The sequence below is a fragment of the Pseudophryne corroboree genome, chromosome 4 (genome assembly GCF_028390025.1).
Source record: "Pseudophryne corroboree isolate aPseCor3 chromosome 4, aPseCor3.hap2, whole genome shotgun sequence".
Lineage (NCBI taxonomy): Eukaryota > Metazoa > Chordata > Amphibia > Anura > Myobatrachidae > Pseudophryne > Pseudophryne corroboree.
In genome coordinates, this window is record NC_086447.1 from 677,313,301 (window position 1) to 677,601,658 (window position 288,358).

The window sequence follows — 288,358 nt, forward strand, 5'->3', positions numbered from 1 at the left end:
GAAGTACCGTAAGGGTACGCAAGTTGCGTATCGATCGCTTAGCCGTGATCGAGACGCTCAGGCGTCACGTTCACTCACGGCCAAGTGATCGCAGGCAGGCAGACTATTGGCTGTTGACTTATCGTAATGATTCGCTATAGCGTAGCAGCGCTCGGGACCACGAGGAGATCACCAGCGATGCAGACGCTCACAACGTTAAACCTTTATATCTATACCTTTAGCAATGAAATACACAGCAAACCTTAATGTAGAGACAAAGTGTAAGTGTAACCTTGTGTAACCTGATTAACTACAAAGCTGCTTGAGTGTCACCGATGCTCAGGGAGTACTTAACACTATAAAGAATACGCAGATACCTGGGCTTAGGGTCCGAAACCTATTATGTGTATTATGACTATTATACTTGCAAAAGGAATCACAGTACAAATGATACACTACAATATAACATAAACCAACTAACCAGATAACTACACGGGAAATACAATACAATACAATTCAAGTCTAATCAAGGAAAAATACGAGAGAAAGAGAAGAGAGGGAGAGAGAGAAATGGCTCACAGTAAGACAATATGATTACGGAGAGAACTTACGCACAAGGGGAACGATCGCATGCGCCTCGATATCCAGCTCCCGATTATCAGCAATGAGAACCGTTGAAGAGAGTGCAGTTGGATATGGTCGGCCCGCTATTTATGCCCCACACACAATACAATTCAATGGTCCCTACAATCTCATTGTTCATTGGACACAGGAATTCGGCTTCGCATTATAACAAAAGGTCATAGGTTGATTCATACAGGTGGGCTGTGACTATTTCCAACTGCTCAGGTGGGAGGGAAACTGGGTTTCCCGCCGCATGGGTAATAAAGTGCAAATAAAGTAAATGTTCATAAACTTCTTATGTCCATAACTATTCGCACGAGCGATTGATCTGCTTCAAACCAACACCGGAATATTTCTAATTAAATATTCTTCCGATGGATACTAAACACCACTGTATTACTCCTATCTGACCCTTCGTATCAAACAAAGAGGGATTCCTCTGTTCATAAACATTCTATATTAACCAAACTTTCAGAATCTATCAAAGGGACCATGATCTACAAAATACATTATTAGTGAAAATATGTAATGATTGAGTCGCACGCTATGATCGCATAAACTCTACCGTAAATACGCATACCATGCGCCTGCGGGTGCACGCGACTGTGAGTATGCGCACGTACGGGAGAGCGTACGCATGCGCAGCACGGACCTGTGTGAGGTGCAAATATGGTAGTGTGCATAGAGATATTTTTCTGACTTTGACAGTCCACCCTTTGGCAGTCAATAATAACTGCCACTTCCTGAAAACATTTCAAAAGGAGAAAAATATATGTCAGGGGTTAATTCATTTCCATGGTTGGGTAAGGGAGGAGAGAGGAGTAGGTGGGAAGAGGGTATGACCTAGTGAGATAGCAGAAGCATGTGTGTATGAGTCCATGTTTGGGGGGTCATGTATCTCGTGCCGTACGTGTTGTAAATCAAGCTTCGAGGTATTGCGAAGTATACATTTGAATTCCTTCTTATCCCGTGGTACAGGTCTGTGGATGGGCTGTCAAACTTTACCGAGCTCTTTTCGGATTTTGAACAAAATGGGGAGCACATTTTAGTTGATGATACATGAATGGGGGAATATGTGATTGCTGATATCTGTGCCTGTATTCCCTATACTATGTGTGTCATTACCTGAGGGTTGTAGAAATGAAGAAAAGACATAATTACGGTAAATGCGGTGGTATTCTATGTCAGGTTAATGTACATCTGTCGGTTGAAGTTTTGTTCGGTATCAGTTGAAAGTCGTCTTCTTTGCGCTGTTTTGCTCATTAAGCGTGAGCAATAAGCTTTGTCAATGCCATTAGATTTACAAAAAATGTTGGGCTAGCGTAATTTTAAGAATTCTAGGGAAACTGGGGATCCATGGCAAAGTTCATCAAGTGTCCATATCTCAAGTGGTCAAAACTTCTTCTTTGGTCTATCCGTTGTCTGTATAGCGTCTCATCAACTTCCTCGTCCAAGGGGGTCTTGTTATCTTGGAGAAAAACCAGAAAAACAGGTGAAAGAAACGGACCGTAGAAATCGCATTTTCATCACATCATTGTTTCTATCGTTGGGTCGTAAATCAAATCCAGGTTAATTACAGTTTCCTCACTCCTCAAACTCATCACTCTGGTACTTTGTTTGCACCTCATTAAAGCCTGCCCGCATCTAAATATCAATCCAATCGATATAACGACACCTAAGATACATAGTAGAAACTTCCCAACATCCATTATGACTCCTTGAGCCCAGTCTCCTAAACCAGAGAACCAATTTCGCGGGTTCAACCATGACACCCATCCAGTCAGCTCATTACCTACAGCAGCAAGAGTGAGATTGTGTTTTCGGCGAAATTCCCACTTTAATTGGAGAATATCGTCCATCTTTTGGTCTATGACCTCTACCGGATCCTCGGTGCTATTTGTGATATACGTGCAACACTTCACGCCGTACTGTGTTGCCAATGTAACACAATATCCGCCTGTCACTGCTGTGAGGTAATTAAGAACCATTCTATGCTGTACCAGTTCTGTTTTATAAGCTTGAAGTTCTCTTCCAGTATATCTAAACGTGTCATCATACATTTCAGTGATATTATCTAACAAATTGGCGAGTGCGGAAATGTATCTATAATTCATCACTCCTCGAGCGGTGCGAGTGAAATCTAACGCCACCAGAACCTGAATCCCGGTGGATTCATGGATCAGATCAGAGGCCGGATGCTCTAACCTTTCTGACAGTTGTCTTTTAACGAGGTGCTCGTAATGAGTGTGAGTATAAGGAGCTTGGGCACCACGGTGTATGTCTTTCATTTTATCATGTGTTACAGTCATTACTTCAGGCAATACTCTTCCAATATAACACAATCCTTCAGAGTTTGGGGCAAGCCACTTGTACGCCTTTCTCCCGCATATGAAATATGCATCATCGGGGAGAACATATGGGACGGAGAAAGACATTACCATATTACACACCTTCCAGGTGAAATCTCCTAGCCCTAATTCTTCCATCTGCTTAATGCACGTATCAGGTTGTACGATATGTGCACAGTATCCTGGTGATACTTCTCCAACTCTAGTAATCCTATTTCCTAGGGTGTATCTATACCGGAAAGTTTTTCCTCTACTGGCTATGTGGTGTACAAGCTCTGTATCTGTAGGCATTATATCTGCTCTATGTGAAAAGGTCATGGTGTGGTTACTCCATGATACTTCCCAATTTCCCGGCTTTCTGGGATTGGAGATGTTAAAACATAATAGGGACCTATCCACGTGGTATTGGTGGAGCTTCAAACTAGGAGGGCTGGAGATATTAAACCTCCGGTCCACCGGTCTCCCACCATTTAACTCAAGTACCTCCCCTATCGTTAAAGGAAATGGTACTAGCCCTGATTTGCTATGACCCTGAGGTACTTGAGAGCATACCCAACAATCTGTTTTGTTTAATACATTACCCACTAAGGAGTGATAATCACTCAATGGATGTCGGTCCATATGGATATTAAAACTGGATTGGCATTTCTTAATGCACCCATCTTCAATGACATTGTTACAGAGCCTACAGATACAGTTTTCTTCAGCTAACAATCCGTCACAATTTCTTCTGTGGTCAATGCTATCGGATCGTTTTCTGATACTCGCCTTTGCTTGTTGGTTAGGTTGATCTTGGAAAACTACGCCTCCATCTTTATCATCAGAACCCATTCCAGAACCTCTATCGACCTCCATGGTACTCTCGCCGGAACAGACTGCTCTGGTCAACATCATGGTCAACAGGAAAATCCGGATCACAGTTTCTTGGGGCAAGTCCATCTTTGAGGAGGAGACGAAGAAGAATGAGAAGGAGGAAAAATACATTTGAGGGAGAGGGGATGGGAAGTGGAAAAAAAACAATAAAAGGGAGTGGGGAGTCGACAACAGCTCTCGGTCTTCAAGGCTCAGGTGCCGCCTCAGTCCTCCTGGAACAGACACTCCAGTGATACAACCTCTACCGTCTGTTCCTTATCACGGGACTTCTCTGGATCAGCAACCTTCTTGCAGTGGGATGAATGGACCCAAGTCTCTCTCTCAGCAACCTTCAATGCTGTCGTGCTAGTCAATAAGACCTGGTATGGTCCTTCCCATCTGTCAATAAGGCAACCTGAGCGTAGAAAATTTCGTACCATTACATAATCCCCAGGTTCAATGTCATGACAACTACTATCAGGTAGATCAGGAATCACCAACTTTAGATTATCATTTTGATTCCTTAACTGTTTACTCATGTTAATCAAGTACTTTACAGTTACTTCATTGTTACATTTCAAATCATCCTGAGGGTTAATCATGACATGCGGTTGTCGACCAAATAAGATTTCAAAGGGGGACAGATTAAGAGGGGACCTGGGAGTGGTTCTGATACTGTACAATACAATGGGTAAAGCTTCTGGCCATGTCAATCCTGTCTCTGCCATCACTTTACTCAATTTATTTTTAATAGTGCTGTTCACTCTTTCGACCTTCGCACTCGCCTGTGGACGGTACGGAGTGTGCAGCTTGCTATCAATTCCCATCAACTTACACATTCCTTGAAAGACATCACCTGTAAAATGGGTACCCCTATCACTTTCGATTATTCTAGGGATACCATATCTACATACAAATTCCTGCACAATTTTCTTAGCTGTAAACATAGCGGTATTTGTAGCTGCAGGAAATGCTTCGACCCAATTCGAGAAAACATCTATACAAACAAGTACATATTTCAAATTCCGACAAGGGGGTAATTGAATGAAGTCAATTTGTATTACCTGGAAAGGGCCGCCGGCAGGTGGGATATGGGATGGTTCTGTAGGTATTGCCTTTCCAATATTCTTTCTCAGACAGGTAAGGCATGACATTGCTCTTTTACTCGCATGAGAGGAGAATCCTGGGGCGCACCAATAGGCTCTTACCAATTTGCACATTCCCTCCTTGCCTAGATGAGTCAGCCCGTGAGCTGCTTCAGCCAGACATGGAAGATATGCTCTGGGGGCCACTGGTTTACCATGTCCATCCGTCCAGAGTCCTGAGGACTCTTGGCCACATCCCTTTGCCTTCCAGACTGCCTTTTCCTGTGTGGAACACAAATTTTGCATTTTACACAACTTCTGTGTGTTGATGGTATTGAATACCATCAGTTGTGTGGTGTCTGTCTGTATGGGGGTAGCAGCTGCTAACTTAGCAGCATCGTCTGCTCGGCTGTTACCAAGTGATACCGGGTCTTGGCTATATGTGTGTGCTTTACATTTGATAACAGCCACTCTGTCGGGTTCCTGTATCGCTGTTAGAAGCCTTTTTATGTGAGCTGCATGCGCTACCGGTGTACCAGCTGCCGTCATGAAATTTCTGAGGTGCCATAGGGCTCCGAAATCATGGACTACCCCGAATGCGTATCTAGAATCGGTGTAGATATTGGCTGACTTACCCTTAGCCAATTCACATGCTCTGGTTAGGGCGACCAGTTCAGCAACCTGGGCTGAGTGAGGTGGGCCTAGCGGTTCCGCTTCTATGGTGTCTTGGTCATCTACGACTGCGTATCCAGTACACAAGTCTCCCGAGTCTGACTGTCTGTGACAACTACCGTCCGTGTAGAACGTGAGTTCTGCATCTTCCAGTGGGTTGTCACTGATGTCAGGCCTTGCGGTAAAATTTTGGGTCAAATATTCCATACAATCATGTGTATCTTCCTTTGTATTAAATCCTCCTTCCCCAGCACTCTCACCTTCCACCCTTTGTGCCTGACCAGGCACACCTGGGAGATATGTTGCAGGATTTAATGCACTGCATCTCCTTATGGTGATGTTTACGGGGGCCATTAGTGCTAATTCCCATCTTGTAAACCTCGCTGATGAGACGTGTCTGGTTTGGGCAGAATTCAATAAGGCTGATACCGCATGTGGCGTATGGATTGTGAGGTTGTGGCCTAGCACGACATCTTCGCTTTTTGTCACTAGCAATGCTATCGCAGCAACGCTTCGCAAGCATGTGGGGAGGGATCGCGCTACCGTATCTAGCTGAGCGCTGTAGTATGCAACTGGCCTGCTGGCATCACCGTGTTTTTGGGTTAGTACGCCTGCCGCGCAACCAGCACTTTCTGTTCCGTATAGTTCAAAGGGTTTCCCATAGTCTGGCATACCTAGTGCTGGTGCCTGCGTTAGGCACTGTTTGAGTCTCTCAAATGCTGTTTCGGACTCGTCTGTATGCGAAATCCTATCAGGTTTGTTCGAGGAGACCATTTCCTGCAAAGGTAACGCTAAAATGGAAAACCCTGGGATCCAATTACGGCAATACCCACACATTCCTAAAAACGTTCTGATCTGTTGCTGGGTTTGTGGCAGGGTCATGTCTCTAATTGCTTGGATTCTATCAGCGGTCAGGTGTCTCAGTCCTTGTGTTAGACAGTGTCCCAAATATTTTACCTTAGTTTGGCATAATTGCAACTTGTCTTTGGACACCTTGTGTCCGGTGTCTGAAAGATGAAACAGGAGCTGTTTCGTATCCTTCAGAGATGCTTCCAGTGAATCTGAACACAGTAATAAATCGTCCACATACTGTATCAATACTGATCCACTGTCTGGTTGGAAAGACTGTAAACAATCATGCAAAGCCTGAGAAAATATACTTGGACTATCTATGAAACCTTGGGGCAATCGAGTCCACGTGTATTGGACTCCTCTGTATGTGAATGCAAACAAATATTGGCTGTCAGGGTGCAGAGGTACCGAAAAGAAAGCGGAGCAGAGGTCAATAACAGTGAAAAATTTGGCAGTGGGAGGGATTTGCATTAGGATGACAGCTGGATTTGGCACTACGGGGAACTGACTCTCAACTATTTTGTTAATCCCCCTTAGATCCTGCACTAGCCTGTAACCCCTCCCCCCACTCTTCTTAACAGGGAAGATGGGACTATTGGCAGTGCTGGACGTTCTTACCAGAATGCCCTGTTGTAGCAAGCGCTCTATTACTGGGTAAACTCCTAACTCCACCTCTGGCTTCAGAGGATACTGTGGGATTTTTGGAGCTATCCTACCATCTTTTACTTGTACAACTACTGGAGCTACGTTTGCCATTAATCCAGTGTCCTGTCCGTCTTTTGTCCAAAGTGACTCTGGTATCTGAGATGTCATCTCTTCTACTTGGGATGGATTCCTATTTGTCATAATGGTATGTGACATTAATTTTGATGGGGAGTCTAACATGTCTCGCACTTCCTGAGCGTGTTTCTCAGGTATGTCCAAGAATACACCTTCAGGAGTACAATAAATGACGCACCCCATTTTACACAGTAAGTCTCTTCCCAGGAGATTGGTTGGTGCCGATGCAGCCAGCAAAAAGGAATGCTTGGTATGCAAAGGCCCTATTGTAATCTCGGCTGGTTTGCTAACAGGGTAGTGCTGGACTACTCCTGTTACTCCCATGGCTGGAATTGTCCTACCAGTGGTCCTCATGCCCACTGTCGAATTTATCACTGACTTGGCCGCCCCTGTGTCTACAAGAAAGTTTAAAGTTTTACCAGCTACATTGATTGCGACCTCGGGTTCACTTTCAAGGTTGGCAATCAATTTCACTTGCTGCAGATTACAGGTATGGCCACACCCCTATTGGGTATGGTGACCTCCCTGAATCCTGCTGGCAGCAACTATTTGTGAGGGAGATAGTTGGGAACTACCAGAGGCATGCCAGTCTCTGTTTGGGGGATATCTTTTTGTTTCCCCTGTATGTGGCTCATAACTCCGTTTCTGCGGACCTTGCTCCCAATGTCGTGTGTCGTGTCGTTGTCTAGGGGGTTGGTATGATCTTTGCGAATTTTTCGCTCTACAGTCTCGTGCATAGTGTCCCTGTCTTTGACAAGAATAACATGTTATCATAGTTGACTTACCCACAGGGTTGGATGGTACATACGCAGGCTGCTTTGTGGTCAGAGCCTGTATACTTACTGACATTAGCTTATCACTCTGCGACTCCCTGTGTCTGGTGATGTTTCGGTCGTGATCAATAGCAGCCTCTCTCAAAGTGGACACTGACAGACCTCGCCAACATGGTTGCGTGGTCTGTACCCTTGCCTTTAATGTTTCCTTCAAACCATCCATTAGTACAGATACTGCTACTTCTCGATGGTTTGGATTTGTCCTAATGTCCTCTATACCAGTGTACTTTGCCATTTCTAATAGTGCCCGGTGAAAATATTCTGCAGCTGTTTCTGACTCTTTTTGTTTAATGGAAAATATTTTGTTCCATTTAACAACTGCTGGGAAATGCTCCTTTAACTGTAAGTTTATCCTTCTTACGTTATCTTTGTTGTACACATCTGTAAGAGGTACATCCAGATCTAGTCCACAATCAGCTAAAAATTGAGCTGAGTCGACATTGGAGGGTAAACAAGCTTTTAGCAATATCTGCCAATCTTTATTATTGGGCTCTAAAGTGTTTCCTAAGTCTGTGATGTATTTTTGGCTGGCAACTAAATCTTTTCTAGGGTCAGGGAATTCAGACACTATGGTCCTTAATTCCATTCGGGAAAATGGGCTGTACATGGCAATGTTCCTTATGGGAGTGGCTCCTGATACATCTGTTTTCCCATTGGGAACTGCTATTACCCTAACAGGAGTAATTCTAACAACCTCATTCTGTGTAGACTCTACAGCTTGTGGTGAAATAGTCTCAGCATAATGCATGGTGCCGTACTTACCAGTTGATACGACCTCACCTATCCCTCCGCTAGGGGCCTTTACTAATCTCGTGGGTGTTGCTGTGCCTACTGTGGTCTCTGCTATGGTGGCTGCTAGAGAGTGCTGAAATCGTTGTCGCTTCGTCCTCTTGATCACACTCCTGAGGAAAGTTCAAAACAGGGTACAACTTGTACGGGTTAATACTTGCATGGGTTAATGGGTTAACATTATCATTAACATTTACACAGTTACTAAGTGATTTTGTGTTACACTTTAGTGCGTCTTTCTCCGTAATCAACTTCTCTCCTGATATATATGGTGGCGGCGGGGCCGTGGCAATCAGTTTTCTGTTAGAGCCAGATCCCGCCGCCTGAGCCAAACCTCTCTGTATCTCACCTTCCTGTTGCCACAACTGTAAATAATCATAATGCTGAACTCGTCTCTTTGTTGATTTTATGAGACATATCCTCCTCCTTAAATTTTGTAACACCTCTGGGCTGAAGCTACCTATTCTTGGGAATTTCTCCCGGTCTTGTACCGTCATTCTCTCCCATTCATCACATAAAACCTCTGTGTGACTTCCTTATTTCTCACACATGATATACCTGGCCGACCCAATTGGTCGGACCACTGAATCAACCCGAACCGAGGTTGATCGCCCCCTACCTGAACAACTGGCCCCCATAACTCTGCAGGCGTTGCTTGCTCTACCTCTGATCTCTATATCAAGGTCTTCAGCGAACCCTTACAGAAAACCAGATTGTTCACAATAGGCTGACGGTGGCGGTTTACCGAGTACCCCACTCACTCGCCCACGCCGACCAATGCGACCTGATCACACCGATATGGTGCTGGCGCACTCGACCCAGGGCACCTATAAAAACCGTTGTTTACTGGAACATGCGAGGGTTATCCGCAGAACACTTACTCTTTCCAGTAAAGGTGAGGTTTGTCAGATAGTTCCTGAGTGACCAGCGAACTTCCCTTCTTGAAAAATAAAAAATTACACAAATCACGTCAGAATGTACAAATAGCGTTTGTGACCCCTTTACTCTAATGGTACTAGGTCAGATTACTAACTACTGTACACAATTACGTGCGGTCCAGTCGTTCAGTACACAAACAACTAAGCTTGTATACGGAAAGACCAATGGAATCGAAACTTACGACTGCGAATTCCTTCAGCCAGAGCTTGTACGGCCTATATGGGTCTTGCACCAACCCTTCTCTTGGTGTTGTGCCTCTGAACTGTATAGCGGACTTCCCTGTTTACTGTACCTGGACCTGCTGGTCTACTATGACCTCCTGGTCTTGTTCTGTACGACCTCCTGGTCTGACCTCCTGGTCTTGTTCTATACTGGTCCGCTATACTCTAATGCTCAAATATTATGTTTAACCAAGGATGCCTCCCTAGCCACCGTGCACGTCACTTACACGCGTGTACCTCACGAGTACTCAACTTTTCTTGTGGTTCAACCTTTAAGTTATATAAACTTATGTAATACAAAAACACTCACTCATCACATGTACACTTTTGCTTCTATTTCTATTTCTGCGCAGAAATTTTTCTTTAGCCCAGCTGTGTTACCAATTAGGAGCAGGATCTGTTAATTTAAATTTTGGATTTCCAAAAATAGACTTGCGTTATTTATCGCCTGTGGCGCTATTTACCGCTTTGCGTTACTTACCGCGTTGCGTTAAAAATCAACTTATCGTGACTTGAGCTACGTGGGCGTAACCGGACGCTCCGTTGCGTAATGTACGCTGCGTGCGTCCGCCTTTGGATTGCGTACACAAGTCTTTTGGTAGGGACACGTGTACGCAAAGCAAAGATCCACCGTAACACAATTTATATTTTTATCAATGTAGATGATCCCTGGTCATCTACCACACAACACACTGACTTCGCCTTATCTCCCAGGCAAAAACTGTGTGTTTGTCTATCTTTTAACTATATTACCTTTACTCTTAAACTATGAAATAACGGCAAATCTTTTTTTAGCACTTCTATCGACTATAAAACTGGCAGACAGGAGAGTGATATACGAAAATGAAAAAGAAAAAGAAATGCAGATATATATGTGTGCGTGCGTGTGTACGCAAGACAAAAAAATACAGTTTTAAAAGACACTAGCGTTTTGTTCTTACCTCCGGTTCCCGGATTCCTTCAGCACTCTTTTATCTAAGCGAAGCAGACGCTTATCCCGTCAGCACTACGAGACAACCTCCCGCCCTTTGCTGATAATGTCTGCTGATCTACCTAGTGCAGATATGTGAAGGACAGGACGAGCCGCCAATTGATAAAACTAAATATTTATCGTGTATATAACCCTTTATGAGGTCTAAGAACAACGTACGCTATCTACGTAAGAAGTACCGTAAGGGTACGCAAGTTGCATATCGATCGCTTAGCCGTGATCGAGACGCTCAGGCGTCACGTTCACTCACGGCCAAGTGATCGCAGGCAGGCAGACTATTGGCTGTTGACTTATCGTAATGATTCGCTATAGCATAGCAGCGCTCGGGACCACGAGGAGATCACCAGCGATGCAGACGCTCACAACGTTAAACCTTTATATCTATACCTTTAGCAATGAAATACACAGCAAACCTTAATGTAGAGACAAAGTGTAAGTGTAACCTTGTGTAACCTGATTAACTACAAAGCTGCTTGAGTGTCACCGATGCTCAGGGAGTACTTAACACTATAAAGAATACGCAGATACCTGGGCTTAGGGTCCGAAACCTATTATGTGTATTATGACTATTATACTTGCAAAAGGAATCACAGTACAAATGATACACTACAATATAACATAAACCAACTAACCAGATAACTACACGGGAAATACAATACAATACAATTCAAGTCTAATCAAGGAAAAATACGAGAGAAAGAGAAGAGAGGGAGAGAGAGAAATGGCTCACAGTAAGACAATATGATTACGGAGAGAACTTACGCACAAGGGGAACGATCGCATGCGCCTCGATATCCAGCTCCCGATTATCAGCAATGAGAACCGTTGAAGAGAGTGCAGTTGGATATGGTCGGCCCGCTATTTATGCCCCACACACAATACAATTCAATGGTCCCTACAATCTCATTGTTCATTGGACACAGGAATTCGGCTTCGCATTATAACAAAAGGTCATAGGTTGATTCATACAGGTGGGCTGTGACTATTTCCAACTGCTCAGGTGGGAGGGAAACTGGGTTTCCCGCCGCATGGGTAATAAAGTGCAAATAAAGTAAATGTTCATAAACTTCTTATGTCCATAACTATTCGCACGAGCGATTGATCTGCTTCAAACCAACACCGGAATATTTCTAATTAAATATTCTTCCGATGGATACTAAACACCACTGTATTACTCCTATCTGACCCTTCGTATCAAACAAAGAGGGATTCCTCTGTTCATAAACATTCTATATTAACCAAACTTTCAGAATCTATCAAAGGGACCATGATCTACAAAATACATTATTAGTGAAAATATGTAATGATTGAGTCGCACGCTATGATCGCATAAACTCTACCGTAAATACGCATACCATGCGCCTGCGGGTGCCCGCGACTGTGAGTATGCGCACGTACGGGAGAGCGTACGCATGCGCAGCACGGACCTGTGTGAGGTGCAAATATGGTAGTGTGCATAGAGATATTTTTCTGACTTTGACAGTCGGCACTCGGCAGCCCGTCCATAATTGTATATACCACCTAACCGTGGTTTTTTTTTCTTTCTTTATACATACATACTAGTTACGAGTATACTACCTCTTTATCAACCAGTCTATATATTAGCAGCAGACACAGTACAGTGCGGTAGTTCACGGCTGTGGCTACCTCTGTGTCGGCACTCGGCAGCCCGTCCATAATTGTATATACCACCTAACCGTGGTTTTTTTTTCTTTCTTTATACATACATACTAGTTACGAGTATACTATCTCTTTATCAACCAGTCTATATATTAGCAGCAGACACAGTACAGTGCGGTAGTTCACGGCTGTGGCTACCTCTGTGTCGGCACTCGGCAGCCCGTCCATAATTGTATATACCACCTAACCGTGGTTTTTTTTTCTTCTTTATACATACATACTACTACGACATCTCTTTATCAACCAGTCTATATTAGCAGCAGACACAGTACAGTACGGTAGTTCACGGCTGTGGCTACCTCTGTGTCTGCACTCGGCAGGCAGTCCGTCCATAATTGTATACCACCTAACCGTGGTTTTTTTTTCTTTCTTCTTTATACATACATAGTTACATAGACATCTCTTTATCAACCAGTCTATATTAGCAGCAGACACAGTACAGTACGGTAGTTCACGGCTGTGGCTACCTCTGTGTCTGCACTCGGCAGGCAGTCCGTCCATAATTGTATACCACCTAACCGTGGTTTTTTTTTCTTTCTTCTTTATACATACATAGTTACATAGACATCTCTTTATCAACCAGTCTATATTAGCAGCAGACACAGTACAGTACGGTAGTTCACGGCTGTGGCTACCTCTGTGTCTGCACTCGGCAGGCAGTCCGTCCATAATTGTATACCACCTAACCGTGGTTTTTTTTTCTTTCTTCTTTATACATACATAGTTACATAGACATCTCTTTATCAACCAGTCTATATTAGCAGCAGACACAGTACAGTACGGTAGTTCACGGCTGTGGCTACCTCTGTGTCTGCACTCGGCAGGCAGTCCATAATTGTATACTAGTATCCATCTCCATTGTTTACCTGAGGTGCCTTTTAGTTGTGCCTATTAAAATATGGAGAACAAAAATGTTGAGGTTCCAAAATTAGGGAAAGATCAAGATCCACTTCCACCTCGTGCTGAAGCTGCTGCCACTAGTCATGGCCGAGACGATGAAATGCCAGCAACGTCGTCTGCCAAGGCCGATGCCCAATGTCATAGTACAGAGCATGTCAAATCCAAAACACCAAATATCAGAAAAAAAAGGACTCCAAAACCTAAAATAAAATTGTCGGAGGAGAAGCGTAAACTTGCCAATATGCCATTTACGACACGGAGTGGCAAGGAACGGCTAAGGCCCTGGCCTATGTTCATGGCTAGTGGTTCAGCTTCACATGAGGATGGAAGCACTCAGCCTCTCGCTAGAAAAATGAAAAGACTCAAGCTGGCAAAAGCAGCACAGCACAGAACTGTGCATTCTTCGAAATCCCAAATCCACAAGGAGAGTCCAATTGTGTCGGTTGCGATGCCTGACCTTCCCAACACTGGACGTGAAGAGCATGCGCCTTCCACCATTTGCACGCCCCCTGCAAGTGCTGGAAGGAGCACCCGCAGTCCAGTTCCTGATAGTCAGATTGAAGATGTCAGTGTTGAAGTACACCAGGATGAGGAGGATATGGGTGTTGCTGGCGCTGGGGAGGAAATTGACCAGGAGGATTCTGATGGTGAGGTGGTTTGTTTAAGTCAGGCACCCGGGGAGACACCTGTTGTCCGTGGGAGGAATATGGCCGTTGACATGCCAGGTGAAAATACCAAAAAAATCAGCTCTTCGGTGTGGAGGTATTTCACCAGAAATGCGGACAACAGGTGTCAAGCCGTGTGTTCCCTTTGTCAAGCTGTAATAAGTAGGGGTAAGGACGTTAACCACCTCGGAACATCCTCCCTTATACGTCACCTGCAGCGCATTCATAATAAGTCAGTGACAAGTTCAAAAACTTTGGGTGACAGCGGAAGCAGTCCACTGACCAGTAAATCCCTTCCTCTTGTAACCAAGCTCACGCAAACCACCCCACCAACTCCCTCAGTGTCAATTTCCTCCTTCCCCAGGAATGCCAATAGTCCTGCAGGCCATGTCACTGGCAATTCTGACGAGTCCTCTCCTGCCTGGGATTCCTCCGATGCATCCTTGCGTGTAACGCCTACTGCTGCTGGCGCTGCTGTTGTTGCCGCTGGGAGTCGATGGTCATCCCAGAGGGGAAGTCGTAAGCCCACTTGTACTACTTCCAGTAAGCAATTGACTGTTCAACAGTCCTTTGCGAGGAAGATGAAATATCACAGCAGTCATCCTACTGCAAAGCGGATAACTGAGGCCTTGGCATCCTGGGTGGTGAGAAACGTGGTTCCGGTATCCATCATTACTGCAGAGCCAACTAGAGACTTGTTGGAGGTACTGTGTCCCCGGTACCAAATACCATCTAGGTTCCATTTCTCTAGGCAGGCGATACCGAAAATGTACACAGACCTCAGAAAAAGAGCCACCAGTGTCCTAAAAAATGCAGCTGTACCCAATGTCCACTTAACCACGGACATGTGGACAAGTGGAGCAGGGCAGGGTCAGGACTATATGACTGTGACAGCCCACTGGGTAGATGTATGGACTCCCGCCGCAAGAACAGCAGCGGCGGCACCAGTAGCAGCATCTCGCAAACGCCAACTCTTTCCTAGGCAGGCTACGCTTTGTATCACCGGTTTCCAGAATACGCACACAGCTGAAAACCTCTTACGGCAACTGAGGAAGATCATCGCGGAATGGCTTACCCCAATTGGACTCTCCTGTGGATTTGTGGCATCGGACAACGCCAGCAATATTGTGTGTGCATTAAATATGGGCAAATTCCAGCACGTCCCATGTTTTGCACATACCTTGAATTTGGTGGTGCAGAATTTTTTAAAAAACGACAGGGGCGTGCAAGAGATGCTGTCGGTGGCCAGAAGAATTGCGGGACACTTTCGGCGTACAGGCACCACGTACAGAAGACTGGAGCACCACCAAAAACTACTGAACCTGCCCTGCCATCATCTGAAGCAAGAAGTGGTAACGAGGTGGAATTCAACCCTCTATATGCTTCAGAGGTTGGAGGAGCAGCAAAAGGCCATTCAAGCCTATACAATTGAGCACGATATAGTAGGTGGAATGCACCTGTCTCAAGCGCAGTGGAGAATGATTTCAACGTTGTGCAAGGTTCTGATGCCCTTTGAACTTGCCACACGTGAAGTCAGTTCAGACACTGCCAGCCTGAGTCAGGTCATTCCCCTCATCAGGCTTTTGCAGAAGAAGCTGGAGACATTGAAGGAGGAGCTAACACGGAGCGATTCCGCTAGGCATGTGGGACTTGTGGATGGAGCCCTTAATTCGCTTAACAAGGATTCACGGGTGGTCAATCTGTTGAAATCAGAGCACTACATTTTGGCCACCGTGCTCGATCCAAGATTTAAAGCCTTCCTTGGATCTCTCTTTCCGGCAGACACAAGTCTGCTGGGGTTGAAAGACCTGCTGGTGACAAAATTGTCAAGTCAAGCGGAACGCGACCTGTCAACATCTCCTCCTTCACATTCTCCCGCAATTGGGGGTGCGAGGAAAAGGCTCAGAATTCCGAGCCCACCCGCTGGCGGTGATGCAGGGCAGTCTGGAGCGACTGCTGATGCTGACATCTGGTCCGGACTGAAGGACCTGACAACGATTACGGACATGTCGTCTACTGTCACTGCATATGATTCTCTCAACATTGATAGAATGGTGGAGGATTATATGAGTGACCGCATCCAAGTAGGCACGTCACACAGTCCGTACTTATACTGGCAGGAAAAAGAGGCAATTTGGAGGCCCTTGCACAAACTGGCTTTATTCTACCTAAGTTGCCCTCCCACAAGTGTGTACTCCGAAAGAGTGTTTAGTGCCGCCGCTCACCTTGTCAGCAATCGGCGTACGAGGTTACATCCAGAAAATGTGGAGAAGATGATGTTCATTAAAATGAATTATAATCAATTCCTCCGCGGAGACATTGACCAGCAGCAATTGCCTCCACAAAGTACACAGGGAGCTGAGATGGTGGATTCCAGTGGGGACGAATTGATAATCTGTGAGGAGGGGGATGTACACGGTGATATATCGGAGGGTGAAGATGAGGTGGACATCTTGCCTCTGTAGAGCCAGTTTGTGCAAGGAGAGATTAATTGCTTCTTTTTTGGGGGGGGTCCAAACCAACCCGTCATATCAGTCACAGTCGTGTGGCAGACCCTGTCACTGAAATGATGGGTTGGTTAAAGTGTGCATGTCCTGTTTATACAACATAAGGGTGGGTGGGAGGGCCCAAGGACAATTCCATCTTGCACCTCTTTTTTCTTTTCTTTTTCTTTGCATCATGTGCTGATTGGGGAGGGTTTTTTGGAAGGGACATCCTGCGTGACACTGCAGTGCCACTCCTAAATGGGCCCGGTGTTTGTGTCGGCCACTAGGGTCGCTAATCTTACTCACACAGTCAGCTACCTCATTGCGCCTCTTTTTTTCTTTGCGTCATGTGCTGTTTGGGGAGGGTTTTTTGGAAGGGACATCCTGCGTGACACTGCAGTGCCACTCCTAGATGGGCCCGGTGTTTGTGTCGGCCACTAGGGTCGCTAATCTTACTCACACAGCTACCTCATTGCGCCTCTTTTTTTCTTTGCGTCATGTGCTGTTTGGGGAGGGTTTTTTGGAAGGGCCATCCTGCGTGACACTGCAGTGCCACTCCTAGATGGGCCCGGTGTTTGTGTCGGCCACTAGGGTCGCTTATCTTACTCACACAGCGACCTCGGTGCAAATTTTAGGACTAAAAATAATATTGTGAGGTGTGAGGTATTCAGAATAGACTGAAAATGAGTGTAAATTATGGTTTTTGAGGTTAATAATACTTTGGGATCAAAATGACCCCCAAATTCTATGATTTAAGCTGTTTTTTAGTGTTTTTTGAAAAAAACACCCGAATCCAAAACACACCCGAATCCGACAAAAAAAATTCGGTGAGGTTTTGCCAAAACGCGTTCGAACCCAAAACACGGCCGCGGAACCGAACCCAAAACCAAAACACAAAACCCGAAAAATTTCAGGCGCTCATCTCTACATCAGCAGGAATATCTACCAGTCATGTAGCAGGTAAAAAAGATACTTCTCCTAACAGGTATTAATGCTTGTTTCTGCAGGTCTACATGAGCCGCCTTTACTATACTATCTCTTCCTTCCCTCCCCATTACGCCTATCTGGTCATTGTCTAGTGTCAGATGTGTGCAGGTCTGCAATCGTGCATATACTGTACATAAGGATAATTTCCGAGCATGTGAAGAGTAAAATAACACATGGCACAGTTTTCACTCTGCATCAACCTCAGTGCTTTTACAACTATTATATATTGGAGAAAATAATGTTAATTTCTATATACACTGCTGAAACATAAAACAACATGTACACTGGGTGATGGCCTAATAATATGAATTACAGACAGTAGTCTTCATTGGAATTGTAATCCAGGAAAGCCAGGAAATTTTAACCATCCCACATGAAAATGAAATAACCTTAGTTTCAGATATGAATGTGCCCTTGTTATATATCCAGCATGTCTCTCTTTAAGTAATGACCACACGCTATCAATTTACACTATAGCATATTACATACAGCATAAAATACTATTATAAATTATATAACAGGAACATTTTAAAAACACAATTACAATAAACAACTGTTCATTTTTTTTTATTAACACAGCACTTACAAGATCATTATTCTTTACAGAAAACAACACAGTATCTTATTTAAATAATATGATACATTTACACGGAACTAAACGGGATTGATTCGTTTCTCTGTTGCTTCATCACAAAAACTAGGGATAAGGCAAACAACAAGTAATACAGAATTTGAAGTGAATGATGGAGGATGATTAGACTATAGCGAGGAAGCCTTGGCACATTTGGTTCCCTAACTCCAGGGGGCCTAGGAATAGACCTGCAGCAGCATTGCAGAAGGGCTTTGAATGGGAGAGGATGTGGGGAAATGGTTGTAACCTTCTAGCAAAGGATGTTCTGCTGCTCCCCTGCTGCTGGGCTGCACATGCGCAGAACATCCTCAGTGCTCCGTCCCCCCCTCCCTTGGTTTCTCTCTCACACTATCACTCCCTCTATCATCTATGCTTCTCTCCTTCCCTCTCTCCCTCTGTTCCTGCCGGCTGGGTGCTGAAGTTGGGCGGATGGCAAAAATGCATCTCGGCTAGTGCGCAGAAGAGCATCTCCCGGACAGCTCCTTACCAGGCAGCAGCTGCAGCAGCCCCCCTACAAAGCCAGTGGGTAAGAGCAGAGCTGACCCCCCTTCCCTCCTCCTCCTTAATAATTCTCTTCCACCTTTACGAGCACTTCTTCAAAAAGAAAAATATCCTCTATGCACCAAAAAGGCGTGAATGAAGGCCAGATGACCAAGTGTATAAGTAATGGAAAGGTCAAGGATACAGAAATGATTAAAAGGCAGTCAATGGCAGGATCTAATTCTTATGTGAGGCATCACTGCAGTGCTAACATAGTAACGATGTTATAGTAACGCTTTATTTCCTTTTAGCGATGCCTGCGTATTGCTCTGTAATTCTGTCAGGTCTGTTACTGTATGTATGGTAACTGTGGCACTTACATTTTTATGCATTGCTCTGTGTTATGTATTTGTGTTCCCTCTGACATCAGGATTGTGCATTTGTCTGGTAGAGCAGTAGCTGAATTTGCTTCCCCAGCATCACACTGACTAGCGGTAGTAGCAGCAGCAGCAGCAGCTACGGACGGATGGAGAGTACACACTAGCAGCAGTTGCAACAGATAGGGGAGGGAGGTAAGAGGGAGAAGGGGTTAAGAATCCCCATCATCAGGAAACATTATCAAAACGTGAGAACTGGAGGCGGTGGAGGTGGATGAAGAGGAGGAGGAGAGGGGAAGACAAGCATAGAAGGGAGGTGGGGTACTCGGAAGAAATGTCTGGGAAAAAAGCATAAGTTATGCATTCTATCTATCTATCTATCTATCTATCTATCTATCTATCTATCTAGCTATCTATCTATCTCTATCTTTCTATCTATCTATCTATCTATCTATCTATCTATATATATATATATATATACACACACAGCTATATGTAGCTGTAAATATCTAAATATTTGTAGAAATGCTACGATTGATAGATGTGAATCTGCAAATATTCTCTGTAAAGCGCTGCAGAATATGTGTGCGCTATATAAATAACTGATAATAAATAATAATAAATAGATAGATCAATAGATAGATAGATAGATAGATAGATAGATAAATAGATAGATAGATAGATAGATAGATAGATAGATAGATAGATAGATAGATAGATGGCACTGTATGTTAGTGTAGTTCTTATTTCCATCACCTTCCTGTGACAACCTAATATTTTATTGTGAGTTAATCAATAATCTGTATATGCACCACACCGGTGAATTAAGGTCATTGTCGGTTTCCTAGTGTATTACGGGGAGCTGGGGGAGGGAGATGCATAGTATTTATGTCTTCAGTAATGCATTGCTTTAAAGCCAGCAATTAAAGTAAAAGAACACCCACTGGAATTACTCGCCTGTGTTGGCAAATCCTTGTATGATCGTTGCACATTGTGCATACATTGTGTAAATATTGATAGATGTTTACTAATTACACTGTATTATGCAGCATTCTCACTTATGGAATGAGCTGAAGATCTACAGTATGGTTTACATCGCATGTATTTGATACATTGAATTAACTGTTGGGTTGTTGGTGAGGTGTCGTTGCAGATGAAAGACAGTGGACAAATACGATTCAATTTAGATGTATTTCTATTAGTGCTGATTATTGCCCAAATACCTAATTTCTATTTTAATGTACAAGAGCCATGTGAAACAAAATTCAAATTATACATTAAGTATTGTATTTTGTGTGTTTTGTGTGGGTTTTTGTTTTGCTATTTTGTACATATAATTAATCCATATTAGTATACCAAATAAATATTGTACAGTGAGTACTGTATGTGGAAGTCACTTATGTTTCCAGTACCTCAGGTGTAAATAACTAAATGGGAGATCTGTGGGTTACAATTTTACATATACTGTTGTGTTCTTGAGCAATAATGGAGACAGCAGTAAACTGTCAGATTTATGCTCTTCTAACACTCACAAATAATCTTTCCAGAAATATGTCCCCTTCAATTTAACTTGGTTTTGCCAAGGTGCAAAATGACACGTTCTAAATTGATTTATTCCTACTTCTAAACGAGGCCCTGTATAACAACGCTGAGGCCAAATGTGTTATTTGGGTAGAACAAATATTTAATACTGAAGCTTTTCGTGTTAATATTGCTATTAAACATATTCTGTTATTGTCAGTGAACATATTATCATATTAACATATGCCAATTTAACTCATAATAAAACATACAGATATAAATATTATAACAATTTCTGAAAAATATGCATTCCTTAATTTAAAGGAGGGGGTATAATACTACAGATATCACTCCTTTATGTATAAGATGTTTGTACCAGCGCAAAACTTGCCAGCATTGATAAAAAGGTGTAATAGCCCCAGAATAAATCATATCAATTTACTATCTTTCAACATTTCATAGCCACAAAACAAACTTTGGCTGTCAAAAGTGAAAAACACTGGGGCAGATGTACTAAGCTCTGTAGTATGAGAAAGTGAAGAGTGATAAAGTACCAACCAATCAGCTCCTAACTGTCATTTTTCAAACACAGCCTGTAAGATGACATTTAGGAGATGATTGGAAGGTTATTTATCTCCCTTCACTTTATCACTCTTCAGGACTTAGTACATGTCTCCCAAAAATCATGTCTCTGCTTTTCCAATGATCAAAATAGATGACCTAAAAAACACCAAAATTTATATTTCATCATCAGACTTTTAATTTCAAGCATAACTAATTGAATTTCTAAGTGCTAAATCCCATTCCTGTAGTTCTTTTGATATTGGTTAAAAAATCTATATATGGTAGAGAGATGCAGAAAAATAATATTTATAGAGTGTGTACATGCTATGGAATAAAAAAAAAAAGATTTACCATTTCTGTTCGTTTTTTGCAACAGGTCCTGGTTCAGGCAACTCTGGGAAGAGTTCATGTAGCCTGTTGTTCTATGCTTAGAGCAGTGGCTCTTAAACTGTGTGCCTGGGCACACTGGGGTGCTGCAAGGCTCTTACCTTGGGTTAGTAGACCAGGACCAGATCAAATCATTTATGGTTAAAGTGATAGACAAAACCAGTGCTACTGGCTGGCAATCACAAAACATGTGGACACTCAGAAGCATTACTGTACATAACCACCTAACTGACCCTAAGGATGACAGGTAGTCACAATTTACTGCATTTGAAAAAAAACAAAGAATTTATTAATAAAAAACTGTTATACTAGAGGTGCTGTGAAAAAAAATGCTGATACTCTAGGGTGCTGTGATTCAAGAAAGTCTGATAGCTACTGGCTTAGAGTAATCTAAAGTAAAACATCAAAAATCTAAGTAAACAGTAAAATCTAAGTAAAACATCAAAAACATTAGAGTAGAGACACAAATCACATGTTCAGGAAGCACTGCTGCTTTGAGGAATATCCCCATAAGATAAAAGGAGCCTGAGATTGAGTTTGAGTACAATGTCTCAGTGCACTACTGTTAAACTGGGGTTTATTATGTCAGGATAACTGTATATTTATTTAGCAGTTATTTATATGGGTTGGTATAGCGTGACCGGTGGTCTCACCATACCGACGCCAGGATCCCGGCATTGAGATGCCCGGCAGGCCTTGCAGGTTCGCTGCACTCACTGTGCGTGGCCACCGGTTCTATTCTCACTCTATGGGTGTCGTGAACACCCACGAGTGGGAATTGTCCCTGCTAGTTGGCATGCCGACCATCGGGATTGTGAGGGGCTGGATGTAGGTGGCGGTATTGTGATCGGCGGTCTCCTGACTGCTGGTCACATAACTACAGTACATCCCATTTATACAGGGCATACATATTCCACAGCTCTTTACAGTACTTTACAGAGAATATTTGACCAGTCACATCAGACCCTGCACCAGTGGAGCTTAATATTGACAAGCTGAATGTTTCCACATTCTTCACATCTTGGTCTCCAAGCATATTTTTTCATACGTCCTAGAGGATGATGGGGTCACCATTAGAACCATGGGGTATAGACGGGATCCGCAGGAGACATGGGCACTTTAAGACTTTCAAAGGGTGTGAACTGGCTCCTCCATCTATGCCCCTCCTCCAGACTCCAGTTTTAGAATTGTGCCCAGTGAGACTGGACGCACTACAGGGGAGCTCTACTGAGTTTCTCTGAAAGACTTATGTTAGGTTTTTTATTTTCAGGGAGGCTGCTGGCAACAGTCTCCCTGCTTTGTGGGACTTAGGGGAGAGAAGTATGACCAACTTCTAGTGAGTTCAATGGCTCTGCTTCTGGCTGACAGGACACCATAAGCTCCCGAGGGTGCTGATCGCTGGGTACGCCTAGATGCTCACTCCCGCAGCCTGCCGTCACCCCCTTACAGAGCCAGAAGTCAGAAGACAGGTGAGTAGCAGAAGAAAAGAAGACTTCTTCAGTGATGGCATTCTGAGGTACCGCACACCGAACGGAACGCTGCGCGCCATGCTCCACACACATAGCACTGCAGGGTGCAGGGCGCCGGGGGGGGCGCCCTGGGCAGCAAAAATCCTCAATTTTCACTGGCAAGAGGGGACATTAGTACCAAGGCACTGTCCTAACCCCCGCCAGTATAATTATTTATTAAAATAAGTGGGACTGAAGCGCGCCATTAAGGGGGTGGAGCTTCTTCCTCACAGCTCACTCTCAGCTCGGCGCCATTTCCTCTCCACTGGGCTGCAGAGACGCTGGTCCTTCCTCACACTGCTGACAAGTATCAGGGTGCAAATTGGGGGGTGGAGGTGGGGGGGAACAGTATAATTTGGTGCAATATATTTGATATTTAAAGCGCTACAGGTCTGGGGCATTTTTTAGTGTTTTCAGACCCGTTAATTTGGCACTGGGTTGTGAGCTGGCAAATCCCCTCTGTGTCTCTCTGACAGACTTTACTATGGGTCTGTCCCCTATATGCCCGGTGTGTCTGTGGGTGTTTGGTACACGTGTGTCGACATGTCTGAGGCTGAGTGCTCTTCCCAGGAGGAAGCTGTATTAGGGACACAAACGGCTGTGGGAGTGACCCTGTCGGCACCACCGACTCCTGATTGGTTAAATGTTTTGAATGCTTTGAATGTTAATGTGGCTCTTATTAGTAAGAGATTAGATAAGTCTGAGTCTCAGACCCAGGCATGGAAGAAATCTGTGGAGGATGTGTTATTACAAGTCCAGGACCCCTCGGGGTCACAAAAACGTACTTTTACCCAGTTTGCAGACACTGGTACCGACACGGACACTGATTCCAGTGTCGACTATAGTGATTCCAGATTAGATCCAAAATTGGCAAAGAGCATTCAGTACATGATTGTGGTGGTTAAAGATGTATTACATATCACTGAGGACCCTGCTGTTCCTGATAAAAGGGTCTGTATGTATAAGGAAAAGAAACCTGAGATAACGTTTCCTCCCTCTCATGAACTGAACACTGGGGGGTTTTCCTCTCATTAAAACTCCAATTTTACATAGCCCGCAGCACCCGGTGGGGAAGCCAGCAAGGGGATAAGGCCTAACCTGTAGCCCCTCCCCCAGCCCCGGGGCACCATTTCAGTGAATGTTCCCGCCCTGGAGCTGCATATCTTTCCCTCACTCCCTGTCAGCCGCCATCATAACGGAGCTGAGCTGTTCCTGGGACTTCTGGGGCAAATCCTCCTCTGTAAAGCCACCTGATCTCCAGCGCTGTGCATTTTACAGGACACTTAAGTATTCTACCTGTCACTGGGACAGTGTTAGTTAAGAAAGAGTGTATACATTCAGGGCTGTGTGGTACAAACACCCTGTGATATACATTCAGCATCTACTGTGCTTTGTTATATCTATTATTAACATTTATAGCTTAACTGAGTATTACTTTGTATTGCTAGTCCAGTGCTGTTTTATGGTGTATAATTTCTGCATGGCACGTTTGTGACTATATATGTGTATGTGCATGTAGCTGCTGCGTGGCTGCCATATCGGGTATTTCACTCAGCGTGCTACTCCTATATTCCATAACCTGAGGGGGCTAAGTGTTTTCTATATAATATAGGTTTTTCACAAGATATACTTGCTGTGTATTTTTCTTTGTGATTTATAGTCACCATATATCTCTTGGATCCCCGGTTTGTGCTGACAGAAAAGTCACACTTCACTGGGAGTACTTGCTAGGTATATCGCTGCTAAGAATTGTACCAGGTTGCCCAATATTGTGCTTCTTGCTATGTTAGCTACACGAGGCAACGAAGCTGGGGCTTCTCCCACATTACGTGGTGGTGATGCCGCATACATTTTGGAGGAAAATTTGGCAGCAGAGAGTTCAGGTTCAGGGGGTTCCTTACCCCCCAGTGGGTCCGTAGCACCAGGGGCAACAAATTACCCACCTTGGGCTACCTTTTCCACGCTTTTAAACACGCTTGTAACTAAATTGGCGCCCCCTGTGGGACCACCTGTGCCAATGCAGCAGTTTATGGTCCCTGCAATTAATCCGCCATGGGCAGATCAAATCTCCACTCAGTTACAGCAATCGAACCGGTCACTGACTAAATTTAAATCTCACTCTCGCCCATTTAAGACTAAAACGTCTTCTAAATGGGCCATTACCTCCTCACAATCCACTGCTATCCCGGATACATCCTCTGAGGAGGATGGTGCATATACTGATCCCACAGACACTGACTCAGATGCTTCTGATGGGGAAGGGAAGTCAGTGGTGGATGTCCCTGATTTGATTGAGGCTATCAGGCTCATTCTTCAGGTCTCTGAGCCTGAGGTTGTCTCTATAAAGCTGGACAGATTTAAAAGCAAGAAGGTGGTTAAACAAGTTTTACCTCATTCTGAAAACCTGGCTGACATACGTCAGGAGTCCTGGGAAAATCTGAGGATGAAATTCACACCGAATAAGAGACTGTTGGCTCGCTATCCTCTCTCCGCGGAGCTATGTAAAATTGGGAAACTCCTTCGCCCGTAGATTCCCATGTGGTGCGCATGGTAGTTTCCTCTGCTCTGCCAGTAACTATTGTCACCTCTCTGAAGGAACCGATGGATAGACGTGTGGAGGGTTGTTTGAAAGTGATTTACACCCTAACGGGGGCTGTGCATAGGCCAACCATTGCAGCAACTTGGGCTGCTGAAGCTGTTGAGGCGTGGGCTCAGGAGCTAGAGGCGGAGTTACCTTCTAATGCATCTGAGCATGCTCGACAATGTCTCTCGTATATTACCACGGCTTCTCTACACCTTAAGGAGGCGGCATCCGATGCCGGGGTGCTGGCGGCCAAGGCTGCTACTACGTACGTCTTGGCCAGACGTATCCTTTGGTTGAGATCCTGGTCGGTGGATATGGATTCCAAGAAAACCCTGGGGGTGCTTCTTTCAAGGGAGACATTCTCTTTGGAGAAGACCTCAATAAGATTGTGGCTGATCTGGCTACTGCCAAAACAGCTTGCCTACCTAGTACGGCTCCTTCCACTCAGAAGGCTAAAAGTACTTTCCCTCGGCCCTTTCGTCCTCCAGGTAAAGCAAAAGTTCAGGCGTACCCAAAGCAAGCTCGTGCTTCCAGACCTGCCAAGCCCAGACCGAAACAAGCCTTGGCTACCCGTCAGCCTGCTTTCAAAACTGACAAGCCTGCCGCATGACGGGGTGGGCCTCCCTCTGGGGGATCCCAGGGTGGGGGGCCGACTTCTAGGTTTTGCCCAGGAGTGGTTGAAGACCACTTCCGATACCTGGGTAAGGGAAGTCGTCACTCGAGGTTACACCGTATCCTTCAAGAATCGTCCCCCTCATCGATTTTGCCTGACAGATGTTCCTCTGGACCCGACAAAGGCAAACACTCTGCATTCGGTGATACATTCCCTCCTGTCCACGGGAGCGGTAGTACAGGTGCCTCTGGCTCAGAGGGGCAAGGGGTTCTATTCACCGCTGTTTCTAGTCCCGAAAACCGAACAAGTCCTCACGGCCCATTCTCAATCTGAAGTCCTTGAACAAGTATGTGCGCGTCTCCAAGTTTCGTATGGAAACTCTGCGCTCTATTGTTCTGGCCTTGGAGCCTGGGGACTATATGGTCTCCCTGGACATACAGGAAGCATACCTGCATATTCCTATTGCAGTGTCTCATCAGCAGTACCTCAGGTTTGTGGTGGGCAATCTTCATTACCAATTTCGGACATTACCCTTTGGTTTGACAATGGCTCCCCGAGTTTCCACCAAAGTAATGGCGGTCATGACGGCTACACTCCGCCGTCAAGGGGTCAGGATACTACCGTACTTGAACGATTTGTTGATCCTGGCAAATTCCCCAGAACTTCTCCTGTGTCATTTTGATCTGACGGTCCAGTGCATGAAAGCTCACGGGTGGCTGATCAACTGGAAGAAATCCTCCCTGGTTCCTGCTCGGAGCATGATACACCTGGGAGCGTTATTGGACACTCACAACCAATGGTTGTTCTTGTCTCAGGAGAAAGTCCTGAAGCTACAGGACAGGATTCAATGCTTCCTATCTCGTCCACAAGTGTCGATACATTCGGCAATGCAAGTGCTTGGTCTCATGGTGTCGGCTTTCGACATGGTGGAGTATGCTCAATTCCATTCTCGCCCTCTGCAGAAGTTAATTCTGACCAAGGGGGACGGCCTGCCTCACCGGATCAGATCTCACATGATCTCCTTGTCTCCGGAGGTCTGCCTGTCACTGAGCTGGTGGCTTCAGGACTAACGATTGAGCAGGGGCCGTCCCTTCTGGATACCCAACCGGGTCCTGCTGACAACGGATGCCAGTCTGAGAGGTTGGGGCGCGGTGTTGGAACAACACTCTCTTCAGGGTCGGTGGACCAAGGAGGAGTCTCTACTCCTGATAAATATTCTGGAACTGAGGGCAGTGTTCAATGCGTTGACAATGGCCCAGCATCTAATACAGAACAGACCTGTTCAAGTACAATCAGACAACGCCACCACGGTGGTGTACATCAATCATCAAGGCGGCACTCGAGCCGCATGGCAATGAGGGAAGTATCTCGGATTCTTCAGTGGGCAGAATGCCATCTGCCAGCCATATCCGCAGTGTTCATTCCGGGGGTCCTAAACTGGGAAGTGGGCTTTCTCAGTCGTCAGGACGTACACGCCGGAGAATGGAGCCTCCATCCAGAGGTGTTTCAATTTCTCGTAGACAAGTGGGGCCTTCCAGATGTGGACCTGATGGCATCTCGACACAATCACAAGGTTCCGGTCTTTGGAGCAAGGACAAGGGATCCTCAAGCAGCGTTTGTGGATGCTCTGTCAATCCCATGGAACTTTTCGGCTGCCATATGTGTTTCCCTCGGTGTCACTCCTGCCCAGAGTAATACGGAAGTTCAAACAAGAAGGAGGAAACCTACTTCTGATCGCTCCAGCATGGCCCAGACAGCACTGGTGCTCCGATCTACAGGGCCTCTCGCTAGATCGTCCCCTTCTACTTCCACAACGACCAGACCTCCTCATTCAGGGCCTTTGTGTTTACCAGGACTTGGCCTGTCTGGCTTTGACGGCATGGCTCTTGAAGCTTCCGTCCTAAGGGCCAAGGGTTTTTCTGAGGCAGTCGTTCAAACTATGTTGAAGGCCCATAAACCGGCTTCTGCTCAGATTTATCATAGGGTCTGGAATGCTTACTTTACTTGGTGTGCGTCTCACAATCATGACGTTTTCAAGTTTAGCATGGCCAAACTGTTGGCCTTCCTGCAACAGGGCCTGGACTTTGGCCTTTGTCTGGCCTCCCTCAAGGTTCATATTTCTGCCTTGTCGGATTGGTTTCAGAGAAAGATTGCTACCATACCTGATGTTCATACATTAACTCAGGGCGTGTTGCGGATTCAGCCTCCTTATGTGCCACCTGTTGCCCCTTGGGATCTGTCGGTGGTTTTGGAGGCCTTGCAAGAGTCTTCATTTGAGCCTCTTATCTCTGCTGACCTTAAGTGGCTTTCCCTTAAGGTGCTATTTTTGCTGGCTATTGCTTCAGCTAGAAGGGTCTCGGACTTGGGTGCTGTAAATGCTGATTTACTTACAGGACTAAAAGCAATGCTTTAAAACACTGTTAATACACTTTAAAATCGAGCCACTGCGGCCACTGTATTTAATCCTTACCCTACGTACTTTTTACACAGCGTACAAAGGCTCGTACCCCATACACACTTTGCGTACTCACACCGAGATGGACGTATAAAGTACACGCAGTGCATACACACACACAGACACACGCTGAGACCACAATGCAGTTACACGTGTGATAGAAATATACCTTAAACCTTTAGCAGGAAATGGGACACGACACCAATTGTATTTCAAACCTATGTTGGGGTCCAACCCACCAACGGTTATCTTTACTAGCAGGGGGTTACAAGCATAATACAATACAATTAGAGAAAAAGGTTACAGTCAATGGTACATACGTTTGTTCGCCTGAGCTTCCCGGTTCGGTCCTCAATCATCAAGGTAGATGATCTTCAGAGATTGTGTGTGTGACCTGGCCTGCAGCTGGCTTTTTATACATTTGTCCACGACCTAACACAATGGAAACTGTAATCTCGTCCATTGGACACTGGGATGGTCGTTTACAGTACAGGAGAGGTCATAGGTCAGTTTGAATAGGTGGGTGATGTCTGGTCCAGGTGCACTTGCAGATGTTCTCCTCTGGGTTCCCGCCGCATATCAAGAGAACAGTAAATACAGTTAATATTTATATTCTGCTCCTTCGTATAACTATTCGCAGGAGCGTGCGATCTTCTGCAAACCAACACCGGAATATTGCTCTTAAAATACCCTACAGCTGGATACCAAACACCACCTCTTAACCTAATTCTGTCCCCTCCTATCCTGTAAAGGTGAATCCCTTTGTTCTTATACCCTTTAAGCAAGTGTAACTCGCTGGTGTGGTGCAGGTAGACTATGTGTACATTGTGCACTATATGGATTAAATATGTAATGTGTTTTTATGGCTTTTCCATGCGATTACAGACACTACCGTAATTACCCATACCACTCGCTAATACGCAGGACCATCCACCTTAACCAGGAGATTGTGGTTCCGGCCTTTAATTCTCCTGAAATGTCTTCCAAAGAGCGGTCTTTGGATGTGGTACGGGCTCTCCATATCTATGTGAAGAGTACCTCCTCCATTAGGAAATCTGATTTTTTTTTTTGCACTGTTTGGGTTTCACAAACGTGGCTGGCCTGCTTCCAAGCAGACCCTGGACAGATGGATTAGAATGCTGATTGCACATGCTTATGTACAGGCTGGTCGTCCAGCTCCTGCTACCATTAAAGCCCATTCTACTCGGTCGGTTGGGTCTTCTTGGGTGGCCCACCGTGGTGCGACCCTTGAACAATTGTGCAAGGCGGCTACGTGGTCCTCGGGGAACACGTTTATTAGGTTCTATGCCTTCTATACTTCCGCCATTGCAGGATGCTTCCTTTGGACGCCGGGTTCTTGTGCCCACTACAGTGCGTCCCCTCCCATAAGAAACTGCTTTAGGACATCCCCAATGTTAATCCTTGTGGAGCCCAGTGTACCCCGCTGCAGAAGACGAGATTTATGGTAAGAATTTACCGTTGTTAAATCTCTTTCTGCGAGGTACACTGGGCTCCACAAGGCGCCCACCCTGACACACTTAGCTTCTTTGGGTTGGTGTGGCATAGCCGCTGACACCCTCTCCTGTGGTGAGTGTGTGGTGTAATTGGCTACGAGCGATTGTCATCTCTAGTACCTGCTACTGCATTGGGCTGGTTAACGAAACTGAGCTCCTGTGCACGGAGGCGGGGTTATAGAGGAAGCGGCACTGTGCATCTTGGGAACAGTCAAAGCTTTTAGCCTGTTGGTGCCTCGGATCAAGATCCTACTCTACACCCCGATGTTAATCCTTGTGGAGCCCAGTGTACCTCGCAGAAAGAGATTTAACAACGGTAAGTTCTTACCATAAATCTCGTTTTCCTTTTCAATTGCAAGCTCTTGTGTACGGGATCTGGTCAGGACCCCGGTTGTTGGGATCCCAGCAGTCAGGATACTAATGCCGGAATCCCAAAACTACTCGGAATGCCAGCGTCCTGAATAGGGTCACCAACCCGGCGCTGGAGTCCCGGCCACCAGGATCACGAATGAGCATCCGCATGATCGTCTGACAGGTAAGCCATGGGGGGGGGAGTTTAGGTTTAGGCTGCGGGGGGAGGGTTAGGCTGTGGGCCCGAAGGGGTTAGGTTTAGGCTGCAGGGAGTGCGGGGTTAGGTTTATTCATTGCCGGGGAGGGTTAGGGTGAGACTGCAGGGAAGGAGGGTTAGGTTTCGACTGTGGGGAGGGGAGGGTTAGTTTAGGCACCACCAGGGAGGGTTAGGTTTAGGCTGCTAGAAGGGAGGGTTAGGAGTAGGGGGGGCATTGGAGGAAGGTAAGTATACTTACCTTCCCTGTCGGGATTCTGATCATCGGGATGCCGCAGTCGGTATTCTGACCGTTGGCATCCCAGCCGCCAGAATTTCAATCGCAACCCCTTCTGTTCATTGATCTTATTTGTACTATATTTCTGTTTTATAATAGATACACTGGGGTAAATTTACTAAGATGGGAGTTCTATTTAAGATGGGATGTTGCCCCTAGCAACCAATCAGATTCTACTTCTCATTTATCTAGCACCTTCTAGAAGATAATACCTGGAATCTGATTGGTTGCTATGGGCAACATCCCATCTTAAATAGAACTCCCATCTTAGTAAATTTACCCCATTGTCTCATTTAGATCACCCATCTAGTAAATAATAATATTAATAATAATAATAATAATAATAATAATTATCATCATCATTATATCAAGTAACATAAATGTGCTGTAACTGACATCAGCTAGTCACACAATTCCAGATCAGCCCAGTGCAATCAAGATAAATTAAAGCTTGCAGTCTGATTGGTTATTAATATTTAAGTCCTTTTTGTCACCCTTTCATTAGATACATTCATGTACATGCACTGATAAGCGTTATTACTACACTGTAACCTTTTTTTTTTTTTTTGCTAAAACCTAAAATCTTATATAGAGCAGCTGGAAGTGTCTCCTGGCCACAAAAATAACACATTCAATCAATTTGTCAGTCTTTCCCTTGTAGTATTAAGGACCATAGTAGCAAATGTGTTTCTCTAGAGCTGTGCGTGGATATGTCAGATACTGTAGTGGCAAAAATGTGCACTAAGTAATTTAATGGGAAACGTGCTAAATGTTTTATTTAAGTGAGGTCAAGAAGTGGGAGAGCGCTTTTAGAGGTGCCTACCCTTCTTCATAGAACATCACTAACCTTTTGTTCCCCTGGAATACTTATGTTCTCCACCACTTCGAAGATCCTAGAGATCAGGTCTTTAACAGTCTTGAATTTCAATGAGAAACTGTTTGTGAAGCTAGGTGTTGACATGTAAATATAAGATTAAAATTGTATATTAGCTGGTAAGTAGCCACATTTTGGACCTCAGTCAGAGTTAAACATAATGTAAACTCAAGTTGCGTCTTTCTTTAATGCTCTTTTTTTGTGCTTATTCTTAAGTTTTTGAAAGATATGTCTTTTATACAGACAAATTGCACAAACAACTCCCCATAGCAAGGGAGCAAGACAGGGGTTGAAGGGGGCACATAGCAAAAGTTCAGTAAAGGCATGTCAATGCAAAATGCACCTGTGAAAGTCAACAAGAAAAAACACCTGTTTGGAGGGACATGCCTTGCAGTTAGTGAAACCATGGTGCAAGTTGACAACTGATGATGATGTTGATGGCCCCAAGCCTCATCTGTTTAGCTGAATGCATCTAAAACACATCCAATTATGCAAATGTAGTAAAACTGCTGTGTCTTTGATCTAATAGCAGGATTACAGTGTACTGAATGCTCATTTGAAAAAGATAAAGCATGTTTCCTACAGTGGGAAGGGGAAGGCTGCTGATTTATTTATTATATGTACTGTGATTTTGAGCATCTTTCGTGCTCAAAGTGAAGGCACATTTAACGGTATTCCTGGTGCCTATGCTACTATTACTTTATAGTTCAACTAGGGCACACCCCTCCCAACTCTAAATCTCTCCGCATAATTCAGAAATGTATCCAAGAGCATCTGCTATCCAGTCTCAGAAATAAATCCAACTATTTCCCTGTATTCAGAGCCTGCTACATCCATGCAACAGCAATGCCTACATCCATCTACTTGTGAATGTAGCCTTCATCACTGTCAGCACACATTTGCATCAGTCTATCATTGGTTCAAGAGATCTGTCTGAAATCAGTTTCTGCCCAATTGCCGCCCACTTACACCCAGTCAGCCACAAATGGAGACATGAGTAAGATTTGCACAACTCAAAATCGCACATAGAGTAACTGCTGTTGCACTGTTTCTAAGAGTCGTGAGATCCAAGCACAGATTGAATTAAGTGCAGCTGTGAATCAGGTCCTTTAAATCTGTCCCACCTGCAGTGCCAAGGTAGAAATGTGCTTCTTCTTTTTTCTTTTTCTTTTTTGCTTGGAAACAACCCCTAAGTGTACGTTATTTTTGCAGCTTCTCTGCAGTAGTAATGGTAACTGTTATGCTGATAATATGAAACATTGCTGCAAGAAAAGAAATAAAATAAAAAAACACTAGTTCTATTATAATAAATCTAACGGGACAGTAGTCTGAGAGCTGAGTCTATTATCTTTTCAACAGAAACTTCAGAGGTATATCAAACCTTTACAAAGAGCACATTAAAGAAATTATTACACAAATGAAAATAGTGTAAAAAGTATATATTTTTAAACAGTCATTCAAAATAAACATAAAATATAAAAGAAACTCAAAACATAATATACTTATAACTCTGTAGCAATTAGTATCTATTTAAGCCCATAGAAATTGATGTTTCATAGATAGTTCCATAGATAATTTGTTGAATAATATGTGCTGCATTAGCCAGTTGGACTAATGCAGCAAAGCGATTCACCCAAAATTATATAGGTTCAAATCCCACCAAAGAAAATGTGAGTAGGGTTTCAGTTCAACAGGTAAGGATAATTAGGTTGTACAGAAACAGTACTGCATGTGTATTTCCAATAATATTATCAATTTAGTATAAATGAAATATCAGATATAGAAAATCTTCCAAAGGATCAGTGGTGAATTTCCCATTAGGCACGTGAGGCAAGTGCCTAGGGCAGCACTTGTTTGGGGGAGGCACTTGGATGCTTGTGTTGGTACTGTCAGCTCAAAAAGTATGGTCATTTTACTGAATGTTAAACTGCATGCCATGATCACCCCACTTAGTAACACTTGATAGCACTGTTCAGATAAATGGCGTTCCATTTGGTTGGGGGTTTTTTTTTCATGAAATTAAATTAGGAAATGTCTCACTGCAAGTAAAAGAAGTTTTTACCTTGAAGAGTTGAAAGAAATTGAAGAGAACAGTTTATTGGGGGAATTATGTAAATATTTCATTTAATAAAGGAGACAGCTACATATAAATTATGGCATGCTTACTGGCAGACCTCCCAACCATCCTGAGTCTGTGGGACAGTCCCATGTTTCAGGCACTGCACTGCCATCCCACACATGGGCCACCATCAGACATGCATGTGGGACACACAGACTTACCTCCAGAATAAGGCCACACTCCTGGACCACAAAGCCATACTACATTTCTGTGTGTGCACTTTTGTCACATGCAGAATGTCCCTCTCCTAACCTCTCCAATGTTGTTTCCAAAATGCGCATTCACTATCAAGCGCTAATAAGTACACCTCTAATTTATCAGAAACAGCTTCAGGAGCATGCATCGTTAACGATATTGAGTGTACACAATAGACAAGATAGTAAAAGATATTGCTCAGAGTCAGGGTTGGACTGGCCCACAGGGGTACCAGGGAAACCACCGGTAGGCCCCACTGCCTGAGGGCCCACTCCTTCCTCTAGAGATCAGGTTCCAGACTGTGCACTTGTATTATACATGGTAGATATGTTGCATTACACTGCACTAAACTATTGTGTATTTCAAGCCTCTGTGGAGGCTGGCCACACCCCATTTTAGGCTGGCCACACCCCTAAGTATGAGCCCCTATCACTGCATCCCCCCGATGGGCCCTTCATACCCCAGTCCGATACTGCTCAGAGTGACCCTTCTGAGCAATATCTTTTACTTTCTCGTCTAGTGTGTATGGGGCATTAGAGTGCCCCTTTCCCTGCCCTGGCCCGTCTCTACAAGCACATGCTGGAATGAGGGCCAGAATCACACAAATCTGCATCTAGGCAAGCATACAGTGATTTCATGCAAAACATGCTAAATTATCGGGTATACTAATCTTCAACAGGCCCAGTAAAAACTGAATACTGTACCGGCATCATATGTAATTGCATCATTTAACTGCAACAGTACAGAGTTCTTTGCACAAATGTATTTTTCTGTCTTAATTTTCAACACAGTGTAATATTGTATTCTATATAAATGTTATGTCATAACTCTTACATTTAAGGTTGGCAATCCTTTTGAAAGAGCCCTCAAATAAAGAGTGTGCCGCCCAAATTGGGACACTTGTATGTATCATGTGTGTGATTTTAAAAATAAACTGCATAGAAGACTATAAAGAACAAATTATTCTTTGTTGTGTTTTATATAATAGACTTTGCTTGTTGTTTGTATTATAAAGTGGTAATCCTTAACTTTTAATATACTGGGGTTTATTATATATTTACATAATTTTCAGGACGAGTAGTCCCTTGTTTTATACTGGTCCATGAAGGTTTTCTCTTATGACATTGTCTTTATATTATAGCATCAGTTTAATTTTGTTCTATGTGCTGAATGTTGTTTTTAATATGTACTATTTGTCTGCGCCAATGGACAGATGCACAGTGCCATATTTCTTATTCTTGTAACTTTACTGAATGCTTTCATATTCTCTTTAAATTCAGCAAGTTCTCCTAGGCTCCCAGGATAGTAGATCAATGAAGCGTGTGGTCTGGGGTTTTGATGGTGTGATTTGCAATGCACCAAATGATTAAAGCCTACTACTGCTATGTTAGGCCATGACATACTGAACAGCAGGAGCCAGGGCTGCAGTCAGGGAAATTGCATTCCACTTAAATCTCCCCTACAGGGATCTACCAGAGGGGAGGCATACCGTGTCAGAAAGTGTGCTGTATTGTATGTGGTATCAATATGATTTGCTGATGTACAGGATGCCGATGGTCAGTATACCAACAGCGGCATCCCATCCATCAGAATCCCAACAGCACCCCATTGAGGCCCCTAACCCTCACCTTTTCCCTACCCAAACCCTAACCCTCCCTTGGGGGTGCCTAACCCTAACCCTCGCAGGAGGTGCTTAACCCTAACCCTCACCGCTAGGTGTGTAACTCTAACCCTCCGTTCCCCGCTGCCTAAACTGAACCCTCCCTGCTTGATGCCTAATCCTAACCTCCCTCTCTCAGTGCCTAAGCCTACCCCTCCCTCCCCGGTCCCCAACCTTCCCGTCCCTGATCCCTAACACTAACCTCCCTTATCCTGCCTAAACCTAAGCATGGCAGGACGGGTTCCAATCTATAGATAGATAGTTAAAAGATAGACAGTCATTAGGTAGACACCATATGGTTGACAGCCAAAAGATAGACAGGGTCAAAAGTCAGACAGGGTCTAAAGTCAGACAGTCAAAAATGCGACAGGGTCAAAAGTCAGACATAAGTTAGACACAAAAACATTTTTTTTTTCTGTGTTTTTTACAACTTTTGCCTCATTTACTATCCATGTCACAAACTATTACCTTTTAGTAAAGTTGTGGCGAGCGAAGCGAGACACCGAGCCCGAAACGGGGCGAGTGCAATGAACCCACGAGGGGCCGAATTTCACCAAAATTAGGTAAAAAATGTTTAAAAATACACAAATTTTTGTGTGTGTGTCTGACTTAAGAACCTGTCTGACTTTTGACCCTGTTACACTTTTGACCCTGTCTATCTTTTGATTGTCGACCATATGGTGTCTACCTAATGACGGTCTATCTTTTAACTGTCTATGTGCTATACCACACCCGGCAGAACACCATCGCGTCCTGCTGTGAGGATATTCGGATTGCCGGCTATCGGTAATGTGATGCTGGCATCGCATCCTCCCTTGGAACACCGGCGTCGGTATATTGACTGCCGGTATCCCATCCATCGGGAAGCCAGCTGCTTCCCTTGTGTGTAAATCTCTCTAAGTGTTAGGACCTTTTCTACTCTACTGTTGGAGATGTCTGTCACATGCTAATTTTTATATTGGGCATGCTTCATACCATGGAGCTTTGTTTTATGGAACTGGTCTCTGTTCAGTGCAATGTAGTTCCACTAAATGCATCAGTGCACCAATGCACATCAAAAGTACATACAGTACATGCATGTCACAAGCTTCTCAAGCACTGTTGATGCTTTGAGCGGAATTGAATGGTCCTACAAGCGATGGCCTCCACTCTGGTTCTTAGGCCTTATTCAGGTTTGTTTCAAAAAATGTTAGCAATTGGGCAAAACCGCTTTGCACTGCAGGTGGGCCAGATGTAACATGTGCAGAGAGATTAGGTTTGGGAGGGGTGTGTTCAAACTGAAATCTAAATTGCAGTGTAAAAATTAAGCAGACAGTATTTAGCATGCACATAAACAATATAACCCACCCAAATCTTAATCTCTCTGCACATGTTACATCTGCCCCACCTGCAGTGCAGCATGGTTTTGCCCAATTGCAAACATTTTTGGTTTGCTAACAAACCTGAATAACCACCTTAATCCATTGCATATATGTAGGTGCACCCTTTATATTAAACAAAGTTTATAAATGCAGCTTTCTATATTTTAAATTAAAATAATTCCACAGTATCTCACCTTCTCTTCTATATTGTGCATACAGATGTAAAAAATGTCACATTTTATTTTAATGCTGAGTTATTCTACTGCCAATTTGTAGTCCTAACTCATGATTAACCACTTGAGTGCTAAAAGATGATGTTAAAAAAATACTGCCCCACTCATCCTAAACTGTATAGCTGTCAGAAACTAGTAAACTGGTAATTACCATCAGAGAGTGGGGAAATTACCGTATATACTCGAGTATAAGTCGACCCGAATATAAGCCGAGGCACCTAATTTTACCACAAAAACCTGGGAAAACTTATTGACTCGAGTATAAGCCTAGGGTGGGAAATGCAGCTCTACCCGTACACAGAACTCATAGTGCCAGATATGCCCCACAGTGCCAGATATGCCAGATATGCCCCACAGTGCCAGATGTGCCAGATATGCCACACAGTGCCAGATATGCCACACAGTGCCAGATATGCCACACAGTGCCCCACAGTGCCAGATATGCCCCACAGTGCCAGATATGCCACACAGTGCCAGATATGCCAGATATGCCCCACAGTGCCAGATATGCCCCACAGTGCCAGATATGCCCCACAGTGCCAGATATGCCAGATATGCCCCACAGTGCCAGATGTGCCAGATATGCCACACAGTGCCAGATATGCCACACAGTGCCAGATATGCCACACAGTGCCCCACAGTGCCAGATATGCCCCACAGTGCCAGATATGCCACACAGTGCCAGATATGCCAGATATGCCCCACAGTGCCAGATATGCCCCACAGTGCCAGATGTGCCCCACAGTGCCAGGTGTGCCCCACAGTGCCAGGTGTGCCAGATATGCCCCACAGTGCCAGGTGTGCCAGATATGCCCCACAGTGCTAGATACTTACCCTCTGTCGCTCCCGCGCTGTCTTCTGAAGGAGGGACACGGAGAGCGCAGCGCGCGGCTCTTCTGTGTCCGTCCTGCGTCTCCGGCGGCAGCGGCGTGTGTTAAAGGAAGTGCCGGTTCGTGCACTTCCTTTACCACACAGACGCCGCTGCCGCCGGAGATGTAGGAGGGACACAGGAGAGCCACGCGCTGTGCTCTCCGTGTCCCTCTTAAAGCTGACTTGAGTATAAGCCGAGGTGGCTTTTTCAGCACAAAAAAAGTGCTGAAAAAGTCGGCTTATACTCGAGTATATACGGTATGTCAATTTACAGATGTTATTGCCCCAATACATAATGATATCATAGAGGGGGAGGGGCCTCCATTACACTACAGAACAAAAAAAAATCTGCAGTTCAGGTAAGGTGAGTGAAATGATTTACTGACAGTTCAGAGTATCCTCCATGTTGTCACCTATAGGCTTCCAGGCAGCCTCAATTCCCCTGTTTCATGTGCCCCTTTAGTATTTATTCTCTGGTGAACAACAGAAATCATACATTAACATACAGAAAATATTTATTTTTGTAGAGGTGGCGTTAGGGTACTGTGATGCCCAGAAGGCTGAACTCAAATCAAAGTCAAATAAAAACAGAGGTTCCCTCATTTAATATGTTTTCTACTTTTCAAAATGGTTTTCCTGATTAGTCTAACATATTATTTTGACACCTGGGCCTGATTCAGAAGCATATGAACGTCTCTGTATTCAGCCACAACTATTAGCAGTCGCCTGTCTGTGACTTTATGCAAATAGTGTCACAAACTTCTTCCCCAAACTCCTTCCCCATTTGGCCAAATGTGCATGGATTGAGACGACAACTTTTAGCATCCGTGCACACTGCAGTATAAATTTCTGTGTCCATAGATGCAACCATGGGTTGCACCATCAAAACTTGTATCAGCCCGATGACAGGTGCAGTTACTCCATCTGACTATGACCTCCTATGCCTATGACTGTGCATCTGGGAATACAGCCGCTTGCAGTGAGATGCCCACGAACACTCCCATAATAATCCTATTAAATGGTCCAATTTTGTGTGCACTACTAGCAGGGACGTGTGGTGAGGTAAATGTCTGAGGAGGCACTGGCTAGTACCAGAGCTAGGTTTACACACAATATATTAGCCTAAGGGTTCATGTGGGCATTATACACAGGTGCAGCAGTTTATACTGCTGGAGATTTGGTGAGTTTTGATAAGAGATGTGAGGAAATGATAGGCAGGGGAGGTACTACCTCTCCTGCCATAGACTTTTTACTCAAGAGTTTTGACTATAAAAGTGACTGGAAGATATTCTAATACAATCTTTGTATTTTTCATATATTTTATATAGTCAAAACACTGACATATACTGGAGTATGACAGGAATTGCTCTCCCTCACCTGTCTCACCTCACCACGTTAGTGACTACTAGCCATCTCCCAGTCACCAACCAGTAATGCCCATCACTTTTCAGCCACCTTTCTGATATTGACTGAATCAATTGCAACAGCACTTTTGTGATATACTTAGTGTAATGCCTGAGCTGCAGTAGTTTTCAAAAAAGGTTGCACATGCACAGTTGTATTACGTGTGAATTGTGGTGGTCATTCTGACTGGATTGCTGCAGCAGCAGCGATCGCAGTCTGAAGCCCTGAAGCATCTCAGGGCTGCGATCGCCTCTGCCTGATTGATTGCGGGGCAGGAGGGGGTGTGTAAACTGCATTAGAACGCCGTAGGTGGGGCGTGGACCAGACAACGCAGGCGTGTCCAGACTGTTGCAGGGCTGGGCCCCAGCGGCGGGACGCGGCGGCGCTGTGACATCACATGCAGCTACTGTGACCTTGGATGTGGCAGGTAGCCATCTGCCAGTGCAGCTAGGCTGCGCTGGCAGGGAGCTACATAGCGGGTGCGCGGGGTGGGTGGGGGAGTAGGGACAGACATGCGGGGCAGGCTAGCCCTGTGCTGGGCGTCCCCCACATGTCTGAGTAACTGATCGTAGATGTGCTAAATTTAGCACATCTACGATCAGATCTGAATGACCCCTGTGTGTGACTCAGAATCAGGCCTGTTATATGCAATTTATTTAAAATGGCAAAAACTAGCAAGAAATAATCTTATTTCATTTTCGAGTTCAGAAATTATTATAAAAAAACATGAAAAACATAATTTTGCTACTTTAGAAAGATGGATTAATAAAGAGGCAAGATGCACAATGTATTTCTTTGTGATGATTAGTAAAAAAAAAAGTTTACTTTTAATTTTCTTTCTTACAATTTCAAAAAGACATAAAATACATTTTATTTTGATCATTTTGGCTAATTATTTTTGCTGTATCAGCTTTAGTGCTTTAGTATGAAGCACATGCCTAAAGGCACTTCCTGGGGGTCAGCACTGGGATACTTGTTTTATTACTTTAAGCCCAAATAAAAAAGAACGACAAAATAATTCTACTGTACCGTACCATGTCCCATCTAGAGTGGAGTGTGGACACTACTAAGTAGTAACTATGCATATATGATAAAATATAAAACAAAAGGTTACAGCTTATTGCTTGTTTTATTATTGATGATATTAAAATAATGGGGGGGCAGCCATTACTGCTGTGCCTAGGACAGGAGCGGTTCCTGGTGCGGGCAAGCAGTGCCTGCGCCCGGGGCGCTGCGGCCTGGGGGCGCGGCCGCAGTCACCGCGCAAGCACCGCCGCCTGCCCGCACCCCGCTCCCTGCTCCCCAGCTGCAGCAAACGCGTGGGCTGTGTGGGCGTCCGCTGCAGCCGGTGCACCTGTCAGACGCTAGAGGTTATTATTGACCTCTAGTGTCTGTGCGGCGCTGCTATGGGAGAGATGTCATGATGTCTCTCCCATAGAGAGGAGCCGCGGGCGGCCAGACAGAGCAGCAGCAGCGGTCGGGAAGCAGGAGCGGGGCAGTGGTAAGTATTGTTTTTTTTTGTGTGTGTTTGTATAGGCTACTAAGGGGCACAACTACTGGGGGCACAGCGACAGGGGGCACAACTACTGGGAGCACAGCAACAGGGGGCACAACTACTGGGGGCACAGCAATAGGGGGCACAACTACTGGGGCAAATCTACTGGGGGCATAGCTATAGGGGGCACAACTACTGGGGCAAATCTACTGAGGGCATAGCTACAGGGGGCAAATCTACTGGGAGCACAACTACTGGTTCATAACTGTGGCCATGCCCCTCCCCTATGAAGCCACGCCCTTATTTTTTGCCGCGCACCTTCTCCACGCACTAACTGCTTTGCCACAGGGGAGGGGGGGGCGCCATTGTAAACTTTCGCACTGGGCGCCACAAGGTGTAGAACCGACCCTGGCCTAGGAGCAGCCTGACCGCTAAATTCACCCCTGTGTGTACTGCAGAAAATAGTGACTGATGTTGTTAGATGCCAAAAGTGCTGTACTGTACACCCAGGATAGGCATGAGAAGTCTCATAGTATATAGGTTCTGCTATGTTATGGGCTGCCTTTAGCAATGAGACTAATTCTCAGCAGAATATTTAGTCTACATCCTTCAGTTATACTCATAGCTGCAAGTATGGCGGTACGGGGTGGTACGGCATACCGGTAATAAATTCCGTACCGCCGGGCCGTCCACCATACTGCATCCCGCTGGCTTCGTTCTGTGTGAGGGGAGGAGAGCACAGGGCAGCGCCTCTCCTGCCCATCAATTCTCTTTGATGCCCGGTCTCTCTCGCCATCGGTGGTGGGGTCAATCTGAATAAGGCACTGGGCATCAAAGAGAATTGAGGGGCAGGAGAGGCGCTGTGCTGCACTCTCCTCCCCTCACATAGAAGAAACAGAGCCAGCGGTAAGGGAGGGGGGGGGCAGTGAGTGCACAGTGGGGCAATGTATATCTGGCACAGTGGGGCATTGTACATCTGGCACAGTGGGGCATTGTATATCTGGCACAGTGGGGGCATTGTATATCTGGCACTGTGGGGCAATGTATATCTGGCACAGGGGGGCATTGTATATCTGGCACTGTGGGGGCATTGTATATCTGGCACAGGGGGGCATTGTATATCTGGCACTGTGGGGTCATTGTATATTTGGCACAGGGGGGCATTGTATATTTGGCACAGGGGGGCAATGTATATCTGGCACTGTGGGGTCATTGTATATTTGGCACAGGGGGGCATTGTATATCTGGCACAGGGGGGGCATTGTGTATCTGGCACAGGGGGGCATTGTTTATCTGGCACTTTGGGGCATTGTATATCTGGCACTGTGGGGCATTGTATATCTGGCATGGGGAGGGCATTTTATATCTGGCACAGTGGGGGCATTTGTGTATCTGGCACAGTGGGGGCATTTGTGTACCTGGCACAGTGGGGCAATGTATATCTGGCATTGTGGGGCAACGTGTATCTGGCACTATTGGGGTCATATGTGTATCTGGCCCCCCCCATATGTGTATCACGCCCCCATTTGCATTGGCCACACCCCATGTGGCATTTGACCACGCCCATTTTTTTATACTTGCACCACTGGTTATACTAATAGGTTGGGTTTGTGTCATGCTGACACCAGGATCCCGACTGTTAGGAGGCTGGCGGGGGTGACGAGTGCAACGAAGCCCCTCACTGTGTTCGCCGCACAGCGGGCTCGGTGGATCGCTGCGCTCGCCACAGTTCCTATTCTCACTCTATGGGTGGGAATGGTCCCTGTTGGTTGGCATGCCGACCGGCGGGATATGCAGGGTTCGGGATCCCGTCATTGACATTGTGACCAGCGGTCTCCCGACAGCCGGTCACATAACCGCATCCCATACTAATATGCAGCCAGTATTTAACATGAATTTACTTTCCAGTGATATACAGCACTGTGTGTTCCTCCACTGCATCCTGTGTTGTATTGCTGGCAGCCTAACGCTGTTGGTGACGGGTTACTGACTAATGCACACACGCGATTGGCATACACATAGTGCTTCAACCTGGAAGGGACTCTAAGCCTGGAAGGATTGAACGTGATTGACAGTTACTTCTGACTGCACTATGTAATAAAAATAGTCTTTTATACCCACTCGGAGCCAAACATTGAGAATCAATAAATCCAGCCGAACCTCACTCATGCACAACATGGATTATTTATTTTTGTCCCTGACCCTGACTAGGGCTGACAGGCATACTGCTTATTTACTTATTTTATTGTAATTATACAGTGCGGCATCTGTGGTCTGAGTGGAGATAAATGTTACTCTTGTAACAGGGATTGTGGTTGCTGTTTAGGAAATAAAGTATAGAGGTAGTGGTTCACATATGCATGTTGACCTTGAAAATTATATGCCTAATGTGTATATATGTATATATAAGTATGCTTTATATTGGTGTTCGAGAGATGTGTATATATACATGTATTCACTTCTGTGTATGTAAATGTGTACATGAATAGATTTAGACGGGACAAATGAATAAATAAATATAATCAATTTATTAAATAATATAATAAAAATAGTATACGTTTAATATTACAGCTAGTATTATAGTGGCATAGGACAAATAGAAGCCAGCCATTATGATTGTATTGACTTAGCAGCTGTGGTGTGTCATGATAGATAAGAGAGACGTAGTGAGCTGGTAATAGCCTGCAGGGAAGTGATAGTGGCAGAGGGGTCCCTAATCATTGTCCGCGCTCCGTGGGAGTAACAACCTGCAGGGCGGGAAGAATACGTTCGCGAGGAAGGTGCAAGGCTGACCGCGAGCCTGGGGAAGAGATATGCACTGATTGGCGGTGGCAGGGCATAGCGCGTGGCTCTGGCGGCAAACGGGCGGCACGAGCTGAATGTCTGGAGAGAATAAATAGGGCTCTCCGCCGGGGGGTAGTCAGACTGCTGTTCCCCTGGTCCGTGTGTGCACTTGGTCATTCAGAGCGCTGCCAAGAGCTGTATGATGTAAACATACGGCGGCGTTACTGGATGCCAGGTAGCTACATCAGCACCAGGCTTACCTGTTCCCGAAGGGGGGCGGTGGAGGAGTAGGCAAAATCGCCGCTAGCAGATAACGGGAGGCGATAAGGAAGGCGACGGGCGTCTGTATTTACGGCACCACAGAGAGGGCAGCGGAGAAGTGACAGCTGAGTCACTGTAAGCGGGGAGCTGAAGCAGTGACAGGAGAAGACGCGGCTCCATAGTAACCGAAGGGAGCCAGTCAGACGCCTAGGGAGGATCTCTGTCTTAGAAGCAAGAGTGGCATCAGGCAGATGCCCCGCCTACTCCAGATACAGAGAGGTCCAGATGCCTATCAGAAAGCATCGGGGAAGAGTCGGGGGAGTACTCATCTACAGCAGCCGCTATGAGGAGGTGTAAGTGACATAATTTATTTACTGCACCTTGCACCATAGGCAGAAAGGACACTGGGCTATAGTATATAGCAGAGAGCCATTAGAGAGGGAGAAAATAATTAATCTGCCTCCCTGCTTTAAGACTACTCAATAGTCTAGGGTAACTTTATATGCAGATACCGGGACAGACCACACCGTGTGTTATAATAGCTGCAGAAAATTATTATTAAGATAACATGGAGTATATGTACTGTGAATTGCTTCCACTGTATTTAAATAAGCAGAAGCTCAAGAGATAACAAAAACAAGGACAGACTGTTGCTCCAATCTATTAGTTATCATTACAGTAATGGAGATCCTAGTGGTATATGTTTATATACACACTGGAGAGGAAAAGTCCTATACAGTCGAGTAAGTCTGAATATATTAAAAGTACGGAATAAAAAAGAACATTGACAGCCTAGATCTATTGAAGGATATTTCAGATATATTTTAATTCTGAACTAATTAATCTGGAGACAACGAACTCAATGCTATTTATTTCTAAAGCCCACACAGTGATTCATAGGACACCGAGGAGATACATTGTTACCTCTATTTGTACACTCTGCTATGTTGGCCATCTGCAGTGAATTAGCAACTAAGTAAGGAAGGTTAACTTTAATGTGGTCAACTATAAAGACTTTGTTACTATCCATGGTCAGGAGCTAGTAGAGAGCAGCATCAAAAGACTGACATTATTTTTAGAAGTCTAGTATTGCTAGTATGAAAAATGTATTTATGGGCCCCAACTTGCGCATGTCTAACTATTTTATAAGAGTACCCGGGTCACTCTAACACCTAATGGTGTTGTTTAAATAGGTCATTTTTTTGTGTTGCATGCAAATAAATTGTATAGGTTCTAAAGAAGGAAATAGGGGGACAGGATTATAAATGTGATTGTTTTCCTATTTTAGAAAATTGTTTGCTTTAACTTTCAAATACTACTTTGATGAATAAAAATACTTACCATATGTAATGTGAGTTAAAAAAAAATTCCATCCGGAGGTCCTGGAAGAGTAAACCGAAGAATAGGTATCAAATGGTAAAGAATTACATACATATATATAGTTATGAGACAAGTGGTTTTGCAATTATTATTTTTACTAAGATAGAGGGGCTTACCCAGGCAAGCCCACATAAATAGCTTGGGTGGAGGCACATACACTGGGTAACCATCCCTTAATAAAATACTGCATAGTAGTTTATAATATTAGTAATAGGGAAGGAGGGTTACACTCTTATTATTATTATTATTATTATTATTATTATTATTTATATGGAACCAAGAGGGGTGTGCAGTACCTTAAAAAGTACATAAACAGAATGAACAAAACAAGTGACTTACAGTACAAAGCATTGCAGAACATAGACAAGGACAAGGTGGATAAACATTGCAGCATCAGCATTCATAATACTCAAATAAGAAGCAGGGTGGCAGAACCCAGGAGTTAGATGCCATTGTAGGTGGTGCGGAGGAGAGGATAGTATACTATAAGCAAGGGAAGAGGAGAGTGCTCTACTCATGAGAGTGTACAATCACATGCAAGTGACTAAAGCTTACTTTTGGTCAGATCAGAAATGCTGTCATTGATTTAAGTAGAATGCAAACATAGGGGGTAATTCTGAGTTGATCGCAGCAGCAAGTTTGTTAGCAATTGGGCAAAACCATGTGCACTGCAGGGGGGGGGGGCAGATATAACATTTGCAGAGAAAGTTAGATTTGGGTGGGTTATTTTGTTTCTGTGCAGGGTAAATACTGGCTGCTTTATTTTTACACTGCAATTTAGATTTCAGTTTGAATAGACCCCACCCAAATCCTGCTCTCTCTGCACATGTTATATCTGCCCCTCCTGCAGTGCACATGGTTTTGGCCAACTGCTAACAAATTTGCTGCTGCGATCAACTCAGAATTAGGCCCTTAGTCAGAAACATATGGGCTAAATATAAAAAAGTCCAAATTTAGTGTGAAAGCTTTTTAGTGTTTAAACTTCCACCTTGTGATGTGCGTTTCCTTACAAGCTGTACAGATATTCAGATAAGTGAGACCCGTGCATGCTTCTCTGTTTAAATGTTTAGAAATAGTAAAAAAAAAAAAAAAAAGTGGACGGTCCTCCGCAAAGTATATCCAGCCCCGGGCACTTTGAGCCGATCCTGGTTCAAAAATTACAAAGAAAAAAATGTATGAGGTCCGCCTGTATTTTAAGAACCAGCTCCAAGCTCCGGGATGGGTCCTGGTTCTAAACATGGGGAAATAAAGACATAGGTGTCCCCAGTATTTTTAGAACCAGCACCGGGCTTCATTAGCAGGGAGGTAGTTCCAAAGCCAGGGGACATACTTGACGGGGTCCCGTGACCAAATTATTACCCCACCTAGTCAGCCTAGGCCAGGGTTTCCAGGGAAAGTGGGGACCCCCCAATAAAGGGGTCCCCCCTCCAGGCACCCAAGGCTACAGGTCCCAGCAAGCTTTTCCCTCATGCCGGTGCTTGGAAAACCACAAGTGCCAGTATGTGGGACATTGAAGGCCTTCCTTGCTGGTTCCTATAGTCCCCTGTAAAAAATTTTTAAAAAAAGACAGGCCACATACACCATGAAAGTACTATAACTTTATTTCACTCACACACCCACGCATACTTAACTACTACACTCCTTGTAGCCATTCATGTTCTCCTTGTAGGCATCTCCAATAGCTATATAAAAACTTCCATACTCACCTACCCTTGGTGTAGATTAATTTCACTTCAGTCCACATAGGCATTCAAGGGGTTAAAAAACAAAACACAATACCCGAACTAAGACATACTGAGGAAGTGTATGTGTTAACACATATACTTTCTCTGACGTCCTAGTGGATGCTGGGAACTCCGTAAGGACCATGGGGAATAGCGGCTCCGCAGGAGACTGGGCACAAAAGTAAAGCTTTAGGACTACCTGGTGTGCACTGGCTCCTCCCCCTATGACCCTCCTCCAAGCCTCAGTTAGATTTTTGTGCCCGGCCGAGAAGGGTGCATTCTAGGAGGCTCTCCTGAGTTTCTTAGTAAAAGTTTAGTTTTAGGTTTTTTATTTTCAGTGAGACCTGCTGGCAACAGGCTCACTGCATCGAGGGACTAAGGGGAGAAGAAGCGAACCTGCCTGCTTGCAGCCAGCTTGGGCTTCTTGGCTACTGGACACCATTAGCTCCAGAGGGACCGAACACAGGCCCAGCCTCGGAGTCCGGTCCCAGAGCCGCGCCGCCGGCCCCCTTACAGAGCCAGAAGCAAGAAGAGGTCCGGAAAATCGGCGGCAGAAGACATCAGTCTTCACCAAGGTAGCGCACAGCACTGCAGCTGTGCGCCATTGCTCCTCAGGCACACTTCACACTCCGGTCACTGAGGGTGCAGGGCGCTGGGGGGGGGGGGCGCCCTGAGCAGCAATAGAAACACCTTGGCTGGCGAAAATACATCACATATAACCCCCAGGGCTATATGGATGTATTTTAACCCCTGCCAGAATACAGCAAAAAGCGGGAGAGAAGTCCGCCGAGAAGGGGGCGGAGCCTATCTCCTCAGCACACGGGCGCCATTTTCCCTCACAGCTTCGCTGGAAGGACGTCTCCCTGACTCTCCGCTGCAGTCCTGCACTACAGAAAAGGGTAAAACAAGAGAGGGGGGCACTAATTAGGCGCAGTATAAATAAAACAGCAGCTATAAGGGGAAAAACACTTCTATAAGGTTATCCCTGTATATATATAGCGCTCTGGTGTGTGCTGGCATACTCTCCCTCTGTCTCCCCAAAGGGCTAGTGAGGTCCTGTCCTCTATCAGAGCATTCCCTGTGTGTATGCTGTGTGTCGGTACGATTGTGTCGACATGTATGAGGAGGAAAATGGTGTGGAGGCGGAGCAATTGCCTGTAATGGAGATGTCACCCCCTAGGGAGTCGACACCTGAGTGGCTGAGCTTATGGAAGGAATTACGTGACAGTGTCAGCTCTTAACAAAAGACGGTTGATGACATGAGACAGCCGGCTACTCAGCTCGTGCCTGTCTAGGCGTCTCAAAAGCCATCAGGGGCTCTAAAACGCCCGTTACCTCAGATGGCAGATACAGACGCCGACACGGATACTGACTCCAGTGTCGACGATGAAGAGACGAATGTGACTTCCAGTAGGGCCACACGTTACATGATTGATGCTATGAAAAAAGTTTTACATATTTCTGATAATACAAGTACCACTAAAAAGGGTATTATGTTTGGTGAGAAAAAACTGCCTGTAGTTTTTCCTGCATCTGAGGAATTAAATGAAGTGTGTGATGAAGCGTGGGTTTCCCCCGATAAAAAACTGATAATTCCTAAAAGGTTATTAGCATCATACCCCTTCCCGCCAGAGGATAGGGCACGTTGGGAAACACCCCCTAAGATGGATAAAGCGCTCACACGTTTGTCAAAACAGGTGGCACTACCGTCTCCTGATAGGGCCGCCCTTAAGGAACCTGCTGACAGAAAGCAGGAGAATATCCTAAAATGTATATACACTCACACGGGTGTTATACTGCGACCAGCAATCGCCTCAGCCTGGATGTGCAGTGCTGGGGTGGCTTGGTCGGATTCCCTGACTGACAATATTGATACCCTGGATAGGGACAGTATATTACTGACTATAGAGCATTTGAAAGATGCATTTCTATATATGCGGGATGCACAGAGGGATATTTGCCGACTGGCATCAAGAGTAAGTGCGCTGTCCATTTCTGCCAGAAGAGGGTTATGGACGAGGCAGTGGTCAGGTGATGCTGATTCCAAAAGGCATATGGAAGTATTGCCTTACAAAGGGGAGGCGTTATTTGGGGTAGGTCTATCGGACCTGGTGGCCACAGCAACTGCTGGGAAATCCACATTTTTACCCCAGGTAGCCTCTCAACATAAGAAGACGCCGTATTATCAGGCGCAGTCCTTTCGGCCCCATAAGGGCAAGCGGGCAAAAGGCTCCTCATTTCTGCCCCGTGGCAGAGGGAGAGGAAAAAGGCTGCAGCAAACAGCCAGTTCCCAGGAACAGAAGCCCTCTCCCGTTTCTGCCAAGTCCTCAGCATGACGCTGGGGCTTTACAAGCGGACTCAGGCACTCCCCTAAAGTCTGCTTTACCGACGTCTCCCTCCGACAGGGAGGCGGTATTGGAAGCCATTCACAAGCTGTATTCCCAGCAGGTGATAATCAAGATACCCCTCCTGCAACAGGGACAGGGGTATTATTCCACGCTGTTTGTGGTACCGAAGCCGGACGGCTCGGTAAGACCTATTTTAAATCTGAAATCCTTGAACACTTACATACACAGGTTCAAATTCAAGATGGAGTCACTCAGAGCGGTGATTGCGAACTTGGAAGAAGGGGATTATATGGTGTCTTTGGACATCAAGGAGGCTTACCTCCATGTCCCAATTTACCCTTCTCACCAAGGATACCTCAGGTTTGTGGTACAGAACTGTCATTATCAGTTTCAGACGCTGCCGTTTGGTTTGTCCACGGCACCCCGGGTCTTTACCAAGGTAATGGCCGAAATGATGATACTCCTTCGAAGGAAGGGAGTTTTAGTTATCCCGTACTTGGACGATCTCCTGATAAGGGCAAGATCCAGGGAACAATTGGTAGTCGGGGTAGCACTATCTCAAGTAGTGTTGCGGCAGCACGGTTGGATTCTCAATATTCCAAAATCGCAGCTGATCCCGACGACACGTCTTCTATTCCTAGGGATGATCCTGGACACAGTCCAGAAAAAGGTGTTTCTCCTGGAGGAGAAAGCCAGGGAGTTATCTGAACTAGTCAGAAACCTCCTAAAACCAGGCCAAGTGTCAGTGCATCAATGCACAAGGGTCCTGGGAAAAATGGTGGCTTCCTACGAAGCAATCCCTTTCGGCAGATTCCACGCAAGAACTTTCCAGTGGGACCTGCTGGACAAATGGTCCGGATCGCATCTTCAGATGCATCAGCGGATAACCCTGTCACCAAAGACAAGGGTGTCTCTCCTGTGGTGGTTGCAGAGTGCTCATCTTCTAGAGGGCCGCAGATTCGGCATTCAGGACTGGGTCCTGGTGACCACGGATGCCAGCCTGCGAGGCTGGGGAGCAGTCACACAGGGAAGAAATTTCCAGGGCTTGTGGTCAAGCCTGGAGACATCACTTCACATAAATATCCTGGAGCTGAGGGCCATTTACAATGCCCTAAGCCAAGCAAGACCTCTGCTTCAAGGTCAGCCGGTGCTGATCCAGTCGGACAACATCACGGCAGTCGCCCACGTGAACAGACAGGGCGGCACAAGAAGCAGGAGGGCAATGGCAGAAGCTGCAAGGATTCTTCGCTGGGCGGAAAATCATGTGATAGCACTGTCAGCAGTGTTCATTCCGGGAGTGGACAACTGGGAAGCAGACTTCCTCAGCAGGCACGACCTCCACCCGGGAGAGTGGGGACTTCACCCAGAAGTCTTCCACATGATTGTAAACCGTTGGAAAAAACCAAAGGTGGACATGATGGCGTCCCGCCTCAACAAAAAATTGGACAGGTATTGCGCCAGGTCAAGGGACCCTCAGGCAATAGCTGTGGACGCTCTGGTAACACCATGGGTGTACCAGTCAGTGTATGTGTTTCCCTCCTCTGCCTCTCATACCCAAGGTACTGAGAATTATAAGACGGAGAGGAGTAAGAACTATACTCGTGGCTCCGGATTGGCCAAGAAGGACTTGGTACCCGGAACTTCAAGAGATGCTCACAGAGGACCCGTGGCCTCTACCTCTAAGAAGGGACCTGCTCCAGCAAGGACCCTGTCTGTTCCAAGACTTACCGCGGCTGCGTTTGACGGCATGGCGGTTGAACGCCGGATCCTGAAGGAAAAAGGCATTCCGGAAGAAGTCATTCCTACCCTGATCAAAGCCAGGAAGGATGTGACCGCAAAGCATTATCACTGCATTTAGCGGAAATATGTTGCGTGGTGTGAGGCCAGGAAGGCCCCAACGGAGGAATTTCAACTGGGTCGATTCCTGCATTTCCTGCAAACAGGAGTGTCTATGGGCCTAAAATTAGGATCCATTAAGGTTCAGATTTCGGTCCTGTCGATTTTCTTCCAGAAAGAACTGGCTTCAGTTCCTGAAGTTCAGACGTTGTCAAGGGGGTGCTGCATATACAGCCTCCTTTTGTGCCTCCAGTGGCACCTTGGGATCTCAATGTAGTTTTGGGGTTCCTAAAATCACATTGGTTTGAACCGCTTAAATCTGTGGATTTGAAATATCTCACATGGAAAGTGGTCATGCTGTTGGCCCTGGCTTCGGCCAGGCGCGTGTCAGAATTGGCGGCTTTATCTTATAAAAGCCCTTACCTGATTTTTCATACGGACAGGGCAGAATTGAGGACTCGTCCACAATTTCTCCCTAAGGTGGTTTCAGCGTTTCACCTGAACCAGCCTATTGTGGTACCTGCGGCTACGTGGGACTTGGAGGACTCCAAGTTGCTGGACGTTGTCAGGGCCCTGAAAATATATGTTTCCAGGACGGCTGGAGTCAGAAAATCTGACTCCCTGTTTATCCTGTATGCACCCAACAAGCTGGGTGCTCCTGCTTCTAAGCAGACTATTGCTCGTTGGATTTGTAGTACAATTCAGCTTGCACATTCTGTGGCAGGCCTGCCACAGCCAAAATCTGTAAAAGCCCATTCCACAAGGAAGGGGGCTCATCTTGGGCGGCTGCCCGAGGGGTCTCGGCTTTACAACTTTGCCGAGCAGCTACTTGGTCAGGGGCAAACACGTTTGCTAAATTCTACAAATTTGATACTCTGGCTGAGGAGGACCTGGAGTTCTCTCATTCGGTGCTGCAGAGTCATCCGCACTCTCCCGCCCGTTTGGGAGCTTTGGTATAATCCCCATGGTCCTTACGGAGTTCCCAGCATCCACTAGGACGTCAGAGAAAATAAGAATTTACTTACCGATAATTCTATTTCTCGTAGTCCGCAGTGGATGCTGGGCGCCCATCCCAAGTGCGGATTGTCTGCAATACTTGTACATAGTTATTGTTAACTAAATCGGGTTATTGTTGTTGTGAGCCATCTTTCCAGAGGCTCCTCTGTTATCATGCTGTTAACTGGGTTCAGATCACAAGTTGTACGGTGTGATTGGTGTGGCTGGTATGAGTCTTACCCGGGATTCAAAATCCTTCCTTATTGTGTACGCTCGTCCGGGCACAGTATCCTAACTGAGGCTTGGAGGAGGGTCATAGGGGGAGGAGCCAGTGCACACCAGGTAGTCCTAAAGCTTTACTTTTGTGCCCAGTCTCCTGCGGAGCCGCTATTCCCCATGGTCCTTACGGAGTTCCCAGCATCCACTACGGACTACGAGAAATAGAATTATCGGTAAGTAAATTCTTATTTTCTCTACGCAAATGCCAGCATTCACGTGGCTGTTCTCATTCTAAGAGCCTCCAGCCAGTAGGTAGGCACCTCCGTAGGAGCACCTACTGATTAGCTGTGTATGGCCAGACAGTCAAACAAAGGTTCCCCATTGACTTAAGTAATGGGAACCGCTACACTAAAGTCAATTGTGGGAACCAATACATTGTGGTCAATGATGGGAACTGCAAGGATCCTCTAGTAACTTTGTGGTTCCCATCATTGACTACAATGTATCGGTCTATTTATAGGCATGTTTTTGGTAAGCTTTTGGGTGCAAGTTTAAAATTTGCACCCTCTTACATTGGCTGATTTGTATGTTTTCCATAGGAAAACATCTGGATGCATTTGGCCATTGTGAGTTGTAGGGTTGCGGGAAACTTGAGTTACATTGTTCTAAAAATGTGCGAGTTTAGCGGTAAACACGCACATTTCCCAAACTCAGACTTGACTTGATTTTTATTATATTTTATTGTAACTGACATGTATAGTACAATTCTCTCAAAGTGCCATCTGGTGGCAGAAAATTGTATTCCAGAGAATTTAAAAATCATTCTTTACATTTGACAGCATGCAATGTGTTTCTTTACATTTTTGCTTACTGCATGCTACATTTGTAAATTGATATAACTAGGGATGGGAGATATTGACAAAAAAAATCAGTTTAGCGTAGCAAATATAATAAATTCACCCCTAAGTACATATTTACATACATCATAAACATAGCACCTATCAGCATTTCCATCTTTAATATAACAAATCTGTTAATCATTAATTGTGATGATTGGTGTTCAGCAATGACAAATAATAACTCTGTACTATGTATCAGTCTCATAATGAATATGAAATAATTGTAAACAGGTAGTCATTGTACTGACGGTGAAAGTTTTTGCAAAAGCTACTTTTTGAGTGACTCATTTATACTGAACACAAGGTCCTACACAAACAAGTGACTACTTGACCATGATTTGAACTATGTAGAGTATTTCCAGTATAATGTATATAACACTGCAAGATACAGAAAATGCTACTCAGTACTGGTTTATTATATTAACTCCTTATTATATTAACTCCTTCCTGGTATACATCCTTTGTTATATATCCCTAAATTATATGTATGTCTGATGGGTATGTGTCCAGTTCCTTTAAACATTTATTATAGCCTATTGAGAAAATTGCTGTGCTTCCACAAGAACATGTTTTCATATAATGTATATGCTGATATATAGTATTAACCAAGTACTGTTACAAAAGAGTTAGAAAGTTGCCTCCTCTTGATTAATCATACATTCTATTGCTATATTATATAATACTTATGCTGGCAGTAGACTGCACAATCTAATGTAAGAGACGAGCGGTGGAATGATGGTTTAATAATCACGGTGCCTCCATACACTGCACAATGTATGGGCATGAAAACACTTCACATAATGAATGACAGTTGGGTTATTTTGACATGTTTGATAATCATATAATACGATCCCAGACTGTTTTTCAGACATTTCCAGCTATTTTTTATGCTGTGAGCGATTATTGTTTATGTTAAAACACAATAATCGTTCCGATTGGTCTTTTCATTGGCTGATATGTAGGTTTATCATTCAATGTATAGCCAGCTTTACACTGCACTGTATTACTCTGTTACACTTATACTTTTTTTCCACTGTTCTTGTTTGTACCACATATTGTGATTTTTTATTGTTTACTCATCTGAGAAACCACAAATTAGCATACTGTATTGTATATACAGTGGGAAGAAACTGGTTTAGTTATTTCATAAGAGAAAAAGAGGACTATGATGCAAAGTGCCAAAACTGCTGCATTGCAACCACTGAACTAGAAGGAAGTAGCTTTAGTATTTAGAAGGTGGTACTACCTGTGACAATACAGCACAGTACTACATACTTAGCTACTTTTGAAAAGTAGTTTCAGGGAGATTAGAGCTGGTAGTATAATGTACCATGCATAGCATGGTGCACCATTGAAGGGGATGTCATGCTCTGCCCAAAGGGTGTGCATAAATCCACTTATGGGTGTATCTATTATTGCCTGGCGGCCGGGGGATAGTACATTAGGAAAATGCTGCAAACAGGGGGTTTGCTGCATTTCCCGTTTAGTATATCCCGCCTTAAGGGCCTAATTCAGACCTGATCGCAGCAGCAAATTTGTTAGCTAATGGGCAAAACCAGTACACTGCAGGAGGGGCAGATATAACACTTGCAGAGAGAGTTAGATTTGGGTGGGTTATATTGTTTCTGTGCAGGGTAAATACTGGCTGCTTTATTTTTACACTGCAATTCAGATTTCAGTTTGAACACAGCACACCCAAATCTAACTCTCTCTGCACATGTTATATCTGCCTCCCCTGCAGTGCACATGGTTTTGCCCATTAGCTAACAAATTTGCTGCTGTGATCAGGACTGAATTAGACCCTAAACCCGGAAATGAAAGTGTCCTGCGGGATGCAGGAGGGTAGGCAAGTATTCAGTACTAATGGGGACATCGGTTATAGTATTATATGATGATTGATAGATAGATCGGAAGGATTAGAGGCATTGTGGGAGCTACATTTAGTGGCATGTTATGTAGTTTATGCTAATTTCTAAAGGTAAAACCTAGAGGAATGTCATTTGTTCTTTAGGAGATTACCACCGACTGTAGAAACAGCTAGTGGTATTGGGCAGCAAGCATCCTGTTTCTCTGCTGAAAGGCAGGGGAGTGAGATTTTTCTGTCACGAACAGTGAAACTGCACCTTCATTTAGTAAGTCAGAGCTGTTGCATAAAAATTATCTGCCCTGTGCCAAACCCAGCCCAAGAACATGTGATGCTTTGTGTCACTGTGCAGCTGCAACCACCCTGCAAGGCAAATGCAGGTGGTATCCGTTTGGATGGTCGACCATGTCAAGGTTGACAGTCATTAGGTCAACCACTATTGGTCGACATTGACATGTTCGACATGGACATATGGTCGACATGTGAAAATGGTCGACATAGGACAGGACATGGGTGGTGGCACCACTCACATACCACTAGTTGTGGCTCTGGATAAAGTTCGCTTTACCTGACTTATTTTATCCCACAGTCTAAAAATATAACTAGACACATACTAATGTATGATTTTTTTCTGTGGGACAAATTTGCTAAAACTAGTGTTTGTGTGTGAATTAAATGATAAGTAGTACTTCAATCCTGCTTTCTTGAATTTATTTTGGCCATGCAAATTATATTGCAAATGTTGTTTCAAAAAGCAAGTTTATCCATTTTAGAATATTTGTAATCCCCTACATGATCTCAGGGCTTTCAGGCTTAATCTAATGTCTTTGGAGATAGAATCCCTACTGTTTCAACAATAAAACAATAAAACAATACCAACATAACAGTCAAGTACAAATGATGCCTCAGAAACATTCTTTTTCATTCCTCTTAATCTGTAGCATTACTAATGAAATTTTAAAATAGTTGATTCACTCACATGAAGAAAAACAATATTTAGTATAAGTTATGTATGATAAAAAAAAGACCTCCATTGCAGTGGGCATGGGTCGTTGGGTCGACCCAACTTAGGTCGACAGTTATTAAGTCGACCACTGAAGGTTGACATGAGCATTAGGTCGACATGTACTAGGTTGACATGGGCATTAGGGCGACATGTACTAGGTTGACAGGTGAAAAGGTCGACATGAGTTTTTTTTTTACTTTTGTAGTGTCATTTGTTACGTAAAGTGTCGGAGACCCCCAATTAGTGCACCGTGTCCCCTCGCATGGCGAGCTTCGGGCAAGTTACCATTCCCAATTGTAGTCCACGTGGATCGCAAAGTATGAAAAAGTCCAAAAAGTGAGAAAAAAAATGAAAAATTCATGTCGACATTTTGACATGTCGACCTAGTACATGTCGACCTAATACACATGTCGACCAAATACACATGCTGACCTAGTACATGTCGACATAATGTCCATGTCGACCTTCAGTGGTCGACCTAATGACTGTCGACCTAAATTGTGTTGACCTAACAGCCGTATTCCATTATAGTATATGTTAATAAAAATCACTTTACATATTAAAATCTTGGCAAAAGACATCCATTATCCAAAATTCACTTCTGTTATATTTGTTGTTTAGGGGCCTATTCATTATGCAGACTTAATGATAATGAAGTTTTCAGTTTGCCGCCGGGTGCTGGAAAAAAATCATTATTTTTCGGGTGCGGAGACAGTTGATCCGAAAATCAGCTGTTCCCACAACTGTATTCACTGCTACTGTACTTTAGTCTGTGCATGTTTAACTGTAGGATCATGCATATGCGACCTCCTGTGGAAGGAGCTGGTCAGTGGCGGAGGGATCCGATTGGATCCTTCTTTGCAACTGGGTCTGCTTCCCAGAGGGAAAGAGCGGGGTCCAGGAACAAATGCCATGTGGAGATGGCGAATGTAACTTCCCGCATTCAAACTCCGAAAATATTGTACTGTATATTCGGAGCTTAATGAATTTAAGTACCCTTACTAGTGTATGGGGACAGCGGGCCAGATTGTCAGTGAAAGGTAAGCAAGAGATATCCAAGATATATTATTATTATTATCCTTTATTTATATGGCGCCACAACGGTTCTGCAGCGCCCAATTACACACTAGTGTTACCTTCTCTATGAGTGCCAGAGATACTTAATTTAAACAAAGTAGGTGAAAATGCTTTTGTATAAATGGAGACACTTAAATAACAGAGAAAAATGGTCTGGTTAATTTGGCTCTTTAGGTAAGTTTTCCAAAGCTATGTTGGTTATTTACAGTATGGAAAGATACAGAGGCATATTTCTGATGTAAAAATTGTGCACTGCGATAATTATGTGTTGAACTCTCTGCGAGTTAATGGGTTTCTTGTTAGACAGTCAATAGATAGACACAATGGGGGAGATTCAATTGTTTGAAAAGTCAGTTGGGAGTCTGTTTTTTCCTATCTAATAGACAGGAAAAAACAGACACCCAACCAACTTTTCAAACATTTGAATTCCACCCCATATGTTAGACAGATATTAGGTCGACAGGGTCAAAGTGTGAGTGTGGTGGCTTCGGGAAGGAGGGTTAGGGTTAGGCCGTGGGTGGGGATGGTTAGGGTAAGGCACTAGGGTGTAGGTTAGGCTGCCAGAAGGGGAGGTTAGGGTTAGGCTGCAGAAGGGAAGGTTAGGGTTAGACTGTAGGAAGGGAAGGTTAGGGTTAGGCTGTGGGGAGGGAGGGTAAGGGTTAGGCTGTCGGAGGAGAGGGTTAGGCTGCAGGAAGGGGAGGTTAGGGTAAGGCATTAGAGGGAGGGTTACTGTTAGGCTGTGGAAAGGAGGGTTAGGGAAAGGCTGTGGGCGGGGATGGTTAGGGTAAGGTACTAGGGCAGTGGTTCCCAAACTTTTTGAAATCATGGCACCCTAGAGTATCAGAATTTTATTCACAGCACCCCCAGGCCAAAAATTTCTTAGAGAGAAATTTTTGAAATAAATGTTAAATCAAAAATTGTGTTTATATGTCATCTTTAGGTTCCATTATGTGGTGAGGAACAAGATTTGCTTCTGTTTGTCCACATATTTTATGATTGGCAGCCACCAGCACTGGTTTTGCCTATTACATTGACCAGAAATAATTTTGATTGATCCTGGACAACCAATCCAAGGCACCCCTGCAAGTGTTCTGAGGCACCCTAGGGTGCCTAGGCACACAGTTTGGGAACCACTGCACTAGGGTGTAGGTTAGGCTGCCGGAAGGGGAGGTTAGGATTAGGCTGTGGGAGGGAAGGTTCGGGTTAGGCTGTAGGAAGGGGAGGTTAGGGTTAGGCTGCAGGGAGGGAGGGTTAGGCTGCGGGAGGGGAGGGTTAGGGTAAGGCACTGGGTGAGGCTTAGGATGCGGGAATGAGGGTTAGGGTTAGGCTGCGGGAGGGGGGTTACAGTTAGGCTGCGGGAAGAAGGGTTAGGGTTAGGCTGCGGGAGGCGGAGGTTAGGGTTAGGCTGCGGTAAGGAGGGATAGGGTTAGGCTGTGGGTAGGATGGTTAGGGTAAGGGACTAGACTAAATTGCAGACAAAGTAGTAATAATGCCTCTCATATATATTGATATATTGCCCCCATGCACATTAAGCAGCACTGCCACTGTGCCACACAATAGTGCCCTGTCACTGCCTCCCCTTCCCTCCCTAATGACCTATCAACCCATATGCTACAGCAGCACTCACCTGGTGTGTCTGCTGCCACAGCTTTTTGCTCCGCAGTGTTGTGGAGTGTGGAAATGACAGGAGCGGAGGGAGGCTGCCTGCAGCAGAGGTCAGTGCAGGGAAGGAGCTGGGACTGACTCGAGAGCAGGCGCACGGCATTGTTTTCCTGCACCACATTTTACGGGCGGCCCTGCTCCCCAGAGTGAATACTAGGGCTGCAAGATGATTAGAGCCGCAACAGTCCTACCGGCCGCTGGCTCCTATGAAACTGATGTGCAGTGCTGGTCTCAGTGTTGCAGGCGGCACTGTACACCTTCTTTGCACTCCAGTACAGTGAGGCAAGGATTGTTCATAAAACAGCCATGGCCAGCAGGCTCTGTCAGCTAGCGCGATCGGCACGCTGGCCTAATATTAGGGGGACGCGTGTCTACTGATGGGACTGTGGCCAGCCAACCAGGAACTGTCATGGTGTCCCGGCGTCCCAATCCGCCCCTGCCAGAGGTACTGGCGGGTGCAACAACCGGAGAGAGGAGAGACACTTCTCACACTTTGGTGTGTAAATGGCAGCTTGTGAAGAGATTTGGGTGCTGTAGGCCATCTCGGGATGGGAAACAGTATGATCACCAAGTTCGGAAAAAAATGATCTTTCGGAACTTGAGGAATTACATAATTTCCATGTCTCCATACTAAAGTATTGGGAGTGTGGAAATTATCAGGGGAAATTGTAACTAGATGTTATCTGTGATATCTCCTGCGTTACGGGTATGATGGATGGCCCTGACACTCAATTTATACAAAATGTGATAGCGCTGGGCAAGCAATACTGATCGTAGTGGGGAAGTCCCTAGCTACGAGGGCCTCCGTCAGTAAGGCGGAACCCGAACACCATTGGCCGCCGGCCCGCCCATATGAATAGAATAACCCGATTTGATAATAGAGGAGGAGTCGGGGGAGTGCAAGGAAAAACTGAGCTGGGAGGCACTGGTGGCGTACTTGTGTAGAAGCCTTGCCCACACCTAACCCTAAGTGACGCACTTGGCTAAGAGAATAACCTAATGTGGTATGTACCTGAAACTGTATACACCATAGCAGCACAGAGCCTTACATATATATTAGTGCTTGCACTTGTGAACAACTGCCATTAGGAGGAATGGTATACAAGAGAATACAACACCAAGCTACGTATTAGTTACGTTGGTACTCTTACATATATTCTATAGACTGAGAGGGTTAATCTGATGTCATTCCCTAATTAACATCAGGACAGAGATGTATATAATAGTGATATGTCCAGAGACTCCCCTTAAGAGCCTTTATGCATAAGATTACTAGCACAATGGCAGACCAGTGCTGGTTACTCAGAAGAGGATTAGGTCCCAGATACTGGAGGCTGAGCATTGTAGCGTAAAAAGGAGTGTACCCAACTTAACTCCAGTGACTTTTGTGTAATAGACGGTGAAGGTGGTGAGACAGGAGAGACCTCGAGTAGAGTCGACACCATAGTGAAGTGGAAAGTGTAATATCAACCTTCAGATGAGCTCATATTCCTAATGGCAAAGTAAATACATGGTCTGATCAGACGCTAGCAGGTCAGAACTACCGGGAGAGTCCGGACCCTTTCTCCATTCACCCATTAGTTCCTCAGGAATGCACCTCTAGGTTGCGGTGGATAGGATAGCCGAAGATCTGCCCTGATTGGGATCAGGGATCTTTTAACTGAGATAGGTCTTCCTCGTCGCCGCAGGAACCCTCACTCTGTGGAGTTACGATGGTCGAGGGCCATTATCGACAACCATACAGGGAATTATAAAGCAGAGAGGGAAGAAGATTGCACATTGTCCATCCCCTCTGTAACTGGAGTTAAGCTGCATTACGGGAGAGTAAGTGACACTAAGGAACACACACTGGTGGCCACTCAGATACTGATGGACACTAGAGTGATCATTCGTAGTCACTCAGTATAGTACCTAGGTGTAAACTGTGCAGAGAGTAAGAGGTAAATTATTAAAACCCGGGTCCACAGACTTACATGCTGTGGGTTATATTTTTTTGTGTTGCATGCATTAATGGTGTGAAATAGGTTTAATTAAGTGTATTACTTGTGAATATATATATATATATATATATATATATATATATAGCATATACTACTAAACTTCTAACAGAGACTGTTTGATCATTTTAGTACCAATAAAATTACTTACCTGTTATAGCTGGTTGGGTGTATCTGGGAACACTGTAAAAGAAAAGAAGAGGACAGTAAGTCAACCAGGCTGCGGGAGTAATAAGGTGAGGAATTTAAAGAACCTATCTAGTACTGCATTCAATAGTGTTATCGTGACACGAGTGATTATAACCATCAACCCCATTGCCCGACAACGGGACGGCTTTCCCAAGCAAGCCAGGGTATATCTGCTTGGGTGGAGGCACGCCAACAGTGAAGTAGGGTTACATTTTGGAGGCACTGCTGAGATCCCAAGTCTCAGGAATCAGGTATAGAACAATGGAGATTATGACAGGGGATGGACGATGCAGGTGTGTTCGAGTGGAACCCATCCTAGATAATGACCCTGTGGGAACGATAAGTGAATACTCCTCTTCCATTCTTAACCTGGAGTCTTGTTTCAAAGACAGTGATGTCCCAATGGAGATAAATAACTTGTTATTAGCACAATTATACAGTAGAGCTGAGGCCTTTTCCTGTGGAGATTGGGATTTGGGAACAGCGTCAGGAGTGGAGCACCATATTAGATTGACCGATGACACCCTGTTTAGGGAAAGATCACGAAGGCCCGCACCCGCTGACTTTGAGGACGTACGGCAACATCTGCATTTATTGGAAAACAAAGTGATCGCTGACTCAGAGAGCCTGTATGCTTCCCCAATAGTAGTAGCCTGAAAGAAAAATGGAGAATTGCGTTTGTGTATCGACTATAGGACGCTGAATAGTCACACAATTCCCGACCAATATACAGTTCCTAGGGTCGATGAAGCCCTTGATTGTCTTCAAGGCAGTCAATGGTTCTCTGTGTTAGATCTAAGATGTGGCTACTATCAGATCCCCATGAGTGCCCAAGACCAACAAAAGACTGCCTTCATTTGCCCTATCGGATTCTACGAGTTCCTTAAAATGCCCCAAGGGGTTAAAGGGGCACCAGCTACTTTCCAGAGGACCATGGAGAAGACGGTGGGTGACATGTGTTACCGAGAGGTGCTCGTCTATCTGGATGACATCATTGTATTTGGAAAGAACATCGAGGAGAATAAAGAAAGGCTACTTAAGGTGTTGGACCGACTGAGAAACAGAGGATTAAAATTGTCAGTTGATAAGTGTAAATTTTGTCAACAGACTGTGAAATATCTCGGTCATATTGTCAGTCGGAGGGGTATCGCCACCGACCCGGACAAGCTAGAGGCTGTACAGAAATGGCCACGGCCTACTAACCTAAAGGATCTCCGTTCTTTCTTAGGATTTTGCAGTTATTATAGGAAGTTTGTGAAGCACTATTCCAGGATTGCTCGACCATTAACGGAGCTTACCAAGGGATGGCCCCTTACTTATAGTAGTAAGGGGCACCCCCGCGCAAATAGTAAAGTACAATATCACCGGATTCAAGACCCATTTGGGGAAAGATGGGACAGCCAGTGTGAAGATGCGTTCCTACAATTAAAACATTGCTTAACCCATGCACCAGTATTGGCCTATGCGAACCCCGAACTTCCATACGAAGTCCATGTTGATGCGTCTCTGGATGCAATTGGGGGAGTTCTATACCAATTACAGGATCACCAGTTACGGCCCGTTGCGTACATAAGTTGTGGGTTATCCTCTAGTGAAAGAAAATACCCAGTGCATAAGCTGGAGTTCTTGCTGCTGAAATGGGCCATCATGGAGAAATTCCACGACTATTTATATGGAGTACATTTTACGGTGCTAACCGATAATAACCCTCTGATCTATGTTCAAACAACAGCTAGGTTGGATGCTACGGGACATCGATGGTTGGCTGCCTTGTCTAATTATGACTTTACCATCAAATACCGACGTGGGCTTGTGCATCAGGATGCTGATGCCCTGTCACAATTGCCTCAAACCACCGAGACCGAGTCAATTGACGAATGGATAGAAGTTCCAGCAGCGGATGTGCGAGGATTATGCCATCAGGTATATGTAGGACAACGCTCGGAGCATGCCCTTGTTACTTCCTTAGGAGGGACAGAACAAGCCATACCACCACTTTACTGTTGGCTAAACCAGGTAGATTTGGAAGGCCTGAACAGAGTGGGATATCCGCAGATGGCATCCGATCAAAGAGAGGACAGAGTCATATCACCCGTAATACAGATTATGACTGATTCAGATGGAAGTAAGAGGAGAATGACCCTTCCAAACGCATCTAAGATGTTATTGAGACAATGCCCCAAATTGATCCTACAACAAGGAGTTCTATACCGACGAACCTGGATGTCGGATGGGAGATACAAATTACAACTGGTATTACCGGATAAATATAACCTGTTAGTGATGGAAGCTTTGCATAACAATCACGGACATCTAGGTTATGAAAAGATGCATGGGTTAATTGTGGACCGGTTTTATTGCCCATTTATGAACAGGGAGATTGATCAGTTCTGCCAGACCTGTGGTAATTGTATAATGAGGAAGACCCTGCCAAACCCTGCGGTGGCACCGTTAACCAATCTAAGTAGCTCGGGTCCCATGGATTTGGTGTGTATAGATTTCTTGTCATTCGAGGGACCAAAAGGAAAAGATAGTAACATCTTGATTGTCACTGATCATTTCACCAGGTACGCCCGAGCCTATGTAACCCGCAATCAGCGATCTGCTACAGTGGCGAATACCTTATGGGAAAAATTCTTTACCCATTATGGACTTCCAGCAAGAATACACTCTGACCAGGGTAGGTATTTTGAAAGCCGACTGATTAAGCAATTGTGTGATTGCTGCGGCATAAAGAAATCTCGAACTACTCCATATCATTCGCAAGGAGATCCCCAGCTAGAGCGATTTAATCGCACGTTGTTGAATATGTTAGGAACATTGAATAGTAAGAGTAAGCCTTGGTGGAATCAATATGTGGCTCATCTTGTGCATGCTTATAACTGTACCCAAAATGAGGCTACGGGATACTCCCCATACTTTCTGATGTTCGGTCGAGAGGCTCGATTGCCCATTGATATCTGTTTAGGAACCAGACCGGCTGATTATTCGACATCCTCGCATACTCAGTATGTCAGCAGACTTCGTCAGCAATTAAATGATGCATATGCATTAGCTCAGTTAGAATCCCAGAAGATGGGGGATAAAAATAAAGCAAGATATGACCGACAAGTAAGACAACACACGTTAATGCCAGGAGATCGGGTACTGATTAGGAATTTGGGACTTCCCAGACAACAAAAACTGGCGAACAGATAGATGACTGAGACCTACCTTGTCCTGAGACAGCTGCCTAATATTCCGATAGTAACGTATCATCGACAACATCTTTTACCCGTAGCCCAAGATGTCAGATGGGAGAAAGAAAAGGAAGAGGGCGTTGACTCCAGTCATCGGGAACAGGAAGAGCTGTCTCAGTGTGGAGAAATGGAGAAGACTAATGACAGGGATGGAACAGGGACAGTTGAGTATGGATCTGGAAACTATTACTGTGACGAAGGGTCGGAGGTCCTAAACAGAAGAGAAAGAAATTTAATGGCCATCTCGGGTTCAGAAAGTCAGAGTACAACAATACCAAATGGGAGACAACGATCGTCTTTGGAAGAGGGATATGACTGGTGGGAAAGGGGAACAGATTCAGAAACTCCCATTATTGAAGAATTGGATGGAGAACTATCTTCAAAGGAAGGGGAAGGAGTAGCAGTTCCTAGACCACAGAGAGAACGGAGACCACAGAGGATACTCACTTATGAACAATTGGGTACACCAACAGAGGTCCCATTGGTGGTACATCCGGCTATATATGGACTTGGCCGTACTTTGGAGGTGTCATGTAAAACCCTTTATAGAAGTATGGGTCAAATGTATGGTAGTGCATGAGTGGAGGTGGGGAGTTCCATTCTAGTTAATATCAGAGCATGGACTCCCCAGGGGGAGAATGTAACCCCCTTCAAAAGGTTACCCCTGTTAATATTATTTGGAAAAATAAATGTGGTAGGTGTAATCATACCGCACACCCCTCTACACTATAATTATTATGGATAAGGTAGAGTTATAGAATATGTATGGTGGAAGAAGCTGGATGCTTCCAGAGTCTCTCGCGCTGTGAGGCAGGGGACCCCACGAGGAGGCTGCAACGGCCGGGGGGAAGCCAGTACGTGTGAGGGACGGGAGAGTGAGCGGTGCACAGCAGAAGGTGAAGGACGGGGATGGTGTGCGTCTAAGAGGCGGTGATGGAAACGAGTGTGAACGGAGAGCTGGGGGAGCGGTAGTCACCGGAGCAAGTACCCACCTGCAGTTTGTTAACTTAAAGGAGCAGGGGTGGACCAAGCGATGATGCACAGACCCTCATCCCGGAGAGACCATCCCTGGTGATGGTGAGATAGCGCTGGGCAAGCAATACTGATCATAGTGGGGAAGTCCCTAGCTACGAGGGCCTCCCTCAGTAAGGCGGAACCCGAACACCATTGGCCACCGGCCAGCCCATCAGAATAGACTAACCCGATTTGATATTAGAGGAGGAGTCGGGGAGGTGCAAGAAAAAACTGAGCTGGGAGGCACTAGTGGCGTACTTGTGTAGAAGCCTTGCCCACACCTAACCCTAAGTGACGCACTTGGCTAAGAGAATAACCTAATGTGGTATGTACCTGAAACTGTATACACCATAGCAGCACAGAGCCTTACATATATATTAGTGCTTGCACTTGTGAACAACTGCCATTAGGAGGAATAGTATACAAGAGAATACAACACCAAGCTACGTATTAGTTACGTTGGTACTCTTACATATATTCTATAGACTGAGAGGGTTAATCTGATGTCATTCCCTAATTAACATCAGGACAGAGATGTATATAATAGTGATATGTCCAGAGACTCCCCTTAAGAGCCTTTATGCATAAGATTACTAGCACAATGGCAGACCAGTGCTGGTTACTCAGAAGAGGATTAGGTCCCAGATACTGGAGGCTGAGCATTGTAGCGTAAAAAGGAGTGTACCCAACTTAACTCCAGTGACTTTTGTGTAATAGACGGTGAAGGTGGTGAGACAGGAGAGACCTCGAGTAGAGTCGACACCATAGTGAAGTGGAAAGTGTAATATCAACCTTCAGATGAGCTCATAGTCCTAATGGCAAAGTAAATACATGGTCTGATCAGACGCTAGCAGGTCAGGACTACCGGGAGAGTCCAGACCCTTTCTCCATTCACCCATTAGTTCCTCAGGAATACACCTCTAGGTTGCGGTGGATAGGATAGCCGAAGATCTACCCTGATTGGGATCAGGGATCTTGTAACTGAGATAGGTATTCCTCGTCGCTGCAGGAACCCTCACTCTGTGGAGTTACGATGGTCGAGGGCCATTATCGACAACCATACAGGCAATTATAAAGCAGAGAGGGAAGAAGATTGCACATCGACCATCCCCTCTGTAACTGGAGTTAAGCTACATTACGGGAGAGTAAGTGACACTAAGGAACACACACTGGTGGCCACTCAGATACTGATGGACACTAGAGTGATCATTCATAGTCACTCAGTATAGTACAGATGTAGCCACCTTTATCTTGACCGATTCTCCACCTAGATCGACGTTTAGTCACGCTAAGGCGATAGCTTAGCTTGCTGAGTTTAATCAGAGGCAGGCGTGTTGAGGCGATTCTAGATACTCAGCATGCATTACACATCTCCACCACTGGGTGGCTAATGCTCCACTAATCTAGTACTTTCGATCGTATAGCGGCGGATTGATCTACAGCTCTGGCAAATGGTCAGTGACGACTGTAATGTTAATAGATGGTGACCAATGGTCAAACGGTGAGAGTTCTCAATATAAATAGTTTATACAGACACAAACGAACATGTTAAAACACTTGTGTATGCAGACGCAAGATTGTGTATGGAGACGCAACTAATTGTGTAAAACGAAGTATGTACAATGCATAAACACCGTGCTTGTGAAATACATGTACAGTATGAGCGTCCGAGTTCCCGTGACATTCACTTTATAATAATTTTTTTTCTTTGTTATACATTCAATGGAAGGGTGCACACAGGTTTCACATAAATCTTGTTTTGTAACCTGATCGGAACTACCTACCTGTCTACTGCATGAACTGTGCAGGCTCCCAAGGGGGAAGGGGAAAGTGGGATGGGGGTAGGGCGAGGCAGTGGAAAATACAGTGTTCAAAGAACGGGCCAATGCTGAAGGAGCATCAGAATCCCCTAGCTAAAATACACAGGGTCAATAGGGATAAGCAAGGTCTATGCACATAACGATACACCAGACCCCATTGCATCACAAAGTGACAAAATGTCCGAGGCACATGAACCCCCGCCTTGTAGAATTATGTGCATAGACCTCGCTTAACCCTATCTACTTAACCCATGTGTATTTTAGCTAGGGTATTCCGACGCTCCTTCAGCACTGCCCCGAAGCCTGCAAAACCTATGCCATCACTCGCTCCATAGCAGAGTGCTGACACAAGGTGGATGTTCATGTGCCTTGGACATTTTGTCACTTTGTGATGCGATGGGGTCTGGGGTATCGTTAAGTGCATAGACCTCGCTTATCCCTATCGACCCTGTGTATTTTAGCTAGGGGATTGTGACGCTCCTTCAGCATTGCCTCGTGACCTACAAAATCTGTGCTGTTACTTGCTCCATAGCCGAGGGCCTCCATGGGGCAAGGAGTCACAGGCGGTAGCCATTTCAATTGAGTCTGCCCTGCTACAGAATTGTATGTGTACCGTATGGTGCATAGAACCTTAACAGTAAAACCGCTCCTGCAGCTTTGCCCTGGTTTATGTGAATAACTCCCTCCCTGTCTACTGCATGACCTGTGCAGGCTCCCAGGGGGAAGGGCGATGGGTTAGCGGGAGGCAGTAGAAAATACCGTGCTTTTGAAATGCAAGTACTGTATGAGTCCGAGTCCCCAGTATCTTCTTCTAGTGTACTAATTAGCACGAAGAGCTTGTAATGTACAGTGGCAAGTTTAATCTTTCTATGTATAATGGAGAGATAAAAGCTCCTCCCTAAGTTCCTAGATGACAAATCACAGTCCTTAGTATCTCTGTACAGTATGTTCTACTAGTGTACTAATTAGCACGAACAGCTTTTAACTGGATGCCAAATCACCGTACTTAGTATCTCTGTACAGTATGTTCTATTAGGGTAATTGTAACAGCTTGTAACGTACAGCGGCAATTTTAATCTTTCTGTGTATAATGGGGAAAGATAAAAGCTCCTCAGTAAGTTCCTGGATGCCAAATCACCGTACTTAGTATCTCTGTACAGTATGTTCTATTAGGGTACTAATTAGCTGTTTGTGCTAATTAGTACCCTAATAGAAAATACTATACAGAGATAATAAGGACGGTGATTTGGCAACCAGGAACTTAGGGAGGAGCTCTTATCTCTCTATATAATACATAAAAAAATTAAACTTGCCACTGTACGATACAAGCTGTTCGTGCTAATTAGTACACTAGTAGAAAATACTGTACAGAGATACTAAGTACCGTGATTTGGCATCCAGGAACTTAGGGAGGAGCTTTTATCTCTCTCCATTGTAATCTTTATAAGTATAATGGAGAGAGATAAAAGCTCCTCCCTAAGTTCCTGGATGCCAAATAACTGTCCGTAGTATCTCTGTACAGTATGTTCTACTAGTGTACTAATTAGCACGAGCAGCTTGTAACGTACAGTGGCAGGTTTGATCTTTCTATGTATAATGTAGAGAGATAATAGCTCCTCCCTAAGTTCCTGGTTGCCAAATCACCGTCCTTATTATCTCTGTCCTTATTATCTTGCGGCCCCGGTTTTCACTCTGGGGAGCAGGGCCGCCCGTAAAACGTGATGCAGGAAAACAATGCCGGGCGCCTGCTCACGAGTCAGTCCCAGCTCCTTCCCTGCACTGACCTCTGCTGTAGGCAGCCTCACCCCCGCTGCCATAATTTCCACACTCCACAAGACTGCGGAGCAAAAAGCTGTGGCAGCAGACACACAAGGTGAGTGCTGCTGCTGCTGTAGCATATGGTTTGATAGGTAGATAGGCAGGTAGGTAGGTAGGGAAGGGAGGCAGTGACAGGGCACTACTGTATGGCACAGTGGCAGTGCTGCTTAATGTACATGGGATGTTACTACTGTGTGGGCAATATATCTAAGAGGCATTATTACTACTACTGTGTGTACAATTTAGTCTAGTCCCTTACCCTAACCATCCCCACCCACAGCCTAACCCTACTTCCCGCAGCCTAATCCTCTCCCAGTGCCTTACCCTAATCCTCTCCTCCCGCAGTCTAACCCTCCTTCCCGCAGCCTAACCCTCTCTCAGTGCCCTTACCTAATCCTCTCTTCCTGCAGCCTAACCCTCCCTCCCCGTAGCTGAACCCTAACCTCCCCTTCCTACAGCCTAACCCTAATCTTCCCTCCCGCAGCCTAACCCTAACCTCCCATTCCAGCAGCATAACCTACACCCTAGTGCCTTACCCTAACCATCCCCACCCACAGCCTAACCCTCCTTCCCGCAGCCTAACAGTAACCCTCCACCTAATGCCTTACCCTAACCTCCCCTACCTGCAGCCTAACCCTCCCTCTGCCTAACCTCCCCCCCACAGCCTAACCCTTACCTCCCCCCCCACCGCAGCCTAACCCTGACCCTTCCCAGAGCCTAACCCTAACCCCCACCCTGCAATGTCAGATAAAATGCCATCAGTCTGATAGGCATTTTATCTGTCTGTGTATGCCCAGCATAAGTTATATACACCATCATGTTTAGATTACTTATTACCACCTTGACTACATCGTTATTTCTGTACTTAGAATGTACACTAACTAGTCAGCCTAGCCAGCTGCCGTACTTCCAGGATTTACTGTCCACTCCGTGAAACACAAACCAGAAGTTGTCATGGCTCCGGCTACCAGGTCCTGTCGAGTGACGTTAGCTGAGAGCAGGGTCAGACTGTGTAGAGGAGGCTGGGGGCTGTCCCAGAGCACAAGGGCTGCACTGGTATGTGTAATAATGTTATGGTGAATAGGTTGCTGCAATAGTGTGCTGAGAGGCATGCCTAGTATAACTAGTAGGGATAGAGGCATTGGTATGTGTGATAATGTGCTGGAGCAATGTTTTTATTTTATCCCCTGTGGTGGCCAACGTGCTTTATTTTTTGTCTGTGCATGTCTCTGAGTTTCACTGTGCATGCATCCCGCTGGAGTTTGTGCAGAGTTGTAGTACGGATTCAGACGCAAGCAGTAGTGTATTAGAAATGTGTGGGAATTCCTAGGTGGTTACAGGGGGTTGGCTAATAGCACGCATATGTATTGTTGTACAGGTGTGTTGCTGAACATGGTTGCGTACAGAGACACTGAATTGATGACATTGGAGGCCATACTCAGATGGATGATCTGCACCTAGCATAGGGCTGGTGAAAGTTTCAATAGTGTGACTGATGGTGGCGTCAAAAGATGCAAAAAGCATGATTGTAGCATCTGTACACACTGACAGTGGGTGTCTCACTCCTTGCACATTTGGTGCATGAATGTACACAAGGGAAGTGTATTATAGCGGCATTAGCATGCTGCAGCAAAACATGCAAGCAAGGCTGCAACTGCGTCCAACTTAGAATCAAGGTCTATGAGGAGGGATCTCGCCCCCCTTGGCAGGCCACACTCCCTCATCACACCCCGCCCTCATTAGGGCTGCTTCCATAAACTTCCCGGGCTGGTTTTCCTTCCCAGTCCGCCCCTGCAAGAAGCTCTAATTCTGGTTTGATTATATCTTCGGTGGTGGGATGTCTGTGCTGGTTTGTGTAGATCTCCAATTGTGGGGCACCTGCATATGTACAGGGCCTGTACTGTGTATGTGCAGAATGGGTTCTGCATAGTCGCACTCAGTGCCCCCTAAGCCTCAGCCTGTCACCAAAACTGCAGACGTGGCATAGCGCTATTGCTGCTAGTGCTGTGTCCAGTCTGCATAGCCATAGAGCAACCCTTAGCTCTGATGTTCCTCGTGTTTGCATGTGAACATCGAATGTGTGTGCAGCTGAGTTTGAGATAGCTCTGGTGGGTATCTCTTTTTAGTCCTGTTTCACTTGCTAACATGAGCAGTTCTGTAGCCAATCTGATGCGACCATGCCAGGCAAATTGTTAAAGACAGCAATCATGTATTTGAATTGCTCCTTCCTGAAATATGTGTTATGCTGTGTACACACGGTGAGATATTATCTTACGATTTTGACTATATAGTCATAGTAACATAGTATCTGAGGTTGAAAAAAGACAATTGTCCATCGAGTTCAACCTATTTGTGGTGTCCTATGCATGATGATTTGACTAAAATTTCTGACTGATGCTGCTGTCAGCCATTGCATTTTATCCCTATTTACAGTAACTATAATGCATGACTATGCACCATACCCCTGGATATCCTTATCCAATAGGAATTTATCTAACCCATTCTTAAAGGTGTTGACAGATTCCGCCATTACAACTCCCTCGGGCAGGGAATTCCAAACACGTATTGTCCTTACCGTGAAAAAGCCTTTACGCCGTATTATGCGGAATCTCCTCTCCTCTAACCTGAGCGAGTGTCCACGAGTCCTCTGTGTTGATCTAACCAAAAACAGGTCCCGCGCAAGCTCTGTGTATTGTCCCCTTATATATTTGTAGATGTTGATCATATCCCCTCTTAGTCTCCGCTTTTCCAATGTAAACATGCCTAGTCTTTCAAGCCTTTCCTTGTATTCCATCGTCTCCATGCCCTTAATTAGTTTGGTCGCCCTCCTCTGTACCTTTTCAAGCTCCAGGATAACCTTTTTGTAGTACGGTGCCCAGAATTGTACACAGTATTCAAGGTGTGGCCTCACTAGTGATTTATATAACGGGAGTATAATACTCTCGTCCCTAGCATCAATACCCCGTTTTATGCATGCTAATATCTTATTAGCCTTCTTTGCTGCAGTCCTACTTTGGGTACTACTGCTTAGCTTGCTATCTATAAGGACACCTAAGTCCATTTCCAGTACAGAATCCCCTAATTTTACCCCATTTAGTAGGTAGGTGTAATTTTTGTTCTTGTTACCACAGTGCATTACCTTACACTTGTCTGTGTTGAAGCGCATTCTCCATTTGGCTGCCCATGCTTCTAATTTAACTAAGACGTTCTGAAGAGACTCGGCATCCTCCTCTGTATTTATAGCCTTACACAATTTGGTATCATCTGCAAAAATTGACACCATGCTCTCTAGACCTTCTGTTAGGTCGTTAATGAAAATATTGAACAATAGCGGTCCTAATACTGAGCCTTGCGGCACACCACTTAGCACTTCAGTCCAAGTTGAAAAAGATCCATTAACCACAACGCGCTGCTTCCTATTATCTAACCAGTTTTTGACCCAAGTGCATATTGTGCTTCCTAGCCCTGATTCTTGTAGCTTGTAGATAAGTCTCATGTGTGGTACAGTATCGAACGCTTTGGCAAAGTCTAAAAAGATTACATCCACGTCTTTACCCTGATCTAGGTTTGCGCTTACTGTTTCATAAAAGCCAAGTAAGTTGGTTTGACAGGATCTGTCCTTCATAAACCCATGTTGATTCCTTTTAATGACCTTATTGGTTTCAAGGAACTTCTGAATACTATCTCTTAGAATACCTTCCAATACTTTCCCCACTATAGATGTAAGACTAACTGGTCTATAATTACCTGGTTCAGCTTTACTTCCCTTTTTGAATATAGGCACTACTTCCGCTATACGCCAGTCTTTGGGAACCATACCTGATATAACTGAATCCTCAAAGATCAAAGATAGCGGTTTTGCCAGTTCAGAGTGAAGCTCCATTAGAACCCTTGGATGAATACCATCGGGCCCTGGTGATTTATTAATCTTTAAATGTTTTAATCGGTCACAGACTACTTCCTCGCTTAAATAAGTACCTATCAGTGTGATATTCTCATTATTGAGATTGTGTGTCAGTCCCTGAATTGGGTCCTCTCTAGTGAATACTGTTGAAAAAAACTCATTTAGTGTGTCCGCTATGTCATTATCATTTTTGCTTAAGACTCCCAACTTGTCTTTTAAAGGGCCTATACTCTCCTTCTTTAATCTCTTGCTATTAATGTATTTAAAGAATTTTTTGGGATTCGCTTTGCTTTCCTTTGCTACTAGTTTTTCAGTTTCTACTTTAGCCGCTCTTATTTCCTTTTTGCAAATTTTGTTACATTCCTTATAGTGCTGAGATGACTCTGCTTCCCCGTCAGATTTGTATTTTTTAAATGCTCGCCTTTTCTTGCCCATAAGTTCCTTAATCTTTTTGTTGAGCCACATCGGTTTATGATTTTTATTCCCTTTTTTGCTACTCATAGGAATATATTTGAGTGTATTTTTAGCTAGCAGGAATTTTAGTACCTCCCATTTCTCCGTAGTATTTTTTCCTAAAAACAAACCTTCCCATTCAATATCCCTGAAAAATACCCTCATCTTTTCAAAATTTGCTTTGCTAAAGTTTAAAGTCCTAGTTGAGCCAGTATAGGGCTGTTTGTAGAAACTGATATTGAATGTGACCATATTGTGGTCGCTGTTTCCTATGGGTTCCCCTACTATAATACCTGATACCAAATCCCCATTGTTTGTTAATACCAGGTCTAAGATTGCATTGTACCTAGTTGGTTCCTCAATTAGTTGGACTAAGTAGTTATCATTTAGTGTGTTTAAAAACATATTGCCCCTAGCAGTATCACATGAATCGTTTTTCCAGTTTATCTCTGGATAGTTAAAATCTCCCATCACTACTAAGTCTCCTACTCCTGCTGCTCTTTCAATTTGCTTTAGTAACAATTCATCATCAGATGCGTTGATACCAGGCGGCCTATAGCATACACCCAATACTAACTTTTTTATTCCTTTTTCCCCGCATGCAATTTCTACCCATAATGTCTCAACAGTGTCTACAGTCCCCTCCTGAATATCTTCCCATATATTAGGTTTTAAAAATGGCTTTACGTACAGACACACCTCTCCACCCTTTTTATTTAGTCTGTCTCTCCTAAACAGTATATAGCCCTCTAGATTGACTGTCCAATCATGAGATTCATCCCACCAAGTTTCAGTAATGCCTATAATATCATACTGTTTGCTTGCTGCAAGTATTTCTAGTTCACCCTTTTTACCAGTAATGCTTCTGGCGTTTACATACATACAACTAAGATAAGTATTTTCCCTTGCGTTAGGGACATCTTTCACCTTATGTGGCAAGGATGACCTGTAATCGTCATTGGTTAGTGCTTTGGTAAAATCCCTTTTAGTACCCATGTTAGTAACCTTACCGCCATCGTTTACTACCGCCATCCCCACTATTCTCACTGCATGACCCGTAGTTTCTAGCTAAACCCTCCCCCAGGCTCCTAGTTTAAAATCTCCTCCAACCTTCTAACCATCCTTCCCCCCAGCACCGCTGCCCCCTCCTCAGTCAGGTGCAATCCGTCACGACAAAAGAGATGGCGCCTGACTGAGAAGTCCGCCCAGTCTTCCAGGAACACAAACCCCTCTTTCCTGCACCAATCCCTAAGCCACACATTTACCTCCCTAATCTCCCTCTGCCTCCCTGGACTAGCGCGTGGCACGGGTAATAATTCCGAGAATATTACCTTAGATGCCCTTGCCTTCAGTTTCTTTCCTAAGTCCCTATAGTCTTTCTTAAGGACATCCCACCTTCCGCTAACTTTGTCATTGGTGCCAACGTGCACCAAGACCGCCGGGTCTTTGCCAGCCCCTCCCAACAATCTATCTACCCGGTCTGCGATGTGCCGTACCCGAGCACCCGGGAGACAACAGACTGTACGGCGATCACGGTCCCGGTAGCAGATTGCCCTATCTGCCTTCCTGATGATAGAATCCCCTACCACCACCATCTGACTAGGTACCTCTCTATCTTTTATCCCAAGCGCGCCAGAGGGACCGCACCTCTGGATGCTAGAGGGAGCAGTCTCCTCCGGCACCGTCATTTCTTCACTATCATTCTCCGATTCCTCGTCCAATCGGGCAAATTTGTTCGGGTTTGATAGTTCGGAGATGTCGTGCCTCCCCCTCTTTTTCTTCCTTCTAACTGTGACCCAACTGGCTACCTGTTCATCATCCTGCTACCTGTTCATCCTCTTCTACCAGTGACCCCTCCCGCAACTCCTCCACCGTTCTGTCTAAACTACGTTCGAGATTGTGAATCTCCCTCAGTCGCGTAACGGTTTGCTCTAGATCAGTTACCTGGGCTTCCAGGGCAACCGTTCGCACACATCTCGTGCAGATGTATTCACACTGGGCCGGTAGCTCCAGGTGTGCATACATCTTGCACGACATGCACTGAGTGAGGTCCTCAATCACAGCCCCTCCCATATTGTTTGTAAAGTCTAACTCCCTGTTACACTCAAAGAAAAAGCGGCAAAAATAAAAAATAGAAGACAAGCAATCTCACTTATACAATAATTAAGCTGGCTTATACTTATCTATCTTTGTGCGGTTCTTGGTCCTTCACTTTTATGCAGCCGTAGTACTCTCTCCTGCGGCACCTATACTCCACTTAGCAGTTGCAGTTGTTCCAGCTCACTCCTCCTCCTTTTCACTCGGCTTCCAGCTCCTTTTTGCTGTTTACAACTCACACTTAGAAATCCCAGCAGCACTTGGAAGAGACCAGCCCCACAAATTGTAAGAAAAGTTAATGCAGATCGCAAGGTGAAAGTCACCTTGCGATCCTGATGCGATGTCGATGCGTGGTCCCGCGCGGTCGGCACCACAAGCATAGATAGACTGTGCAGGCAAGTCAGTTTTGACTATCTCATAGAAAAGATAGTCAAAAATGACACTTAGCCAAAATTGCACATAGTCAGTATCGCAAGCACAGTCATTATGTACTTGTGATACTGACTTAGTCCCTGTGGCATAGTGAGAATCGGGGTACACACCTTTAGTATGATTCCGGGTTGGGTATGAAATCCTGGCAGTTGGGATCCTGACAGTCAGAAGACTGGCAGCGCAATTCCGACAGATTCAGGGTAAATATTTCACCCTATCTCTACCCCTGTTCCTTGTCCTTAAGGTGTGTACACACGGTGAGATAAATCTGTAAGATTTTGACTATATAGTCAAAATCTTATGAAAAGTTAGTGCATATCTCAAGGTGTTAGGCAGTTTACGATACAGATTCGATCCCGCACTCCCGATGCGCGATCCCGTAGGGTCAGTATCGCAAGGCCTAGATAGACTGTGCAGGCAAGTCAATCTTGACTATCTAGTGACCTTTCTAGTACAAAGTTTAGTCCAAATTGGCACTTAGTCAAAATCGTACATAGACAAAATCTCAAGCACTGATAGTCAAAATCTGTACTATCTGGGCTCTGGGGGAGTTCAAGGGAAATCGCATAGTCAAATGCACACCTTTACCCACCCCTCCTGCAGCCTAACTCTACCCATCCCCTCCTACAGCCTAATCCTAACCATCCCTCTTCCACTGGCTGCCTTACACTAACCTCTTCCACCTCTGCCTAACACTACCCCCAGTACTTACCTCTGGGATCCGTTGAGATCCTGACCATCAGGATCCTGCTTATGGTCTTCTGACTGTCAGGATCCTGACTCCAGGATAGTGACCACATCCCATGCAGTACTGTGCTACTGCATGTGGCAGAAATTCTAATAACATCACAAGAGGCGTCACCAGGTGTGGTGACACCTGGTGCGCACTCTGCAATATCCTCCCGACGCCGAGGGCACAGCTGCCTGGAAAGAGTCATGACCTTACAAAATGATGCGTTGCCTTGCGGGGGGGGGGGGGGGTAACACAAGGAAAAAATAAACAAGGGACTTTATTTTTCTTCAAAGACCCCATTTTTTTCCCAGACATGTATTAGGAAAGGTACTTTTAATTTTGAGTATAAAATGTGTTTGGTATATATTAAAACATTACTTTAGATTTAGCAATGTATCTTAGTGGCTACATTTCCTAGTAGGACATTTTCTGAAGCACATTCCTACCTCTGAATGTTCTGCTGTTTGTAAGACTGATAGATGTTGTCAAGTTATTTCTATACCATGAAGGACAGCATCTCTGCAAAAGTGAAATAAGCTATGTCTACAGTATGTCTATATTGGTGGAGACTGGATGACGTTGCAATAAGGAAAACATATATCCCAATGCTGCCTGATGTGATATTATAACTAAGAACTCCACTGACAGCACAACAATCTATTTCTGGGAGAATGAGTTCATATTGGCTATAGGGAATATTAGTGTAAGGCATGAAGTTCTCAGTGTGCCACATTTGAACAAATTGTAAAGCCTCCCCTATAATGGACCTATGTGTCATGATCGGTATTATTTACAATATTGCCAGATTTAAAGGAAATCACTCTATATTTTGATTGGACAGAGAACTTAGCAGCAGTAATTACTTTCTGGGTAAAGAGGGCATCACAAGACCTTTGAGTTACATATTTCCATTGCCTTTAATATTACTTGTTACAAATTAACTTTATCCTCAGTCTCACTGCCAAAACTTAATCTATGTGGTTTGTGATGCTAAACTGTGGCCAAATACTTTCTGAGTAATTCTAACATAATGATGTTGTGAACTCTTTCTTTACAATTTTCTATGTTCAGTACTTTAATCAATGTTATGCCAGTGACTACACTCCTTCTAAGCACTAGACTAAACCTTGCAGTAAACTTCAGAAAACTGACTAAACTATGAATAAGTTATTCTCATCCACACCTATTTTACATCCCAACTTTCCCAATTTTTGCAAAAATCATGGACCACAAAAGAGATGGTTACGTGCAGTGGGTGAAGTTTTGGCCAAAAATTACACTTTCTGTTGTGCCATTAATCTAAATCAGCATTCTAATTTTAATACTATTAAAGGAGAAAAAACAAAATTTCCCAGCGCTATTACTATATAAATAATACAAAATAAAAAAAGCTGCAAATAATTAAGTAAGAATATGAATAATAAATCTAACAGCTAGTCCTCAATATTTAATTAGTGACCAATTCAAATAGAAATGCAGCGTAACCAACAAAAAAGGGAATATAAGACTGCGCTTAAAAATATGTCATACACCACTATGGCAGTAAAATTTAAGACATGTATAGAAGAATATAACAATTTATTATATATAATTCTCAGATATAGACTATAGTAATTACCTTAGTAATATGTAGAAGTGGAAGAGTCTTTATTATCTGTATGGGTATCCCAAGTCCAGTGGAGCCTAACGTGTTTTGCTGTCACATTCATCTTCATCAGAGGAAAGTGAATTTACTGTATTATGGACAAAACTTACTTGACAGAAAGCTATGCTATTGGGTTATTCCTCCTCTATTTTGGGGATAAAAGATAAGACATAATAAGTTCAAGTACAACCTGAAGTAAGGAGACAACACAGGAAATTATTACATCTATTCTTTTACTTGGCGAAATCTTTAGTAGTCTTTGAAAGGAATAAGGAAACTGAAGTTGCAAGAAAGACCTAAGCATTTCAGAAAATTTATTGAGGAGAAATTGAACTTCACAACTCAATGGGAAAGCAACAAATATAGAACCCAATGGGAAAGCAACAAATATAGAATTAAACTTGCTAAATTCTGAATAGACAAATTAGGAGATGAAATGGGTCAAAGATACTACAAAAATTGTCCAATGCTTTGAGAGTGGTGATTATAGCAGTGGAATTAGAAGTGGAAGTACTACACAAAGGGCAGGGATCCACAGCAGATATCCCATTCATACCACACTCCAAAATTACCTTAGCTTTAGTTCAAGGTATCAAAAGCAAGTCTTGACCATTGTAGAGAAGACACACAAGTTGATACAATTCTAAATAAGGAAATCCCATTTCCCTTCTAGCTTAGGTGGCATCATTTATTTCCTGGCCAACTTTGACTTCTTATTTTCCAGATGTATTTAAGTAATTTGTCATTTTCTAATGTTAAGAACTGTATACACAGGAGTGTTCAGATCTTCTTTGTTTCATTTTTCTTTATCATTTTTAATATAGTTAGTATTATTGATGAGAATAGTTTATTGTAAATGTTATTTATGTGTGCTAGAGTGACACACTGTCTCTTTTCCACCACTGTACTACAAATGTTTATGATGGGAGGAGAGTATTGGCAGTACTATTAATAATTAATATGACATTATTGTTAGTTCTCCCATGGGTAAAAAGTACTGTAGTTAGTCAATTGAGATAGTTAGCAATAATATGTATTTAGAGCTGTGTCAAATAAGAATTGTTACATCAATATCCTGGACTGTATACAGTTATATTTAGTTTATTTATCTTTATCATATAAATACTTTTATCACAATTACTTTTTGGCTAAATTGCCAAACATTAACTTAAGATACAGATTACAGTAGTCAGAGATTTTTTCTTAATACTAATTATATTTGTGTGGCTTCTTTTGATATCTGAAGACACCAATGACAAGATATCTCTATTTATTTTTATATAATAATAATAATAATAATAATAATAATAATAATATAGTACCTATGTTGCTACCACTTTGGATCACTAGCCTAATGTAAAGAGGCTGTTTATAATAAATGTTACTAATTTTTCAATATCTCTTTTTCCAAATGTAAATATTTCTTTGTAAATTATGTTGGTGGATATGATGATGATAATGATAAGGATAGTGATGATGTATTTGTTGAAGTTGAACAAAGTAAGGAAGTTGAATATAAAGTTGGCTGTGTTGATTTAGTGCAGTGGTTCCCAAATTCAGTCCTCAAGGGCCCCCAACAGTTCACGTTTAACAGGTCACACGGCAGGTGCACTGTGTATGACCATCTGTCACATTTTAAAAATCCACAGGTGACCCGGAAAATGTAAACCGTTGTGGTTCCTTGAGAACCGAGTTTGGGAACCACTGATTTAGAGCATGCATCAATAACACCACCACATGAGGATGTTTCAAATCATGAAGCCACTTGATTTTGCAATATACGACTCAACGATTTATTATTATTGAATTTTTGAATATTCCTACACAGCAACTGTTCTTTTCAAGCTCTAATGTTTAATTAGCATAATATCTTAATATGATTATTTGGCAATTTATGATTAAAATTACACATATTCAGGATCATTAATAATGAATTATAAGCTCAGGATTCATTTCCATATATCTTTCACAAAATACTGCCTATATTTTAATGTAAACATTTTTATTCCACTATCAAAGAATTATTATCCCTAAAATTCATAACATTATTTATGGAGATGCTACTATGATTAGAATTATTAATTTGTTTGCATAGTTCCTTTTATGAGCCCTAATCATCCTCATCTTAAAATATGTAAACATAAACAATAATTATTTTGGGGGGATTTTTTCATTGATCCAAATTAGTATTATTCGACAGTTGTGGCAAAAATGGACTAGACTTTAATCAGAAGATATAATTTAATTCTTGATTTGTGTAACAGATGTAATATTGCCCAAGTGATTTCTAACAACTGATTTAAATCTGTTTAAAACTAAATCAAATAATTACTGTCATTCCGATTCCCGAAGGATCTGCAACATCATACACAAAGTACCGTTAATTGGTTCTTTGTGCATGCGCTGGACCCGTTGTGCATGTGGGCAAATGGGTCCTGCGATATAGGAAGCAGGATGGCAACAGACTGTCAGACTGACAGCATGTTGCCATTTGGGGGCAGGGTGGGGGCAGAGATAGCCTCCGTTTCCTAAAATGGAGTGTGTCACTACTGTTTAGGGCGGGGGGGGGGGGGGGAAGCCATGGATCTCCGTGGTTGAATGGAGATTTCCTGGCCACTGTGATGGGTGGCTTGCGCGTCCCCAAGGAAGCAGCAATCATAGCAACTATAACCACATATGAATAAGCCCCTTTATGTAAAACTCCAATGTAATAATTTGCCAGATTCAGATGTGGTTTGTATTGTTATCGCTGCCGCTTACATAGAAGCAGCAGCGATAGCGCTAATTTGGTAATGCAGCAGGAGGCATCACGTTTTCTGCTGCATTACTGATCTGAGATGCATCCTCGGAGGCAGTATTGAATCATCTCCAACACCATCGGCCTGCTGCATGACCCATGGGGTAGTGCAAGCTGGCTGCCGCAGGAGCTACCGAGGGGCCTGGAAATTTCCATCCTCCCATAAAGATCCTGGCCTTGTCCTCCCCCAAAATGGTGGCCTCCATATGCATGTGCAGAACTCTTCCTGCACATGTGCAATGAACTGAACTGGTCAGTACTTTGCTGCACAGGACAGCACACCATCCACATCTGAATCAGGCCCAATAATCTAAGCTTAATTCATATTCTTTGTAAAATGAAGAAAACAGGAAGAAAATGGGAAAATATTTTTTGCTTAAAAATTAAATACATGTAATAATTTATCATATCATTGATTAATATCTACTTTATATATTTTGACGCTTAAAATAAAAAGTATTTAGTATGAAAATAATGAAATTAATATAAATTGTGAAATATATATTATCTTAATCTTAATGGGCATGTTGTAAATGTGGACCTACAGAGATGGTTTCTTTGCATAGTTTACAAGTTTGATCACACAATACCCTACCAGAATAAATGGGCTAAAGCTGAAAACATGGTGTACAATAACTATGTAGTATATATCCACTTAGATGGATGTTTTTAATTAATTAATACATTTAATACTTATTAATTAAAGTCTTTGGCTTTATATATAATTGTGCCCCCTTTGGTCAGAGTATGTGTGATACATTATAGATATAAAGCTTTACATGTAAACATTGCATGCAGGTGGTGCAGTAAGTGTAAGCACCAATTGGCAAAGGGCCAGGTAAATCTATGTGTGTACTGTTCGGTGGAGATAATGCAACTGCATTCTAAAGCCTGTCTATGCCACTAGACACATTCATATTATGTGCTGTAAGGAGAGGAGACATTTTTCTGTAACCATATATATGTTTTTTGAAGTTATGAGCAGGAACAGAAGGTCTAGTGCTCAATTATAACTACAGATAAGCAAACCCCCCTGAACTTATTCATTCCATGTGGATCAACGCCGGGACTTGGATCTACTCAACATATTTGGATCCTAAAACGAGGCAAAACATTATCTTAGCATGTTTAGGATTCAATATAAGTCCCTCCTATGGTGCTTCGGGTGCCAAGGACTTCCTAAGGATTAGGGTATGGGGCTGCAGCCAGCATTGTCTGTGATTTATCAAAAGCAAAAAAAGCTTATATGGGAGAATAAAATAGAAGAGGGGAGGCAAAGCTACTCTATATATGCACATACTGTATATTGCATCTAAATAATAGGAATTTAATACCTACTGGTAATTCCTTTTCTCGTTGTCCATAGTGGATACTGGGGAACTGTACTTTAGTACCATAGGGTATAGATCGGGTCCACTGGAGCGTGGCACTTTAAAACCTTTAGTATGTGTATGCTGGCTCCTCCACTCTATGCCCCTCCTACCAGACTCAGTCTAGGAAAACTGTACCCGAGGAGACAGACATTTCCACGAGAGAAGGAATAAATACAACAGCAGTGAGCCAACAAGCCAACACACAGCCATAACCAAAAGGAGGGTGCTAACCAGAACAGAGGATAGCAAAACCAACCCAACCAAGATAGCACAACTATACCAACAACATAAAGGAACCGCAATGGCGGACCAACCAAATACTTCAGTAAGCAGGAATCGAAGCACTGAGGTGGGCGTCCAGTATCCAATATGGACTATGAGAAAAGGACTTACCAGTAGGTATTACATTTTCTCTAACATCCTAGTGGATACTGGGAAACTGTACTTTAGTACCATGGGGAAGTCCCAAAGCTCCCAAATTGGTGGGAGAGTGCTGACACCCCTGTAAAACCACCTGACCAAACTGAAAGTCATCCCTGACCAAGGTGTCGAACTGATAGAATTTCACAAAAGTGTTCGAAACCAGACCAAGTAGCAGCTCGGCACAACTGCAAGGCCGAGACACCCCGGGCAGCCACCCAGGAAGAGCCCACAGACCTTGTCAAGTGGGCCTAAATAGACATCGGCAAAGGCAGAAATGCCAAAGTATAGTCCTGTTGAATGGTCAACCTGAGCCAATGAGCAATGGATTGCTTGGAAGCCGGATGACCAATCTTGGTGGCATCATAAAGGACAAACAGCGAATAAGATTTCTGATGACGAGCTGTCCTCTTCACATAAATCTTCAGAGCCCTCACTACATCCAAGGACTGGCCCAGTGGAAGCAACAGACAACACCGGAACCACAATAAATTGACATGAAAAGCGGAAACCACTTTTGGCAAAAACTGAGGACGGGTCTTCATGAAAAACCAAATAAGGGCTCTTACAGGATAAGGCCCCCAATTCAGAGGCACATCTTGCAGATGCCAATGCTAATAACATTACCGTTTTCCAGGTGAGAAATTTTAACTCCACCCTATGTGAGGGTTCAAACCAGTCCGATTGAAGAAAGGACAGAGCCACATTGAGATCCCACGGAGCCGTGGGAGGTACGAAGGGCTTCCAACAACATCGCAAGCTATTTCTGGAAGAAAATAAAGAGCACCAAAATCTGGATTTTGATGGAGCCTAAACATAGGCCCATATCCACTCCCACTTCCAGGAAAAGTAGAAAACGACTAATTCTAAATTCCACGGGAGACACCTTTCTACTTTCACTCCAGGAAACATACTTTTTCCAGATACGATGATAATGTTTTGACGTCACCATCTTCCTGGCTTGGACCATGGTGGAAATTACCCGGGAGGGAAGACCTTTTCTTGCTAGAATCTCCCTCTCAACTTCCAAACTGTCAAACATAGCCGCTGTAAGTCTGGATAGATGAACGGACCTTGTTGAAGAAGATCCTTTTGGAGCGGTAGCGGCCAGGGATCCTCTAGAGCCATGGCTAGGAGGTCCAAGTACCACGCCCATCGAGGCCAATCTGGGGCAATTAGAATTGCTTGAACGCTTTCCCTTCTTAGTCTTTTTAGAACTCCTGGGATTAGCGGTAGAGGAGGGAACAGGTACACAAACTGGTATGTCCATGGCGTCATCTGCGCGTCCACTTCTACAGCCAGCAGATCCCTCGTTCTGGAACAGTAATGGCATAGCTTCTTGTTGAGACGAGAAGTCATCAGGTTTATCTGCAGACAGCCCCACAGGTGAATTAACTGTTGAAACACCTGGGGATGTAGGCCCCATTCCCCGGATGGAGGTCATGTCTGCTGTGGAAGTCCGCTTCCAAGTTGTCCACTCCTGGAATTAATATGGCTGAGATGGCCCTTGCATTGGCCTCTGCCCAGAGGAAGATTTTTGATACTTCTCGCATTGCTGCTCTGCTTTTGTTCCCCCTTGTCGGTTTATGTACGCCACTGCCGTGGCATTGTCCGATTGAAACTGGATCGCCCGATCCCTCAGGAGATGGGAAGCTTGCAGAAGGGCACTGTAAATTGCCCTGAGTTCCAGGATGTTTAACGGCAGAGTAGATTCCTGACATGACCATATCCCCTGGAACTGGTCCCCTTGGGTCACAGCCCACCAACCCCAGAGGCTAGCATCCATTGTAAGTAGAATCCATGATTTTATATCGAAATTCCTGCCTTCTACCAGGTAAGGAACTTATAGCCACCATAACAGTAATCCGGGCTTCCTGATGCATGTGAAGCTGAGACCCCGACCATTTGTCCCGCAGCTCCAGCTGAAATGGCCGGGCATGAAATCTGCTGTATTGGATTGCCTCATAAGCAGCAACCATCTTGCCCAGCAAACGTATGAAAACATGTATGGACACCTTGCGAGGAAGGAGCACTGAGCAGACCAAAGCCTGGATAGCCAAGGCCTTTTCCATCGGAAGAAACACCTTTTGAGACACTGGGGTATATTTACTAAGGTCCCGATTTTGACCGAGATGCCGTTTTTTCATCAAAGTGTCATCTCGATAATTTACTAAGCAATAATCACGGCAGTGATGAGGGCATTCGTAATATTTTGGAAGTCCTAGGAAAAAATCACGAATCAATACACCATCGGTCAAATACGCCTGCAATTTGCTAGAAATCGGGAATTTACTAAAAAGTGCAAAACACAAACACTGCCGACAATAGCCAAACACTGCCGTGATAAAATACAAATCGTGAAAAAGTGCTAAAAAAAAACAGACCTGCTTTTTTATCCCGTGTTTGTATAGGCATGCACGGATCCATGAGATCCGTGCATGTTTTTCAGTGGGAAGGGGGGGGAAATGTTCTAAATTTTCAGAAATAAAAATGCGTGGGGTCCCCCCTCCTAAGGCAAACCAGCCTCGGGCTCTTTGAGCCGATCCTGGTTGCAGAAATATGGGAAATAAATGGACAGGGGTTCCCCCATATTTAAGCAACCAGCATCGGGCTCTGCGCCTGGTCCTGGTTCCAAAAATACGGGGGACAAAAAGAGTAGGGGTCCCCCGTATTTTTGAAACCAGCACCGGGCTCCACTAGCTGGACAGATAATGCCACAGCCGGGGGTCACTTTTATACAGTGCCTTGCGGCCGTGGCATCAAATATCCAACTAGTCACCCCTGGCCGGGGTACCCTGGGGGAGTGGGGACCCCTTCAATCAAGGGGTCCCCCCCCCAGCCACCCAAAGGCCAGGGGTGAAGCCCGAGGCTGTCCCCCCCATCCAATGGGCTGCGGATGGGGGGCTGATAGCCTTTGTTGATAGTTATGAATATTGTTTTTAGTAGCAGTACTAAAAGTCCCAGCAAGCCTCCCCCGCAAGCTGGTACTTGGAGAACCACAAGTACCAGCATTATGCGGAAAAACTGGGCCGCTGGTACCTGTAGAACTACTACTAAAAAAATACCCCAAAAATGACAAGACACACACACCTTGAAAGTAAAGTTTTAATACATCCATCCAAACAAACATATACACATACTTACCTTATGTTCACACGCAGGTCGGTCCTCTTGTCCAGTAGAATCCATGGGGTACCTGTTGAAAAAATTATACTCACAAAATCCAGTGTAGATCGGTCCTCTTCAAATCCATTTGTAATCCACGTACTTGAGAAAATAAAAAAACTGGTTTGCCTTAGGAGGGGGGACCCCACGCAATTTTTTTTTAACATTTAAACTTTATATTTTTTTTTAAACAAAGTGCACAATGAAGCCCAGCACGGATCTCTCAGATCCGGCCGAGATTCATTGTATTAAAGTCGGCAGTGTTTTACAAGTCACTCACGTAAAACACTGCCTAAAAAAACGAATGACATCGACATCGGAAAACCCGAAAATGGAGAATACGGCAGCTTAGTAAATTAGTCGTAATCAATTAAAAAAGTTGCATATTTACACTTTCGATGTCATTCGTGATTGAACTTTGACCTCAAACGGGAAAACACGAATCTTAGTAAATTTACCCCACTGTATTCAGTATCATTCCCAGGAAATGGAGATGTTGGGTCGGTACCAGGTGAGATTTCTGGAAGCTTAGGATCCATCCATGATCCGTAAGCAGGCGAGTCAAATCAATGCTGTACAATAGACGCTTTCTGGACATAGCCTTTATCAGGATATTGTCCAAGTAGGGGACTATGTTGACTCCCATCCTGCGCAGTTGCAGCATCATCTCCGCCATGACTTTGGTGAAGACCCTCGGAGCTGTGGACAGGCCTAAGGGCAATGCCTGCAACTGGAAATTGTCATCCAAGATGGCGAACCTGAGGTAAGCCTGATGAGGGGGTCACATGGGAATGTGTAGGTAAGCATCCTTGACATCTAGGCATACCAAGAATTCCCTCTCATCCAGACCGGACACTACTTCCCGCAGGGATTCCATCTTGAATTTGAACACCCGCAGATACGGAATTAGAAACAAACAAACACCAGGTCGGCGCTTAAAATCCAATAATGCTGCCAAATGTAATAAAACAATTTATTAAGCTAGCAAAGAAAATAAAAAAAACAAAAAAACACACAAAAATGTTTTTAAAATTAACTAATAATGGACCACAATATTAGATATCACATAAAACTTAGGTGTATTGCACCTCAGATAATAGCATATATATGCCTGGAATAAAAACATATAAGAGTGGGTCACCAGTTTTCACCTAAGCAACTTTCAATAAATTGAGATTGAGTTCTAAGTTGTTCAGTCTCTCACAGTTCAGAAAGAATAAGTCCTCCGGCTGATAAATTCAGCCTCTGTAACCATATATTTAAGGTATATTTTTCCACGTATTGGATATGAATTGAAAGAACCGTACGGTTTCAATTACTCACTGAATCGCTGTCCTTGCTTTCCTATACACGGTGGGTGATGCAAAGCCGCTCTCTATCACCCTTTGCACGGGTGAGACATCCGTCGGCGGCACCCGCAGGGATTAGTTGTTTTCTTTAGCGCAGCACGGTGTTAATATACTGAACCGCCGTGTATCATCCCTGGTTTGAAAGTAGCTATGCTCAGCAAGACAAGCTGATGGTGTTAGAGATGTGAAGAAGTAGGAAGTCCGGTCTCATCACAAGCGGGCTAATTGCCGGCAACAGGTTACAGACAGCTTGATATTGTTAAAAGCTGGTATATTTCTCCTGTGAGCACTTTGGTAGTCTCAGTGATAGTCTCAGTGACCCGTCCTCTCTGTACCCTCAACGCGTTTCTCCGCACCCCAGGCGGCTTCTTCAAGAGGCAAAGTAACCCGCAGATACGAGTTTAGAGACTTCAGGTTTAAGATGGGTCGCACCGAATCATCCGGTTTTGGAACGACAAAAAAACTTGAGTAAAATCCCCTTTTGTGTAACTGAGGAGGTACTGGATCCACCATCCCTGTCCACAAAAGCTTTTGAATTGCCTCTTGCAAGGTAAGTTTTGCAGCAGGCAAAACTGGTAGGAGGAAGTGCTTGAAATTCCAGCTGGTATTCCTGGGAAATGAGATCCCTCACCGAAGGATCCCGGTAGGACTTCGCCCACACGTGGGCGAGGTGTTGAAAGCGAGCACCCACCTTGCTGCTGGGGCCAACTGTCACACGGAAGGCTTACCACGAGATCCTCTCGGAGTGGTGGAGACTCCCCTGCCTCTGAACCTTGCCACATGAAAGGACTGTCCCACGGCAAATAGGTAGACTTACCCGCCATTGCCTGGGAAATCCATTTATTTAATTCGTCCCAAAACAAGGCATCACCTGTAAAGGGAAGATTTTCTGCACTCTTTTTGGAATCAGCATCCGCTGACCATTGACGCAACCACAGAGCTCTGCATGCTGAAACTGCCATAGCAGTAGTGTGGCCATTTATCTTTCACAATTCCTTTATAGCCTCGCTCAGAAAATTTGCAGCATCCTGTGTGTGTTGCAGCAGAGTAATGACCTCATTCTGGGGCAGATTGTCTAATCCATTAATAATATTATCGGACCACTTGACCATTGCCCTGGAAATCCACCCACAAACTATTGTGGAGCGCTGTGCTACGCCCGCTGCTGTATAAATTGCCTTGAGAGTGGTCTCAATTTTACGGTCAGCCAGCTCTTTTAGGGATATAGCCCCTGGCACTGGCAGTACCAATTTTTTAGACAGACTGGACACAGACGTGTCCACTGACAGGGGGGGTGGTTTCCCATACCATGCTGTCCTCAGCTGGGAGGGGAAAGGTAGCTAAAAACCTCTGGGGAATTTTACATTTCTTATCAGGGTTTACCATGCTTCCCTGGCCAGGGAGTTTAACTCTTTAGACACAGGAAAAGTTGCTGAGGTCTTTGGTCTAACATTAAAGTACAACTCCTCATCTGGTTCTGACTCTTGATCCGGTATGTGAAGAACCTCTCTTACAGCAAAAATGAGGGCCTCCACCCCTGGGGACAGAGAGCTGATCAGAATCAGACTGGAGCACCTGGGGCAGTGAGCGTTTATGTGAAACCAACAGAGGGGGCCGAGAAGCCTTTCTGGTATCTGCTACTTTTGCCATACAATCAATAGACTGTTTTAACACCTATCTCTCCTTTTTAGCTGTAACTAATTCTGAATTAACATTCTGAATCATGCTTTTAAAGGTATCTAGCCAGTCAGGTGCCTCTGAACTGAGTCCCTGAGGAGATAAGGAACATTGCTCACACATGAGGGACCCCGCTGATTAAGGGGTAGAGTTACAAGCAGCACACCATATCAACAGACAGCTTGACACAACTGTAATATAATGCAGCTCACTGGGAAAAAAACCACACAGACCTTCGAGAGCTCCTGGAGTGAAACTGAGGAGCAGAGACCAGCACACAGAACACAGCAGCACAGTGTGTGAAATAATGTGTATAACCTGATGAAAGTGCAGTTGCGCTACCGCTGGTGTGCTCAATCCCCGGCACCCCCCCTCCCCCGCTATGACCCTCTGGAGCAGCGTGCATGCAGCCTTGAAGATCCGCAGCAGGAAATCGTGCCTTCCTGCCTCAGTCCGGCTCCGGATAGCCCCACCCCTTGCAATGATGCACGGTCTCTCACATTATTATACTGGCCATGTGTATATTCCATATAGATAACAGCACAGACAAGCCCTAAGGGGCAGTTAGTACTGCGGGGCATGAGCCCATAGGCAGTTTTGTCCACGGTGGGCACTGCAGCTTGTGGCCCATGACTGCTGCACGACATGCCACCAAACTGCACCAGGGACCCGCTAACCGGAACCCCGGTGTAACACTCACCGCACCTCGATCTTCGGCATCTGTTAGAGGGTGGCGGCTAGCTGCTGGCGTGGGCACACATACTAACGATGAGTGATCAGCACTTCAGGAGCTCAGTGTCCTGTCAGCTGGGATTATGAACCATTAACCCACAGGAGGCTGGTACGATCCCCCCTATAAGTCCCACGAAGCAGGTAGCCTAGTTGCCAACCAGTACTACCTAAAAACAATACACTAAAACAAAAATTACAGGAAACTCTCTGGAGCTCCAGAGAAATGCACCCGGCTCCTTGGGCACATTTCTCTAAATTGTGTCTGGTAGGAGGGGCATAGAGGGGAGGAGCCAGCACACACATACACACACTAAAGGTTTTAAAGGGCCAGGCTCCAGTGGACTCGATCTATACCCTATGGTACTAAAGTACAGTTCCCCAGTATCCACCAGGACCTTAGAGAAAATTTATTTTTGTTGCCTGTGTATACAGTTAGACAATATAAACGTAAATGGTAATCTATCTACTAGAGATGAGCGGGTTCGGTTCGTCTAGATCCGAACCCCCCCGAACTTCACGTGGTTTACACGGGTCCGAGGCAGCCTCGGTTCTTCCCGCCTAACACGCAAAACCCGAACGGGGAAAATGTCATCATCCCGCTCTCGGATTCTCGCGAGATTCGGATTCCATATAAAGAGACGCACGTCGCCGCCATATTCACTCGTGCATTGTCGATTGAGCAGAGAGGACGTGGTTACGTTCTCTGCCTGAAAAGCTCAATATCTGTGCTCAGTGTGCTGCACTGGGGGGACCAGTATATACTGTATAGTAGTACAGTGCTGCATATTGGTGACCACCAGTTTATAGTAGTACAGTACAGTTGTCCATTGCTGTATCTTGCAGCTCTGTGTTAGACTCAGTTCTATTCTCCGGATCAGTGCTCAATATCTGTGCTACATTGTGGGGACCAGTATATAGTAGTACAGTGCTACATTGTGGTGACCACCAGTATATAGTAGTACAGTACAGTTGTCCATTGCTGTATCTTGCAGCTCTGTGTCAGACTCAAATCTATTCTCCGGATCAGTGCTCAATATCTTTGCTGCATTGTGGGGACCAGTATACAGTAGTACAGTGCTGCATTGTGGTGACCACCAGTATATAGTAGTACAGTAGAGTTGTCCATTGCTGTATCTTGCAGCTCCATGTCAGACTCACTTCTATTCTATGGATCAGTGCTCAATATCTTTGCTGCATTGTGGTCACCAGTATATAGTAGTACAGTGCTGCATTGTGGTGACCACCAGTATATAGTAGTACAGTACAGTTGTCCATTGCTGTATCTTGCAGCTCCGCATCAGACTCAGCTCTATTCTCTGGATCATTGCTCAATATCTTTGCTGCATTGTGGGGACCAGTATACAGTAGTACAGTGCTGCATTGTGGTGACCACCAGTATATAGTAGTACAGTACAGTTGTCCATTGCTGTATCTTGCAGCTCTGTGTCACACTCAGTTCTATGCTCCGAATCAGTGCTCAATATCTGTGCTGCATTGTGAGGACCAGTATATAGTAGTACAGTGCTGCATTGTGGTGACCACCAGTATATAGTTGTACAGTTGTCCATTGCTGTATCTCGCAGCTCTGTGTTAGACTCAGTTCTATTCTCCGGATCAGTGCTCAATATCTGTGCTACATTGTGGGGAACAGTATATAGTAGTACAGTGCTACATTGTGGTGACCACCAGTATATAGTAGTACAGTACAGTTGTCCATTGCTGTATCTTGCAGCTCTGTGTCAGACTCAAATCTATTCTCCGGATCAGTGCTCAATATCTTTGCTGCATTGTGTGGACCAGTATACAGTAGTACAGTGCTGCATTGTGGTGACCACCAGTATATAGTAGTACAGTAGAGTTGTCCATTGCTGTATCTTGCAGCTCCATGTCAGACTCACTTCTATTCTATGGATCAGTGCTCAATATCTTTGCTGCATTGTGGGCACCAGTATATAGTAGTACAGTGCTGCATTGTGGTGACCACCAGTATATAGTAGTACAGTACAGTTGTCCATTGCTGTATCTTGCAGCTCCGCATCAGACTCAGTTCTATTCTCTGGATTATTGCTCAATATCTTTGCTGCATTGTGGGGACCAGTATACAGTGGTACAGTGCTGCATTGTGGTGACCACCAGTATATAGTAGTACAGTACAGTTGTCCATTGCTGTATCTTGCAGCTCCTTGTCACACTCAGTTCTATGCTCCGAATCAGTGCTCAATATCTGTGCTGCATTGTGAGGACCAGTATATAGTAGTACAGTGCTGCATTGTGGTAACCACCAGTATATAGTAGTACAGTACAGTTGTCCATTGCTGTATCTTGCAGCTCCGTGTCAGACTCAGTTCTATTCTCTGGATCAGTGTGCAATATCTGTGCTGCATTGTGGGGACCAATATATAGTAGTACAGTGCTGCATTGTGGTGACCACCAGTATATAGTAGTAAAGTACAGTTGTCCATTGCTGTATCTTGCAGCTCTGCGTCAGACTCAGTTCGATTCTTTAAATCAGTGCTCAATATCTGTGCTGCATTGTGGGGACCAGTATATAGTAGTACAGTGCTGCATTGTGGTGACCACCAGTATATAGTAGTACAGTACAGTTGTCCATTGCTGTATCTTGCAGCTCCGTGTCACACTCAATTCTATTCTCCGAATCAGTGCTCATTATCTGTGCTGCATTGTGAGGACCAGTAAATAGTAGTACAGTGCTGCATTGTGGTGACCACCAGTATATAGTAGTACAGTACAGTTGTCCATTGCTGTATCTTGCAGCTCCGTGTCAGACTCAGTTCTATTCTCCGGATCAGTGCTCAATATCTTTGCTGCATTGTGGGGACCAGTATATAGTAGTACAGTGATGCATTGTGGTGACCACCAGTATATAGTAGTACAGTACAGTTGTCCATTGCTGTATCTTGCAGCTCCGTGTCACACTCAATTCTATTCTCCGAATCAGTGCTCATTATCTGTGCTGCATTGTGAGGACCAGTAAATAGTAGTACAGTGCTGCATTGTGGTGACCACCAGTATATAGTAGTACAGTACAGTTGTCCATTGCTGTATCTTGCAGCTCCGTGTCAGACTCAGTTCTATTCTCCGGATCAGTGCTCAATATCTTTGCTGCATTGTGGGGATCAGTATATAGTAGTACAGTGATGCATTGTGGTGACCACCAGTATATAGTAGTACAGTACAGTTGTCCATTGCTGTATCTTGCAGCTCCGTGTCAGACTCAGTTCTATTCTCCGAATCAGTGCTCAATATATGTGCTGCATTGTGGGGACCAGTATATAGTAGTACAGTGCTGCATTTTGGTGACCACCAGTATATAGTAGTACAGTACAGTTGTCCATTGCTGTATCTTGCAGCTCCGTGTCAGACTCAGTTCTATTCTCCGGATCAGTGCTCAATATTTGTGCTGCATTCTGGGGACCAGTATATAGTAGTACAGTGCTGCATTGTGGTGACCACCAGTATATAGTAGTACAGTACAGTTGTCCATTGCTGTATCTTGCAGCTCCGTGTCAGACTCAGTTCTATTCTCCGGATCAGTGCTCAATATCTGTGCTGCATTGTGGGGACCAGTATATAGTAGTACAGTGCTGCATTGTGGTGACCACCAGTATATAGTAGTACAGTAAAGTTGTCCATTGCTGTATCTTGCAGCTCTGTGTCAGACTCCGTTCTATTCTCCGGATCAGTGCTCAATATCTGTGCTGCATTGTGGTGACCACCAGTATATAGTAGTACAGTACAGTAGGCCATAGCATTATCTTGCTGCACCGTGTCACTTCTAGTATCCTGATCAGTGCTTAATATCTGTTCTCAGTGTCAGTGCTGCATTGTGCTGACCAGTATACTACAGTACAATAGTCCAGTGCTGTTCTCGCTGCTCAGTGTCAGTTCTCCGTAGTATCATCAGTGATCAGTATAATCAGTTCTCAGTATAATCAGTGCGCTGTTAGACGTGCGCCCGTTTTCCGCCATTAGTGCATTGGGATTTAGACAATTGATGAAGTTATTGTGTCCCCGGTACAAAATCCCATCTAGATTCCACTTCACTAGGCATGCGATAGCGAGATTTTACCAATTAATATCAGTGATTTATAATTATTAATTACAGTGATCTTGCCAAATAATTCCAGTAATTTTGTCATTTTCTTCCAGTGATTTGGACCAATAATAACATTGATTAGAACGAATAATTCCGGTGATTTTGTCATTTTCTTCCAGTGATTTGGACCAATAATACCATTGATTAGAACAAATAATTCCTGTGATATTGAGGTGTTTGTGTCACTTAGCTTAGCCATCCAGCGACCACAGTGCACCTCTTTTTCTCTTTTCTTTGCATCATGTGCTGTTTGGGGACTATTTTTTTAAGTGCCATCCTTTCTGACACTTCCGTATATGTCCAGTGGTACTGCCATTTGATATAATTCCCGACATTACTGCCATTTAATTCCAGTGATTTTGTCATTTTCTTCCAGTGATTTGGACCAGTAATACCATTGATTAGAACGAATAATTCCTGTGATTTTGTCATTTTCTTCCAGTGATTTGGACCAATAATACCATTGATTAGAATGAATAATTCCTGAGATTTTGTCATTTTCTTCCAGTGATTTGGACGAATAATTCCTGTGATATTGAGGTGTTTGTGTCGCTTAGCTTAGCCATCCAGCGACCACCACAGGCGTGCGCAGAGACTGACTGGCGGGTGCCGCTCCGGACTTCCCCCCCTCCACGGCATTATAATGTTCTCTCACCTCCCCTGTCCTGGATATAAACTGCTCACCTGGGCGGCCCAGGTGAGCGGACCAGGTGAGCAGTCTATATCCAGGACAGGGGAGGTGAGAGAACACTATAATGCCATGGAGGGGGGGAAGTCCGGAGCGGCACCCGCCAGTCAGTCTCTGCGCACGCCTGTGGCGACCACAGTGCACCTCCTTTTCTCTTTTCTTTGCATCATGTGCTGTTTGGGGCCAATTTTTTTAAGTGCCATCCTGTCTGATACTGCAGTGCCACTCCTAGATGGGCCAGGTGTTTGTGCCGGCCACTTGGGTCGCTTAGCTTAGTCATCCAGCGACCTCGGTGCAAATTTTAGGACTAAAAATAATATTGTGAGGTGTGAGGTGTTCAGAATGAACTGGAAATGAGTGGAAATTATGGTTATTGAGGTTAATAATACTATAGGATCAAAATGACCCCCAAATTCTATGATTTAAGCTGTTTTTGAGGGTTTTTTTGAAAAAAAACACCCGAATCCAAAACACACCTGAATTCGACAAAAAATTTTAAGGGAGGTTTTGCCAAAACGCATCTGAATCCAAAACACGGCCGCGGAACTGAATCCAAAACCAAAACACAAAACACAAAAAATTTCCGGTGCACATCACTACTATCTACAGTACATAATGAATTATATGCACATATAGCAACAGTGCTCTAAATAATTATCTGATTATCACTGAATCACAATAAGGCAGATGTTTATTAATCCATGTCATTACCCTGACAAGCAGAATGAGTATGAGATGCTCTAATCCTTGTAACCCATTGTTGTCCACTCATTTGTCTTTTAGGGCTTTGTTTAGGTGCCATTAAGAGTCAGTGTGCCACTATTACTATAAGTGCAGTGAGTTGCAGCAGTGTGTAAAATAATAAATATAAAGAAAAAAATTGTGTTTGTTCAGGACCAGGCAGTGGCACTATGTTACAGTAATGCTCAGTATGTGCCATGCCACTGCAATAATAAAATAAGCGCTGTTTGAGTCACAGGGGTAAATTTACTAAGGTCCCGATTTTGACCGAGATGCAGTTTTTTCATCAAAGTGTCATCTCGGTAATTTACTAAACTCAAATCACGGCAGTGATGAGGGCATTCGTAATATTTGGAAGTCCTAGGAAAAAATCACGAATGAATACACCATCGGTCAAAACGCGGCTGTTTAAGTATGAATCTCGGTCATTTACTAAGAAGTGCAAAGCCAAAAAAAAAAAACACTGCCGTGAAAAATTACAACTCGTAAAAAAGTGCTTTAAAAAAACAGACCTGCTTTTTATATCCGTGATTGCATAGGCATGCAGGGATCCATGAGATCCGTGCATGTCTATCAGTGGGAAGGGGTGGGAAAGTTTTTTTTTTCACACAAAAAAATGCGTGGGGTCCCCCCTCCTAAGCATAACCAGCCTCGGGCTCTTTGAGCCGATCCTGGTTGCCGAAATATGGGGAAAAAATTGACAGGGGTTCCCCCATATTTAAGCAACCAGCATCGGGCTCTGCGCCTGGTCCTGGTTCCAAAAATACGGGGGACAAAAAGAGTAGGGGTCCCCCGTATTTTTAAAACCAGCACCGGGCTCCACTAGCTGGACAGATAATGCCACAGCCGGGGGTCACTTTTATATAGTGCCCTGCGGCCGTGGCATCAAATATCCAACTAGTCACCCCTGGCCGGGGTACCCTGGGGGAGTGGGGACCCCTTCAATCAAGGGGTCCCCCCCCCAGCCACCCAAGGGCCAGGGGTGAAGCCCGAGGCTGTCCCCCCCCATCCAATGGGCTGCGGATGGGGGGGCTGATAGCCTTTGTTGTAAATTAAAAGATATTGTTTTTAGTAGCAGTACTACAAGTCCCAGCAAGCCTCCCCCGCATGCTGGTACTTGGAGAACCACAAGTACCAGCATGCGGCGGAAAAACTGGCCCGCTGGTACCTGTAGTACTATTACTAAAAAAATACCCAAATAAACACAAGACACACACACCTTGAAAGTAAAGATTTATTACATACATGCACACAAACATACATACATACTTACCTTATGTTCACACGCAGGTCGGTCCTCTTCTCCAGTAGAATCCAAGGGGTACCTGTTGAATAAATTCTACTCACCAGATCCAGGGTCCCAGGGTCCTCGGGGCAACCATTTGTAATCCAGGTACTTGAATAAAAAAACAAAACGGATTCCCGAGCCACGAACTGAAAGGGGCCCCATGTTTTCACATGGGACTCCTTTCCCCGAATGCCAGAAACCCACCCTGACTTCTGTCTAAGTGGGTTTCCTCAGCCAATCAGGGAGCGCCACGTTGTAGCACTCTCCTGATCGGCTGTGTGCTCCTGTGCTGAGTGACAGGCGGCACACGGCAGTGTTACAATGTAGCGCCTATGCGCTCCATTGTAACCAATGGTGGGAACTTTCTGCCCTGCAGTTGACCTAAAGTGACGTCACCGCTGAGCAGAAAGTTCCCACCATTGGTTACAATGGAGCGCATAGGCGCTACATTGTAACACTGCCGTGTGCCGCCTGTCACTCAGTACAGGAGCACACAGCCGATCAGGAGAGTGCTACAACGTGGCGCTCCCTGGTTGGCTGAGGAAACCCACTTAGACAGAAGTCAGAGTGGGTTTCTGGCATTCGGGGAAAGGAGTCCCATGTGAAAACATGGGGCCCCTTTCAGTTCGTGGCTCGGGAATCCGTTTTGTTTTTTTATTCAAGTACCTGGATTACAAATGGTTGCCCCGAGGACCCTGGGACCCTGGATCTGGTGAGTAGAATTTATTCAACAGGTACCCCTTGGATTCTACTGGAGAAGAGGACCGACCTGCGTGTGAACATAAGGTAAGTATGTATGTATGTTTGTGTGCATGTATGTAATAAATCTTTAATTTCAAGGTGTGTGTGTCTTGTGTTTATTTGGGTATTTTTTTAGTAATAGTACTACAGGTACCAGCGGGCCCGTTTTTCCGCCGCATGCTGGTACTTGTGGTTCTCCAAGTACCAGCATGCGGGGGAGGCTTGCTGGGACTTGTAGTACTGCTACTAAAAACAATATCTTTTCATTTACAACAAAGGCTATCAGCCCCCCCATCCGCAGCCCATTGGATGGGGGGGACAGCCTCGGGCTTCACCCCTGGCCCTTGGGTGGCTGGGGGGGGACACCCCTTGATTGAAGGGGTCCCCACTCCCCCAGGGTACCCCGGCCAGGGGTGACTAGTTGGATTTTTGATGCCACGGCCGCAGGGCACTATACAAAAGTGACCCCCGGCTGTGGCATTATCTGTCCAGCTAGTGGAGCCCGGTGCTGGTTTTAAAAATTCGGGGGACCCCTACTCTTTTTGTCCCCCGTATTTTTGGAACCAGGACCAGGTGCAGAGCCCGATGCTGGTTGCTTAAATATGGGGGAACCCCTGTCATTTTTTCCCCCATATCTCTGCAACCAGGATCGGCTCAAAGAGCCCGAGGCTGGTTATGCTTAGGAGGGGGGACCCCACGCAATTTTTATTTTTATTTTACACTGTTTAATTTAAAAAAAAAAAAAAAAAAATGAACCCCAGCACGGATCACACAGATCCGGCCGAGATTCATTTTTAAAAAGTTGGCAGTGTTTTGCTAATCACTGCCGTAAAAATAGAAAAAAAAACACGAATGACATCGACATCGGAACAAAAGAAAAACCCGAATACGACAGCTTAGTAAATTAGTCGTAATAAATTCAAAAAGTTGCAGTTTTACACTTTCGATGTCATTCGTGATTGAACTTTGACCTGAAACGGGAAAATACGAATCTTAGTAAATTTACCCCACAGTGTGAAGTTGATATAATTTGTTAAAAATTTGAAAAACATATTTTTTTTCCTAAAACGTGTGTTTGTGTTCAGATCCAGGCAGTGGCACTGTGTTACAATAAGCTCAGTAGGTGCCATGCCACTGCGTTAATAAAATTAGCACTGTGAGAGTCGCAGTGTGAAGTTGTTGTCGTTTGATAAAAAAACAGAAAACATTTTTGTCTTTTCTTAAACTTGTGTGTGTTCTTCAGGGCTAGGCAGTAGCATAGCAATAAAGGTGCATACACACTAGTAGATTTTGAGCTCAAAGTAGCTAACTTTTGGCATTTCGAGCTACTTTGAGCTCAAAACCTCCTAGTGTGTTTGGCCGGGCGATGAGCGGTGAGCACTGATGCGCACTCCCGCATCATTGCTGACGGCCGTCGTCCTGTTTTACCGGCCGAGTGAACCACTTTCCACAGTCTGCTACTTTGGAAAGTGGTTCACCCCCCCCCCCCCTTCCCCATGAACATTGCTGGGCCGGGTGAAAATCGCTCAGTGTGTATGCATCTAGCGATTTTCCTGGCAGCAATGTTTACATCATCGCTGTGCATACACACTGGGCAAAAACGCAGTAGGTGCTACCGCATTAATAATATATGTGCTGTGTGAATAACAGTGTGCAGTTGTCATTTGTTTAAAGAAAATCCAGATCCAGGGTGGTTTTGCAAAACCAGAAACAAAACTACAACACAAAAAAGTAGACCAGATCCAAAACCAAAACCATAGCCAAAACATTTGGGTCAGTGCACATCTCTAATTACAACAGAAACCATCGCTGCATGAATGTACCCCAATGTTATTAATGACTATTATAAAGTCTGCATGGATGGGGACTACTTTATCAGGTGTTTCTAACTAGAGATGAGCGCCTGAAATTTTTCGGGTTTTGTGTTTTGGTTTTGGGTTCGGTTCCGCGGCCGTGTTTTGGGTTCGAACGCGTTTTGGCAAAACCTCACCGAATTTTTTTTGTCGGATTCGGGTGTGTTTTGGATTCGGGTGTTTTTTTCCAAAAACACTAAAAAACAGCTTAAATCATAGAATTTGGGGGTCATTTTGATCCCAAAGTATTATTAACCTCAAAAACCATAATTTACACTCATTTTCAGTCTATTCTGAATACCTCACACCTCACAATATTATTTTTAGTCCTAAAATTTGCACCGAGGTCGCTGTGTGAGTAAGATAAGCGACCCTAGTGGCCGACACAAACACCGGGCCCATCTAGGAGTGGCACTGCAGTGTCACGCAGGATGTCCCTTCCAAAAAACCCTCCCCAAACAGCACATGACGCAAAGAAAAAAAGAGGCGCAATGAGGTAGCTGACTGTGTGAGTAAGATTAGCGACCCTAGTGGCCGACACAAACACCGGGCCCATCTAGGAGTGGCACTGCAGTGTCACGCAGGATGTCCCTTCCAAAAAACCCTCCCCAAACAGCACATGACGCAAAGAAAAAAAGAGGCGCAATGAGGTAGCTAACTGTGTGAGTAAGATTAGCGACCCTAGTGGCCGACACAAACACCGGGCCCATCTAGGAGTGGCACTGCAGTGTCATGCAGGATGTCCCTTCCAAAAAACCCTCCCCAAACAGCACATGACGCAAAGAAAAAAAGAGGCGCAATGAGGTAGCTGACTGTGTGAGTAAGATTAGCGACCCTAGTGGCCGACACAAACACCGGGCCCATCTAGGAGTGGCACTGCAGTGTCACGCAGGATGTCCCTTCCAAAAAACCCTCCCCAAACAGCACATGACGCAAAGAAAAAAAGAGGCGCAATGAGGTAGCTGACTGTGTGAGTAAGATTAGCGACCCTAGTGGCCGACACAAACACCGGGCCCATCTAGGAGTGGCACTGCAGTGTCACGCAGGATGTCCCTTCCAAAAAACCCTCCCCAATCAGCACATGATGCAAAGAAAAAGAAAAGAAAAAAGAGGTGCAAGATGGAATTGTCCTTGGGCCCTCCCACCCACCCTTATGTTGTATAAACAAAACAGGACATGCACACTTTAACCAACCCATCATTTCAGTGACAGGGTCTGCCACACGACTGTGACTGATATGACGGGTTGGTTTGGACCCCCCCCAAAAAAGAAGCAATTAATCTCTCCTTGCACAAACTGGCTCTACAGAGGCAAGATGTCCACCTCATCTTCACCCTCCGATATATCACCGTGTACATCCCCCTCCTCACAGATTATCAATTCGTCCCCACTGGAATCCACCATCTCAGCTCCCTGTGTACTTTGTGGAGGCAATTGCTGCTGGTCAATGTCTCCGCGGAGGAATTGATTATAATTCATTTTAATGAACATCATCTTCTCCACATTTTCTGGATGTAACCTCGTACGCCGATTGCTGACAAGGTGAGCGGCGGCACTAAACACTCTTTCGGAGTACACACTTGTGGGAGGGCAACTTAGGTAGAATAAAGCCAGTTTGTGCAAGGGCCTCCAAATTGCCTCTTTTTCCTGCCAGTATAAGTACGGACTGTGTGACGTGCCTACTTGGATGCGGTCACTCATATAATCCTCCACCATTCTATCAATGTTGAGAGAATCATATGCAGTGACAGTAGACGACATGTCCGTAATCGTTGTCAGGTCCTTCAGTCCGGACCAGATGTCAGCATCAGCAGTCGCTCCAGACTGCCCTGCATCACCGCCAGCGGGTGGGCTCGGAATTCTGAGCCTTTTCCTCGCACCCCCAGTTGCGGGAGAATGTGAAGGAGGAGATGTTGACAGGTCGCGTTCCGCTTGACTTGACAATTTTGTCACCAGCAGGTCTTTCAACCCCAGCAGACCTGTGTCTGCCGGAAAGAGAGATCCAAGGTAGGCTTTAAATCTAGGATCGAGCACGGTGGCCAAAATGTAGTGCTCTGATTTCAACAGATTGACCACCCGTGAATCCTTGTTAAGCGAATTAAGGGCTCCATCCACAAGTCCCACATGCCTAGCGGAATCGCTCCGTGTTAGCTCCTCCTTCAATGTCTCCAGCTTCTTCTGCAAAAGCCTGATGAGGGGAATGACCTGACTCAGGCTGGCAGTGTCTGAACTGACCTCACGTGTGGCAAGTTCAAAGGGCATCAGAACCTTGCACAACGTTGAAATCATTCTCCACTGCGCTTGAGACAGGTGCATTCCACCTCCTATATCGTGCTCAATTGTATAGGCTTGAATGGCCTTTTGCTGCTCCTCCAACCTCTGAAGCATATAGAGGGTTGAATTCCACCTCGTTACCACTTCTTGCTTCAGATGATGGCAGGGCAGGTTCAGTAGTTTTTGGTGGTGCTCCAGTCTTCTGTACGTGGTGCCTGTACGCCGAAAGTGTCCCGCAATTCTTCTGGCCACCGACAGCATCTCTTGCACGCCCCTGTCGTTTTTTAAAAAATTCTGCACCACCAAATTCAAGGTATGTGCAAAACATGGGACGTGCTGGAATTTGCCAATATTTAATGCACACACAATATTGCTGGCGTTGTCCGATGCCACAAATCCACAGGAGAGTCCAATTGGGGTAAGCCATTCCGCGATGATCTTCCTCAGTTGCCATAAGAGGTTTTCAGCTGTGTGCGTATTCTGGAAAGCGGTGATACAAAGCGTAGCCTGCCTAGGAAAGAGTTGGCGTTTGCGAGATGCTGCTACTGGTGCCGCCGCTGCTGTTCTTGCGGCGGGAGTCCATACATCTACCCAGTGGGCTGTCACAGTCATATAGTCCTGACCCTGCCCTGCTCCACTTGTCCACATGTCCGTGGTTAAGTGGACATTGGGTACAGCTGCATTTTTTAGGACACTGGTGAGTCTTTTTCTGAGGTCTGTGTACATTTTCGGTATCGCCTGCCTAGAGAAGTGGAACCTAGATGGTATTTGGTAACGGGGGCACACTACCTCAAGAAATTGTGTAGTTCCCTGTGAACTAATGGCGGATACCGGACGCACGTCTAACACCAACATAGTTGTCAAGGCCTCAGTTATCCGCTTTGCAGCAGGATGACTGCTGTGATATTTCATCTTCCTCGCAAAGGACTGTTGGACAGTCAATTGCTTACTGGAAGTAGTACAAGTGGTCTTCCGACTTCCCCTCTGGGATGACCATCGACTCCCAGCAGCAACAACAGCAGCGCCAGCAGCAGTAGGCGTTACACGCAAGGATGCATCGGAGGAATCCCAGGCAGGAGAGGAATCGTCAGAATTGCCAGTGACATGGCCTGCAGGACTATTGGCATTCCTGGGGAAGGAGGAAATTGACACTGAGGGAGTTGGTGGTGTGGTTTGCGTGAGCTTGGTTACAAGAGGAAGGGATTTACTGGTCAGTGGACTGCTTCCGCTGTCACCCAAAGTTTTTGAATTTGTCACTGACTTATTATGAATGCGCTGCAGGTGACGTATAAGGGAGGATGTTCCGAGGTGGTTAACGTCCTTACCCCTACTTATTACAGCTTGACAAAGGCAACACACGGCTTGACACCTGTTGTCCGCTTTTCTGTTGAAATACCTCCACACTGAAGAGCTGATTTTTTTGGTATTTTCACCAGGCATGTCAACGGCCATATTCCTCCCACGGACAACAGGTGTCTCCCCGGGTGCCTGACTTAAACAAACCACCTCACCATCAGAATCCTCCTGGTCAATTTCCTCCCCAGCGCCAGCAACACCCATATCCTCCTCATCCTGGTGTACTTCAACACTGACATCTTCAATCTGACTATCAGGAACTGGACTGCGGGTGCTCCTTCCAGCACTTGCAGGGGGCGTGCAAATGGTGGAAGGCGCATGCTCTTCACGTCCAGTGTTGGGAAGGTCAGGCATCGCAACCGACACAATTGGACTCTCCTTGTGGATTTGGGATTTCGAAGAACGCACAGTTCTTTGCGGTGCTTTTGCCAGCTTGAGTCTTTTCAGTTTTCTAGCGAGAGGCTGAGTGCTTCCATCCTCATGTGAAGCTGAACCACTAGCCATGAACATAGGCCAGGGCCTCAGCCGTTCCTTGCCACTCCGTGTGGTAAATGGCATATTGGCAAGTTTACGCTTCTCCTCCGACAATTTTATTTTAGGTTTTGGAGTCCTTTTTTTACTGATATTTGGTGTTTTGGATTTGACATGCTCTGTACTATGACATTGGGCATCGGCCTTGGCAGACGACGTTGCTGGCATTTCATCGTCTCGGCCATGACTAGTGGCAGCAGCTTCAGCACGAGGTGGAAGTGGATCTTGATCTTTCCCTAATTTTGGAACCTCAACATTTTTGTTCTCCATATTTTAATAGGCACAACTAAAAGGCACCTCAGGTAAACAATGGAGATGGATGGATACTAGTATACTTATGGATGGACTGCCGAGTGCCAACACAGAGGTAGCTACAGCCGTGGACTACCGTACTGTGTCTGCTGCTAATATAGACTGGATGATTGATAATGAGATGAAATCAATATATATATGTGTGTATATATAATATCACTAGTACTGCAGCCGGACAGGTAGATAATATATTTATTAGGTAATGATGACTGATGACGGACCTGCTGGACACTGTCAGCTCAGCAGCACCGCAGACTGCTACAGTAAGCTACTATACTCTATAGTAGTATGTACAAAGAAGAAAGAAAAAAAAAAAACACGGGTAGGTGGTATACAATTATGGATGGACTGCCGAGTGCCGACACAGAGGTAGCTACAGCCGTGGACTAACGTACTGTGTCTGCTGCTAATATAGACTGGATGATTGATAATGAGATGAAATCAATATTAGAGATGAGCGCCTGAAATTTTTCGGGTTTTGTGTTTTGGTTTTGGGTTCGGTTCCGCGGCCGTGTTTTGGGTTCGAACGCGTTTTGGCAAAACCTCACCGAATTTTTTTTGTCGGATTCGGGTGTGTTTTGGATTCGGGTGTTTTTTTCAAAAAACACTAAAAAACAGCTTAAATCATAGAATTTGGGGGTCATTTTGATCCCAAAGTATTATTAACCTCAAAAACCATAATTTACACTCATTTTCAGTCTATTCTGAATACCTCACACCTCACAATATTATTTTTAGTCCTACAATTTGCACCGAGGTCGCTGTGTGAGTAAGATAAGCGACCCTAGTGGCCGACACAAACACCGGGCCCATCTAGGAGTGGCACTGCAGTGTCACGCAGGATGTCCCTTCCAAAAAACCCTCCCCAAACAGCACATGACGCAAAGAAAAAAAGAGGCGCAATGAGGTAGCTGTGTGAGTAAGATAAGCGACCCTAGTGGCCGACACAAACACCGGGCCCATCTAGGAGTGGCACTGCAGTGTCACGCAGGATGGCCCTTCCAAAAAACCCTCCCCAAACAGCACGACGCAAAGAAAAAAAGAGGCGCAATGAGGTAGCTGTGTGAGTGAAATACCTCCACACCGAAGAGCTGATTTTTTTGGTATTTTCACCTGGCATGTCAACGGCCATATTCCTCCCACGGACAACAGGTGTCTCCCCGGGTGCCTGACTTAAACAAACCACCTCACCATCAGAATCCTCCTGGTCAATTTCCTCCCCAGCGCCAGCAACACCCATATCCTCCTCATCCTGGTGTACTTCAACACTGACATCTTCAATCTGACTATCAGGAACTGGACTGCGGGTGCTCCTTCCAGCACTTGCAGGGGGCGTGCAAATGGTGGAAGGCGCATGCTCTTCACGTCCAGTGTTGGGAAGGTCAGGCATCGCAACCGACACAATTGGACTCTCCTTGTGGATTTGGGATTTCAAAGAACGCACAGTTCTTTGCGGTGCTTTTGCCAGCTTGAGTCTTTTCAGTTTTCTAGCGAGAGGCTGAGTGCTTCCATCCTCATGTGAAGCTGAACCACTAGCCATGAACATAGGCCAGGGCCTCAGCCGTTCCTTGCCACTCCGTGTGGTAAATGGCATATTGGCAAGTTTACGCTTCTCCTCCGACAATTTTATTTTAGGTTTTGGAGTCCTTTTTTTACTGATATTTGGTGTTTTGGTTTTGACATGCTCTGTACTATGCCATTGGGCATCGGCCTTGGCAGACGACGTTGCTGGCATTTCATCGTCTCGGCCATGACTAGTGGCAGCAGCTTCAGCACGAGGTGGAAGTGGATCTTGATCTTTCCCTAATTTTGGAACCTCAACATTTTTGTTCTCCATATTTTAATAGGCACAACTAAAAGGCACCTCAGGTAAACAATGGAGATGGATGGATTGGATACTAGTATACAATTATGGACGGGCTGCCGAGTGCCGACACAGAGGTAGCCACAGCCGTGAACTACCGCACTGTACTGTGTCTGCTGCTAATATATAGACTGGTTGATAAAGAGATAGTATACTCGTAACTAGTATGTATGTATAAAGAAAGAAAAAAAAACCACGGTTAGGTGGTATATACAATCATGGACGGGCTGCCGAGTGCCGACACAGAGGTAGCCACAGCCGTGAACTACCGCACTGTACTGTGTCTGCTGCTAATATATAGACTGGTTGATAAAGAGATAGTATACTCGTAACTAGTATGTATGTATAAAGAAAGAAAAAAAAACCACGGTTAGGTGGTATATACAATTATGGACGGGCTGCCGAGTGCCGACACAGAGGTAGCCACAGCCGTGAACTACCGCACTGTACTGTGTCTGCTGCTAATATATAGACTGGTTGATAAAGAGATAGTATACTCGTAACTAGTATGTATGTATAAAGAAAGAAAAAAAAACCACGGTTAGGTCACTGGTATATACAATTATGGACGGGCTGCCGAGTGCCGACACAGAGGTAGCCACAGCCGTGAACTACCGCACTGTACTGTGTCTGCTGCTAATATATAGACTGGTTGATAAAGAGATAGTATACTCGTAACTAGTATGTATGTATAAAGAAAGAAAAAAAAACCACGGTTAGGTGGTATATACAATTATGGACGGGCTGCCGAGTGCCGACACAGAGGTAGCCACAGCCGTGAACTACCGCACTGTACTGTGTCTGCTGCTAATATATAGACTGGTTGATAAAGAGATAGTATACTCGTAACTAGTATGTATGTATAAAGAAAGAAAAAAAAACCACGGTTAGGTGGTATATACAATTATGGACGGGCTGCCGAGTGCCGACACAGAGGTAGCCACAGCCGTGAACTACCGCACTGTACTGTGTCTGCTGCTAATATATAGACTGGTTGATAAAGAGATAGTATACTACTAATATTATATATACTGGTGGTCAGGTCACTGGTCACTAGTCACACTGGCAGTGGCACTCCTGCAGCAAAAGTGTGCACTGTTTAATTTTAATATAATATTATGTACTCCTGGCTCCTGCTATAACCTATAACTGGCACTGCAGTAGTGCTCCCCAGTCTCCCCCACAATTATAAGCTGTGTGAGCTGAGCAGTCAGACAGATATATAATATATATAGATGATGCAGCACACTGGCCTGAGCCTGAGCAGTGCACACAGATATGGTATGTGACTGACTGAGTCACTGTGTGTATCGCTTTTTTCAGGCAGAGAACGGATATATTAAATAAACTGCACTGTGTGTCTGGTGGTCACTCACTATATAATATATTATGTACTCCTGGCTCCTGCTATAACCTATAACTGGCACTGCAGTAGTGCTCCCCAGTCTCCCCCACAATTATAAGCTGTGTGAGCTGAGCAGTCAGACAGATATATAATATTATATATAGATAATAGATGATGCAGCACACTGGCCTGAGCCTGAGCAGTGCACACAGATATGGTATGTGACTGAGTCACTGTGTGCTGTGTATCGCTTTTTTCAGGCAGAGAACGGATTATAAATAAAAGTGGTGGTCAGTCACTGGTCACTATCAGCAAAACTCTGCACTGTACACTACTGAGTACTCCTAATGCTCCCCAAAATTAGTAAATCAAGTGTCTAAACGGAGAGGACGCCAGCCACGTCCTCTCCCTATCAATCTCAATGCACGTGTGAAAATGGCGGCGACGCGCGGCTCCTTATATAGAATCCGAGTCTCGCGATAGAATCCGAGCCTCGCGAGAATCCGACAGCGTCATGATGACGTTCGGGCGCGCTCGGGTTAACCGAGCAAGGCGGGAAGATCCGAGTCGCTCGGACCCGTGAAAAAAAACATGAAGTTCTGGCGGGTTCGGATTCAGAGAAACCGAACCCGCTCATCTCTAATCAATATATATATATGTATGTATATATAATATCACTAGTACTGCAGCCGGACAGGTAGATAATATATTTATTAGGTAATGATGACTGATGACGGACCTGCTGGACACTGTCAGCTCAGCAGCACCGCAGACTGCTACAGTAAGCTACTATACTATAGTAGTATGTACAAAGAAGAAAGAAAAAAAAAAACACGGGTAGGTGGTATACAATTATGGATGGACTGCCGAGTGCCGACACAGAGGTAGCTACAGCCGTGGACTAACGTACTGTGTCTGCTGCTAATATAGACTGGATGATTGATAATGAGATGAAATCAATATATATATGTATGTATATATAATATCACTAGTACTGCAGCCGGACAGGTAGATAATATATTTATTAGGTAATGATGACTGATGACGGACCTGCTGGACACTGTCAGCTCAGCAGCACCGCAGACTGCTACAGTAAGCTACTATACTATAGTAGTATGTACAAAGAAGAAAGAAAAAAAAAAACCACGGGTAGGTGGTATACAATTATGGATGGACTGCCGAGTGCCGACACAGAGGTAGCTACAGCCGTGGACTAACGTACTGTGTCTGCTGCTAATATAGACTGGATGATTGATAATGAGATGAAATCAATATATATATGTATGTATATATAATATCACTAGTACTGCAGCCGGACAGGTAGATAATATATTTATTAGGTAATGATGACTGATGACGGACCTGCTGGACACTGTCAGCTCAGCAGCACCGCAGACTGCTACAGTAAGCTACTATACTATAGTAGTATGTACAAAGAAGAAAGAAAAAAAAAAAACCACGGGTAGGTGGTATACAATTATGGATGGACTGCCGAGTGCCGACACAGAGGTAGCTACAGCCGTGGACTAACGTACTGTGTCTGCTGCTAATATAGACTGGATGATTGATAATGAGATGAAATCAATATATATATGTATGTATATATAATATCACTAGTACTGCAGCCGGACAGGTAGATAATATATTTATTAGGTAATGATGACTGATGACGGACCTGCTGGACACTGTCAGCTCAGCAGCACCGCAGACTGCTACAGTAAGCTACTATACTATAGTAGTATGTACAAAGAAGAAAGAAAAAAAAAAACACGGGTAGGTGGTATACAATTATGGATGGACTGCCGAGTGCCGACACAGAGGTAGCTACAGCCGTGGACTAACGTACTGTGTCTTCTGCTAATATAGACTGGATGATTGATAATGAGATGAAATCAATATATATATGTATGTATATATAATATCACTAGTACTGCAGCCGGACAGGTAGATAATATATTTATTAGGTAATGATGACTGATGACGGACCTGCTGGACACTGTCAGCTCAGCAGCACCGCAGACTGCTACAGTAAGCTACTATACTATAGTAGTATGTACAAAGAAGAAAGAAAAAAAAAACCACGGGTAGGTGGTATACAATTATGGATGGACTGCCGAGTGCCGACACAGAGGTAGCTACAGCCGTGGACTAACGTACTGTGTCTGCTGCTAATATAGAGTCTAGACTGGATGATAAATTATTGATAATGAGATGAAATCAATATAATATCACTAGTACTGCAGCCGGACAGGTACTATATATATTTATTATGTAATGACTGATGACGGACCTGCTGGACACTGTCAGGTCAGCACAGCACCGCAGACTGCTACAGTAAGCTACTATAGTAGTATGTATAAAGAAGAATGAAAAAAAAAAACCACGGGTAGGTGGCATACAATATTATATATATATATATATATATTATATACAATTTTATATATATATATATATATATATATATTAAACTGGTGGTGATTGATTATTAAACTGGTGGTCACTTCAGGTCACGTTGCAACTTGCAACTAGTACTCCGAGGCCTAAGCAGACAATCACAAAATATATTATTATACTGGTGGTCAGTGTGGTCACAACAATGGCAGTGTGGCACTGACTCTGGCAGCAAAAGTGTGCACTGTACGTTATATGTACTCCTGAGTCCTGCTCTCAGACTCTAACTGCTCCCCACTGTCAGTGTCTCCCCCACAAGTCAGATAATACACTTACAGTCACACTATCTAATCTATAAATATCACTTCAGCAAGTAGTATAGTAGTATACAGTATAGTAGTACTCCTCCTAATAATGCTCCCCGAAAATACTGTGTCTCTCTCTTCTCTAAACGGAGAGGACGCCAGCCACGTCCTCTCCCTATGACTCTCAATGCACGTGTGAAAATGGCGGCGACGCGCGGCTCCTTATATAGAATCCGAGTCTCGCGATAGAATCCGAGCCTCGCGAGAATCCGACAGCGTGATGATGACGTTCGGGCGCGCTCGGGTTAGCCGAGCAAGGCGGGAAGATCCGAGCCTGCTCGGACTTGTGTAAAAAACCTGAAGTTCGGGCGGGTTCGGATTCAGAGGAACCGAACCCGCTCATCTCTATTAAACAAACCTGTATATCTGACAGATAAATGTAATGTTTAAAACAGCATCAATATATCTTATCTGAGACCTTGTGGAAAATACGTTACAGTAAAAATTGTATAGAGATAGAGACAATAGGTGATTTAAGTAACTGTTGATCTATAACAAAAATCTACTATTCTGTTGAGCAAGCTGCTGTCAAAGCTGTTCAGTGTCAAATATAGTCACAAGTTTGACATGACAGCTTTTAGTTTTTTTTATTTAATACAGTAAAGAACTAAAGATATACTAATTCAGAAATGTGTGTATTTTAATGCACAGGTTGCTTTTAAACCTTTAGAAATGATATATTTAATGTAGTCAACCTCAGGATGACTGAAATTGCTTGTCCATTTCTCAGCAGAACAAGACACATGAGTAGTTCTAGTGCTCCATTATTCAAGTTCACAATTTTGCAGATGGCATTCCATATTTATTTGTAAATTATATAAATAGTGATGGTGTGCAGTGAAGGCCCATTTGGAGCTTCATTTTCAGAACTGAAAGTAAAGCATGGCTTCACAGTGCACACATCAGTCCAAAGCATGCTTGGGGGAATGGAATTCATTGCAGATTTCCAGTTGCCCACATCTCCATTTCCACCACCTGCTAAATCCTGCTGTAGAGTCCAGCAATTTAATGATTTATCGACAGTATTGGGCCCTTGGCTTAACTGTAACCAACATATTCTCTTTTCTTGCTTTCACCAGGAATATATGCCCTGGTGGTAATAACTGTCAATAGATTTATTTTTTTCCGTACTCTTGTCCATAAAAGGGACTTGTAACTCACTCAATGAATTATGTCCATAGGAAATCTGAAATCCCATTGAAATATAATAATGTCTGTGCAAAGATGTCATATGTGTTTATAGCAAGAGGCATGTATTTTATAAAGCTGTTAAGAATGTGTCCAACAACTGTGCAGCAAAGAGCTGCAGGGAGCAGCATCCTTCCCCTCTCAGCTCTCACTGGCAGCTGCCTGAACACGGGAAGCATTTAATTTACGGGCGGTCGGCATCCTGACGGTCAGGATACAGACATCGGAATCCCGTCAATGCCGCCAGCCGGAATGCCGGCGCAACTGGGCTATTCCCACTCTTGGGTGTCTAAGACACCCATACAGTGTGAATAGATCCTGTGGCGAGCGCAGCAAACCACCGGGCCTGCAATGTTGTGAGAATACAAGCCTGCAAGGTGACTCTTAGTGCTAACCCCACTGCTGGCATTCTGGCGGGCAGGATGGCGCTGTCAGGATATTGACAGCTGGCATCCCATCTGCCGGTCATCTATACTGAACCTCTGAACACACCTGCCTTTCCCCTCTCTCAGCTTACTAGTGTACCCCCCCATACACACACACACACACACACACACACACACACACACACACACACACATCTCAAGGCTGTATGACAGTGACTTTGGACAGAATGTTCCCCTCCCCAGCTTACATCATTATATATAACCATTATTTTTCTGTGATCGTATCAGTACTGTAAAGTAGGAGAGGGATAATGGTGGCAGAGAGAAATAGATTTGAAAATGGTGAAAGAAAGAGGGAGATAGAGAACAGGGGTGGGAAGATAACGAGCAAGAGTATGGGGGGAGAGGGGAAGGTGGGATAATAGAGACAGTGAGAATGGAGGTTCAAGGTGGAAGAGAAAACAAGAGAATGGGGCAGAAAGTTAGCATGGGGGTGGAGGAAGAGCAAGAGAGTGAGGGATGGCGTAAGAGGGAGAGAAAGTGGGGGTAGGTAAGAGCGATAATGGTAGTAGGGAAAAAGAGAATGGAGGAGGGGTGAGAATGCTGGAGGGCAACTCTTGCATTGCTAACTATTGATCTGATTAATAACGGGTCTAAAATACTAGTAGGAATATAATCTAAAATATGCAGCATAAACAAAAACAAATGTCAGGTCACATCTTTAGTAAGCAGACATTCAGGTAACACAACTCTAACTTTTTTCTGTCTACCGAGGGGAGATTTTATCCAAGAGATTAGGAGCTAAGAAGCTGAAGCCAGCTTGGACTGTTGGTGGGGAAATGTGCATGGTATTGGAAGGAATATACTACCATGTGCAATGTGCACAGTAAGAGGACATATATATGACTGACATATGTACTGCACTACATTATGTAAATATCTCACTTTTTTGGCTTCCTTTATTAAGCAGAATAAGCCATACTTAAATGTATCTGGCTTGAAATATATCGTTATAAGAGTAAAATGTGTATTCTGTCTCATCACAATTTAATATTATTGGTAACCCCAATAATATTACTTCTGCAGGCTGATGAACAGATGAATGTATATTTGTCTGCAGACATACCTTGCATGCTTTCACACTACATAGAGTACAGTATGCTCTGGAATTGTGCATATGTAAATACATGCAATGTAGAGCTGTATGGATTTCAAACATCTACACTTATGAATGGTGAAGCGTAACTGGACTATAATAGGGTATGATCACATATTCAAAGTTCATTGAGGGCTTGTCAAAGCTATTGCAAGTTATGCAGAGTCTTGTGTACCAAGCTTAGGGTAGGTGCATGTACAATAATATGACTATTAGCAAACCAAACACATACTGTACATATGGCACAGGTGCATACTGTATGCACATTTCTTTACTGCACGCAGATAAGAGCAACATACATCAAATTCACTTCTAACTCTGCATCAGGCTCCTGGTGTACTAAGATGAAGAGCTTACTGTTTAAGTAATAGCTGACATAGGCATCATGTTAGGTTAGTGAATTCAGGAAGAAAACAAAGCAATTAAAAATGAATAATTTAGTGGCCTGCAATATTTTGTGTCTTAGTGATATTTGCCATAATGATACTCAAGGAATTCTAGATTTACAAAGTTTGATTTAGAAATATTTAGAAATATCTAATTCTGACCATGTATGTTTATACCTATTATTAAATTTTTAAATGATACAGTGTAAGAAACAGCCGGGGGTTTGTGCAAGTTGCCTAGGAAAAAAGCAGCTTCTCTGCTCCCATTGGCTGTTTCTCAGGTGCTGCTTATCATTCATTAGGAAGAGGTTGGAATTTAGACTCCAAGCCATCGGTTAATAAGTGTTTGTGTATCAAGCAGTGACAAGATTAGAGAAGTAGACAAGTTGCCCATTGAAAGCGGTCAGCTTATACCTATCATAATGCTACCTCAAAGCTAACTGGATGCTATGGGCAACTTCTACACTGCGCCACGTCCACTCTCTTTACTGCTTGATACATCAACCTGCCAGTCTAAGTATCTGCCTTACCATGTCACTTGTGGCAGTGACTGTAGCTGCTCAGTACAGTAGTTACTCTCTGTGCTTCTGATTGGTTTGATGTTTGGATTCCTGGCTTTTGGCTTCAGCTTTTCCTCTGACTTTGATCCTGTTCTGTCTATCCTTAACTTGAGCCCCTGAGGATAAATACGTTTGTTGTTTTGTTTGATGTCTATTATTTCCATTATTTCACACCTGGTAATATTGTAATCACTGTTTGATAGCTTCTGGAAGAGGTTGGTTACCTTATCCTGAACCAGTAGTGTTATTATTATTCAACCAACGATATTCGAGGTACTGTATGATTGTTTTGAACATACTAAATGATAGTCAGAAATGGATTGGTTGCTGTGGACAAAACCTAAACATGTCTTCTTTAGAAGGTTTGATAAGTATTCCCCTAAGAAACACACAAATAGTTTAGCAGTTTTGATACCCAATAAGTTGCTAACTGGTCGAATGTGTTTAAGTATAATAACTGCCTCAATTTTTCGTGGGGATGCAGGCTGTGATTTGTAGTACTAAAGGAAAGTATGGACATTCAGCATAATTTGGCACAGACTAGTTGAAGGTACAGCATTTTTTTGAGAATTCATTAGCATCTTTTCTCTTTGTCATTTATGATGACAGGAAATTATTCTTACCAAGGATCTATTAATTTAGAGACAATTGCTATCATAAAACATTAATGGTTATTCAAGGGAAATGTCAGTTATTGATCAATAACAATTATCTCTTTACTCTGTTGATCTAGTTGAATTGTTATTGGAAGATTGCTATCCACAGTAAAGAGAATGATATGCAATGTAAGTTTTAAAATATAATGTAATACAGTTTACGTACTTATGTTTTTAAATATTTATCAAACAGGTCTTACTTTAAAAAATGTATTCCAGATCACTTGCTCTTAATTTTTAAATACAGGTGTCTATTATGTATTGTCCCAGTTCCTTCTTCTGCCAATGCCTGGGCAGAACATGTGCAGAATGGACTTCCTATTTATACTTTCAGCAAACAGGCATGGTCACATGGGTTGTACTTGTGCCAGTGAAAGCCGATCTAACATGGGTGGTCATTTGAAGTTGTTCGCTCGTTGCCGTTTTTTCACAACGGAGCGATTAGGTGGAAAATGCGCATGCGCATGGTACGCAGCGCGCATGCGCTTAGTAATTTTACACAAAACTTTGGAGATTTACACAAGCTCGAACGACGTTTTCTCATTGCTGGAGTGATCGTAGTGTGATTGACAGGAAGTGGGTGTTTCTGGGTGGAAACTGGCCGTTTTCAGGGAGTGTGCTAAAAAATGCAGGCGTGCCAGGTAAAAACGCAGGAGTGGCTGGAGAAACGGGGGAGTGGCTGGCCGAACGCAGGGTGTGTTTGTGACGTCAAACCAGGAACTAAACGGACTGAGGTGATCGCAATCTAGGAGTAGGTCTGGAGATACTCAGAAACTGCAAGGAATTATTTAGTAGCAGTTCTGCTAATCTTTCGTTCGCTATTCTGCTAAGCTAAGATACACTCCCAGAGGGCGGCGGCATAGCGTATGCAATGCTGCTAAAAGCAGCTAGCGAGCGAACAACTCGGAATGACCACCATGATCCCATGCTACCATGTCAGTTAAGTAGTTAATACACCAAGTCATTAAGTAAGGTTGGGATATCCCAAAATGGTAGGTCACCAGTAATGAGAACTTATATAAGGCAGCAAGTTATCTATATATCCCAATCAGAAGTCTAGAATTGCATATGTAAATATTTTGGAATGATATATATATATATATATATATATATATACACATACAGAGAGAGAGACCGCAATTGACTCCAACTTACTAGGTCACGAATAGCTTGGGTGCCCTCAGTAGTATGCAGGTATGGAAAAAAGAGGTTGCGGCACTCACAGGGCTTGGCATAAATTGAAAAATCAAATAGTGTCCAAGTCATGGACATCCATAAAGCAAAGGTCTTTGCTAAATGGATGTCCAGCTAAGATAGTTTGGACACTATTTGATTTTTGAATTTATACCAAGCCCTGTGAGTGCCGCAACCTCTTCTCTCTCTCTCTCTCTCTCTCTCTCTCTCTCTCTCTTTCTCTCTCTCTCTCTATATATATATATATATCGGATGCTGCGGTCCGGCACTCCATATAAGCCTTCACAGATAGCTTTCACTGGTGCCCTCACGGTGTTAATTGAATATCAATACGAGGGTGCGGCACTCTTGCTAGTCTCATAATGAAACGGACATCCGTCCAAATGTCTTCTTCAACGTTTCAATTTATTAATCAAATTGTCATCAGGAAATAATACATGAACAAATAAAACACCTTTATATAGACATACCATGTAAGAATCAGGAACCCGTCTGGCGGGAAAATCACCCCCACTGCCGGTGTGTGAATCACACTGACGTCATTAGCCATGGACCGCCGTCGATCTCTATGACCTCAGTGTGATTATAGTTGCCATAGTGACTGTATAAAAATCCTTATTACCAAAAGTGTTAATATAAAACACAACCACAAAGATAAAAACATACCGACCAAGTACCACATTAAAAATAAAATGTGTGAATACTCTACTTCTGTCGGGTAATGGAAGCCGTACTTAACGAAGAGATAATTAATAATGTGAATCAATAAACACAGGTTATCATCTATTACAAGGCTGGTACTATGAAACAATCATATGCAACACTTTGCTGTTGTTGTCACAAAAATATCGTTACATTAATGTTGTTATCTTAAATACCATGAGAAACTTACTTCTTATATATACGTTGCACTAAGCATGAAGCTGAAGTTTAACCACCGTTACTCAATTGTATCTAATCATGAAGCATCAAGTTAACCCTTGCTTAGTTATTGGTTGTAAGCAGTGTTTCCAACTACACTAAAAGCTGAAAAATAATAAATCACTTATCACACATAGAGAATTGTTTAATCATAGCTAAATGCACATGGTATAACTTAATCTTAAATGGATTTTACCGCAAATTAGAATATGTAATGCATTCATTTAACCCCTTGGGGGACAAGACATTTAAACGATGTATCCATCTTGCTTCTAAACGCAACAGCTTAATTGATCTATTGCCTCCCCGTATACAAGGTAAAACCGTATCAATCATACGGTATCTCAAGCTTGTCAATGAATGCTGGTTCTCCGCAAAACGACACGCTACAGGTTGTTCACTAGAGCCTGAGGCAATCGCTGCCCGGATTGCTGCTCTGTGATTACCCATGCGTTCCTTGAATTTAGATTCTGTCTTGCCAATATAGCTAAGACCGCAGGGGCAAATAATTTGATAAATAACAAAGCTTGAATTGCACGTAAAGTGGTGTCGGATTTTATATGGAGTGCCAGTGTGGGGATGATAAAATACATCACCTGCCAATAAAAACTGGCAGGTTACGCATGTGCATTTAAAGCATCCATTCCTTTTATAACCAAAAATTCCTGGTCGACAGATTGAACATGTCAAATCCGTTTTAACTAATATATCTTTCAAGCTACGGCCCCGTTTGTAACACGGCATCAATCTATGCTCCTGTAAGCCTAGACTAGAATCACTCTGTATGATCTGCCAGTTCTTCTTGGCTGATTTTTTAATTTTCTCAGATGAAGTGTTAAACGTGCTAACCCAAGGTATACTTTTGGATTGAAGATTTTGTATGGTAACTTTATTAAGCAAAGATGTCCTATCCATTGCCAATACCCGTTGTTTATCTTTCAATAAAGATTTTTTGCTATAACCTCGATGTAGAAATTTCTGTATTAACAGATCTATTTCTTGTTCTGCAACCTCATAAACACTATTGATCCTATAAATACGGATCATCTGGGAATATGGCAAGCTGTTGATCATTGGGGGTCATTCCGAGTTGTTTGCTCGCAAGCTGCTTTTAGCAGCTTTGCACACGCTAAGCCGCCGCCTACTGGGAGTGAATCTTAGCTTAGCAAAATTGCGAACGAAAGATTCGCAATATTGCGAAAATACTTTTCTGTGCAGTTTCTGAGTAGCTCGAGACTTACTCTGCCAGTGCGATCAGTTCAGTGCTTGTCGTTCCTGGTTTGACGTCACAAACACACCCAGCGTTCGCCCAGACACTCCTCCGTTTCTCCAGCCACTCCCGCGTTTTTCCCAGAAACGGTAGCGTTTTTTCACACACACCCATAAAACGGCCAATTTCCGCCCAGAAACACCCACTTCCTGTCAATCACATTACGATCACCAGAACGAAGAAAAAACCTCGTAATGCCGTGAGTAAAATACCAAACTGCATAGAAAATTTACTTGGCGCAGTCGCACTGCGGACATTGCGCATGCGCATTAGCGACTAATCGCTCCATTGCGAGAAAAAAATACAGAGCGAACAACTCGAAATGACCCCCATTGCACGAAGATGACAACTCTGTGCTTTTAAAAAAGTATTCCTGTCCGTTGGTTTTACATAAAGGCTCGTTTGAATGCAATTATTTATTAATGTTACTTTAACATCCAAGAAATTAACTGTACTTTGGGATACTGTATGTGTAAATTTAATCGGACTGGAGGATTGATTGTGTGTCTCAATTAATGATAATAAAGTTGTTACATCCCCATGCCAAATGAGAAATAAATCATCTATAAATCTTGAATATTGTACAATATGCTGACTGATGCTACTAATGACGTCAGTGTGATTTTCCCGCCTGACGGGTTCCTGATTCTTACATGGTATGTCTATATAAAGGTGTTTTATTTGTTCATGTATTATTTCCTGATGACAATTTGATTAATAAATTGAAACGTTGAAGAAGACATTTGGACGGATGTCCGTTTCTTTATGAGACTAGCAAGAGTGCCGCGTCCTCGTATTGATATATATATATATATATATATATATATATATATATATGTAAGACATGCAGCATTTGCTAGAAAGACAGATTCTGACACAGTGTCTACAAGACAACATTACTATAGCTGTGGATGGAAACTGACTATTCCCTTGTACTAGAAACGACTGAGTGGAGATCAAGCCTACAGCGATTTCTGACTATGGAGTAATTCACCTATAATTTACGTTTAGAGATAAGACATCAAAACGGATCATAGTTTCCTATCAGAATCCACGACCATTATGAATGTCATTGTGTAGATCTACTCTCAAATATATCCTAACATTGCTATATACCCCTGAAGAAGTCCAACCTAAAGGACGAAATGGGTTGAGTGATTTAAACGACCTGAAAATATACAGTGGATCTTTTTTTGTGAGCACACTCCCGTAAGGGCAAAGTACATGAACATCCAGCCTCTGTATTAATAGACAGGTCTTGTTGATAGTATTCATTGTATTATGCTGTTTGTGTTTTATGTAAATGTTTTATATGTACATTTTAATAAATGTAAAAAATATAGAATATATCGACATTGGTGTTGTAAGATAAGGGACATTAGGTCCATAGAGGATAATTTTTAAATATATCCTGAGTATATTGGCGCACCTAAGGAATTTATTGTGATTGTTATTGTTTGATCTCCACTAGCAGGTGATCTCTTTTAGGTTACAGCCTTATTTATCCGAGCGCAACTAAATAGGGTATTTCTTGGTATATATAGTGTTCACTCTAGGATTTTTTTAGGGCAGGGTGCTGATCTTTGAAGAGGGCACATTTTTATTTTGAAGGGCACATTTTTGATGTGACGCTTTGCGCACAAAGCATAGCGCCTATGTTTATAGTTTTTGTGCATACATTTTGCCCTTAGTAAATCATATACCCATGCATACATATAAGACACCTAACAACTGTACTGAGAAACATACTGTATATGTCCAGTCTTCTATGTGTTATAAAACAGAAAAGTGAAACAATGGGTTAAAATATATAGGGAAAAAATAAGTCTGTTCTACTAGGGAAACACTGTAAGCAGTACATGCTCACTGCTTACCCTGTTCTTTCCCTCTTTATCAGAGTGCTGTGTTATTTACAGTGCCTCCTCTGCCATCCAGTTGGCTAAAGGATAGAAATTGTGTTACAATTTCAGAGGTGGGCGAGGAGTAGACGACAACATTGTAACATGCACTCTGACTGTTGCATTCTGTATACAAGGGGGCAATTTATGGTCCTCCAGGGTGCACTGAAAAAGGGCAGGGTGCTTTTTCACATTTAAAAAATGGGCAGGGTGCAGCACCCTGCTGAAACAGCTTAGAAGGAACACTATATATATATATATATATATACACTGCTCAAAAAAATAAAGGGGACACTTAAACAAAACAATGTAACTCCAAGTCAATCACACTTCTGTGAAATCGAACTGTCCACTTAGGAAGCAACACTGATTGACAATCAATTTCACATGCTGTTGTGCAAATGGAAAAGACAACAGGTGGAAATTATAGGCAATTAGCAAGACACCCCCAATAAAGGAGTTGTTCTGCAGGTGGTGCCACAGACCACTTCTCAGCTCCTATGCTTTCTGGCTGATGTTTTGGTCACTTTTTAAAGCTGGTGGTGCTTTCACTCTAGTGGTAGCATGAGACGGAGTCCACAACCCACACAAGTGGCTCAGGTAGTGCAGCTCATCCAGGATGGCACATCAATGCGAGCTGTGGCAAGTAGGTTTGCTGTGTCTGTCAGCGTAGTGTCCAGAGCATGGAGTCGCTACCAGGAGACAGGCCAGTACATCAGGAGACGTGGAGGAGGCTGTAGGAGGGCAATAACCCAGCAGCAGGACCGCTATCTCCGCCTTTGTGCAAGGAGGAACAGGAGGAGCACTGCCAGAGCCCTGCAAAATGACCACCAGCAAGCCACAAGTGTGCATGTGTCTACTCAAATGATCAGAAACAGACTCCATGAGGGTGGTATGAGGACCCGATGTCCACAGGTGGGGGCTGTGCTTACAGCCCAACACTGTGCAGGACGTTTGGCATTTGCCAGAGAACACCAAGATTGGCAAATTCGACACTGGCACCCTGTGCTCTTCACAGATGAAAGCAGGTTCTCACTGAGCACATGTGACAGACCGGACAGAGTCTGGAGACGCCAAGGAGAACGTTCTGCTGCCTGCAACATCCTCCAGCATAACCGGTTTGGCAGTGGGTCAGTAATGGTGTGGGGTGGCATTTCTTTGGGGGGCCGCACAGCCCTTGCCAGAGGTAGCCTGACTGCCATTAGGTACCGAGATGAGATCCTCAGACCCCTTGTGAGACCATATGCTGGTGCGGTTGGCCCTGGGTTCCTCCTAATGCAAGACAATGCTAGACCTCATGTGGCTGGAGTGTGTCAACAGTACCTGCAAGACAAAGGCATTGATGCTATAGACTGGCCCGCCCGTTCCCCAAACCTGAATCCAATTGAGCATATCTGGGACATCATGTCTTGCTCCATCCACCAACGCCACGTTGCATCACAGACTGTCCAGGAGTTGACGGATACTTTAGTCCAGGTCTGGGAGGAGATCCCTCAGGAGACCATCCGCCACCTCATCAGGAGCATGCCCAGGCATTGTAGGGAGGTCATACAGGCACGTGGAGGCCACACACACTACTGAGCCTCATTTTGACTTGTTTTAAGGACATTACATCAAAGTTGGATCAGCCTGTGGTGTGTTTTTCCACTTTAATTTTGAGTGTGACTCCAAATCCAGACCTCCATGGGTTAATAAATTTTATTTCCATTGATAATTTTTGTGTGATTTTGGTGTCAGCACATTCAACTATGTAAGGAACAAAGTATTTAATAAGAATATTTCATTCATTCAGATCTAGGATGTGTTGTTTAAGTGTTCCCTTTATTTTTTTGAGCAGTGCATATATAGTCATTTTGAAAGAGGGCATTCACCAATTTTTAAAAGGTCAAAGGTTATTTATTACCACATCATGAAGTCAGATGTGTTATTTTAGTGTTCCCTTTATTTTTTTGAGCAGTGTATATATAAATATTTATTTATTTTTTGCAGGAGCTAGAATCAAATTCTATACAAATAGACATTACACATTTGCAGATGGAGGTGTATCTCATGTGGGTGCTGATGCAAAGATCCAAATGATGATGATGATGATGATGATGATGATGATGACTTAGCAAAGCATTCTAGCTGCTTCTGATTGGCTGTCTGGAACCCTCCAGCTGTCAATTAATTACATTATTACATTGTGCAAATGCTATTGTTTGGAGCACAAATGCTTCCACCTCTAACTGACCCCAGAATATGCTGCATATCTGCAAACCAGAATGTTACCCAAACGACAGGTTGTACTGAATACAACCAAGCCTAAAGACAGACATTGTTACGCAACAGCATGTATAAGTATTCAGATTAGTAAATGTTTCAGATAGATGCTAAGATGTTGTTTTTTGAAGTTACCAAAATACGTGTACTGCATTTTCTTCTTGTTAATATCTATATATCATGTTAATGAAACCAAAGCATTGTTATTCACCAGAATAACAGAAATATATCTCTTCTGAAGTGAACTAGAATTTTACTGCTGGAAAAATTATGTAATGAACAGTTTCAATTTGAAGGCAATAAATCAAATTTACAAGGCAAATGTGTATTCTTCTAGTGTGTGGTTTTGGTTATGCCTGACTCTTTCTCTATTACACTCAACAAAACAAATCAACTTCTTTTGAAGACACAATAGTTTTTTTTCTGCTTATAATTAATATGTGGGTGCATGATGTGTGGAAAATAATGTTTGCCAATTGTACTGAAAATGAAAGTCTTATAATATCACACAGCATTCTGTCCATTTGCCTCTACATGAGAAATATCTATTCCAGTACATATATATATTAGCAATAGATCTGTCATTTACAGCCAAATGTAAATTGATGAAGCACAGTCTGTTTCTGTTTTAAAAATCAGCATACATAATATATACGAGTCCATACTTACATACTATAATGTTCACTGTTCAAACAGAACGCAAGAGACTATTAAGTCTTCCCCTATATAAAGGGGCAGACTAGATGGGGCAAATGGTTCTTAACTGCCATCAAATTCTATGTTTATATATAAAGAGATCTGGACCTCAGCCTGCTGACCTAATATAGAGAATCTGTAGATAACGTTATAATACTTAACATCTAGCTATTTATTATTCCAACCCCACCAGGTTTGTTTGTTGGAAAAGCCCTATTTCTTCAGTTAAAATGTGGACATAATAAATGTCAATACCTGAAAAATGTTGCAGAATGGGCAGAATGTTGGCATTAGGGTTAGGCATAGATTTAGGGTTAGGGTTAAGGGTTAGAGTCAGGGTTAGATTTTTAGGGTTAAGGTTAGTGTTGGGGTTCTGGATAGACTTACCTTAGAACCACATTGTTGACATTCTGACCATGTTGACATCAGTGTCAACATGCTGAATGCTGCCATAGCAATATCAGCATGTTAAATGACCTAATATAGCAAAATCCTATGTAACATTATAACAAGGAGAAACCACAACATATATTTTTTTTATAGCTCTGTCTGTTACAGTCTACTGAAGTTTATCAAAGCCTAGTGATATTTGAATTTTTTGTTTGATGACTCCACATTATTTGTTCCCCCGAAATGTATGAGCGCTGATGCTTAGATCCATTAAATAAACTTTTTCACTTCAAAAACAAGCCAATAGATTTCTGTTATGTATTCAAATTTCTTGTATTTTCTATTAAAAAAAATTATCTAACAGAAGGTCCAAAATTGTAAGAGAGTCATTTGCAATGTACCTTGCTTTTTATCATCCTTAATATAATGGTCCATCTCAAAGGGCCAATTCATTTTTACAGTAGTTTTAAAAGTATTATATTTCTGATTGTCAGTCTGAGTGGGTCTATTTAATAGCAGGAGCAAAATATTTAATTGACACTATTCCAGAATGCCAGCATTCTTTGCAATGTATGTACAATAGATATACAGTTGTGGATTTTACCTATGAGCACCCCCACCACCCATGTAAAATCCACAACTTCAGCTTGCTTGGCTGAGCTAGCTGAAGTCTGTGTGACTGCACTGTCTCAGTGGCTTCACTGTTGTTGGCAGTGACTTCCTATTGGAAGTCCTACCTACCAGTCACTCGCACGACAGGAAATCCCATTGGGAAGTGTTTCCTCCCTCCTAGACCGCCAGACCAGGCAGTGATTAGCAGAGAGCTGGCTTCCTGTATGAAGCCAATCCCTGCCTATTCATCAGCCCAATCCGGCTTCTATGTGCTGCAGTCAATTCAGTCCATAGAAGCCAGGGATTTGAACATGCACACTCAGGCCACCACTTGTGTGCCGTGTGTGCCGAACCCAGCACCTGTCAGCTCCAATGCACAGACGCCGGGACCCGGCTGGTCAGGGCCAGCTCTCTCCTCTCTGTCCTGGGTAGCTGCAGCCCCCTACCCAAAAAAGTTAGGAGCCACCACTGGATATAAAAATAAACAATAAACATAACCTTAATATTATAAATGTACCTTTTTTTCTGAAGTTCATGAAACCATTCTCACAAAGTACTTCTCACAAATCTTGAATGCAGTGATGTAATCAATTTGTCTTTTAAAACAAAAACAACATATAGATATTAACTGCAGAGAACCTACTTTGAAAACTTGAATATCCACATACAGTATAATGTACATCTTCAAAATTTTTCAGCTAATTTAGCACATTGGACCAGGTGACAAAAAACTTCTTTTAGTGGTGTTACAAATATATACTGTATATATGCCACCTCCCAATAGACCCCCAAAATCTCGCCGCTTCCCACATCTTGCAAGCTCTTACATTTGAGCTCAAGACTTACTTGATTTTAATTTATTGCACTAGGTCAAGTCTGACTCAAATGTATAGAAAAGACTATTTGTCTATGATTATGGACAGCAGGCTGAAGCCTTGTGCAATCGCCTCTGCCTGCCTGATTGACAGGCAGAGGCGGTCGTGGGGCGTGTCGGTGGCATTGCGGCGGCGTTTGGAGGTACGGTCCAGACACTGCAGGCATGTCCGTACTGTTTGTGGGGCGGGCCAGGCCGCTGCAACCCTAAACATAGTGAGTAGCCTACTTCCTTTACATGTCTGCGGGGAGTGCAGAACCCAGCATGTGGGCGGGCGTCCCCCCACATGCCAAAGATTTTAATCATAGATGTGTGTTTTTTTCGCACATTTACGATCAGGTCGGAATTAGGCCCTTTTCAGCTAGGCTGTGTTAATAATATTAGGCATATGAAGTTTATTATTCAATAGTTGTATCAGGTCTTATTAGTTTGTCTACTAATGTTTTTCAGCCACAGAGGAATTGCTGAAATGAGAAAGAGGCAACAGTCACAAAATGAAGAAACCTCCACAGTATCGCAAGCACCTGGTGGGAATCAAAGGCCGAACACTTGCTGTTTTTGTTGGTGCTGTTGTTGCAGCTGCTCATGGTATGTCTTGCAGTAAATTTGGTACCTTATCCGATACAGGTAAATAAAGTTAAACTGTTAACTGACTTTAGCCATGGGATAGATATAGTCACCAAGCTGTACTTCTCATGCAAGTGGGAGGGGTAGGGATGGAGCAGAAACATGAATCTTGGTATCACATAAGTTTCAGCCACATGGTTGGTAGTGTCATTAAGACCATAGTCCATAGAGGGAAATTTTTAAGGGGAAAAAAAATCACCTGCTAAATCATCTAATATAAAGATTTTTTTATATCAAATGTATAAGACGTATTGCGCCCAATCTATACATTTATGATTTGCAGATTTAAAAAAAAAATGTTCCATCACATAAGGACTAATCATGTGAGGTCTTATTTTATAAAGTATATACTGTTATTGAGCCACTACACAATAACAATTAAATAAGACAAAATCAGTAACATTTATAAAGTAAAATAAAGCCCAAGCACTGACAAAAGAGAATCTGCTGATACTGTATTTGCTGAGCTTGTTAATGGAGCAATATTCGTATTTCACACAGTGCAATCAAAAAGAATGTGCATATGCTTTCACATAATAGTATTCAGAGCTTAAGTGTTACTAGTCCAATATGTAAAAATACATGATATTAAGAGGATTATGTCGAGTTGGATACGTTTGTATCACACCTAGGAAAGAAAAGACATAGGCATGAAAAATGCATTTATATTCATATGTTCAGTTGGACACATCTTAACATGTGTACAGCTACAATATACATCACTAATATATCCTCTGGGTTTAAGACAGGAGAAATAAGTGTGTATACCAGAGGTTCTCAAACGCCATCCTGCGGTCCTCAAGGCACCCCTATGGAGCATGTTTTAAGTTTATCTGTACTAGGCCACAGGTGACTTAATTAGAACCTCAGTCAGTTTGATTTAACAATCTGTGCTAAGCCATGGATATACCTAAAACCTAGACTCTTGGGATGCCTTGAGGACCATGTTTGAAAACCTCTGGTGAATACTTAAGCCATGCGATAGCCCTGGCTAACCATAATATCCGTTTAACCTGGGACACTCATAAATTACACAGGTTCTGTGGCTGCTTAAAACCAGGTGAAATGCAGGCTTGTAGTCAGCCAGCCACAGAACCTGTGTAATTCATGAGTGTCCCAGGTTAAAGGGATAATATGGTCAGCCTAGATAGCCTAGAGGTAACATAGAGATGTTGCTTAATACTGTTAGTACAATATATGGAATTTACATTAAGCTATTTTTACAGAGTATAATAGCGTAATAAATTGTCATATACACAATCAGGAATAGTGTCTGGACAGTTTAGTTAATAATAAATGTATGGAATATTATTCCATACAAACACATATGCTAAATACAAATACTGTACAAAAAAATTAAATTTAAGAGAAACATCTGTGGTTTACTTCTTTAAAAAAATCAAATGGGAATATTCTTTGATGCTGCATCCCCAATGTGAATAGACTGCAACTTCATATAATATTCCATAAGAGCCACACTAACAATTTAAGTACTGTAAGCGAGAAAGAGCCATACACACTCAGCCAATCAGAAAAGACTAGCTAGTGCTACTGATCATCATCATCATCATCATCATTGCTTCTTGTTATACCAACATTCTCACACCAGCAAGTGATACGCCTCCTGCCAGATGTATATTTGTTTGTGTCCAGATCTGTCTCAATCTGAAAGAGATAAGTACACCATCATTGTAGTCAGCCTGACCTGTCCCTGACCTTGACACATTCAAGTCTCGCAAACACAAATATGTATTTGGGTAGTTTTCAGGTTAACGGCATATATGCCAAAAAGCCATTAGGTTTAATATTTCTTTACTTGTGGAATTACATTTATTTTGAAAATGTCTGTATTAAGTTGTCCAATGTTATTTGTTATTTTCATTATAGTATTACTTGTTTATGTATTTGCAATTATCATCATCAGCATGTAAATGCATACCCCCCAACATCATTAGGCAGGAACTTGGGACTGCCCTGCGCGGCGGTTTGATTCAAATTGGAGCTTGCAGCAATGTTAGGGCAGTACGGATGGTGTAATGGTTAGCATTACTGTCTCACAGCACTGAGGTCATGGGTTCGATTCCCACCATGGCCCTAACTGTGTGGAGTTTGTTTATTCTCCCCATACTTGCATGGGATTCCTCCGGGTACTCCGGTTTCCTCCCACAATCCAAAAATATACTCGTAGGTTAATTGGCTCCCAACAATATTAACCCTACTGTGAATGTGTGTGCGTGTACATGTGATAGGGAATATAGATTGTAAGCTCCACTGAGGCAGGGACTGATGTGAATGGGCAAATATTCTCTGTAAAGTGCTGCAGAATATGTGTGTACTATATAAATAACTAAATAAATAAAATAAATAAATGTTCATAGCCTATGCTTTTTACTGCTAATGTAGGGGAATAAATGGCATGGGCCCCCACAAAAGGCAGAATCATCACGAGAGTACTGTATTTCCAGCTGGGTTTGTTTCACAGCAACATGAAGTGAAAACCGCCCCCTTCCTGGTCCTAATAGGGTTGAATTTCCATGAGGATTTAGGCATGTGAAAGCTGAAGGCTCCAATCTATGGGAAAACCAGGCCTTTGTGAATATACTGGAGTTCTGTAACCTTAATGGCCAGTCGTGGGAAAAGTAAAAATTTAAACTGCTAAAAAATATATTGCTGTAATTATCTTACACAGCATCAGAGCCGGCCTTAGCTATAGGCAGGCTAGGCATTTGCCTAGGGTATCCAAGCATGTCTAGGGGCATCCAAGCATGTCCCTGCAGTATCTCATGCTGGGAGGGACAGTCCGCAAACTAACTGTTACTTTCCAAATGTATTCAATCAGTACTTGTATACACTGCTGTTTACATTTGTAAAAAAAAATGCACACTGTGCCTTAAACTTCCTCTGACATGCTTGAATGCCCCTGACTTGTGAGACCTCAGACAGACAGCAGAAGCCAAGTAAATGCAATTCCTGGACCTGTGACATTTTCACTGACTATATAAGGTTATTACTGGATGGCTTCTATAACACATGTGTATTTTGGAAGACTGCTTCACAGAAACCTGACATCACCTATACTGCTTGTGCACATAGGGGAAGGGGACCCTGTTATCCTGTGTCCCTTATCCCTGTGCAATTCCCAGGTGTCTGCAGGGACATAACATGGGCAATGTTCTCCCCACACTTTATTTCCTAGTCAGTCCATACCGTAAAATTCCCCTGCCACCCAGCACTGTAACGTGGTCAGTAAGTTGCGTTGTGCTTTTCTATATGAAACATCAGTGCAGCATGACTTTCGGACACATCAGACTGGAGGGCAGAGCATATCACTCCCACAGTATAAAGTAAAGGGCATGCAGTAACAGACACCAGCAAACACACTGAATAGTGAAGAGAATGGACAGTTTCTACATGTTTGATACTGGTCTTTTTGTATAACCAGCAAGTGTGGCAGTATCTGTGGCAGTATATGTGTATTATGGGCATTACTAATGTGGGGCATATGTGTAAGGTGAATTACTGTGTGGCATTATGTGTATTATGGGCATTACTAATGTGGGGCATATGTGTAAGGTGCATTACTGTGTGGCATTATGTGTATTATGGGCATTACTAATGTGGGGCATATGTGTAAGGTTCCTTTACTGTGTGGAATTATATGTATTATGGTCATTACTGTGTGGCATTGTGCAGAGTTGAACTGGCCCACAGGGTAACCCCCGGTGGGCCCCACTACCTGAGCGTTGCAGGTACAGATGCAGAACTAGCGGCGGAGCTAGGGGGCACCAGACAAAATTTTGCCTAGGGCATCAAATTGGCTAGGGCCGGCTCTGCACAGCATAATATACAGTGGGGAAAAAAGTATTTGGACAGCCACCGATTGTGCAAGTTGACCCACTTAAAAAGATGAGAGAGGTCTGTCATTTCCATCATAGGTACACTTCAACTGTGAGAGACAGAATCCCCCCCAAAAAAAACAGGAATTCACATTCTATGATTTTTAAACAATTTAATTGTATATTCTTGTGGAAAATAAATATTTGGACACCTACCAAGCAGCAAGATTTCTGGCTCTCACATACCTGTTGCCTCTTCTTTAAGAAGCTCTTCTATCCTCCACTCATTACCTGTATTAATGGCACCTGTTTGAACTGGTTATCTGTATAAAAGACACCTGTCCACACCCTCAAACAGTCAGACTGCTACCTCTCCACCATGGCCAAGACCACAGAGCTGTCTAAGGACACCAGGGACAAAATTGTAGAGCTGCACAAGGCTGGGATGAGCTACTCAGCAATAGGCAAGCAGCTTGGTGAGAAGAGATCAACTGTTGGTGCAATTTTTCAAAAATGGAAGAAGTACAAGATCACCGACAGTCACCCTCGACCTGCCGCTCTGTGCAAGATCTCACCTTGTGGTGTGTCAATGATTTGAGAACGGTGAGGAATCAGCCCAGAACTACACGGGGGGACCTGGTCAATGACCTGAAGAGAGCTGGGACCACAGTCACAAAGGTTACCTTTAGTAACACACTACGTCATCATGGATTGAAATCCTGCAGCACCCGAAAGGTCCCCCTGCTTAAGCCAGCACATGTTCAGGCCCATCTAAAGTTTGCCAGTGACCATCTGGATGATCAATAGGAGGATTGGGAGAATGTAAGATGGTCAGATGAGAGTAAAATCAAACTTTTTGGTATAAACTCCACTCGCTGTGTTTGGATGGAGAAGAATGATGAATGGCATCCCAAGAACACCATACCCACTGTGAAGCATGGGGTTGGAAACATCATGCTTTGGGGCTGCATTTCTGCAAATGGGACAGGACGACAGATCCGTATTAAAGAGCGGATGAATGGGGCCATGTATCGTGAAATTTTGGGCAAAAACCTCCTTCCCTCAGTAAGAGCATTGAAGATGGAATGTGGCTGGGTCTTCCAGCATGACAATGACCCCAAACACACCGCCCAGGCAACTAAGGAGTTGCTCCGTAAGAAGCATTTCAAGGTCCTGGAGTGGCTTAGCCAGTCTCCAGACCTCAACCCAATAGAAAATCTGTGGAGGGAGTTGAAAGTCCGTGTTGCCCGGCGACAGCCCCAAAACGTGACAGATCTAGAGAAGATCTGCATGGAAGAGTGGGCCAAAATACCTGCTACAGTGTGTGCAAACCTGGTCAAGAACTACAGGAAACGTTTGACCTCTGTAATTGCCAACCAAGGTTATATTACAAAGTATTGAGTTAAATTTTTTGATTGTCCAAATATTTATTTTCTACAAGAATATACAAATAAATTGTTTAAAAATCATACAATGTGAATTCCTGGGTTTTTTTTTTCTTTCAGATTCTGTGTACCTATGATGGAAATTACAGACCTCTCTCATCTTTTTAAGTGGGTCAACTTGCACACTCGGTGGCAGTCCAAATACTTTTTTGTCCCACTGTATTTGTAATGTATATCCATCTATAGAATGCTCCCTGTATTTTAAATTGGTTTCTAGAATGCTCCATGTACAGATGTGTCCTCATACATCTTGCTTCAAAATGCCATGCAGCTGGAGATGCCTGGTGTGAGTGAGCTGCAGGTCCCTTGCAACTCTGTAAGTATCAGGCATATTTTTTGCCGCAAATGCATCTTATTCGCATTGCTATGTGAATAAGATGCACAAGCAAACTCTGATGATTAAAATGATATGTGACATGTCTATATTCTCTGTGTGCTTCTGCAGTTGTAACTGCATGAAAAATGGTACAGTATGTTAGAGTGTTTTCTAGGACATGGTCTCACACACAGATTGCTGCATATCATTTTAATCAGCATAAGCTGCTTGTGCATCCTATTCTCTTCATATTGTGAATAGAACGCAATATGTTTTCTAACATTGGTGGGCTACATGCAGAAGCTGCCAGTATTTAAAACCGTGCACAGAAAAAATAAACTTTAAATGTATTTCATCCCCTTGCATTGCAAAATGGTTTGTTACAGATACAAAGTTACGTGCTTTTTCTGCCTTGCTTCCAAATCACGTATCCATTATGAGATGAGGGCCTAATCCAACTTAATGAAATAATACAAAACAAATTGCATTTAAATACATTACTGTTTCGTTAAATTTAGGATGATACTTACACAAAATAGTAGTTTAGGCAATGGTCAATATTACAGATGAATGAAAGTGAGAAAATCAATCAATGTACTTTGAAGAGGTGCATTATACAGTACTGCTTTTAACTCTACTTTCTGCAGGGTACAACTCTACTTTCTGCAGAGTACAACTCTACTTTCTGCAGGGTACCAAATTCACCTTTTACCAAAATTCTCATCTTTGAATAGAGCTTGTTCAAGAATAAGTAAAACTGCCCTCTACCTCCACTTCAACTGCAGTTGACCCAATTAAGGTCAAGAATAGAATAAATACTTTGTTGAGCCTATCCTAGATTCCCAAATTAAGAAAAAACATTTATCCTTGACCAGTTGAAAGGATATGGAGTGCAGGGACATGCTTGTGAACTTGAATAGTGGAACCATGCACCACTTGCTTTAAAAAAGAAAACTTAGAAAAGCTGGAGCACCTAGATGTCATCTTGGGAGATGGGACATAGTGTTACATACCACCACAGCTGCTCCTTCTGTGTTGGCAGCTGCTCTCTCTGTCCCATAAAGCATACATTTCTTTGACTCTCTTTCATTGCTCATTGTATGCTTGCCTTGTCTGCAAATTGGGATCTAAACTAGTACTTAAGTACACAATATGCACATATGTCTTTAGAAATCCACTTTTATCTTATATCAGGGATGCAAAATTGTCAGCATATTTAACAACATTAGCTTGTGAAACGATGATATTATGTCCCACCCACTTTTCAAATACAACATAAAAAATAAATTCAACCCTATGAGACATTTTTGGGATGAATGTCAAAGTTACTATTTACTGACTAAAAGTTTGAAGAGTAACCAGACATCCTAAGGAATACTCAAATGTATTTCTAGTTAGGGAGTCCAGGCCATTTCCATATAGCCTAGACTTTAGCTAGCTTCTCCCAACATGGTGCCAGAGCTGTCAGATATAATATGAGGGATATTATATCTGACAGCTGTGGTTCTATGTTGGGAGAAGCTACCTAAAGTCTAGGCTATATGGAAATGTTGTATTTGAAAAGTGGGTGGGACAAAATATCAGCGTTTCACAAGCTAATATTGCCAGAAATGCTGAAAATTTTGCATCCCTGATATAGGATAAAAGTGGATTTCCAAAGACATATGTTTTTTAAAGTGCATATTGTGTCCATCCCATAGGTTTTACACATTTTTCACCTAAATTTTCATGACTGCATATCAATTTTCATGGATTTTTCTTTAAACATGCTGACAGTTACAAGGGTTCAACACTTTTAATGTTGGAAGGTTAGAGGATTTTGACTGTTTTTCCTGCCAAGAGCAGGTTTGGAAGATAAAGCCACTTAGTTACACAAACAATATTATTTAAATATGAGCCTCAAGTTGGTGAAGGTATTCTCAATGGGATGATTTCCAGTTACACTTTATATGGGAGAGGCAAATATTTAGGCTCATATCATTTAGTATAATTAAAAAATTCAAAATAATACAAATGTTAAACATATTAGATTCCTGATGTCCCCTTCGTTCCACAAATTTAGGATATAACAGAGGCTAAACCAAGCAGGATTTTGGATAATATTGGAAAAGTTTTGGTAAAAGAAATAGATATTCCTTAAATAACAGGACTTTGAAGACATTTGCTTACTTTTTTCTCCATGTAAATGTCCAACAAGATCCTCATATGTAGGTGCAGAATAATTTATTGCGAGCAGTAATCAAACCCGAGTTTTGGGTTACATTTATGAAAGGCCAAGGTGGATATATTGGAGCACCTGTGAAAATATTAAAGCTATGTACATCCACACATTTTAATTGACTTTTATAGCCTCAAATGTCCCTCTAATCATCTGGACGTGTCTTCCTCACCATTTGGACATACTTGCCAACTATCCAGGAGAGTTCCAAATGTGTAGGTTCAAAATTGTAATTCATGGTATTTTACAGTGGGGGGTGCAGGGTTACAATGGCTTGTAACTCCGCTCCCCACTGTACTAAGCAGAGAACTGTAGTTTTAAGCAGCTATGTTTGGGGTTACAGTAATGAGAATCAGCTCATCAGAGAGTGTTGACCCCAGTGGTGGGGGTTTAAGAAAAGTTGGAAAATAAGCCTTGAGAGCAATCTCTAGTGTATTAGCTAATAATAAACATGCCCCATGTAGTACAAAGTTACAATAAGTGCACTTGCTGAATGAGTGACAACAGTATTGGGGATAAATATACATGTGAATAAAGAATATCACCCTGTCATGAGATTGTCATGCTTAAAAGACTTCTTAAGAATTAACACTGTATTTATTTCAGGAATGTTACCTAAAAATAACTAATGCCTGAAGTAACGATGGTAACGATGATCTCTATTAATTTAGAGATAACTTGAAAGTTTTCTGTTTTTGCTGCCAAAATACATAAAATACCATAAACATGAAATATAATTCAAGGTACAGAACCCTTAGAAGTTGTTAGTATTCATGCAAATTTACTATTTACTGTATGAATGTCGTCTGTGTTGTTAAACTTAAATTTAAAGTCTTTGAAAATGACTTTGAAGGTTATATGAAACTGCAACCAGTTTAAAATCAACTAAAATAGGTTGCATGTACTATGAGGTTACACTCACATGATAAGCTGGTGCTTGCCTAATGAAATTGACTGATAAAAGTATACAAGAAGCTTTTGTACTTTTTGGATAACTCTTGCAAAAACAACTCATTTTGGAGAACCACAAAAAGCAAATTATCCAAAACTGCCAATCATTTTTTTTGCTTCACTTGATATGTGTCCAAGGCCATGTTTTTATAGATGGCTAGTTCTCATATTTCAAATATTGTCAATCTGGTGATTAGCAAAATGTGTATTTATTGGTGGTTGTAAATAATGGGAGATAGGATGAAATAATACAGAATAAAGTTGGCGTCTTCAGGCTCTGGGGTATCTTTTGCCATTGATTGAAAAGGTTAACACAAACAACATTTTAAGAGATGTTCTTCCTCTACAGTGACAGAATATGACAGTGGAGTTTTGGGTGGTAGCCCTGGGCCCAGGCAGTGATGGATCCAACTATTATGCCTGCATGACTTTGACAAGACAAAAAATAAGTGTGAAGTCGCAGACATCTTGTATATTCCAAAGAACTAGACGAGATGCTCTTTTTTATTGCATATTTTTTATAGAGATGGTCTTTAACAAGATCTGCATACTTTGCTTGCCTGCATGAGCTAACACCATGTTCAGATGGGTTGGGTATGGGTGACCGGCGGTTGGGACACCACTGGTCACCAAACTGATGGCGGGATCCCAGTGTTTAGATTGCCGGCGGGGTGGGGGTGAGGGGGTTAAGCGTAACGAAGCCCACTGCGATAGGACAGACCTGCCAGTGATGGATCTTGTAATCCCTCTCTGGTGGGCTGCATTGTTGCCACCACTGCACTGCGCATGTGCAGCTTGAAAGTATGTCCACTAGTTGCAAAGGGGCCCATAAGTGATTGCAGATGCAATCACTATATTTCCTCCTGATCGCCGGAATGGGATCTACAGATCTACAGTCCTCCTTCAGCTTACCTGTGAATGGGTTGCATGTGCATATAAGTTACGATTACAACTAGTTGCCCATGTGCACGACCCATTCACGGGGGTGTACGCACCATGTAACTCTATGGTTCATGGGTGCATATGCAGTGCACGTTTGCAGGCATGCTTGCTGCAGCAAATCACCTGTGATTGCCGCAGCTAGTGGTTAAGATGAGGCCAGACCCATCTGTAATTGGAGCCTGTGTCTCAGAGATTTAAATTAGTACATTCAAGCAAATAAAGAATCCTTACTGTCTCGATATGCAGCAATTAAGTTTTTAATATTTGGAGTCACACCGCATTTTTTAACAAATAGCCCCTTCAAAGTAGAAAAGTTCTGATGGACATTTTCTTCAGCACCAGTATGCAGGATACTAATTAAAGGTGTATATTACATAAATATGTAACAACTTCACAATGGGGATGTGGGGTGGCCATAACACAATGAAATGCAAAGGATCATTTCAAAGCAATTTAACTGAAACTAAATGGAATCATACATTGAATAATACACCCTCTGTAGTAATATTATAGCCATAGCATCTATGTTTTCATATACTGTATATTCCAGAATTTTCCATACAATTCTTTAAGTGATAATTCAGTACTTAATTTTCTTCCCAGTATTTATATCCCAGTACTTAATTTAGTTCCCTGTATGAGATTTGACCAGAATTATGGTTACCACCTACATTCTCTTTCTTGTTCAGCATCCTCTTTCATGATTAACACAATGATTTTGGAGATACTCTACATTAATTTTTTCGAAAAAATATGAGAGCGAGTTAAACAGAAATATGTTTATACATTTTATAGTTGTTGGGGATGTATTAAATTATTTTCCTGGTTATAATAATATATAACTAGAAATACAGTATTATCACATAATAGCATTATCAGCCAATCACACAACATTTAAGAGTTTTAAATCTAAGTGACATTAAATGAATTAGGCAGCATACTGTTGGAAGACATTTTAAAGTGTCTGTGTTCAGCTCTATATTGGCGCATATGAGATTGGTTGTGAGTTGCTACCCAACACCTTCAAATAACTCCTGGCTCACAAAAATGTCATAACAAACATTTGTCATTTAACACCACTTATGACTTTGCCATTAACATTAATGGCAAAATTGATACTATCCCCAAGAAAATCTCCTCTTACTAGATTGACGTCTCCTTTCTGCATAGTTTCCACCACTATCCCTGCCATTATCAGTTTCTTTTCTACTGTACCAAAGTCTGATAACCTCACTCTCCTTTCTTTTTTGTCCACATTCTACTTGCCCACTTTGTTCCTCCAAAGTTCTACACTTACTGTCCCCAACCACTTCAGAACAGCATCTTGCTCACCTATTCATTATGAACTGGTGTCGTCCGCATTGCATTCAAGCATGCTTTCATCACTTCTATTCTCAAGAAACAGTTTTGTGGAACTTCCTTGTTGCCCAACATCTGCCCAATTTCTCTGCTTCCCTTTGCTTCCTTGAATGACTTCTGTTCGATTAACTAGCACACTTTCACTCCTTCCACTCTTATCAACCCTCTTCAGCCTGACATCCATCCTCTTCATTTTGCTGAAATGAAGTTATTACTGTCCTACTATTTGCTGTGTCAGTGTACACAATCTACTTTCTTATCTCTCTACATTTTTCAAATGACAGCCATTCTGTTCTCCTTGACACCCTTCACTCTCTTCACCTCATGACGGTGTCCTCTGCTTGTTTGCCTCCTACCTCTCACCTTCAGTGCCTTCACTTCTGACTCTAAGGGGGAATGTAATTAACCTTCTAAAGAGTGGAGAAGTGGACAAGTTGCCCAGAGGAACCAATCAGCTTTGACCTTGTACTCATCAAGTAGATTCTGTAAAATAATATGTAGGAGCTGATAGGCTGCTTTGGGCAATCAGTCAGCTTTTATCTGTTATTTTATAGACTGTACTTTATTGGTGTCACTCGAGCTCTGTTCCCTACCCTATTTGTTTTGTCCATCCTCTCTTTTTAGCGCATATGTCCTAGTCATGTCTTATGCCAATTATGTACTGTTTATGTACTCAAACACATGGGATTCTTACCTACATATGTGCTAGTTGTATTTGTTCATGCATCCTTATTTGTACCTCATGTCATCATGCGTGATCTTAGCCATGTATGTTCTATTATATTTTAGCATGTTCTTATCTGTTATATTTGCTTACTGTGTTTATGTAACTTATTTGTTTGATGATTGTCTGCAACTGTGATATCTGTGGTACCCTAAAGGTTAATGATGATGATGATGAACAATATATCACCTTCAGTTGATAACTGTACAAATGTAATTACATAAGCTGCTAAGATCCTTTGCGTATTTATTGCAATTAAACCCATATTTAATTACTTTGTTTAAATTGCTTAACTTTCTCTAGACAAAATAAAGTGTTGTACTACATTACAGCCTCACTGTTAGGAATGAAGATAGAGGTGAGAATTCAGGACGAATGGCACACACAACAAAGATGGAAACTATACAGGCTGTAGAAGAATGGTAAGTTTTTTATTCTCTTTAAAAATTCTTACAAGACAATGTTTTACAAGTTTATGTTTTGAAGGGAATTTCTACTGTAGCTCTATTTTAAGGCTAACCTCTGGGCATATGCAATAAGATGAAAGCTGTTCATATTATGAGCCCAGTCAAATGTGCTGTCAAATTAATTACATGATCTTAGTTACAGAAGTCTCATAACAAAATTCTTGAGAACTCATAGGACCGTACTGTATATTTGTAATTACAAGCCACTGCAAGCTTATCATATTTATAGAAAACCATTATTATAATATTTTTTTAATACAGTTTTTCATTGTGTGCCTATTGCTATCCCATTAAAGACATTTGCTTAACACATATGCAGTCATGCTTCCCTTGTATCATCCATCCATTCCATACCCTTCAGGGATATGCTTTCTATAGAATTTTACTACATAGTGGAAGTTGCCCATGGCTGCTACACTGGATTTTGGACAGTGCATTGAGAACAAAGGTTCATACAGTTTTAGGTTGAACACATGGGGCAATATTTACTAATATTCGTGTTTTGGCCGTTTTGAACTCGAATGGTATCGGGTGCATTTTACTGCAACTTTTTGAATCCTGATACGATCATTTACTAAGCTGCCGAGTTTTACACAATCGTTTTTTGCGATGTCGATGTGATTTGCAATATCAGGCAGTGTTTTACGGGAGTGATGAGTAAAACACTGCCTGAAAAAACACAAGGAATCCCGGCCGGATCTGTGAGATCCGTGCAGGGCTTCATTGTGTACCTTAAAAAGTTTATTAAAGTCTTTTAAAATTTGAAAAAAAAATGTGTGGGGTCCCCCCTCCTAAGCACAACCAGCCTCTGGCTCTTTGAGCCGGTCCTGGTTGAAAAAATATGGGGGGAAAATGACAGGGGTCCCCCCATATTTAATCAACCAGCACCAGGCTCTGCGCCTGGTCCTGGTTCCAAAAATACGGGGGACAAAAAGCGTAGGGGTCCCCCGTATTTCTGAAACCAGCACCGGGCTCCACTAGCTGGGGAGATAATGCCACAGCCGGGGGACACTTTGATATCGGTCCCTGCGGCCGTGCCATTAAAACACCAACTAGTCACCCCTGGCCGGGGTACCCTGAAGGAGTGGGTCCCCTTCAATCAAGGGGTCCCCCCCCTCCAGCCACCCAAGGGCCAGGGGTGAAGCCCGAGGCTGTCCCCCCCATCCAAGGGCGGCGGATGGTGGGCTGACAGTCGGGGAAAGGGGTAGTACTTGTGGTTCTCCAAGTACCAGCTTGCGGGGGAGGCTTGCTGGGACTTGTAGTACTGCTACAAAAAACAATATTCACAAATTCACACTTGGCTATCAGCCCCCCATCCGCCGCCCTTGGATGGGGGGGACAGCCTCGGGCTTCACCCCTGGCCCTTGGGTGGCTGGAGGTGGGGACCCCTTGATTGAAGGGGTCCCCACTCCTCCAGGGTACCCCGGCCAGGGGTGACTAGTTGGTGTTTTAATGGCACGGCCGCAGGGACCGATATCAAAGTGTCCCCCGGCTGTGGCATTATCTCCCCAGCTAGTGGAGCCCGGTGCTGGTTTCAGAAATACGGGGGACCCCTACGCTTTTTGTCCCCCGTATTTTTGGAACCAGGACCAGGCGCAGAGCTCAGTGCTGGTTGATTAAATATGGGGGGACCCCTGTCATTTTTTCCCCCATATTTTTTCAACCAGGAACGGCTCAAAGAGCCCGAGGCTGGTTATGCTTAGGAGGGGGGACCCCACGCAATTTTTTTTTCTGTTTTTACACTAAACAGACCCTTTCCCATAGATAACCATGCACAGATCTCACTGATCCGTGCATGGTTATCCAAACTCGACTGGAAAAAGCAGGTCTATTTTATTGCTGCTTTTTTAAACGAAAAAAAACAGACCCGCACTTGAGCACTAAGAAACTAACACCCAAATACGAATGAATAGTGAATGCCCGTATTGTATGAAATAAAGCCGCATTTGACCGATGGTCTATTCATTCGTATTTCGGAAGGTTGTCATTCAAACCATTACGAATAGACCAGACACTGCCGAGATTGGTGCTTAGTGAATTCCCGGATTGGGACTTAGAAAAAAAAACACAAATCGGACAAAATCGAATTTTTAGTAAATACTGGCCATGATTAGGAAAACAGGGTTATTTATGGACAAAGCAATTCAATAAATGTGCGCACGTTTGCAGTAAATCAGTCTGTAATGTAAAATGTTTCCTTCCTTTTTAAAATAAGTCCTGTTGTAGAAGGTATCCGTTATATCCGTTGTGTGACTGTAAATTATGACCCCTAGTGTCTATGTGCCACTCCCACAATGCAGTGCGGTGCGCGATTACTTCATCGCGCACCGCACAGCACCGCATCTACCGAGCACCTGGGGGCACCAGTAGCGAATCTTGCCATGGCGGCGGCGCCCTCCGGAAGGTGGCGCCCCAGGCAAAAATCCTGCATGCCCGTAGCAAGATCTGCTTCTGCGGAGAAGCACCACTGAACCGCAATGGATGGAGGTTTGAAAACATCTCCAAACAGCGGTGAGCATTGACAAACAGCTTGGCTAATACAGTGCTGCTGTGATACACTGTGTCAATTCTACTAATCCTAACACCTGCTGGTGTAATTAACATTACAATAGGACTAATATACAGTATGTATCTGGTTTATTGTCATTTGGCTACTTAGCCGTTTTGGACTTTCAATTAATCTGGGATCAATCTCTCCACAGGAGGTGTCAACCAATTATTGTTCTTATTGTTATATTTGATTCTTGTGTATTAAATATTATGCTATATTTTCATCTGCGCTCTCTCATATATATTCTTTTTCAATATTCTTTAGCTTGAGGTGATACTCCAGATCATCTATTGGGAGCTGCAGATGTTAAGATATTGGGGGTCATTCCGACCCGATCGCTCGCTGCAGTTTGTTGCAGTGCAGCGATTGGGTCGGAATTGTGCATGCGTCGGCACTGCAGTGCGCCGGCGCATGGCAGTCATCGGTGCCCAGCGATCGCCTCTGAGACAGAGGCGGCCGCTGGGTGGGAGGGGGCTGAACGGCGGTGTTAAGTCGCCGTTTAGTAGGCGCGGTGGCCAGACTGTTGGGGGAGGCGTGGCACAGCGGCAGCGACACACAACTCCCGGTCAGCCGCAGGAGCTGCGCTGGCCGGGAGTTACTCCACAGATACGGGGGGGGCACTGACATGCGGGGCGGACTAGTCCTGTGCTGGGCGTCCCCCCGCATGTCTGAGTTTACGATCGTAGCTGTGCAAAATTTAGCACAGCTACGATCAACTCGGAATGACCCCCATAGTGTCCAGCAATTGTTAATATTGTGCATTATTATTCGGATATTTATTATTTTTTCTTGCGCCTAATTATTAATATTTAATGTACATCGCTGACCTGCACACTCACAGATTTCACAGTAATAATACAGTAATAAGGACTAATGACACAAATAGATTGCATATTTGACACTTCCTCTCTATATTTTCTGCTACCGTTTTTAATATCAGACACCAAGACAAAGTTGGGGTCATTAATATCTGTCCTTGGCCAAGTTTACTGCGTTTTAGCCTAATTGAGGTTGGATCGCAAAATGCTAAAATTGCTAAAAGGATCCGAGTGCATTCGCAGCGCCCGTCCTGTACATGCACCCGCATTTTCTGTGTGGGGCAGCAGAAAATGTGATGCCACTGTCAATCAGGTGGAGGCGTTCACGGGGCAGGGGGGCGGCAACGCTCCGTTTCCTAGGCGAAGACGGAGTGTTGCGGGGGCGGCCAAATGGGGGGCGGCGGTGCTGAAACAGGGGTCATGGTGTGGGCGTGATTGTGGCGGCTGCATGACGTCACACACAGCCGCCGTGATCAGAAACATGAAACCACAAATTCTACGATGAAGCAGAAATTGCAATGCAATCGTAATTTCTGCTTCATCAAGGGGGGGAGGCAGCGGTCAGCATCCTGGACAGCTTTGCTCTTCGATGGACAGCCCCCAGCATGCAAACTAATGGATTGCAAATTCTGCTAATTAGCAGAATTTGCAATCCTTACTGAATTAGGCCCTTTGTCCGCTCATATCTTTAGTAATAGAAAAAAATTGCTAAGCAAATGGAAGTACAGATGTAACTTAATTTACTGAATCCACGAAAAGAGTTTATGAAACCAGAATCATAAATGTGCCACTATAATCTCTAAAGACAAATGCAAAAAAATTTAAGAGTTATACCATGTTGGAAGCAGTTCCTATTACAGGTGACGGCCTTTCATAAATTCAAAGGGAGTCAAATTATACCTGTAAGTATCGTATAATGAAGTCAAATTCTCTAACTAAATACCCATCACACTTCAATTACTATAATCCGTCAAAGTTTGGAAATTTTGAACCAACTCCAAAGTTGTGGCAGATGCAGCATTGCATAACCAGAGATAAATGCAGATCTTTGCCTATATTTATAGACCTTCACATCTATACAGATGCACCACTCCTATTCATCCACTCGTGACAACAACCATCATTACTATCAGCACATATATGCACTAGCCCTACCCTTAGTGCAAGAAATATGTCCAAAATCAGATATATTTCTCTGTACTTGCACTAACTAGCCTGAAATTGTGCTTACACACCCACAACACAGTCCTACAAAATGTATCCTGTGTCTGAATGCTCAGCTGCAGCTCAGTTACACCCATTCAATAAACAAAAACATGGGTTGACATACAACCATTTTTGGAGCACATCTTGAGTGTTTTTACATTGTGCATGCTTCTGAAATGAGTTTATATAAGTACAGGCAGTGCAGTGTCATGGGTGTAGCTATAGTGGATATAGGGGGTCCCATTGCTATGGAGCCCAGAAGCATATCGAGCCCCAGACACAGGTCATATAGTTGTCTGCCAAGAATTGCCTGCTAAGCAATTGGGTCTGACCAGTTGCTTTACCTAATGGGGTGAAATTTCATTTTAGTGAATGATGTGTGTAGTGGATGTGTCTAAAAGTAAAGCTACAGTATGTCACAGGACCCATTCGTGTATGCTCTCAGGGTTACCACAATGATTTTAGGTTAGTGGGCAAGAAATAAATTCATTTTGGAGCTCCTAAATTGCTGAATATCACACCCACAATGGCTGCTGGATTTACCCACTATACTACCTACCTGACATAGATATACATATACATCTATACTTATATTGATGTCTCTTTATATTTGGGGGGGGTAGGGGCTGCCAGGGAGGGCAAGAAAGGATGAAGGGGGAGCTGAAGGGGAAGAAGGATGTAGAACATATGAAGTGGGAGGTGAGAAGGGTGCAGGGCTGGTCCCATAGGAGGAGCCAGCCCACAGTAAATAGCCACTGTACGGGCTGGAGTTGGGTGCAGGGTGGAGGAGGGCCTGGAGTTGGGTGGAGAAGGGCTGTGGGGAGGAGGGAGGAGGAACAGCCAGGAGGGGGATTATCACCATCCTGACACTGACCATGGTAAGCCTAGATGGCAATCACACTGTGCCCCCGTGAACCTGTACATTGACTAGTTGCTCTGAAATATGTGAGGAAGTAAGCCACCCCCTTACTCCCCCTGTTCCGACACCTACAGTATGCATGCGCAGAATGGGTCCTATGCATGCACAAAGTACCAAACATCTGTACTTTGCACATCAGGGCAAAGTAACAACTGAACCTGAATGAGGTCCCCTATACTCTACATGTAAACCCCATAATGCCACTAGCCCTCTTTGAGTCATTATTCCTGTGCCTATCCAATGTTTGTTTAACAATAACTAGAACATTGTGGGCAAACTTTGCTTTCCTTATTTATGCTCTATAAACGCGCCACACGTCACAAAATTCTATATCTTGCCAAGTGTATTCTGAAGGTGAATATAGTGTCACTACGTACGTTATAAAAGTTATCGCCAGCTCAGATATATTTACATCAGTTTATTGTTAGAATTCCCTGCGTTCTCTTCTCTTTGCTCATACTGTATGTCACCTTAAAGGGATAGACCTTTATCACATCTTCTTCCTCCCGTAGACAATGCTAAATCCAACCCTAAGGCTGGGGCCACACGTAGCGGCCAAGCGGGTCCCGCTGAATGGGACCCTCTTGGCTGGGAAGGGGTTTTTGTGTGCACACAGATCCTGTTCTGCAGGATGCCGCAGAACAGGACCCGACCAGTGACACACGGGATTTCATAGAACGTATAGAACAGCCGCACTATGTGAACACATACATTGAAATGTATGTGTTCACACTGAAATCCCGTCGTCCTGCCATTTTGCCCAACCGCAGCATGCTGTGGATGGATAAGGCGGTGGCAGGACTGCCGCACATGTGTGGGCACCTGCATAGGAGCCCTTGTGCAGTCTCCTTGCGTCCAAGCGGGTCTTGCTGAACGGGACCCGCATGGCCGCTATGTGTGGCCCCAGCCTTACTCCAACACTTAAGACTTATTTTTCACCAAGACTAAATATTTACAAAAAAATTATGGATGCTAATTAATTTCTGTTTTTATTGTGGTTTTTGTAATACCACAATAAAACAACCACTGTCTGAAATGAGCAAAGCAAGATTAAAGTGGGAATCATTCATTTCTTCTAAGTATGAGAAAATGTTGTGTAATCTTCACACCACTAATAGCCATAGCAGATTTGGAACATAATTATAATTTCATCAGTTAATAGTGCTCACATGTTATTTGCGTCATAGAAATAGCCGACAAAATATTTTTGCTTGGTTTTATCTCTAGTAATCTTTTAACATCTGATATTAATTATATGCTTATTGTAAGATATATACTGTACGCACTGTATATGTACGCTTTGTAGACAAAAGTAAGTGGACGCTGACAGCAGATAGATTAACGAGATTCTAATGGCATCAGTACTTTATAGGTCCACCATGTGTAGTGATTACAGCAGAACCCGTTCTTTGCAAACTGTCCACAAGAGCAAGCAGTATGTTTTGCTATTCCGCCTTAAGGGGGCTATTCAGAGGTGGACACAGACATCCAAAAATCACAAACAGGCGATTTTCAGACATCTATGCACGTGCAGTGGCTGCAGTGCACATGCGCGAGCTATCATTATGCGATTGCATCCCACAAGGATATGGTCACATTATGATTGACAAGTGGTGGGCATCCGAGGACGGTGACGTGGCATTGGGGGGAGTGGACAAGGAAATGCAGGCGTGTCATGTCCGTTTTAAGGGCGGCCTGATGATATTGCCTGCATTTTCTGATATCGGAAACATGGCGGTGGTGTGCCTGCATATGCAGCCAGGCTGCATAGGCAGGCTTGAACCACTACAAGCAAAAGGACCACCACACAATAGGGCACACAAATACTTAATATAGACAGTCCTTCTGAATAGAAGAATTCTCAGTTTTTAGATGCAGTTCTTGCTCAGTACCTCAAACAAATTAAAAACACATAGTATAATACTGTACACACAATGGTCTGAAAGTTTCTTTTCATGGGCAGAATTATATTCATACCAGATGGTGTGGTCTGTCAATTGCTTGGCAGACAACCTCGCATGGGGGACGGACCTCGGGGGTATAGATGTGTACAGATCTTAATTATTCTTCATCTTAGATTTTTCGTTATTCCACCAGAATTTCATAAAAAGGAAGAAAAGCTTTCCATACTGTAAAAAGTAGACAGATAGGGCTCGATTTTTTTGGAAGTCGTCAGGCGTCCCTGGAAGCTCCCTCCACGATCCTTCGGTAAGAAGTTCCACCACCTGTGTTCCTTTCCTCGCCCTATCTGTCTACTTTTCAGTGGACAAATCCATCCGGTAGGAGTCTCACCATTTGTTTATTCAGGATTATTTGTTTGTTGGTGTTATTGTCTGCCTGCCATAGTAGACCTTTTTATCTGGTACGCATGACAGATGTTTGGTCTTTTAAATAAAACATTTTGTACAGTGTTTACAGTATTATACTATGTTTTTTTTAATTTGTTTGAGGTACTGAGCAAGAACTGCATCTAAAAATGGAGAATTCTTCTATTCAGAAGGACTGTCTATATTAAGTATTTGTGTGCGCTATTGTGTGGTGGTCCTTTTGCTTGTATTTGTTTGTAACTGAGTGTTGGGTGATACTCTTCTCCGCTGGACACAATAGCAGCCCTTGCGCAACTGTGATATTTATCTTTTCTCTTCCATAAGGCTTAAACCACTGTTTGATGTTTTTGTGATGCAATTACAATTGAATTGCGATCACATCGCTGGGCGGTGCCACACATGCTGGGTGGCCTTGCCCTGTGCCAGGTAGCACCCAGCATGCAATTTTAGTGGTCACAGTTTTTGCTATATTAGCAAAAGCTGCGATCGACTTTGAATAACCCTCTAACTACAGTGACCAACTGCGACACTGAAGAAGGTCAAGACAATCTAGAAAGCACCAGATGCTCCAATTCCTCCCAGAGGTTCTCAATGGGGTTAAGATCTGGACTTTGAGTTGGCCAGTCCATCCGGGTTATCAATTTCCTGTATACAAGTCCAGCGTCGCCCTGGAAACGTGACATTGCGCAGCCTACGATGATCCCCTTTTCAAACCCGGTTAGCTCTTTCCGGCAAGCCACTTTGTTAGCAAATGATCTAATCAGTGCCCCTCTACCCATTTTATACCTTCACGAACACCTGTCTGCCGCAGGAGCACTACATTTCGCTTGGGTCCAATCACTTTTGTCTACATAGTGTATATAAATTAAATGTATGTATATATGTATATATATATATATATATATATGTGTGTGTGTGTAATTGCCCAAATCTGTCACTCTGTGACTGTGTGGATAACGCTGGGAGTGGATAGGAGCTCTCATTGGGTTAGCAGCAGGTCTATCACACCCAGTCCACAGCTGATTGGGCGAGAAACGCCCTCCCACACAGGTTACATCCAATGGGAGGCTCTGCCCTTTGGCTGCTTTGTGTTCCCAGAGCAGGATTAACAATGGGGCTGATGGAGCTGTAGCTACAGCTCCGCACCCCAAAATAGGCCCACTGCATCTGCAGCAACATACCCTCCAACAATTTACACATAAAAATCGGGACAAATTCGAAAGGGGGCGTGGCCATGGGTACAGTGGCATGGCCATGCCCCTTTTCCTATACTTTCAATGGAAGTTTGGACAGACAAAAATCAGTACAGACCATAAAAAATGGTACTGTACCTGCCAAAAAGGTACACTTGGAGGGTATGCCACTGCATCTGCAGCAAGTCTCTGTGCTGTAGATAGGGAAAAACTTTTACTGCAGCGTCCTAAGGGAGTCATTCTGACCTGATTGCTCACTGCAGTTCATCCCCTCCTGCCCAGCGACCTGCCCAGCGACCGCCTCCTGCCCAGCGACCGCCTCTACCTCCCTGAAAACGGTCAGTTGACACCCACAAACGCCTTCTTCCAGTCAATCTCCTTGCGATTGCCGTGTGAACGGATCCATCGCACAAACCCATCGCTGAGCGGCAATCCGCTTTGTACCCGTGCAATGTGCCAGAGCATTGCGGTGCATATGCACGCGCAGTTTAGACCTGATCGCCCGCTGTGCGAAAACGCACAGCAGCGATCAGGTCTGAATTAACTCCTATGGGCCTAATTCAGATCTGATCACAGCAGCAGATTTGTTAGCTAATGGGCAAAACCATATGCACTGCAGGGGGAGCAGATATAACATGTGCAGAGAGAGTTAGATTTGGGTGGGGTGTGTTCAAACTGAAGTCTAAATTGCAGTATGAAAATAAAGCAGACAGTATTTACTCTGCACAGAACAAAAATAACCCACCAAAAATCTAACTCTCTCTGCACGTTATATCTGCCCCCCCTGCAGTGCACATGGTTTTGCCCATTAGCTAACAAATTTACTGCTGTGATCAGATCTGAATTAGACCCCTATGTACATAGCAAAAAGTACTTAACATGTAGCTCTGCTTCCCCATCTTAGTTAACTGACATTTGAGACAGACTTATCAACTATAGGCAGTGGTGCCGATAGGCAGGGAGCTAGGGTACAAATTACCCCAGCCCGGGCTGCTGGAGGGGCCCCGGGTCGCTAACCTCCTCCCCCTCCTACCTGTACTGCAGTGTATTCTTCCCGGTGATATCCTCGGGAAGATGGTACTGCACATAGAAAGCAAAGACTCTGGCACATCTTTGCTCTCTAGTGGCCAGTGTCATCTCTCCAAGTATCACTGGGAAGATGGCACTGGCTGGGGAGGAGGGACCCACTTTCAGATCAAGTAAGGTAGGAAGCGGGAGCCATCTCCATACCCCCCCATGTTAAAACGGTGACACCCCCCCTCCCCCCCTTGTATGCGGTCCCGCAATTATTTTATTATTCACAAATTTTTAAACGTGGCTTATTAAGTGGGCATAACCATGCCCACTTAATAAGCCACGCCCCAAAGCCTATACCAGGGCCCAGCATGGCTCTCAACAGCCCTTACTATAGGAGATATTTATACATTCTGCATTATGACAGTCCCAAGACATTCATCATGCAGCTGATTTGTGTTTCTAGTGTCATTTTAAATCATGTTTTTTACACATGGGATCACAGATGTGCACATATTATTAATAATATTATACAGGTGCAATGTTATGAACCACAAGTTTTTTTTACCTGCAGTTGTGTTTTTTTAAATGACACTAATGGTGAACAGAAAAAGTAGAGAATATTAATGAATGATAGTCTTTCAATTAAACACATTTTAATATTTAATTCAAGCTCACATTTTCTACAAATTTGCAATTTATTTCATCAGACAGCATCCAAATCCATCATGTTAGATATTTATCTTTCATGGTGCCCGTCTTCTCTTTATGAGTAGTACTTAAGTGAAAATGCGTCCAAAACCATGAAAAGTCTAATCCCTGCAACCTGGCGCTTCGTTGTGGTTGGTATTGCCAGTCAATCTACCCTACAGAAGCCTATGGGCTTCTTTCTGCATTCCCCCTGAGGGGTATCCAATCAGCCGTGGTTGTCTGCGCATATGCAGAGTGACTCCCGGAGCCGTAACCTGTAAGTCCCAACATTACAAAGGAAAGTTATTATTGGGAGAGCTGTCCTTAGTGTTACTAAATTGCATATATTAGAACATATGTTGCTGTAAGTGGCGGAATGTACCACAGCGTGGAAAGTGCTGCTTAGTACACCCCACCCTGGATTACACCAAGTTCCCACAACATCTGAGTCTGGGAAATCCTCATACTCTGGGAAGGTAAAGCACATCTTTGCTTTGGCATGTAACCAAATTACGGTTTAACCTCATATAGAGAAGCAGCCAACAATCTGAGATCAGGCTATTTTACAGCAGCTATTTTAAACTCCATGTTTCTTGGGAATCAAATATATGTTTACAAAGCAAGACCTTAAGCTGTGTGCCCACTGAAGCTAAATTAAGAGTGGGAAAAGCAATTGCTTGATGTAGATTGCAATGTGTATCAACTAACAATGCATTGAAATAACATTTGCATTCACTGCAATAGGTAGAAAAACACAGCTATTGTCAGTATTTCACACTAGTATGATTATATTTAAATATCTCACATCAGCATCAATAGCTGCCGCGTGAGCATGTGAATGCAGTATATTGAAGCATGTATATAAAATTGTGAAAGGAACCTACTGTCTCACAGAATATACAGAGTACAACCAAGTAAGTTGTCTCTACTCCATATATTATGACCAAGTAAGTAAACACACAGGAAACTTTAACCTGTAAGTCTTCCTCTTGGGAAGTCAAGCAACAAACAAAGAAAAGGTGAAGCTACCTTCTGAAATCGCTTAGCAATAAGGAACATAGAGCCTGATTCATGTTTGTTAGCAAAGCAAAAAAGCACATAACTGGCCAAACCATGATGCTCTGCATGTGGGGCAGATGTAACGTGCAGAGAGATTTAGATTTGAGTAGGTTATATAGTTTCTGTGCAGGGTAAATACTGGCTGCTTTTGCATGCAGCCCGCAAATTTTAGATTTATTTTTGCATTGTCATTTAGATTTCAGTTTGAACACATTTCCTCCAAATTTAAATCACTCTGCACATGTTACATCTGCCCCACCTGCAGTGCAGCATGGTTTTGCCCATTGTGTGCTTTGTTGCTTTGCTAACAAACCTAAATCAGGCCCATAGGTATCAAGTATGAACTGTTTTTGCATCTCATTTTCCACCTAATATATCTATAAAACACTTCACAATATGATCTTATTTATGCAAATAGTTTCAGATAATCATGGTGCTTTATTTTCTTGGTACAAAAAATCTTTAATATTTTATTGCTTAATAAATACGTATTAGCTTATTCTATAATTGTAAATGTATTGCCATTGTTACCCTTGCTACATTGTATTATATTATTATATTATATTATATTATATATATATATATATATATATATATATATATATATATATATATATATAATATATATTATACTACAAATATAGCATTTCACTGGTTCACTCAGCTTTCACTAGATCCTTCTTAAAGCAGTACATTATGGCTATCTGCTTATTGTTTACTTTCCAGCAAAGCAGAATCTTTCCTTATGATCACTGTAAATGCATGCATACACAATTTTGCTAATAAAGCATTTTGACTTTCAGCCAAATTCCTACTACAGAGGAAATTCTATCTTGGTCTCACAATTTTGACAAGATGATGAAAAGTCCTGCAGGAAGAAATCTCTTCCGGGAATTTTTACGCACAGAATACAGTGAAGAAAATCTCCTTTTCTGGCTGGCATGTGAAGACTTAAAGAACGAACAAAACAAGAAAGTCGTTGAAGAAATGGCTAGGAATATATATGAAGATTATATTTCTATACTTTCACCAAAAGAGGTACACTTCTTAAAAAATTATGATATGATGCATAGTAAAGGTGTAAACTAAACTAAAATTTTGGATTTCCAAAGGATACATCTATATTTATAGAGTGTTGTTTTGGGTTAAACTCACAAATATAACCTATTATAACCTATAATATATACCTATATACCTACCAGAATATATATATATATATATATATATATATCTATCAGGGGCGTCGGAACTGAGGGGGCAAGGGGCAGTTCGCCCCCCCAAATTTAGAGAGGCGCCAATCAGAGCCGGCCTTAGGAATCCCAGATTATAGTCCAGCCTGCCTCTCACCTATTATGGTGCGCGAACGGGGAGCGCTGGGGGATGGAGGGAGAGAGGAGGAGTAGAGTAGACAAGGGGAGAGACAGTGCAGCGGCAGCAGGGTGCGCAGTGCAGGAATGTGGGAGCATGGTGTGGGCGGAGCAGGACGGGAGCTGAGGGGGCAGGATCCAACAACTGCCATCCCTCCTCTGTCTCCTCACATGCAGAGCAACGGAAAAGTAGAACGAAGCACAGATGGAAGCGCTGATATACCAGTACCCGGCAGCGGCCGCAACTATGACAAAGGAGTGCCCCTGTACTAAGCTCCTCCAATGAGCTAAATTTCAGTATGAGCAATACTGATCTGCCCCAGCTTCTCACTATAGCTGTCTCTGCCCTACCCCAGGTTCCAGTATGTGTCAGCATGTATACCTTCCCCCCACTCCCAAAAGCTACAGTGTGTGTGCCCTCTTGTACTGTCCCAAGCCCCAGTGTGTGTACAGTATGTAGCCATGTCCCCCCCCCCCCCCACTCTTGTACTATCCCAGGTTGATAGGGAGGGAGAGGGAGGCAATGACAGGGAACTGCCCCCACAAGAGTGTGGTGGTGTTTGTCTAATGCACAAGGGATGTTACCAACTTACTACTGTGTGGGCAATATGTGTATGGGGCACTACTACTACTACTGTGTGGGCACTATGCACGAGGTACTACTACTACTACTACTGTGTGGGCAATATGTGTTTAGGGCACTACTACTACTACTACTGTGTGGGCAATATGCACGAGGTACTACTACTACTACTACTACTACTGTGTGGGCACTATGCACGAGGTACTACTACTACTACTACTACTACTACTACTGTGTGGGCAATATGTGTTTGGGGCACTACTACTACTACTGTGTGGGCAATATGTTTACGGGCACTACTGCTACTACTGTGTGGACACTATGTACGAGGCACTACTACTGTGTGGGCAAAATGTGTACGGGCACTACTACTACTGTGTGGGCACTATGTGTATGGGGAACTACTACTGTGTGGGCAATATGTTTACGGGCACTACTGCTACTACTGTGTGGACACTATGTACGAGGCACTACTACTGTGTGGGCAAAATGTGTACGGGCACTACTACTACTGTGTGGGCACTATGTGTATGGGGAACTACTACTACTACTACTACTGTGTGGACACTATGTACGAGGCACTACTACTGTGTGGGCAAAATGTGTACGGGCACTACTACTACTGTGTGGGCACTATGTGTATGGGGAACTACTACTACTACTACTGTGTGGGCAATATGTTTACGGGCACTACTGCTACTACTGTGTGGACACTATGTACGAGGCACTACTACTGTGTGGGCAAAATGTGTACGGGCACACTACTACTGTGTGGGCACTATGTGTATGGGGAACTACTACTACTACTACTACTGTGTGGGCAGTATGTGTACAGTCACTACTACGACTGTGTGGGCACTGTGTATGGGTACTACTACTGTGTGGACAATATGTGTACGGGTACTACTACGACTGTGTGGGGACTATGTGTATGGGTACTACTACTACTGTGTGGGCAATATGTGTAAGGGCACTACTACTGTGTGGGCACTATGTGTATGGGTACTACTACTACTGTGTAGGCAATATTTGTACAGGGCACTATGGTGTGGCATTATGTGAATAAGGAGCAATATGGGAAGGTGTAATGGGAATAAGGAGCATTATGGTGTGGCGTAATGGGAATAAGGAGCATTATGGTGTGGTACAATGGGAATAAGGAGCATTATGGCGTGGTGTAATGGAATAAGAGCATTATGGTGTGGTGTCTTGGGAATAAGGAGCATTATGGTTTGGTGTAGTGTAAAAACAAGGAGCAATATGGGGTGGTGTACTGTGAACAAGGAGCAATGCGGGGTGATGTAATATGAATAAGAAACAATATGGGGTGGTGTAATGTGTGACGTACTGTGTGACATAATGGGGAGGGGTACTGGGTCAGAGGTGGAACTAGCACCGGTGCTAGTGGGCACCAGCCAAAACCTTGCCTAGGGCATCAAATTGGTTAGGGACAGCTCTGGCGCAGATCATGTATGCACAATGCTCCTGCTCTTGACCGCACATCGCGCCTCCATTCCTCCTGTACATAACCGATGTGCAGTCAGGTGAAAGACCGCACATTACATCCTCCGCTCCGTGCAGTGAATGTAGTCACCCGCAGGAGCATTGTGCATAATGCTTAGCCCCTCCTACTCCCTGGTGGTCCCAAACTCCCGGCCGGCGACCAGCCTCACCTATAAAGCGACGTACTGCTGCTATGTGCCTGTCCCAAGCTCCTCCTCCGCCAACCGCAGCGCCTCCATCCCTGGAACTCCCGGCCCTTTTCTATTGTGCCTCCTTCTTCTCCTATCCTGGTACCACCTCCCTTTCCTCTGTGGCTCCGCCCCCAGGTCTGAGGACTCCTCAATCCTCACAAGGCACTGAAGGCAGGCACCACTGTTCTGCAGCATAGGATATCTGATTTCCGGTGCTGCTGTCATTGGTTGCAGTAAGAGCACCATAGCAACACCACAAGTATGTTGAAAGGTGGGGGTTGGGGGGTTGGGGGGGAGTTAAAGGATATATCATATAAATAATAAATATAAGGTTATTAACTATAAGGGGATTATTAATATTATGTGTGGGTAGTCATTATGGGGTGAAAGTGTTAAGATGAAGAGCTATTGCTTTTATTGGGGTTAAAGGAGAATAAATACTTATTTTGATTGTAATGAGGGAGGTAATGAAGGGGTTAATATATTAATTCAATTAATTGATTAGTGAGGGCTAATGTTGGTAATGAGATGGGACATAGTTAATATCCCGGCTGATGGGATCCTGGCGTTCAGGATCCGGGAATGCCGACAGTGCTCACCAAGGCTATTCCCACTCGTGGGTGTCCACAACATCCATGGAGTGTGAAAATGGCGAGCCAGAATGCCGCTGTCAGTATATTGACAGCCGGCATCCTTTCTGCCGGAATATCATTACCATCCCATAAGAATATACGGATGTAGCCACGCTCATCGTTGCCATATGCGCTGCACTGTGACTGTGGGGTCTATTTATTAAGCCTTGAATGGAGATAAAGTCAACGGAGATATAGTAACGGCCAATCAGCTCATAACTGCCATGCCACAGGCTGTGTTTGAAAAATGACAGTTAGGAACTGATAGACTGGTACTTTATAGAGCTGTGTGGCAGGCACTTTTTCGTGTTTTGTGTTTTGGCTTGGTTTTGCCAAAACCACCCTTTCGTGTTTTGGTTTTGGTTTTGGATCTGGATGATTTAAAAAACAACAACATAAAAACAGCTAAAATCACAGAATTTGGGGTTAATTTTGCTCCTATAGTATTATTAACCTCAATAACAATAATTTCCACTTATTTCCAGTCTATTCTGAACACCTCACACCTTACAATATTGCTGTATGACTAAGCTAAGCGACACAAGTGTGCTGCACAAACACCTGGCCCATCTAGGAGTGGCACTGCAGTTACAGATAGGATGGCCCTATTCAAAAACTAGTCCCCAAACAGCACATAATGCAAAGAAGAAGAAGAATTGCAATGAGGTAGTTTTATGACTAAGCCAAGCGACACTAACAATTAGGCCCATCTAGGCGTGGCACTGCAGTGGCAGACAGGAGGGCAGATATTAAAAAAAGGCCCCAAACAGCACATGATGCAAATAAGAAAAATAGGTGCAATTAGGTAGCTGGATGGCCAAGCTAAGCGACACAAGTGTGCGGAACAAACACCTGGCCCATCTAGGAGTGGCACTGCAGTTACAGATAGGATGGCACAAAAAAAAACTAGTCCCCAAACAGCACATGATGCAAAGAAGAAAAAGAGGTGCAAGATGGAATTGACCTTGGGCCCTCCCACCCACCCTTATGGTGTATAAACAGGACATGTACACTTTAACAAACCAGTCATTTCAGCGACAGGGTCTGCCACACGACTGTGGCTGAAATGACTGGTTTGTATGGGCCCCCACCAAAAAAGAAGCAATCAATCTCTCCTTGCACAAACTGGCTCTACAGAGGCAAGATGTCCACCTCATCATCATCCTCCGATTCCTCACCCCTTTCACCGTGTACATCCTCCTCACTGAGTATTAATTCGTCCCCACTGGAATCCACCATCACAGGTTCCTGTGTACGTTCTGGAAGCAATTGCTGGTAAAGGTCTTCCCGGAAGACTTTATAATTCATTTTGATGAACATCATCTTCTCCACATTTTGTGGAAGTAACCTCCTACGCCGATCGCTGACAAGGTTACCGGCTGCACTAAACACTCTTTTGGAGTACACACTGGAGGGGTGCAACTTAGGTAAAATAAAGCCAGTTTGTGCAAGGGTCTCCAAATTGCCTCTTTTTCCTGCCAGCATACGTATGGGCTGTCTGACATGCCTACTTGGATGCTGTCACTCATATAATCTTCCACCATTCTTTCAATGGTGACAGAATCATATGCAGTGTCAATAGACATGTCAGTAATCGTTGGCAGGTCCTTCAGTCCGGACCAGATGTCAGCTTTCGCTCCTGACTGCTCTGCATCACCGCCAGCGGGTGGGCTAGGAAATGTTATCCTTTTCCTTGCAGCCCCAGTGGCGGGAGAAATTGAAGGAAGAGCTGTTGACAGGTCACGTTCCGCTTGAGTTGACAATTTACTAACCAGAGAGAAAAAAGGAAAAGGGAACCTCTGGCGCTACTGGATAGGTTTTAGATAGTGAAAAACTCCAGTGGTGTTTTTATGTATAAAAAAGAATGTTTTTATTTTTTGAGAAAATATATATAAAAAAAAAATAAAAATTTAAATTGAGTGTGCAAAACAGCGGTATTAGAAAAACAATATTAACAATATTAAAAGGCATTAATATAATCCGTATTATCGAAAATGGTTGTTTAGATCTGATGCTATTTAAAACTGCTTATTGAAGATATATATGGTAAATATACATAGATAGAGAGTATAATTAGAGAGTGTAATTAATCTCAGTTGCATGTGGGACGGCTTTAAAAACTGTGAACACCATGCAACTGTGATTTCTTTGGCATTGTTTACAAAAAGTTTGCAACAGATAGAGGTTGATACATTTCTGACACAGTGTTCAAAAGTAGATGGATACTGTTGATGGAATGTTTCTCTGCTAAAGTTTTTTATAGTGCATGCACAGTCTCGTTAAAAGAGGAGAGGGGAGAGCTGTCTCTCCGTTCCTAGGATTGCTGTAATACCGTTCCTGTCTCATACAAAGAATGATTCCTTTTTGGTGTTTGTATTTAGCTGATGCCGAGAAACTCACATATCTTCGTCCCCTACGGGACTGGTGGGCTCAGTTCCGAGCGGTGGCGGGTCGTGTGTGTCTCTTTTCTCCGGAGCCGCGATGTTGCTGCAGGCGCCTGCAGTGCTGATCTTCGTGGAGCTTGAGCGGCCGGTGTCTCCCACGGGGGTCAGGATCTCCGGATCTAAGGCGGGTGTCAAGGGGGCGTGGTCCAACGCGTTTCACTCGGCTGTGGATGCCGTGCTTCGTCAGGGACTTTTTTTTATATATTTTCTCAAAAAATAAAAACATTCTTTTTTTATACATAAAAACACCACTGGAGTTTTTCACTATCTAAAACCTATCCAGTAGCGCCAGAGGTTCCCTTTTCCTTTTTTCTCTCTGTCAAAATAAGGAACACTCGAAAAGAATTCCTACCCCTGGAACCTAGGCTGCACGGACAGAACCACTTCACACACAGAACATCTATTGGAGGGAGCGCAGAACACACCCCCACCTGTATAATTTACTAACCAGCAGGTTTTTGCACCTCTGCACACTTGTGTCTGCTGGAAAGAGAGATACAACGTAGGCTTTAAACCTAGGATCGAGCACGGTGGCCAAAATTTAGTGCTCTGATTTCAACAGATTGACCACCCTTGAATCCTGGCAAAGCGAATGAAGGGCTCCATCCACAAGTCCCACATACTTTGCGGAATCGCTCTGTCTTAGCTCCTACTTCAATCTATCCAGCTGCTTCTGCAAAAGCCTGATGAGGGGAATGACCTGACTCAAGCAGTGTTTGAACTGAATTCACGTGTGGCAAGTTCGAAGGGTTGGAGAACCTTGCACAAGACGGAAATCATTCTCCACTGCACTTGAGTCAGGTGCATTCCCCCTCCTTTGCCTATATCATAGGTGGATGTATAGGCTTGAATGGCCTTTTGCTGCTCCTCCATTCTCTGAAGCATATAGCATATAGAGTGTTGAATTCCACCTCGTTACCACCTCTTGCTTCAGTTGATGGCGGGGCAGGTTCAGGAGTGTTTGCTGGTGCTCCAGTCTTCGGCACGCAGTGGCAGAATGCCGAAAGTGGCCCGCAATTTTTCATGCCTACGACAGCATCTCCTGCACACCCCTGTAATTTTTCAAAAAATTCTGTACCACCAAATTAATTGTATGTGCAAAACATGGGACATCGTGTTTTGGTTCAGATTTGTTTTTTTGTTCAGTTTAAAATCTATGAAAAAAGTGATAATCTTTGATTAAAAATTTATAAAACCCGCTAAAATCCTGTAATTTTTGCTATCAAAAACCCAAATTTTGAATTTAAAATCCAAAACCCGAATCGCAGGAAGTTCTGAGCAGGGACTTCGTTAGGATCTCCTCGGGATATCTGGGATTTGGTTTGGATCCACAAAATTCAGATGGATTCGGATTTCTGGAGAACCGAACTGCACATAATAAATACTTCACATCATTATAATCACATATGATCAAATCCAGTTGTCGAAGTTTGAAGTAGGTGTATGGAAAATTGAATAGAATGGCTGAGGGTCAGGGGTACACTTATAACCAAAGAACCTGTAGAGATTTTGATAAAGTAAAATTAATTTTAGAAATTAAACCAAAATATATAATACAAAATTATCCAATCTGTGTCCCCTATCGCCCCCGTGTCCATCCTCCTCTTCCCCATATCTGTTTTATTTAAAGTTTCCTTAGTGTCTCAAACATCACCCCTGCTCCTTTTACATCCTCCTTACCTTACTTACTACATACACCTCTTATACCCTCTATCCATCTTTTGCCCTGCACTTTTCACTTCCTCTTTCTCTCTCTCATCGCTGCACCCCACACTCCCTTTTTTCCTCTCTTACCCCTGAACCTCTCAATCCCTCTATCTATCACCCCTGCACCTCTCCCTCTCTCCCTCTCACCCATGCCACTTTCCTTCCCCTCCCACCCTCTCTCACCCCTGCACCTCTCACTGCCTCCCTCTCTCACCCCTGCACCTTTACTTCCCTCCCTCTCTAACCCCTGCACCTCTCACTTCCACCTTCCATCTCTCACCCCCTGCACCTCTCACTTCCTCCTTCACCCTATGAAACCTGCACCTCACACTCCCCTTCTATCCTCATGCAAGTCTCACCCCTGGGGGAGACAGAGTCAGTCATTGGGGAGGAAGAGGAACACATGGTGATGGCAGCCATGGGGATGGCATAGACACCAGCACCCAAAAGAAGGATGAGGCACTCATAGGGAGGGCAGGTGCTTTTATAAAAGTAAAACATAAAAAAGAAAGAAAGAAAGAAAGAAAGAAAGAAAGAAAGAAAGAAAGAAAGAAAGAAAGAATGAAGAAACAGGTTGAAATAGACACTCCAGGGGGAGGGGTACATACTGCGACTTGTAGAAAAAAAAAATACACAAGTACAAAAGATAATATAAAAATATGATAAAAGTCACAAAATGTAAAATGTATATACAGTAGCTCCTCTTAGATGGATTTAATGGGACCTGACAGTCACCGATGGTATATCTGGAGGAAGCAGGTCATGAGCACACTCACCCTAACTCTCCCTATCTTGCCATACTGGCGTGTGATCCAGGGAGCTCCCAGCAGTTACTCTGATGTTCCAACCCTGCTGAGTGTAGCGTGGACAGCCCCAAGTGACACAGCATTGCTGGGTTGTGTCAGATATGGCTCTCCTCTACTTCGTCTTACTTCCAGTTGAGGCTCCCGTAACTTGTATCCGTTTCTCTCCTAGATGTGTCTGCACAACAATTGTTGTGGCAGTATGCCATACCTCTGTATACCACCACTTCGAGCACTGATTAAATCGATATAAAATATTATATGAACATATTCTCTATAAGAAAAATGCATGAACTCATTAGCAATGTAAACCTAAAGAAAAGACACGGTGTAGATTTACTAAAAGTGGAGGGGCGTGGCTTGGACGCCATATTGAGTGGCTGCCTGAAGAGAGAGCTCATACTTTCATTGCTTAAAATAGGTTTTATACCCATTAGAATCCCTCTGTAATGCCCCTACACTACCCCTCTACCGTGATGAAGAATCGCTGTGGTGATTGAGCAGGTCCGCGGAATCGGGGAGCATGTCTCCGTGGCCTGTCCTCACCTATCGGGCCGGGGACTGTGGTGGCGGGGGCGGCCGGCGCTGCATTCGTCGGCTCGCTGTGGTGGTCTGGAGGAGATCTGGATGCGGCGGCTCGTGATGGGCCTGGTTTCCCGCACAGGAGCGGCCTGGGGCCGGTGGGTGGGGTGGGGTCTGCTGGGAAGCCCAGTGGCTGACGCTGCGGTGGCCATTTTAACTGGGCACTACAGGCTACAGATACCAGAATACACTGGACGATCAAGCAGCCTGGCAGGCGACATAAGCCCCTGTCTAGTGGCTGTAGTGCATGTATCCCCCTCAGCTGCCTCTCACCCACAGCAAGTTGTACCTTTTTTTTTTGCACCTTCACCTGCAGTGTTTTACTGGCCCAGGAGACGGAGGGGGGGCAGCCATCTTTACATTCCAGTGCATGCTGTTCTCCAGGCTCATAGCTGCAGATCTGCCCTATATGCTGGACCACTATACTAACTAACTGGGCTCCATTCTCAGTCTACCTGTAGGCTCCCACACTGCTAGTGGTTCTCTAAGGCAAACAGGCACAGCCTTCTGCTGCATCTCTTCCTACCTCATTGGTATATACATAACTCTGCCTTACCAAAGATCCTTAAGCTCTCCTATATTGCCACTGTGAATTCACTCTAAGTATTCCATCTTTGCCGCAATGTTTTTTACCGAATAATGCTGCCCTGATCACCTTATATCCCAACCCAGAGCTCTCTTCTTTATCAGTGGGTAATCTGATATTACTCTTTTGCTACCTATAACTACTAACTACAGAAAAGATCTTGCTGTATTATGAGTCGTATTGCACTGAAAGCTAAGAAAAAAAGGGCCTCAGGAAATTTCTCACCACTTTCTTCGACAAGAAAAGCAGCTCTTACCTCGATCTCCTAATAGTCCATCTCAGCCTCCCGTGATGGACCAATTGTCGTCACCTGCTACTAGGGGCGATATTCAGACCCTTCAGGCTCTTATAATGGACCTCAAGGGATCTTTTACCACTGCCCTGGAAAAGGCTGTAGGTGAACTGAAAGCAGATATGATGGACCTTTCATCCCATACCGCTTCTCTTGAAACTCAAGTAGATTTGGTCCAGGAAGTCCAAGAACATATTGGCAATAATATGAACTATTTCTACACCGAATTGGACCTCCTCAGGGACAAGAATGAAGATTTGGAGAATCGTGAAAGACGGAACAAACCTCCGTATTCGCAACGTCACGGAAACGGTGACCCCCGGTGAGCTAGGACCCTACCTCCTACGATTGTTTGCTCACCTCCTCCCGTCTGCGGATGCTTCTGCTTTTCAAATTGAGCGGGCACATAAAGCCCTACGGCCCAAACCGAAGGACACTGACCCCCCCCAGGGATGTAATCCTTAGATTCTTTTCCTTCAAGATCAAGAACTTGATCACTACGGCCAGTAGATCTTCTTGCTGTATTTTGTTTGAAGGAACAAAACTTCAAATATTTCAGGATCTGGCCCCTTCCACCATAGCGAAATGCAGGGACCTGTGCTCAGTGACTGCTCTGCTCAGAGAAAATGGATATAAATATAAATGGGGATTTCCGATTCATCTTCAAGTAGAGATTAAGGGGAAGCCCTATTACATAAAGACACCGGATGAAGGAAAGGATCTGCTTCGTAAATTGAACCTTAACTTATCCTCTGGTCCATCCCGCCAAGATGCTCACGCCCAGGATGCGCAGTCTTGAACATTCTTGATGCAGATCTATTTGTTGGTTTTCTGTTGTTTACTATTATAGGTTGTACGATATGTATTGTGCTCTGCACTGTTTAGGTACCCTACCATGCTCAATACTAGTTTCGCTATATGTTGATATTTCCTTTGGTTATAGTTAATACCCACTCTTTTCTAAAAAGTAATGTAGCATAAATGCTCTGGGTGGGATATGTTGGCCCACCTCCAAGCCTCATCACCCCCTATTTTAGGGATTATTGCATTTGCAGTTGTGAATTTGAATTTGTGATTCAGGTTTATCCCCGACTTTTGAATCCCACACTCGAGCTCTCCTCTTTTTATAGGAGCTCACTTGTTGTAGTTGTCAGCCTTATTTTTGGCTGTTTCAACTACTTCCCCACCCCTGTTTTTGCTTCACTTTTGTTTTCTAGTTGTGATTATATTATTCTAATACAGTTCAGACCCCCCCTTTTTTTTCTCTTCTCTTCCCCCATTCTCTGTCGTTTGACCATGCCGTTTACATGTCTTACCATTAACACTAAGGGCCTTAATACTCCACATAAGCGCTTTCACTTGTTCCATTCATTAAAACACCTTAGGGGCAACTGTATTTTTCTCCAGGAAACCCACCTCAAATCAGGGAATCATCCCTCCTTAGCCTCCAAACACTACCCGAATGTATATTATTCTAACAACGCCTCTAAACGGAATGGAGTGGCCATACTGCTCTGATCCACGTTTCGTTTCGTGATTTCTGACTCCAGAAGTTATTCCGAGGGCTGATTTCTTATCTTTAAGGGAAAATTGGGACATGAGTAGGTGACCTTAGCTAACATCTATGCCCCTAACTCAGGCCATTCCCAGTTTTCAATAAGTTTTTTAATATCCTCTCGGAATTTAGAAGTGTTAAAACACTTTTAGGTGGGGATTTTAGTACAGTCCAACTTCCCTCATTAGACAAATCTGGTACCCATGATGACAGGACCAAAATCCCGGGCTCTGCGGCCCTACGTAAACACATGGCTGAGGCTGGCCTATTTGACATCTGGAGATCCCTCAATCCCTCAGTAAGGGACTATACCTTTTATTCTAACCCCCATGACACCTACTCCCATATTGATCTTTTTCTGGGGTGTGCTTCCCTTTCACAAACTGCAATTCATTTCTCCATTTCTCCTAATTCATGGACTGATCACTCTATTCTCAAAGCTTCCTTTGGGCTCTTGGAGTCCTCCTCGGGAAGGCCCTCCTGGAGACTAAATGAAACCCTCCTGAAGCTCCCTCAGTTTCAGGATATGGTTAAAGAATGCTTGCAGGAATACTTCCGTCTTAATATGTCTGAGGATGTCCCTGTCCCCACGGTTTGGGAGGCACATAAGTCTGTGATTAGGGGACATATCATTCAATTCGCTTCTCACTGTAAGAAGTCTCAAGAAGCCCTGATTATATGTATTACCTCGTCCATCGCTTCTCTGGATCGAGAGCATAAGAGGACATTGTCCAAAAAGACTTTGTCTCAACTCTCCCAAAAATGTGAAGAGTTACAAATACTTCTTGCCGAACGTGTTGAGAGGAGTCTCAGATGGGCCAATCAAATGTTTTACGATAAGGGTAATAAAGCACATACCTTGCTAGCCCGTAGACTTGGAGCTAAACGGGCTTCACAGTCCATCTCTGTGATCAAAGGTCCCTCCGGTGCTCTGCTTTATAACCCTAAATATATTAATGGTGCATTTACTCATTATTATAAAGCTCTATATAATTTGTCTGCCCCGTCTGAAACAGAATATCATGTTCAGGGTATTCAACAATATCTGGACTCTTGTACGCTTCCCAGTATCTCTGAATCAATGGCCCGGACCATGGATGCGGATATCACAGAAGAAGAACTTGCCTCGGGCCTTAAGTCTCAGAAACCGTCTAAGGCCCCTGGCCCTGACAGTCTTCCTATGTCCTACTATAAATCGTTTGTGCAACTACTTTCTCCCCAGTTGATCCGTTTGTTCAGTTCCATTCTACATGGTGCCTCCTTCCATCCTGACTCTACTGTCTCTAGAATTATTGTTATTCCCAAACCTGGGAAGGACCCCTCTCTTTGCACTAGCTATCGTCCCATTTCCCTGATCAACACAGATCTTAAACTATTCGCAAGATCTTGGCCACTAGGTTGAATGTAGTTTTATCTTCTTTAATTCACCCTGACCAGGTAGGCTTCATCCCTCAGCGCCAAGCCTCAGACAATACTAGACGTGCTATAGATTTGATACATCACTCCACCACCCATAGGATTCCATCAGTGGTCTTGGCCCTGGACGCAGAAAAGGCGTTTGACTGCCTATTATGGCCTTTTATGTTTAAAACTCTAGCCTCAGTAGGTATATCAGGAAATTTCATGCAGGCTATAAAGTCCCTCTACTTGCACCCTTCTTCTACGGTGATGACCAATGGATTACATTCACCACGTTTTGCTCTGGGAAATGGGACGAGACAGGGGTGCCCCCTATCCCCTCTTATTTTTGCCATTTGCATTGAGCCATTGGCAGCTAGAATTAGAGCTAACCCTGATATTGGGGGCGTAAAGGTGGGAGATGAACAATTCAAGTTGTCTCTTTTTGCCGACGATATTCTCCTTACTTTGACTATTCCCTTAATATCGCTCCCCAACCTCCAATCGGAATTACAAATGTACGGCACCCTCTCTGGATACAAAATTAATAGCTCTAAGTTTGAAGCCATGGCTCTTTGTGTTCCCTCACAACAACTTTCTAGCTCACTACCTCTTTTCCTTTGATCTGGCGTCCTTCGGTGATTAAATACCTTGGCATTTCCATCACTAAGTCATACTCTTCTCTATACCAAGCAAACTACACCCCTATGTTTCAGACATTGGAAAAAGATGTATCGCGATGGCAGTCCCTCTTTATATCGTGGGTTGGTAGAATTAACACGATTAAAATTTATCTCCTCCCTAGACTGTTATATTTATTCCAAACTTTACCTATACCGATCCCGACTTCGGCCTTGGACTCCATGCAAGACCTCTGCAATCGCTTTATCTGGGCACACGGTAAACCTCATATTCGTAGAGCCATTTTGGCTAGGTCTGCCTCTAATGGCGGACTGGGTCTGCCAATACTCCGCTCTTATTACCACGCTGCTCAGCTGAACCATATTGTGTCTTGGCACTCCGAACCCAGATGTAAACGATGGGTAGATTTGGAAAATTCTATGTTGCAGATGGGTCGAGTGGATGACATACTTTGGTTACCCAGACCACTTAGACCAGCCTCGGCCTGTGAGACTCCGACCATACAATTTACTCTTAAGATATGGGATAAACTTCATCCTTCACTGGACCTAGCTCCCTTTCCCTCACCTATGTCCCCTATCTGGAATCATCCCCGGTTCCCCCCGGGATCGAATAGACATATGGCATCTTATTGGCGAAGTCTACACATTACTAGATTTAAACACGTAAAAGCTCAATTTGCTCCATCTTCATTTACTGACCTCCAAGCTATTCACCCAATCCCCACCTCTCGCCATTTTCAATATAATCAAATTATGAGCTTCGTCAATTCACAACTCCCCTCTAGTAAACTTCGGATGCTGACCCACTTTGAACGCATCTGCTCTCATTCAGTCGGCCACAAAAGTAATATATCTGTTCTCTATCATTCCGTCCTGGCTCCAGACCCTCCAGAATGAGATCCTTATGAACTGGCTTGGGAGTTAGATCTCCCGTCCAATTTTGACAACGAGGATTGGTCCACTATCAGGACTAGAAATGCTACAGCCTCCATCAGTGTAACTATCAGGGAGACATGTTATAAAGTATATACCCAGTGGTATTTGACACCCTCCAGACTTCACGTTATCTTTCCATTGATCTCGAATCACTGCTGGAGGAACTGCGGGGAGATCGGTACATTCCCTCATGTATGGTGGTTTTGCCCCAATAATTCAGATATTTTGGGAACAAGTGTGGGCGCTCCTTTCACAGGTTTTGGAATCTCCAGTTTCAGGTAACATGGCCATTGCATTGTTATGGGCTCCGACCCCATTGCTTAGCAAGCATCAAGACAAACTTGTAACTCATGTATGTAATGCAGCTAAATCCCTTATAGCCAAGTCCTCAGTGGTGCCTCCAACTACTGCCCTTTTGAATCATATCCATTTTGTTGCCTCAATGGAATATATCACGAGTTTACAAAATAACACGGTAACGTCCTTTCACAAAATGTGGTCCCCCTGGTTCCTTTTTCGCTCTTCCCCCCTCCCTGGCCTCAGCTGATATCCCTATGTTTTTGGATACTTTATCCTGTACGCCCATGAGATGTTGTCTTCTTTTGTGGTCTCTCTCTTTTTGTATGTTTTGTTGGTTTATCTACTAGCAGATTATTCTATTGATATTTTGCTGGATGTTCTATGTTTCTGTGTACTTTGTGTTGCTTTCTGATATTGCAATGCCTATATTTTACAGTACACTTGTTGTATTGCTTATTTGTTTCTTTCTAAAATAAAATAAAAATATTGTTTTAAAAATGAAGTGGAGGTATTGCTCATAGAAGCCAATAGAAACCATTCACATTCTAAATATTATTTTCTAGATGGACGATATAAGTGAATTTCATTGGCTCCTATGGGTACCACATCCACTTCTCCTTTCTAAATATTGGGAAATCTACCCCAGATTAGCTACACATTGACCATCTGTCAAAATGTGTTCAGTATAGTTACACCGATCACTACAGATTGAAGTTTAAAACATAAGCTTTTGAGTATAAAATGCACAATTAAACTATACAGCAAAACATACATATCCACTGTGAATACAAGCTTGTTTCTAAAATATAATAAAAATATAAATTATTTTTTTTACTACAAGATAATGTAGTATTGCATTTGCTTGTGGATTGATATGAGCTGGGGAGCCTGGCTTGCTAAAGACTATACAACTAGTTAGCCTTGCTTGCTAAAGACTATACAACTGGGTAGCCTTGATTACTGAAAACTATACAACTGGGTAGCCTTGATTCCTAAAGACTATACAGACTGTACAGACTATAATATAAAGAATATACTGTGGTAAATCTAAAGGTAAAGAAGATTGACATGTGATATACTCTACATTGATAAACTCTATATTGGTTTTTATTATAGATGTGCGCCTGACCATTTTTGCTGGTTTAGTTTTGGCTCTAATTCGTCGTCCTTTTTTTTTTATATTGACAAAAAAAAGCTAAAGTCACATACTGTAATTTGGGCCTTTTTTGTTCATAGAGTATTATTAACCTCAATAACATTAATTTCCACCTATTCTCACTCAATTTTAAACACCTCACAGCTCACAATATTGTTTTCATCCAGTTTAGGTTAAAAGGCTGCACCAAGCTAGCAGGCTGAGTAAGCTAAGTAACAGTGAGGTGAGGCCTAGCAACAAAAAGACGATAAAATAAGAATTAAAAAAAGATTGATTGATTAATGAATTATGATAGGCAACTGTATGGTCCACGTTATCTATATTGATGAATTCAACATAAACAAGTTGTACAATTAATAAGAATAATTATTTTTTACTTTTTTGCAAATGACAACTCACAGCAGCGAATCTTCCCACTTAGATTTATTATGTCAACAATAAAAGAATATTTTCAAAAAAAGATTAATTGATTGATTGACTAATTGTGGTTGGCATTGGTAACTGTATGGTTCACTAGGGTGGACACTGATGTGAATGAACTTTTCTCTTTGAGGCCTAGCAGCATAAAGACAAATGAAGAATCAAAAATAGATTGCTTGATTGTGGTAGGCACTGGCATATGTATGGTCCATATTCTCAATGTGGTGAGGCATAGTGGCAAAAAGACAATAAAAGAATAAGACAATCACCAATGCCCCCCAAAATGCAGCCCCTAGTGAAAATAATGCTATAACCAATAAAAATATCTATGCAAAAAAGACCATCCCTAGTCCCCCCTTAAATTACAGACCATTTTGATAAGAAAAGTGGTGCAAAATGGAATTGTCCTTGGGACCTCCCACCCATCTGTATGTTTGATATTAAAAAGGACATGCACAGTTTAATAAACCAGGCACTTCAGTGACAGGAACTGACACTTTTGTGACTGAAGTACTTGGATTGCTTGGGCACCCACTTTTTTAATTTGTTTTAACTTTTTTATAAACTGTTTTCACAAATGACACTGTGGAGTCACACCGCTTATGTGAACGTAGTGGGGTATAGCCTGCAAAGTCACTGTACTTGTATGTTATAGATACACAGTAGTCACAGTACCTGTATGTTATGGATACACAGTAGTCACAGTACTTATAAGTTATGGATACACAGTGTTGTACGGCCTGCAAAGTTAATGTACGTGTATGTTATGGATACATAGTAGTCACAGTACTTATATATGGATACACAGTAGTCACAGTACTTGTCTGTTATGAATACACAGTGGGGTATGGCCTGCAAAGTCACAGTACTTGTATGTTATGGATACATGGTGTGGTACAGCATAAAAGAAAAACAAAAATTAACTTTTTTTGCCTTTTTCAACTTTTTTCAGTTTTTTACTTTTCTTGGCTTTTTAAAAGTTTTTTAAAACTTTTATTAAAAAAAGTTTTTCTTTTTTTAAATTCTTTTAACTTTTTTTAACACTGGAGCAGATGGACACTGAACAGGTGCACCATCAGCACTGGATCGGATGGACACTGGACTGGTATGCCAGCAGCACTAGAGTGGATGGACACTGGATAGGTGCATTGGCAGCAATGGAGCAGATGGACACTGGATAGGTGCATTGGCAGCAATGGAGCAGATGGACACTGGACAGGTGTGTTGGTAGCACCGGAGCGGATGGACACTGGACAGCCACTTAATGAACACAGCACAGTCACTTTAGATGGACTCAGGCAGCATGGACATTTGTATATGGAGTCTGGACACAGCACAGCCACTTGTATGGATGGACACAGTACCGCCACTTGTCTGGAGTTTGGACACAGCACAGACACTCATCTGGACAAAGGGGGTAATTCAGAGTTGATCGCAGCAGCAAATTTGTTAGCAGTTGGGCAAAACCACGTGCACTGCAGGTGTGGCAGATATAACATTTGCAGAGAGAGTTAGATTTGGGTGGGTTATTTTGCTTCTGTGCAGGGTAAATACTGGCTGCTTTATTTATACACTGCAATTTAGATTTCAGTTTGAACACACCCCACCCAAATCTAACTCTCTCTGTACATGTTATATATGCACAGTGCACATGGTTTTGCCCAACTGCTAACAAATTTGCTGCTGCGATCAACTCTGAATTAGGCCCAAAGTACAGCCACTTGTATGGAGTCTGGACACAGCCTGGACACAGTACAGCCACTTGAACCAGCAGAGTACACTGCAGCACACAGAAGCGTGCCTGAGAACAAAGTGAAATGTCACTGAGTCACCACTACGGATCCCTTATATAGAATCCAAAACCCACAATAATCCGGAGCTGGGATGAGGACGTTTTGCATTGATTTGGAATTTATGTTTAATGTCTTTACAAAGTGCACACTCAAGAGCCTGTCATCCATTTTTTCTCTTTATATTTGTTAATATATTTCCTTCAAACTAAGATTGTTCCATAAAGTCTTTTAACATATCATATGTCACAGTTATATTTAGCATTGGATTTAGTGTTTCAGGGGTGTTGAGTCTTGTTCTTAAATAAGTTTTAGAAACCTAAGGGGCATTTGGATTTACAGATACATAACATCTTCTTTTGACACCAGGTAAAAGTGCTGCCATTTCATAGCTCATGTCATAAGATTTTTTTGTGTATTGTTAACACCAATCACAAAATGCCATGGCTAACCATATGGTTTGCTAATGAATCCTTCTTTATACAGGACAGTGGTTCTCAAACTGTGTACTGTGGCACCCTGGGGTGCCTCGGGACACTTGCAGAGGTGCCTTGGGTTGGTGATAGAGAACCAATTAAAATTATTTATGGTCAATGTAATAGACAAAACCAGTGCTGGTGGCTGCCATACATAAACTATGTAGACAAACAGAAGCAAATCTTGTCCCACACCACATAATGTAACCTAAGTATGACATATAAACACAATTTAGATTTCAGTTTGAACACACCCTACCCAAATCTAACTCTCTCTGTACATGTTATATCTGCCCCCCCTGCAGTGCACATGGTTTTGCCCAACTGCTAACAAATGTGCTGCTGCGATCAACTCTGAATTAGGCCCTCTGAATTAGTTTAATATATTTTTTTACATTTCCCAATAAGAAACTTTGGCCCTGGTGTGCCATGAAGAACGTTCTGATACTCTAGGGCGCCGTGATTCAAAAAAGTTTGGGAACCACTGATATAGGAGGTTGTGGTCACAAGAATAGTTTACACCAAGTGACAGATGTTGGCAACACTAACTGATTAAACATTTTGATTTCATTTTAAACTATTCATTTGGCAAAACTGTATCAGTGGTCTGAGCAGTGGTACTTGTCAGTCACTTGCAGAAAACAATCCACAAGCTGAATAACAGAGAAGTGCAAATGATTGACAACTACGGTACAGTAAAAATACTGAACCAGCACTTACTATGTTAAATTAGAGACTTCTGAAGATGGGTGGTATGTTATAAAACAAGACAATTTATTAAAATAGATAATTACAAAATCTAGCAGAAAATATCAGTGTCATATATGTGCAACAAACAATTCTGTATTCAGTAGCCACTGGAAAGTTCATATTATTTCCACTATTGGGTTTTAGGACGTATTCTAATAATATCTGTTAGTGTCTATATACAGCAAATAATGAACAGTTTTACCGAATTTAGGAAATCCTCAACAATCTCTGAGTATACTATGTCAGATGCTGTTGCTATGGGAAACATCCACACAGTGACAGCAGCTGCTAGTTAGAAGCCAAGTTGCAGAATAATCCCCAGATATCTCTCAGTAAAGTCTGTCAGATGTTGTTTCTGTGGGGAACCTCCACAGGTTTTTTGCAGCTGGGAAAATAGGCTCCAATAGAGCAAAAGGTTCATCCAGCTTGTATTCAAATAGTGAGTGTTAAAATCCAAGTGGCATTTATGCATTTATGCCACTTGGATTTTAACACCCACTGTTTGGATACAAGCTGGACCAACCTTTTGCTCTATTGGAGCCCATTTTCCCAGTTGCCAAAAACCTGTGGCGGTTACCCACAACATCTGACAGACTTTACTGAGAGATAGTTGGGGATTTCCTACATTCTGTAAAATGGTTTCTCATTTGCTGCATATGGACACTAAGAGATATTATTATAATAGGTCCTAAAACCCAAAAGTGGAAATAATACATACTTTCCAGTGGCTATTAGATACAGAATTGTTTGTTGCACATATTTGACATTAATATTTTATGCTATAAATTATAAATACTTATTATGTTTTAATAAATTGTTGTTTTATAAACTACTATCCATCATCAGAAGTCTCTAATTTAACACAGAAAGTGCTAGTTCATACATTTTTATAGATTTCCTATCACTAGGGGCTGACAAACCCCATACCAGCTGCTATTGACAGCGCACCCCCCACCTGTGTTTTTGTTCACTACAGTATCGTCCCTTTCACCACTAATGCTGCGCTGAGCAATTCATTTTTCATAAAATTTAAAAGTGGTCATTGTGCTCCCTAAAAATTATCATCCGACCTTAGGGCCTGGTATACTCTTGCACATTATACAAAAGAGTAAGCCTAGGTACACACTATACAATTATCTGTCAGATAATCTGCCAGATTTAGCTGGTTGGAATGAAAATTTGGTAATGGATGAGAGCAAATGGCAATCGACAATTTGCTCCCAAAAACTACAAAATGGACAAAAACAGTCATTCATCCAAGTTGGCTAAATTTGTGTTTAACCAATTTTTATGAACGACAGGTTTTGTTAGTTTTCTAGTGTTTGGGAGCAAATGGTAGATTAACATTTGCTCTCACCCATTACAAATTTTTCATTCCAACCAGCTAGATCTGGCAGATTATCTGCCAGATAGTTGTATAGTGTGTACCTAGCTTTCCTCTATAAACATGCATGCGTAATTTTTTAATGCACTCCAGTTGAATAAGATAGTTCTCAAAACCCTTGTTTACTATGTTATTAAATATAAAAATATATATATTTTTGCTTCACCAGTCTTGTCCAAATAAAAAAAAATCCCTACACAAATGTTTCCTACTGTACCTGCTCACTATAAATGATCAAATTTTGGAATACAAGGGACTCAAATACATGGTTAGACAATCACAAGCTTTCCCCCATTCTGGCCACTTGTGACTAGTTGGGGAGGGAAGCTATGTGAACATAATTATTTTGGGCTGGTCATTCGTAGTGAGCAGGGGTATATTTTGTCAGGGGATTTTTGGAGTTTTGGGGTTCTGCTCCATTCAGACTGAAACAGATCAAGAAAGAGAAATATTTTATTTATATTAATGACAGTTTTTAGAAAAACTATTGTTCAGTTTATCTTTAATAAAATAATATAACTTTTTTCTGTTTTTGAATATTGGGAAGGAGTCTTGGGGGGTCCCAGACCAACATACTATACTGGCACCAATATTGTGACACATTTACCCTCATAAACCTCGCAGAGTAGATCAGGAAAAACCAATGTTCTTTTCAGCTAGGTAGAACACTGTTTTTTGCCTCCGTCCTCCCCATCATTTCACCAACTCTGCACTAATCAGCCTGTTGATAGCAGAGGAATCCTACACTCCCTGTTTAAGTGAAAACTAGCCTGAGCTAGAAAACAGTAGGACTAGTTGATGGTTTGATGGGGTGAGGGTAATGCTGCTTATATTTTTAATAATTAATACATTATAAAAAAATACACTTTATGTAGAAGAGATTGTGGCAAGTTCAGATGCAGAGGTTGTGCTTGGTGCATTTAATCTAGTAAATGTACTAACAAGCTGAGGTTTGAAGGCTATAGCTCTCAGTGATGTTCAAACAATTGTATGAACCAATGTGTACTATACTATCTTTTTCATTCACAGGTAAGTATGAGCTTTGTCCTAGTATCAATCTTAGGAGCAATTAGCATAGAGGGGTTATCTTACATAGTTCAGCATATAGTATCTTGAGTGAATATCTCCACCAATTTTCCAGTATCAAATAGCATGCAATTTATTAGCACATCCCAAAGTCCATAAGGCTGAACCATTGTCAAGATAGATAAAAAGATAGATAGATGCTTAACACATATTTTCTCATTATTCCCAAATGGGAACACTTTATTAATAGAAATTCTTTCTTATTGTTCATCAGTTCTGTTGATTCTTGATACCGCTTTCCTTGAACTCTTCATTGTTTAGACTCGTGGAAAACCATTGAATTGTATTTGAATGTTTGTTCATGTAGCCTTAGTCAAGTGTACAAAAAATTATGAAAGCTTCTTGTCCTGGTGTTCCAAAATAGGGAAAAAAAAGGATACCACCCTGTTCGACCCTAGTGTTCCCATTTGGGAACAATGTTTTTTAGCGAAATGGCTTTCGATATCAAATATTTTTTTTGTTTTATATCTCATATATATAACAAAAACGTCATTTTAAAATACTTTTTTTAAAAGACAGGTTTGAAATAAATAAACTCAGGCAAAAGTGGGTTAATGCATTCCATTTTGGAACTCTTTCAAAATAAGTCATGTGAATCTTTCTAAATACTGTATAAGAAATATTTTATATAAGATATATATTTTAATATCACATGCCAAACATACTGTAGTGATACATTTTACAGAATGTTGTACATTTATTCATGTCATACATGTATGTATCAAAAATTATTTATATTTGTACCTAATTCTTGATCTTGTCTATGTCCACAGGTCAGTCTTGACTCCAGAGTACGGGAGGTGATCAACAGAAATTTGTTGGATCCAACCCCTCATATGTACGAAGATGCTCAACTTCAGATTTACACATTGATGCACAGAGACTCATTCCCAAGATTTTTAAACTCACAAGTATATAAAACACTTTTAGAGAGTACAGAAGGTTCTACCATTGACTCTTAGCTGAAAAAGTTAGTGAAATATAGTTTTTTTGGTCTCAACAGAACAAATATGTAGTTTAATAACATCAGACGCTGAGTTCCTGGAGAACTCTGGTCGTGCACTACTCAGGCTACTGTGAAGAATAAACAAAAAAAATTGCTTTGTGTCTTCATTTCCCCAAGGTCTTTCATGCTTGAGTTTGAGAAATAAACAACACTGGAATTGCCACGTTTGTTTTATACACAGTTCACTTGAGTGTAGAAAATAATGACCTATTTGTGGGACTATGAACAAACAAATTGTTTTAGCTCATACTGCATGTGTAAAGATACAAAAATTACCTTTTATTCACCAGTCACGTTGCAATATACAAGCAATTACATTAAATATGTACTTAGCACTATTTTATGTGGAACACAGTGTTACATAAGAAAAAAAAAAAGAAAAAAAGAGTACGGATCTTCATGTGGACTGTGTTTCCTTTGCTGATTTTTATGTATTGATAATACTATTATAAACGTTTAAAAGTATTTTTTTCAGTGATGTAAGATATGGGATATTCTGAAGAAAATACTGTACATGATAAAGTAAGAGATAGAAGTTGGATTGTTCACAGATTTACACTGCCAAATTGTGGCTTTCTATTTTTGTTACAGAGTTTGCAATGTCAAAAAAGCACAAACCATTTAAAGGATATATGTCTGGATGACCAAACATTTGAGCTGACATTGTTTATTGTTGTTATAAGAAATTTCATAATTATGTACATTTTAGATGTCATATACATAAAATGATTTAATAAAACTGGTCTGCCAGTTTTAACAGTGTTGTCTAGCATAATGTATTTCAGCAAAAAAAGTAAATAACAATGAAATTGATACTTTAATATTTTCAAAATCAAATATAATAAAAAAGTTTACCTATATTTAGCACTTGGAAACATTTGATTACACATCTGTTTAAATTCATATTACTGTGTGCAAAAATGCTTAGAGTACTTAGCTTAAGTTAAACAATTTATCTTTAGAAAGCTACATACATTAAAATGTAAATCTCTTAGTTTCTAAACTTATTGCACCTCTTCTAGAAACATTATAAGCTGCAGTGATCAGCCACGAAACCAAACTTTTATTATTTAAATATAATGAGAGGCAAAAAAACAGCATATTTGCTTGTGCTGTCTGAGTAATAGTTTACTACTGTTTGCTTGACATAGTTTTATATATACACAAAAAATACATATACACATATACACACACACTGCAAACATTTCTGTTTTGACATACAGTTTAATTTTTCAACAATAGTCAAAATAAATTACATTTAAGACATTAATTGCATGAAAACTAAGTGTTTAACATATTTGTTAATTACTTACTACCTCTTTTTTTATTTAAGGTTTTTAGTTTTTTTGTCTATTTATGCAGTTTTAGTAACTTTTACTTGAAGCATTGCAATTTTTATTTGCATCATTTCACATATATGACATTTACCATAGATTATTTTACATTTTAATCTTGTACAGAAATCAGGAGAAATGGATTTAAAGGGCTATTATATGCTCTCTATGCAAATATTTTACTTATGTTGATATTTGAATAATGTAGAGTTTAAAGAAACAATAAATTAAAAATAGATGAAGAATTCATTCTGTTTACACTGAGGCTACTGAATATTCAGAATTTAATGTTCAGCACTTTCAAAATATTATTATTTATAAAGTTGTAGATAAATAAAAAATACGTATTTATTACAATAATTTCTTTAGTAAAAAATGTTTTGACTTAAAATGTTAGTGTGCTATTCAATATTATATTCCTATTGATTTTGCCTACTTGCCATATGAATAATGATGTAATTATTCTATGTTAAAATATATATGTACGTAGCAAAAAATGATTTTTTTAAAGAGGGTAAAACATATAAACTTTCCAAGAAACTGGTTTAACTTACTACAGCTACTATGCTGCAGGAAGACCATTTTGTTCTACAATAAATTGTATTTACTGTGATGTTCTATTTTTTGGTGTCATAGATGTTATGGTGCTTGATGCGCAATAACACAGTATGGATTTAAAATCTGTATCGACATTAGAAAATAAGTACAGGAGATTAAGGCAGACTTTCTACAAATCTGTGAGTAGTTGTTCAAAAGCCTTTGTTTACACTACTAAACTTTAGATTTCAGAATTGAAAAACAAGATCTTTTTTTTAAGTGAGAAAAATAGTTCTGTGCCATTTTATAGGATAACAAGGTAGACTTGCTAGTCTCCCATTTCCAAGTAATGGAAGTTAAAAAAAAAAATCCAGGGTGTGAGCTATCCGTTTAATTTTCCATTTCTTTTTGGTAAAATAACGAATAGTGTTAGTAAGATTTGCTTGATAATATAGGTGTCCCAACACTTTTTAAAGAGCTTTGAATGCATGATAATTGTATTTATTAAAAGGCATTTATTATTACTGCTGAGAAAAATAAATCTGCATGGGTTGTGCTAGTGCCACCAGATTTTTCTTAACTGGTTATGAAAATGAACATGTGTTATGTAGCTGTGTCCAACCTTGGAATATTTAGAAACAAGGCAAATCTTTTTAAATACATATATTAAAGGTGCATTCAGACTTATTTGTTTGGATAATTTTTACACCAACTACTCTATTATGATTCTGATCATTAATGTATTTGTACATTCATAGAGTAAACAAAGTGGATCATTAATTCTTTTTACATCCACCTTCAGGGACAATTGCAGGGTTTGTAAAGGGGATTTCCATGTCAACAAAGTGGCCACTGATAGCCTGTAAGAGCATGGCTATCAATTTAGACAGTGCTAAACCATCGTTTAACCCTGTCCCATCCCCATAAAATGCACTGGGAATTTGTGCACAACTATTAAGTACAGATAAGTGAGCAGAACATTACTGTAGCAAGGCATAGCTTTTGACTGTCCCTCCAGTTGGCAGAAAGTCCCAACTGCATCCAAAATCAGAACTGCTTTATCAGACTCAAGACAGTTGGCAGATTTTCATGCTCTCTCTTACCTGTTCTTGCAACTGACACTACTTTTTGTTTATTTCTAGAGCTCAGCAGCAGTTAGTCTGGATGTTGGAAAGTTGGGGGTCCTGTTTGGAAAAACGATAGATTCATAAAATGTGTAAAGTCTATCAATGTGTGAAACTTTTAAACCTCCCTCTCCCTAACCATTTATAACATTAAATCAGAAGCACTCACATTTAATAATTGGATTTCCTACCCTTCAACAGATCTGAAATTAAAACTTCTTCCCCAACTAGCCCTGACATTAAACTAATAGTATTCATAATTGACTACATGGACCTATTTTACCCTAACTAAATCCACTTTTATTTAATCATATTCACATTTAATATATAGTTATCTTCCCCCTAAAGCCTAGTCACACATTCAATTAGTATCCCAGAAACTACCCTGACACTAAATGACTAGTTGTAGTGATAAACTTATTTTCCCTATTAAATTAATATGCCATCATCCCAACAGTAGACTAAAAGTTTCCACTTACCATTAAATGACTAGCACCACCCTCATTCTATGATGAAATGAAGAGCTCGTGCCCCCACCTACATTACATTAAGTGTCACCAATCTCCCTCACATTACATTAAAACCTCATTCCTTCTACTTCCACATTTATTTAAAAAGCTCTTCCTCTGAAGCACTAAATGCCTTTATTCCTTCAAAATGACATTAACAGCCCCTCCAAAACACTTAATCTAAAAGCCCTTCCCCATATACTAAGCTATTTCCTCTTAGAGTTGCAAGAAAAGTCCAGACCCTCTGCCTCCTCCAAAGCGTATATGTAAAACTCCCTTCCACCCCAATTACATTAACAGCTCCTTCCAGCTACAATTGGGTGGAGAAACACAGCTGGGCAAAGATTGTAGGATGGATAAAAACTACTGTATCTGCAGCAACAAGCTGAAAGGTGCTGGTCTTGAGTGAGGGACCAGCTACCAGATTCACAATGTGCCCCTGGAAGAAGGTGGGATTTCTAGGGGATTTTTATTATATGAAAAAATATATGAAAATTTTATATATTACAAATTAACTGTAATATTAAGCAGTTAAAGCTTTGAAATTAGCTTAAATCAAATGTTCGTATACAGGGAAAGTGTGAAGTATTCACTTGACAAATGATTCTGATTGTGTCCCAAGAGTTGATTGAAATGAAGAGTTAGATAACTTTATGGAACAGTTCTGAAAGTCATTAAATTAGATAACTAAAATCTAAAGTAGGCACAGTTTTGTCTGAGTGCACAAACTCTCATGAATGTGTAAGTTGGCATCAGTATTAAGCTGCACATAACACCAACATCTATGTCATTTAGCGATGTTTAGCAGAGGGAGTCTGGTAACTTGCAGATAAAAATGAGTAAAGTTTTGTGCTCATCAGAGTTCATGATGTAACAGGCCATTTCACAATACTATTCATAAGTTCTGCTGTAATGTCAACATTCCAGAAAATGACCATTCCATTTGTTGGGGAGAATTCAATTAGAAGTGAAAAGTTTTGACTGGTGAAAACGGGAGGTAGCCTCGGGCTTTAACGCCATTGGCTATTCAATGGCACTCCTTTTCTCGACAGCCTTGTTAATGCCCATTAAAGTAGCGTGTTAATGGACGCTAACACAGGTTAAAGAATCCGTGAAAAGTTCATGGATTCACATGTTAAAAGGGTTGTGGGACCTGTTAACCCGCTAGTTATCAGGGTTTTGGGGGTTTTTTGAGTCGTGAGGCTGGTGAAAAAAATTCCTGATAACTCCTGGCTTTGGAGGGTAATTGGATAGCCCCGGGGGATCAATTAGCCCATGGTAATCATACGCGGCAAATTGTATATGTAAACTAGGCATTCCACATTAGCAGATATAGTTTCCATTGTTTTGTGTTCTGAATAAACATTGCACCTTTTTGACAGAGAAATGTACAAAATACTGAGCCCAAATGAATATTTAGCTTATCTCTGCTTTCTGACTGGTCGCAAACCTACAATAGCTGTATAAAAGACAGTTATTGCAGAGTAAGGTGACTATATAATGATAGAAGAGATAATGCCTAGTTATGTACTTAGAAAAAATTTATGTCTGGACTCTTATGTAACTAGAAGTTCCTACACACACTTTCAATAATTTCAAGTATCCATGAAAATGAAAGTTTACTGACATTAATCAATTTTATTTTGGTTTATTTCATGGGGTTTTTTTTCAACGGATTGCACTTTTGTATATTTGTAAGTATGACTGCACCTTTGTATGATAAACATTAGCTGACCTCAATTGTGACACTAGGTATATAATATACAGAATTTTTCCATTGTGTGCCATTTTACCTTTGAACATGTTCATTAGACAAGAATTGCTCACTTATAATTAAAAACAGGGCAAAATAGTCAATCTCGGAATCAAGACCACATAATCACTACATGTATATATATATATATATATATATATATATATATATATATAGTGTATATATGGAGAGAGAGAACTATACAACACTATTATATAGTGTAGTTTTTTAAATGTTTGAATCATTAATGATGCATATAGATCTTTCTAATTCAAATAGTTATTTGTCAGCAGATGTCATTAAAAAATTTAATAATGATGAAATATTTATAAATTTACAATAAGTGTGTGTGTTCATGCCTTGCAAAATTGAGACAAACAATCTCTTTTTTTTTTAATAACTAAGCTCCGCATTCTGATGGTGCTACATGATTGCCATTTGCCTTTGCACTGTGGCTGTTATGATATCTCATTCCAATAAGGTAATTGGTTGAGGTGCCAGTTATGCCAAAAATGCTATATTGATATAACAGGACAAAAAGCTTTCAAAGTACTGTATATCAACATCCATATTGTGACAAGCAAGTTTCCAAAATAATCAAGATAAAAAATAAATGCAATTAAATGTAATTAAACAGAAAATCTGGTTGACTGATGACACCGTTAGCATACTGTATATATGAGGTCATCAGCAGACCAGAAACCCTTTTCAATCTGATTGTTTTGCCTTAACATCCAGATCAATGCAATCTAGCTCTTTGTGTGCATGCCAAAGCTGGATGGAGATCTGATTGTCAAGCAAAACTCATAAACTCATAAACCGTTTTGTATAAATAAACAGCAAAGACAAAGCAAAAAGTGGGCATACAATATTCAATATTGCTAATTTATATTTTAATAACAGATTCCCCTTCCACAATGATGCCTGCTATTTACAAATGAATCATATAAGATTGTTTCAGTTTAGCATCTGGCAATCTGGCATACTGTAGACTGTATTCTATCCTCAACCAAAAATTCATATCTGCAAACCAAATAACTTAATGATATTCTAGCAGTTTCCATTATATTTATTTGATTGCACTTTGTTTTTTAAAGTTTTCATGATGAGAATTGCTGAGGATTTTATTAAATGGAAATATGTTCTGTATTTCCCTGTACATGTATGTCTAACAATAAGTAAAGTATTTTAAACTATGTAAGTGCTTTCTGCATTAGTCTAGCCTTCTAATTTTCACTGCTAGGAAAAAAGCAGTATAACTTTAGCAAGATTTTTGTTATATTATCACAAATGGATGTACTTTGTTGCGCTGTAAAAGTGGATGTCACTATTGCTGTAAATTCAGTTAGGATGTGAAAAAGCAAAAATTATATAGAAAATCTATAAAGTTCCTATTATATTAAGTTCTAAAAATGTTATGCTTAAAACAGTTTTGCACCTTTTATAACATAATAAAGTATATTTATTTAAACTGCTCACGGTTTCAGTGTTACGGCTTTGAAAGAAATATTGATTCCAGCACATAAAAGAGGATACATTTTCCTTATTTGACAATGAATCATGTATTTAGATTTCTGCTGCAAGATGCTCACATATGTTAAATGTAGTATATTTTCAGTTAATCAGTTTTATCTTAAATTTGCAATACCCACTGGTTGTAGCCAGGGGATGTAGTCGGCATCCCGATAGTCACAATCTTGACCATCAGAATACTGGAAGTGAAATCCCGATGGGTGAAAATCCCTACAACTTGAAGTGGTAAGTACCGGGGTTAGAGTGTGGCTGCAGGATGGGGATTTAGGGCTAGGCTGTGGGGGAGGAGGGTCAGGTTAGGCTACAGGGGGAAAGGGTGGTGGGTGCTTAGGCTGTGGGAGGGGTGGGATAGGATTAGGGTTATACTCACCAAGATTGCCGACACTTTTACCATCAGTATCCTGCTGCTGGCATTCTGACCACCGGGATTTATACCATTGGGATTCCATACCCAACCCAAAGCCAGCACTTGCACATGCAATTGGTAGAAGGACTGATGGAAGATGTTGTTTTGATCTCCTGTATTCATCTTAGAGTACGTGATTAATAGGCATATTTAGGGTTTAATTATGAGTTTCATACAAGTCCATTCGCTGGATGGATTTTGTGACATTCCACACTTTAGTGCTCTTTCACTGGGCATACACAACTTCAAGCAACTATTGCCAATTCAGAGTTCTGCTGTATCTCCACTTGCAGATGAGAGGGTGTGATTGAGTACCTAAAGGGGCAACTGCATAAAGAATAAGTTTCCTGAGGGCATGTTGTGGGTGTGTAGATGGAATTGCAAGCTGTAGTAAGAGTATACACTAATCCAACTGATTTCAGGTGATTCACTTGCACCAAGGCATTGTAGATCTACTTTAATATGCACTGGTAGGGATGACGGCTACTTTCACAAGTGTATAGATAGGACACCGGATGTCACATAGTTTTGGCCAACTCTAAATACAGGTGAAGATCTACATTTATATATGAGCATTTACAGCTGAATTTCATGCAACTCTGAATCAGGCACTTGTCTATCAGTTATTTATATAGCACACATATATTCCATTGTGCTTCACAGAGAATATTTGGCCATTCGCTTCAGTCTCTGCCATAGTGGAGCTTACATACTATGGGGTAGATGTATGAAGCAGTGAAAAGAATGGAGACGTGAGCCAGTGGAGAAGTCCAGTTGCTACGTATAATTTTATAGAATGCACTTGATAAATGTTACCTCAAAGCTGATTGGTTGCAACGGCCAACTTCTCCACTGGCTCACTTCTCCACACTTTTCACTGCTTCATATATCTCCCCCTATGTTCCTTACTAATGTACATAAACACTTGGATTGATTTTTGTCAGCAGCCAATTACCCTACTAGTATATTCTTGGAGTGTGGGAGGAAATCAGAGTACCCTGAAAAAACCCAAACAAGCACTGGCAGGTTATACAAACTCTGCACAGTTAAGGTTAGTGTGGGAAGCAAACCCAAGACCTCAGTGCTGAGAGGCAGTAATGCTAACCTTGCTATTGATGCTTCTGATCAAAGGTGCATTACCTCACTGAGGTAGAACCATATACATTTAATCTCATTATTAAATTAAATGAATACATTTAATTAATGAAAGAGACACCTATCTGTAACAACATATCATTAGGCCTTTTAAATAAGCATTACAAGATGTAAAACTCAAATAAAACAACAAAGCAGGAGGATCTAGGGGTTGAAACTGAAGGTATTGAGGATCACATGTGGCCCAAAGGTCTCTTGTTGCCCATCACTATATCTGCATTTGTCTGATTACACTCGATTTTTAAAGCTGATATGATGGTCACTGTAGTTTTCAAAACAATATTAATCTTTGTGCATATTATTAAAGAAACTGCTGAAAATTGGACTAGCAAGCACATTTAAATAATATAGTAGTAATTAAGATTGGACTATCCCTTTCCAGGTGTTCTGCCAATGTTAATGTGAGAGGAAATGAAAGCGCACAATGAATAAATCATATTAATTATAGCTGCATCTTTAACCAGTTTTGGTTTGGGCAATGATATAGAGATGATTTCCTATGCTAAATATTGTTTCCTGAGATATTAACAAAAAAATAAATATATTTCCAATAAACCATCCCCACCACCACCACCTGAAAACCTTTGGTACTTTTTGAAATTGTGTAGCATTGGACTGCTTCCTTTGAAACTGGTTGGTGATATCTGATTGTGCCATCTCAGAAATGAGACATGTCCTCCAAACACCTCCTGATATGCAATCAAAGTTTAAAGTCCAAAACAGCCACTGTGTTGTGGCTGCAGTGGCTCATTTGTTTATATTCCTCTTTAAAAAGCAGTTACTCCTTTAGCCACAGTAGATGCATTTGTTAATTTTTCCCTAATCAGTCCATTTTATGGGGGAATTCAATTGTTTTGAGTGCCACTATAATGGGCACCCAATGGAGCAATTCAATTTATCAGGAAGTCCATTAATTATTGCGCTTGCTGCACCCCAAACACTGGGTTTTAGCCACCTATTGCAGCTAAACCCATCTAAAGTCCTGGGTAGGGTGCCCAAACCACTGACTTTTGCCATGCCAGGGGGCTGTGGGAATAAATGTGTCTTCCTGTGACACTCATCCCCAAATGTAGCAACAATTGAACTGCTCTTTTGTCAATTTCTATGGCAATGTTCAAGATGTCAAAACGGCTCCAACTGTAATGCTAAAATACTCACTTCATTACTTGGGTTGGTGCCTGGTGGCTGCTTTAGGATTTACACTGTCTCTCAATGAGGTTGATCCAATTCTATATCTTTAAAATATACATCTATCTGTGGGTGGTCCCATGGAAATTGTTTTGAACTTACATCTCCATCTGATTAATTGATGCTCACCTTTAAGATATATACTTCTCCCTGGGTAGTCCCAGGTCATTCCTGTAAGATTTATATCTCAATCTCTGGACAGTCCTGGTATAACCCTACTGTAGCATTTAAACCTCTCCATGTGTTGCTCCAAATAATCTGTATAGGATTTACACATCTATCTGGGAAGTCTTGGGTTATTACTTTAGTACATACTGTATACATCTCTCTGGGTTATCCAAGGTAATTTCCATTGCATATTTCTCTCTGTAGTACATGGCTTTCCTTTAGGATTTACACCTCTGTTTCTAGGTGGTCCTGGGTAATTATTTTAGGATTAACACCTCTCTCTGGGTATTATAAATAATACAGAGATATAAGAGGTTAGAATATTTCCTAGAACTACTGTAGCATTCACCTTCATCTTAAAGCTGAACACACTTTCAGGTACTCAGATGCTGTACCCCCCGGACATCAGTTTGAGTTAGGTAGACAGATCACTTAAAAGGATAGTCATAGATGTACCAGACCAATGTCATGAAAGCCAGATAATATAAGTACAACACCATATAGTGTTAAAATATTATAACTATGTTTAGGAATAAATAGCAATAACAAGTTTTTGTTAAAAAAGACAGTGTTTAATTGTCAGTAGTTCACAGTAAAATATTCAGAGTTCATATACATAAAAGATAGCTGTATGAAGTTGACAGTGACTATAACACCACAATGCTGGCTTCAGTAACCTGACATGGTTCCAAAGCATTTTAACTGACTTGATAACTTCGAATATGCAACTTTAGGAGTATGTTTAAAGTTCTAATGCCCACCCATTTAAACCTCTTTTAGTAGCATTAGAACTGTGCTGGCATACTGAAACTGGAGGAAGGCAGCTTCAGGGGAAATTTAAGGAAAAATTACTTCACAGAAAGGGTAGTGGATAAGTGGAATAGCCTCCCATCAGAGGTGGTAGAGGATAAGATGGTAGAGCAATTTAAACATGCTTGGGATAGGCATATGAATATCCTACAAAGAATTAAGGTTCATAAAGGGTTGAGATTACCTAAAGGATAAAAAAAGGGGCAGACTAGATGGGCCAAGTGGTTCTTATCTGCCGTCAAATTCTATGTTTCTATGAGCACCGTCATCAGGATGTGATACTGCTTAACTTCACAAGACACAAACACATAAAGTGACTTACCCCACTTAATTAGCTTAGAACACCAACTTAATTCCCGCAGGTGGGCTACCCAGGGCGACAGCTGGCGTGACGGGGCACACTTCAGTGATGTCATCCCGTTGTCCCAGCAACTGCTGCTGCAGGGTGCCGCTGTGTGATGTCATCCTGCTGCCATGCTTACACTCGTATAGTGGTATCAGTAACCATGGATGCTAGTGCGCCTCCCTGGTACTTACCATAATTCCGGATTCAACCACTGCCTTGTGTCCTGATGCGGCTATAAAACAACAACACAAGCATATAAACATATTAAAATTGACTTGGGCATTTGGGCTAACCCGTTGTTTTATATATATATATATATATATATATACACTGCTCAAAAAAATAAAGGGAACACTTAAACAACACAATGTAACTCCAAGTCCATCACACTTCTGTGAAATCAAACTGTCCACTTAGGAAGCAACACTGATTGACAATCAATTTCACATGCTGTTGTGCAAATGGAATAGACAACAGGAGAAAATTATAAAATTATAGGCAATTAGCAAGACACCCCCAATAAAGGAGTTGTTCTGCAGGTGGTGACCACAGACCACTTCTCAGCTCCTATGCTTTCTGGCTGATGTTTTGGTCACCTTTGAAAGCTGGCGGTGCTTTCACTCTAGTGGTAGCATGAGATGGAGTCTACAACCCACACAAGTGGCCCAGGTAGTGCAGCTCATCCAGGATGGCACATCAATGCGAGCTGTGGCAAGAAGGTTTGCTGTGTCTGTCAGCATAGTGTCCAGAGCATGGAGGCGCTACCAGGAGACAGGCCAGTACATCAGGAGACGTGGAGGAGGCCGTAAGAGGGCAACAACCCAGCAGCAGGACCGCTACCTCTGCCTTTGTGCAAGGAGGAACAGGAGGAGCACAGCCAGAGCCCTGCAAAATGACCTCCAGCAAGCCGCAAATGTGCATGTGTCTACTCAAACGATCAGAAACAGACTCCATGAGGGTGGTATGAGGGCCCGACGTCCACAGGTGGGGGTTGTGCTTACAGCCCAACACCGTGCAGGACGTTTGGCATTTGCCAGAGAACACCAAGATTGGCAAATTTGCCACTGGCGCCCTGTGCTCTTCACAGATGAAAGCAGGTTCTCACTGAGCACATGTGACAGACGTGACAGAGTCTGGAGATGCCAAGGAGAACGTTCTGCTGCCTGCAACATCCTCCAGCATGACCGGTTTGGCAGTGGGTCAGTAATGGTGTGGAGTGGCATTTCTTTGGGGGGCCACACAGCCCTCCATGTGCTCGCCAGAGGTAGCCTGACTGCCATTAGGTACTGAGATGAGATCCTCAGACCCCTTGTGAGACCATATGCTGGTGCAGTTGGCCCTTAGTTTCTCCTAATGCAAGACAATGCTAGACCTCATGTGGCTGGAGTGTTTCAGCAGTTCCTGCAAGACGAAGGCATTAATGCTGTGGACTGGCCCTCCCGTTCCCCAGACCTGAATCCAATTGAGCACATCTGGGACATCAAGTCTCGCTCCATCCACCAACGCCATGTTGCACCACAGACTGTCCAGGAGTTGGCGGATGCTTTAGTCCAGGTCTGGGAGGAGATCCCTCAGGAGACCATATGTCACCTCATCAGGAGCATGCCCAGGCATTGTAGGGAGGTCATACAGGCACGTGGAGGCCACACACACTACTGAGCCTCATTTTGACTTGTTTTAAGGACATTACATCAAAGTTGGATCAGCCTGTAGTGTGTTTTTCCACTTTAATTTTGAGTGTGACTCCAAATCCGGACCTCCATGGGTTAATAAATTTGATTTCCATTGATAATTTTTGTGTGATTTTGTTGTCAGCACATTCAACTATGTAAAGAACAAAGTATTTAATAAGAATATTTCATTCATTCAGATCTAGGATGTGTTGTTTAAGTGTTCCCTTTATTTTTTTGAGCAGTGTATATATAGTCATTTATGAAAGAGGGCACTCACCAATTTTTAAAAGGTCAAAGGTTATTTATTACCACATCATGAAGTCAGTCAACGTTTCAATCACATCCCAGTGATCTTTGTCAAGACAACAGCAGAGTACTGTAGACAGCAGGACACCAAAAGCAGCATGTCCAGCCAGCTCACCTGGTGTGATATTTATAACCCCATCAATTAGAGAACATCAGACACGCCCACATCCACTTCCTGTATGGCACCAAACGAATCAGACTTTCAATAATGCTTACTCAAAAAGCTAGACACACATAACAATGCAAAGAGCACAGAATGGTAGCTGTGATAATCATAAACAGTAAAAACAATAAGTAATAAGCAGCACAAAACGAACCAAAACACATAAACCGCCAAGCCGGAAGTATCCGTGCTTTCCAGCACCTGGAACGCACGCCGAAGGCGGAAGTGACTCGACTAGAGACGGACGTGACATCACGTCGTCATGGTGACCAGCGAATGCCACTGTGCAGACAAAGAGTAGCTTAACAGACATTGCTCATGCTTCCCAACACATGGAACGCACACTAAAGGCTAAACACACTAAACACTGCAGTGCCACTCCTAGATGGGCCAGGTGTTTGTGTCGGCCACTTGTGTCGCTTAGCTTATCCACACAGCCACCTTGGTGCGCCTCTTTTTTTCTTTGCATCATGTGCTGTTTGGGGACAATTTTTTGGAAGTGCCATCCTGCCTGACACTGCAGTGCCACTCCTAGATGGGCCAAGTGTTTATGTCGGCCACTTGTGTCGCTTAGCTTAGTCACACAGCGACCTTGGTGCGCCTCTTTTTTTCTTTGCATCGTGTGCTGTTTGGGGACAATTTTTTGGAAGTGCCATCCTGTCTTGATTGACACTGCAGTGCCACTCCTAGATGGGCCAGGTGTTTGTGTCGGCCACTTGTGTCGATTAGCTTAGTCACACAGCCACCTTGGTGCGCCTCTTTTTTTCTTTGCATCATGTGCTGTTTGGGGACAATTTTTTGGAAGTGCCATCCTGTCTTGATTGACACTGCAGTGCCACTCCTAGATGGGCCAGGTGTTTGTGTCGGACACTTGTGTCGCTTAGGTTAGTCACACAGCCACCTTGGTGCGCCTCTTTTTTTCTTTGCATCATGTGCTGTTTGGGGACAATTTTTTGGAAGTGCCATCCTGTCTTGATTGACACTGCAGTGCCACTCCTAGATGGGCCAGGTGTTTGTGTCGGCCACTTGTGTCGCTTAGCTTAGTCACACAGCCACCTTGGTGCGCCTCTTTTTTTCTTTGCATCATGTGCTGTTTGGGGACAATTTTTTGGAAGTGCCATCCTGTCTTGATTGACACTGAAGTGCCACTCCTAGATGGGCCAGGTGTTTGTGTCGGATACTTGTGTCGCTTAGCTTAGTCACACAGCCACCTTGTTGCGCCTCTTTTTTTCTTTGCATCATGTGCTGTTTGGGGACAATTTTTTGGAAGTGCCATCCTGCGACCTTGGTGCAAATTGTAGGACTAAAAATAATATTGTGAGGTGTGAGGTGTTCAGAATAGACTGGAAATGAGTGGAAATTATGGTAATCGAGGTTAATAATACTATGGGATCAAAATGACCCCCGAATTCTATGATTTAAGCTGTTTTTTAGGGGTTTTTGAAAAAAACACCCGAATCCAAAACACACCCGAATCCGACAAAAAATTTTCGGTGAGGTTTTGCCAAAACGCGTCCGAATCCAAAACACGGCCGGGGAACCGAATCCAAAACCAAAACACAAAACCCGAAAAATGTCCGGTGCACATCACTAGTTCACACTGAAATATAAATTGCAGTGTAAAAATAAAGCTGCCAGTATTTACCCTGCACAGAAACAATATAAACCACCCAAATCTAACTCTCTAATTTGCTGCTGCGATCAGGTCTGAATAAGGCCCATTGATATATGTATGGTCTTTATTTTATTTTATCAAATTTAGATTTTGTCTATCTTTCATTGTTATGCCATCTTGGATTAATATATATATATATATATATATATATATATATGTGTAGAAATGAGCTGCGGCACTCAGAGACTTTGCAGGTACAAAAAGTGTATTATAAGTCACACGCCATAACCAACGTTTTGGGGCTGGCACGCCCCTTTGTCAAGGTGAACAGCAACAGAATAAAGAAAATAATCTTACCTAAATACCCCAGAGAAGCCCGCCAAGTGATTAGCGGATTAGTGATCACTTGGCGGGCTTCTCTGGGGTATTTAGGTAAGATTATTTTCTTTATTCTATTGCTGTCCCTGCCCCAGTCTATTTTTCCCTACAACATGTACACCACACACATTCATAGACAAAGACAGAGACTGACTCATCCCATACAAAAACAAAGGTGTTGGATTTTAGGAAGGCTGATTTTGTATGGAATGGAAAATGTGTAAGCAATTCTTTGGCAGAGTGGAGGAACTTGGCAGTGCATGAGAGGTGAAAAACATTAAGAAGTGCAATATTAAAGGCAACAGACTTTGTGTTAGGAAAAACAAAAGGAAAAGGAAGCCAGTGTGGTTTGTGAAAGAAGTAACAAAAATTGTGAAAGCAAAAAAGATTGCAAGAAATGTAGCAGAGTTGGTTAGCATAATTATGAATTTTTACTTCAGCAGTCAAAAATGGAAAATATTTTTCACATTTTATTTACACACTATTATGTTACAATCTAAAATCATCATATATTTACAGTGCGGGAAAAAAGCACCACTGGCCGGACTCCCACCACGCAGGACCAAGATGAGGATGATGATGAAGCAGGTAAAGTATCATTTGAATTACAAATGATGAGGGAAAAACTGCAACAAAAACATTAATGTTTTAAATTTCCCATAGGAACATCCAGAAAACGTAAAATTTCCCAAAGGCGCCCTCCACATGTATCCGTCACTCAGAAACACATGGCCCACAAGAGACACCATTCTGATGTCCCCACTAGACAAGCCGCATCTCCACCACAACGACGCATATCCAATGTGTCCCTAAGGCCCCCAGTCCAACTTTTGGAGAGTCCGCCAACACGGGAACCACACTCCCCTCAGCTGCCTGGTGAGTAGAACAAAAAAAACATTACAACACATACTTACACAGGCCACTTTACACATAATTAGCGTAGAACAATACCACACACTAATCCTTGTATGGATCAACACCAGCAACCACATGCATAACAAATGTTAGGGGTTAACATCTCCACACTAAATATATATATATATATATGTGTGTACACTTGAGGCATAGAGTAGCATATTCCCAGAAAAACTCCGCACCCTAAGCAGAAGTGGAAGCTTACCCAGATTAGCATCCTTTGCGAATGGTGAGTGTTTACATCTTTACATGTACTGTGTAGATCTGGTATTCCCTTCATATATGTAGACCAACCTAGGCAATTTGTGTAGTGTTTAAAAATTCACAAAAAAACGGGTTTGCAGAGTAAGTAGTGTCTTTTTGTTCCTGTTTGTTTTGTTTTTTGCTCCAAACAAAAATTAATAAAAAATGCAGCACATAGGCCTCGCCTTAATGAATATGGAGTATTGTTGATAACGTTTAAAATAGTGATGAGCGGGTTCTGTTCTTCGGAATCCGAACCCCCCCAAACTTCACCCATTTTACACGGGTCCAAGGCAGACTCGGATTCTCCCGTATGGCTCGGTTAACCCGAGCGCGCCCGAACGTCATCATCCCGCTGTTGGATTCTCGCGAGATTCGGATTCTATATAAGGAGCCGCGCGTCGCCGCCATTTTTCACTCGTGCATTGGAAATGATAGTGAGAGGACGTGGCTGGCGTCCTCTCACTTTGTTTCAGGGGGCTGCAAATATCTTTATTCTGGGGACCAGCAGTATTATAGGAGGAGTACAGTGCAGAGTTTTGCTGACCAGTGACCACCAGTATTATACGTTCTCTGCCTGAAAAACGCTCCATATTTGTGCTCAGTGTGCTGCATATATCTGTGCTCACACTGCTTTATTGTGGGGACTGGGGACCACCAGTATATTATATAGGAGGAGTACAGTGCAGAGTTTTGCTGACCAGTGACCACCAGTATTATACGTTCTCTGCCTGAAAAACGCTCCATATCTGTGCTCAGTGTGCTGCATATATCTGTGCTCACACTGCTTTATTGTGGGGACTGGGGACCAGCAGTATTATATAGGAGGAGTACAGTGCAGAGTTTTGCTGACCAGTGACCACCAGTATTATACGTTCTCTGCCTGAAAAACGCTCCATATCTGTGCTCAGTGTGCTGCATATATCTGTGCTCACACTGCTTTATTGTGGGGACTGGGGACCAGCAGTATTATATAGGAGGAGTACAGTGCAGAGTTTTGCTGACCAGTGACCACCAGTATTATACGTTCTCTGCCTGAAAAATGCTCCATATCTGTGCATAGTGTGCTGCATATATCTGTGCTCACACTGCTTTATTGTGGGGACTGGGGACCAGCAGTATTATATAGGAGAAGTACAGTGCAGAGTTTTGCTGACCAGTGACCACCAGTATTATACGTTCTCTGCCTGAAAAACGCTCCATATCTGTGCTGCATTGTAGTATATAGTAGGAGTACAGTGCATAATTTTGCTGACCACCAGTATATAATATATAGGAGTAAGGTACAGAAGGCCACTGCTCTACCTACCTCTGTGTCGTCAAGTATACTATCCATCCATACCTGTGGTGCATTTCAGTTTTGCACAGTTTGCTGACCACCAGTATATAATATATAGCAGTACGGTACAGTAGGCCACTGCTCTACCTACCTCTGTGTCGTCAAGTATACTATCCATCCATACCTGTGGTGCATTTCAGTTTTGCACAGTTTGCTGACCACCAGTATATAATATATAGCAGTACGGTATAGTAGGCCACTGCTCTACCTACCTCTGTGTCGTCAAGTATACTATCCATCCATACCTGTGGTGCATTTCAGTTTTGCACAGTTTGCTGACCACCAGTATATAATATATAGCAGTACGGTACAGTAGGCCACTGCTCTACCTACCTCTGTGTCATCAAGTATACTATCCATCCATACCTGTGGTGCATTTCAGTTTTGCACAGTTTGCTGACCACCAGTATATAATATATAGCAGTACGGTACAGTAGGCCACTGCTCTACCTACCTCTGTGTCGTCAAGTATACTATCCATCGATACCTGTGGTGCATCTCAGTTGTGCGCAGTATATATAGTGGTAGGCCATTGCTATTGATACTGGCATATAATTCCACACATTAAAAAATGGAGAACAAAAATGTGGAGGGTAAAATAGGGAAAGATCAAGATCCACTTCCACCTCGTGCTGAAGCTGCTGCCACTAGTCATGGCCGAGACGATGAAATGCCATCAACGTCGTCTGCCAAGGCCGATGCCCAATGTCATAGTAGAGAGCATGTAAAATCCAAAAAACAAAAGTTCAGTAAAATGACCCAAAAATCAAAATTAAAAGCGTCTGAGGAGAAGAGTAAACTTGCCAATATGCCATTTACGACACGGAGTGGCAAGGAACGGCTGAGGCCCTGGCCTATGTTCATGGCTAGTGGTTCAGCTTCACATGAGGATGGAAGCACTCATCCTCTCACTAGAAAAATGAAAAGACTTAAACTGGCAAAAGCACAGCAAAGAACTGTGCGTTCTTCTAAATCACAAATCCCCAAGGAGAGTACAATTGTGTCGGCTGCGATGCCTGACCTTCCCAACACTGGACGGGGAGAGGTGGTGCCTTCCACCATTTGCACGCCCCCTGCAAGTGCTGGAAGGAGCACCCGCAGTCCAGTTCCTGATAGTCAAATTGAAGATGTCACTGTTGAAGTACACCAGGGTGAGGATATGGGTGTTGCTGGCGCTGAGGAGGAAATTGACAAGGAGGATTCTGATGGTGAGGTGGTATGTTTAAGTCAGGCACCCGGGGAGACACCTGTTGTCCGTGGGACGAATATGGCCATTGACATGCCTGGTCAAATTACAAAAAAATCACCTCTTCGGTGTGGAATTATTTTAACACAAATGCGGACAACAGGTGTCAAGCCATGTGTTGCCTTTGTCAAGCTGTAATAAGTAGGGGTAAGGACGTTACCCACCTCGGAACATCCTCCCTTATACGTCACCTGCAGCGCATTCATCATAAGTCAGTGACAAGTTCAAATACTTTGGATGACAGCGGAAGCAGTCCACTGACCACTAAATCCCTTCCTCTTGTAACCAAGGTCCTGCAAACCACACCACCAACTCCCTCAGTGTCAATTTCCTCCTTACACAGGAAAGCCAATAGTCCTGCAGGCCATGTCACTGGGAAGTCTGACGAGTCCTCTCCTGCCTGGGATTCCTCCGATGCATCCTTGAGTGTAACGCCTACTGCTACTGGCGCTGCTGTTGTTGCTGCTGGGAGTCGATCGTCATCCCAGAGGGGAAGTCGGAAGACCACTTGTACTACTTCCAGTAAGCAATTGACTGTCCAACAGTCCTTTGCGAGGAAGATGAAATATCACAGCAGTCATCCTGCTGCAAAGCGGATAACTCAGGCCTTGGCAGCCTGGGTGGTGAGAAACGTGTTTCCGTTATCCACCGTTAATTCACAGGCAACTAGAGACTTGATTGAGGTACTGTGTCCCCGGTACCAAATACCATCTAGGTTCAATTTCTCTAGGCAGGCAATACCGAAAATGTACACAGACCTCAGAAAAAGAGTCACCAGTGTCCTAAAAAATGCAGTTGTACCCAATGTCCACTTAACCACGGACATGTGGACAAGTGGAGCAGGGCAGACTCAGGACTATATGACTGTGACAGCCCACTGGGTAGATGTATTGCCTCCCGCAGCAAGAACAGCAGTGGCGGCACCAGTAGCAGCATCTCGCAAATGCCAACTCGTTCCTAGGCAGGCTATGCTTTGTATCACCGCTTTCCAGAAGAGGCACACAGCTGACAACCTCTTACGGAAACTGAGGAACATCATCGCAGAATGGCTTACCCCAAATGGACTCTCCTGGGGATTTGTGACATCGGACAACGCCAGCAATATTGTGCGTGCATTACATCTGGGCAAATTCCAGCACGTCCCATGTTTTGCACATACATTGAATTTGGTGGTGCAGAATTATTTAAAAAACGACAGGGGCGTGCAAGAGATGCTGTCGGTGGCCCGAAGAATTGCGGGCCACTCTCGGCATTCAGCCACCGCGTACAGAAGACTGGAGCACCACCAAACATTCCTGAACCTGCCCTGCCATAATCTGAAGCAAGAGGTGGTAACGAGGTGGAATTCAACCCTCTATATGCTTCAGAGGATGGAGGAGCAGCAAAAGGCCATTCAAGCCTATACATCTGCCCACTATATAGGCAAAGGAGGGGGAATGCACCTGACTCAAGTGCAGTGGAGAATGATTTCAACGTTGTGCAAGGTTCTGCAACCCTTTGAACTTGCCACACGTGAAGTCAGTTCAGACACTGCCAGCCTGAGTCAGGTCATTCCCCTCATCAGGCTTTTGCAGAAGAAGCTGGAGACATTGAAGGAGGAGCTAAAACAGAGCGATTCCACTAGGCATGTGGGACTTGTGGATGGAGCCCTTAATTCGCTTAACCAGGATTCACGGGTGATCAATCTGTTGAAATCAGAGCACTAAATTTTGGCCACCGTGCTCGATCTTAGATTTAAAACCTACGTTGGATCTCTCTTTCCGGCAGACACAAGTCTGCAGAGGTTCAAAGACCTGCTGGTGAGAAAATTGTCAAGTCAAGCGGAACGTGACCCGTCAACATCTCCTCCTTCACATTCTCCCGCAACTGGGGGTGCGAGGAAAAGGCTAAGAATTCCTAGCCCACCCACTGGCGGTGATGCAGGGCAGTCTGAAGCGAGTGCTGACATCTGGTCTGGACTGAAGGACCTGCCAATGATTACTGACATGTCGTCTACTGTCACTGCATATGATTCTCTCACCATGGAAAGAATGGTGGAGGATTATATGAGTGACCGCATCCAAGTAGGCACGTCAGACAGTCCGTACATATACTGGCAGGAAAAAGAGGCAATTTGGAGGCCCTTGCACAAACTGGATTTATTCTACCTAAGTTGCCCTCCCTCCAGTGTGTACTCCGAAAGAGTGTTTAGTGCAGCCGCTCACCTTGTCAGCAATCGGCGTACGAGGTTATTTCCAGAAAATGTGGAGAAGATGATGTTCATCAAAATGAATTATAATCAATTCCTCCGTGGAGACATTCACCAGCAGCAATTGCCTCCAGAAAGTACACGGGGACCTGAGATGGTGGATTCCAGTGGGGACGAATTAATAATCTGTGAGGAGGGGGATGTACACAGTGAAAGGGGTGAGGAATCGGAGGATGATGATGAGGTGGACATCTTGCCTCTGTAGAGCCAGTTTGTGCAAGGAGAGATTGATTGCTTCTTTTTTGGTGGGGGCACAAACCAACCAGTCATTTCAGTCACAGTCGTGTGGCAGACCCTGTCGCTGAAATGATGGGTTCGTTAAAGTGTGCATGTCCTGTTTATACAACATAAGAGTGAGTGGAAGGGCCCAAGGACAATTCCATCTTGCACCTCTTTTTTCTTTCATTTTTCTTTGCATCATGTGCTGTTTGGGGACTATTTTTTGGAAGTGCCATCCTGCCTGACACTGCAGTGCCACTCCTAGATGGGCCAGGTGTTTGTGTCGGCCACTTGTGTCGCTTAGCTTAGTCACACAGCCACCTTGGTGCGCCTCTTTTTTTCTTTGCATCATGTGCTGTTTGGGGACAATTTTTTGGAAGTGCCATCCTGCCTGACACTGCAGTGCCACTCCTAGATGGGCCAGGTGTTTGCGTCGGCCACTTGTGTCGCTTAGCTTAGTCACACAGCCACCTTGGTGCGCCTCTTTTTTTCTTTGCATCATGTGCTGTTTGGGGACAATTTTTTGGAAGTGCCATCCTGTCTTGATTGACACTGCAGTGCCACTCCTAGATGGGCCAGGTGTTTGTGTCGGCCACTTGTGTCGATTAGCTTAGTCACACAGCCACCTTGGTGCGCCTCTTTTTTTCTTTGCATCATGTGCTGTTTGGGGACAATTTTTTGGAAGTGCCATCCTGTCTTGATTGACACTGCAGTGCCACTCCTAGATGGGCCAGGTGTTTGTGTCGGACACTTGTGTCGCTTAGGTTAGTCACACAGCCACCTTGGTGCGCCTCTTTTTTTCTTTGCATCATGTGCTGTTTGGGGACAATTTTTTGGAAGTGCCATCCTGTCTTGATTGACACTGCAGTGCCACTCCTAGATGGGCCAGGTGTTTGTGTCGGCCACTTGTGTCGCTTAGCTTAGTCACACAGCCACCTTGGTGCGCCTCTTTTTTTCTTTGCATCATGTGCTGTTTGGGGACAATTTTTTGGAAGTGCCATCCTGTCTTGATTGACACTGCAGTGCCACTAGATGGGCCAGGTGTTTGTGTCGGCCACTTGTGTCGCTTAGCTTAGTCAAACAGCCACCTTGGTGCGCCTCTTTTTTTCTTTGCATCATGTGCTGTTTGGGGACAATTTTTGGAAGTGCCATCCTGTCTTGATTGACACTGCAGTGCAACTCCTAGATGGGCCAGGTGTTTGCGTCGGCCACTTGTGTCGCTTAGCTTAGTCAAACAGCCACCTTGGTGCACCTCTTTTTTTCTTTGCATCATGTGCTGTTTGGGGACTATTTTTTAAATCGGCCATCCTGTCTGACACTGCAGTGCCACTCCTAGATGGGCCAGGTGTTTGTGTCGGCCACTTGGGTCGCTTAGCTTAGTCATCCAGCGACCTTGGTGCAAATTGTAGGACTAAAAATAATATTGTGAGGTGTGAGGTGTTCAGAATAGACTGGAAATGAGTGGAAATTATGGTAATCGATGTTAATAATACTATGGGATCAAAATGACCCCCGAATTCTATGATTTAAGCTGTTTTTTAGGGGTTTTTGAAAAAAACACCCGAATCCAAAACACACCCGAATCCGACAAAAATTTTTCGGTGAGGTTTTGCCAAAACGCGTCCGAATCCAAAACACGGCCGGGGAACCGAATCCAAAACCAAAACACAAAACCCGAAAAATGTCCGGTGCACATCACTAGTTCACACTGAAATATAAATTGCAGTGTAAAAATAAAGCTGCCAGTATTTACCCTGCACAGAAACAATATAAACCACCCAAATCTAACTCTCTAATTTGCTGCTGCGATCAGGTCTGAATAAGGCCCATTGATATATGTATGGTCTTTATTTTATTTTATCAAATTTAGATTTTGTCTATCTTTCATTGTTATGCCATCTTGGATTAATATATATATATATATATATATATATATATAACGTGTAGAAATGAGCTGCGGCACTCAGAGACTTTGCAGGTACAAAAAGTGTATTATAAGTCACACGCCATAACCAACGTTTTGGGTCTGGCACGCCCCTTTGTCAAGGTGAACAGCAACAGAATAAAGAAAATAATCTTACCTAAATACCCCAGAGAAGCCCGCCAAGTGATTAGCGGATTAGTGATCACTTGGCGGGCTTCTCTGGGGTATTTAGGTAAGATTATTTTCTTTATTCTATTGCTGTCTCTGCCCCAGACTATTTTTCCCTACAACATGTACACCACACACATTCATAGTAGGGTCAATTTTTGTTGGCAGCCAATTAACCTACCAGTATTTATTTGAATTGTGGGAGGAAACCGAAGCACCCGGAGGAAACCCACACAAGCACGGGGATAATATACAAACTCTACACAGTTACGACCATGATGGGAATCAAACCCATGACCCCAGTGCCTTGAGGAAGTAATGCAACCAACTACACCATTTATACTGCCATATATATAACTTTTAAGAATACAATGAATACTTATTAAATCCCAATATTAAAGTCAGAAATTCTTTTATTATAGTAACAAACCATGCCCCCAAAGAAACCGTCAGGTGCAGAATTTAAAAAGCTGAGGCAAGGGAGAGAACAGGAAGCATGAAAGCTTTCCCCAAATTTTCAGAATTGGCTCACAAAGTCAGATAGCAGTTGCAGGGACCTCTAGAGTCACTGCTGCCAGAGATTTCTGATTTAGGAGAAGATGTACAGGAAGAACTTCATACAGTAATTGTAACTGCTGACAAGGGTCACAATTTAGAAACTGACACTGATAGCACAACTATTACTGAAACGGCTGATATGTGTGCACTTAATTTTAATGATCCACATTCATGGCCTTATAGAACAGATTAAGGGGTCATTCTGACCTGATCCCATGCTGCAATTTTTCGCAGCCATGCGATCGGGTCCGGAATGTGCATGCACTGCGGCTGCAATGCGCAGGTGCGTCACTGCACGGCAACGGGGAACACCAGGCAGCGAATGTTCTAACGAAGATTTCGATCGCAGCTGCGATCGCAAGGTGACTGACAGTAGGAAGGCGTTCCGGGGTGGCAATTGACTGTTTTCTGGGAGTGGAATGGAAAACACAGGCGTTTGCAGGGCGGGTGTCTGAAACCAATTCCTGACAGGCTGAAGTGATCGCAGTGGCTGAGTAAGTTCAGAGCTACTCAGAAACTGCACAAAATGTTTTTGTACAGCTCCCCTGCACAAGCGTTCGCACACTTGCACAGCTAAAATACACTCCCCCATAGGCAGCGACTATCTGATCGCACGGGCTGCAAAAAGTTGCAGCGTGCGATCAACTTGGAATGACCCCCTAAGTGAGGTGCGATTTAGTAAAACATGGACCAGAGCAAAGAAAGATGCAGATTTCATCCTCTCGACCACTAGTGATGGAAGGCGATTTACTTGTGACTGGTTCTTTAATACTCTACCTAACAGTGAAATAATAGAGCGATCATGGCTAATGTATTCTGAGATGCAGAGAGCTGTCTTTTGTTTTCAATGTATCCTTTTTTGAAAAAGATCCCAGTCCACTTCAAGTATTGTAAACCCTCAAAAAGGCTTTTGTGATTGGAGGCATTTGAATCCCAGAATAGAAAACCATGAACAATTAGAGAGCTTTACAAATAAATTTCAAGAAAGTTCATCGAGTTGACAATGAACTTCTATCTGGTATCGATTCTGAAACATAAAAGTGGCAATAAGTTGTCATGGTGCAATGAAAATCATGACTGGGACATAGCAATATCGGGATATACTTTATTTTATGAAGGACAGAATTGGGAAAATCGGAGGAGGGGTAGTAATGTATGTGAAAAAAAGCATAAATACTACCTTAATACAAAGTATTGAAAAAAAACTGAGGCCCTTTGGGTGACCATAGAAACAGGGGAGAAGTCTATTATTCGTATTGGTGTGATATACAGGCCACCAGGTCAGGAAGAGGAACTGGACAAGAACCTATTGCAGGACATAACTAAAATGGCATTAAAAGGAGAATTAATAATCATGGGGGACTTTAATCTTCCTGATGCAAACTGGGAGGTGTCTGTTGCTAGTTCCACAAGAAGTAGGGACATTTTAAATTCCCTGCTGGGAGCATCTCTCCACCAATTGGTGTGGGAGCCCACTCGGAAAGATGCAATATTAGACCTAATACTTACAAATTGAGTCAGAATATCGGATGTAAAAGTGGGTGAAAACCTGGGATCCAGTGATCATCAAGCAGTATGGTTCAGCATAAAGACAGAGACTGACTCATCCCATACAAAAACAAAGGTGTTGGATTTTAGGAAGGCTGATTTTGTATGGAATGGAAAATGTGTAAGCAATTCTTTGGCAGAGTGGAGGAACTTGGCAGTGCAGGAGAGGTGAAAAACATTAAGAAGTGCAATATTAAAGGCAACAGACTTTGTGTTAGGAAAAACACAAGGAAAAGGAAGCCAGTGTGGTTTGTGAAAGAAGTAACAAAAATTGTGAAAGCAAAAAAGATTGCTTTTAGGAAAAATAAGCAGACAGAAAATAATGAAGATAAAGAGATATATCTTGTTAGACAGAAAGAGACTAAGCAGGTAATCAGATGTGCAAAGGCACGAGCTGAGTGTCACAATCCTGTTTAAAATCATAACATTTGGTGATTTACCTCTGCCATCTGTCCTACATACTGCATGTTTTCTGCTCACTTGGAATACAGCTCTCCAGTACCATGAATTGCCTGAGTGCCGAGTTCTCTGTCTGGGAACTGAGACTTGCTAATGTGTGCTAATCTGTGCTAATTAACCCTCTGTGTGAATACTGAATTCAGCAAGTCTCTCCATGCTGTGCCTACACAGCACTGTCCATGTTATCATTATATTACATGCATTCCTGACTCCAGTAGTCACCAGATACAGTCTCCGTTGACTCTGCGGCCATTATTACTTCCATGTGGTCCCACAATGCTGGAGTTCCCTCCAAAACCAGCTATGGATGTCGCCATGACAATCTTCAGTCAGTTGATCTTCCAGGAGCCAATCCAGATTTGCTTCTGCATTATGTGAGCTGTTCATCCACTCAGTTGTAAGCGCTGGGTATAAGTTCCAGGTCTCAGCACTAACCAGCTGTCAGTGCTTTGGTGTCTCTCAGCCTGGAGTGAGCTCCAGAATCTCCTGCTGGTAATAGATTCAGTGCAAGTTACCATTCCCTGCATTGCCTGTCTCCCTGGATGATGTAAAGGGCCATCGCTGCCACTACATCCTGGCATCTCCAGACTCACTGGAAGTCTTCCAGAGATCCAGAGGAACTACCCAATATCCCTAGCGGCATTAGAGACTCTGCTGGTTCTTGCCAGCTTCCAGTTCATCGCTGCACAAGGTAGCGCACCATAGTATCCGGAAAACCTGCTACTGCTGTCTACTACATTGCAGTATCCATTGTGCAGAACCACCACATCACAGCTACTGGGACGCTGCACTGCACAGCATACGGAATCTCTATTGTGTTCTCTATTGTGTATCTCTGCTGACCAGCATTTGGAAACCAGTGTTACCGACATCCTCGGCTTCATCTACAAGTATTGCTGACATCCTCAGCTTTGGTTACAAGCACTGCCAACATCCTCGGCTTCATCTACAAGTATTGCTGACATCCTCAGCTTTGGTTACAAGCATTGCGGACATCCTCGGATTCATCTAAAAGTATTGCTGACGTCCTCAGCTTCGGTTACAAGAATTGCAAATGTCCTCGGGTTCATCTACAAGTATTGCTGATGTCCTCAGCTTCAGTTACAAGCATTGCCGATGTCCTTGGCTTCATCTACAAGTATTGCTGATATCCTCAGCTTCGGTTACAAGCATTGTCGATGTTCTCAGCTTCATTTACAAGTATTGCTGACATCCTCAGCTTTGGTTACAAGTATTGCTGACATCCTCAGCTTCTGCTACAAGCATTGCCGACATCCTCGGCGTTGGTTACAAGTATTGCTGATGTCTCCAGCTTCTGCTACAAGCATTGCCGACATTCTCGGCTTTGGTTACAAGTACTGCGGACATTATCAGCTTTGTATACAATTGTTGCTGATGCCCTCAGCTTCCTCTACAGTCATTGCTGATGTCCTCAGCTTTGTCCATAATTATTGCTGATGCCCTTCGCTTTCTCTACAGTCATTGCTGATGTCCTCAGCTACATCTACAGTTACTACTGATGCTCTCACCTTCATCTACAGTCATTGCTGTTATCCTCAACCTCATCAACAGCTATCATGCTGGTTCCAGCCAGTGATCTGTGACTTTCCTGCATTGCTGATCCTCCCAGCATTCCTTCAACTCACCAGTTCTCACGTGGCTCTTCATTAGGTTACAACCCAGCTACCCATTGCACTGGGGGCTTCCACCACCAGTGTTCCAGTACCCATAGCTGGTCACCTTTCCACATAGAGTATACTGTCTGACTGCCAGGCCTGGATGAGTGGATCATTCATTAAGCCAGCCCAATTCTGTCCACTGGGCTCAAGACCGAACCCAGTGTCCAGTTCTAGTCCGGGTTCACCAACAAACTCAGCCATGACACTGAGGAGAAAATGGCCCAGTCAGTGGGTAAAGGAAGCAAAACTTTTTTTTAGGTATATAAGCGAAAGGAGAAAAACAAAATAATAAAGCAGAATAATAAAACTAAAGACAGAGACTGGGAGTCTTGTTGAGGGAGACAATGTAGTAGCAGATCATCTTAATAATTATTTTTGATCATTATTCACTACTAAAGGAGAGAGGAAGGGGCCACAGTTAAGTTGCAGGGACATTTAGGAAAATTAAACAAGTACATTTACAGAGGAGAAGGTCCTAACAGAACTCTCAAAGCTGAAAGTGGACAAATCTATGGGGCTAGATGGGATACATCCAAGGACACTAAAAGAACTTAAAGAGGTGCTGGTAGCACCACTGACAGAATTATTAAACCAGTCATTAGCTACAGGAGTAATTCCAGGGGACTGGAAAAGAGTAAACGTAGTCCCACTGCACAAAAGTGGAAGCAAGGAAGATGCAAACAACTACAGACCAGTGAGTCTTACATCAGTAATAGGGAAATTTATGGAAACACTCTTAAAATAAAGAGTTGTAGATTATCTCAAATCCAGTAATTTACAGGATCTCAAACAGCATGGATTCATTGTGGAGAGATCATGTCAAACAAATCTTATTGACTTTTTTGACTGTGTGACTAAAGTGATGGATAAAGGTGGAGACGTGGATATAGCTTATCTAGATTTTAGTAAGGCTTTTGACACTGTTCCACATCGCATACTGCTAAATAAACTTGAAAGCTTGGGATTGGATACTAGGATTATTGAATGGATGAAATCTTGGTTGCAGGATAGAAAACAGAGTGTTGTGGTAAATGGAGTGCATTCACAGGAGGGAAAATGTTACCAGTGGAGTAACCCATTGATCTCTACTTGGACCAGTTCTTTTTAATATCTTTATTGGTGAAATTGCAGATGGCATTAAAGGGAAAGTAGGAAAGTATGCCTTTTTGCAGATGACACAAAGGTATGCAACAGGGTAGACACATCAGGTGGGGTAAAACAAATGATTGAGGATCTAGGTAGTCTAGAGGAATGGTCAAGAGTGTGGCAATTACAGTTTAATGCCAAAAAATGCTAAATCATGCACTTGGGTCTCAAAAATCCAAAGGCTACATATAGTATTAATGGCACTATACTGGAAACTACTGAGGAGGAAAGGGATCTAGGAGTTACTATTTCAGGTGACTTAAAGGCAGGTAAGTAATGTAAAAAAGCAATGAAGAAGGCTAGTCAGATGCTTGGCTGCATTGGGAGAGGAATCAGTAGCAGAAAGAAGTAATAATGACACTATATAGGTCATTGGTACGGCCTCATCTAGAATACTGTGTTCAATTCTGGAGGCCATATATTCAAATGGATTTTAATACATTAGAGACTGTACAAAGAAAGGCAACTAAAATGGAGCATGGCCATGACAACACGAAATATACCCAGAAAGACTAAATAATCTCAATATGTATAGTTTGGAGCAGGAAAGGGAAAGGTGGGACAAGATAGAAACTTTCAAATATATCAAAGGTTTTAACAAAGTCCAAGAGGGGAACATTCTACAAATGAAGATAAGCAGTATGACATGAGGACATGCACTGTGACTGAAAAGGGGGAGGGATGTGTTCAGGTGAAATTGACGATAAATGACTTCACAGAAAGGGTAGTGGATAAGTGGAAGAGCCTCCCATCAGAAGTGGCAGAGGCTAAGACAGTAGAGCAATTTAAACATGCATGGGATAGACATAAGGATATCCATACAAAGAAATAAGGATCAACTAAGGTTTAAGATAAAAATATGGTAAAAAGAAAAAAGGGCAGACTAAATGGGCCAAGTGGTTCTTATCTGCCGTCAAATTCTGTTTCTATGATTACGTTTTCAAAATAATTCTTCATAATCTTCTGTGCCACAAATAATTTAGCTCTTCGTGGTTCAACCCAACTCGGGAATATTCCTTAACTTCCTCAATGCCATCAGCCAATACAATTCTGAGCTAGCAGGTCATATTAAAAAATGTAAGAAAAGCAGTGTTAAATACTTTTCACCAGCAATCCAAAATTAATGCATTAACCTCCTTGGCAACACAATGAGACAAGAAATAATCAATAGAATAAAAGAGCCTAAATATTATTCAATTATCTTTGACTGCACCCCTGACACTGCACACAAGAAACAACTGTGTGAAATAATCAGGTATGTTAGGATTCCAGATGGAAAATGCAGTGTGGAAGAGAGCTTCATAAACTTTATTGAAACTACTGAGAAAACAGGCAGTGGGCTTGCTGCTGAAATAGAACAGAAGCTTCACAAGGATGGTTTAGATACAAGAAATATTCGTAGGCAGGGTTATGAAAACAGAGCAAATATGGCAGGAAAATATAATGGTGTGCAAGCACGACTGACCAAAGTGAACAATCTGGCTAGATTTGTTCCATGTGTTGCACATTCACTCAATCTAGTCAGACTTCATGCTGCCAGTTCCTCTGTGGAAATGGTGTCATTCTTTGCAACTGTGAAAAAAAATATTTTTTTTTGCGAGTTCAACAGTTAGATGGGATACAATGTCCATAATCCTCAAAGTCATGCTTGAAGGTCATAGTACCACCACATGGCCATCTAACCAGATGGTCATCAAAAGCTTGTGCTGTGAAGTCATTGAGTACCCAGTTGCCAGGCACTGCTCCAAGTAAGTGATACCACATGTCTAGAAACACATTTCACAGCCGAGAGCCTGATATGCTGTATTGATTTTAAATTAATTTGTCTTCTTATTATGTGGGATAAAATGTTGAATAATATTGCAAAAGAAGGGATTATCAGTTGACCAAGTTGCAACACTGACAGGTGGACTTCTGAATCAACTACAACATATGCGTGAAGAAGGGGTTAATACAGTAGTGAAAGAAGCAGCAATCATTGCTCAGTCAATGGATCTTCCTCCAGAATTCCCTATGAAGAGGCAAAACAAGAGAAGAAGGCTTGATGATGATGATGAAACTCCAGATGAAGGTTTTAACATGACCACTGAGCAGGTTTTCCGAAGACTTTTCTTTAAGTAATTGATACTTTGCCCAACTGAAGTGGTGTAATGAAACCATGATGGAAATCTCTACTGATTTTTAAATCATTACTGGGCCTGCTCTCTCAAACATGCCATTAAATAACATGAATAAATGTGCTGCTGACTTGGCAATGAAGTACTCTAATGATCTGAGTGCATTACACATTGTGTCAGAGATAGAGAGCTTTAGCTTTCAAGCTGTTTCTATCCTCCCAGACTGTAGCAAAGCAACACCAGAGGACATATTTTTACCTTATACATGTCTGAAACCTAAGTTCTACATACCCTAATATCAATATAGCTCTGTGAATCTTCCTGAGTATTCCTGTAATAGTAGCATCTTGTGAATGGAGCTTAAGTAAATTAAAATTAGTAAAGAACTACTTGAGGTCTTCAATAGGACAATAACATCTTTTAAATTTGGCCATTCTCACCATTGAACATAAAATTACAAGTGCCATTGACTTCAATAGTGTGATTGATGAGTTTGCAGGTATGAAAGCGCTGAGGGCTCTATAAAGCTACCTTTGCTAACTAAAAGAGGTAATTCCATTGATTGGTATTAGAGATGAGCGCCTGAAATTTTTCGGGTTTTGTGTTTTGGTTTTGGGTTCGGTTCCGCGGCCGTGTTTTGGGTTCGAACGCGTTTTGGCAAAACCTCACCGAATTTTTTTTGTCGGATTCGGGTGTGTTTTGGATTCAGGTGTTTTTTTCAAAAAACACTAAAAAACAGCTTAAATCATAGAATTTGGGGGTCATTTTGATCCCAAAGTATTATTAACCTCAAAAACCATAATTTACACTCATTTTCAGTCTATTCTGAATACCTCACACCTCACAATATTATTTTTAGTCCTAAAATTTGCACCGAGGTCGCTGTGTGAGTAAGATAAGCGACCCTAGTGGCCGACACAAACACCGGGCCCATCTAGGAGTGGCACTGCAGTGTCACGCAGGATGTCCCTTCCAAAAAACCCTCCCCAAACAGCACATGACGCAAAGAAAAAAAGAGGCGCAATGAGGTAGCTGTGTGAGTAAGATTAGCGACCCTAGTGGCCGACACAAACACCGGGCCCATCTAGGAGTGGCACTGCAGTGTCACGCAGGATGTCCCTTCCAAAAAACCCTCCCCAAACAGCACATGACGCAAAGAAAAAAAGAGGCGCAATGAGGTAGCTGACTGTGTGAGTAAGATTAGCGACCCTAGTGGCCGACACAAACACCGGGCCCATCTAGGAGTGGCACTGCAGTGTCACGCAGGATGTCCCTTCCAAAAAACCCTCCCCAATCAGCACATGATGCAAAGAAAAAGAAAAGAAAAAAGAGGTGCAAGATGGAATTGTCCTTGGGCCCTCCCACCCACCCTTATGTTGTATAAACAAAACAGGACATGCACACTTTAACCAACCCATCATTTCAGTGACAGGGTCTGCCACACGACTGTGACTGATATGACGGGTTGGTTTGGACCCCCCCCAAAAAAGAAGCAATTAATCTCTCCTTGCACAAACTGGCTCTACAGAGGCAAGATGTCCACCTCATCTTCACCCTCCGATATATCACCGTGTACATCCCCCTCCTCACAGATTATCAATTCGTCCCCACTGGAATCCACCATCTCAGCTCCCTGTGTACTTTGTGGAGGCAATTGCTGCTGGTCAATGTCTCCGCGGAGGAATTGATTATAATTCATTTTAATGAACATCATCTTCTCCACATTTTCTGGATGTAACCTCGTACGCCGATTGCTGACAAGGTGAGCGGCGGCACTAAACACTCTTTCGGAGTACACACTTGTGGGAGGGCAACTTAGGTAGAATAAAGCCAGTTTGTGCAAGGGCCTCCAAATTGCCTCTTTTTCCTGCCAGTATAAGTACGGACTGTGTGACGTGCCTACTTGGATGCGGTCACTCATATAATCCTCCACCATTCTATCAATGTTGAGAGAATCATATGCAGTGACAGTAGACGACATGTCCGTAATCGTTGTCAGGTCCTTCAGTCCGGACCAGATGTCAGCATCAGCAGTCGCTCCAGACTGCCCTGCATCACCGCCAGCGGGTGGGCTCGGAATTCTGAGCCTTTTCCTCGCACCCCCAGTTGCGGGAGAATGTGAAGGAGGAGATGTTGACAGGTCGCGTTCCGCTTGACTTGACAATTTTGTCACCAGCAGGTCTTTCAACCCCAGCAGACCTGTGTCTGCCGGAAAGAGAGATCCAAGGTAGGCTTTAAATCTAGGATCGAGCACGGTGGCCAAAATGTAGTGCTCTGATTTCAACAGATTGACCACCCGTGAATCCTTGTTAAGCGAATTAAGGGCTGCATCCACAAGTCCCACATGCCTAGCGGAATCGCTCCCTTTTAGATCCTTCTTCAATGCCTCCAGCTTCTTCTGCAAAAGCCTGATGAGGGGAATGACCTGACTCAGGCTGGCAGTGTCTGAACTGACTTCACGTGTGGCAAGTTCAAAGGGCATCAGAACCTTGCACAACGTTGAAATCATTCTCCACTGCACTTGAGACAGGTGCATTCCACCTACTATATCGTGCTCAATTGTATAGGCTTGAATGGCCTTTTGCTGCTCCTCCAACCTCTGAAGCATATAGAGGGTTGAATTCCACCTCGTTACCACTTCTTGCTTCAGATGATGGCAGGGCAGGTTCAGTAGTTTTTGGTGGTGCTCCAGTCTTCTGTACGTGGTGCCTGTACGCCGAAAGTGTCCCGCAATTTTTCTGGCCACCGACAGCATCTCTTGCACGCCCCTGTCGTTTTTTAAAAAATTCTGCACCACCAAATTCAAGGTATGTGCAAAACATGGGACGTGCTGGAATTTGCCCATATTTAATGCACACACAATATTGCTGGCGTTGTCCGATGCCACAAATCCACAGGAGAGTCCAATTGGGGTAAGCCATTCCGCGATGATCTTCCTCAGTTGCCGTAAGAGGTTTTCAGCTGTGTGCGTATTCTGGAAAGCGGTGATACAAAGCGTAGCCTGCCTAGGAAAGAGTTGGCGTTTGCGAGATGCTGCTACTGGTGCCGCCGCTGCTGTTCTTGCGGCGGGAGTCCATACATCTACCCAGTGGGCTGTCACAGTCATATAGTCCTGACCCTGCCCTGCTCCACTTGTCCACATGTCCGTGGTTAAGTGGACATTGGGTACAACTGCATTTTTTAGGACACTGGTGAGTCTTTTTCTGACGTCCGTGTACATTCTCGGTATCGCCTGCCTAGAGAAGTGGAACCTAGATGGTATTTGGTAACGGGGGCACACTGCCTCAATAAATTGTCTAGTTCCCTGTGAACTAACGGCGGATACCGGACGCATGTCTAACACCAACATAGTTGTCAAGGACTCAGTTATCCGCTTTGCAGTAGGATGACTGCTGTGATATTTCATCTTCCTCGCAAAGGACTGTTGAACAGTCAATTGCTTACTGGAAGTAGTACAAGTGGGCTTACGACTTCCCCTCTGGGATGACCATCGACTCCCAGCGGCAACAACAGCAGCGCCAGCAGCAGTAGGCGTTACACGCAAGGATGCATCGGAGGAATCCCAGGCAGGAGAGGACTCGTCAGAATTGCCAGTGACATGGCCTGCAGGACTATTGGCATTCCTGGGGAAGGAAATTGACACTGAGGGAGTTGGTGGGGTGGTTTGCGTGAGCTTGGTTACAAGAGGAAGGGATTTACTGGTCAGTGGACTGCTTCCGCTGTCACCCAAAGTTTTTGAACTTGTCACTGACTTATTATGAATGCGCTGCAGGTGACGTATAAGGGAGGATGTTCCGAGGTGGTTAACGTCCTTACCCCTACTTATTACAGCTTGACAAAGGGAACACACGGCTTGACACCTGTTGTCTGCATTTCTGGTGAAATACCTCCACACCGAAGAGCTGATTTTTTTGGTATTTTCACCTGGCATGTCAACGGCCATATTCCTCCCACGGACAACAGGTGTCTCCCCGGGTGCCTGACTTAAACAAACCACCTGTCAAAGTCAGAAAAATATCTCTATGCACACTGCCATATTTGCACCTCACACTGGTCCGCGCTGCGCATGCGTGCGCTTTCCCGTGATAGCGCATACCCGCTGATGCGTGCACCCGCTCGCATCGGTATGCGTATTTACGGTAAAGAGTATGTAGTCGTAGCGTGCGACCCAATCGTTACATATTTCCACAATTAACGTAGTTTATAGATCATGGTCCCTTTGATAGATTCTGAAAGTTTGGTTAATATAGAATGTCCCTGAACGGAGGAATCCCTCTTTGTATTGTAGGAAGGGTCTAACAGGAGTCATACAGCAGTGTTTGGTACCCATCGGAAGAGGATTTAAATAGCAATATTCCGGTGTTGGTTTGGAGCGTATTAATCGCTCGTGCGAATAGTTATGGACATAAGAAGTTTATGTCCATTACTATTATTTACTCTTACTCAGGTATGCGGCGGGAAACCCAGTTTCCCACCCACCTGAGCTGTTTGAAATCGTCACAGCCCACCTGTATGAATCACCCTATGACCTTTTGTTATGATGCAAAGCCGAATTCCTGTGTCCAATGGACGATAAGATTGTAGGGACCATTGGATTGCATTGTGTGTGGAGCATAAAAGACGGGCCTGTGGCATCCAGCTTTCACTTCTCATCAAACGGTTCTCATTGCTGATAATCGGGAAGCTGGATGTCCAGAAGCGCTTGCGATCGTTACCCTTGTGCGTAAGTTTCTCTCCGTAATCATATTGTCTTACTGTGAGCCAATCTCTCTCTCTCTCATCTCTCTGTCTCTCTCTCTCTCTACTCTTTCTCTCGTATTTTCCTTAAAGTATCTTGAATTGTATTGTATTTATAGTGTAGTTATTTGGTTAGGAAGTCTCTGTTATATTGTAGTGTATCATTTGTACTGTGATTCCTTTTTACAAGTATATTAGTTATAATACATTTAATAGGCTTTGGACCCTAAACAAGTATCTGTGTATTTCCTCATATTGTTAAGAGCGTCGGTGACGCTCAAGCAGCTTTGTAGTTAATCAGGTTACACCAGGTTGCACTTACACATTGTCTCTACATAAAGGTATACTGTGAATCTCATTGTTAAAGGTATAGATATCAAGGTATAGCGTTGTGAGCGTCTGCGCCGCTGGTGATCTCCTCGTGGTCTCGAGCGTCCGCTACGCCATAGCGAATCATTACGTTTGTCTGTAACCAATAAGCGTGCTTGCCTGTGATCTCTGGGCCGTGAGCGAACGTGACGCTTGAGCGTCTCGCCTACGGCTGAGCGATCGTTACGCAACTAGCGTACCCTTACGGTACTTCATACGTAGATAGCGTACTGTGTTCTTAGGCCTCATAAGGGGTTATAAGTACGATAAATAGATTCAGCTTTATCAATTGGCGGCTCGTCCTGTCCTTCACATATCTGCACTAGGTAGATCAGCAGACATTATCCCCCAGCAAAGGGTGGGAGGTTGTCTCGCAGTGCTGACGGGATAAGCGTCTGCTTCGCTTAGATAAAGAGTGCTGAAGGAATCCGGGAACCGGAGGTAAGAACAAAACGCTTGTGTCTTTTAAAACTGTTTATTTGTCTTCTGTCTTGCGTACACACGCACGCATACATATATATGCATTTCTTTTTCATTTTCGTATATCACTATCCTGTTTGCCAATTTTATAGTTGATAGAAAAGTGCTAAAAGAGACTTGCTGTTATTTCATAGTTTAAGAAAAGTGTAGAGAAACACACAGGTTTGCCTGGGAGATAAGGCAAAGCCAGTGGGGTACGCGGTAGATGATCAGGGATCGTCTACATTGATAAAAGTATATTGTGTTACGGTGGATCTTTGCATTGCGTACACGTGTCTCTAACAAAGACTAGCGTACGCAATCCAAAGGCCGACGCACGCAGCGTACATTACGCAACGGAGCGTCCGGTTACGCCCACGTAGCTCAAATCACGAAAAGTTGAATTTTAGCGCAAAGCGATAATTAACGCAAAGGCGATAGTTAGCGCTAAGCGGTAAATAGCGCAAAAGGCGATAAATAACGCAAGTCTATTTTTGGAAAATCTGAAATTTAGTTTAACAGATCCTGCTCCTAATTGGTAACACAGCTGGGCTAAAGAAAATTTCTGCGCAGAAATAGAAATAGAAGCAAAAGTGTACATGTGTTGAGTGAGTGTGTTTTTTATCACATAAGAGGTTGAACCAAAAAGAAATCGGGTACTCGTAAGGGACATACGTGTAAGTGACATATACGGTGGCTAGGGAGGCATCCTTGGTTAAATAAAATATTTGAGCATTAGAGTATAGCGGACCACACAGACCAGGAGGTCATAAGGAGACAAAGAAGTCCGCTATAAAGGTAAGAGGCACAACCCCGGGGGTTGGTGCAGAACCCATATAGGCCATACAAGCTCTGGCTGAAGGAATTCGCAGCCGAAATTTTCGATTCCATTGATCTCTCAGTACATAACAGGTAGTGCTTATGTACTGAACGATTGTACCGCACGTCATTGTGTGCATTAGTAAACCTGACTAGTATCATTTGGCGTACAAAAGTCATAAACGCTAGTTGTACATTCTGACGTGATTTGTGTAATTTTTTATTTTTGAAGGGAAGTTCGCTGGTCACTCAGGAACTATCTAACAGCCCCACCTTTACTGGAAAGAGTAAGTGTCCTGCGGGTAACCCTCACATGTTCCAGTAAACAGAAGGTTTTTGGTAGGGCCCTGTGTCGAGTGCGCCAGCACCATATCGGTGTGATCAGGTCGCATTGGTCGGCGTGGGCGAGTGAGTGGGGTACTCGGTAAACCGCCACCGTCGGCCTATTTCGAATAATTTGGTTTGCTGTAAGGGTTCGCTGAAGACCGTGATATAAAGATCAAAGGAGTAGTAAGCAACACCTGCAGATTATGGGGGCCAGTTGTTCAGGTAGGGGGCGATCAACCTCGGTTCGGGTTGATTCAGAGAACCGACCAGTCGGGTCGGCAAGGTACATCATGTGTGAGAAATACGGAAGTCACACAGAGGTTTTATGTGATGAATGGGAGAGAATGACTGTACAAGACAGGGAGAAATTCCCAAGAATAGGTAGCTTCAGTCCAGAAGTGTTACAAAATTTAAGGAGGAGGATATGTCTCATAAAATCAACAAAGAGACGAATCCAGCATCATGATTATTTACAGTTATGGCAACAGGAAGGTGAGATACAGAGAGGTTTGGCTCTGGCGGCGGGATCTGGGGCAGTCAGGAAACTGATAGCCACAGCCCCGCCTCCACCATACATTGCAGGAGAGAAGTTGATTGCGGAGAAAAACGCACTGGGGTGTAAAACACAAACTCTTAGCAACCCTGTAAATGTTAATGATGTTAACCAAGTAACCCATGCAATTATTAACCCGTGCAAGTTGTACCCTGTTCTGAACTTTCCTCAGGAGTGTGATCAAGAAGACGATTCGGCAACCATTTCAGCGCTCTCTCTAGCGGCCACCATATCAGAAACCACAGTAGGAACTGCACCACTCACGAGATTAGTGAAGGCCCCTAGCGGAGGGATAGGTGAGGTCGTGTCAACGGGTAAGTACGGCACCATGCATTATACCGAAACAATTTCACCACAAGTTGTAGAATCTACACAGAATGAGGTTGTTAGAGTTAACCCTGTTAGAGTAATAGCAGTTCCCAATGGGAAAACAGATGTATCAGGAGCCACTCCCATAAGGAACATTGCCATGTACACACCATTTTCCCGAATGGAATTAAGAACCATAGTGTCCGAATTTCCTGACCCCAGGAAAGACTTAGTTGCTAGCCAAAAATACATCAGGGATCTAGGGAACACTGTAGAGCCCAACAACAAAGATTGGCAGATACTGCTAAGAGCTTGTTTACCTTCAAATGTCGACTCAGTTCAATTCTTGGCTGATTGTGGACTAGATAAAGATGTACCGCTTTCAGATGTGTACAACAAAGATAACGTAAAAAGGATAAATTTACAGCTAAAGGAGTATTTCCCAGCCGTTGTTAAATGGAACAAAATATTCTCCATTAGACAAAAAGAGTCCGAAACGGCAGCAGAATATTTTCACCGGGCACTATTAGAAATGGCAAAATACACTGGTATAGAAGACATTAGGACCAACCCAAACCATCAAGAAGTAGCAGTATCTGTACTGATGGATGGTTTAAAGGAAACATTAAAGGCTAGGGTACAGACCACGCAACCATGTTGGCGAGGTCTGTCAGTGTCCACTTTGAGAGAGGCTGCTATTGATCACGACAGAAACATCACCAGGCACAGAGAATCGCAAAGTGATAAGTTAATGTCAGTAAGTATACAGGCGCTGACCACAAAGCAGCCTGCGTATGTACCATCGAATCCTGTAAGTAAGTCAACTGAAATAACTTGTTATTCCTGTAACAGACAGGGACACTATGCACGAGACTGTAGAATAAAGAGTGTACAAAGATCTTTTCAACCCCCTAGACAACGACACAACACAAGACATTGGGAGCAGGGTCCACAGAGGCGGAGTTTTGAGCCACATACAGGGGAAACAAAAAGATACCCCCCGAACAGAGATTGGCATGCCTCTGGTAGTTCCCAGCTAACTCCCTCACAAGTAGTTGCTGCCAACGGGATTCAGGGAGGTCAGCATACCCAATAGGGGTGTGGCCATACCTGTAATCTGCAGCCAGTAAAATTGATTGCAAGCCTTGGAAATGAACCCGAGATCGCAATCAATGTAGCTGGTAAAACTTTAAACTTTCTTGTAGACACAGGGGCGGCCAAGTCAGTGATAAATTCGACAGTGGGCATGAGAACCACTGGTAAGACAATTCCAGCCATGGGAGTAACAGGAGTAGTCCAGCATTACCCTGTTAGCAAACCAGCCGAGATTACAATAGGGCCTTTGCATACCAAGCATTCCTTTTTGCTGGCTGCATCGGCACCAACCAATCTCCTGGGAAGAGACTTACTATGTAAAATGGGGTGCGTCATTTATTGTACTTCTGAAGGTGTATTCTTGGACATACCTGAGAATCACGCTCAGGAAGTACGAGACATGTTAGACTCCCCATCAAAATTAATGTCACATTCCATTATGACAAATAGGAATCCATCCCAAGTAGAAGAGATGACTTCCCAGATACCAGAGTCACTTTGGACAAAAGACGGACAGGACACTGGATTAATGGCAAACGTAGCTCCAGTAGTTGTACAAGTAAAAGATGGTAGGATAGCTCCAAAAATCCCACAGTATCCTCTGAAGCCAGAGGTGGAGTTAGGAGTTTTCCCAGTAATAGAGCGCTTGCTACAACAGGGCATTCTGGTAAGAACGTCCAGCACAGCCAATAGTCCCATCTTCCCTGTTAAAAAGAGTGGGGGGAGGGGTTACAGACTAGTGCAGGATCTAAGGGGGATTAACAAAATAGTTGAGAGTCAGTTCCCCGTAGTGCCAAATCCAGCTGTCATCCTAATGCAAATTCCTCCCACTGCCAAATTTTTCACTGTAATTGACCTCTGCTCCGCTTTCTTTTCGGTACCTCTGCACCCTGACAGCCAATATTTGTTTGCATTCACATACAAAGGAGTCCAATACACGTGGACTCGACTACCCCAAGGTTTCATAGATAGTCCAAGTATATTTTCTCAGGCTTTGCATGATTGTTTACAGTCTTTCCAACCAGAGAGTGGATCAGTATTGATACAGTATGTGGATGATTTACTACTGTGTTCTGATTCATTGGAAGCATCCCTGAAGGATACGAAACAGCTCCTGTTTCATCTTTCAGACACAGGTCACAAGGTTTCCAAAGACAAGTTGCAATTATGCCAAACTAAGGTAAAATATTTGGGACACAGTCTAACACAAGGACTGAGACACCTGACCGCTGATAGAATCCAAGCAATTAGAGACATGACACTGCCACAAACCCAGCAACAGATCAGAACGTTTTTAGGAATGTGTGGGTATTGCCGTAATTGGATCCCAGGGTTTTCCATATTGGCGTTACCTTTGCAGGAAATGGTCTCCTCAAACAAACCTGATCGGATTTCGCATACCGACGAATCCGAAACAGCATTTGAGAGACTCAAACAGTCCCTAACGCAGGCGCCAGCACTAGGTATGCCAGACTATGGGAAACCCTTTGAACTATACGGAACAGAAAGTGCTGGGTGCGCAGCAGGTGTACTAACCCAAAAACACGGTGACGCCAGCAGGCCAGTTGCATACTACAGCGCTCAGCTAGACACGGTAGCGCGATCCCTCCCCACATGCTTGCGAAGCGTTGCTGCAATAGCATTGCTAGTAACAAAAAGCGAAGATGTCGTGCTAGGCCACAACCTCACAATCCATACACCACATGCAGTGTCAGCCTTATTGAATTCTGCCCAAACCAGACACGTCTCATCAGCGAGGTTTACAAGATGGGAATTGGCACTAATGGCCCCAGTAAACATCACCATAAGGAGATGCAGTGCATTAAATCCTGCAACATATCTCCCAGGTGTGCCTGGTCAGGCACAAAGGGTGGAAGGTGAGAGTGATGGGGAAGGAGGATTTAATACAAAGGAAGATACACATGATTGTATGGAATATTTGACCCAAAATTTTACCGCAAGGCCTGACATCAGTGACAATCCACTGGAAGATGCAGAACTCACGTTCTACACGGACGGTAGTTGTCACAGACAGTCAGACTCGGGAGACTTGTGTACTGGATACGCAGTCGTAGATGACCAAGACACCATAGAAGCGGAACCGCTAGGCCCACCTCACTCAGCCCAGGTTGCTGAACTGGTCGCCCTAACCAGAGCATGTGAATTGGCTAAGGGTAAGTCAGCCAATATCTACACCGATTCTAGATACGCATTCGGGGTAGTCCATGATTTCGGAGCCCTATGGCGCCTCAGAAATTTCATGACGGCAGCTGGTACACCGATAGCGCATGCAGCTCACATAAAAAGGCTTCTAACAGCGATACAGGAACCCGACAGAGTGGCTGTTATCAAATGTAAAGCACATACATATAGTCAAGACCCAGTATCACTTGGTAACAGCCGAGCAGACGAAGCTGCTAAGTTAGCAGCTGCTACCCCCATACCGACAGACACCACACAACTGATGGTATTCAATACCATCAACACACAAAAGTTGTGTGAGATGCAGAATTTGTGTTCCACACAGGAAAGAGCAGTCTGGAAGGCAAAGGGATATGGCCAGGAGTCCTCAGGGCTCTGGACGGATGGACATGGTAAACCAGTGGCCCCCAGAGCATATCTTCCATGTCTGGCTGAAGCAGCTCACGGGCTGACTCATCTAGGCAAGGAGGGAATGTGCAAATTGGTAAGAGCATACTGGTGCGCCCCAGGATTCTCCTCTCATGCGAGTAAAAGAGCAATGTCATGCCTTACCTGTCTGAGAAAGAATATTGGAAAGGCAATACCTACAGAACCATCCCATATCCCACCTGCCGGCGGCCCTTTTCAGGTAATACAAATTGACTTCATTCAATTACCCCCATGTCGGAATTTGAAATATGTACTTGTTTGTATAGATGTTTTCTCGAATTGGGTCGAAGCATTTCCAGCGGCTACAAATACCGCTATGTTTACAGCTAAGAAAATTGTGCAGGAATTTGTATGTAGATATGGTATCCCTAGAATAATCGAAAGTGATAGGGGTACCCATTTTACAGGTGATGTCTTTCAAGGAATGTGTAAGTTGATGGGAATTGATAGCAAGCTGCACACTCCGTACCGTCCACAGGCGAGTGCGAAGGTCGAAAGAGTGAACAGCACTATTAAAAATAAATTGAGTAAAGTAATGGCAGAGACAGGATTGACATGGCCAGAAGCTTTACCCATTGTTTTGTATAGCATCAGAACCACTCCCAGGTCCCCTCTTAATCTGTCCCCTTTTGAAATCTTGTTTGGTCGACAACCGCATGTCATGATTAACCCTCAGGATGATTTGAAATGTAACAATGAAGTAACTGTAAAGTACTTGATTAACATGAGTAAACAGTTAAGGAATCAAAATGATAATCTGAAGTTGGTGATTCCTGATTTACCAGGTAGTAATTGTCATGACACTGAACCTGGGGATTATGTAATGATACGGAATTTTCTACGCTCAGGTTGCCTTATTGATAGATGGGAAGGACCATACCAGGTCTTATTGACTAGCACCACAGCATTGAAGGTTGCTGAGAGAGAGACTTGGGTCCATTCATCCCACTGCAAGAAGGTTGCTGATCCAGAGAAGTCCCGTGATAAGGAACAGACGGTAGAGGTTGTATCACTGGAGTGTCTGTTCCAGGAGGACTGAGGCGGCACCTGAGCCTTGAAGACCGAAAGCAGTTGTCGACTCCCCAATCCCTTTTATTGTTTTTCTCCACTTCCCATCCCCTCTCCCTTGAAATTTCTTTTTCCCCCTTCTCATTCTTCTCCATTTCCTCCTCAAAGATGGACTTGCCCCAAGAGACTGTGATCCGGATTTTCCTGTTAACCATGATGTTGACTAGAGCAGTCTGTTCCGGCGAGAGTACCATGGAGGTCGAGAGAGGTTCTGGAATGGGTTCCGATTATGATGATGGAGGCGTAGTTTTCCAAGATCAACCTAACCAACAAGCAAAGGCGAGTATCAGAAAACGATCCGATAGAAGAAATTGTGATGGATTGTTAGCTGAAGAAAACTGTATCTGCAGGCTCTGTGACAATTTGATTGAAGATGGGTGCATAAAGAAATGCCAATCCAGTTTTAATATCCATATGGACTGGCATCCATTGAGTGATTATCACTCCTTAGTGGGTAATGTATTAAACAAAACAGATTGTTGGGTATGCTCTCAAGTACCTCAGGGTCATAGCAAATCAGGGCTAGTACCATTTCCTTTAACGATAGGGGAGGTACTTGAGTTAAATGGTGGGAGACCGGTGGACCGGAGGTTTAATATCTCCAGCCCTCCTAGTTTGAAACTCCACCAATACCACGTGGATAGGTCCCTATTATGTTTTAACATCTCCAATCCCAGAAAGCCGGGAAATTGGGAAGTATCATGGAGTAACCACACCATGACCTTTTCACATAGAGCAGATAGAATGCCTACAGATACAGAGCTTGTACGCCACATAGCCAGTAGAGGAAAATCTTTCCGGTATAGATACACCTTAGGAAATAGGATTACTAGAGTTGGAGAAGTATCACCAGGATACTGTGCACATATCGTACAACCTGATACGTGCATTAAGCAGATGGAAGAATTAGGGCTAGGAGATTTCACCTGGAAGGTGTGTAATATGGTAATGTCTTTCTCCGTCCCATATGTTCTCCCCGATGATGCATATTTCATATGCGGGAGAAAGGCGTACAAGTGGCTTGCCCCAAACTCTGAAGGATTGTGTTATATTGGAAGAGTATTGCCTGAAGTAATGACTGTAACTCATGATAAAATGAAAGACATACACCGTGGTGCCCAAACTCCTTATACTCACACTCATTACGAGCACCTCGTTAAAAGACAACTGTCAGAAAGGTTAGAGCATCCGGCCTCTGATCTGATCCATGAATCCACCGGGATTCAGGTTCTGGTGGCGTTAGATTTCACTCGCACCGCTCGAGGAGTGATGAATTATAGATACATTTCCGCACTCGCCAATTTGTTAGATAATATCACTGAAATGTATGATGACACGTTTAGATACACTGGAAGAGAACTCCAAGCTTATAAAACAGAACTGGTACAGCATAGAATGGTTCTTAATTACCTCACAGCAGTGACAGGCGGATATTGTGTTACATTGGCAACACAGTACGGCGTGAAGTGTTGCACGTATATCACAAATAGCACCGAGGATCCGGTAGAGGTCATAGACCAAAAGATGGACGATATTCTCCAATTAAAGTGGGAATTTCGCCGAAAACACAATCTCACTCTTGCTGCTGTAGGTAATGAGCTGACTGGTTGGGTGTCATGGTTGAACCAGCGAAATTGGTTCTCCGGTTTGGGAGACTGGGCTCAAGGAGTCATAATGGATGTTGGAAAGTTTCTCCTATGTATTTTAGGTGTTGTTATATCTATTGGATTGATATTTAGATGCGGGCAGGCTTTAATGAGGTGCAAACAAAGTACAAGAGTGATGAGTTTGAGGAGTGAGGAAACTGTAATTAACCTGGATTTGATTTATGACCCAATGATAGAAACCAGGATGTGATGAAAATTCGATTATACGGTCCGTTTCTTTCACCTGTTTTTCTGCTTTTCTCCAAGATAACAAGACCCCCTTGGACGAGGAAGTTGACGAGACGCTATACAGACAACGGATGGACCAAAGAAAGAGTTTTGACCACTTGAGAAATGGACACTTGATGAACTTTGCCATGGATCCCCAGTTTCCCTAGTATTTTTAAACTCACGCTAGCCCAACATTTTTTGTAAATCTGATGGCACTGACAAAGCTTGTTGCTCATGCCTAAGGAGCAAAACAGCGCAAAGAAGACGACTTTCAACTGATACCGAACAAAACTTCAACGACAGATGTACATTTACCTGACATAGAATATCATTGCATTTTCCATAAGTGTTCTTTATCTTTATCTCTACAACCCTCAGGTAATGACACACATAGTCGATAGGGAATACAGGCACAGATATCAGCAACCACATACTTCCCCCATTCATGTATCATCAACTAAAATGTGCATCCCCATTCTGTTACAACTGAAAGCCAAAATGAGCTCGGTAGAGTTTGACAGCCCATCCACAGACCCTTGATACGGGATAAGAAGGAATTCAAATGTATACTTCGCAATACCTCGAAGCTTGATTTACAACACGTACGGCACGATGATACATGACCCCCCAAACATGGACTCATACACACATGCTTCTGCTATCTCACTAGGTCATACCCTCTTCACACCTACTCCTCTCTCCTCCCCTACCCAACCATGGAAATGAATTAACCCCTGACATATATTTTTCTCCTTTCGAAATGTTTTAGAAGGTGGCAGTTATTATTGACTGCCAAAGGGTGGACTGTCAAAGTCAGAAAAATATCTCTATGCACACTGCCATATTTGCACCTCACACTGGTCCGCGCTGCGCATGCGTGCGCTTTCCCGTGATAGCGCATACCCGCTGATGCGTGCACCCGCTCGCATCGGTATGCGTATTTACGGTAAAGAGTATGTAGTCGTAGCGTGCGACCCAATCGTTACATATTTCCACAATTAACGTAGTTTATAAATCATGGTCCCTTTGATAGATTCTGAAAGTTTGGTTAATATAGAATGTCCCTGAACGGAGGAATCCCTCTTTGTATTGTAGGAAGGGTCTAACAGGAGTCATACAGCAGTGTTTGGTACCCATCGGAAGAGGATTTAAATAGCAATATTCCGGTGTTGGTTTGGAGCGTATTAATCGCTCGTGCGAATAGTTATGGACATAAGAAGTTTATGTCCATTACTATTATTTACTCTTACTCAGGTATGCGGCGGGAAACCCAGTTTCCCACCCACCTGAGCTGTTTGAAATCGTCACAGCCCACCTGTATGAATCACCCTATGACCTTTTGTTATGATGCAAAGCCGAATTCCTGTGTCCAATGGACGATAAGATTGTAGGGACCATTGGATTGCATTGTGTGTGGAGCATAAAAGACGGGCCTGTGGCATCCAGCTTTCACTTCTCATCAAACGGTTCTCATTGCTGATAATCGGGAAGCTGGATGTCCAGAAGCGCTTGCGATCGTTACCCTTGTGCGTAAGTTTCTCTCCGTAATCATATTGTCTTACTGTGAGCCAATCTCTCTCTCTCATCTCTCTGTCTCTCTCTCTCTCTACTCTTTCTCTCGTATTTTCCTTAAAGTATCTTGAATTGTATTGTATTTATAGTGTAGTTATTTGGTTAGGAAGTCTCTGTTATATTGTAGTGTATCATTTGTACTGTGATTCCTTTTTACAAGTATATTAGTTATAATACATTTAATAGGCTTTGGACCCTAAACAAGTATCTGTGTATTTCCTCATATTGTTAAGAGCGTCGGTGACGCTCAAGCAGCTTTGTAGTTAATCAGGTTACACCAGGTTGCACTTACACATTGTCTCTACATAAAGGTATACTGTGAATCTCATTGTTAAAGGTATAGATATCAAGGTATAGCGTTGTGAGCGTCTGCGCCGCTGGTGATCTCCTCGTGGTCTCGAGCGTCCGCTACGCCATAGCGAATCATTACGTTTGTCTGTAACCAATAAGCGTGCTTGCCTGTGATCTCTGGGCCGTGAGCGAACGTGACGCTTGAGCGTCTCGCCTACGGCTGAGCGATCGTTACGCAACTAGCGTACCCTTACGGTACTTCATACGTAGATAGCGTACTGTGTTCTTAGGCCTCATAAGGGGTTATAAGTACGATAAATAGATTCAGCTTTATCACACCTCACCATCAGAATCCTCCTGGTCAATTTCCTCCCCAGCGCCAGCAACACCCATATCCTCCTCATCCTGGTGTACTTCAACACTGACATCTTCAATCTGACTATCAGGAACTGGACTGCGGGTGCTCCTTCCAGCACTTGCAGGGGGCGTGCAAATGGTGGAAGGCGCATGCTCTTCACGTCCAGTGTTGGGAAGGTCAGGCATCGCAACCGACACAATTGGACTCTCCTTGTGGATTTGGGATTTCGAAGAATGCACAGTTCTTTGCTGTGCTGCTTTTGCCAGCTTGAGTCTTTTCATTTTTCTAGCGAGAGGCAGAGTGCTTCCATCCTCATGTGAAGCTGAACCACTAGCCATGAACATAGGCCAGGGCCTCAGCCGTTCCTTGCCACTCCGTGTGGTAAATGGCATATTGGCAAGTTTACGCTTCTCCTCCGACAATTTTATTTTAGGTTTTGGAGTCCTTTTTTTACTGATATTTGGTGTTTTGGATTTGACATGCTCTGTACTATGACATTGGGCATCGGCCTTGGCAGACGACGTTGCTGGCATTTCATCGTCTCGGCCATGACTAGTGGCAGCAGCTTCAGCACGAGGTGGAAGTGGATCTTGATCTTTCCCTAATTTTGGAACCTCAACATTTTTGTTCTCCATATTTTAATAGGCACAACTAAAAGGCACCTCAGGTAAACAATGGAGATGGATGGATTGGATACTAGTATACAATTATGGACGGGCTGCCGAGTGCCGACACAGAGGTAGCCACAGCCGTGAACTACCGCACTGTACTGTGTCTGCTGCTAATATAGACTGGTTGATAAAGAGATAGTATACTCGTAACTAGTATGTATGTATAAAGAAAGAAAAAAAAACCATGGTTAGGTGGTATATACAATTATGGACGGGCTGCCGAGTGCCGACACAGAGGTAGCCACAGCCGTGAACTACCGCACTGTACTGTGTCTGCTGCTAATATATAGACTGGTTGATAAAGAGATAGTATACTCGTAACTAGTATGTATGTATAAAGAAAGAAAAAAAAACCACGGTTAGGTGGTATATACAATTATGGACGGGCTGCCGAGTGCCGACACAGAGGTAGCCACAGCCGTGAACTACCGCACTGTACTGTGTCTGCTGCTAATATAGACTGGTTGATAAAGAGATAGTATACTCGTAACTAGTATGTATGTATAAAGAAAGAAAAAAAAACCACGGTTAGGTGGTATATACAATTATGGACGGGCTGCCGAGTGCCGACACAGAGGTAGCCACAGCCGTGAACTACCGCACTGTACTGTGTCTGCTGCTAATATATAGACTGGTTGATAAAGAGATAGTATACTCGTAACTAGTATGTATGTATATAGAAAGAAAAAAAAACCACGGTTAGGTGGTATATACAATTATGGACGGGCTGCCGAGTGCCGACACAGAGGTAGCCACAGCCGTGAACTACCGCACTGTACTGTGTCTGCTGCTAATATATAGACTGGTTGATAAAGAGATAGTATACTCGTAACTAGTATGTATGTATAAAGAAAGAAAAAAAAACCACGGTTAGGTGGTATATACAATTATGGACGGGCTGCCGAGTGCCGACACAGAGGTAGCCACAGCCGTGAACTACCGCACTGTACTGTGTCTGCTGCTAATATATAGACTGGTTGATAAAGAGATAGTATACTCGTAACTAGTATGTATGTATAAAGAAAGAAAAAAAAACCACGGTTAGGTGGTATATACAATTATGGACGGGCTGCCGAGTGCCGACACAGAGGTAGCCACAGCCGTGAACTACCGCACTGTACTGTGTCTGCTGCTAATATATAGACTGGTTGATAAAGAGATAGTATACTCGTAACTAGTATGTATGTATAAAGAAAGAAAAAAAAACACGGTTAGGTGGTATATACAATTATGGACGGGCTGCCGAGTGCCGACACAGAGGTAGCCACAGCCGTGAACTACCGCACTGTACTGTGTCTGCTGCTAATATAGACTGGTTGATAAAGAGATAGTATACTCGTAACTAGTATGTATGTATAAAGAAAGAAAAAAAAACCACGGTTAGGTGGTATATACAATTATGGACGGGCTGCCGAGTGCCGACACAGAGGTAGCCACAGCCGTGAACTACCGCACTGTACTGTGTCTGCTGCTAATATAGACTGGTTGATAAAGAGATAGTATACTACTAATATTATATATACTGGTGGTCAGGTCACTGGTCACTAGTCACACTGGCAGTGGCACTCCTGCAGCAAAAGTGTGCACTGTTTAATTTTAATATAATATTATGTACTCCTGGCTCCTGCTATAACCTATAACTGGCACTGCAGTAGTGCTCCCCAGTCTCCCCCACAATTATAAGCTGTGTGAGCTGAGCAGTCAGACAGATATATAATATATATAGATGATGCAGCACACTGGCCTGAGCCTGAGCAGTGCACACAGATATGGTATGTGACTGACTGAGTCACTGTGTGTATCGCTTTTTTCAGGCAGAGAACGGATATATTAAATAAACTGCACTGTGTGTCTGGTGGTCACTCACTATATAATATATTATGTACTCCTGGCTCCTGCTATAACCTATAACTGGCACTGCAGTAGTGCTCCCCAGTCTCCCCCACAATTATAAGCTGTGTGAGCTGAGCAGTCAGACAGATATATATAATATTATATATAGATAATAGATGATGCAGCACACTGGCCTGAGCCTGAGCAGTGCACACAGATATGGTATGTGACTGAGTCACTGTGTGCTGTGTATCGCTTTTTTCAGGCAGAGAACGGATTATAAATAAAACTGGTGGTCACTATCAGCAAAACTCTGCACTGTACTGAGTACTCCTAATGCTCCCCAAAATTAGTAAATCAAGTGTCTCTCTAATCTATTCTAAACGGAGAGGACGCCAGCCACGTCCTCTCCCTATCAATCTCAATGCACGTGTGAAAATGGCGGCGACGCGCGGCTCCTTATATAGAATCCGAGTCTCGCGATAGAATCCGAGCCTCGCGAGAATCCGACAGCGTCATGATGACGTTCGGGCGCGCTCGGGTTAACCGAGCAAGGCGGGAAGATCCGAGTCGCTTGGACCCGTGAAAAAAAACATGAAGTTCTGGCGGGTTCGGATTCAGAGAAACCGAACCCGCTCATCTCTAATTGGTATGCCTGCTATTGATATGTTATAACTGCATATTTTTTAAATTTGTTTTATCATTACATTATGATCAATTTACTGGTCATATTTTCAATTGTCTTAATTTCTATTCTTGAGCTTAAAAGATTCACAGTAACAGCATTACCATTATTGATAAAACCATTTACGGGGGCGTGGCTTGGCGAGCAACCTAGGTGGACGTGGAATGTAGGAGCTCCTGCTAATTTGTTTTATAATTGCCCTCTCTGTGCTGCCAGCCAGCCCCAGTCCGCTCTCCCTGACTGCAGTGTGCCCATATAGCGCGGTGAGGCAGGACACAGAGCCGGGGGACTGTTAACTCAGTCCCCGCGGGTTGTGGCCTCATTGCCGTTTGAAGCCGGGACCTCGCGTGCCAGATCCGCCCCACATCACCGGAAGTGTTGCATCGGCGACGAGACCTGATCCTTCCTGACCGCTGACCGCGGCGCCGCTGACAGGAGGGAACTCACCCGCCGAGGCTGTTAGCTGCGCCCGTGTGAAAGGATCTGCTTCCCCCAGGGCGGCTGCCGGGCTGCGGCTCCGGAAGGCGGCGGCCATCTTCCCCAACTCCATGGGAGGCCCGAGCAGTGCGGCAACGCCGGGAGGAGGCGGGCGGCTAAGGGAGGTGTCCCCCTGACCCGCACAGGTGCCGCTTGACCCGCAGGTACTTTTTGCTGGATGCTGGGGTGGAGGGTGCAGTGGGCCATATTGGGAGGCTCACCTCATTACACTATACCCTGCTTCACAGATTGGGGTAGTGCTGCACACACCCAGGAACCCTGCTGATCCCCTAGACACAGCTGGGCTATTTAGCGGATGTTCTATTACCAGCTGAGCCTTTTTGATCTCTGGCGCACCGCAAGAAGTTAATCACCCCTGTTTGTTCTGGACATTTGTGACACCACAGCTCCCTCTGGTGGATCTCCTGGGTCTAGCATCTTCTTTTGGAGTTTCCCATTCTTTATATATTGCTGTACCGTCTCCTGCTTTATATGGAAGCTATATAGAACGAAAAGCAGGCCGGAAAGGTCATACCCTTGACGCATGTTTTTTCAAGATAATGGCGGTGATGCTTGGTCCTCCTGCACCACTCGTGAACCGATCTTAACTTGATGACTTGCAAATGCTGACCCACTGGGAGTCACTGTGCTAGGGACACTTCTCTAAGCGTTATGTAGACATTCAGCCGCTGCATGTTCAACCGTGTGATGTATTCGGCTCTTCTTCTCTAACTACATTATGGTCAGGCGCAAGAAATCTACTAAAGAGAGACCCACACATTCTCTTACCGAAAACATGTCACAGGCCAATATGAGACCATTCTTAAGACTCACTCCATCGAAACTCACTGATGATATTTCTGTATCCAGCCCCTCCTCTACCCCCTCAGATTCTCCAAAATTGTCTCCTGCTGCAGAATCTCCTCAGACACAACATGGAGGTGATACAGACCTCCGCGATATTCTTGCCTTCATGAGAACGCTTCCAACCAAACAAGATCTTCAGGACACTATCCGTAGGGAATTAGCAACTGTCCGACAGGATATCTCCCAACTCTCTGACGGGGTTTCTTCTATGGAAACTCGTCAAGATACCTCTGAGAGTTTTCTGAAATCCCTTACGGACACCGTTATTGCTCAGTCCACTGAGATTCGTTCGCTAAGGTCGCAGATATTGTATTTGGACAACAGAGGGAGAAGAAATAATATCCGGATTCGGGGTTTACCGGAGGATGCCCCGCAATCTAGTTTGATCGCTGCTCTTACAAAAATCTTCAACAAAATACTGGGCGCTGATCCCACCAATACCATTACATTTGACATGGCTCATCGCACTCTTAAACCAAAGAGCCTGTCTGCTGATAGCCCACGAGATGTTATATGCCGCCTACACTACTACTCCCAAAAAGATGATATCATGCGTAAAGTGAAACAACTAGATGGCATCGATTTCAATGGCACAACGATACATATCTTTCAAGATCTGTCATGGCATACTCTCCAGCAAAGAAGATCCCTGAAACCTCTCACGGATGAACTCCGAAAGCGCCAATTGAAGTATCGGTGGGGCTTTCCCTTCAGCCTCCGGGTATCTTCGGCTGGGAGACTACATACCCTGACCACTCATTCTGAACTCTCATTATTTTGTGCAGGACTTGGCCTCCCGAATCTTGTTATCCCCGCCTGGGAATTTATTGTGCCTGACCTTCAACCACCGCAGCCACTCGAGAATAGTGCCTCTTGGACAGAGGTTCACCATTCCTGGAAGAAGAGCCCTCTTGTAAAAGCATCTCGTCCAGAAGATCCCAATACCTGACTGACCCTTGCTTAACGCTGCAGGTGTTAACCATGTGTCTGCTATATCCTTTGGTGTCGATTGTTACTCCTACACCGATTGAGACTTTAGCTAAAGTTTTTATATTTCTTGAGTTCTAGGTTTAAAATACACCATTAAGTTGATGGCTGCTCAACTCAGATTTGTTCATGTCAGCCCTACATGTTATGTTGCTTTTTGTATTTGTAGATTCAATCAAGGTGTAACGGTTGTTTCTATCTCTTTTTCTGTTCTCGCGATATGTCTACAATATTTAGAGATACTATGTGATCATTTCTTATACTACTCGATAATTTGTTTTTAAGTCCCTAGTGGTGACTCCCTTGCCCCTTACCCGCATATGGCCTATGCGCCTTCTGGATCCCTGGTGTACATGCACCGGGTTTCCCGTAGTGGGTGTTTAACTGTTGTTATTGTCCATGTTTCCCCAGTTTGGTTTTCCCATTCTTCTCCTTTCATTTCTGTCTTCTTCTTTCTCTTTGTTCTCCTGGGTAGACCCGAAGTCATTGCATGTCCTATTGTCTGGTATAGTGAATGACAGTACCGGGTAAACTAAAATTTTTATCAATTAATGCAAAGGGCGTGAACCTCCCAGAAAAAAGATCCAACCTGCTTCAGTCTTTGTGGGCAGACAGGGTTGATGTTGCCCTGATTCAAGAGACACATTTTAGAATTTTGGCACGCAATCCATCCCTGACTAACCGTAGGTTCCCTATAGCCTACTATTGCAATAACCCGGGTAGCAAATCGAAGGGTGTAGCAATTCTTTTTTCCAAAAATTTACAAATTTCTGATATTTCAGTCCATAGACCGGTACCGGGGAGGTTGCTAGTTGTAAACTGTAAGATCTTTACCCAGATCTATACGTTTATAGTACTTTATGCACCCAACCAAGGTCAGGTGTCCTTTTTTCAATCAAATCTTTTGCATCTAGATTCCATAACCACAGGATTGTTGGTCATGGGGGGAGACCAGAATTGGTCCATGGATCCGTTCCTTGACACCTCCTCCGCCACCCTAATTTCTCCAAGCATAAACACAGCAAGGTCAAAAAGATCTTTCATGACTTACAGATCGTAGATTCCTGGAGGGTTATGAACCCGACTGGAAGAGACTACTCATTTTATTCCAACCCACATCGAGTTTACTCACGCCTAGATTATCTATTTCTAAATCATAGACATCTACATCTATTAGTTGACACATTTATTGGTTCAATAACCTGGTCAGATCACGCCCCGGTTTCTATGGTGTTATTAGTGCCTTCACACACCATAGGCTCATGGACATGGCATCTTAATGAGACTCTTCTACACGACACATATTGTAGGGGCGAGATTGAAACAGCACTTACTGAATATTTTGAAAATAATGTTACCGATGAGGTCTCTAAAGTAATTATCTGGGAAGCACATAAATGTACCCTGAGAGGCAAACTTATTCAGCTAGGTTCCCTTAAGAAAAAGCAAAAATCCGCCCAAATAAGCAAGCTACTACAACAAATCCATTCGTTAGACACGTTGCATAAGTCATCCTTATCACGGGAAGAATTTATGGAACTAACGGAAGCGCGGACAAATTTAAATAAAATTCTTAACGCAAGCACCCAACTTTCTATACGCAAATGTAAGGCTAGGTACTACCAGTGGGGCAACAAACCGGGACGCCTTTTAGCACAAGTTCTTAAAGCACAACGCTCATCCCTGTTTATTAATGCTATGAAAAATGATAGTGGTGTCCATCGCTTCAAGACGCCCGAAATAGCAGAATGTTTTCAAAAATATTACTCACAGCTATATAATTTAGCTGCCTCCTCCCCAGACACAGATCCTCTCTCGGAGGTTCTCCAGTCCAAAGGTTATTTAGAAAAGGTTGCTTACCCCACACTGACCCCATCCAAGGTACTTCTGTTGGAACGGCCCTTTACCCTACAAGAAGTAGAGCATGCCATATCGTCCATGCCCCAGGGCAAAAGCCCCGGCCCTGACGACTTTACGTCCGCTTATTACAAGTTATTTAGAGATAAGTTATCACCTCACCTTCTTCAAGCTTTTAATTCCATCTCGTCAGATATACATTTTTCCACACAATCCCTAGAGGCTCAAATAACAGTCATCCCCAAACAGGGGAAAGATCCCTCAGTGTGCTCCAGTTACCGACCCATATCTCTGCTTAATGTTGATGTAAAACTATTTGCAAAATTGATGGCGACTAGACTCAATGAGTTCCTCCCTAGTCTTATACACAGCGACCAGGTGGGATTCGTTCCGGGTCGCGAAGCTAAAGACAACACGACTAAAATTCTGAATCTTATACACTTGGCTTCGCACGGACGGATCCCTGCCGTTCTTTTGTCAATGGACACCGAGAAGGCTTTTGACAGGGTCAATTGGGGTTTTATGAGGTCGGTTTTGGAGCATATTGGACTGGGTCCGCGAGCAATGGCTAGGATTATGGCTCTTTACACATCACCGTCAGCACGGGTTCGTATTAACGGCTCGCTTTCGGATCCTTTCTTAATTAGTAATGGAACGAAACAGGGATGCCCTCTGTCTCCTATAATTTTTGTCCTCTGCATAGAAGCGTTAGCCAGGGCTATTAGAGCCAACAAATGTATATCAGGCCTACAATTGGGAGATGAGGAATATAAATTAGCACTATTTGCCGACGATATCTTAGCTTTGACTACACGACCCGTTCATTCACTACCCCACCTTATGAAGGAACTAAACACATTTAGTGCCCTCTCCAATTTTAAGGTTAACACGTCCAGGTCCAACGCCCTGAACATCTCTGCAACTCCCTCTACAGTAACTATATTGAAACGCTCATTTCCATTTCTTTGGAAACCTTCACATATTACATATTTGGGGGTTCAATTACCACAGGACCTATCACGCCTACTGTCTTTGAACTTCCTCCCGCTCCTCCGAGCTGTAAGGAATGATTACTGCAGATGGCATTTACGGCATCTGTCCTGGCTCGGTAGAGTGGGCGTGGTTAAAATGAACACGTTACCTAAATTACTTTACACTCTTCAGACGCTACCAATACAGATTCCGGACTCGTGGTTCAGATCCATTCAACTCCTTATACAGTAATTCGTATGGTCCCGTAAAAGACCGAGAATTAGTAAATCCATTATGATGAGGCCAGCTACACGAGGAGGGTTTCAACTTCCCGATATTAGGAGCTACTATAATGCAATTCTGCTTAACAGAATTCTGGACTGGACCAGGAGTCGGGACAATAAGCAATGGGTGGGTTTGGAGTGCCTTTATGTACGGCAGTACCCTGAGATATTTCCATGGCTCCCTACTATACCCAAATTGATTACACCTCATCCTACTATCTCTCCCACATTATCTTTCTGGAAAACTATCCATCGATGCCCGTATATTTCCTCGGATTTTGGTCCCTTAACCTCCTTCTTAGGTAACTTAGACTTTACGCCGGGTATCTCTCTCTCACACTTCCGCACATGGGCACTGGAGGGGCTATTTAGAGTTGGACAATTAGTTCAAAAATCTGGAGTTAAACAGTTTGCGGATGTTCGAATTAAGTGGAACATCCCACACACTGATTTTTTGAAACATCTTCAGGTTAGGCACTATCTAAATTCGGATAAAATACTTTCACTGGCCACCAGAGAATTAACACAGTTTGAGAGGCTATGCATTGCCCCAATTAACTCCACCCACACGATTTCCACACTGTACAAACTATTGCATACACACGATACACTCACGCTTTCATCTTTCACTTTAAGGTGGGAGAATGATCTGAACCTGAGGCTACAAAAAAAACAAGGAAGTAGAGAGCGCAAGCAGACTGAATTAGCAATATTTAATTAAAACTGCACAAGGAATACAATATATTATATATATATATATGTGTAATTGATAAAACATAAAATTATGAACAAATGGGATCCTCCAGCTTACAGTCCATTTAATGCAATAATGGATTCCAAATTAGACAGTCAAACGCTCCTTCTATTTAGAGCAATGAGTTCATCAATTTGTGTTTAAATAACTTTTTTTGCAAATTATTCACTTCTAAAAAGTTATTTAATCCGGAAAATCACTTATATTGGATTATCAGATAACAGATGTGCTGCTTGTTCCAGCACTTTATATTCCAAAAGGATAGCAGCTTTGTATATAGAAATACGTCTTCCAGTGTGCTTTACAGCGGCTCCGTCTACCGCTCTCCCTAAAGCACACTTATGGAATCTTTCAATAAATAGCCGCTTACCGCATCCGGATGCGTTCAGCTTCACGGCACTAAAAATCACCATGCACCAGACGGCTGTACCGCAAACTCCCGAGTGGAATAGATGACGGCCACGGTCCCCGTTTAGCAAGGCGGACCACTGCAGGTGGCTGTGGTGAAAGCGGATCCACTGGTGCGGTGCAGAAATTGTGATGAATATCCAAAGCACAAATGGAGAGTGCCGGGATCCCAAGTCCGAATAAACCCTGACGCGTTTCTCGACCTACGTACACTGGTCGTTTCCTCAGAGGGAGAAAGTATTCGGTTACCACCCAGTCTCCATTCTTATAGGGACCAGGAGTTAATTAAATCATAAGTGCAGTCACCTGAGTATCCACCTGTTTGGCTCAATACTAGGAACGTGTGTGTGTATAATATCTAAAGGCACATATACTAAAATATACAAATAAGTCTTATTTAAAAACATAGTCATACTTCCTTTAAATCGATTTAGCACAAAATAATTAATATATTCTTACATCATTATAGCATAAATATATATAATAATAAAAATGACTATAAACAAAAAGGCAGATAGATATCTAATAGAGGAGACAGCAATATAATCTTACATATAAAATATAACATGTATTTATATAATATATTTAAAAATGAAAGTAAAATATACACATAAAATTAAAATCAAGAAGTAAATAAAAATAAAAATAAAATATATTATGATATGAAGAAAATACATCATGACATTCATAAAAAAATATATGTACATATTGACTAACAATATGTTGGATGAATCCAAAATAGGGGAAAGAAGGGGGGGGAAAAGGGGGAAAAAAAGGGGGGGAAAAATATGGCAATTTGATACTGACATATCTTGGCCAGACAGAAAACACTTTATTACCTTTTAAAGAGACAGTAACAGCCCTAGAAGCATCTTAACATATTGAATGGAATAAACATCATAACGAAACATTATCAATGTTCCACAGATACATAAATGGATCCATATCAATATCAAAGGAGAAAAGGATATTGGAATGTATATTACAAAACCTCTAAACAATGATGACCAAACCCACCTACCCGATCTTTATAAACACTCGAATATCAGAATAATGGTTTTCTTATAAAAGGGCCAGAAACAGGCCCCACGGGGACAATAATATCCCTATCCCCACCACTGAATAATGAATAGACGTAACCCATATAAACACTAGAAAGACAATTAAATAATACATCTGTCATAATGATATTAATTTAATTCCATACTACCAATAAAACTACCCAATAGTGTATTGGATATAATAAACAACCAAGCAGAATGAGCGGGTGGATCCACATCTAAGTCAGGAACAGAGAGATAATTTACACTCGACCTGCCTGAAGAAAAGGTGGATCCAAAACCGCCCACCCAATCTCATCAATCTCATAATTTACTAAAAGCTTGACCAGGATCCCTTGAGAAACCCCCAAACACCCCTAGGAAAATAAATAGAACTCCCCTAACTAATAATAGAAGGGTTAAATGGTGTTGAGCTCCACTGTGTCATTGAGACCATGTGGGCTCAAAGTGTGTAATTGGAAAATCCAGAAGGCTTCGCACATGCAAAGCCTTCTGTATCTATCCCCACCTCTCATGGTTTGTTTTATGTGTTCTACTGCTCTAATAGTTAGGCCACTCAAATTACCCTTCTGACACATATAAACATGGTTAGATAAACTATGGGTTTTGAGATTCTTTGTTATATTCCTTTTATGCTCCATGAACCTTTCATGGAGAGGACGAATAGTGCGGCCTACATACTGCAGCCCACATCTGCATTGTATAACATAGATCACATAATTAGTCCTACAATTCATAAAGCCCTTTATCTCAAATTCTTCTAATCTACTGAAGGACTTAATGCGATTACACTTATTTTCAGCAAAAGAGCAAGTGGTACATCTATCCCTTCCACATCTAAAAAAGCCAATGGGTTTTGGAGGTAAACTAAATAAATTCTCTCCAGCAATTTTAGATCTTCTAGTAAATAAACTAGGTGCTAGTTTCTGTTTGAGAGAATTAGCTTTTCTGAAAATAACTAGATTCCTTCCAGTCAATGACGTTTCTAGTAGTTTATCTGATTTCAAAATCGCCGAATTTCTAGTAATTATCCTTTTAATATCTCCTGCAGCTCTATTAAATTGAGTAATAAAGGATATTGACCTCTCGTCAGTCCTACTCGAAGATACATTCTTCGCTACCTCCCTTTCTGGGTGAATCAATGAAGCCCTGGGTTTGAGTTGAATTTCTCTCAGGGCTTTATCTAAAACCTCTAAGGGATACCCTTGTTTAACAAATGCGGCATACATGATTTCTGCTTGACTAGTAAACAACTCATCTGTGGAGCAGTTCCGACGCAACCGTTGGAACTGTCCCTTTGGTATATTTAATTTCCACGGTTTATAATGACTACTTGTGAAGTGTAAATAGTTGTTACAGTCCACATCTTTAACGTATGTGGAGGTGATAATCTTAGAATCCTGAATACTGACTGTAATATCAAGAAAATTAATTGACTTTTTACTAAAATTACCAGTGAACTTCAAACCTATTGTGTTAGAGTTAAGAAGATAGGTGAGACGTGAAATAGGTGAAAAATCCTCATCCCAAACAAAAAATAAATCATCAATATATCTACCATAGAGGATCAGGCCCGCACCAAGATCGCCACCCCATATCTGGTGTTCTTCGAACCATCCCAGAAAGAGGTTGGCGAAACTTGGTGCGAATCTGGTCCCCATGGCTGTGCCTTTTTTCTGTAAAAAAAACTGTGAATCAAAAGAAAAATAGTTGTGCTCCAAAATAAACCTAATAGCTGACAAAATAAAAGTGCGAAAAGAAACATCCACCTCTGTGTCATAGTATAAATAGTGATTTATCGCCAAAAGACCCAAATCATGCATTATGTTGGTATAAAGAGATTCTACGTCATATGTTAATAATGTATATGAATCCTTCCAGTCTATGCTATCCAATTTATGAAGAAAATGTGTGGTGTCCTTAATATAAGAAGGGAGGGCCTGAACATATTTCTGTAGATGTGCATCTATAAAGGCAGATAAATTAGATGTCAGGGATCCTACCCCTGAAATTATAGGGTGTCCTGGTGGGGATATTAGAGACTTATGCACCTTAGGCAAATGGTAGTATATAGGTACTACTGGATATTTAACCATTAAAAATAGGAAAGTTTCTTTATTAATGTTACCCTCACTCAGTGCCTTTTCTAATAGGAACTTTAATTCGCCCTGATAGACACCTGTGGGGTCTCCTAAAATTCTCTTATAAAAGGTTGTATCATTAAGTTGTCTATAGGCCTCAGAGAGATAGTCTTCAAGGTTCTGAATGACCAGGCTACCGCCTTTATCGGCTTGTTTAATAATAATTTCTTCATCTTTCATTAATTTCTTAAGTGCCATTCTTTCGGACCTCGATAGATTATCTCTCAGAGTCACTGTCTCTTGTTTGGTACACAAATCTCTGAACTCTCTCATGGTAGTTGTGTAAAAGCCCTCAATATAGGGGCCTCTGTGTTGAAGTGGGTAAAATTCTGATGGTAATTTAAATTTCTTGGGGTCTGCTTTATTAATGTCATAAACTTTTCTTAGCTCAGCGGTACTAGAAGTGTTCTCTCTACCTTCATTTTCATCAAGGAGTGATTCCAAAATCCTAAGGGAGTTATCATCCTGTTTATCTAGACAAATGGGTGACACTGTTACACCTTGTCTGCATAGTGATTTCTTAATAAAATATCTCTTTCTACTTAAGGTACGTACGAATCTATTCAAATCCACAAAAAGTGTAAAGAGATTGGGTTTTTCTTCTGGCGCAAACTTTAAACCCCTATTTAGCAGGGAGATCTCTGCTGATGTAAGAGTTTTCTTAGAGAGATTGAATACACTCCTGGTATTCAAAATCTTCTTACACTTTTTGTGGGCATTCTTAATTCCTCCCCTGCAGCCTCTAACCCTTCTTCTCTTCTTCTTTTTGGGGTGAGCATCATTTTTGGATTCTCCCACGAGTTGTTTTGTGGGTCCCCTGGTGAATGTTGTCGTCTCTCTAAAAAATTCACCTTTGGTGGTTTATTCTGAGATTCTTCTCTTAGATTATTTCTCCCTACAGGAGTTGGTTCATCTCTGCTCAATACTTCAAATCTATTCCTATAGTCCCTCTCTCTCCAAGAGTCCCTATTTTGAAATCTCTGTCCATATGATCGTTGTTTCTGGGATTTATTAGAGGAATTTCTATTATCATAGTTATAATATCTCTGTGTCTCCCTTCTCTCTCCTTGTGAATATACTCTTTCTCTATAGGTATCATCAGAGCTCCTTATGTTTCTAAATGGAGCATAATTTGATTGTCTCTTTATTGAGGGAGTTCTATCTCTTTTATTATATGTCCGTACCTGATCTCTATTATAATCTTCTCTATCTCGATCTAGTTTTTTATATTTCAAAGAGATGAGGGTTTTTTCAAACTCCTGTACCTTTTTATTCACTCTCTGGTCTTTCCCTTCAAAATCAGGATGTTTTGAATGAATCAAAAGGGCTTCCTGTGTTTTCTCTATATCAGTTTGAATGGTTTGTATTTTTTGTTCTCTATGTTTAATTAGAAGCTTCATCAAATTCCGAGAACAATTATCCAAAGCTCCATTCCATTCTATCAAAAATTCAGCATCATCCTTAAAAGAACAGGATTTAAATAGTCTAAGGCCCCTTGGGATCATATCTTTATCTAAATATTTTTGTAAAGTAACTTGATCCCACCAATGTCTAGTCTCTGCAATGAATAGATCCTCTAACTCATTGAAGAGACCAAACATGTCCAAACATTTATCCGTATTCAAATGTTCCCCATGACCTATTTCCTCAGATAAGTATTGCTGTCTCCTCTCAAGGCGCTCTGCCAAACACCTCAAAACAGGCATATTTAAAAATGAACAATAAAATTATCAATAAAAATGTCAACTTCTCAATAATCAAACCAAATGCCTACTTAAACACACACTAAAAAATTCAGCTGCGGCTAATGGAGGCTGCCTTATGTCATTTTTATTATTATATATATTTATGCTATAATGATGTAAGAATATATTAATTATTTTGTGCTAAATCGATTTAAAGGAAGTATGACTATGTTTTTAAATAAGACTTATTTGTATATTTTAGTATATGTGCCTTTAGATATTATACACACACACGTTCCTAGTATTGAGCCAAACAGGTGGATACTCAGGTGACTGCACTTATGATTTAATTAACTCCTGGTCCCTATAAGAATGGAGACTGGGTGGTAACCGAATACTTTCTCCCTCTGAGGAAACGACCAGTGTACGTAGGTCGAGAAACGCGTCAGGGTTTATTCGGACTTGGGATCCCGGCACTCTCCATTTGTGCTTTGGATATTCATCACAATTTCTGCACCGCACCAGTGGATCCGCTTTCACCACAGCCACCTGCAGTGGTCCGCCTTGCTAAACGGGGACCGTGGCCGTCATCTATTCCACTCGGGAGTTTGCGGTACAGCCGTCTTGTAACGATTTCTAGAGTTCTCTGTGTGTGCGTGCTTGGAAAGATGTCAGCTGAAGCCAGGTGAAAATTAAGTAAAGTTTATTGTGGAAAAAGTGGTGGTAAAAATAAATATAAACTGGATGCTTGATTACATGGAACAAAACACGATAAATGGAATATTTCAGGTTAAACATAGATGCAAAATAAACATGAAGAAATCCGGGTTTAAATCAAGCAGGGGAAAAATAACATACCCAAAAATGAAGTGATCAGGCAGGAATGGAAACAAACTGCAAATAATAGTCCAGAAATGTAGATGTTGAACCGGCAGGGTAAGAAGTCCAGAAGCAAGGCACATGCGTTTTAGCAAACTGCAGGGAAGTCTCCAAGAAGCAAATAAGGCAGAATCTGGACAGGGTTACTGGAGAGAGCCCAGTCTCACTCCATACGGAACCGCAATGATCTGCAACTAGGTGCCTGTGAGCTGGAGTTAAATAGCAGCAGGGTGTTGGGCTCCAGGTGCACACAATCAGGTAATTACCCTGCAGAGGCAGTGTGCAACTGCCATTCAGACTGAGGCAACAAGTGAGACCCCTAGAGGCAGGAATGAGGTAATGCAAGGCAAAACAAACACAAATATTCCTAACATTATCCCCTCCTTTAAACAGGCGGATTCCAGACGCCTCAAAGTTCATCTTCTCTTCTTTTTTCCTCCTTTCTTTTTGGGTTGCCTAGACTTACTAGAAGGTGTCACAAAGACACTACTTGGCAATACAGGTCCATCAATAACAAGTCTAGGATCATACAGAAGCTCACTCTCAGAGTCGGAGCCACAACCCAGCGGTAGAACTGACTTCTTATTTTCCTGGATGGAATCAAGAACGGAAGGTAAATTTGAAGATGCTAAACTTGCCGAGCAATCTGCGTGAACACCTAGAGATACCTGCCCACATCTGAAAAACTGAGGGTGCTCCCCAGACTGCAAAGGCAGGTTCTCAGACGGGCACACCTTTAAAGACTCATCTAGGAGAGTGAGGACAGTTGATGGACAGAATCTTTCGGTCACAGCCTTGAGGAAACCGGGCAAATCTTGTAACACTGGATCTCCCTTATCTATAAGACCATTTACCCACTTCAAGGCCCTCCCTCTGAATCTCATACATACGTTAGCAATGATATCAATAGGGGACAAGTCATCAAAACTCAGATAATATCTGAAGAGAGCTAAACAGTGAGAGATATTTCCATAAAAGTAAGGCAGATCCTCGGGCAAATCTTGGATCTCGGGCATGGCAGGCACCTCTATCTGGTGTTGGACAGGCGGAACCCCCTCCTGGGGCTGGACAGGCGGAACCCCCTCCTGGGGCTGGACAGGCGGAACCCCCTCCTGGGGCTGGACAGGCAGAACCCCCTCCTGGGGCTGGACAGGCAGAACCCCCTCCTGGGGCTGGACAGGCAGAACCCCCTCCTGGGGCTGGACAGGCAGAACCCCCTCCTGGGGCTGGACAGGCCTTGGCCGGACCTCTGGCAAGGTGGACACCTCTCGGACCTCTGGCAAGGCGTGGACCTCTGGCAAGGCGGGCACCTCTCGGACCTCTGGCAAGGCGGGCACCTCTCGGACCTCTGGCAAGGCGGGCACCTCTCGGACCTCTGGCGAAGCGGGCACCTCTCGGACCTCTGGCGAAGCGGGCACCTCTCGGACCTCTGGCGAAGCGGGCACCTCTCGGACCTCTGGCGAAGCGGGCACCTCTCGGACCTCTGGCGAAGCGGGCACCTCTCGGACCTCATGCCGTGAGGCAAGGGCAACGGGGACCTCATGCCGTGAGGCAAGGGCAACGGGGACCTCATGCCGTGAGGCAAGGGCAACGGGGACCTCATGCCGTGAGGCAAGGGCAACGGGGACCTCATGCCGTGAGGCAAGGGCAACGGGGACCTCATGCCGTGAGGCAAGGGCAACGGGGACCTCATGCCGTGAGGCAAGGGCAACGGGGACCTCATGCCGTGAGGCAAGGGCAACAGGGACCTCATGCCGTGAGGCAAGGGCAACAGGGACCTCATGCCGTGAGGCAAGGGCAACAGGGACCTCATGCCGTGAGGCAAGGGCAGCAGGGACCTCATGCCGTGAGGCAAGGGCAGCAGGGACCTCATGCCCGAAGGCAAGGGCAGCAGGGACCTCATGCCCGAAGGCAAGGGCAGCAGGGACCTCATGCCCGAAGGCAAGGGCAGCAGGGACCTCATGCCCGAAGGCAAGGGCAGCAGGGACCTCATGCCCGAAGGCAAGGGCAGCAGGGACCTCATGCCCGAAGGCAAGGGCAGCAGGGACCGACACCCCTCCTGGGGTCGCAGGGCCGGACACCCCTCCTGGGGTCGCAGGGCCGGACACCCCTCCTGGGGTCGCAGGGCCGGACACCCCTCCTGGGGTCGCAGGGCCGGACACCCCTCCTGGGGTCGCAGGGCCGGACACCCCTCCTGGGGTCGCAGGGCCGGACACCCCTCCTGGAGTCGCTGGGCCGGACACCCCTCCTGGAGTCGCTGGGCCGGACACCCCTCCTGGGGTCGCTTGGCCGGACACCCCTCCTGGGGTCGCTTGGCCGGACACCCCTCCTGGGGTCGCTTGGCCGGACACCCCTCCTGGGGTCGCTTGGCCGGACACCCCTCCTGGGGTCGCTTGGCCGTACACCCCTCCTTTCGAAATTTGAGCACCACAGTGGCATAACTGAGCAGAATTTGGCACTATGGCAGAATGAGGAAAGCTCTTTTTATGTTTGCGAGCAGGACATAACTGAATAAAATGTCCCGACCTGCGGCAATAAAAACAGAGCTTCTTATCCCTTCTATGTCTCCTTTCTTCCTCAGAGAGACTGGGTCGTGGAAAACTCCAAAACTTGCCTTTGCTTACGCTAGAAAAACAGCAGCCAGAATTGAGAGCACCAGACTGATCTTTTCCCCTTTTTTCCTGCGTCTCCTTAAAGGGAGCAGGTAATCTTACTGAATCTTCAGGCAGAGCAGACAGTATCTCTGAAGATAGGATTTGAATACCCTCCAGTTTCTCTCTGAAATCCACCAGCAATGCAGAACTCAAAAACGGCAAAAACTTGAGAGGCAGGGAACCTTTCTGAAGTGAAGCCATTGTATGAGATTCAGCTGAATCAAAACAAAACTCCTGCACACGTTTATTTTGGCAGATCATTCTGTAACGATTTCTAGAGTTCTCTGTGTGTGCGTGCTTGGAAAGATGTCAGCTGAAGCCAGGTGAAAATTAAGTAAAGTTTATTGTGGAAAAAGTGGTGGTAAAAATAAATATAAACTGGATGCTTGATTACATGGAACAAAACACGATAAATGGAATATTTCAGGTTAAACATAGATGCAAAATAAACATGAAGAAATCCGGGTTTAAATCAAGCAGGGGAAAAATAACATACCCAAAAATGAAGTGATCAGGCAGGAATGGAAACAAACTGCAAATAATAGTCCAGAAATGTAGATGTTGAACCGGCAGGGTAAGAAGTCCAGAAGCAAGGCACATGCGTTTTAGCAAACTGCAGGGAAGTCTCCAAGAAGCAAATAAGGCAGAATCTGGACAGGGTTACTGGAGAGAGCCCAGTCTCACTCCATACGGAACCGCAATGATCTGCAACTAGGTGCCTGTGAGCTGGAGTTAAATAGCAGCAGGGTGTTGGGCTCCAGGTGCACACAATCAGGTAATTACCCTGCAGAGGCAGTGTGCAACTGCCATTCAGACCTGAGGCAACAAGTGAGACCCCTAGAGGCAGGAATGAGGTAATGCAAGGCAAAACAAACACAAATATTCCTAACACGTCTGGTGCATGGTGATTTTTAGTGCCGTGAAGCTGAACGCATCCGGATGCGGTAAGCGGCTATTTATTGAAAGATTCCATAAGTGTGCTTTAGGGAGAGCGGTAGACGGAGCCGGTGTAAAGCACACTGGAAGACGGATTTCTATATACAAAGCTGCTATCCTTTTGGAATATAAAGTGCTGGAACAAGCAGCACATCTGTTATCTGATAATCCAATATAAGTGATTTTCCGGATTAAATAACTTTTTAGAAGTGAATAATTTGCAAAAAAAGTTATTTAAACACAAATTGATGAACTCATTGCTCTAAATAGAAGGAGCGTTTGACTGTCTAATTTGGAATCCATTATTGCATTAAATGGACTGTAAGCTGGAGGATCCCATTTGTTCATAATTTTATGTTTTATCAATTACACATATATATATATAATATATTGTATTCCTTGTGCAGTTTTAATTAAATATTGCTAATTCAGTCTGCTTGCGCTCTCTACTTCCTTGTTTTTTTTGTTGTCTTTGTAGGTTTGCTAATACCTATACTTTTGAGAGCAGCAAGCAGCATATCAGCCTAGGCTCTTAGAGGCGCCTTTATTTTCTCTTTTGAACCTGAGGCTCTCTGACAAGGAATGGGGGGCTATTTTTCTTTTACATGCCATCTCTCCTTCGGTTTCCGCTAACTGTTGGAGATGCTGTAAAGCTTTGGGTACATTGCTGCATATCTGGTGGAGCTGCCCCCTGCTAACCTCTTACTGGAACGATGTCATAGCGACCTCCCAGGACATTCTCCATATTACTGTTCCCACTGCTCCGGCCTTTTGGTTGTTGAATCACTCCTCCATGACCTTGTCAGATTATAAATCATCATTACAGAGGCATCTGGGCAATGCAGCCAGAGCGGCGATACCTACTTTGTGGAGATCCGCCAACCCCCCTACACGTAAAATTTGGTTTTCTAAGATAGATTATTATATGGCTATGGAGAAAATGCTTTTAGCTTCTAGAGATAAGACTGGCGACTTTAATTCTATATGGTTTCCCTGGTTGACCTATAAGGCCTCAGCCTTATACAAAGACTATATATTGTTAACGCAGTAGAAGGGGTTGAATACTCTCGTTAATTTGATGTATTCTAACTAAGACATTCTAGTGTGGATTTGATTTCACTACCCTGATCTTTCCTTTCCTTCTCCTTACTCTTTTTAATGCATTTGACCCTCCCTACGTCCTCTAGTCCCCCCTCTTTAGTTAATAATTAAATTGTGATCTATACTGGAATATGTACCGTCTCGGCCGGACTTGATATCAAGTTTCAACATTTTTCTTCTTTTTTTTTAATGATGGACTTATGTTGTTATATTTTGCAGTGCTCTACCAGATTTCCTGAGTCTACCTACCTACTAGGAATGTGTATACACTGTTTTCTCTTCTCTTTTCTTTATATGTAAGTCCATTGTAAGCTCTCTGCTGTTGAGATGGTGTGAAAATTTTCACTGTAATTTTTCACTGTAATTCTTCATTATTTTCAATAAAAACAGACTATATAAAAAACCATTTACAGATACTACCCACTGTTAGCCAGGCATTTATCCCAAATTTATCTGGACATTGCTTTAATAAACGTGCCAAGTGGCATATCCCCTTTACTTGTGAATGTGTTTCTGCAAGTGTTTATTTTTCTAGGGAGTGACTTGACCTTATTTTAAGAATAAAAAAAGGAAAAAAGTAAGATGAGTGCGAACACTGCCACAATATTATTGGTCATGGTCCCCTCCTGTCTTCCAATTAGTAATTTCAAAACATGACGTTGGGGGGCACCAATGCTGTTTCTTGCACATAGTGCCAAAATGTCTAGTTACGGCACTGGATGCCAGTGTTTCAACTCTTCCTTGTTGCCCAGTCACACAAGACTACACTGGCCAGAAGAAGGCATTGTGGCAGTCTGTCACTGATGCAGTCAACACAGTCAGTTCCTGCCACTGTGAAGTGACAAACGTGAAGAAGTGCTTCAACAATGTGAAGTGCGTCTTGAAAGACAAGACAACAGAGGAGCTGCAGTAGTCATTTATGATACGGGTGTATGTGCAACACTCATCCATTACACTGCCTATAAATAGAAATTGAAGCAGGTCATCCTGCCTGAAATACTACCTGGCACCAATATCAAGGACACAGTCCATCACCATCCCAAAGAAGAGTTGATGAATAACCTACTTTTAACTGTAGCAACCTAAATAGGTGTGAACTGTCCCTTTTTTAAGTTACATAAACTGTTACAGAATGTAATTCCTATAAATTTGATCCCTTTATCCTGATGAGTGTGAGCGACCCTAGCAGAGGAAATGACATTTGTAAATGTGTTCAATGTTCACCCCCAAAACCACCAACCAGTATAGTTGTCAATGCAAATTTATTAACAAATAACGGACAGTATTTATTTTTCAAAATGATGAATACTCAGCAACAGATACTGTACATGTATTTTACACCGAGAAATGCCACTGAAACTTTATTTTTGTTTCCTCAGCACCACCGCAAAGGAAGAAGCCTCCTGCCAAAAGACTACAAACACAAACAGAAGAAGATGAGACTGGTGAGTCTAAACAGAAAAAAATAACAAGAAAATAAAATAATCCCATTGGTCAGCAGGCCTCTGCAGTACAATTATATTGTCACATAATATTAATACCATTACTTTTGTGAAATTAAGGTCTGCATCCATTAAATAATGTAGTAAGGTCACAAACATATCAGTGATTTTAACTATAAACTTATAGTCTAATACTTATAACACACTTATAAATAAAGAAGAAACTTGCAGCAATGTGTTTTTTTTGTTCAATACAAGTAAGTGTACTTACCATTAATAGTCTATTTTCAGGTCCTTCTCATGTAGTCTCACCTAGAGCGGTCCTCATTGAGGTGCACTGGAATCAGGAGATGATCATCCTTTAGCCTGTGCATCCTGTTTATCCAGCAGAAGACACAGCAGCAGCCTTAACTATGGAAAGCCAACAGCAGCAGCAGCAGGCCCTGCCGCAGCCCGCCCATACCCCAGGCAATGCCAGTTGTGGAATAGATGGCACAGTCCCTGGAGTCATTTTGCCTAATCCAGGTGAACTTCATGAGCACTCAAACACTCCAGCTGCATGCCATCAACAGTCAGCTGAGGAAAATCAGCAATGTCAACAGAGTGGCACAGGGCACCAAATGTAAAATGGCCTACAACATAGATATGCACCTTCTAGAGATTAGCAAGGCTATTAGGGGGCAAATGGAGGCACATATCAGCCTTCAAAGGGGGCTGGCAGGGCAAAGGACCACAATGTAAGCACCTAGCATTTCCTCAATAAGCAGCCACACAAACACTCCGCAAACTGCATTTCTAACCACTCCCCAAGGCACAGCCTGTGATCACGTGGTGGTGCAGCTAAAGGGGAAGGTTGGGGCAGAGGCCGTTATGCGCCAAACAATGAATTTAGCTTTTTTGTAGGTTGCTCGACATTTGCGGGTTTTTTGTTTGGTTTTGAGTTTAGTAAAATGTGTGAAAAATGCAACTTGTGTTTGGCATTATTAAAGTATGTTGAGTTATATGCGTAATTAGGAGTTATTTATTTGGTAATATGTTTTTTAACTTAAATGCGTGCATAGTATTTAGTAACATAGTAATATAGTTAATGAGGTTGAAAAGAGGCAAACCTCCCATCGAGTTAAACCTGTATTATAATTCTTAGCCTATTATGTATTAAGCAAAGTTTACTATAAAGTCCCTGCTGAAGTGATGTTTTAAGTCTAATTAACAACTATAATTCGTGATCTTCCCTAAAATATAAATTATTTTAAATGCTATATTCTTGGATATCTTTTTCAGTTAGAAATGTATCTAAACCATTTTTAAATGTGTTTACTGAGCCCACCATTACTACCTTCTCTGGCAGGGAGTTCCAAATCCTTACAGCCCTTACTATGAAGAACCCTTTCCTATGCTGGGTACAAAATTTTCTCTCCTCTAGCCTCAAAGGGTGACCGCGTGTCCTGTGCAGAGTTTTCACAATAAACAAATCACCTGATAGATCCTTGTAATGTCCCTTTATATATTTGAAGATATTAATAATGTCCCCTCTTAGATGCCTCTTTTCTAGTGTATACATATTCAACCTAGTAAGCCTTTCCTAGTAATCCAGTGCCTCTAACCCCTTAACTGATTTTGTAGCTCGCCTCTGAACTCTTTTGAGTCCCCATATATCTTTTTTAGAAATGCGGTGCCAAGAACCGTACACAATATTCTAGGTGCAGATGTACCAATGATTTGTACAGTGGCAGGATCACACTCTCATCCCTTGTCTCAATTCCCCATTTTATGCACGCTAACACCTTCTTTGCCTTCTTTGCTGCACTTTGATGTTGGGTACTGTTATTAAGCCTATTATCAATGAGCACCCCCAAATCTTTTTCAACTACCGTTTCCCCATTTAATTTATAGGTTGCATGTTTATTCTTTGTCCCAAAGTGCATAACTTTATATTTTTCTGTATTGAACCTCATTCTCCATTTAGTTGCCGAAACTTCAAGTTTAAATAAGTCATTCTGTAGACTCAACATATATTTCTGCATTAATTACCCTACATAGTTTAGTATCTAAAAAAAATACACTGTGCTTTCCAGACCTATTCCTACTGTAGGTCATTAATAAATATGTTGAACAGTAGTGGCCCGAGTATGGACTCTTTTGGTATTCCACTGAATACTGATGTCCAGTTGGTTAACATCCCGTTAACCACAACTCGCTGTTCTCTGTTATCCAGCCAATTACTTACCCAAGTACAAATAGTCTTTCCTACGCCAAGTTCCTTTAATTTGGTAATCAGCCTCCTGTGAGGCACTGTATCGAAGGCTTTAGCAAAATCTAAATAGACCACATCCACTGCATTTGCCTGGTTAAGATTGTCATTCACTTCCTCATAATAGCTAATTTAAGTAAGTTTGACAGGACCTATCCCTCAAAAACCCATTCTGTTTCTTACTAAAACCCTTAGAGGTCTGCAGGTACTCCTGTATGCTCTCCCTTAATATACCTTCCAATATTTTCCCCACTATAGATGTCAAACTTACCAGTCTATAATCACCTGGATGAGTTTTGATTCCCTTTTTAAATAATGGCACTACCTCAGCTATACTCCAGTCCTTTAGTACCATGCCTGATGTAGAAAATCAGGCGTGGTACCGAAGGACTGGCATATAGCTGTGGTAGTGACTCATAGAATATCAAGTATAAGGGTCTTGCTAGTTCTGAGTTTAGCGCCATAAGAACCCTTGGGTGAATTCCATCTGGACCAGGAGATTTATTAATCTTAATTTTGCTTAGTCTCTCCCAGGTTACTTCCTCACTTAAGTAAATTTGTATAGTGTGCTTCTCTTAAAAAACATACAATAAGCAGCTAAATATAATTAAATAAAGTGCTAACAATAAATAATATGATCTCTAGAACATGTGTTTGTGGAGTGCTAGGACTTGTGGTAGAGTAGAAAGGACATACAACATATAACCTATATCAAGGACAATACAGAGGGACCATGATAAAAGAAAGAAACAAGAAAAATAATCAAAGACCAACAAAATAATAGCAATGTTTACTGGCCATGGGAATGAACTTATGAATATACTTATCAAGCAACCTTTAAAAAGCATCTCACAATTCAGTAGTGTTCTTACCATGAAACAAAACTTCCCAATCAATTTCCTTTAGTGCACATCTCAGCATATTGAAATTAGCTTTTCTAAAGTTAAATGTCTTAGTTGAACACTTATAGTGATGTCTCTGACAACTAATGTTGAATGTGACCATATAATAATCACTATTTCCCAAGATCTCCCCTACTTTAGTATTTGATATTATATCCACATTATTGGTTATTTCTAGATCCAGAATAGTTTTATCTCTTGTTTGGTCCTCAATTACTTAAGTAGTGATCCTTTAGCATATTTAATAACCTGTTTCCCCTAGCTTTAACACATGATTCAATGCACCAATTTATGTCCGGATAATTAAAATCCCCAAGAATCCCCAAAAAATCCCCAAGAACGTCCCACAGTCCTGCAGCTTTTTCGATTTGCTGCAAGAGTTGTACTTCCCCATGCAAGCTAATATCCAGCTGTTTGTAGCATGTGCCTATTACTAGCTTTTTTGCATGTTTACCCCCCACTTGAGATTTCAACCCATGATGACTCCATGTTATCTCCAGTCCCTTCGTAAATAACCTCCTCTAAATACAGTTTTAAAAATGGCTTAACAAAAAAGACATACACCTCCTCCCCTTTTGTTAACCCTGTCTCTCCTGAAGAGAGTATATCCCTCCAAATTTGCTGCCCAGTCGTGAGAGCCGTCCCACCATGTCTCCATAATACCTATAATATCTTGAGCATTTAACACAAGCATTTGTATTTTTGTTGGTATCATTTCCTTACTTAGAAGTGCTTTCCTTGATTTACTCTTACCAACTGTTTTTCTCCTCACCCCCCGCTACACCCCCATCATATTTAATACATCCTCCTTACTGTTCTCTCTGATTATCCCATTAAAACTTTCTAATCCCTCCCCCCAGCAGTGGCGTATCTATAATGGGTACAGTGTGTGCGGTGCACACGGGCCCCTGGGTCCAACACCATGCACACTGAACCCATGTCTTCTATACTTACCTTTCTGGTGTCTGTGTGTTGGCCCCCTCCTCTTCCATCACCATAGCCAGCAGCAGCACTCTTAGCACTCTGTCTGAGCACTAGAGACTCTGGCACAGTGCCAGAGTCTACAGCGCATGTGCAGGTCTCCGACAAAGTGGCCGCTGCACCGTCTCTAGTGCTCAGATAGAGCTCTAACAGCGCTGCTACCGGCTACAGGACGGGAGGGCAGGGGGCCTACACCCGGAGACTGCACATGGGTCCCCTCCTCTCTAGATTCGCCCCCCCCCCCCCCGACATCTACTGTAAAATCTCCTCCAACCCTCTAACCATCCTTCTGCCAAACACTGCTGCCTCCTCCTCATTCAGGTACAATCCGCCACAACAAAAAAGATGGTGCCTGACAAGGGGCATAACTATATTGGTGGGGGCCACATAGCAAACTTTTACTATGCACCCGCACCCCTTCCTCCTCCCCACGGGCCACCACTAGAGTATCCCCCCTGGGGTGAGCATATCTCCTGGCCAAGCTCACCTTCAGCACAGTGCAAGGGCTGAGTGCTCACCCCTCCCTTGGGAAGGCAGATGGCGGCTTCACAGGGTAGGCTCCTCTATTCCAGGTGCTGACAGGAGCGGACTGATCAGTGCAGTCCATCTCTAGGGCTGTCAGGAGGGGGCTACCCGGAAGTGTCCGTCCCGGGGGCTGTCAGAAGGTTGCTGTCTGGGAAGTTTCTGTCTCTGATGGTGGGAGAAGGGGTGTGCCCAGCATGGTCCACAGTGCAGCATTATTGATTGCAGGTGTGAGGTGGGCAATGTGCATAATAGTTGGGCACCGTAGCAGCTGCACCCCCTGCACCTATGATAGCTATTCTAATGCGCCTGAAAGAGAAGTTTGCCCAATGTTCCAGGAAATCAAACCACTCCTTCCTACACCAGTCTCTAAGCCACACATTTACCTCCCTAATCTCCCTCTGTCTCCCTGGGCTAGCACATGGCATAGGTAATATTTCAGAAAATATTACCTTAGATGTCCTTAACTTAGGTTTGCGACCTAGATCCCTAGGTCATTAGGAAGGACATTACTGGTAATGGGTTTTTTAACTTCGATCTGTGCATAGTAGTAGGTGTTAAATTACTCTTAATGTTTTTGTTTTGTTTAACTTAGATATGTATTTAAATATATTTAATTAGTGTAGATGGGCTTCTACTGTGTTTTTTTAAATTTACAGTAAGGCGTGACAGTGAACTCACCTATCTGAAGCTGGTCTTTTGTTTCACGAGTTTATTTGACTAATTCTGTTCAAGCTTACAACTCACACCCTATTACATTGGGCGAGTTGTATGATATTAGTGGGGAAACATCTGGATGTGAGTTTTGGGAAAATGCGAGTCACATGCGAGTTTGCATATTCTCACAGCCTATTACTTTTGTAAGTTCTGAAGAGTGTGAGTTTGGCGCTAAAATCACACCTCACACTATATTACATTTAGCCCAGAGTATCCTTGGGAATAAAAGTATATTACTGGCTGGAGATGAGGTACAAATGGTAGTCCTGCGTAATTATACAATGGATACAATGAGTACTCTAGCTCCATAATGTGGACTGTCCATCTCTGTAGTTTGTGGAGTCCTGTTAAGGATAGCAAAGAAGGACCCATTAGTTGAGGATTTAAAGATAGAGAGCAGTTGCTGGATGTAATATAATAATGTGGTATTATCCAGATGTGCTGGATATAAGGGATATGTATGAATTGCCGGTGGACGGGATCCCGGCTATCATGATCCCGGCAGCAGGATCACATCCACCAGAATGCTGGCAGTGAGGCGAGCGCTAGAAAGCCCTTTGCAAACTCGCTGCGCTTGCCATGCTATATTCCCCCTCTATGGGTATCGTGGACAGCCACAGAGGGAGAATAGCCTGTCTCGCCGGTATTCCGGTGGCGGCGTTTCACCCCCTGTCGGGATTACGGATGGCGGTATTGTAACCACTTCCCTGATATAGCCAAAAAATGTAAGCAACAATAATATGGAATTACCTGATGTAGGATATATTCATGAAAGTCTAATGGTGTGTACACACGGTGCAATTTTTCTTACGATTTTGACTATATAGTCAAAATCGTCAGAAAATATAGTGCATATCGCACTGTGTGTATAGTCCTTGCGATGCCGATGCATGGTCCTGCAAGATCGGCATCGCAAGGAAAAATAGATTGTGCAGGCTGCCCAACATTGACTATATCGGCAGGGCCAGGCTTCCGGCCCTGTCGAATAGTCAATGTCGGGCTTTACGGCGCAATGCGCCATGTGTACACACCTTTAGGTGTGCTAGCAATTGGTTTGCAAAAACTGTCTAATAGTGCATTTCGATGAGTATATTTTTATAACATTTAAAAACAACATTGAAAAATGTTAATATTATACAATAACCAACACATGGAAATATTTAGTAAATGATAAATATATCACTAATTTCAGTTACATGAATTAGTTCAGTATAGGTGTATCAGTGCCCATACATTGTTTTGTTCATTCCTTAAATATGCCATTTATTATATTTTAAGATTATCATCAATGGCTGATTCTGAATAAGTATTAATTATAAAAAATGTGTTGGAAAAAATTTAATAAAAGCAATGTCATTGGATTGTAGGACAGCAAATCAAAACTATTTCCCTATAGTATTTTTGTATTAATTTGATAAAATGTTCTCAACAAAATAAATATAAACTGTACACAGTGAATATTTTAATAAATTCTGTTACAGTTTCAGGTGCTGCACATCTTAGAGAAATGCTTAAATTCCCTTGTTTTTTATCTGTCTTCATTAAACATATGCTCACTGGTTCAAGTCAATAATTTGAAGTTACATTTTTTATTCTAATTAGGAGCATTCTGCTTTTGGTAAACACAAATATAATTTTCTTCTGACTGCAGATACTTCACACAATTTCACATTTTTGCTGTAAGGGTTACTTAAGTGAAAATGTAATTTGCCCTGTTTGTGCAATTGTATGCACTGCATATAGGTGGTCATTCCAAGTTGATCGCTCGCTAGCAGTTTTTAGCAGCCGTGCAAACGCTATGCCGCCGCCCACTGGGAGTGTATTATTGCTTAGCAGAAGTGCGAACGAAAGGATCGCAGAGCGGCTACAAAATTATTTTGTGCAGTTTCTGCGTAGCTTCAGACCTACTCAGCACTTGCGATCACTTCAGACTGTTCAGTTCCTGTTTTGACGTCACGAACACGCCCTGCGTTCGGCCAGCCATGCCTGCATTTTCCCTGGCACGCCTGCGTTTTTCAGCACACTCCCTGAAAACAGTCAGTTGACATCCAGAAAACACCCCCTTCATGTCAATCACTCTGCGGCCAGCAGTGCGACTGAAAAACTTCGCTAGACCTTGTGTGAAACGACATCGTTCGTTGTAAAAGTACTTTGCGCGTGCGAAGAAGTGCCATTTTTTAGCCTCATCGCCGCACAGCGAACGAATGCAGCTAGCGATCAACTCGGAATGACCCCTATGGGCTCTACAAGTAGTGCCTACTGGTGTGTAAAGTTTCACATTGTTGGAGGTAAGAGCTATCCTTGCAAAGAATAGGCTGCATGCAAATATGCATGTAATTACACAGGGCTTGATTAATGTTTGTAAGTAAAGCAAATTATTAAGCAACTGGGCAAAACCATGTTGCATTGCAGGTGGGGCAGATGTAACATGTGCATAGAGAGTTAGATTTGGTGGGGTGTGTTCAAACTGAAATCAAACATTTGTATTTCATTGTTCTAACTGAAATACAAAACATTATTTGGCTGCTGCTACATATAGTAAGAAGGCAACTTATCATAAAAAGATTTTTACTACAAAAGTTTGCTATAGACCAGGCTTGTCCAACCCGCGGCCCGCGGGCCGCATGCGGCCCAAGTCGGCTAGTAATGCGGCCCAGGAGCAGCGCTGCAGCAGAGGTTTTTTTTTTTTTTTTCCCGAGTACGGACACCACATGTGAGGCTGAGCCGGCCCCAGCAGGCTGTCAGCACATCCTGATTGGATTGCTGCTGCTGGGACCAGCACCAGCTCACGCCCTCTCCGCTGTCAGTCACAGGGGTATATTTACTAACATTCGTAATTTTCGGAAAAAGGTCAAAGTTCAATCACGAATGACATCGAAAGTGTAAAACTGCAACTTTTTGAATTTATTACGACTAATTTACTAAGCTGTCGTATTCTGCATTTTCATTTGTTCCGATGTCGATGTCATTCGTGTTTTTTTCCCGTTTTTTACGGCAGTGATTAGCAAAACACTGCCGACTTTATCACAATGAATCTCGGCCGGATCTGTGTGATCCGTGCTGGGGTTCATTTTTTTTTTTTTTAAATAAACACTGTAAAATCACACAAAAAAAATGCGTGGGGTCCCCCCTCCTAAACCAAACCAGCCTCGGGCTCTTTGAGCCGATCCTGGTTGCAGAAATATGGGGAAAAAATTGACAGGGGTTCCCCCATATTTAAGCAACCAGCATCGGGCTCTGCGCCTGGTCCTGGTTCCAAAAATACGGGGGACAAAAAGAGTAGGGGTCCCCCGTATTTCTAAAACCAGCACCGGGCTCCACTAGCTGGACAGATAATGCCACAGCTGGGGGTCACTTTTATATAGTGCCCTGCGGCCGTGGCATCAAAAATCCAACTAGTCACCCCTGGCCAGGGTACCCTGGGGGAGTGGGGACCCCTTCAATCAAGGGGTCCCCCCCCCAGCCACCCAAGGGCCAGGGGTGAAGCCCGAGGCTGTCCCCCCCATCCAATTGGCTGCGGATGGGGGGCTGATAGCCTTTTGTGAAAATGAAAAGATATTGTTTTTAGTAGCAGTACTACAAGGCCCAGCAAGCCTCCCCCGCATGCTGGTACTTGGAGAACCACAAGTACCAGCATGCGGCGGAAAAACGGGCCCGCTGGTACCTGTAGTACTACTACTAAAAAAATACCCAAAAAAAGACAAGACACACACACCTTGAAAGTAAAGATTTATTACATACATCCACACAAACATACAAACATACTTACCTATGGCCCCACGCAGGTCGGTCCTCTTCTCCAGTAGAATCCAAGGGGTACCTGTTGAATAAATTAAACTCACCAGCTCCAGGGTCCCAGGCTCCTCGTAGCATCCATTTGTAATCCACGTACTTAAATAAAATAAAAAAACGGACACCCGAGCCACGCACTGAAAGGGGACCCATGTTTGCACATGGGTCCCCTTTCCCCGACTGCCAGAAACCCACTCTGACTTCTGTCTAAGTGGGTTTCTTCAGCCAATCAGGGAGCGCCACGTTGTAGCACCCTCCTGATCGGCTGTGTGCTCCTGTACTGACTGACAGGCAGCACGCGGCAGTGTTACAATGTAGCGCCTATGCGCTCCATTGTAACCAATGGTGGGAACTTTCTGCCCTGCGGTTGACCGAAAGTGACCTCACCGCTGAGCAGAAAGTTCCCACCATTGGTTACAATGGAGCGCATAGGCGCTACATTGTAACACTGCCGTGTGCCGCCTGTCAGTCAGTACAGGAGCACACAGCCGATCAGGAGGGTGCTACAACGTGGCGCTCCCTGATTGGCTGAAGAAACCCACTTAGACAGAAGTCAGAGTGGGTTTCTGGCATTCGGGGAAAGGGGTCCCATGTGAAAATATGGGGCCCCTTTCAGTTCGTGGTCGGGACTCCGTTTTTTTATTTTCTCAAGTACGTGGATTACAAATGGATTTGAAGAGGACCGATCTACACTGGATTTTGTGAGTATAATTTTTTCAACAGGTACCCCATGGATTCTACTGGACAAGAGGACCGACCTGCGTGTGAATGTGTATATGTTTGTGTGGATGTATGTAATAAATCTTTACTTTCAAGGTGTGTGTGTCTTGTCTTTTTTTGGGTATTTTTTTAGTAGTAGTACTACAGGTACCAGCGGGCCCGTTTTTCCGCCGCATGCTGGTACTTGTGGTTCTCCAAGTACCAGCATGCGGGGGAGGCTTGCTGGGCCTTGTAGTACTGCTACTAAAAACAATATCTTTTCATTTTCACAAAAGGCTATCAGCCCCCCATCCGCAGCCAATTGGATGGGGGGGACAGCCTCGGGCTTCACCCCTGGCCCTTGGGTGGCTGGGGGGGGGACCCCTTGATTGAAGGGGTCCCCACTCCCCCAGGGTACCCCGGCCAGGGGTGACTAGTTGGATTTTTGATGCCACGGCCGCAGGGCACTATATAAAAGTGACCCCCGGCTGTGGCATTATCTGTCCAGCTAGTGGAGCCCGGTGCTGGTTTTAGAAATACGGGGGACCCCTACTCTTTTTGTCCCCCGTATTTTTGGAACCAGGACCAGGCGCAGAGCCCGATGCTGGTTGCTTAAATATGGGGGAACCCCTGTCAATTTTTTCCCCATATTTCTGCAACCAGGATCGGCTTAAAGAGCCCGAGGCTGGTTATGCTTAGGAGGGGGGACCCCACGCAATTTTTTTTAAGAAAATAACCACTTTCCCACCCCTTCCCACTGATATACATGCACGGATCTCATGGATCCCTGCATGCCTATACAATCACGGATTAAAAAAGCAGGTCTGTTTTTTTTTAGCACTTTTTTACGAGTTGTAATTTTTCACGGCAGTGTTTTATTTTTTTTTGCTTTGCACTTCTTAGTAAATGACCGAGATTCATACTTAAACAGCGGCGTTTTGACCGATGGTGTATTCATTCGTAATTATTTTCATGGACTACCCAAAAAATACGAATGCCCTCATCACTGCCGTGATTTGAGTTTAGTAAATTACCGAGATGACACTTTGATGAAAAAACGGCATCTCGGTCAAAATCGGGACCTTAGTAGATATACCCCACAGTGTAGCCCTCCTCCGCTGCATAGCGGCACACGTGACTGAGCAGCGCGAGAGTAGAGGAGCCCAGCAGAGAAGTTGGTTGTACAAGAACACGTAAGTGAGCCGGGGGTGGGTGTCTGTCCGTGGCCGCGCCGCTGTACAGTGTCCCATGGGGGGGGGGGGGGGGGAATCAAGATCTGAAGTCCTGCGTCGCTGTACAGTGTCCGGGGAGGGGGGGGGGGGAAATCAAGATCTGAAGTCCTGCGCCGCTGTACAGTGTCCGGGGAAGGGGGGGGGAATCAAGATCTGAAGTCCTGCGCCGCTGTACAGTGTCCGGGGAAGGGGAAATCAAGATCTGAAGTCCGTGGCCGCGGCCTGCGCCACTGTACAGTGTCCTGTACAGACGTCCCTCCCGTAGTACAGCAGAGAGGAGCGGCGGACGGAGACGGAGGCAGCGCTGCAGGAGCGGTAAGTATGTGTCTGTGTGTGTGTTTTTTTTTTACAGCTACAAGGGGCATAGTACAAGGGCGCAGCTACAAGGGGCACAGTACAAGGGGGCAGCTACAGGGCCACAACTACAAGGTGCACAGTACAAGGGGGCAGCTACAAGGGGCACAGTACAAGGGGGCAGCTACAGGGCCACAACTACAAGGGGCACAGTACAAGGGGGCAGCTACAAGGGGCACAGTACAAGGGGGCAGCTACAGGGCCACAACTACAAGGGGCACAGTACAAGGGGGCAGCTACAAGGGGCACAGTACAAGGGGGCAGCTACAGGGCCACAACTACAAGGGGCACAGTACAAGGGGGCAGCTACAAGGGGCACAGTACAAGGGGGCAGCTACAGGGCCACAACTACAAGGGGCACAGTACAAGGGGGCAGCTACAAGGGGCACAGTACAAGGGGGCAGCTACAGGGCCACAACTACAAGGGGCACAGTACAAGGGGGCAGCTATAAGGGGCACAGTACAAGGGGGCAGCTACAGGGCCACAACTACAAGGGGCACAGTACAAGGGGGCAGCTACAAGGGGCACAGTACAAGGGGGCAGCTACAGGGCCACAACTACAAGGGGCACAGTACAAGGGGGCAGCTACAGGGCCACAACTACAAGGGGCACAGTACAAGGGGGCAGCTAGTGCTACAGGGCCACAACTACAAGGGGCACAGTACAAGGGGGCAGCTACAGGGGCACAACTACAAGGGGCACAGTACAAGGGGCGCAGCTACAGGGGCACAACTACAAGGGGCGCAGCTACAGGGGCACAACTACAAGGGGCACAGTACAAGGGGCGCAGCTACAGGGGCACAACTACAAGGGGCGCAGCTACAGGGGCACAACTACAAGGGGCACAGTACAAGGGGGCAGCTACAGGGGCACAACTACAAGGGGCGCAGCTACAGGGGCACAGCTACAAGGGGCGCAGCTACAGGGGCACAGCTACAAGGGGCTCAGCTACAGGGGCACAACTACAAGGGGCGCAGCTACAGGGGCACAACTACAAGGGGCACAACTACAAGGGGCACAGCTACAGGGGCACAACGTCAAGTTGCACAGTACAAGGGGCGCAGCTACAGGGGCACAACTATAGGGGCACAACTACAAGGGGCGAACATCTTCCCGCGTCAGTGAGGGCATAATATTCATTCATTCGTTTGTAAGTATAATTTTCATTTTTATAGGTACCGACCCTTTTGGATTCTACTGGACAAGTGGACGTGACCGGCGTGGGATGTAGGTAAGTAATTTGTCTCTCATTCAGGTATCGTTACTGTTATTTTATTTTATGTGCGGCCCAAACCAAATTTTCATCTTCTAATGTGGCCCAGGGAAGGTGAAAGGTTGGACACCCCTGCTATAGACTAATCTTGGTTGCATTTACTTTGACACCTGCTATTTTGACAATAAAGAGGGTTATTCAGTCAGGATTGCAGATTCTGCTTTTTTTTCTGCAATCCTTTCTATCGCATGCTGGAGGCTGCACATTGCAAGGCAAAGCCCCCAGGAATGCTAAATGGCCTGCCCAGTGGCTGTAACCACAATTTAAATGCGGTCGCAGCAACTGTGGACAACCGCCTGCAGGCGGTCTGCCGCCATTTTCTTGATTGGAGCGGCTGTGTGTAACATCATGCAGCCTCCCCGAAAACGCTGCTGACACGCCCCTGTCTCCACCGCGCGGCCCCCACAATGCTTCATTGCAGCTCCCTGCCCGTCCTGTGAATGCCTCTGCCTGTCAATCAGTCAGAGGCGTTCGCAGCCAATGCAATCAGATTGCTAGGATGTGACCTGTGCATAGTCATTGCCATCTGTAACGGGGTTATTACGGTTGCATTGATTAGCGATGCAACCTGAATAACCATCATAGTCCATATTAGCCAGGCCACATTGTCTAGCAAGACTAGCATTCCGGACGCCCTTTAGTCAAATTCTAACATATTTTAAAAAAAATTAAGAGCAGGTATTAGAGTGCATCCCTACATTAGAGGGCATACTATAAATATTCCTAATCTGGATAAAAAAAAATGTTTTTAGAAGTATTTATCAACAGACCACAACAAATTGGATATATCACATAACTTTTATATATAGCCTATACAAACCAATTAAGCCCTAAGTGATGATTTAATATCTTGGTAACAAGGGTATTAAGTCTATATATCCATTCTGTCTCTCTTTAAAGTAGTTTTAATGACCAATTACCACGTTTAATAGAGGCAGGGATATGGTCGATCATACTATATCTCAATGAGGCCAATGTACTGTATGAGAGGCATTAGATAACCTATGGGCAGACATTCTTTCTTTGAGAGCTCTCTCTGTTTTGCCTATATAAGGTGGGCCGCAGGGACATATGATTGTGGGTACACTACAAATTTGCATGCATAAATCAGTCTGTAACTGATTTTAAAAACCTTACCTGTCTGGGGGTGGTAAAAGCTGGCCCTATTATTTCATGTATGTTATTCAGATTAGTAATACACAACTTTTTTAAATATTAATATCAAATAGTGGCTTTACCTCCTCATTAAGACATACATATGCCTAACCAAGTAGTAAATGGGAGACAAATCTGAAGTGGTTGTAGAATTAGCTTTCATGTGTTATTTTAGTCTTTCCACAATGTGTATTTCTAAATGGCCCATAATAAAACTAACTTATTTTTATATAATCCACAAATATACCACTAATGTATTCTGAGGCATTTATCATTTATAAACATACAAACATTTGTATTTTATAACAGTGTTAGGGATGCCTTTTTCAATGATCACATATTCAATGCGATCTGGGTGTGATCCTTTCACTTGAATGTATTAATGAACACACGTAGGGGCTCTGAAAGGAGCCCGCCCCTACGATGTGCTCTGTGAGCTGCCGGGGGGTCTGCACATGTGCTTTCAACCAGACCACACTGCATAGAGGTCACTTCCGGGGAGGGATCCAGGGAAACTGTCTGCCTGACCAGCTACGCGATATGAAGCCCATAAGCTACAATGGTCTACTGCCATCTTCGCATTCCGGATATTGGTAAATCGGGACAACATCCCATTCCCCATAGAAATAGCCACAAATATACAATGATAAATGGGCCCCTTATTCTGCATGGGTGCTCTTCCTTCTGCTGTGGGTACATGTTGAGCACATCACTAAGAATTGTTGCAGAAAAGATACCAGCTGCAGTCCTGATTTTTGGAGGGCTGTCTTGACTCCAGAGAGATTGGACTAGTCGCCCACATGCTGCCCACTTGCTGAGTGATTTGCATTGAACTGCATCATTGTGCCTCTCCACACTGTAAAATGGTGTGAGTCAATGCTCTGAACAGCGGGGGAGGGGTCTCAATGGCGTATTCCTGTGCCAAATCCCCCTGCACCGCGGTCATAAAGAGTTCCAGAGGTAGCTTTTTCAAAGTCACCAAGTACGCTAATATGTGAATACCAGAAGTGTGTTAGAATTTGATTAATGACTCATTATCATTTTCTGGTGTAAAGAATCCAAATGAGGAACCCATAGGTCTTTTGTTTGTTAACTAAATCAAAAGAGAGAATTCAACCTCTCACAGGGTAAATATACACATGGGAACATATTCATAGCATTCCTTGCATATAAATCATTACATGATGCAAATAGAATTTTTGTGTTACATAAATAATAAAAAATACAGGTTTTCAAATTCATGATAATGGATCGCTTGTATGCTTTGAAATTACCGAAACAAACTGCATTGTGATCAAACACATATCTTTCCTTCCAGACTACATGCTGTCGTCAGCACGGCATCACTCTACTGATCCAATTTACTGTTAATCCACATTAATCCTCACTACTTGTGTCTCTGGAGATAAGAAAAAGTTCTTACTAATAGTTTTATGTAAGCAACCAATAATGTGGATAAATGGAATTTTACAAGAGATAATAAGGCAGTCAAAAGTGTCGAAAAAATGTGTGACCCTTCAAAGATGTAAATCTGCTATGAATCCATAAATGATAACCTGCAGACTATCTACTCTCTATTTAAAGGAAAGAGTGTGGTGAGAGCAGGGTGTCTGGCCCATTTACTAAACTTTATAACTCATTGGACACCCCCTCTACTTCCCACCTTAGCCACCTAGGAGATATTGCAGTTGCACATGGGACAATATTGTGAAAATGTGCATAGACTGCATACTTTTTCTCAACTTTGTTACTTTTCGCTTCATTGTGCTACTTTTTCATCAATGTTGCACCTTAAGGCCTGATTCAGAGTAGTGCGCAAACCCGATGGTTTGCATACTATTGCGATGTTATAAGATTGGCACATGCACAGGATAGGTACTGCACATCTAACAATCTTCTAAGACATCTGTCTTCAACCTGTGGCCCTCCAGCTGTTGTGAAACTACACATCCCAGCATGCCCTGCCGCAGTTTTGCTATTAAGGTATGCTAAAACTGAGGCAGTGCATGCTGGGATGTGTAGTTCCACAGCAGCTGGAGGGCCGCAGGTTGAAGACCCATGTTCTAAGAGATCGCTTGCAGTTCCTCAAAGTCACAGCATGAATGATAGCCTGCAGCCGTTTGGGAGCAGGGATGGCCAGCTTTCCCGAAAAGGGGGCATGTCACCCCCATTTTTTGGGGAATGACAGGGTCTGTGTGTTCTAACACAGATTTCCTGGCCTCGGCTATGGAGCTGCGATTGCCAATCTGAGTAGCCTCAGGCTCCCTCAGATGGCCAATGGTTACGCATAGTCTTAGGAGGCAGCATCAAGTCACAGAAGCAGGTAGCAGGCATCTGTTTATATAAGTTGCAAAGTGATGCTTCATTAGCATATTTTGTCATAGCTGCTGCATCCATAGACACAACAGTGATGTGAACTGCATCCATCTCTGAATTAGGCCCTTAGTTCACATATAGTATAATAGATATTTAGGATTTTTTTTTTAAGGAATTGCTATAAAGTAGAGATGTGTGCTGACCCCCATGTTTTTGTTTAGGATCTTTATTAGCTTTGTGTTTTGGTTTTGCCAAAACCGCCCTCATGGTTTTGGATTTGGATTTTTTTTTTTAAATTGCTAAAACAACATCATTTGCTCCTTTTTTTGTTCCTAGAGTTTTATTAACCTAATACATTTCCAGTCACTTCCCCTCAATTTTGAACACAACCCAAAATGTTACACTGAGCTAGCTGGCTGAGTAAGCTAAGCGACATCAGTGGGTGGCACACACAGGGCTGTTCAACTTCAAATATGCCACATCTGGGAAATGGAGTCCCACTGCAGTAGCAGACAGACTGGAAGTTTAATTAACTATATGGCCACATTGAAAGTAACCATGAACATTTTCATTACTGAAAAACTAGATCAGAGGCCCGAGGGAGGTACAGGGAAATAGAGGAAATAAAAGCGGAATAAAAAAAGATTGATTGATTGTGGTAGGCAACTGTATGGTCCACTAAGGCAGAGACTAAGGTGAATGACAAAATAACTATTATCTGTAAGGCCTATTGGCAAAAATACAATAAAAGAAGAATAAGAAATTATTGATCAATTGATTGTTTGATTGATTGTGGTAGGTAATGGCAACTGTGTGGTCCACTAGGGCAGATAACTAGGGCAGATAACTAGGTGAATGACTATGAGGGCTATTGACAAAAATAAAATAAAAAAATAATATAAAATGATTGAATGATTGCGGTAGGCATTGGCAACTGTATGGTCCACTAGGGCAGAGTCTGATGTGAATGAATAAATAGTCTCTGTGAGGTGAGGCCTAGCGGCAAAAATACAATAAAAAGGAATTAAAAAAAGATTGTTTGATTGATTGTGGTCGGCATTGGCAATGTATGATCCATATTCTTTGTGGAGGGATGCCTAGCTGCAAAAATACAATAAAATAAGAATTAAAAAAAAATATTGTTGTTGTGCTTGTCTATTAAACTGAAACCGAGATGGAATTTGGTAGCGGGGACACAGGAACTCAATTAACTGTCTAAACCCAACTGTATTAATGACGGATATTGGGCAGATCTAATACTAGCATAGATGTCATGTGTGACTGGATGACTGCTGTCCTACTTGCTTCCTCTTGCAAAGGATTAACAGTCAATTGTTGTTTGAGACTATTCGTAGTCTTCTTGGTTCCCTACTGGTATGAGGATCCACCCCAGCAGCAGCAGCAAGCCTAGCTCTGAAGGATTCATCTGAGGAATCTTGGATAGGGAAGGAGTCACCTAGCCTTATTGTGGATGAAGGACTACCACCGATCATTAGTGAGGATACTGATGATGAAGGTGTTGGCAGTACAGGTTGCAGGTAGCTGAAAGAAGGGAGGAAGCTGATACTGGACTGCTTGTTATTTTTTTAGCATCAGTTTCAAAGTTTCCCAAAAACTTTCCATGAGCTCGCTGAAAATGACGAAACAGGGAGGAGGTTCCCAGATGGTTAAGGTCCCTACATCTACTTACTGTGGCTTTGCAAATGCTACTGATGGCTAGCAAGTGTTGTCCGGATTTGGTTAAAAATAATTCTATACATGAAAGGTGGATTTTTTGGTCTTATGCCCAGGTATGGCAATGGCTTTCTTCTAAACACGGCACATTACTCTATCATCTTCAACATTCTCATTAAGAGCGTCATATATACAAATATCTCCTTCATCCTATTGCACTGCCACAGTAGTATCCTTAATTGCTATGTCACCAGCTATACTTCTGCTGCTCATCCCAACATTTGCAGAAATGGTAGAAGGAGGCTCCTCTATGAGTTCGGTACCAGAAAGGTCGTGCTCACACATAGCATTCATGGACACACTTAAACTCTCCTCAGGGATTTGTGACATCTCTGAACACACAGTTTGTTCTACTGCCTTAGTGGGGAGGGGGGTTTCAGCACTCATTTTCCGGTTTTAATTTTTTTTGACACCTCTTCTACACTCTGAGTGAGAAGGGTTTGCATTGTAATGAGAGGCAGAAGAAGAGGCCTCACTGACAAATGCAGAATCACAATCACCACTCAAATATAGGCTAAGGATTGAGTGTTTCCTTGCCACTGCGTGTAGTGATGGCTTGTTGGCAATTTTATGTTTTTCTGCAGTAAACTTTCTCTTTACTAATTTTTTTTATAATTAGTTGTTTGATTTCAGATGCCTTGACTTAAACCCTCTATGCCCTTGAGCAATGGCTTTAGTAGATGAGTTTGAAGGACTAATGCCATCATGATTGGTGGCAGCAGCTGCTCCTGCTTTCTCTTAACTGATCATTGGCCCTCATTCCGAGTTGTTCGCTCGTTGCCGAATTTCGCTATATTGCGATTAGTCGCTTACTGTGCATGCGCAATGTTCGCAGAGCGCATGCGCTTAGTTATTTTACTCAAAAGTTAGGTATTTTTCTCACGGCATTACGAGGATTTTTCTTCGTTCTGGTGATCGGAGTGTGATTGACAGGAAGTGGGTTTTTCTGGGCAGAAACTGGCTGTTTTATGGACGTGTGTGAAAAAACGCTGCCGTTTCTGGGAAAAACGCGGGAGTAGCTGGAGAAACGGGGGAGTGCCTGGGCGAACGCTGGGTGTGTTTGTGACGTCAAACCAGGAACGAAACTGACTGAACTGATCGCAGTGGCAGAGTAAGTGTCGAGCTACTCAGAAACTGCTAAGAAATTTCTATTCGCAATTTTGCGAATCTTTCGTTCGCAATTCTGCTATGCCAAGATACACTCCCAGAGGGCGGCGGCTTAGCGTGTGCAATGCTGCTAAAAGCAGCTAGCGAGCGAACAACTCGGAATGAGGGCCATTATCCATATTGACAAACACACAGAAGTAGTATAAACAATAGAGTAATATAGTATTTTTTCTACTTTTTCCTAATTCACAGCTCCGCTCACACTGTGTGGAGTCATAGTGCTTTTATATGTACATGAACAAACTGGGGTACAGCATACACAACAATGGGGGTAATTCCAAGTTGATCGCAGCAGGATTTTTGTTAGCAATTGGGCAAAACCATGTGCACTGCAGGGGGGTCAGATATAACATGTGCAGAGAGAGTTAGATTTGGGTGGGGTGTGTTCAATCTGCAATCTAATTTGCAGTATAAAAATAAAGCAGCCAGTATTTACCCTGCACAGAAATAAAATAACCCGCCCAAATCTAACACTGCACATGTTATATCTGCCTCCCCTGCAGTGCACATGGTTTTGCCCAATTGCTATCAAAAACCCTGCTGCAATCAACTTGGAATTACCCCCAATATGTACAAAAAAACGTTTAATTTTTATTTTAAACTTTTTTTGTAGCAAATGACAACTTACACTGCAGAATCACACTGCTTATATTTATGTGAATGCACTCTGGGACAGTGCACACAGGTTGTACAAATAAAAAAAACTTTTCAACTTAAAAGCACATTGCAAGCGCTGTAACTTTTTTACTTTTTTTTTACTTTTTTCGCAAATGACACTATGAAGTCACACTGCTTATATTTATGTGAACACACTAGGGTGTGGCCTACAAAGTCACACTAATTAGACTTTGCTACCTGCCTGTACTGTAAATCTAGCTTGTCCAATATTAACACTAAGGGGACTGGAGTGGACAGATAGGTCAGATAAGCTCAGCCACTTGACTGAATGGACACAGCACAGCAGCAGCCACTGCAGGTGATGGACATAGCAGCCACTTGAGTGGATGGGCACAGCACAGCAGCTACTGAACAAAGCACAGCCACTTGACACAGGACACAGCACAGCAGCAGCCACTGGAGGTGATGGACATAGCAGCCACTTGAGTGGACGGGCACAGCACAGCAGCTACTGAACAAAGCACAGCCACTTGAGTTGATGGGCACAACACAGCAGTCACTGGACACAGCACAGCCACTTGAGTGGATGGACACAGCACAGCAGTCACTGGACACAGCACAGCCACTTGAGTGGATGGGCACAACACAGCAGTCACTGGACACAGCACAGCCACTTGAGTGGATGGACACAGCACAGCAGTCACTGGACACAGCACAGCCACTTGAGTGGATGGGCACAACACAGCAGTCACTGGACACAGCACAGCCACTTGAGTGGATGGATACAGCACAGCAGTCACTGGACACAGCACAGCCACTTGAGTGGATGGGCACAACACAGCAGTCACTGGACACAGCACAGCAGTGTGGTCTGGAGCCAGCGTGAAATGGTACCCGAATGATCATGGGAGGTCCTTATATAAAATCCAAAACCCACGAGAATCTGAAACTAGGATGATGACATATTGCCTCGATTTGGAATCCGAGCAAGGCGGGAAAACCCAAATCACTGCTAGGATTCACTTGGATCCTGGACGTTCAGGTGGGTTCGGTTTTCTGAAAACCAAGCCCGCTCAGCTTTAATATAAAGTCACAGATTACGCATAAGGGGGGTCATTCCGAGTTGTTCGCTCGGTAAATTTGTTCGCATCGCAGCGATTTTCCGCTTAGTGCGCAAGCGCAATGTCCGCAGTGCGACTGCGCCAAGTAAATTTGCTATGCATTTAGGAATTTTACTCACGGCTTTTTCATTGTTCTGGTGATCGTAATGTGATTGACAGGAAGTGGGTGTTTCTGGGCGGAAACTGGCCGTTTTATGGGTGTGTGTGAAGAAACGCTACCGTTTCTGGGAAAAACGCGGGAGTGGCTGGAGAAACGGAGGAGTGTCTGGGCGAACGCTGGGTGTGTTTGTGACGTCAAACCAGGAACGACAAGCACTGAACTGATCGCAGATGCCGAGTAAGTCTGGAGCTACTCAGAAACTGCTAAGAGAGGTGTAATCGCAATATTGCGAATACGTCGTTCGCAATTTTAAGATGCTAAGATTCACTCCCAGTAGGCGGCGGCTTAGCGTGAGTAAATCTGCTAAAAGCAGCTTGCGAGCGAACAACTCGGAATGAGGGCCAAGAGTGCATGGTTATGATCACTCATATCAAAGTGTCTGTTGCCTGTTTAACATGGAATGTGTAATTTTTCCTCAACTGCTTTTTCTTTTCATTGAGCCACCTTATCCTCAATTCTGTATCTTAGTACGAATAAAGTATGTGGCATGCTAAATAGGGCTAATTGGTGTGACTTCAGGATACATCTGTGGACACATCTGTAGTTACACATCTGTAGTGGATACATCTGTGGACACATCTGTAGTGTTACACATCTGTAGTGGATACATCTGTGGACACATCTGTAGTGTTACACATCTGTAGTGGATACATCTGTGGACACATCTGTAGTTACACATCTGTAGTGGATACATCTGTGGACACATCTGTAGTTATTTTGCGCATGAAAACCTAATATTGTATTCAGAAGTTACAAAAGCAATAGAAAATAATCTTCCTGAGAAATGGAAGCTAAATGTAGTTTGGGACTTTGGACAATTTCCCTATTTACACACCCCAGGTTGGAATGCACTTACCTGTGAGTAGAGCAAATTCTCCTATTGTATCTGCATCTTAATGTGTTATTCAATGTAACTCATGAAAATACACTTTGAAAATAGAAAAGATCCTCTCTGTTGTACTAGATTGCTAAGGAGGCAAAACAATGAATTATACTTTTCTTATTATGAGCATACTAGCGCTTGCAATGTGCTTTTTAATTGAAAATAAAATTCAGCGGCAGGGTTATCCTGGGGATCTGCAGCATTGTGTGTTATAAGCCGCCATGCGCACCTGGGACTCAGTATTTGGCTTCACTTTCCTTCTAAGCCAGCCCCCTAGACTCCTGTGAAACGAGCTAATGGGAATCTAGAGGTGGGCTTAAGGTGGGTACACACTGGCCGATATATCGGCCGTTCTCGCTGTGTGTGTATGGGCAGTCGGCCAACCCCCTGTACACATGCTGTGGCAGCTGGCGGTGATTGACAGCTGAACTGGGCGAGCGTGTGTAGACACCCGCCCAGTTCATGACATCAGTCCCCGATGGATCGGGCAGTGTGTATGCTCAACACACTGCCCGATCCGGCCATAGATATATCTGCCGATCAATTGATCAATTGATCGGCAGATATATCTATCAGTGTGTACCCACCTTTAGAAAGAGAGTGAAGCTAAATGTTGAGTCCCGGGTGCCACAAGGCGGCTTAATACACACAGTGCTGCCAATGCCCGGGATAACCAGCCAGCACATATATTACATACAGCATAACATGTATGATTATATGTGCGAAGCCCCGCAATGTGTGGTCAGCGCTGCAGCTGCTAGTGGTAAAAATACATACTGACTGCACTGTGTTTATGTATACATTTAAAATGTATTTCTCATACATCCTAGAGGATGCTGGGGTCCACTTCAGTACCATGGGGTATAGACGGTTCCGCAGGAGCCATGGGCACTTTAAGACTTTTTTAGAGTGTTAACTGGCTCCTCCCTCTATGCCCCTCCTCCAGACCTCAGTTTAGAAAATGTGCCCAGGCAGACTGGTCGCACTCTAGTGGAGTTCTACTGAGTTTCACTAAAAAGACTTTATGTTAGGTTTTTTATTTTCCGGCAGACTGCTGGCAACAGTCTCCCTGCTTCGTGGGACTTAGGGGAAGAAGTAGGAACCAACTTCCTGAATAGTTTCATGGCTCTGCTTCTTGCTGACAGGACACCATTAGCTCCTGAAGGGTACTGAACACTAGCTGCGGCTATGCGCTCACTCCCACCGCACGCCGTCACCCCCCTAACAGAGCCAGAAGTCAGAAGACAGGCGAGTGTATTACCGGAGGTCTGCAGAAGAGAGGATCTCCGGTCATCGTGACGGCAAAAGGTACCACGCAGCGGGCGGGAACACTGCGCAAGCATGCTACCCATAACACAGGCACAGCAGGGTGCAGGGCGCCCTGGGCAGCATGAAACCTACTCTAAACTGGCTTAATGTAGCATATGATGCCGTGGCACAGTCCTACGCCCCCGCCAGTATAAAAATGATTGTGAACATTTCTGAGGAGAAACGCGCCATTACAGGGGATGGTGCTTCCTCCTCAGTCAGCCAGCACACTGCTCAGCGCCATTTTCTCCAGGCAGGCTGCAGGGGAAGAAACGCTGGTCCTCCTCCACTTCTGAAACAAGTATCAGGGTGAAAAAGAGGGGGGGGGGGCAGAGTGTATATTGTGCTCAATTTATACAATTTGGCAGTGTAAAAGCGCTAAAAGTGGGTTTACATGCACAGGAGTTTACATGCACAGGGATTTTTGTCATTGGCGCTGAGATTGTGAGCTGGCAAGTCCTTCTGTGTCCTTCTGACAGATTTTACTGTGGGTCTATCCCCTATAAGCCCTGGAGTGACTGTGGTGTGTTTGTGCACGTGTGTGTCATGTCGGAGGCAGGGAGCTCTTCCCCCGAGGGTGCCATTTTAGGGACACAAAGTTGTAATGTGGTGGCGCTGCCGGCACACCATGAGCCTGAATGGGTGAAATAATTACGTGATAGTGTGAATCATATCAGTAAGAGATTGGATAAGTCTGAGTCTCATGCAGAAACCTGGAGAAAATCCATGGAAGATTTTTAGTAGTTCTGCTTTTTCATCCACAGGGGATCCCTCTGGGTCACATAAAAGACCATTTGCACAGATAGTACAAACTGATACCGACACAGACTCTGATTCCTATGTTGACACTAGTGATTCCAGGGGAATAGATCCAAAATTAGCGAAAAACATTCAATACATGATTGTGGCTATAAAGGAGGTCTTAGAAGTTACGGAGCTCCCTCCTTTACCACAGGAGAAGGCCTACTTTTATATGGAAAAGAAACTTAATGTAACTTTTCCTCCATCTCATGAACTGAACAGTTTATTTGAGGGAGTCTGGGCAGTCCCTGAAAAGAAGTTCCAGATTCCTAAAAGAATTCAAATAGCGTACCCTTTCCCTGCAGAGGACAGGAAAAGGTGGGAGTCACCCCCTGTTTTAGACAGTGCTCTGTCACGGTTAACAAAAAAGGTGATTCTCCCTGCGCCTGGGACGGCTTCACTAAAAGAGCCGGCGGACCGCAAGTTAGAGAATACGTTAAAATCTATTTATGTGGCCAATGGGACATTACTCAGGCCTACCATTGCCTGTACGTAGGTGAGTAATGCTATTGAAAAGTGGTCGGAGAACTTGTCATCAAAAATTGACACAATAGATAGAGACTAAATACTCCTAACTTTAGGTCATATCAAAGATGCTGCTGCGTATATGCTAGAAGCCATGAAAGATATTGGTCTCTTGGGATCAAAAGCCGCTACTATGGCAATATCATCATGGAGGGCGTTGTGGATTCGCCAATGGAATGCTGACGCAGATTCCAAAAGGAATATGGAGGCTCTCCCGTACAAGGGTGAGGCCTTGTTTGGAGATGGGCTGGATGCTTTAGTGTCTGCGGCTACCGCAGGTAAATCGACATTCTCACCTTATGCTCCTGCTCCGGCGAAAAAGACACATCACTCTCAGATGCAGTCCTTTTGGCCCAATAGATACAAAAAGGTCAAAGGTTCCCCTTTCTTTGCGGGTAGAGGAAGGGGAAAAGGAAAAAAGCCCAGTGTGTCTCCAGGATCACAGGAGCAGAAATCAACCTCTGCTTCTGCCAAACCTGCAGCATGATGCTGGGGCTTCTTTGCGGGAGTCTGCTCAGGTGGGGGCACGTCTGAAACTTTTCAGTCACTTCTGGGTTCAATCGGGTCTAGACCCGTGGGTCGTACAAATAGTGTCCCACGGGTACAAACTGGAGTTTCAAGACGTTCCCACATGCCGGTTTTTCAAATCGGCCTTACAAGTTTCTGTCCCGGACAGGGAAGTGGTAGCAGCAGCAATACAAAAATTGTGTCAGGATCAAGTCATTGTCCTGGTTCCCTTGTTACAACAAGGACAAGGTTTTTATTCAAGTCTATTTGTAGTTCCGAAGCCGGACGGCTCAGTCAGACCAATTCTAAACCTGAAAAATCTGAATCTCTACCTGCAAAGGTTCAAGTTCAAAATGGAATCTCTGAGAGCAGTGATTTCCAGTCTGGAGGAGGGGGAATTCATGGTGTCAGTGGACATAAAAGATGCCTACTTACATGTTCCATTTATCCTCCGCATCAAGCTTATCTGAGCTTCGCAGTGCAGGATTGTCATTACCAATTTCAGACGTTGCCGTTCGGACTCTCCACGGCTCTGAGGGTGTTCACCAAGGTAATGGCGGAGATGATGGTCCTCCTTCAACAGCAAGGAGTCAATATAATTCCTTACCTGGACGATCTCCTGATTAAAGCGAGGTCCAGAGAAAAACTGGTGCAGAATATTGCACTCTCCCTGACAATACTTCAACATCACGGTTGGATCATAAATTTTGAAAAGTCATAATTGGAACCGACGACAAGATTGTCCTTTCTGGGGATGATACTGGACACAGAAATACAGAGGGTATTTCTTCCAGTAGAAAAGGCTCTGGAGATCCAGAGAATGGTCAAACAGCTCCTGAAACCAACAAGAGTGTCGATTCATCAATGCATTCGGTTGTTGGGAAAGATGGTAGCGGCCTACGAGGCCATACAGATTGGCCAATTTCATGCCAGAGTATTCCAGTGGGACCTATTGGACAAGTGGTCCAGATCCCATCTACACATGCATCAGAGGATAATCCTGTCATCCAAAACCAGAATTTCGCTCCTGTGGTGGCTACACAGTTCTCACCTCCTAGAGGGACGCAGATTAAGGATTCAGGACTGGATCCTGGTGACCACGGATGCAAGTCTCCAAGGCTGGGGAGCTGTTACACAGGGGGAAAGCTTCCAAGGAAGATGGTCAAGTCAAGAAACTTGTCTTCACATAAACGTTCTGGAGTTGAGAGCCATTTACAATGGCCTTCTACAAGCGGTGCATCTTCTTCAAGATCAACCCGTACGGATCCAGTCGGACAATGTAACAGCAGTCGCGTACATAAACCGTCAGGGCGGAATGAAAAGAAGAGCGGCAATGGCAGAGGTGTCAAAGATCCTTCACTGGGCAGAAAGACATGCAAAAGCTCTGTCGGCAATTTTCATCCGGGAGTGGACAACTGGGAAGCAGATTTCCTTAGCAGACACGATCTCCATCCGTGAGAATGGGGCCTCCACCAAGAAGTCTTCACAGAGGTGACAGGAATTTGGGGAGTTCCTCAAGTAGACATGATGGCATCTCGTCTCAACAAGAAGCTTCAAAGATATTGTTCCAGGTCGAGAGACCCTCAAGCAATAGCAGTTTCGGTCGGTATATGTCTTCCCTCCATTTCCACTGATACCAAAAGTTCTCAAAATAATAAGAACAGGAGTTCGAGCAATCCTCATTGTCCCAGACTGGCCAAGGAGGGCTTGGTATCCTGATCTTCAGGAATTGCTCATAGAAGATCCTTGGCCTCTTCCTCTCCGCAAGGACCTGCTGCAGCAGGGGCTGTACAAGTATCAAGACTTACCGTGGCTACGTTTGATGGCATGGCTGTTGAGCGTCGAATCCTAGCCCGAAAGGGTATTCCAAAAGAAGTCATTCCCACTCTTATTCAGGCCAGGAAAGGAGTAACGTCTAAACATTACTACCGTATTTGGAGAAAATATGTGTCTTGGTGTGAAACCAAGAAGACTCAAACGGAAGAGTTTCAGTTAGGACATTTTCTCCATTTTCTCTAGGCGGGTGTGGATGCGGGCCTACGATTGGGTTCAATCAAGGTCCAGATTTTGGCCTTGTCTGTTTTCTTTCAGAAACAATTGGTCTCCCTTCCAGAAGTTCAGACATTCGTGAAGGGGGTGCTACACATCCAACCTCCATTTGTGCCTCCGGTGGCACCATGGGATCTTAACGTGGTGTTGCAATTCCTTCAATCGGATTGGTTTGAACCTCTCCAGGAAATTGAGTTCAAATTTCTCACTTGGAAAGTGGTCATGCTATTGGCCTTGGCATCCGCAAGAAGGGTGTCTGAGTTGGGGGCCTTGTCTCACAAGAGCCCTTACTTGGTTTTCCATGAGGATAGAGCTGAGTTGAGAACTCATCAACAATTTCTTCCTAAGGTGGTTTCTTCGTTCCATATAAACCAGCCTATTGTGGTGCCAGTGGCTATTGACACCTTCGCTGCTTCAAAGTCTCTGGATGTGGTCAGGGCTTTGAGAATCTGTCGCAAGAATGACTCGGATAAGGAAAACAGAGGCTCTGTTTGTCCTGTATGCTCCCAACAAGATTGGGTGTCTTGCTTCTAAGCAGACTATTGCGCACTGGATCGGAGGTATGATTCAGCAAGATCATTCTTCGGCAGGGTTGCCGATGCCGAATTCAGTCACTGCCCATTCTACTAGAAAGGTGGGCTCATCCTGGGCAGCTGCCCGGGGGGGTCTCGGTATTACAACTTTGCCGAGCAGCTACTTGGTCAGGGGCAAACACGTTTGCTAAGTTTTACAAGTTTACAGTTTGGTCAATCGGTGCTGCAGGGTCATCCGCACTCTCCCGCTACCTCATCTAGCTAATGCACATAAACTATCTTCATAGATACTACAGAAACTGCTGTTGAAAACATGATTTTAATACCTACCGGTAAATCCTTTTCTCCTAGTCCGTAGAGGATGCTGGGCACCCAACCCAGTGCGTACTTTACCTGCAGTTGTTAATTTGCTTACAATGTTTTCAGCACGTTTGCTGTAATGTTCATGCTCGTTGGCATGTATTTTGATGAGTGCCATGTGTGCAGCATGGTTGAAGTGTGAGCTGGTATGAATCTCACCAGTAACTTAAAAGTAAATCCTTTTCTCGAAATGTCCATCTCCCTGGGCACAGTTCCTATACTGAGGTCTGGAGGAGGGGCATAGAGGGAGGAGCCAGTTCACACTCTGAAAACGTCTTAAAGTGCCCATGGCTCCTGCGGAACCGCCTATACCCCATAGTACTGAAGTGGACCCCAGCATCCTCTGCAGACTAGGAGAAAAGGATTTACCGGTAGGTATTAAAATCCTGTTTTTCCTGCATTTAAAAATATTTATTTTAAAATATGAGACTGTGATAAAACAGAAAAAAGCACAAGGAAACACATTTGCTAACACTTCTTCATACCTCCCAACATGACCCTCTCCAAGAGGGACAGAGAACTCCTGGACTTCCCTTATAATTTATGATTGCCTGCACCTGTGGTGAAACACCTTTGTTATCCATTAACCTTTTCAAAACAGGTGATGGCAATCTCAAATTAAGAGAAAAGTCCAGAAGAAGAACATTCTGTCCCTCCTGGAGAGGGTCATGTTGGCAGGTATGCTTCTTAAAATCATTTAAAATGCCCTCACATTGAGATAGGATTACCATTCTACCCCTTTAAACCGGGACACTCATTAAATACACAGGTTCTGTGGCTGGCTGACTTCAAGCCTGCATTTTACCTGGTTCTAATCAGACACAGAACCTGTATAATCCATGAGCATCCTGTTGTAAAGGGGTAGTATGGTAAGCCTACATTGAGAGTAATGTATTTAAGCCAGAGTTTCCCAAACTCTGCTATTACACTCCGGGTTTTAAGGATAACCATACTTGGGTCCAGATGGTTAAATCAAAATGACTGAGGTACTAATTAAGTCATCTGTGCTCCAACATGGATATCCTTAACCAGAACCAGAATGGCACACATTAGGAAGCTCTGGGTTATAGGCCATACACACTGGCCGATTTTTTGAAAGATATGAACGATCTCGTTCATAAATGAACGAGAACTCGTTCATATCTTTCAGTGTGGAGACTCCAGCGATGAACGATGCGCGGCCCCGCGCTCGTTCATTGCTGGTCTCCCGTCAGCTGTGCATGCAGGCCAATATGGACGATCTCGTCCATATTTGCCTGCACTTCAATGCAGCCGCGTGACGGGGGGAGTGAAGAAACTTCACTCCCCCCGTCACTGCCCCCCCCGCCGCCGGGTCGCTCGTCGGCCGTATCCGCCGTCGGGCAGCTCGGCGGCGGGTCGGCCAGTGAGTAGGGCCCTTTAAGCACTTTAGAAAACTTGGTGTACATTTTTCAAAGGGAAGTTTTTCCCAGCAGGTTTAAAATAGCCACATCCTGCAGGCCATAGCAATCTCTTTTGATCTCCATACCATTGGATATATCATCCAGTGATTTAGAGGTTAAAATGCAATGTATGATGTGACTTTAAACTACTAAATTGAATTCATTTAAGCATAGTGTTGTCTCTAAAAAAAAATCCTGCTATTATCCAGTGTCTACAAAATTGTAGAAAATTAGCAATTATGACAAATTACTCTGTGTTACATTTTAACCAGAGGTTTATGTTATGCAGGGCCATTTCTAGACAATTTTGCTTCCAGTGTGAACAGTAAAAAAATATTCCCCCTCCCACCCATAGGCATTCTAAAATGGCATGGCCTTGCAGAAAAGGCTAACTGCCATGATCAGGGGCATAGCCAGAAATTTGTGGGCCCCATAGCAACATTTTGAAGGGGCACCCATCCCAATGCTTCTAGAGAGACACTTCTCTGCAGCAGGCATTAATTTTATGCCCTATAATAGTGTCCTACAGTCAGTGTTGGAGGGGGGAAAGAAGGGCCCACCGGGAAAATGCAGTGGTAGGGGCCCATGCTTAAGGGTGTGGCCAGGCAATAGTGGAGGTGTGGCCAACCACCACAGAGTCCCGGCTAACCAGTAGAGAGTGCATGGGCTGGGTCCCTTGATAAATATATATATAGTTAACACTGCTTGTGCATGCATGGTAATGTAGAAGATTAATAACAGAAGGAGGTGGGCCCACAGACAGTGGGGCCCACCGGTGGATTCCCCTGTTCCCCTGAGGGCCAGTCCAATCCTGCCTACAGTACTGTAGTTCATTTTCTGAACCATAGTAGAGCCTTATTTAATGTTATGCTCCATAGTAGTGCCTTAGTTTTACTTATGAATTGTAGTAGTGAATAAGTTCACTCTACAGTACTGTACTGTATGTCACATTTCAGATCTGCCAGTACACATTATGCCACACAGAACCACCAATTCACATTATAATATATAGTGCTCCCCGTTCATATTGTGTCTCATTACAGAGCCCTGGTTCATATTATATAAAATTACAATTCCCTACAGTTCATTTAATACCGCAATACAAAGAGCAGGTCCAGGGTCATACCTAGATACAGTATATTGCAGGCCCCAAGGAAAAAGTTTGAAAGGACCCAATGGGAAAAATGTATATACAGTAACACATGTAACGTTGACGTGAAGATGGGCCCCTCTCAGCTCTGGGTCCCATAGCAGCTTCACTGCCTGCACCTATGGTAGCTACGCCCTTGGCCATGATTATGCTGCCATGCTTTGAGGTGTTATTTAGAAAGTAAGGCAGGGGCTCTCCCAGGGGCAATGGAGTCATCTGAAATCCCTGAAAGGGCACCTGTATCTACACAGCGACATCCAAGTGTGACCGCTGTTCTTCGATCGGAGTTCTGCAGTGCACCCGCTGCTACTGCAGAGCTTGGCTCTGTCCCATGAACCCTGCTAATGCCTGTGCTGCAGCAAGCGGTGGTGCACAGACCGCTGCTGCTGGTTTATGTAATGAGACACAACAATGCATGCTACAGGTGGCTGAATCACAGCGTAACTGTGTGTGTGTGTGTGTGTGTGTGTGTGTGTGTGTGTGTGTGTGTGTGTGTGTATCTAATATATAAAAATGAAAATCTGTCCTTCTGTCTTTCTATACAAATCCAGTTTACAAGCGAAGATCGTGAAATTTCACATACAAGCGTATTAAAACATGGCGGAGGCAACTAAAACAATTTGAAATGCCTACCACCCCTAGGGGAACAGACAGCAGCACAGAGTATATAAGGAGACAGCATAACGCCGGAATTTCTGGAGCAATGTACTTAAAAATGGGTACACATATGCCTTACAATCTGGCAACAAACACTGTGGGAGGAAGACACCCCTAGCACCCTTAGGGGTGAGGCAGAAGCACTGAGTATTTCAGCAGACAGCATAACTCTGGAATGCCTGCAGCAATTTACAACAAACTTGGTACACATATGACTTAACCTCTGGAAACAAACACTATGGGGGTCAGACACCCCGAGCACCCCGAGGGGGGGGGGGGGGGGGGCAGCAGCACAGAGTATTTCAGGAGACAGCAAAACTATGGAAGGCCTGGAGCTATTTACACCAAACTTGGTACACATCTCACTTACAATCTGGGAACAAACTCTGTGGGGGTTAGACACCCCTAATACCCCTAGGGGTTGGACAGCGGCACAGAGTATTTCAGGAGACAGCATAACTGTAGAAGGCCTGGAGCAATTTACACCAAAATTAGTACACACCTGAATTACAATCTCAAAAACACCACTAGCACCCTTAGCGGTGGGACAGCGGCACAGAGTATTTCAGGAGACAGCATAAATCCTGAATGGCTAGACCAATTTGCAACAAACTGGGTACACATATGACTTACACTTGGGAAACAAACAATGTGGGGGTCAGACACCCCTAGCACCCCTAGGGGTGGGACAGCAGCACAGAGTATATCAGCAGACAGCATAACTATGGAAGGCCTGGAGCAATTTACACCAAAATTAGTACACCTCTGAATTACAATCTCGAAAACACCCCTAGCACCCCTAGCGGTGGGACAGCGGCACAGAGTATTTCAGGAGACAGTATAACTCCTGAATGCCTAGACCAATTTACAACAAACTTGGTACACATATGACTTACAATCTGGGAACAAACTTTGTGGGGGTAAGACACCCCAAGCACCCCTAGGGTTGAGGCAGCAGAACAGAGTTTTTCAGCAGACAGCATAACTCTGCAATGCCTGGAGCAATTTACGCCAAACTTGCTACACATATTACTTACACTCTGGGAACAAACACTTTGGGGGTAACACACCACTAGCACCCCTAGGGGTGGGCCAGCAGCACAGAATATATCAGGACATGCATGATATGTCAGTGATGACAGGGCTGCATGTGACAGGGGCAGTGACATGATGTGAGGAGACAGAGCCGGCCCTAACCAATATGATGCCCTATGCAAGATTTTGGCTGGTGCCCCCTAGCACCACCGCTGGTTCTGCCTCTGACCTTGCACCTCTTTCCCGGTACCATCACCCCTCTCCCATAGCAGTCCTTATTTTAGTGTTTGTACCCCCTATATTTTAAATAGGAACAGTTCGCACATTTGGTGCTCAGCCCAAAAAATGGGAGTGTTTTGCTGGCAAAGGGCATGGCCACACAATAGTAACCCCAATTCCAATTACACCACAAAGTACTGCAACTTTATTCACATTTGCGATAGTGTCCATAATTCATATTACATCCCACAGTAGTATCACTTTACCTTATAAACGTTACTCCTCACAGTAGAGCCCCTTATTCACATTACATTACACAGAATAGCTCCTTATTCACATTACACCACACCCTATTGCTCTTTATTCACATTAGACGACACAGTAGTGCCCTTTCTATACGCACTGCCACATAGTAGAGCACCTTAAACACATAATGCCACAGAGTAATGCCCCTTACACATATGAGACACATTATTAATGTCCTTATAAACATAATGCACCTTACACATTATGACAACCTTTATTAATGCCCTTTTACACATAATGTCCCTTACACATATGCCGCACATTATTAATGCCCTTATACACATAATGACACACATAGTGCCCCCTACACATTTGCTGCAAATTATTAGTGCCCCGATACACATAATGACACACATACAGTAGTACCCTGTTACACATATGCCGCACATTATTAATGCCCTTATACACATAATGACACACATAATGCTCCTTACACATATGTTGCACATATTAATGCATTTTTACATGACACAAATAATGCTCCTTACACATATTCTGAACACTACAGCACAACCAACCCACTCACATGCACACAGCACTCATACTGCCACTAACACTGTGACCTCTGCCTCTGCTTGGATACAGATGCGTCCTCATAAATCTTGCCTCAATGCTAACGTCGGGCACCTTTTTTAATGAAAATGCAGCTTATTTGCATTGCTATGTGGCTAGGATGCACAAGCAGCTTATGCTGATTAAAATGATATGTAGCATGCCTATATACTGTGTGATACTGTGGCTGTATCTGCATATGAAATGCTACACACAGAATATAGGCATGCTGCATATCATTTTAATCAACAGAAGCTGCTGATGCCCCTAGGCATATCAAATGCCCTAGGCAATTGCCTAGTTTGCCTATGCCTATGGCCGGCTCTGTGAGGAGAGGTATGGAGGTAGCACGAACCCACACACTGAGAGTTATATAGTGGATGTAGCATGGTCCCCCAGCAACACATTGGGTTTTCAGTTTATTGATGTGTATAACATTTTACATGCTTTTTTATACTATGTTACCTATACTGTGTGTTTAATATTTAAATTAATTTTTGTAAACAAACATTATTAAAATGCTGGGCAACGCCGGGTACTCCAGCTAGTATATAAATATATGCATATATATATATATATATATATATGCAGAAAGTTGGTGGTGGTAAATGGCGCTAGACCCTTCTTAGGATGACTAATCCTTTTGTCTATGGTCAATTTCTTATGTCTAAAAATACACTCCCCCACTATTATATTTCGTGGGGTGGCAGCCCTTTTCTCCAGTGGTTAGCTGTTCAAGCCCACCAGTGGTAGATCTGGAAAACAAAAGGTGAGAATAGGCGCCTCCTAGTGTAATATTATATATATAGTGTGACCATCACCCTTGATATCACCCTGTAGAGTGGAACTGTACCGTGTGTGGTGGAATTCCAACCACCTTCAGAATAGCATGAAGTCACAATTTGAACGGCGTCACCAGTGATCTCAATGATCTCCTGTTAATCTTCCTTTATCTTGTTACATATAATAAATTAAAAACAGCTTATCTGTACTTTAAGTCGTCCATACGAGTTGAACACTGAGTGTTCAACTCGTATGGACGACTTAAAGTACAGATAAGCTGTTTTTAATTTATTATATGTAACAAGATAAAGGAAGATTAACAGGAGATCATTGAGATCACTGGTGACGCCGTTCAAATTGTGACTTCATGCTATTCTGAAGGTGGTTGGAATTCCACCACACACGGTACAGTTCCACTCTACAGGGTGATATCAAGGGTGATGGTCACACTATATATATAATATTACACTAGGAGGCGCCTATTCTCACCTTTTGTTTTCCATATATATATATATATATACTGCTCAAAAAAATAAAGGGAACACTAAAATAACACATCCTAGATCTGAATTAATGAAATATTCTTATTAAATACTTTGTTCTTTACATAGTTGAATGTACTGACAACAAAATCACTTAAAAATTATTAATGGAAATCAAATTTATTAACCCACAGAGGTCTGGATTTGGAGTCACACTCAAAATTAAAGTGGAAAAACACACTACAGGCTGATCCAACTTTGATGTAATGTCCTTAAAACAAGTCAAAATGAGGCTCAGTAGTGTGTGTGGCCTCCACGTGCCTGTATGACCTCCCTACAACGCCTGGGCTGGCTCCTGATGAGGTGGCGGATGGTCTCCTGAGGGATCTCCTCCCAGACCTGGACTAAAGCATCCGCCAACTCCTGGACAGTCTGTGGTGCAACGTGGCGTTGGTGGATGGAGCGAGACATGATGTCCCAGATGTGCTCAATTGGATTCAAGTCTGGGAACGGGCGGGCCAGTCCATAGCATCAATGCCTTCGTCTTGCAGGAACTGCTGACACACTCCAGCCACATGAGGTCTAGCATTGTCTTGCGTTAGGAGGAACCCATGGCCAACCGCACCAGCATATGGTCTCACAAGGGGTCTGAGGATCTCATCTCGGTACCTAATGGCAGTCAGGCTACCTCTGGCGAGCACATGGAGGACTGTGCGGCCCCCCCAAAGAAACGCCACCCCACACCATTACTGACCCACTGCCAAACCGGTCATGCTGGAGGATGTTGCAGGCAGCAGAACGTTCTCCTTGGCGTCTCCAGACTCTGTCACATCTGTCACATGTGCTCAGTGAGAACCTGCTTTCATCTGTGAAGAGCACAAGGCACCAGTGGCGAATTTGTCAATCTTGGTGTTCTCTGGCAAATGTCAAACGTCCTGCACGGTGTTGGGCTGTAAGCACAAACCCCACCTGTGGACGTCGGGCCCTCATACCACCCTCATGGAATCTGTTTCTGATCATTTGAGTAGACACATGCACATTTGTGGCTTGCTGGAGGTCATTTTGCAGGGCTCTGGCACTGCTCCTCCTGTTCCTCCTTGCACAAAGGCGTAGGTAGCGGTCCTGCTGCTGGGTTGTTGCCCTCCTACGGCCTCCTCCACGTCTCCTGATGTACTGGCCTGTCTCCTGGTAGCGCCTCCATGCTCTGGACACTACGCTGACAGACACAGCAAACCTTCTTGCCACAGCTCGCATTGATGTGCCATCCTGGATGAGCTGCACTACCTGGGCCACTTGTGTGGGTTGTAGACTCCGACTCATGCTACCACTAGAGTGAAAGCACCGCCAGCTTCAAGAGTGACCAAAACATCAGCCAGAAAGCATAGGAGCTGAGAAGTGGTCTGTGGTCACCACCTGCAGAACAACTCCTTTATTGGGGGTGTCTTGCTAATTGCCTATAATTTCCACCTGTTGTCTATTCCATTTGCACAACAGCATGTGAAATTGATTGTCAATCAGTGTTGCTTCCTAAGTGGACAGTTTGATTTCACAGAAGTGTGATTGACTTGGAGTTACATTGTGTTGTTTAAGTGTTCCCTTTTTTTTTTGAGCAGTGTATACACACACACACACACACACACACACACACACACATTTGCCTCCGGGTGCTTGGGCTGAACTTACGCCCCTGGAGTACAGTAGGGTTATATATTTTGGCACCTAAATGCAGTATCCAATTCTGCAGCATATGAGACGGGTTTTACCTTTTAGAACATAGCATAAAATATTAGATTAAAAGGTAAGCTGATGCTGAGTTAGAAATAATGAATTGTAAAATACAGTACAAAGGGGGAATTTAATCAGACCCGGTATATTACCTGGTGTGAAAAACAGTGGTTCGGGCTTTAACACCTGGACTATTCAACTAGAGTCTTTTTTTCTTGCCCTGTAAATTACCCTGTTATCAGGCGTTAACATATAGAATCCGAGATAAGTTCCTGGACCTATGTGTTAACATGGTTCTGGAACCCAATAACAGGCTGTTTATCTGGAAATTCTTTTCGGGTCTGTTCAGACTCCCCAAAAAAATCCCAGTTAACTGCAGACTGTAGACATTGAAAGTGAGTATCTCATCCTTGCATAATTGGACGCAGGGATGTACATCAGGGTGGGAAATTATAGTGGCATTTGCATAAAGTTGCAGACGCTACTGCAGAAAAATACGCAAGGTAGGATGTAACTGCGTCCAACTCAGAATCACGCCGTATGAGCAGTGATCCTGCCCACATTGACAGACCCCACCACCTGAACCGTCACCACCCCCCACCCCCCTTATTGCTGCTATCATAAATTTTCTGGCTGGTTTTCCATCTCAATCCGTCCCTCTGTGGCACCACTGTGTAAATGCATCTTCACTTAGCTCAGAGAGACCCTGCTGGTTGCCGATATCCATGCTAGTTTGTATAAGCATAACTGTCAATACAGCTGTACAATTCACATTACTGCTCAATAAACCACCCACTGGTTAAGTAATAGGCTGTTTATTGACTCAGGGAATGTTGCTTGTAAGTATGTAAAACACTATATGATACTATGACTGTATTGACAAGTCATTGCAGCAACTGAATCATTTTGTACTTTTATTAAAAGTTTATACAGGTACACCAATTTATAATCTGGAACCCTGGTTCCAGCACTGTGCCAGATCATCTGTTTGGATGGACTATCGGTGGTACAGTGACAGCGGCCTCTCGAAGGCTATAACCCCCCCCCCGCCTCCCCCAAGCCTAAACCTAAACCTCCCACAGCCTGAGGCCCCCCTTAAGCATAACTCTACCCCTCTCGCAGCCTAACTTCCTACTGCAGCCTGATGTGTCTGACCTCCTGCAGCCTAACTCAGCCCTCCCACAGCCAACCACACCTCCCTCTCCCCCGCATCCCCCGGTGTTTGGATTAAAAGAGCTGTCAGACCATCAGGTGCCAGATAATCGATGGTGTACCTGTATATATTTCATTCAAGCTGCTTAAACTGAGTACCAATAAACACTGACTATGGGGTCGATTCAATTGACGTCGGAATTGCCGACAAGTCAGAAAAACGTCAGCTCCATTGAATAGGTTGAATGATTCGACCTAAAAAAAGTCAGAAACTGACATCTTTCCGACTAGACGATAGTTCCGATTAGAATTGAATAGACCCCTATACAATCCAATGGTAACAACTAGGGAGACCAATCCTGGGTCATTTTTTTCAATCCTGGGTATCGGGATTGAAAAATGGTCAATCCCAGGATTCCCAGGATACCTGGGATTGGCTTTTCTCTATGTGTCCGTCCCCCTCACCCCGCCCCGCACCCGCCTGCCTCGCACACATAACTAACCATACAACGTGGGCGGGTAGGAAACATCCTTCTCTCTTGGCGGTCAGCGCCGGGTGACGGCAGATGGTGCACCGTGGGGAGCTGGGGAGCCGGACAGCATCTGAGTGTCCTGAGGACGCTCAGCACTGATGCCTCAATCCCTGGGTTTGGAGCTTCCAATCCCAGGATTGAATCCCGTCCGTTTTTGGCCATAAATCCCGGGATCCCGCCAATCCCGATCCCAGGATTGGCCTCCCTAGTAACAACACATGCTATATTATGCTATTATATCTCAGAGACTACTGTCTATCTGATGAATATTTTAATGTATATGTCCTTTTTAGATACATTTGGTGAGTGCAAATTTCAGTTACTATTCCTTACTCAAAGTGGCTACTGATCCATGAAAAGACCAAAATTAGACATTCACAAACAATTTGGATGCTCAATAGAAACTGTCACTGCTTTTTCTAACAAAAAGGGAATTGCTAATCAGAAAAACTAATATAAAATTCAAGAAAATGAACTGATTCTATAAAATATAAATATGACATATATCCACAAAAAAAGCTATTGCAAAACTTATAATTAAAGATAATACAATATAAAAGGTGTACTGTATAATATATGTACAGTATATGAGTCAATTTTTGTCATCAGTGATATAGAAAACTAGACGGACAAAATTTTAAATCAACTGGCTGGCTAATAGCAATAGTATAAAAATTGCACAAAAAATATATCATTACGTTAATGACCAGTGATTTCCTTTGGCAGTTCAACATGTAAATATCATAATATTGGCTGCAAAATCATTTTATTTCCATACTATTTACTCAGTATTTGAATAAATATTGTGTGTTATTAGTATTTTAGTGTTATGGCTCCAATAGGTAAGCTCCATAATTTATTTCAAACAAAAAATAAACATAAATATATTAAGGTTAAAAAAAAATGCTAAAACATACAAGTGTAACATTGTGAGCATATAAAGATAAATCCAACTCTATACAGTTTGAAAATAATACAATTTGTGCGACAGCACAACTTCTGCATGAAGCAACATGAACAATAGTTCATGAATGAGATAACAAATTAAATAAGAAATGGGAATCATTCTAATCCTCAACACACTGAAGGGAAGATTTCACCAAGTGTGATACGTATGGAAGTTTACTACACAGGAATAATAATTCATCTCATACAGGATGTATCGTGCATCGCATATTGCATAGTAGCATTTATTAAGAGCCTATGCATGAATAAATGCAAATAAAATTCCAAAGGACATCTTTTCTGAAAGAGGAGTAGTGAGGACTTCTGGGTGTATGACCCGGGCAGAGTCGGACTGGGGCATGGAGGGCCTACCAGAGGAATGCAGTGGCAGGGGCCCATGCATAGGGGTGTGGCTAGCCACCACATTGGTTTATATATATGCATGATAATGTAGCAGATTAATAACAGCAATGCATGATAGAAAATACACCATAGCCCTGTGCATTATAATGGAACATATGCATAATGTACTGGCAGGCTTGGACTGGCCCACAGGGGTACAGGGGAAACCACCGGTGGGCCCCATAATTCAAGTGCACAGTCTGGAACCTCTTCCCTAGAGGAGAAGGTGGGGCCTCCAGGCAGTAGGGCCCACTAGGGGTTTCCCCTGTATCCCTGTGGGCCAGTCTGACCCTGGACTCGGGACTCCTACTGTGCACACGCGTCAGTTGGATCCCTCTCAGAGGAATTCTGCATAAAGCAGCCCATAGGCTTCTATAGGCAACACCATCAATAGATGGCATTAACTATTAGGTACAACTTCCGGAAAGTTACGCTCTCTGAACCATGATACTCTGACCATTTTCATAATTTTGACTGTATTTTGGGCTTTATTCAGACCTGAAAGCAGCCGCTGCATTCGCACGCAGTGGCCACATTCAGAGGGTCTGCAAACGTGTAGTGGCTATAGTGGATGAGATGAGGATGGCTATAGGATGAGATCGCATGGTGATTGACAGGCATGGGTGTCCGGGGGCGGCAATGCGATGTTGGAGGGGGGGGGGGGGGGGGGAGGGCAGGAAACAGGCATGTTATAGGCATTTTTCAGGGCGGGCCGATGATGATGCCTGCATTTCCTGCGAGAAGAAACATGGCTCCGGACCGCCTGCATATGCAGCCATACAGAGCAGGTAGAGATCTACCTTTATTCTATGCGTTAGCAACTGAATTGTGATCGCATTGCAGGGCGGAGCCACTCAAGCTGGACGGCCTTGCCCTGTGCTGGGTGGCTCCCACCATGTGAGTAGTATGGTTGCAGATTTTGCTGCAACAGCAAAATCTACAACCAACTCTAAATAACCCCCTTTATCCTCAGTTTATTCCGCACTAGATCCCATACTGTCAGGTATTACCTCTGTCTCTCCATTTACATTTTAGGAAAAAGCACATTTCCCAGCAAACATCCAATTTACAATACCACTGCATAATGGACTTCAAATGTTTGCCATCAGGTAACAACTTTTTTTTTTTTTTTTTTTTATTCATTTTGCTGGCAATCCACAGGGCTCACACCTCAAAATATCACATTTACCAGATATCACATACTGTATCATATTCCTCCCCCCCAAAAAAAACAAAAAAAAACCAAACAACAACCCCAAAACCTTAGAAAGATGGGAAATAAATATTCCAAATCAATAAATACATGCCAATATACAGATGAAACCAAACAAGTTTATTGTGCATTTCACTAGCTGTGCTCTTTAAAACACCTGTGTATCCACAAACCCCAGTGTACAATGGAAAGAAAATAAATCTGAAAATCTTTAAAATTCACAAGGGTGGTCATTCCGAGTTGTTCGCTCGTTGCCGATTTTCGCTATGCTGCGATTTGTTGCTAACTGCGCATGCGCATGGTACGCAGAGCACATGCGCTAAGTTATTTAACACAAAACTTAGTAGATTTGCTGGTATTCGTGCGACGATTTCCAGTCGCACTGCTGATCGGTGAATGATTGACAGGAAAGGGGCGTTTCTGGGAGTGTGCTAAAAAACGCAGGCATGTCAGGGAAATACGCAGGAGTGTCTGGAGAAACGGGGGAGTGGCTGGCCGAACGCAGGGCATGTTTGTGACGTCAAACCAGGAACTAAACGGACTGAGCTGATCGCAATCTAGGAGTAGGTCTGGAGCTACTCAGAAACTGCAAGAAAATATTTAGTAGCAGTTCTGCTACTCTTTTGTTCGTTATTCTGCTATGCTAAGATACACTCCCAGAGGGCGGCAGCCTAGTGTTTGCAATGCTGCTAAAAGCAGCTAGCGAGCGAACAACTCGGAATGACCACCAATATTAGCATTTCGTCCCTGTTGTTTTACCAATTGGCCACAAAGTAATATGAATCAAAGAATTCCCCTTTTTTTTAAGCAGTTTCTGATTTCTGCATTTTTAATTGTTTGAAAGCATGTATTAAACTTAAAAATTGTATATTTGACATCACCCATTTTGAACCTTGAGGTAAATATTGTCCTTTATATTTTCAGATGACCGGCATACGAATGTCACTGTGTTCTTAAAACTATCAGTGCTTACTTATCATGACTATATGAAGGCAAATAGCAGGTAAAAGTGATATTTATATCCACAGTACTACAGTAAATCTATTTCATTGCTCTTGGGAAATCGCTGACTATGGTTTTGTTGTTGTGTATGCATAAATCATTGTTTCAATAGACTGTATACATAAAATCATTGCAGCCCAAATATTAATTCCAGGGATGACTATTTCTTCCACGGCATAACAGTGCCACCTACTGGTGTCACTTGTAACTGCATTCAAAGTTTGAATGAACATACAGTATTTGCAAACAAAATGGAAATACAGAAGGCAGGTAATTTAATTAGCTATAAAGCTCCATGTTACCCTAACAAATGATGTTACTGTAATTGCTGTTTTTGTGCTGGAAAAGTACAGTCTTAGGAGTGAATTCAAATAGGGCTGCAAGAAAGTGTGGCTATATGACGCACTTACATTACCACCATACTCATAGATTTTTGTAAGGCTGTGTACAATATTTCATGAGTCCAGATGAGATCGGGCTGCTAGGAGGGCAAGTTCAACTGCAGTTGCTGGCATTTCTACACTTTTGCAATAGCAACTCGACCCCCTTGCTCCTAACTGTACCAACCCCATAAAGTGCAAATGATATCTTGGGGTATATTTACTAAGCTCCCGATTTTGACCGAGATGGTGTTTTTTCTTCAAAGTGTCATCTCAGGAATTTACTAAACCATACTTGCCTACCCTCCCGCATTTCGCGGGAGACTCCCGGCTGTATGCAGAGTCTCTAGTGATGTGCACAGGAAATTTTTCGGGTTTTGTGTTTTGGTTTTGGGTTCGGTTCCGCGGCCATGTTTTGGGTTCGAACGCGTTTTGGCAAAACCTCACCGAATTTTTTTTGTCGGATTCGGTTGTGTTTTGGATTCGGGTGTTTTTTTCAAAAAACCCTAAAAAACTGCTTAAATCATAGAATTTGGGGGTCACTTTGATCCCATAGTATTATTAACCTCAATAACCATAATTTACACTCATTTTCAGTCTATTCTGAACACCTCACACCTCACAATATTATTTTTAGTCCTAAAATTTGCACCGAGGTCGCTGGATGGCTAAGCTAAGCGACCCTAGTGGCCGACACAAACACCTGGCCCATCTAGGAGTGGCACTGCAGTGTCACGCAGGATGGCCCTTCAAAAAAATACTCCCCAAACAGCACATGACGCAAAGAAAAAAAGAGGCGCAATGAGGTAGCTGTGTGACTAAGCTCAGCGACCCAAGTGGCCGACACAAACACCTGGCCCATCTAGGAGTGGCACTGCAGTGTCACGCAGGATGGCCCTTCAAAAAAATACTCCCCAAACAGCACATGACGCAAAGAAAAAAAGAGGCGCAATGAGGTAGCTGTGTAACTAAGCTAAGCGACCCTAGTGGCCGACACAAACACCTGGCACATCTAGGAGTGGCACTGCAGTGTCACGCAGGATGGCCCTTCAAAAAAATACTCCCCAAACAGCACATGACGCAAAGAAAAAAAGAGGCGCAATGAGGTAGCTGTGTGACTAAGCTCAGCGACCCAAGTGGCCGACACAAACACCTGGCCCATCTAGGAGTGGCACTGCAGTATCAGGCAGGATGGCCCTTCAAAAAAATACTCCCCAAACAGCACATGACGCAAAGAAAAAAAGAGGCGCAATGAGGTAGCTGTGTGATTAAGCTAAGCGACCCAAGTGGCCGACACAAACACCTGGCCCATCTAGGAGTGGCACTGCAGTGTCACGCAGGATGGCCCTTCAAAAAAATACTCCCCAAACAGCACATGACGCAAAGAAAAAAAGAGGCGCAATGAGGTAGCTGTGTGACTAAGCTAAGCGACCCTAGTGGCCGACACAAACACCTGGCCCATCTAGGAGTGTCACTGCAGTGTCACGCAGGATGGCCCTTCAAAAAAATACTCCCCAAACAGCACATGACGCAAAGAAAAAAAGAGGCGCAATGAGGTAGCTGTGTGACTAAGCTAAGCGACCCTAGTGGCCGTCACAAACACCTGGCCCATCTAGGAGTGGCACTGCAGTGTCACGCAGGATGGCCCTTCAAAAAAATACTCCCCAAACAGCACATGACGCAAAGAAAAATGAAAGAAAAAAGAGGTGCAAGATGAAATTGTCCTTGGGCCCTCCCACCCACCCTTATGTTGTATAAACAGGACATGCACACTTTAACGAACCCATCATTTCAGCGACAGGGTCTGCCACACGACTGTGACTGAAATGTCTGGTTGGTTTGGGCCCCCACCAAAAAAGAAGCAATCAATCTCTCCTTGCACAAACTGGCTCTACAGAGGCAAGATGTCCACCTCATCATCATCGTCCGATTCATCACCCCTTTCACTGTGTACATCCCCCTCCTCACAGATTATTAATTCGTCCCCACTGGAATCCACCATCTCAGGTCCCCGTGTACTTTCTGGAGGCAATTGCTGCTGGTGAATGTCTCCATGGAGGAATTGATTATAATTCATTTTAATGAACATCATCTTCTCCACATTTTCTGGAAGTAACCTTGTACGCCGATTGCTGACAAGGTGAGCGGCGGCACTAAACACTCTTTCGGAGTACACACTGGAGGGAGGGCAACTTAGGTAGAATAAAGCCAGTTTGTGCAAGGGCCTCCAAATTGCCTCTTTTTCCTGCCAGTATACGTACGGACTGTCTGACGTGCCTACTTGGATGCGGTCACTCATATAATCCTCCACCATTCTTTCAATGGTGAGAGAATCATATGCAGTGACAGTAGACGACATGTCAGTAATCGTTGGCAGGTCCTTCAGTCCGGACCAGATGTCAGCATCAGCAGTCGCTCCAGACTGCCCTGCATCACCGCCAGTGGGTGGGCTCGGAATTCGTAGCCTTTTCCTCGCACCCCCAGTTGCGGGAGAATGTGAAGGAGGAGATGTTGACGGGTCGCGTTCCGCTTGACTTGACAATTTTCTCACCAGCAGGTCTTTGAACCTCTGCAGACTTGTGTATGCCGGAAAGAGAGATCCAACGTAGGTTTTAAATCTAGGATCGAGCACGGTGGCCAAAATTTAGTGCTCTGATTTCAACAGATTGACCACCCGTGAATCCTGGTTAAGCGAATGAAGGGCTTTATCCACAAGTCCCACATGCCTAGCGGAATTGCTCTGTTTTAGCTCCTCCTTCAATGCCTCCAGCTTCTTCTGCAAAAGCCTGATGAGGGGAATGACCTGACTCAGGCTGGCAGTGTCTGAACTGACTTCACATGTGGCAAGTTCAAAAGGTTGCAGAACCTTGCACAACGTTGAAATCATTCTCCACTGCGCTTGAGACAGGTGCATTCCACCTCCTTTGCCTATATCGTGGTCAGATGTATAGGCTTGAATGGCCTTTTGCTGCTCCTCCATCCTCTGAAGCATATAGAGGGTTGAATTCCACCTCGTTGACACCTCTTGCTTCAGATGATGGCAGAGCAGGTTCAGGCGTTTTTGGTGGTGCTCCAGTCTTCTGTACGTGGTGCCTGTACGCCGAAAGTGGCCCGCAATTCTTCTGGCCACCGACAGCATCTCTTGCACACCCCTGTCGTTTTTTAAATAATTCTGCACCACCAAATTCAAGGTATGTGCAAAACATGGGATGTTCTGGAATTTGCCCAGATGTAATGCACGCACAATATTGCTGGCATTGTCCGATGCCACAAATCCCCAGGAGAGTCCAATTGGGGTAAGCCATTCTGCGATGATCTTCCTCAGTTGTTGTAAGAGGTTTTCAGCTGTGTGCGTATTATGGAAAGCGCTGATACAAAGCGTAGCCTGCCTAGGAACGAGTTGGCGTTTGCGAGATGCTGCTACTGGTGCCGCCGCTGCTGTTCTTGCAGCGGGAGGCAATACATCTACCCAGTGGGCTGTCACAGTCATGTAGTCCTGAGTCTGCCCTGCTCCACTTGTCCACATGTCCGTGGTTAAGTGGACATTGGGTACAACTGCATTTTTTAGGACACTGGTGACTCTTTTTCTGATGTCCGTGTACATTCTCGGTATCGCCTGCCTAGAGAAGTGGAACCTAGATGGTATTTGGTAACGGGGGCACACTACCTCAAGCAATTGTCTAGTTCCCCATGAACTAACGGCGGATACCGGACGCACGTCTAACACCAACATAGTTGTCAAGGCCTTAGTTATCCGCTTTGCAACAGGATGACTGCTGTGATATTTCATCTTCCTCGCAAAGGACTGTTGGACAGTCTGGGATGACGATCGACTCCCAGCAGCAACAACAGCAGGACCAGCAGCAGTAGGCGTTACACTCAAGGATGCATCGGAGTAGGCAGGAGAGGACTCGTCAGACTTGCCAGTGACATCGCCTGCAGGACTATTGGCTTTCGTGGGTAAGGAGGAAATTGACACTGAGGGAGTTGGTGGTGTGGTTTGCGCGAGCTTGGTTACAAGAGAAAGGGATTTAGTGGTCAGTGGACTGCTTCCGCTGCCGCCCAAAGTTTTTGAACTTGTCACTGACTTATTATGAATGCGCTGCAGGTGACGTATAAGGGAGGATGTTCCGAGGTGGTTAACGTCCTTACCCCTACTTATTACAGCTTGACAAAGGCAACACACGGCTTGATACCAGTTGTCCGCATTTCTGTTGAAATAATTCCACACTGAAGAGCTGATTTTTTTGGTATTTTGACCAGGCATGTCAATGGCCATATTCCTCCCACGGACAACAGGTGTCTCCCCGGGTGCCTGACTTAAACAAACCACCTCACCATCAGAATCCTCCTTGTCAATTTCCTCCCCAGCGCCAGCAACACCCATATCCTCATCCTGGTGTACTTCAACACTGACATCTTCAATTTGACTATCAGGAACTGGACTGCGGGTGCTCCTTCCAGCACTTGCAGGGGGCGTGCAAATGGTGGAAGGCGCATGCTCTTCACGTCCAGTGTTGGGAAGGTCAGGCATCGCAACCGACACAATTGGACTCTCCTTGTGGATTTGGGATTTCGAAGAATGCACAGTTCTTTGCTGTGCTGCTTTTGCCAGCTTGAGTCTTT

General features: G+C 43.5%; 1 protein-coding gene across 5 annotated transcripts; it reads left to right on the forward strand.

Moving 5' to 3' along the window:
• The first annotated feature begins 18,650 nt into the window (after nt 1-18,650).
• RGS17 (regulator of G protein signaling 17) lies at nt 18,651-174,447 on the forward strand. 5 transcript variants are annotated; one of them, XM_063917843.1, is made up of 5 exons: nt 18,651-18,840; nt 125,046-125,183; nt 137,346-137,435; nt 150,061-150,295; nt 172,616-174,447. In XM_063917843.1, exons 2-5 carry the CDS (start codon nt 125,065-125,067, stop codon nt 172,802-172,804), a joined length of 633 nt encoding a protein of 210 aa, XP_063773913.1. In that variant the 5' UTR covers nt 18,651-18,840; nt 125,046-125,064; the 3' UTR covers nt 172,805-174,447. The 5 variants fall into 5 exon arrangements, with proteins under 5 accessions (XP_063773913.1, XP_063773914.1, XP_063773915.1 ...); XM_063917844.1 differs by having other exon boundaries at nt 137,358-137,435; XM_063917845.1 differs by lacking the exon at nt 172,616-174,447 and adding an exon at nt 167,409-167,784.
• The last annotated feature ends 113,911 nt before the right edge of the window (nt 174,448-288,358 follow it).

Bases quoted from the DNA above. Each gene is read 5' to 3' on its own strand.
- RGS17 (XM_063917843.1), top strand. From the start codon at position 125,065: ATGAGAAAGAGGCAACAGTCACAAAATGAAGAAACCTCCACAGTATCG. The intron at 125,184-137,345 runs GTATGTCTTGCA...ACTACATTACAG, and splicing joins TGTTGTTGCAGCTGCTCATG to CCTCACTGTTAGGAATGAAG. The intron at 137,436-150,060 runs GTAAGTTTTTTA...TTTGACTTTCAG, and splicing joins ATACAGGCTGTAGAAGAATG to CCAAATTCCTACTACAGAGG.